Source organism: Camelus dromedarius, chromosome 14, assembly GCF_036321535.1.
Source record: "Camelus dromedarius isolate mCamDro1 chromosome 14, mCamDro1.pat, whole genome shotgun sequence".
Lineage (NCBI taxonomy): Eukaryota > Metazoa > Chordata > Mammalia > Artiodactyla > Camelidae > Camelus > Camelus dromedarius.
In genome coordinates this window covers 41,689,534-41,977,891 of record NC_087449.1, presented here as the reverse complement: position 1 = coordinate 41,977,891, position 288,358 = coordinate 41,689,534, and the positions used below count along the sequence as shown (strand labels likewise).

General features: G+C 42.8%; 3 protein-coding genes across 9 annotated transcripts; 1 reads left to right on the top strand and 2 right to left on the bottom strand.

Moving 5' to 3' along the window:
• Positions 1 to 61,850: 61,850 nt before the first annotated feature.
• CTPS1 (CTP synthase 1) lies at positions 61,851 to 89,514 on the top strand. Its single transcript, XM_010996970.3, has 19 exons — positions 61,851 to 61,976; positions 65,285 to 65,463; positions 67,068 to 67,238; positions 69,519 to 69,619; positions 70,426 to 70,542; positions 72,654 to 72,737; positions 73,222 to 73,302; positions 75,963 to 76,114; positions 77,245 to 77,377; positions 79,879 to 79,967; positions 80,722 to 80,816; positions 81,624 to 81,686; positions 83,525 to 83,568; positions 84,747 to 84,843; positions 85,795 to 85,850; positions 85,938 to 86,034; positions 86,585 to 86,729; positions 87,263 to 87,354; positions 88,658 to 89,514. The coding sequence occupies exons 2-18, from the start codon at positions 65,298 to 65,300 to the stop codon at positions 87,345 to 87,347; spliced, it is 1,776 nt and encodes a 591-aa protein (XP_010995272.1). The 5' UTR covers positions 61,851 to 61,976; positions 65,285 to 65,297; the 3' UTR covers positions 87,348 to 87,354; positions 88,658 to 89,514.
• Positions 89,515 to 90,086: 572 nt separating this feature from the next.
• On the bottom strand, positions 90,087 to 96,947 carry SLFNL1 (schlafen like 1). Its single transcript, XM_064493317.1, is given in 6 exon segments — positions 90,087 to 92,330; positions 92,908 to 93,051; positions 93,225 to 93,494; positions 93,496 to 93,743; positions 95,552 to 96,027; positions 96,898 to 96,947. Coding segments are annotated over 6 exon segments (1,311 nt in total). The 3' UTR covers positions 90,087 to 92,207.
• Positions 96,948 to 97,658: 711 nt separating this feature from the next.
• SCMH1 (Scm polycomb group protein homolog 1) lies at positions 97,659 to 246,683 on the bottom strand. 7 transcript variants are annotated; one of them, XM_064493691.1, is made up of 17 exons: positions 246,621 to 246,683; positions 230,669 to 230,754; positions 216,430 to 216,510; positions 208,147 to 208,276; positions 198,332 to 198,400; positions 197,855 to 197,878; positions 191,849 to 191,919; positions 189,416 to 189,650; positions 173,085 to 173,173; positions 168,263 to 168,506; positions 135,578 to 135,810; positions 132,012 to 132,138; positions 122,765 to 122,965; positions 120,719 to 120,910; positions 110,292 to 110,486; positions 103,974 to 104,116; positions 97,659 to 98,181 (listed from the first exon to the last, which is right to left on the bottom strand). In XM_064493691.1, the coding sequence occupies exons 4-17, from the start codon at positions 208,157 to 208,159 to the stop codon at positions 98,161 to 98,163; spliced, it is 1,857 nt and encodes a 618-aa protein (XP_064349761.1). In that variant the 5' UTR covers positions 208,160 to 208,276; positions 216,430 to 216,510; positions 230,669 to 230,754; positions 246,621 to 246,683; the 3' UTR covers positions 97,659 to 98,160. The 7 variants fall into 7 exon arrangements, with proteins under 7 accessions (XP_064349761.1, XP_064349756.1, XP_064349757.1 ...); XM_064493686.1 differs by lacking the exon at positions 97,659 to 98,181 and adding an exon at positions 101,776 to 102,918; XM_064493687.1 differs by lacking the exons at positions 97,659 to 98,181; positions 230,669 to 230,754 and adding an exon at positions 101,776 to 102,918 and having other exon boundaries at positions 246,621 to 246,679.
• Between the last annotated feature and the right edge of the window lie 41,675 nt (positions 246,684 to 288,358).

Genomic DNA, 288,358 nt, shown 5'->3' with positions numbered 1-288,358 from the left:
TGCTTTCTCCAGTACTTCGATTTTATTGCACCCTGAGCCCTAACCCTAAAGCCCAGCCTTGATTTTTATGTTCTTGGCAGCGCTAATCATAACCCCAGATCTTTACTACTGATACAAGCCACAGGGAATCCTTCTGGAAAGGCAGTTAAAAAGAAATAATCCGATTTCAAGCTCTACTCCCTAATCCTAAACCCAACCCAAAATTTAACCCTCCTCTGCACTTAACACCCAGATTAATCTTGACATTGGCCCCTGCCCATACCTTCAAACTTGTCTCCCAATTAACCCTCACCAACCCTCCAACCCCCACACCCACCCCAGGTACCCTACCTTTGGAAGTTCCGCTTAAAGTCTCCAGCAGCTGCTTCAAGGCTCTGGACCTTTGCACATGCTGCAGCCTCAACCTGGGATATCATTTTCCCTCGGGTCACCTGGTAAACTCCTCTCACCTTTTAAGGTCCACTGCAAGCCCTTTGGCTGCCAGCTTGTCCCCTGGCCACACTCTCCACAGACTCTGAGCTCTTACAGGGTAGGATCCAAGTCTGCTGGGAAATTGAAAGTAGAACCAATTAATTGATTATGAATGAGTGAAAGAATGAATGAGAGAATGAGGGAGTAAATTAATGAGTGAGAAAATGAACGCGTGAATGAGTTATTAAATAAACAAGTGAAGACCTACTCTGAGCCTCAATCCTTAACCCTCTCCCTAGCCTTTCCCAAGTAGAGAACAATTGAAAGACCAAGGCACCCTGCAACCCCTCCCCTCAGATGCCCTGAGATTGTTAATTCTGTGCATCTGTGCACACATGTGCATAAGCGTTTGAGCCTAGGACTTTGAATCAAACAAGCTTGGCATCCACTCCTGGCCACAGTGTTTAACCGCTGGGTGACAGGCGCAAGTGACTTCACCTCTCTGGGCCTCTGTTTGCTGAAATAAAACATAGTAACAATAATAACACCCATCAAGGAGAATCGCCCTCCCCCAAGCCCCTTGCCTGTAGTTCAGGCAATTGTCTGTAGTTCAGTGCTGCAGGAACAGGGATAGAAGAAAAAGGGTGTGTGTGTGTGTGTGTGTGTGTGTGTAAGAAACACAATCCTTCTTGAAGGCAAGGAACACCAGTGAGGGTAGGAGGCAGGGCCACAAGGAAAGGAGGCAGCCCCCTGGGTGGGGAGGGAGACTTCACAGAGGATGTGAGAATCAGTTGGAGTCTGCTGTTGGACAAGTCATGGCAGAGGCAACTACATGTTCAAAGACACCAAGCCATGAACAAAGGGTTATTGCTGGAGGACAAAGTGGGGGGTAGGGGGGGTGGCAGAAATGGGGGCTGGTGAGGGTGGCAGTGTCTGGGGAAGGAAAGGCCTTGAGGGGCTTTTGGCTGTTGCACTTTTTCTTGTAGGCAATAGGGAGGCATGGCAGGTTTGGGCGGGGAGGGATGGTCAGATCCAGGCTTTAGAAACATGTCCCTGACCAGCAGTGTGGAGGATGGTATGGAGGCAGCCATGGTGGGAAGCAGGGAGGCTGGTTGGGAAGCTAGTGGGGGTACAGGTGACACAAAATAGTGTTGGTGATTAGTCAGCCTTTACTGAGTGCCTGCTACACCACAGGTGCTGTTCTAAATGTATCCATGTTTTAATTCACTTCATCCCCACAGCACCTCCACAGAGTGGGTGCTCTCATGACCGTCTAGAACTACCACCTAAGCATGAAACTCTCCCGCGTTTCTCTTTGCCAGCCGGCACCTCCCCTCTGTCGGACCCATAGTCCAAAAGCACATTGGCTTCTCTGCGGTTGTCTAACAGACATCTTAACCTTCGCATGTCTAAAAAGGGTCTTCCCAATCTGCTCCTCTCTCTGTCTTCCCCATCTCAGTCCTTGCCATTGCTCAGGCTAAAAGCTTTGGAGTCATCCCTGTCTGCCCTGCACCCAAGCAGACTCCCACCCCTGACATCCTTCCTCTCATCCAATCTACCTGTGAATCTTCTCAATTCTGATTTCAGCACATATCCTCCATCTGACCCCTTCTCACCCACCTCCCCACTGTTGCCCGCTGGGCTGGGCCCCACAGTTCCTTGTCTAGGTTACATCAGTGGCCCCATCTCCGACTGGTCACCCAGCCTCTGCCCTTCCTCCAGCCCCTCCAGTCTATTCTTCACACAGCAACCAGTGTGACCTTAAAATATAAAGTCACATCAGGTCCCTGCTCTGCTCAAAACTGCCCCATCTCCCTAGCATCCAAGTCAAGTTCCTGACAAGAGCAGGTGGATCCCTCCAGGATCCCATTCCTCTCTCCCAGCTCCTTATCGGACTTCCATACTCTTCCTCCCTCCCTCTCCTCCGGTCACACCAGCTTCTACGCCAAACCTCCAGCTCTCTAGATACCCGTTGGCCTCAGAGTTCTTGTCCTTGCTCTTCCCTCCACTGGAATGCCATCTCCCCAGCTAGAACATTGTAGGTGCTCAATAAATTGTTTTTGAAATTGAACGTGGAATCCTCATTTTACAGATGAGAAAACTGAGGCACTGAGAAGTTGAGAAACTTGCTCAAGATGGCACACTAGTCAGTGGTGAGGCTGGGATGGTGAGACCAGACTATGGGCAGCGACAGCAGTGAGGATGGAGAGGAGGGATGGATGAAAACGAGGACCCTCCAGATGGACTCAGGTGACCAGGTCCAGAGTCCAGGGGCTGACTGCTGCCCCAGGGGGTGAACTTGATATTGTGGGGCCTCTTGGGGTAGACCTGAAGGTTAAATCAGTCTGGAACTGAAAACACATTATATAGGGCATGGGGAGGTTTTGGAAAAGCTAGCCCATGAATTTTTAATTCCCAGCAATTTTGCTGTCCTTCCTCACCCTTGGCACAGAGGCGTCGATTGCTTCAAGGGAAGGCAGGATCAGCAGCAGACAAGAAGCTAAACCTCAGCTTTGACTTTCTAAGTGGAGATTTTGAAAGATTGGAGCAGACATAACAGTGTCAAAATCCAGTGTTTCAACTGAAAGACTTACACATTTGAGAGGGATAAAGTGTTTCTGAACCCCCCCCAAACAAAACAAAACAAAAAAAACCAACAAAACTTCCTTTTACATGTCGAGACCTGGAATCTGGACAAGTTAGAGCACGGACTTCTCACTGTGATCCCTGGAGGGAGGGAAGGTTGAAGGTAGGGTAGGGATTCTCAAATCTGACTGTGCAGCAGAATCACCATGGGGCTTGTTCCAATGTGGACAGACCCACGTTGTGTGGGTCCCAACCTCAGAGTTTGTGATTCCCTTAGCTCCTGGGTGGGGCCTGCGATTTTGCCACTCTAACACGTTCCCAGGTGATGTTGATCACACTTTAAAGACACCTCCTCTCTAGCCACACAGGGCAGCCTCACAGAGCCACCCCCTCCAGGATGGAGATAGGAAGAGGGAAGACAACCAAGGGTTTCTGGGACCCAAGGAGATGGGGATGTAGAAATGCCCAGGACTGTGGGCTAGAGAGAGCCAGGGTGGGAAGAGAAGGTGAAGAAACTGGGGCCAGGAGCAGTCATGGGCACCGGATGCCAGGGGACCTGCCCAGAGGACAAGTTGGATGTAAACATTAGCCAGAGCTGTAGAGGCTGGAGGCAGTACTGGGACCAGAGACGTCCTCCCTTCCATCCTCCTTTTGAGATGTTACCCTAGAGAAGGGATGGAGGAAAGTGAAAAATCCTGAAAGATGGAGCATTTTACCCCAAAGAACCCAAGTGGACCTGAAGTGGCACATTTAGAATTTCTTGCCAAAGCTTCGTTGATTAATTCCTCTGCTGCTCTGAGAGCGTGGGGAAGTGGCCTTACGATAGCAAAGTGGTGGTTAAGAACATGGGCTGTGGAGTCATTGAGTCACTATGCAACCCTGGGCAGGAGACACCTCTCCAAACAGCATTCTCCTCTAAAGCAAAGTGAAGGTGCAACTCAGAGCGTTGATTGGTTTAAGGGAGATCTGCCTTCTGTAGAACCCAGAGCCAGTGCCTTGCACAGACTACACATTCAATAAATGATATTTATTGTTATTATGGGTTTAAAAAATTCTTTCCTTCAAATTTTTCATTCTCTCTTCCTCCTTCCTTAAACACTTACTGGCACCTACTATGCGCTGACATAGATTTTGCCCTACGAGGGGGAACAGACAGATCAACAGGCAATTAGAGACTGTGGGCTGGTATTGGGGGTGAGCCCAGGGGGCTGGGGAATCAAAGAAAGCTTCCTGGGGGACAAGGTGGAGTGTTTATTGAGCTGGCTTTGTAAAAGCTGGTTACAAATCGAAAGAAGATTTTTAAAGAATAATAACACTTGGGAAGGAAAGAGTGAAAAACATAGAATTTCCCTCTTAGTCAAGGTTCAGAAATAGAATTCTAATGAGCAACAGTTTATAATGGGAGGCAGGATATCATGGTGGACTTTGGAATCAGACTAAGTTGGAATCCAGGCTCCGAAGTTTAAAAAACTGTGTGTCCTTGGGTGAGTTACTTAACCTCCCTAAGCTTCAGTTTTCCTTATCTGTAAAATGAGACAAAAAACATCTACTTGATAAATGGGTTTGCCGTGTGAATTAAAGGAGGTAGACTATGTCCTGGCTGGTATATATTTGCTTATTAATTCCGAGCCCAGGGCTGAAAAGTGGGTCAGGTCTGTTTCCTCTCCATCCTGCACCCAAAGCAGGGCTGTCACTTGACCTTCTAGATCATGATGAGCTGATGATCACTAGTCTTCTCCAGCAGCCTGGGTGCTCCTTGAGGACAGAGTCTGATTCAGACTCTGTTTAGTGTATCCGCTTTGGAAATTAGTTTGGCGTTATTAGCAAAGCTGAAGGCCTGCCTTATAACTCAGTTACTCCTTTTGCTGACATTTACTTTAGAGAAGCCCTCGCACAGGAAGCTATGTACAGAAATGTTCATAGCAAGCATATTTGTAATAGCAAAAAACTGGAACATCCCAAATATCCATCCACAGCAGATGTGTAAATGATCGTGGTATACTTACAGCGGAATGGTCATCAGCAGAGAAAATGAATGACTTACAGCTCATGACGTCCAGGAACCTCAGGACGTTAATGTTGAACAAATAAGCATGTCAAAGCAGAAGACATTTAGTATGATTCCTATCTACAGTTTGCAATGTGCAAAATGAAAAAGTAGTTTTTTAAGGGATATAAACACATAGGGGAAAATAATTTCTAAAATGAAGGAATGAGAGACATGCAATTCAGGATAGTGGTTTCCTCTGGAAGGAGGAAAGGTCCCAGGGCGGAAAAGACACCTGGGTGGCACAAGGTGGCTGGGGGACGAGTACAGAAGTCATCTCAGCTCATCTCACCTTTATAATGTACTTGTGTATTGTAAAAATATTTTTCTGTACTTACCCAATGTTTAATGTAACAGGTGAAGTCTCCACTAAGGTTCTTTTTTTCTTTTTTCTTTTTTTTTTTGCTGGGGGGCAGGTGGTGGTAATTAGGTTTATTTATTTATTTTTTTAATGGAGGTACTGGGATTGAACCCAGGACCCTGTGCATGCTAAGCACGTGCTCTACAACTGAGTTATACCCTTCCCCACTCCACTATGAAGCTTTTGAGGGAGGGGCCCCCGGGAGCAGGGGGGATGCAAGAAGCTCAGGAGAGGAGAAAGAGCCATTGGAGCTGTAGGATTTGGGTGCAATAGGACCTGCCTTATGAGGAAGAGTGGGGACATTTCCCTCAAGATGACCCTTCCCTTTGCTGTAATTCTATTGCCCATTATCATCAAGGAACACTCAGATTTCCCTTCCCAAGTCCCTTGATCCAGGAAAGGAGGGGCCTCAGGACAGGGGGAGAAGGAAAGGGGTGTCCACCTTGACGGAGTGGCTTCTGAGCTTCAGTCACAGTCCTGAGAATTTTACTGCTTTCAGGGCATCGCAGGGCCATTTGTAAGAGTTAACGAAAGATAAGGCCTGGAGAGCCCCCAGTGGAGTGCCTGGTGCTTAGTGAGCACTCCGAAAATATCAGTTCAGAAAAAGGGAATGTGCCTGAGTGTGATTCCCTGCTCCCAGCAGCATGCGGTGGGAGTGATGCCACATGACCTCTGAGCAAGGTCAGGAGCAGCCTCACAGCTTCTTGGGCTCTTGGATCGCTGGCTCCTGCTGGATGTGGAACCCAAGTCCAACCCACCAGATTTAAATTACAAAGGCTTTTAAAGAACTTGGCAGACCTAAGATAAGGGATATATTCTATGGGGAAATTCCTCCAACGTTTGGGGGGCTTCCCTTCCCATTGGAAGGTTTCCAATGGTCCCCAGCTTTGTGCTCCAGCAATGATTACCCAGTACAGCTCACCTCTGGGAAACGCAGGCTTTTTGAAACCTGGATCCCAGATTCTAAATTCTATAGGGATTCTCAGGGCTTTAATTTAGGAAACTTTGACTCTCCTGGGCTGTGGTACCCAGACAGGTCTCAGGCCCTCCCTGAGTCTCAGATCCCTCAGTGGTAAAATGTGGGGAGTAATCCTGGCCTCCTTTCTCCCACCCCAACCCCAGCTCCCCTCTCTCCTTCCTCATCCCACTACCTTGTCCCCTCCCCTCATCTTCTCCAGTTTGGTAGATGGTGGCTTCTGCCAGCGAGAGTTTGGTGGGAGTCATTTGCTGAGTTCAGTAATGGGCTTCCCCATCACTGGCTTGATGCCTGCCCCCTGCCTATGTCCCTCCTGGTCAAGGTCACCCTCACTAACAGTGGCCAGGCCAGGCCTGTACCTGGGCTGACTCTGAGGAACCTTGACTCGTGCTGTGGGTTCAAGCTGCTTCTCCTCTGCTAATTCCTTCTGTTCCAGTCCATCCCATGCCTCTCTATTCTAGTCCATGCCATTTCTTCATCTGTAGGATAACATGAGGATTGTAAGTGTACCTACATGGAGTTATACAAGCCCCAAATGAACAGCAATGGGTCTAAAGGGCTTAGAACATGGCAGGTGCAACCTAAGTGACAGTTGTTAAGCAGATTCTGGCCTATTCTGCTCATTAAGCTCTATGTAGTTCTGAGTCACCGTGATAAAAACCAAAGCCCTTCACTCAGTTTCTATAATTATGTCAATCACAGACTGGGAGCGCCTTGAATTTAAGGGCAGCCTGGTGCCCTTGAGCTGGGACCAGGAGCACCAAAAGCACTTATGCTACATCTCCTTTCTAGCCATCCCCTTTGGGACAATTTATCTCTGTGAATGTGCTGGGAGGAAGGGAGAAATCCAGACCTTTGTGGTAGCTTAACCCTGAGGTTAACACTAGGCCCTGGAGGCATGGTACCACTTTGGCCCACAAGTCAGTGCGAGAGAGCCTGATGTTGTCACCACCCCACAGGGCACCATGCTGATCCACCACCTTGGTGACATCATGCAGATAAGACTCGGTGAGCAGGAAGTAGCAGACACCGTAAATCCCCTGGTAAGTTCCATGCACGCTGCAGCTAGGAAGTCAATGTCACAAAAAATCAGGGACTGGTACCTCGTGACATATCTGGAGGACTAGAGGTCTGGGGCATGTCACGTTCTGTCCCTCACAGTGAAAGACAAGTTGCTGCACTGTAAGCCCCACCACGAAGAAAGGAGCATGGCACTGGTGGGCTCGTGGAATTTGGGGGCATGATGCTCCATATTTGGATGTGTTACCCTATCCGTTTACTAAGTTATCCACAAGGCTTCCTCTTGGAATGGGGTCCAGCGGAAGAGAAGATTCCAGGAGGTTCAGGTTGCAGTGCAAATGGCTCAGCCTGTTGGGTCTTTTGACCCAGTGGACTCAATAGTTCTCCGTGAGATGGGTGTATTGAGATGTTGTATGATCATGCATCAATGCCGGGAGAGAGAGGCACTGGGCAAGCCCTTGGTTGTTGTGCTGTTTTATTATTTTTTTTAAACAGCTTTATTGAGGTGTTATATCCATGTGTAATAAGCTGCATGTATTTAAAGTGTGGAATTTTATGTTTTGATACGTGTTTATACCTGTGAAACCATCACCATAATCAAGATAATGAACATACTCATTACTCCCCAAAGACTCTTCTTGCCCTTCTGTAATCCCTCCCTCCAGCCCCTTTTGTCTGTCCCTAGGCAACCACCAATCTGCTTTCCGTTTTTGAGACTTTTATATAAATGGAATCATGCAGTAAGTGCTCTTTATGTCTGGCTTTTTTTACTCAGCATAATTATACTGAGATTTATCCTTCTTATTGCATCAACCAGTAGTCGTTCTTTTTTCTTGCTGAATAGAATCCTTTGTATGAATACCCTGCAGTTTACCCACTCCTCTGTTGATGGACAGTTGGGTTCTCAGATTTTGGCTATTACAAATAGAGCTGCTGTGAATATTCACATACAAGTCATTGGATGCACATATGCTTTCATTCTTCTTGGGTATATTCCTAGAACTAGAACAATCAGGTCATATGGCAAGTGTATGTTTAAGTTTTTAAGAAACTGCCAAAATGTTTCCAAAGAGGTTGTACCATTTAACATTCCCACCAGCAACATCTGAAACTTCCATTTTCTCTACATCGTCACCAAAACTTGCTATGCTTAGTCTTTTTAACTTTAATCACTGTAATATACATGTAGTAGCATCTTATTGTGGCTTTAATTTGCATTTCTCTAATGGCTATTGATGTTGAGCATCTTTTAATGTACTTACTAGCCATCCATTTATTTTCTTTGAAGTGTCTGTTCAAATATTTTGCCCATTTTTTAAAATTAATTTACTCATTTTCTTTCTTTTTTTTTTATTGAAGTATAGTCAGTTTACAGTGTTGTGTCAATTTCTGGTGTACAGCATAATGTTTCAGTCATACATATACACACATATATTCATTTTAATATTCTTATTCATTATAGGTCACTACAAGATATTGAATATAGTTCCCTATGCTATATAGTATAAATTTATTATTTATCTATTTTATATACAGTAGTTAGTATCTACAAATCTCAAATTCCCAATTTATCCCTTCCCACTCCCTCACTTTCTACTTACTGAGTTTTGAGAGTTCTTTATATATTCTGAATGCAAGTCCTTTATCACATATCTCATTTGCAAATATTTTCTCCTAGTATGTAGCAGTCTTTTTATTCCCTAACAATGTCTTTCAAAGAGCAGACATTTAAAATTTTTATGAAGTCCAATTTATCAATTTCTTTACTTTTATGGAGCAAGCTTCATGTATCTAACCCAGGACCACAGAAACTTTCTCCTATGTTTCTTCTATAAATTTCATATGTTTAGGTTTTACATTTAGGTTTATGAGTCTGTTCTGAGTTACTTTTTATATGTGATATGAGTAGATTGATGGTTTTGTGTTAAAACACACACACACACAAACACACAAAACCACCATTTGTTGAAAAGATTTTTGCTTTCCTCTACAGATGTGATTTTGCACTTTGTCAAAATCAATTGTATATATGTGTGTATTTCTGGACTCTCACTTCTGTTCTATTAATGTATTTGTCTGTCTTTATGCCAATCACCGCCTTGATTACTGTAGCATACTCAGACTACTCCAAGACAAAAGCATATGACTGATAAGAGAAAAAAAAGAGATTTTTTTAAATAAGCACATTTGCTAATAAGAACTTTTTTTTAAGTTTATGTTATTTTTTTAAATTGAATTATAGTTAATTCACAATACTGTGTTAGTTTCAAGTATATAGGAAAGTGATTCAGTTATATATATATTTTTTCAGATTATTTTCCATTATATGTTATTATAAGACATCAAAAATAGTTCCCTACCTTATACAGTAAATCCTTGTTGCTTATCTATTTTGTGTATAGTAGTTTGTATCTGTTAATCCCATACTCCTAATTTATACCCCCCTTCCTCTTTGATAACCATAAGTTTTTTATGTCTGTGAGTCTGTTTTGTATATAAATTTATTTGTACTATTTTTTAAATTCCATATATAAGTGATATCATATAATATTTGTCTTTCTCTACCTGATTTACTTCACTTAGTATGATATTGTCTGAGTCCATCCATGTTGCTACAAATGGTAATATTTCATTCCTTTTTATGGCTGATTAATATTCCATTGTCTGTATATTCCACATATTCTTAAACCAATTGTCTGTTGATGGGCACTTGGGTTGTTTCCATGTCTTGGCTATTGTCAATTATGCTGCTATAGATATTGGGGTGTATGTATCTTTTCTAATTAGAGTCTTTATCTTTTCTGAACATATGCCCAGGAGTGGAATTGCTGAATCATATGGTAGCTCTATTTTTAAGAAAGAATTTTTATTATCCTTGGAAAGTGAGAGGTTACATGCCCTCTTCTCAGGATCCACCCCTTTCCCACGTCTAGATGCCGTCTGATCAGGGCTAGGGAGATATGAATGACACTTTCCATCTTTAAGAGACAACACTTTTCTTAATATGGCCCAAGATCACATTAGCTTTTTGGTAATTATTGTTGACTTACTTAAATCTTGCTATCAACTGAGACTTCTTTGTCTCTTTTACAAGTGGTCCTGCTAAGCCAGGATGAGTCAAACCCTCTGTGCTGACCAGTGTGTACTTTATAACACATGATTTTTGGTTAATAATTATGTGTCAAGTCTCATGCTAGGGAGTTTACATAATAAATTACTGTTATGGCTACAACACATTGAGCACTTTTACTATGTACTAGATATTGTGCTAAACTTTTGTTTTAATGCTATGAGAATTTATTGGCTCATGTAACTAAAATGTGAGGCTTCAGGCACAGTTGATCAGGCTTCACAAACTAAACATTTGATTCTTCATTCAAACTTTACAACAAACACTTAAACAGGCTTTGTTTTTTAAAATGTATAAAACAGGCTTTATTAGCCCCACTTTATTGTTGAAGACATTGAGGCTTTTCGAGGTGACGTCACTTTCCCAAGGTCATCAGATAGTAGGTGCAGATGACCTCCTCCTGGAGGAGGTGATTCTAGTGTCCATATTGTCCTGGTTTCTAGTTTGTAGAAATAAGGAAGCAAAACTCAGAGAGGTTAAATAACTGGCCCAAGGTCATACAGGTTGTAAGTGATGGCTAAGTAGGGATCAGGACCCAGGTCTGCCTGGCTCTGAAGGTGGGCGATTCCCGCTGTGTTCTTGGGAGAGGAGTCTTGGGCGTGAGTAAGTCTGCGGTAAGTCCCCTTAGGCTATAATTGATGACCAACATGTTAGGGACCTTTAAAATCATAAAACATCAATCCAATGTACGGGGTGGGGGGGGATGGGAGGGTCATTCTTATATTAGTGTTACCCTGGCTTGCCAAGTCTAATTCGGGAGACTGATGGACCAGCTTTGCCGTATCAGTGATTGATTTGGTTACATGAAACAGAAGCCCATGCCAGCTGGTTTAAGCAAAAAATGTAATTCGATAAGAGGAATCAGGGCTATCTTCCAGATCTAAAGGACAGGCAAGTGACCCAAGGACATCACTCCCGGAACTGGAGAGGCATCAGGATGGGAGGCTCTCTGGGAGTGCCCTGCTCCCCCCACCCCACCTCCGTGCTTCTCTCAGAACCCTGGTTTCCTTCCTCACCCTCAGATGGGTGCCCCAAGTGGGCCCCCTCAGCAAATCTTTTACCTTACCTGACCTGTACTTTACTGACCAGGCTCTCCTCGTCCTAATTCCAAAGTTCAGGAATCTGACTGGTGGTTCCTTGAGGCTGATGCTCACTTCTGGCCAATCAGCTGGACTGGGAGGGGCTGGGCTGCAGAGAACAAACATGGGCCCAGGACCCCCTTGGGTCAGGGTCAAACAGGGGCTTGTGGGCTGAGCGGGTCTCCCAAAGGAAACTAATTTCCTCTTGCCTGCCCTGGGGACTAGGAGGAGGCCAGCTGGGTCATTTTTCTGTCCAAACATTTCTCAGTGCCAAACTTCTTCAGGGGTGACGTCCCTCTGTTTGGGACCTCAGCACTGATGGAAACTCCAGAAAGTTCTGGAAGAGTCTAGTGAACAGTGTGTAACTCATGCTTTGGGGGCTGATTAAGGCTCCTGGGGACTTGCTTGTTTGTTTTTCTCAGTCCTTGAATGGTGATTTACAGACCAATCTCAAGGGATTCCCTATCTCACCTCCTGAGTCACTGCTTGGTCTTGGAAACATGGCAGATAAACATGTTGCTTTTGACCAGCTACCTCTCCCACTGATTCCATCTGGTCTCAGTGTTTTCCTTCCCTGGGTGTGACTCTTTGAATCCTAGACTCCTAGAATGCCAAGACTGGAAGATCATTGCGTCCCTGTGCCCTCCATTTCTAAGATGCTGAAATGAGACGCAGAGAGGAAAGATGCCCAAGGGTGCACGGGAGGGGATTTTAGGTCACGTGGTCAGACGTGTCGTTATCATAGCTGTATTTAAATGAACTACACTATTGCTTAGGCTGAGGCTAAATTCATTCAAGTAACAGAGTCAAATAAAGAAAAGCATGGAGTGAACAGGCTGACAGGTTGTGCTGGATAAGGCAAGTTGATGAAAGCAGTCTGGGAATGAGAGAATTTAGGAAATAAAACATTGATGGATGAGCGAGTTAATGAAGGGACAAATAAATAAATAAATACCTAGTGAGCAATAGTGGAATCCTTGAGTTTCATTTCCTTATAGACTCAGAATTACTTCCTAGACCTTATCTTTCTTGTCAGAGAATCGCCATGGCCCACAGAGCACAGCTCCCGGCGCCCCCGGCCCCGCGGCCTCACAGGCATGACTCCTGTTATGAGGTGGAACAGAAACTGTTTACTGTGCTGTTCTCGTTTTCTGGGTCGGTAAGTTCTAGCTTCAGGGCAGCTGAGTCTACCTTTTAAAGTGAGCCTGTTGCAGTCTGGTTGCCCAGCCTCCTTTGGCCTTGATCTTACAGAGGGGAGGGTCTTGAGGGACCAGAAGGGGTCCTGGCTTTCTGTGAGGATTCTCAAATGCAGCCCTCCTTCTTGGCAAAACCCTAGGTCCAAGCCAGGACTGAGTATCAGAGGGGAATCCACCCCGGATGGAACCTCAACAGGCCTAAGTGACCTTGGGCGAGTCCCTTCCCTCCTGCACTGGGTCTCAGCTGCTTCCTCTGATAAACAGGGAGGTTTAGCTCTACCTTGTTAGCAGGTTCATCCAATAAACACATACTGAACCCCTACTATCTTCCTGGCATTTGCTTGGCACATGGGCAGTTAGAGGAATTGGACTTAGTGCCTGGAGTAACTCACATTTCGTGGGGTGGGGGAGAAGGCACACGTAACACATGACTACAGCTGCGTCTGGTCAGTGCTAGGTGATGTGGACAGCCCTGCCACATCTGGGATCCCAGAGCGTGTCAGTCCAGGGAAAGGAATGTGTGAATGACTCGGTGAGGTCACAGGGCTGCACACAGGGAGATGTTGGCCCTGGAAGTAAGTGCAGCCTGGGCTCAGCTCCAGAACTTTCTTCCATCCCACAGCAAACCCAGGGAACGTGGGCTTTGGAATCAAGCAGTTCCAGGTTTGGATCCCTGAGTAAATAGAGTTGGTAGCTTCACTTCAGTTTTTTTCTTTCTCAAAATAGGATGGTACCCCCCAAGCTCCCCAGGACTTATAAGGGTTCCTTAACATGGTATAAAGATAATGTCAAGAGCCTGGCACTAGGCCTGGCATCTAGTGTGGTCCAACCATCCAGGCAGGAGGTGGAGGAGCTGGACATTGGTCCCCCCGCGAATGCTCCCACCTCTCCCGCTCACATCCCTCGGCTGGTGTGTGTGGGGGGCTCCCTGGCTGAGGGCCTTCAGCCCCGAGAGGTCTTGCCCCAGCCCTTTCTTGTTCCTGTGACTGTTATGCTGGGCTTCCCACCTCCCAGGCTAGAGCTCTTTCCACCATGCCCCTCTGCTCTTTCCATCTGACCTTGAACTTGGTATGTATCCCGGACAGGGAGGCGACTGGTGGGGCTGGAGCCATGGGTGTGACTCCTCTGGGGAAAGCCTGCCAGGGATGCGGGTTCCTTCCTCTCTTCCTAGCAGAGGGTCAGAACTGGAGCTGCCCTCTCTGGCCCAACAACTTGCCCAGGGCAAGGGGACGTCCTTCCTGCCTTCTTGGAGGCAGGACTGACTGGTTTCCTAGAAGAAGGCAAGCAGGACCAGCCTAGCGTCAGATGCAACCAGGGAGGGAGGAAGGAACCTGGCTAAGGGAGAGGATGGGAAGGTCTGGAGCCCTAGGTGGCAGTAAAACAGGTTCACCCACATTCTTGGCAGCGCCTAGGATTCCAAAGCACTTTCTGTTTTTGTCACTGTCGGCCAATCACTTTGCCAAGGCCACAGGGCACCAGGCTTTCCAGAGCACTAAGACCTTCCCTCTGTGGTTCTCATTCTTCACGAGTCAGAGATGGTATCACTGGCTCTGTTTCACAGATGGAGAAGCTGATGGACCCGAGAGGAAGGATCACGTGCCCAAAATCAGAGGGGCTGATGGAAAGGAATTAAGCTTTCACTGAGAACCTGCTAGGAGCCAGGCCTTTTCCATACAAGAATCATTCCTCCTCTCAATAGCCCAGCAAAGTGCCTCATTGGTATTTCCCCACTTTGCAGATGAGCAGACCAGAGTTTAAACTGGTGAAGGCACTTGCCTAGGATCCTAGACTTAGTAAGCACTGAGTCAAGATGTAAGCCAGGATCTGTCAGGCTCCAGGTCCCACTGTGCTGACCTCCCCTCCACCGTGCAGGCAAGGAAGCTGAGACTCAGAAAGGTTCAAGCTTGCCCCAAGGCGACACCACCAGCAAGTAGCCAAACTAGTTTTTAGCACAGGTCTGTCTAATTCCAGCACTCCTGCCTTTCCATCTAAGCTACATCGTCTCAATAAAAACTTTTTCGTAAGAGTAACTGGCTGATACTGAATGACTATAAATATATCTCAAAGATATAAAGATCCAGGACAGAAAGGGCCATGAACTGTATTGCTCTTATCTTCAACACTATTATTCATCATTAACACAGAAGGGTCAGCACTGTATGGCTCAGATATGCAGAAATAAAACTTGATTTCTTCTACAACTGACCCCAGCTCCCCTTTATTCTCTTCACAACTGAATGCAACGTCTGGTCCTGCTTTTTCTTCTGTTATAAAGGACATTTGGGGACAAATGATAAAAACTGAAGTAAGTCTATAGCTTAGATAATAGTACCATATGATGTTAAGTCCTCACTTTGAATCATGTTATGATGGTTATGCAGGAGAAAGTCCTTGTTTTTAGGAAATACACATTAATGTGGGATTAATTGACATCATGTCTGCAACTTTCAAATATTTCAGAAAAAAACACACCCAGAAAAATAAAGCAAATGTAGTGAAATATTAACATTTGGAGAATTTGGATGAAGGGTGTCTTGGAATTCTTTGCACTATGCTTGTAACTTTTCTGTAAATCTGAAATGGTGTCAAAGCAAAAAAGTAAGTAAAAACATTTACTCTCCTTTGAAAAAGTAGTCAAATCAGGATACAAGTTCTTTACTAGGATTGCTTGTCCCTTAGTGGTGCTTACCTTCCACCCCTCAGGATGACATCTGGTAGCAGAGGAAACTTCTGTGACATCCGTGACCCTGGGCCTAGGCTTCTGGGCTTCACGCCCTGTTGGCTGCCTTGCCCTCTTGAATCTTTGGCGTCAGCTTCCCTCCCCATCACGTCTCTGCTGGTGTAACTGGTTTAGCCTGGCTTTGGGCCTGAGCATGCATCACTCCAGAGTGTGACTCTGTAGTCATGGCCTCTGGTGTCAAGGCTGGGCCCTCCAGCCCTCCTCATCCTGACCCTAAGCCTCTCACGGTCATGCCTTATCAGTGCTTAGACATGCCCCACTGGAAACTTCTGATGCTGACCATGACCCACAAAGAACTTGGGAGAATCGGGCTCTTGTATGAGTCAGTCCCATCAGGAAGACAGAAATCACACTGGTTGTTTTAAAGGAAAAAGTTTAATATAAGGAATTGACTAAATCGCATTTGACAAGTAGAAAAGCAAACAGTGAGATATTAGAGGTGGTAACTGCAGGAAACAGATACCATCCCTAGGGAGGGAGGACAAGGGGCGAGGTGGAGGTTATTAGAGCCTAGAAACAGGGACCCAGACCCCTGAGGAGGACACGCCTGGGGCTGGGGCTGATAAATCTGCAGGGCCAAGATGAGGCTGGTTCTGGGAATATGGAAGAAACCTGAAAGTTGGAACCAGTTGCTACTGGGACCAGCTGCTTCCGCCAGAGCCAAGGGTTATTGGGAGGTGTTGTTGCCTGGAAGGAATAGCCAGTAGAAAACACGAAGTCCTTTCTCCCTGGTCGGGTCTTGCACTTTCTAGCGCCGTCTGTGGGCAGAGCCCTGGAAACTATTGGCATCACAAGACAGCATATAGAAGGGTGGGTTTGGGGCTGAAATCTAATAGCTTAATGACTGGCACTGGGATAGGGGTGGGAGGCGGGGTGGAGCCAGGCAGAGTCACGTGAAGTCCTCTGTCCCTAAACTGGCCCCACAGCCACTGCACCTCCATTACAGCCTCTCTCTGCAGGGTCCCCCCGTGAGACCAGGACAAGTGCAGCACAGCCCTTTGCTCCAGGGTCTTCTAGCTGCTTCCAGTGGAAGTGCACCCTGGGCAGAAGGTTCAGGTTCAGGCCCTAGACTTCAATCCCTGTGTTCTTGCTCTTTTATTCTCGCAGTTTCTCAACCCAGCTGGGAAGAATTTCTCATCTGACGTGAGAAACTGCCTTCTCTATGATTTCAATAAAACTTTTATTCTCTGGGTCGCCCAAGTTTTATATTAAAGTTTATTTAAAGAGAAGATACTAGAATTCTGGAAACATTTTTTTTCCCCTCTCTCCTCTGTATGTTGACTCTTGCAATTGAATGCCTGGCCCTTCAAAACAATTTGGCTTTGGACCCTTTTAAGTGTCCAGTTTGACATTCGGTCCTGAACAATGACTTCTTTCTCCGAGGCTGTTCTCCGCCACCCCCTCTGCAATGGGTGAAGGGCCGTTAAACAGCAAGAACCATTTGGGTGAGGAAGAAAACCTCAATTAAAAAGCTCCAAATATGATCCCGCGCCAGTAACAGGCATGGAGTACTACGTGCTTGGCGCCATGCTAAGTCCAGCGGCCGTCATCAAATTTGCCCTCTTGACAACCTCTTGACAACCCTGCGAGGAAAGTAAGCCTCTGTGACTTCAAAGCCTGAGCTTTTCCCTGCTGTGCTACAGCCGCCTGCCCTTCCCTTCGGGGATCAGCTCTATCCTTTCACCTTCTGGAAAACTGAAGCCTAAGTGGGGGCCGGGCAAGCCAGTAACGAGTACAAGGTCTGGAACAGTCCTAGCATTCGGCCAATCGCTGAACCTCCCTTTACATAAAGTAGGGATGTTGGAAGGATTTGGGATAATGGATGGGAAGTTTTGGGCACAGTGCCTGGGCCGTAATAGGTATTTGGTAACCGGTAATACTGTTAATAAGAATAATAATAAATGCTTATTGACCAGTTACTATGACAAGCACAGGGCTAAGCACTTTACATGTGTTAATTATTTTAATTTCCAGAGTCTCCGTATATTCATACTGGGATACTTGCCCTCTTCCCACCCAGTCCTACTGGGAAACCTCAGTTTCTGTCTTGTCCATGTTGAACCCACTCTAGGCCACAGCTCTGAGTGTGAATAGTGCCAGCCCATAAAGGACCACCACTGCCGTGGCCTGTGCGTCCCTAGGGATGCTGCAGACATCTACGTGGCCTGTAGCGTTTTGTTAGCTCTGTGGTTTTCTTTCATTCAGCTATTTGAGTGTTGTGTAAACCACACTTCCCAGTCTCTGTATGAGCATTTTTGTCTGTTTCATTGAGAAACTTTGAAGGCTTTGTGGTTTTATTCTTATTATTTTTTATACAATTATTTAGCAATTATTTTAGATTTACAGAAGGGTTGTAAAAATGGTACAGAGAGTTCACCCACTTCCCTTAATGTTACATGAATTTTCATAACTAGGGCACTTTCATCAAAACTAAGACATTGATGTTGGCACAACACTATTAACTACTGACTTTATTTGGGTTTCACTAGTGTTTCCACTCTTGTCCTTCTTCTCTTCCAGGACCCCATCTAGGATCCCGCATTGCACGTAGTCATCTTTAGTCTTCTCCATTCGGTGACAAGTTTTCAGTCTTTCCTTGCTTTATCATGACCTTGGCTTTTGAAGAGTACTTGCCAGGTAGTTTGTAGAATGTCTCTGAGGCTTTGTCAGATGCTTCTCGAGACTAGACTGGGGTTATGGATTTGGGGGAAGAATGTCCCAGAGGTGAGGAGGCTTCCCCTTACGTCATATCTGGGGACATGTGACATCAACATGCCTCATGATATTAACCTTCATCACCTGGTTGAGGTAATGTCTGCCCTCTTTCTCCACTGTTAAGTTACTGTTTTTCCACTTTCCATCCTCTAGAAGCAAGTCACTAAGTCTAGTCTGTGGGGAAGAGAGTTAAACACCACTTCCCAGAGGGAGGAGTGTTAAAGACTTTGTGGACATCTGTTAAAACCACTACAGTCGTGAGCACTTTGAAGAAGATACTTTGAGGCTAGGGAAATATTCTATTTTTCCTTAAATTTTTACCCACTCTTTTAGCATTCATCCATGGATCCTGATTACACCAATTACTAATGTGCTGTAGAAGAACTTTTTAACATAAAAAAACACCACGGTGTCCATTGTTTGAGAAAATCCATAATGTCAATAAGCTATTGTGAAATCAGTTTTTCTATTGTATAAACCACAATTAAATCTCCATGGTCTAGATGGATTTAAACCTTATTGTATTCATGGCCGATTCAGCGCTGGGCTGAAATCCTTCTGCCCTCACTGGTAAATAGTTATTGCCTCCACCCAGCTCCAAGTCCCACCCCTTCCCAGGTCTTTGGAAACCTCTTCTCATGTTTCCACAGTTAAAAAAACAAAAACAAAAACAAAAACAAAAAAACAGGAAAAGCAAAAAAACTCTCCAGACATTTCAGTTATGAATACAGATCAAAATTTTGTTATAATCTTGCTGCAAGGGAAAAAATCTCTAGCAGGCCAATTCAAAGACACATTTCTGGAAGGGACATTTTGTGGGGAAAAGAATGACTGGAATAATTCTTGTTAGATTGCCTACAAGAAGAGAGTATTGTCTGATTGCCAGTCCAGTGGGAGCATGGACTTTGGAAATGGGTTTGGAGACAATGTTGCTTATTTGACATTATCCAGCAACTGAAGGGTTAATATTTTGGCAGAGAACTGGAGCCTTCTTCCCCTTTCTCCCCCAGCTTGAGGATTAGGCAGCTTCCATTCTGAAGGTCAGCCCTGTGCTGAGCTGGTTTTTAAATACTTTGAATAGTATCCAAGTTTTGTGTATATTCACAGGACATTTTAAATAATCAGTCTACAGTTTGGTTCAGGTACAGTTCATTCAGCTCAGAGAAAGCAGACATTAGAGCTTTCAAACCCCCCTCCAAATGATCTGGTTTTAAAAACTAGATATTGAATACAAATTCTGGAATAACCTAGCATCAGGCAAGTCACTGAACCTCACTTTATTTAAAGTAGGGATGTTGTAAGGATTTGAGATAATGGAGGGGAAGCTTTTAGTCTAGTGCCTAGAAAATAATAGGTATTTGATCAAGGGTAATACTATTAATAATAATGATAAGCATTTATTGACCAGTTACCACATCAGGCATGCTCTATGTAAATTATTCATTTTAATCCCTACAGTAACTCTGTGCATTAATGTCTCTGGTATCAGCCCCACTTTATAGATGATGAAATGGAGGCTCAGAGAATTCAAGTAACACATTTTAAGTTCACACGGGATAGAATATTGATAGAGCTGAGATTCAAACACAGGCAGCCTGACATCAACGCCTCTGATAAACATGTGGCACACGTGGGTGCCCGCTAAGCCCTCACAATAACTCTGAAGCCTTTCAGAATTCTACAGCCCACAGGGAGAGTGCTTTTGCTACAGACCAGACAGAGATCTTTGGCTTCTTACGAAACACTTCTGACATCAGCATGGCTTGAAACTTATTTTTATAACTTTGTAGCAAGAGGAAGACAGATAAAAAGATAGAGGTTCATGCAATTACCCAGAAACACACTGAGTGTCTTCAGATACTTGGCCTGTGAAGTGCAAGGGTTCAGGCAGAAAAGAGAAAGAAAAATGCCATGTTATCACTTATATGTGGAACCTAAAGGAAAGTAAAATAAAATAAAATAAGTAAGGACCAAAAAAAAGTGCAAGTGTTCAGAAACAGTCATTGGACAATACTTCCTCCCAAAATACTGTCTCAGGGTCCCGAGTTGAGATTTACTGCCCAGTCATCCACTTTCTTAGATTTCACAAAACTTCCTAAAAGTCTGAAAGTAACAAACCATGTGCAAAAAGGTAAGATAGGACTTTCCTTGGATAAAAAATAAAAGCAGGAATGACCTGGTGAAAACATTTTTTTTTTTCTGCTAGCATACGAAGTGCCCAAAACTCCTTGTCTCTCCTCCAAAGGGTGAAGTGGGGTGGGAGGTGTTTTCTCTACAACCCATCCCTGCTCCACTCCCACAGGTGAACGTTTTTGAATTTCTAAGTTCTGTCCTGGCTTAGGGGCAATTCAAGATCTATTGTTCAAAAGGAGTTGCCCAAATCTTTGGGGTCTGGGATGGAGAGTGGAAGCGGCTGACTCAGGTAGTAGATGAGCTGGGACACTAAGAGTCACAGCCCAAGAAGTGATGGGGCTGGCGTGGTACAGGGGGAGGGATGCCCACAGGGTCTCAGTGCTTGGGGCAGGGACTCAGAGCCACTATCAGAGAGGATGCAGTGTGAGTACCATATCCGGCAGGGATGGTGGCATCACATGGCTGCCTCTGCACTTTAAGACTCTTGTCTTTATCTTGGGAGTGAAAGTCCGGCAGGTCCACTTCTCTTGGATTTTAGAAGCCCTGGCTGTTCTTGACTGACCCAAAGAGGTCAGAGTGGTGGGAGAGGGGAGGCACTGTCCACAAAGGGTGATCCTGGACTCTCTGCTAATATAGCCAGGAGGTGCTCGAGACAATTTAAATTCAATTTGGATAAAAAAATCTAAAACCCCCCCACAAGTTCTTTCCCAGTTATGGAAGGATAACTAACAGTGGTCTCCTGCCACACCCCGCTCCAGGCACAGTGACTCCTGGAATGGGGACTTGGCAAGACTTAGCACTCATGGTCACCAAGTTTTTCTCCTCCCCATCACCCATTGTGCTTAATTGTCCGGGAACCCACAAAGCCCCTTTGTGCATGATGAGCCGGAGCCCAGGCAGTTGGAAGCGCCTGGGCTGGCCTGTCCTCAGAGTTCACAGAGAGAGGTACGTCTACCGATGAGGCTGGAGCCAGGAAAAATAGAAGGTCTAGGAGGAAAAATAACCTGCCACCAAAAAGCTCCAGTCTTATGGAAGAGCAGTATCACATTGGACCATCGCTCCTGGGACACAATGGGACTTTTCATTATTCATTGTGTTTTGAGACAAAAGATCTTTCTGTTCTGCTTTACACTGAGCCATTTTTAAATTACCTGGAGATGGAAACCTGTTTTGAGAGCCTTAGAAACAGCCTCTGTTGGCAACTTGCACTGACCCTTAAGGAAGGTCTAGCACTTTAGCCAAGACCCCAAAAGCCAATCCAAGTACATCATTAAGCCTTAGTGAGTACAGCCAATTTCACTGAAGATTTAATCAGAAGATGGAAGACAAGGTTGCACTGACACCACAGAGCAAAGCTTAATAAAAATGCTGAGTAGACGTCTCTGTTTTCTCCTCCTGCCCCAGAATTTCCTTCTTGACTGCTGGCCCCTATCTTCTCTTGCCCCCTCGTCCCTGCCTGCATTCAACACCCTTGTCCATGTCTTCCCATCGCCCCCTCCTCTTGTGGGCAGAGCAGTGCAGAGACCACCTGGTTTGCCCCACTTTGCAAACATCATCCCTCCCTCCAAACAGGAGAGCCTCTTTAGGAGCCTTAGCATCTACTCTCCTTGGTTTTGGCTGCAGGAGTTGTAAAGAAACAATTTTTCCCTCTCGTAGAGATTTTTTTCTACTCTTTCTTTTTGGACATTATAAACACAAATATCACCCCTACCCCCCAAAATCATCAAGCATGAACTCAGAGTCTCTAGAACTTGAAGGCAGAAGAAAATGGTGAAAGAGGCAGGACTGAAGAATTAATTGATAATCTCTTGTCTAATGGGACCTGGCTGGGAGGAACCAGACCCCACCCGGCATGTAGAAGGATGCTTCAATGGGGGCGACTCCTGGCTTCAGTCTGGTGACCTAGGTTCAGCCTCATCAGCTGTGTCCTAGGACTGGCTCCTGATCAGGTGTCAACAAATGTTTGATGGATGACTGTTCTTGGGCATACCACCTTGCTTCTCTGCCCCAGTTTCCTCATTTGTAAGTGGGGGGCAATAACCCTTTTCCTGTCTACTTCTCAAGGTTGCGATGAGGGTCAGATGACTTAATGGACGTGAAGGCTCCAAGGAAGTGTAAAGAAATCCAATCCTTACCTGAGTTCTTGATACCACTAGCCCTGGCAAAATTGTGGGGAAGGTAAACTAGCCTTTAAATGTTACAAGCTTTCCCTCCACCTGCTTCCTTCCCTTCTTGAGTTATTTTCCTTTAACTTGCTCAGGTTCTCCCCCTTTCTGTCTGCCCTCTTCTCCCCACATTGAGAGCCTGTCGGGATAAAGGATCAGCTGTCAGTCATTGACACCTGAATGCAAATTTTAACCCACATTGATCCACTAAGGAGCCTGTGTGCTTTAACCCTGGTCTCTGAGTGTGATGCAAAGGGATTTATGGCAATTGGTCCTCATGCTCCAGTGGGCACCAGATGGCAGTTTCCTGGGCCAGGCTCTGTGACTTTGGCTCTGCAGGTTTGGGTCAAGGTCTAGAAATCTGCCTTTCATATGAGCAATCCAGGTAATTCTGATTCAGGTGCTCTGTGCATGGAAAACAGATGAACACTGATTTCTAGAGTCAGGGACTTTAGGAAGAGATAGGGGAGGGGCCTCGGAGTGGGCAGGGATCCCACTGAACTCTCCCCAAGGCAGAGCCCTCAGTCTTCACAGGGCAGGTCTCCTGCGGGCATCAGAGAAAGCCATCACTTCATCAAGAAGAGAAACAATTACTGCCATTGTTGAAAGCCTTTTTATCCCAGCCATCCATCCCTGAAACCTGGGAGGGCAGGTGATACAGTGCCTAGTCCTGGGGATAAATTGGAGGCTGCCATAGGCTGAGTGATTGGTCTCAGGCTCTTCTCCCTGCCCTGCCCACAACTGCCCCCACAATGACTGGAGCAGATGAGAGCCCAGGGCTGCTGCCCCCCAGACCAGCATGCACATCTGTATATTGCATTGCTGATCATGGGGCCAGAGCTATCTATTGATTAATCCTGGGTCCCCACTTCACCTCAGCTTTCCTGGGCTGGTCAGGCACATGGGTGGAAGTAGGGGGGAGGTCTTCCCTGAACCTCACTCACCTCTTCTAATCCTCACTGAGTCATGTAATGTCTACTTCCTAAATATCTCTGGAACCAACCCACTCCTCCCCATCCCCACCCACCCCCCAAACCCTGGTCCAGAGGCCAGCTCCACTCTTATGGGTCCAATGTGGTGATGTAGTTGATACGAGATAGGGTGTCTCCCTGGCCACAGTCGCCCCATCTTGGGCAACATGGTTGACAGCATGACCATTTGCCACATCTAATGTGGTTCTGTCCCAGGTATAAATGGTTGGTGCAGAAGTGGGCCCTGGACCCAGGAAGGACCAGAGTTCTTCACAGAGAACAGGGCTGTTCCTCTTCCATGGTGGGCACTGGGGTGAGGGGTGCCCTCCCAGTGGTTGGTAGCCATATTCCCCACAATGTGGCAAGGAGAACCAGTCAGGAGGCTGAGGGGAGCAGGTACGTCCAGGAAGAGGGTGAGGACTGAGAACTGACCAGTGGCCTTGGCAATGTGGGGGCCACTGATAACCTGACAAGGGCGTTTTAGTGGCATGGTGGATGCAGAAGCCTGTTGGGAGGGGGCTGGAGAGAGTGGGAGGGGAGGGACTAGAGACCGCCAGTGGAAATCACTCTGTGGAAGCCAAGGGCAGACAGGCCGGAACAATGGGACTCCATAGAGAAGTGGGATCAAGAGTGGTTGGCTTGTTCAAGATGAGAGATGAGAGAAATAGTAGCTTGTTTGTAGGCTTATGAGAAAGAACCAGTCAAGGGGGGACGTTAGATGACTCTGTAGAGAGAGGGGGATTGCTGAGGGATGTCCCTGTATAGACAAGGGGGTCTGACATCCACACAGAGTGGGGCTGGACTTTGAAGGAGCTCAGATGCTTCATCCCCAGGGAAAGGCAAGGCAAGAATACCAGCAGAGATGCAGGAGAGGGGAGTGTGCTGCTGTGCTCTGGCTCTTCCGTTAGCTCCTAGGGGCACAGTGAGCCAGGGGAGGAGGGCTGAGGTTTGAGGAGTAGAAGCAGGTGAGAAGCTGGGAGAGTGACTAATCTCAGGACGCACCGAGGCATGGCCTGGCGCACCAGGGCCCGCTCGGGGCGAGCAAATGTGAATCATACTGAGATGTGTCAGCATGGGTGAGTCCAGCCTCACGTCCTCCTGTCTCTTTTTTTGGCTTCTCCAGAAGGGCCCGATCCTCTGGGGAGGCAGGAGAGGAAGTCCTCCCGGGCAGGTGCATCTGTAGCAGGTAGAGGCCCAAGTAAAGGTCACCTCCGCCACCTTCAGCTCACCCTCCCAGCACCCTCAGTGGGCCCTGCTGGCCTGTGCTAGAGACCTTCCCCCCTCCTCCTGCCCCCTCACCTGTCCTGTGTCACCCCCTCTGTCTGAGCAGAGTCTACTCTCCAGGGGTGGATTTTTGTGCCCCAACAGTGAAACAGGCTGTCTTGGGAGGTAGCCTGCCCCCTCTCCCTGGAGATGGCAGCTCAGAAGGGGTGAGTGGGGAGGGGCAAATTTTGGATTAGGGAGGAGCTGCATTAGCGGACCCTGAAGTCTGAAGATGTGTGTTTCATTGCAGGCTCAGACACTCTCTAGCTGGACATCAGTCAAGTTCATTTATGGCTCTGAAGCTCAGTTTCCTCGTCTGTAAGACAGGGACAGTGATTGGACAGCTTCTGCGGGAATTCGGCGGGTTCCCCAAGAACTAGGCACAGCACGCTCTCCTCCCGGTAGCCACACAGAGGATGCTTTTCTTTCCAACCATGCGGAATTTCAGTCTGAAATACACTGCCAGTGTAGGAAAGAAGTAACATTTATCTGAGATGGTATGCATGCTGGGGAGCAAGAATAGAATACGGGGCTAGAGAGGTGGGCTGTCTACTTGCTGCCTTCCCCCTCAGTGGCGGGCTTTCAGGGGTGGGTCAGATCTGTGAGGACCCCACTCTGTCACTTGGCCAAGGCACTCAACCTCTCTGCAGAGTCCCGGAGTGACCACCATCTTCCCAGCATCCTATCATGCGCATACACTCTGCACTTTCCAATGCACTTCTGCACACACTGTCTCCTTGGATCTGCCCATCGTTCCTTTCTGTGCTGAGAGTCTGATGAGTGCTTTCAAATACGGAAAGTGAGGCTGGGAGAGAGCACAGAGCCGGGACTTAGCTCAAGTCTTCTGCTCCTGATCCAGTCAATGCTCTTCCCAAAGCCAAGCTACTGCTGCTTTGGATAAATTCGGCCCTCTGGCAAATTCACCGAGTGACCGTGGGTGAGTCATGGTCTCTGAGCCCCACCTGCAGGTTAAAATGGGCCTGACTGTCCTCTGGAGCACCCCTTCCCCCTCATTTTTCTAAGATGCTGCAAGACATGGGTGTGGCTGCCCCGAGGCCAGAACAATATGCTTCAGGCCGGCCCAGATCAGGACTCTGTGTTCCCACCCTACCCAGGTCCCCTCCCCATCATGCCTGGCTGCTCCCCAGACAGCAGGCAAACAAACCTCTTATTGATTCTGGGTCATGGCTAGAAGAATGTCCCTTTGTTGGGCATGTCGCCCGCCCCCCATGTCCTTGCCCACAGGAGAGGCGTTCAGGTAGGAAGCAGCCCAGCCACGGCTGGGGGAAGCAAGGGACAGACTCCCACCCCAGCCCCCAAGGGGAGGTCTCCACAGCCTGCCCTGTCTCCTCTCACCTCTCTATCACTTCCCAGGCTCTCCCCACACTCTCCCATCACCCTGGTTGCCCTGTCATTACTCTGGGGGGGGGGGGGTCCAGCACCAGATTTCACTGCTAAAATCCTCCCCACCTTTCAAGGTCCTGGTTGAATACCTGCTGCTCCATGAATCCCCCCTAGAATGGGAGCTTTTCAAGAGAAGGAAACGTGACTTGTCCATATCTGTATCCCTGTGCCCGACCTGGAACTTGATCCAGAAGAGACATCTCAGAGTCGCAGTCACCCAGGCCTGAAATCCGACCAACCCAACACTTAGTTGGTCACAGGTTCTATTGATTCTTCTAAAAAAGTCACCCAAACTCCTTAGCCTTGGCTTCACATCCCTCCTCTGTGCGTCATCAACTTACCCACCTGCCTCCTGAGTGGCCCTCCTTCTGCTGGCCCAGGCACTATGCTCTTTCTTCATCCTCCTCCTTTAGCCCTATTTATTGAGCATATACTGTGCGCTCCCATTGCTCCAGCAACTGGGATGCTCCAGGGAACGAAGCAGACAGAGTTTTCTCCCTCAAGGATCTTAAGTCTCTTCGGGGTAGACAGATAGTAATAAAAAATGACTAAATAGTGTAGTACCAAAGAGTGAGAAAGCGCTCTGAAGAAAACCACAGAAGTTGAGGGGATGTGTGTATGTAACAGGGAGGCAGCCACTGAGGTGAAATGGGGACGGTGACGGAAGAGGTGGGACTTGAGGTCACAGGGAAGGGCCACTGTGAAGACTTTACACCTTCTGCACAGTGTGATGGGAAGGTACCATTCTGCCAATGTTGTGCTCATTCCTGCCTCCAGGCTTTGTCCTGCTGGGTCTTCTGCCCAAAATGCCCTCCCCAAGCTTCTCCCTCTCACTCATACTTGGATTTCAGGATCCAGCGCCAGTCTCACCATCATTCTGAAGCTTTCCTTGTTCCCTCCAGAACTCGATCATCTCTCCTTCCAAATTCCTAAGATGGGCTTGGGGTGTAACCGCCTAGACTGTTCAAGTTCAGACTCTCAGTTACTCAGCACTAGCTCTGAGCCTGGCTCTGTGCCAGTACCGCACGTGGTGACTCATCCAAACCTCACCACCTCCCCATGAGGTTCATACTACACCCCATTTTCACAGATGGGTAAACTGAGCCTCAGAGAGGTTCAGCAACTTCTCTGTGGCCTTTCATTTAAAGAACGGGTGGGGGCAGGGTTTGGATGGGTAGCATCTGGCCCCACACGAGTCCAGCTCCATTCTGATTGGCCCACAGCCAACTCTCCCTTGAGGTCCTTGGTTATGGTAATTAGGGGTCTCCAGGCCTGCCCCAGGCCTCCCCCTCCATCTTCTCTTCCACAGGGACCCTCTGCCCTCAGGGACCATCCAGGCAGGCACCCTGCCCTTCTCTGTGTTACTTGCATGTGGAGGTGCCCCTCACAGAGGAATGAGCACGCCTACAGGTGACAGCCTAGGACAGGGGCATCCAAAGGCAGGTAATGCCCTCACTTCTCTCTCCTTCCTGCGATAGGTTCCTCCCATGAGAGTCAGGGAAAGACCTCACTCTAATCAGCACCCTGACCCCAGGGCCACTCAGTCATCCAGCAGACCCAGGGCCCAAGGCTTTGGAAAAACTCCCATATCCTAGAGTGGTATTATTGCAAATATGACTATTTCTCCCAGGCATGTGGCATGATGGTGTGGGAAAAACCATAAAGGCCTTTGCTACAGTAACTCTTCACTGGCACCGATTGATCTTAAACTTTTCCTTTTTAGGTTCAATTTGAGGTATCAACAACAATAATGAACAACAACAATTGCTACTCATCCAGGACATGCAAAGTGAAAAGAGCCTGCTGGGCATCTTACATACACTAGCTAATAATCCTAGGACAGGGCTGTAATTATCATTCCCATTTCACAGATTCAGAAACCAAGTCTCAGACAGGCAAAGCAACTCACCAGAGGTCACAGAGCCGATCAATGCTGAAATTCAAACCCCAGTCCCAACCCTGGTCTGGTGGCCTTCAAAGTCCTTGATCTCAATCTCTGCAACCCAATTCTGCCTCCAGGTGTTTAAGACCCATCCCAGGCAGTGGAAAGGTGAAGAAGGCAAAGTTACTGGGGCTCCTAAGAGGAGCACTGTAACCAGGGATGCTCCAGGCCCTGCAAAGACACTGGTCTTGGTGTCAGGCAGATCCTGGATCTGCCTCCTACCAGCTGTGTGTCCTTTGCTCATGTTGCTTGCCCTCTCTGTGCCTTCATTTCCTCAGCTGTAAAATGAGATGATAATAAGTCCTCCCTTGCCTGTGTGAGGTGGAAGTGTGATGTTTGTGAACATGTTTTGAGGCAGTGAAGCACCACGCTTGGGGTATAATTATCCATCCCCCAGCCGTCTGGGTTGAGTGGACAGTGGGAGAATCAGGAGCAGCATGGGGGGAGAGGGAGGGGAATACGCTGGGTTGGGCTTCTCTGAGCAGAGGCAGGTGAATGTCTTACTCAGCCAACCTCACGTGACATGAGAAACCTGCTATCTAGGTCACCTTGCAGTGGGAAAGAACTATTCTGGGATCCGCCTGCCACCTCCCAGAGCAGGAGCTGGGGAGCTGATCTATTTCAAGGATGGTGCAGAAAGCTCACCCAACAGCTCTATCTTGGATCCTGGCCCCACTTCTGTGCCTTGGGCTGCGAGAGACCAGGTGGCTCTGGTCGACCCAGCGCTGGCACCTTCTGTGTGGCTGCCCCGGGGAAGGCGACGGCAACCTGGGACCATCACAGCACATTTCCCATCCCCTGGAAACCACCATCCCAGGCAAGGATGGTGGGTGAAGACCACCATGCCTTTCCCAGCCTGGCTGTGACTCTCAGCTCTTGAATCCAAAAGCCCCATGACCCCTGGCAATTCACCATACCATTCTGGGCCTGGGTTTTCCCACTTGTGATGTGGGGCTAATGGTGCATATGTTCTAGCACTGTTTTGAGGATTAAATGAGGTAATGATGTAAAGCACCGAGCACAGGGTCTGGCCCAGAGGAAGTGCTTGATAAGTGGTTATTGTCCCTAACTGTGCTTCTGGGGTGTACCACGCTGCAGTGGTGACTGTGGGAAGGGCAGTGAACTGTGGGGCTGGGGAGGGGTTGGGGAGTGTTGTATAGGGCCAGATGGCGGGGTTATGCTGGAGAAAGTGGGCTTTTGAGGCTCTGGCTCTGGCTTGATGAGCACAGTAAAGAGAAAAATCCTTTCAGAAGGAACCTGGGGCTTTGAGGTCAATGACTAACTTCTGTGATAATCGCTCTGCTCCATGAAATGTCTGTGCTCTGAGCTTCAGGTGCCTTGTTTGCAAAATGGGGCTGGAAGCACTTATGGCCTGTGTTCTGGCAAGGAACACACGAGGTCACTAATGCAAAACCTTTAGTGTTAGAGCAGGTAGGTAGCTAGATATGGGCAAAGAAATAGGGCACAGGCCAAATGGCAGGAAACCATACATCATGTGAACAAGGGTCCTTGGGCACAGAGAAAAGCAGGAACCTTGGGACTGATAAGAGAGCACACACTTTGGGGTGACAGGTGTCCTGGAGGCAGGCAAAGAAAGGTGGAAAAATGGAGTAATCTCCAGCATCCGAATGTAATCTTTTGCTCATTATGCCCTCATTACAATAAAATTAGCCTTGCAGATTAGAAGTACGCATCATGCACCAACACCGTGACACTTCAGATCCAGACTAAATAAGGACAAAATTCCTTCCTCCCTTCAGGAAGGTGGAGCTGGGATGAATATCAGGGAATATGACCCCAAACCCTTCCCTCTCCATGAATATTCTGCCCATTCATTTTTACACCCTGTGTAATCACCTTGCCAAAGAAACTCAGCACAGCTGCTCACCTGAGCCTGCCCACTCTCCTCTTGAGAGCTTACTATCTATCCCTTAATAAACTCTCACTTTACTTTCTTAACCTCTGTGTCTCGTCTCTGAATTCTTTCTGTGATGAGACAAGAACCCAATTGCCAACGTTAGCATAGTGGTTGGCACCTAGCAAGCACTCGAGAAATGCCAGCCAGTATTGTTATTGCCTTTAATCCTAACAGCAACCCCACGAGCAAAGTGTCACTATCCTCATCTTATAGATGAGGAAATGAAGGCACAGAGAGGTGAAGTAATTCACCTAAGATCTCACCATTAGGAAGCAGTCTTGCTGAGACTTGAATTCAGTCTGACTCTAGGATTTGCACTTTTCACCACCGTTCCCCTGGCCTGGCATGTAGCAAGCACCTGACGAAGTGCACATAGATAGGCACGTATGTGCATATGACAGATGCCCAGCATGGCACCACTACATTGTCCACGCTCTGAAATGGGTATCTGTTGCCACTTTCATTACTATTTGCATCATGACCATTATTCAGAATCTAACTGGAAATTGTAAAGCTTGAGAGTGACTGGTGAAGGGAGAGGGTGTTCAAAGATATTAGAAAAGGCAACAATCCCGTTCTCAAGGGAATTGTCAAAAATAAAGGCCAAAAACTAGAGTCGTAAGCGACTTCCTTGCCGCCTTCTCTATAATTACAAAAAATGGGGAAAATGTACACATCAAACAATAAGGGAATGGTTAAGTAAATTATGGTTGATCGCTTTGGTAGAAAATTACACACCCATTTCAAATGGTGATATGACTTAACATGGAAAATGTTTATTATGCAATTACCATTAAAGGGAAAAGGCTGGATATAAAATTCTACTTCTGCTCTAATTATACCTCTATTAAAAACACCAACTGCACGTAGAGAAGAGCTGAGAGGGAATATGCAAACAGCCAATGTGTTAAATGCTGGAACTGAGGGATTCTCTTTTTGCAATTGAATTAATAATGCAAGCATAATTTATTGGCACCAAGTGTCAGTCACCATGTTAAGTGTGGTTATTAGTGTGGGATATATTAGACTGCAGGAAGACTTAAAGAGAAAAGAGGTTTTATTGCCTTTCTGAATATTCTGAGGGTAAGTAGTTCAAAGCTGATGTGGCAGTTTCAGGGTGCCAGGTACCCCATATCTCTCTAACTCATGACTCTGCCATTTCCAGGGAGTTACCCTTTTCCAGGCTGTCTGGTTGAAGCCCACATTCCAACCAGCAGGACAAGGACGGGGAGGGGAGGGCAAGAGTGGCACTCCTGACTTAAGCCCAGAGCACCCAGGGCCTTCTGGGAGCGTGAGTGGAGGGAGAGACACGGTATCTGGAGTCACGGCAGCCCTGTCCCCTGAAGGCAGCAGGCTTCTACTGCATCCAGACCAATTCTTCCTATTGATCATTTATTCAACTCCTTGACATTTCAGTCTGTGAGGTGCCTCTGTAGTCTCCCAAGAAATCCATCAAACCCCCCTCCACCTTTGTTTGGCTTAAAGTAGCTTCTTGAAACCAAAATAAGCCAAACTGATTCAGGGGTCAGGATGAGTTAACCAGCAGTTTTGCTGAGATTCAATTCTGAATGGATTTTCCCCCAGGTGCCATGAGAAGACAGGAGGGTTTTAAGGAGCACAAAGGCAAAAGTTTTCCAGGCAGAAGATTGGCAGTGCATAAATCTGGAAGCCTTTTACACCTGTTAGTGGTTTATTGATTATGCAACGAAATGACCACCAAGCTGAGAAAATACTTAACACATCTATCCGCACCTCCCAAGAACCCGACCTCCACAGGTATCCGAGTCCGTGTGCTTCTGGGACTGCGCAGGCATTTTGGCCACCTGCTTGTCTGAGCCTCTGGACAGCTGCTTCACCTCCTGTCTGGACTGCCTATTATTTTTGTCCCTTTCCAATCTGTTCTCTGCAAACCAGCCAACACGATCTTTTAAAAAAATCAGATCAAATGAAAGAAGCCAGTCTGAAAATGCTCCATATTGGATGATTTCAACTATTTGATGTTCCGAAGAAAGCAAAAGTCAGTAAGAAGATCAATGATGGCTGGGGTTTTGCAGGGAGGGAGGGATGAATAGGTAGAGCACAGGGGATTTTTTGTACCGTGCAACTGTTCCGTGTGATGCTGTGAAGCTGAGTACCTGTCATTCGTTACACATTTGTCAAAACCCACGTGCAGAGCAAAGAGTGAAACTGAATGTAAACTATGGGCTCCGGTTGAAAATAACGTATCAATATTGGCTCATTATTTGTAACAAATGTATCACACTAATGCAAGGTATTCATAATAGGGGACATTGTGTGTGTGTTAAGGGGGTGACAGGCTATGTGGGAACTCTCTGTACTTTCCACTCAATTTTTCTGTAAATCTGAAACTATTCTTAAAAATAAAGCTTACTCATGAAAAAAAAAATCAGATCACGGCATTTCCCTGTTTAAAACCCTCCAACTGCTTCCATCACACCTTGAAAAAAAAAAATGAAACTCCTTCCTCTGGTTCATAAAACCTTCAGGGTGTGGCCCCTGTGTCACTGTTCCTCTTCACTGACTGTACTGGTCTTCTGTCTGTGCCCAAAACATGCTCAGCTTGTTCCAGTCTCAGGGACTTTGTGCTTGCTGTTCCCTCTGTCTGAATGCTTTTCCCTCTGGTTTTCAGATAGCTGGTTCCCTCTTATCATTCCTCTCTTAAGCAGAATGTCACATCCTTAGAGAATCATTCCCTGATTTTCCATCAAAAGCAGTCACCCAGTCAGTGTGGTCATATAATCCTATTTTAACTCTCTGCACGAACCACTGGCTGATTTTTTTTTTTTTTTTGCTTGTGCATTTATGCTTCTAGTACCTGGATCCTTACTAGAATACAGTTGCTATGGGAACAAGGGTCTTCTCTGCCTTCTTCATTGCTGTATCCCCAGCTCCTAGAACAGTGCCTGACATATCACAGGTGCTCAATAGATACTTATTGAATGAATGAATGAATGAATGAGTGAATGAATGAATGCATAAATAAATTCATTGACACTCACTCAGGGCTAGACCTGAGCTGGCTCCTGGATCCTGCAGAAGACATGGTTCCGACCCCTGGGATCTCACATTCTGATACACAGTGGTTTACACGGAGCCTCCAGAACAAAACAGTGGAGGGTTAACAGCATGGGCCACGGAGCCAGATGGGCTGGGTTCAGATCCGGGCTCTGGTCCATAGCAGCCGCAGTCTGTGAGACACTCAGAAAAGTTCCTAGAGCCTGCTATATGCTCCATAAATGCCACTCTTTAGCATTATCATGCAGGCCATATAAAGACATGAAAAACAGCACACCTCTAACACCAGAGTGCAGAGTGCAGGAAATCTATTTTTTGTTTGTTTGTTTCAGGATCATTCATTATAGGCCTTTGGAAATGGGCAGGAGGAAGAGCAGGGCACTTGGGGGAACCTTCACCCTCCCAACAACTCTGGAATAAGCACTAGGACTATTTTATGGATGAGAGAACTGAGATTCAGGGCAGTGAGCTGATTGGCACTATGAAACACAGCTAGTACATGGCAGGACCAAGATTCACACCCAGATCTGACTGGAGTCATTTTGTACCTCCATCCCCACCTCCTCCTAACTATCCCTGCTCTGGAAGCGTGGGTCCCAGCCATGAGCCACAGGCTTCCATGGGGGTGGGGAAGGGGGCAACAAATCAGAGTTGGCAGCAGGTGGCTATTGGTGTGGATGGACCTGATTCAAATCTCAACCAGGGTGAGACCCAGACATGACACCATATTGGAAAAATGGGGACCACAACAGTGTCTGCCTCACAGACTAATGACGGCGGCTCTCAGGACAGTAAATACTTGTGGACTGAGGCTTGTGGAGTTGTTGTGAGGGTCTGAGGAGAAGAGGCTGGGCTCTCAGATATGTGACAGTTCCCCAGATTTTGCAACAGAGGACCAGATCTGGGATTCTATAGCACAGTGCCTGCAAGGATAGGAATTCTGAGGAGGGCAGTAAGAGCTGGGAGGTATCCAAAAAACAAGCAACCCAATCAAAAAATAGGCAGAAGACCTAAATAGACTTCTCTCCAAAGAAGATATCCAGATGGCCAACAGGCACACGAAAAGATGCGCAACACTGTTAATTGTTAAAGAAATGCAAATCAAAACTACAATGAGATATCACCTCACACCAGTCAAAATGGCCATCATTAAAACATCCATAAATAAATGCTGGAGAGGGTGTGGAGAAAAAGGAACCCTCCTACGCTGTTGGTGGGAATGCAAATTGGTGCAGCCACTATGGAAGACAGTATGGAGGTTCCTTGAAAAACTAAAAATAGACCTACCATATGATCCAGTAACCTCACTCCTTGGCATACACAAGAAAAATATAATTTAAAAAGACCCATGCACCCTAGTGTTTATAGCAGCTCTATTTACAATAGCCAAGACATGGAAACAACCTAAATGTCCAACGACAGATGATTAGATAAAGAAGATGTGTGAATACAATGGACTACTACTCAGCCATAAAAAAGAATAAAATAATGCCATTTGCAGCAACATGGATGGACCTGGAAATGGTCATTCTAAGCGAAGTAAGCTTGAAAGAGAAAGACAAATATCAAATGATATTGCTTATATGTGGAATCTAAAAAAAAAAGATGCAAATGAACTTATTTACAAAACAGAAACAGACTCACAGACATAGAGAACAGACTTATGGCAACCAGGGAGTAAAAGGGGTGAGAAGGGATAAGTTGGGAGTTTGAAATTTGCACCCTTTGGGGAGTGATGGAAATGATAGGTATCTTGATTATGGTGGTGGTTTCATAGATGAAATTTCATATCAAAATTCATCAAATTGTACATCTGAAATATGTGTAGTTTACTGTGCAGAAATTATACCACAATAAAGTTATTTTTTAAAAAAAAGAGCTGGGAGGAACAACAGCAATCCTTTTGTTGATAACCTGAGGAAATGGTGGCCCAGAAAGGGGACCTGACTTGACTTGGTCACCCAGCAGACTGGTGGCAGACGAGGTGTGGGCTGGTGATCCAACCACCACTCTGAGCCTCAGTTCCTTCAACTTTAAAGTAGGGGAAACAGCGTGGAGCTCCACAGAGTTGCAAAGATGAGATGCACGTGTGTGTGTCAAGTGTCAGCACAGTGGCGGGAACGCGCAGGTGGACAACACATGTTAGTTTCCCTGTCTCCTCATATGCCTTCCCTACCCTGGCGTTGGAGGCACCATCCTAATTCTCAGCCGTGGTCAGGTCAACACCCTGCCTAATAATCTCTTACTCTTCCAGTGGCCTCTAAGACTGTGTCCAAATTCTTTAGCTTGGCCTCTGGGACACCTCTTTAAAATCAGTGTGTTAATAAACGAGTCTACAATCACATCTGGAAATGTTGCACATGTATCCCCGTCTTGCAAGCTCAATGCTCTTTAATGTATTAAGTAAGGGTTCTCAGAAAGCCTGCAGGAAAGAAGTCAGTTTAACCTTGTTCAATCCAGAATTTTCCAAATAAGTGTGACCATGGAGCCCTATTAATATCCCACAGTACATACTTTCCTTTCCTGAACAGCCTTGGCAAGTTTCCTGCTTCCAAGCCCTGCATAGGTCGTTCTGGCTTCCCACAAAGCTCTTCCTCCCAGTAAGTGTTCACTCATCCCTGGGGTTGCAGATCGGAGACCTCTCCTCAGTCTGGTCGAGTGAGCCTGTCCTCTGGGCTCCCTCTGCTCTGTGTATGGCCCTACCCTCCCTCTTCCACCCCTGTGGGCGCCTCTGCCGGCTACCAGGTCCCACCCCACCACCCTGGTGTCTGCCTCCCTGCTCCCCGCGCCCCTGCTTATGAGCCTATGTAAGTCCTATCTGTTCTCTGTTCTCAGAGGACCCTCAAAAAGCACCTCTTCTAGGAACCTGTTCTTTACGCCCCTATCAAGAAAGCTCTCTTTTTGCCTCAGGCTTTTAGAGTTAGAATAAAAGCTTGGTGAAGATAGGATCCGTATTTTTTTATTTGGCCAGTGTTTTGCATTAAGTATAGATACTCAGTGAATGCATGTTTATTCAGACATTCGACCATTTGTGGAACACCTATTTTGTGTTCTATGCTGAGTACTAGGGATACGATGGGAACGGGATGGATGTGGAAGGCAGAGAGGGAAGTGGGAAAAAGCAAGGACTTTGGAACAGTCAGCTCAGCTCAGGTTTGAATCTTGGTTCCACCATTAACTAGCTGTGCATCCCTGGGCAAGTTTCTTGACCTCTCTGTGTCTCAGTTTCCTTATTCCTAAGACAGGGAAAGGTTTGGTATCTATCTTAAGGAGTTACTGTGAGGATTAAATGAGATGATAAATGAAAAAGTGCTTTGAACGGTTCCCAGCACATCGTAAGTGCCGTGTATATATTGGCTACTGTTGTAATAAATGGTTTTTTGCCTAGTAGAGCTAGCTGTCTAACAGGGAAGACAGACACTGAGAAACTAGTTACACAAATAACTACCTGTTTTGAGACGTGTCAACAGGGAAAAAACAGTGCACAACAGGAGGTAAAACGGATGGTCTGAGCTTGTCCAGAGGGTCAAGGAAGCCTTCTCAGAGGATGTGACATTCAAGCCAAGACCAAGGATGAGCAGGAGTTACCAGGCCACGCAGGAGTTGAAGGACGTTCCATGAAGAGGGAACAGCATGCGCAGAGTCACGGAGTCAGGAGGGAGTCAGCATTTTGGAGAGAGACAGAGAGGGCTAGGGGATGGAAGCACAGAGAACAGGGGCAGAGGTAGAAGGTGAGTTTGCAGAGGAGGGTAGGCTCCATAGGTCCTTGGGGCGTCATCCCAGGAGATTTAGGGAGCCTTTGAAGATCTCGATCAGAGCGTGTTAACAGACCATTCCAGTGACTGGCAGAGGTGCCCAGCAGGAGGCTGGTCCAGGTGAGAGAAGCGGGAGCTGAGTGTGGGGCACTGGGCGTGGGGAAGGGGAGAGATGAGTGCCTTAGAGAATGGCCAGGAGAACAAAGAAATGGCAAAAGGCATGACTAATCCGAATGGGAGGCAATGGAAGGAAAGAGGTGGCAAGAATGCTTCTAGAGTCACAGTCTGAGCACCTGAGAAACCTCAGACAAACCAGTTCTCATGCAGGGGCTGCCACGAGCTTGGTTTGGGCGTGCTAGGTCTGAGATTGCCATGGGGTTAGCGCTCTAATGGGAGTAAAAATAACATTTTAAGCCGAATCATGCTATATTAAGAATATAAAAGTAGATGAAGTAATTACAGGTTGAATAGAGACTTTGGGTTGAGAGCAAGAACGCATGTATTATATCAAAAAAGGATGTCTGTTTCTTATGGAAAAGAGGTTACACGTTGAGACGGTCTTAGCAGAGAGGCGATGTGGGCGGGGAGACCTGGTGGGGTTTGGAGCACAGCAGGCTCACAGCAGTCCCTGGCTTTCACCAGCCTGGCAGTGGGAGAAGCATTAAGGCACAGACACACTCTGGTGCTGGTTAGGAGACTCACTCACTCGACAAACATTTATTTATTTACTTGTCTATCTATCCATTTATCTATCAATGTTTTAGGGCTTGGGGGTTTAACTGATCTAAAAATTCCTTAGCTTCTGGAGGAGACAGACAACAAACACTAATTTAACATCATATCAACTGCTAGAAAGTAGAAGGAAGGGGGCTGGAGGACTGGAAAGAGATGGGAGAGCTTTGAGCCCAGGGTTCAAGGTTTCTCTGAAGGATGGGCATTTGAGTTGCAAGAAAACAATTGTGAAATAGCAGATTTCTGATTTGGAAATGTAGATACTTTCAAATGTTGGTACCTTCAAATGTTGTCATCTTTAAATGTATATTATTAAATAACTGGCATGAATATTTAAAACTTAAGAGAGTTAGAAATAAAAGGCATAACAATGAATAATGAAACCAAAACAAAATCAATGGAAGAAAATTGCAACAACAACAAAAATTTCAGGTCATTCCAAATGCAGTAACTCACTGTGAGGCATAAATAAATTTGAAAAGTGGGTATGAAGAGACTCTTGGAATCTTGAATAATCCTTTGATAATTGATACAAAGGAGTGGATCACAGGGACACACTGGGAAAAAAAATTTACGTTTTTTTTGGACTTGACACAAATGACTGAACTAAGAGACCATAAAATGTGTAACGCATCATTACAAACGGACACTGACGACAAACTAAATGATGAGTTTCATCAGTGAAGAGAGGATTTACAATCAGGATTAGTCATTGCACGAGAAAACGTAAAATGTCATGAGAGAAATTTGCCAGAGGTTTTCCCAAGTTTGATGATAATCTGAAAAATTCACACAATATGACCAATAGCAAGTGGTGAACCTGGAAGAAACTTTTCTAAGTTATCAATAAACCTTTGTTTTCCATGCTGGAAAATAAACTGGGCTAGAGGGAAGGCTGAATCATCTTCCTCTTCTGTCAACAGAAACACAAAATTACAAAATTATTGTCATGTGTGAGGAGGAAACCAAAGAAAACACAGCCCTCAAATGTAGGAAATTATCAAGGTAAGTGAGGCAATTCATAAAAATGTTATGTACTTTTCCAGATTTTGTGACTTCTGAGTTTTTTGTTAGCTGCTAAAACTAAACCGTCTGTTGTAATTTATTCTCTTTAACGTCTTTTTTTGAATGGAGTTACTCGGGATTGAACTCATGACCTCCCACATGCTAAGCATGTGCTCTACCACTGAGCTTTATGCAACCCTGAATTCAACAATGATTTTTTTCCCCTAACAGAGGCACTGGGGATTGAACCCAGGACCTTGCGCAGGCCAAGCACGTGCTATGAACAAACCTTCACTTTTATATCTGCATTCATTAGCTATTGCTACACTACCACTGTGTAACATCCCAGCCCCAAACTCAGTGGCTTAGAACCACAATTCTTCATCTGCGTTGATGCAGATCAGCTGAAGGCCCTGCAGCTGGGAGTCTGGAAATCTAGTCTGGGCTCAGGGGGTCGGCTGTGCTCCATGGATCACATCTTTTTCCCGGGACCCCTGTGTTATCCAGGCAATGTCTTTCTCACGGTGATGGCAAGGTACAAGGAGGCAGGACCCGGCCTCAGAAATGGCATGCTGTCACTGCCACCCCATTCCATTGGCCAAGCAAGTCATGTGGCCAAAGAGTCAAGAACTGTGGAAATATACTCTGCGCCTTTAGTACCCAGGACTGCAAAGTCATCCTGCAAAGATGTAGACACAAGGAAGGCTGAAGAATTGGCCCATTAATGCAATCTCCTGTCACACCTACTTTTACTCTTATAATTTTGTAATCTTTTTCTTAAAGAGCTCTTCCCCCCAAATTGTATAAACCTCAGGCTTCCACAAAACCTGAATCGATCCCTGGTAGCTGGGTTCTTTTGATGGTGTCCAGGGTAGCTGCAGGGTGGCTGCCCTAACAATGAACATTCTGCAAATAAGAGCTTCATTAGTCGTCTGAAATACTTGATACAGCCAAGTTCTATTGAATTCAAAGTCCCCTTACATCCTTTCAAGCAATTTCTTTCATCAATGACAGAAAAGGAAGTGCTATTAGGTTCTTTAAGTGACATTTCAATCGTTGTAAGTGCTAAAATTTGCAAAAATGGTGATAGTCATTTGTAGAGGTAATTATTTAATATTTTTGATCAGGAATTTTGTGTAGCCACAGAATCTTACCTAAAAATTTATGTTCATGGACTTAAGCTCAAAACTCTAAGTAAACATTTGGAAAACATTCTATTTGGAAGTGTTTACGAATTCAACGTTTAGTGTCTTTGCTAATTTTTTTTCAAGGGGATCCCAGGTGCACAGAATTAGATGATCATAATCCTTGGTTTATGATACGCTCTTAACCTGGTCCGTGTATATTATACTTGGTTTAGTTATTTACAATAACGAAACATGTTACCCCAGTGGGGAGGGTATAGCTCAGTGATAGGGTGTGTGCTTAGCATGCACGAGGTCCTGGGTTCAACCCCCAGTACCTCCATTTCAATAAATAAAACTAATTACCTACCCCCTACAAAAAAACAAAGAAACTTTATCCCGAACCAAAGCTAGTACCTTGACTACAACCTACAAGTAACCATAAGTAACTGTAAGTTCCCCACATCCCAACCCCTGCCTCCCTCATAGGTCATAGAAACTTTTGCCTTTATGTCTTTTCCTACACACACACACACACACACTTACATATGTATATTTTATGACTGTATTGGTATAAATAACATATAAATATTATGCATTAAAACTTCTTCTTTGACCTAAAAGTTCATTTTTTTTGCTTCTGATTTTAAAAGAAATTAAAACATTTTCATGGGCCTTTCAGGTATTGTGGGCTGAGTCTACTATGCCTAATGGGTAAGTCAGCCTCCTCTCCCCACATGGGGGACCCATCAAACCGCATCCTGTGCTCATCATGTCCTTGTTTTCCTTTGTATATCATAATTTACTGCAACTAAATAAATAGAAATATATTCTTGTAATGTATACATATTTTAAATAAAATATATTTATTCCTTTAAAAGTACTTTTAATGTTAGTCATTTTTAACTTTACAAAAGGTCATCTTATCGTATATAATCTGCTGAGATTTACTTTTCTTACTTATTGTTAGATGAGTAAGATGAATTTATATTCGAGGCACGTCCCTGTCGCTCATTCACTTTGACTGCTGTCTACTGTACATCCTGGGTGAGCAAATCACAGTTGATTCATCACTCTCTCATTGATGGGATTTCAGAGGCATATTTTTCAGCCTTTCCTATAAGAATGAACAACCCCAATATTTCAATGGCTTATAGCACCATTTATTTCTAGTTCTTATCCTGTGGGGCTGACAGTCTGCTGCAGCTTGCTGGGGGAGAGTCCTGGCAGACAGGGAGGCTTAGCAAGGGTGAAAAGGGAATGAATAACTGTGAGCAAATAATGGCAATTGATCCTAGATGGCCTCCAGGTTTTACCACGTGAACAGCCCTTCTACAAGGAAAGCTGCTGGGTTATAAGCTGTGTTGGTGTTCGGCTTCAGAAGATAACGCCAGACTTTTCCAAAATGATTTCACTGACTTCTGTTCCTGCTGACAATGTGCAAAAGACACCCAGGAGCCACATCTTTTCCAACACTTGAGGTGGGGAAGATATAGCGCAAGTGGTAGAGGGCATGCTTGCCATGCACAAGGTCCTGGGTTTAATCCCCATGTAACTCCATCAAAAACAAAATTAATAAATAGACCTAGTTACCTAAAAACAACAAAAAAAAGTTCGTTTCAACACTTGGTATTATCAGACTCTTTAACTCTTGTAAGTGGAATACAGGACACTGAGGCTTTGATTTGCATTTTTTGCATCTTTTTAAACTTACAGACTGTATGTTTCTTCCTCTCTGAAAAAGTTTGCTCATACTTTTGGCCCATCTTTTCTTTTCTTTTTATTTTTTTAAAGTTTTCTTTCTTACTGATTTGTAAGCGTTCTTAATGTTTTCTTCCCGTGAATCCTTGCTGCTGATGTGTATTGAGATTTTTCTCCTCCTGCTTCATAATTTGTCTTTCCACTTTCTTTACAGTGTCTTCTGTTGAACATAAGTTCTTAATTTTCATACAGTCAAATGTGTCAGTCTTTTATTTTGTAAGTAAATACCTTCTGGGCCTTATTTAAGATATCTCTCTCTATCCCAAACTCTAAAAGATATTTACCTATATTTTCTATGAAGAGTTTTAAAGTTGAAGTTTTGAAAATTAAGTTGTTAACCCATGGAGAGCTGATCTTTTTCTATGATGTGAAGTAATTTTTTCCAGCCTCATTTATTGTACTTCCTTCCTTCACTGTGACGTGTCCCCTCTGCTTTACACCCAAGTCCCATTCTCGTGGGTCTGATTTTGGGTCTCCCCATGTCTTCTCATGGGTCAGTCTGCTTTGTCCTTGTGCCAACATCACTCTGTCTTAATAGTGTAGCTTTAGAGTGAGTCCTGAGTTCTGGGGGGCAAGTCCCTTCTCCCTGCTCTTCTCAGAAGTGCCTGGTAGCACAGCAGGGCACCCTGCCTGGGGTCCGAGGGGAGTTGGACAATCTTTTACGCAAAACTGAGACATCTGTAGTGAAGCAGAAGGAACAAGGGATTCATAATTAAATTCAGATTGATCCTAACTCTGCCTTTCTAAATCAGCAGTTTCAGGCTTGTCAATTTCCCTTTTGAATCTTGGGTTTCGGTGGATAAGCCTGGGGTGCTGCTACCCAACCAAGCTGTCCCTTGGATCAGATAAAGCCTCGTGAGGAGCGATCCTGGCACAGTGCCTGTCTGTGCACCCGGAATGGGAGATGAAGCCCAGAGCAGTCAAATGACGCACTCAAGGTCACAGGACTAGCTTGACCCCGTGCTGCCTTCTCCACTGCCAGGATTCAAAGATAATTTGTAGATCATTGAGTCCTCTCAGTTTCTTTCTCCTGTTTTCTTCCTCTCCCTTCAAAAAAAAAAAAAAAATTTCCGAAAGCTCACTGTACACCAACATTCCTAATGACCCAGTCAGCTCTGGATTTTTCTTATCTGATGGGAACAGAGTGAACTGGATAAGGGTCTCTCGAACAATGGTGGAGAGGAAGCCAGGTTTATTTAAAATCGAACTTTTTTTGGCGCCGTTACCACCAGCCTTGGCTGAGCTGTGGCTTGGGGCATCCAAAAACTACCAGATCTGAACATGGCTTCCGGGAGAGTCCCTGGGCTGACAGTGAAACAGCCCTGGAACTTGGGAATTGTGGCAATCATGGTGGCCTGGAGGGTTAATTGCTAAAATCAGCCCTGAAGCAGGTCCCATTTCTGTGTTATTCCCTCTCCTGATCCCATCACAGCCCCTGGCACGGAGCAGGGGCTCAGTGAGTCTGTGTTGATCGAATAAATGACTGTGGTCAGAGAGAGGCAGAGTCACCTTGAGGAGACAATTTGACCTCATTCAAAAGGCATTAACACAGCCAGAGGAAAAGTGGGCAGCTCACTAGGAGATTTGGTAAAATCTTACAGAGAGAAAGGTCTGAAAAAGAGAAAAGAAATTTGGCATATGATAAAGGTGGCATTTCACATACATGAAAGGAAAATACATGTTAGGACAACTGATGGGTCATCTGGAAAAAATCTAGCTGTGCATACATACATTGCATACATTAAAATCAACTCCCCATGGATTAAAGATGTATCGATAACAAAGAAAACCATAAAAATTCTAGAAGAAAATACCAGAGAATGTTTGTTTTCTTAATCAGGGAGTAGAAAAAAATCTTTCTAAATCATGACACAAATCCCAGAAATTATCAAGGGAAAAATGGATAGGTCTGACTAAATAAGTATTTTTAAACTTCTATAGAGAGAAAAAAATACTCAAAGCAAATGACAGACATTGAACGGAAGAAAATACTTCCTTTGCATGGGACAGATAAAGGCTCAGATCCTGATGTACAAAGAACTCTTACAAAGCAACTTTTTAAACAAAATATAAAGAAAAGTCAAAGAGAAAAAGACGAGTAAGAAAAATAAGCTGATAACATGGGAAAACACATTTTACAGAAAGTGACATTCAAATGGCCAATGAACACATGAAGAGATTCTTGACTTCACAGAAAAACTGATCCAAGTGAAAACAACGTGAGAATATTTTTCATGTACTAGGTCAGCAAAAAATTAAAAGGAATTTGGTGTTGGGGTGAAGTCTCCACAGGCCCTCTCATCACTGCTGGGCAAGTGCAAATTGGTCCATTATTTTTGGAAAGGAATTCATCAGTTCCTATCAAGACTTTATTTACATGTCCTTTGATTCAGTCAATTCTGCCTTTAAGAATTCCTTTCATAGAAACACTGGCAAAATTTAGCAAAAATAAGCATCCAGGAAGTTCTTTTACTACATTGTTTGTAGTCACAAAAGACTGGAAATACATGGGGATCAGCAGAGGATTGAGGAATTCAGGGTACTTCCATACTACACAGTTGATAAAGAATGAGAAACGTTTATCTATACCCGCCAACGTGGCAAGATGCCCACAAGTTAGTGTTCTATTTTGTAAAAAAAACCAAGTTGAATAGTATATATTATTATCTACATATATTATTATTATATAAACAACTTACAACGTATATATTTCATACATGTCATTAAAATGTATATTTATATGTCATTAATATATATTTAAATATATCATTATATTTTTATTTATTTAAAAAAATTTTTGGTGAGGGGGAGGTAGTTAGATTTATTTATTTATTCATTCATTCATTCAGTTTTAATTTTTTAATTTTGTTTTGGGGTGAGTTAATTAGGTTTATTTATTTATTTATTAAATTTATTTACTTATTATTTATTAATAATATAATATATTATTATTGATGGAAGTACTGGGGATTGAACCCAGGACCTCGTGCATGCTAAGCATGCACTGTACCACTGAGCTATACCTTCCCCCCTTAGTTATGTTTTTTAACATAAATCTCTTTCAGTCTCTCCATATATATTTGCATATTAACACACATAGTTATATATGTGCTTATATATGGTTAGATATTTCTGGAAATTTACACACCAAGGCAAAGGTTGAAATTCACATTTCTTTCTCTATCACTTAAAAATTTTTCAATGAGCACGTGATACTTTTGTAGCCATATTAAAAATCATTTTTATTAAAAGGATTTCAATTGACATTTGGCTTACATATCGGTGTCTGTGAGTTGGTTACTAGAAAAACCCCAGCCTGATCAAAAATAGGGTTTTCTCAGACTCATAGACACAGAATACAAACTTGTGGTTGCCCAGGGGGCAGATGGTGGGAAGGGACAGACTGGGATTTCAAAACAATAGATAAACAAGAATATACTGTATAGCACAGGGAAATATATACAAGATCTTGTGGTAGCTCACAGCAAAAAATAAATGTGATAATGAATATATGTATGTTCATGTATAACTGAAAAATTGTGCTCTACACTGGAATTTGACACAACATTGTGAAATGACTATACCTCAATAAAACAATGTAAAAAAAATTTTTTTTAAAGTAGGGTTTTCTGCAGATCTCGTTTCTCTCCCCTGGCTAGTAGAGTCTCCCCCAAAGAATCCTGGCTTCCCTTTGCAGGTAGAGTTTTACAAGGACTGCCCTCTTTCCTGAGAGAGCCAGAGAGGCCACTTGTGTTTGGCCAGTACTCTCTGGGGCGTAAAAAATACATCCCAAGTGCAGTCCAGGTCAGCCCTTAGCAATTAAGCGGCCTCCTTCAGTTGCCCTTTGACAATGTGGTCATAGCAACCTCCTCTTCCTACCCCAGACTGTGAGCTCCCCCAGGGCAGACACCAGGTCCAACTGTTGTCTGTATTCCTAGCAGCCGGCACAGAAAATGTTACTTGACCTAATTTATTGACACAAACATAGACCAAGAGAACTCGCCCACCAGGCAGATGGTGAAGCCTGGCTATAAAACTGACCTAAGGAAGTGAGAAAAGGGATGAGCAGTGAGCCATCTATGGTAGGAGGGCAGGAAGGAGGAAGGATAGAAGGATAGATACAGCAAGTCAGTTTACCAAGTGGTCCCTTTCAGGAAAGGGAGGAGGCGACCAGCACCCCCTCTACATCTCAGGTAGGGCTAACGAGGCACGGAGCTTGCCTGTCTTAGGAACAGAAGGCAGAGAGGTGGGCAGGGATGGAGTGGGAGGTGGGACAGGCTATACTATATTCTCTCCTGCAAAGCCAGTGGGCGAGGATATGGCTGGTGTTGCTGCTGCTGACAAACGCCTTTGCGATGGCGGTTTTAATAAAGACATGTAGCAGCCACGCACCCACCAGAAACTGAAAGGCTGGCATGAAGGACTTATTTGCCTCTGTATCCCTGGTACCCAGGGCCTGGCACAGAGTGGGTACTCAGTAAATGCTTGAGAAGGAAGGAAGCAAAGGAGGGCAGCAGAGAGAGGAGGAAGGAGGGAGTGGGGATAGATAAGGACCTATGGACCAGCAAGCTTTCTTCCAGGTTCATGATATCAGGGAATGCTTTTAGGGGGTCCTTGAAGGCTGCCTCTGCTGCTCCTCCTTGGGCTTTCATATTCTTGTCTATGTAGTGGGTGTTGGGAGACAGAGAATATTGGGGAGTTCAGTGATTCTGACCTGGAGTCCCAGAACCCTAGGGAACTCTCAAGATAGAAATGGGTACCATGAGCTATTTTAGCACTTACAAATGCGTAACAGGAATTGTGCCTTTGCCCAGGATAAGCTGTACGTGCTGACGGGCCAGGCATCTTTCTCAGGGGCTGGAACTCCATCACTCTCACGAAACAGGAAAGCATTTGATAGAGCCCACTCTGACCCAGGAGGAGGGCTGACCCAGACTAGATCATATCCAGCTGGGCCTTTGGCCAAGTGACTAGCCTCTCTTGTGTTAGTTTCCTCTTCGGTGAAATGGGGGTGATAACAGTACCCCCACACAGAGGCGTGTGGTGGCGACTAAGTGAGCCAGCACAGGTAAAGAGCGTGGCACTGAGCCTGGTCTGGAGTCAGCTCTTGGCCACAGGTTGTCACTATCATTATTAATTCAGTGTAGTAAATGTGAACATCTCATGTTAATCAGAAAGTCTGATTGGTGCTGTAGATATTAATAAATAGAAAATGAATGAATTATTATTTACAGCAGTTTGGGGGACAACATCTTTCAAAAGATGAGACCCCCGAAGAGAAGTCAGGTGTATACACGAGGGGGCAAAGATCGAGCTGCTCTGTGTAAGTCTCCATCCGGCTGGGTCTATTAAGAGACTAAGCTCATCCTCCTATGGGTCTTGGACCAATTGTTCTTTCTGCTTGGAATGCCTATCTCTCCCCTCCCCTGCCTGGTCAATGACTCGGAAGACACTTCCTCCAGGAAGCCTCTCATGGCCCTCGCTCATCTGAATGGGGGCCCTTCTGCCTCACGCTGGACTCACTCCTTCGAGGGCACCTACTATCTTGTGCTGTACTTAGTACTGAGACCAGTGATTCTTTTGCATCAGAATCAAACTAAGGGCTCACGAAAACAGAGATGGCTGGGCCAGAGGGTCTTATTCAGTATGTCTGGAGCGGGCCCTGAGAATCTGTATTTCTCACACGGCCACAGTAATTGTTGATGCCATTGGCCTCAGGGATCACTCTTTGAGAACCTCTGGTTTAGACCACACACTCTGAAGACATGAAGTTTATTCCCCACTGTACCTCCAGCAGCACCTCCATCTAAAAGAGAAATCAAATAACAAGAGGCAACATAAAAGATTTCCCAAGGCTTTGTGTGCAGACAGCCAGATAGCATGCTGGTGACCCAGCTGGAAGTGTGACTGGTCTCTCAGGGATGGAGGTGCGGTGCCCAGGAAGGTGGCAGGGAAGACAGGAAGCCCGTGTCCTAGGTCATAGCGCCCTCTGCTGCCAACGGCTCAGCTCTGCACCTGGAGCTGTGAGTGGAGGGGTGACAGAAGGGATGGGTTTCCCCCTCTTGACCTCGTCCATGTCACCACCAGAGGAAATGTGCCATAATCCCGCTCAGCTCATATTCCTCTTTGTCTCTCCCTCAGGCTAAATCCCACCTATGACTCTCCACTGCCTTCTGGACAAAGCTAAACACTCAAGGTCCTTGCCCCCCTAATCCCTTGTCCCTAGTAAACTTCTGCTCTCTGGAGAGCTTTGTTTTATCCACACAGACAGGCCATGATTTTATGCCCTCTCACATGCTGTCCCACCCAATAGGGCTGAAAACTACCTTCTCCCCCTGATAAACGTACTCTTTCTTTAATGTCAAATGTGGCTTTTTCCACGAAGCCTTCCTGGACTCTCCCAGGCAGAAGTGATTGCCTGTATCACCCTGTGCATCGACCACTACAGAGACTTCACAGTACATGTAAGTACAACTATGTGGGGTCTGGGTCCTCCTTGAGACCATGAGCAATTTGGGGGCTCCCGACTCAGATTTGATGTCTCTCAATAAATGCTAACGGATTCTATAAAAATAAAATATATTCTGTTAAAGCAGTGATAAATGAAATTTAAAGAAAATTTAGCAGGGATAGAAATTAATGGAGGGGGTCTATTTTAGGCAGTTTGGTTCAGGAAATTCTCACCGATGAGGTGATATTTGAGCAAAGACCTGAGCAAAGCGAAGATCTGGACCATGCATGTATCTGGTAGATACATGCTTTCCTGATGGTGTGCAAAGGCCCTGTGGTAGGAACAGGCTTATCTTATTCTAGGAAAAGCAAGAAGGCCAATGTCTCAAGTCAAGGAATCCAGAAGCAGACTCTGAGATGAGAGTTCATGTGCAAGTGATTTATTAAGTGCTCCCTTAGGGGTGGGAGTGGGAAGTAACCTGTAAGGGTGTTGTGAGTGGGGGTGGGGTGGAGGTGGGGATGGGTGGGTGGAGCAGGGCAGGGAAGAGGAGGCCAAGCAAAGCTTTGACTTTGGGCAGATCAGACTCAGCCTGATCCCACAGGAAGCTCTGGCACATGAATTATGCCTTAGAATTTGTCCCAACCTAAGGCAACTGAGACTTTCATATTCCCATCAATTCCTGGTTTAGTCACACCTCCTTGGTGTGACTGCTTAGACACTTCCTGTGGGTAAAGGGGGACTTTAGTAGCTTGAAGGCAGCCTTACTCCCCAGAAGAGCCATGGGTACTGGGTGTTGGAAGCAAAAGCCTTCCAAAGCTGGGAACCACACACACAATGAGGTAAAAGAGGGATCTGAAGGAGTCTGGTTGGAGCAATAACACTATTTGCTATAATCAATAGGGTTGAAAAACAGAAGTCAAGGAGAGGAATTATGAGATGAGATCTGAGAGTCAACTGAGGCCAGATTAGGTAAACCAATATCAGATTTTGCCCAAGGAAGCAATGTACCAAGCTAAAAAACTACATTTCCCAGCTTTCCTTGCATCTGGGATGGCCAGTTCTACACACCTGAGATGTAAGTAAAAGTGTTCTAGGGGCTTTTTGAGAAAGCATTGATTTCCTGATGGAGGCACCACTTCTTCCTCCTTGCTGCTCTTCTTCTTGCCTGGAATGTGAACCTGAGGCTGGAGCTAAAGCAGCCATCTTACAATCACGAGGTCAAAGGTGAGAATAAAAGCTTCATGTTAAGGTTGGTGGAGCAGAAAGACCTCACCTCTGCCTACACCTAACTGCAAACCATCCAGCTACTGCAGGAAGATTTGATCTTTGGTAAATGTCCCTCATTGCAAAGCAAGAAACAAAGTCCTTTTAGAAGCTCTGTTACAACACTTTCGGGCAAAGCACAAGAAATTGGTGGCAAGTTAATAGCCTAAATTTAACAATCCAAGCCAAATACCTTACCCATTTGCAGAATCACTTATTTTACCAGCCCTCCTGAAAGTGAGCAGCACTAAGTTTGGGGCTGAAGGAGCAAATGGAGAAGTTGCCACTTCCAAACAATCCTGTGGATGCAAAGCTAATTTAGGAGCTCTAAAAATTTTTCATTGGAGAGTGACGAATCTACAGGCATCAATAACAATTGTCAATTAGAAGCAGCAGCAGAATTCTCAGAACTCAATCAGGAGGAAGTAGTCAGAGGTAAATGAGCATCATGAATTGACTAAGCTTTGTGACAACAGTGGGTGAGTGTGTGGTCTCTGGGGGTGGCTGCGACAACAAAGCTTCACTTCCCAAGTTCATTCCCCAAATCCTGAGATTTTGGCAGCACTCTTTTTCCCTCACAGAAGCTATCTTACATAAAGATTACCTGAAGATCTGAATTCCACAAGCAATGATATGATCAAAATGGTGAATTAAAGCCCCAGGCTCTCAGCCCTGGATGCTTTCAGCCTTATGGGAAGAAATAGGACAATGAAACCACTTGCGCTGTTTCATACAGAAATGGGTTGACCCTCCAAAGAAGAATTTTGTTGAGAGTTTGTGAGCTTAAAAAAGATTAAAAATGAGATGTAAAAATTGTGAACCAGTCTTGCTTTGCGATTTTTTTTTTGAAGGATAGTCATGGGCTCCAAAATCTAACAGACTCCATTGATATTTTTGAGTCTCTGAATGAACTTGATAGAAAATGATAAGAATCAGATGAAAGTGTATTCGTGCAGTCCTGAGTTAACTCAGCAGGCCTGGGTTGCCCAAACTTGCACATTGCAAAGGTCTTCGGGACTAGCCTTTGACTTGCTCCTGGAAGATGGTCTCTGAACCTTTGGAATGTCCTACCTGATCCACCTGGTGAGCACGTTTTTGTAAGCCTGAGGTCTTGGAACTTGCTGCATCAGTATGACCTCTAGGTGCCGAGACTGTGTAGCTAAGGTCGGTTGTGTGACTGAGGCTGGTGAGCTTCCCTGGTTGTCAATGCCCTGCCCGTGTTTTCATACATCATTTCTGGGAGAACTATGTGCTCTCTGTGTGACTCCACTGGAGGACAACTAGAAACTTGTGCCTGTTACTCCTGGACTTCTTCATCCAGGTGTATTTTCCCTTAACTGACTTTAATCTGTATCCTTTCTGTGGGCCCTTCTAGCAAATCCCTGAGCCTGAGGGTGGTCTCCAGGTCTTTTCACACAGTATTAATATGTGCTGAAGACATTTACGGATTCAAAGGGAAAACATGTACCTTTGGTGAAGTGAAATTACCAGGGAACGAAGTTGGGGTTATTATTTGAATCCGAGAGAAAAATGATTCCAAAGGTAGAGTGGTGTCTTTGTGTGTTGGAAGAAATTTTCATCATAATTTTAAAGTACTTGACTTGAACAAAGTACTTTTGTATTCTGAAGACCTTTATGTTATTACGAGACATTTCAACATTACATTTGTCAATGGAAGAAAAAGCAGAGCCACTTTAGAGAACAATTGCATCGTTAAGGTAAAATTCAAAGAGTCCTAATTCTATTAAGAACAAGCAAAGAGTTTCTGACAAGTGGTGGGGGGGAATGATAGCTCTTGCTGCCATTCACAGAACCTATTTGTGAATGTTTCTTGTCAATGGTGATGATCATGAACTTGAAGAGACCATAACTGGGAGAACACAACAGAAATTTTGTGACCATTTCAAATATAGTATAAAACATTCTCAGAGGGGAGGAGGGTATAGCTCAATGGTAGAGTGCATGCTTAGCAAGCACAAAGTCCTGGGTTCAGTCCCTGGTACCGCCACTAAAAATAATAACTAAGTAAACTTAATTACCTCCCCTCCTCAAAATATAAATAAATAATAAATAAATAAATAAATACATAAAATTTTTACAGTTCTTGGAAGCAAGTGGATTTCTTATCAAAAATTTGAAAAGATATTATTTGTAAGTTTTATTCTAATTCAATACTTACCATTTTATTAAATACTTCATATTTTATTTCTTTTCATAATTAGGTACTATACAGAAAATGTAATTAGTACTTTCACCTAGTCCTATATAGACATTTCCAAATCTTGAGTACACCCTGATATGCCATATAAATACTGCCATTTTCTACACGTCCCATGATGTGAAAAGCACTGGAAAGTACTGAGTTAAAAGAGTTTGATTGTTGTAAAAAGATTCAAAATAATGGTGGCTTAAAAATCCAGAACTATATCCCTCCCTGCGGTAACCAAACAAGCCATTCTGGGGATGGTGAGCTGGTTCTTTAGGTCTTCACCTTCTCTCCAGCAAGAAGGTGAAAGAGACCAGCCCCTGCCTAGTTTTACATACTTCTTTTTTTAAAAAAAATTTCCTTGGGGGAGGGTATAGCTCAAGTGGTAGAGTGCTTTCTCAGCATCCACAAGGTCCTGGGTTCAATCTCCAGTACCTCCTCTAGAAAAATAAATAAATAAGTAAACCTAATTACCTTTCCCCTCTCCCCCCAAAAAACCAACAAAAAAGTTTTTTTAATGGGGGAGGTAATTTAGGTTTTCTTTTTTTCAGGGTGGAGGTATTAGATTTATTTGGTTTTTCAGTGGAGGTACTGCACACTAAGCATGTGCTCTACCGCTTGAGCTATACCCTCCCCCTTTATTTGTTTTTTTTTTTAAGCAGAGGTACTGGAGATTGAACCCAGGGCCTCGTGCATGTTAAGCAGGCACTTTACCACTAAGCTATACCCTCCCCCCTCAGTTTTACATGGTTTTTTTTCTGCTGTATTCAACATGGATTGTGAGTTACTCCCCTACCTGCCCTGCTTTCGGACCAGAGAGCCTCTCTCATCAGATGCAGCAGTCTTGGAGTCAAACATCTCTGCTAATTACAGGCTGGGGATTTGGGCAGGTATTTATGCTTCCTAAGCCTCCGTTTTCTCATCTGTAAAATGGAGCAAAGAAGAGGACCAACCTCAAAGGGCGGCCATGAGAATTAAACGAGGGATGCAGGGAAAGCAGTCAGGACTGCATCTGGCATCTCTCGTGTGCTGCTGGAGCTCAGGATCTCTCTGCATCCCTGGGATCTAGCATGGAGCCTGGAACAGGGGAGCCTGCACCAGCATTGGCTGAGGTGAACTGAACGGACCTGGGCTCAGGGGAAGGGTGCTCACTCTTTAGCACGTCAGGCCTGCCAGGTGTGCCTAGCAGGCTCTGGTGGCCACAAGAAGTCCTGGGTAAAGATTTTCGGGAACTGATAGTTGGAAGGCAGGGTAATGTGCCCTGGAGGGCTAAGGACATGGGCAGGGTGATTACAGCATCGGCTACACCAGATGATGCCATTTCTATACTTTTTGAGAAAATTTAGGTTTGGGTAGACCAGATATTTTGTCTGAAATGAGGGATTATCCTCTAGGATTTAGGTGACAGCCAGTCTGTGATGGACTCCTGGATTTCCCCCCAAATCTCTTTTCCACTTCTTTCACAGTAATAAGAGTTCACCTGGGCAGATGGTCACCCTGCTAGAGAAAACATCCCCAGCCTCCCCTATGGCCAAGATGTGGCCCTCTGACTCAATTCTGCCCAGTGGGATGTGACAAAAAAGGTGTGAGCAGCTTCTACATTATTTGCTTAAAAGGAGATTGTTTTTCCTTCCCACCCTTTCTTTCCCCATTCCTGCAGGGATGTGAAATCAGACATGGCGGGAACCCCGCCTTGAACAGGCAGATGAGAACAACACCCTGTGGGAAGGCAGAGCAACAAGATGGAAGGAACCTGGGGATGGGACTCCGGATGGCCAGGCTGTCAGCCAGGCCCACTCACCCTAAGGCTGTTACGTAAGTGAGAGCCAATATTTATCTTAGTTAAGCCACTGCATTGGGGGGCTCTGTCCTGGAGGCTTAGCTTCCTCTCCCCTCAGGGAGCAAGGTGGCTTTTGTTTAAGGCAAGAGAGCACACCCTGGGTCCATAGGGGCAGAGGGAGCATTCAAAGCCCTTCACACACTGTGTGAAGGAGGCCTCTAAAGAACCCAGGTGTCCACACTGGAGTAGTGAGTTATTCCAGAGAGAGGGAGACTTCGGGGCAAAGTGCAGACCTGAGGCCAGCTCAGGGACGGGAAGGCAAGAAAAGCAGGCTGGGCTCACCCTAGAGGGAACAGGTTGTGCAAGGTCTAATTCTTGTAATAACCCCTAGTGCCCTCAGTGTAAACCAACTTGGTTCTCAGTTTCCCCCCTGCTGGCTTGGATTTTGTCTTGGTTAAGGTTGCTCAGTTTTCATTCATCCATCTAATTTCTTGCTTCCAAAATGTTTCCTCCTGTCACCTCTCCCTGCCTTTGTATGGATTCATGTATATTAAAAAAATATACTTTACTGTAGTTTGAATGAGGTTGCAGTGGGGAGGGAAAGTTGGGTGTACCTGATCAAGCTACTGTCTTAACCCAGAAGCCTTCTCACCGCTGTGGTCTTTCTTCATACAGAAGAAACTGTTTGCAGTTTCCTAAATGGACAAGCCCCTCCTATCTCTGTGACTCAGCACGTGAATCTCCCTCCCCCCATCTTCTCTTCTCCGCACCCTCGCCATCCTCCAGCCTGGCCTCCCTTTCCCTTGTGTTGGCACCTGCCCAGCCTTGGAGACACTGTTCTGGGAAGCTTCTTTTCGTCACCAGGCTGGGTTAGGTGCCCCTCCTGGGGGCTTCCAAGGCATCCCACCACTTTCTCCCAATTCTGTACCGACCTCAGTATTGTAAATGTCTTTGTAACCCTGGTGCCTGGGACATGGGAGACACCGATAAATGCTCCATAAATGAATGGCTGAAACAGATGTCCATTTTGCCAGCTCTTTGCTTTGCATAGTGAGAATCTGAGGAAGATGATTTGTTTGCCTAAAAAGGCAGAGGATCTGGCATGGGGGAGGGAGAGGGGAGGCAGGTGCAATTTAAAGGAGCCAAATGAAGTGTTGTGGGTCTTAAGATTTTTGAAAAATGAAAAGCTTTAATAGATGACTGTATTATTCCCAGTTTAGCTTTAAAAAAGAACCCTGAGAAAACTAATCTATGGTGTTAGAAGTCAGGGTAGTGGTTATACCTGGGGATGTGGTTACTGGAGGGGAACAGGAGGCCTTTCTAGGGTGCTTGGTAATATTGTGTTTCCTGACCTGGGTGCTAGTTCCATGGGTGTGGTCAAATGTAAAAATTCATTAGGTTGTACACTTATGGTTTTTACACTTTTTTGTAAGTAGGTCACACTTCAAAAAAAGTTTACAAAATATGAGTAAATTTTTTTAAAACAAAAAAAGCCCTAAACTTCTTTCTCCAGAATAACACCACCCTCTACCATGTCACCCTTGTTAATCTTTCCAGTTATTTAAACCCACAAACAGGTGGGTGTCCTTTGCATATCCCCTCGAGCTTAGACTAGTTAAATAAATGTTGAGTGCAGGTATTTTAAAAGGTTGAATCATTTTTAAAAGTGCTCATCATGTGCTACAGGAATTGAAGTGCTAATTATGTAAACCTGAGAGATGCTGGGTATCCTGTATGAGTAACCCCGATTTTCCTCCAGGTTTAGAAGTTGTCTTTCAAGTGATCGTGGCATGAATGGCAGGAGTGCAAGTCCTTCTTGGAGACACAGATCTCGGAGAGAGATCTGAGATACAGATGTCTGGAGCCTGACCCCAGAGTTTGAAATTACAACTATTGAATTTATACACATATTATGAGTGCTTCCAGGATACAAATCTCTCTAAACATCTCAATGTCCTGGCATCCATCTACTCTATGTCGCTTGGTTAGGTTGCTCAACTCTGTTGTTCACTCAATACACTAGATGTCCAGTAAGAGAACCTATATTGACATACCCCTTAGTGAGTCTCAGCCCCCAAGTCACCCTGGGGAAACACCTCCTGGATGGACACAGTCACTACTCATGGATTACTGAACTGGATTGATGTAAGGATTGCTTTCATGGTGTCTTGCCACCCGCTGAAAGAAAGGTCACCCACTGCTAGAAAGCTCTTTTGCCTTGGTGGAAAAAAAGCCAGACCACAATGAAGTTAAAAGTCACGAGGTCATTTCACAATCTTAATTCATCAAATATTTACTGAGGGCCTGCCATGTGCCAAGCAGTGTGTCAGGCACTGTGGACAGAAGGCTCTGCCTTAGAGTTTTGATCCTGGAAGGGTGTAGGGGCCATGCTTCAGTCGGAAGCAAGGTTGGGAGCTTGTCCTGAAGCTCTGTTTGTGTCATGAGCCCAGTTTTTAGGTAGATTATACAATGGAGCTGGTTCTGGAGGGCTTAGGGAAGATTGCGGGGGTTTCACCATCCCTTCCTGCAGTTACTGGAACTAAAAAGAGTTTTTTCAATCTAGAGAGAAGCAAACCCAGATAATCTCAATCTAATGTGGTAAATGCTGGGACAGATGAATAAAGAGCCGGCCTGGGGATCAGAGGAGAGGTACTCACCTAGCACGAGAGGCTGGGAGGGGTCTCGCAGGTGGGGATACTGGCAGCAAGTCCTGTTCTCCAGGTTTTCTGAACCTCAAAATCTAAACATATGATCTGAAAAAGCATTCATTTCTTCATCTGCCCACTTATTTGCAGTAAAAGTCTTACAATAGTTTAACAACAAAAGGACATTTAGTTCTGCATGTAACACATTACCTTTATCAAAAATAATAAAGTTCCAAGAAATCAAAACTGTCCCCTCAAATCTGGGATATATGGTGATGTTAGCTATGGTATATTTGTCAACTAAAAATTGATTATTATGCTTACATAATAACATCTTTCTGCAAGGTGTTTTCTTCTTTCTCTTTTACTGCATTTCCACCCTAAATGTGTTAATGAGGTACCAGTGTATGATTATACCCAATGGTCATATGATAGTGATACATATTATTACATGCCCAACATAAGACAGATGTCTCTGTTAGATAATTCTGACACCCCATCATGTTCTCTGTGAAGGACATCAATTCATCCTGACGTGGATACGAATTTTACCCCCTGAGCTCAACTGACTATTGAAAGCCTTTGAATTTAACTTGATGCTCAGAATAGCTTCAGTCCACGTATCTGTCAGAAGAGTGTAATACTGAATTCACTGCCCCTCAAAATCTACCCAGCATTCAGGTTAGAGAACAATTTTCTTTCTTTCTTTTTTTTTAGTATGTATAAAAATTTCATTTATTTTTCATGGTTGAATAATACTCCTTTGTATGTGTATCTCATAATTTGTTTACATATTCATTTGTTCATGGACACTTAGGTTCCTTACACCTTTTGGCCATTGTGAACAACACGGCTCTGAACACTAGTGTACACCTATATGGAGAACAGCTTTCACAGAGGAAAGCCAGAAGATGCTTTGTCATTTGCTCCTGAATAATCCAGGCCTTCAGATGGCTTCTCCCCGCCACTGCATACTGTGGGCACCCTATTGGCCCTCTGCAGAATCCCTTTGCCTGAACTGTACTTTGTGACACTGCCAACAATCTTTATTGAGAATTATTATAAGGAACGGCCCTGTGACTCTGGCCTGCATGTCTGCTGTATGGGTGTTACTGAGACCATCCACTTTCACATGATGTCCTGTGTCCTCGCTGTGAAGACTCGCAGGAGAAATTGATTTCTGATCTCAGTAGCGGGAATAATGGCCCTTCTAATTCATTCAGTAAACATTTACTGAGCACCTCCTACATGCAGGCAATATGAGACGTGCTGGGAATACACTCATAAATGGAATACAGTCTGGTAGGGAACACAGACATCAAATAACCAATTACCCCATCAATCATTACAGTTTGACAAATGCTTATAAGAAAAATAATGAGGGGGGCACTTAGGGCTGCCAGTAGGGGGACATAGGGGAGCCAGTGAAGAGTTATTTGAGGAAGTGATATTTCTCCTGGTTTTCTATTTAATCATCCTGACGTGCTTCAGCTATGGTGCTGGAAAGTTAAAAGTCAAATTTATGACTCGCCTCTAGAAAGAGTACAGGATTGGGGATCAAATCTGATTTCTGGACTCATTTATCTGTGGAACAAATATTTACCAAATGCCTGCTATGTGCTAGAACCAGGTAGGCACTGAGCATATACAATAGTCAATCAGATAAAAAGGTCCCAGACCTCACGGAGCTTATAGACATGACAGGTGGGAGGTCTGGACAAGGAAATGAATGTTAAAACGTGGTCTGTAAGCGCTATGCCTGGGGGAACCTAGGCAGCAACAGAAGGATGGGGGAGAAAGACTAACTAACCCCAGCTCGAGGGCAGGAGGCTGTCTAGAAGAGGTGCTTGGGGATGTGAAGTCCAAGCTGAAATGTGACTTTAGTAAGACAAAGAGCATATTCCAGCCGCAGTTTCTGTGTGAAGATCCAGATGTGAGAAAGGACAAATGACACGTTCAGGGAACTGGAAGAGTCCAGTGTGGCCAGAGCATGGGAAGGGTCATGTGGCTAGAGGGGTAAACTGAGGCCAGTTTGCGCATAGCCCCATGAATCAAAGTGTGGGTTTGATTTTATCCTGAAGACAATGGAATATCATTGAAGAGAAAGGGTTCCTACTCTTATTTTTCCTTTGCCTCATTTTTCTCTAGTTTACACACCACACACGCCCTTAAATCCTTTCATCAACAAGGTGAGGGTATAACCAACTAATTCACCAGATCACGTCATTAAAGAAAGATAGCTCAAGAGAGGAAAATCCAACACAACACATTCATACGAAAATAATATCCAGCCAATCAGAAAGGATATAGAGCGGGGGGTTTGGGGGAAGAGTGTAGCTCAATGGTAGAGTATGTGCTAAGCATGCATGAGGTCCTGGGTTCAATCCCCAGTACCTCATTAAAATAAATAAGGCTAATTACTTCCTTCTCCCACCAAAATTAAAAAAAAAAATTTGGACAAAAAAGTTCTCTAAAAAAAAGAAAAAAGGAAGGATATAGACATTTGCATAGAGTGTCTCTTAAAAGATAAACAAGAAACAGGCAATAGTGGTTGCCTCAGAGAGGTAAACTAGGTGGCCAGGGAATAGGGATGTGAAGAAGGCTGTTACAGTGTATTCCTTTTTACCTTTGGAATTTTGTACCATTTAAGTAAAATTTATTTTAGAATAAATAGCCCCAATCTGGTGGAAAAAAAAATTAAGTCAATAGCTGCAGGCTCTCTACTACCCCATTTCTCTCCCAGACAATCCATCAGAATGCCAGGCTAGGATGACAGCATGCTGATGTGACAGTGAAAAAAATCAAAGGAGCCTTGGCTAAAAAACAGTTAGCAAGCTTTGGTGATGGGTAGAATGAAGGGGGCAAAATGGACAGAGGATGCAAAATCAACCTTCACATGTGCTCTTGGGCGGGCGTGCATACTCCTCAGTCTTGGCTTCGTCACATGTAATGTAGCAATAATGGTGGCCTGTGCATCACAGGGCAGTCACGGGAATTAAATATGCTGGATCCTGGTTATTAAAAGGTGAATAAGACTGTACCTGATAAAGGAGAACTGAGGCACAGAAAGGTTAGGTAGTCTCAAAGAGATCTCAGTCTGGCGTGGAGGAGACAGATGAGTAAGTCACAGGCAATTTCAGCGCCCTGAGAAGTATCTCAGGGTCAGAGGGGGCACTCCAGGAGGAATCTGTAGGAGGAAGGCTGTCTTAGACTGGGTTCCCTAGGAACAAAGTCTGAGATGGGGTTCTTGTATAACTGAATAATTGAGGAATGTTCTTGAGAGAAGCCTGTAAGGGAATGAGGGAGGCAGGATAGGGCAGGGAAGAATCTGGACAGGAGGTGTGTTTTGCTTAGGGACTGGCAAACTGGTCTTCAGCCCAAATCTGTATTTCTGTAAATGAAGAACTGTTGGACTGAAACGCAGTCACGCTCATTTTGTGAATGTATTATCTATGGCCAGTTTTGCGCTATGACGACCGAGTTGAGTAGCTGTGACCAAGGCCATGTGGCCCACAAAGCCTAAAACATTGACTATCTGGCCCTTTATGGAAAGTCTGCAGTTCCTGGTTTAGCTGAGTCTAACCTCAGCCTGATCCTGAGGGGAGCCCTGGAGCCTGAACAGCATCGCAGGATTGCCCCACCCCAAGACAAGGTGCCTGGGCTCTTCTGTACCTTTGCGTGGGGCCAACTTCAGGACCTTGTGCTTAGAAGGGCCCCAAACTTGGAGATAAGGAGAGAGGTCCAGGCTGGAAATATAAACTTGGGAGTCATCAGGATATAGATGGCATTTAAAGTCTAGTCTTTAAAGTCTGGTATTTAAAGCCTGAATGAGATCATCTCGAGAATGATTACACATAGACACGGAATTTTCTGAGCCTGGAGGCATATGTACCAACGTGTACAGGTCAGGAAGAGGAAAGGATTGATGGAAAAAGACCCAGGAGAGGCCTATGAAATAGGAAAAAAACTGAGACAGTGGTTTCCTAGAAACCAAGTAAAGAACACACTTTAAAGAAGCAGCAACCAGCTGTGCCGAATACTGTCAGGGAAGCAGCGAGTTAGGGGCAGGATCTGAGGGCAGTATGGTTACACCCAGAGGTCCACAGGGAGTCTGTAAGCTCAAGGTGGGTGACAGGAGCAGCCCCAATATGCAAATGCACACACGTACACTCACACCGGGCACCTACAGCCACACTGGTGTCCTTATCGGGGACTTGCAAGTCTGGTATATAGAGAAGAGGTCTGGGAACACAGAAGTTAATTTTCGACAAGAGCAGTTTCAGGAGAAGTACATGAGCAACAGCCTGACAGAATGAGTTCAAGAGCGAGGGAAGAAATTGGAGACAGCAAGTACAAACAACATTTTCTAGGCGCTGTGTTGAAAAGGGACACAGAGAAATGGAGGCTTAGCCAGAGAATTATGTTGAGTCAGGAGAGGGGTTCTGCTTTCAGGTGGGAGAACCTGCGTCGTGCTAGTGGAAGAGATTTAGGAAGAGAGGGAAAAATCGATAATGCAGGAGGGGAGAGCTACAAGACGGACATTCTTGAGCTGATGGGAGGATATGACACTTGAAGTCATGAGGAGAGGCTGACCTCTAGGAGCGGGGACAGTTTGTCCATGGTACAGGACACAAGGCAGAGCTGGTGTGCCTAGATGAAAGGAGGCTGATGGATATGATTGTGGGAGCTCAAGTTCTCTTGATGGCTTTTATTTTCTCAGTGACATAAAAAGCAAGCCCATTAGCTGAGAGAGAGTAGAGGTTTGTGGAAGGAGAGGAAAGGGTCAAGTGGCTATCCAGAAGAGTGGCCGAGCGAGTGGCTCATTTTTATATCTTCTACAGCACCTTCGTGACTTTGGCAAGTATGTTCTCAGTGTCTTTTGTGTCCCAGGCACTTTGGTAAACACCAAATGCTTCTTGAGAGAAGTGTGTCTGGAAAGCACCTTCAAACGCATCCCAAGCATGTTTTAGATTTGCAGCTGAGTGCAGCCTGGCAGAGAAGAAGCAGTGGTGATTCAGATTTGGAAGATGCCAGAAGCCTCTCTTTGGGGCCACTGCAGAAGCCTCCTAAACTGGTTTCCTGGAATCCGTTTGGTTGAAATACAGATCTGATCACGTCACACCTTTTCTTTAAATCCTTCAGTGAAGGTATACAAGAACTTGGGACAAACTGCTTCTATGGAAGAAAATAAGAACACTGGGGTACAGAGGTGAGAGACTTACTTTTCAAGGATATCTTTGTATAGTGTTTGGAGAAAAAAATAACTACGTGCATGTATTCACCATTCAAAACAGAGCAAAACCCCCTCCTCAAATTTTTTTTCTAGGGCTTCCCACTGCCGCTAAGGGAAAGAGAATCCTTGATCTTTCATGCTCTGCGTGGTATGGCCACGCTGCCCTCTCCAGCCAGATATCCTGTTGATCTCTCTTCCTTTGACTCTCTCCAATGAGGCTACACTGGCCTCCAACTCAGCTAGGCGAGGCTCTCCTGGGCCTCAGGGCCTTCTCGGCAGCTTTTCTTTCTGCCTTACTCACTCTTATTCCCATCAGATGAGGAAGGAGCCAGCGCGCAGCCGCTCGCCTGGCCTTGCCTGTTATGGGGAAGGGGCAGGGGATGACAGTGCCGGCATCCCTTGGTTCAGAGGGCACAGAGGGAGAGATGAGTTGGGGTCGCACCGCCTTGCTCACAGGGTCAGACAGTTCAGAGACACGGTGTGATGGATCTCCTCCAGAAGGCTATTGGGGACCGGGCCTGGAGCCAGGGATGGATTTGCCAGCTGTGAGTCAAAACATGGCGTCCTCCCCCTCAAGCAAGGAAGCCTGCACCACCGGCTACGACAAAGACTGCAAGGCAGGAACGCCATGATCTGCCCAGCAGCGAAGGGAGGATGAGCCGGAGCAGCCGGCCGCACGGGTGGAAAAGCTCGCTCGCCCGACGCCTGCGCACTCGGGGCCCTGAGCCCCGACACCCAGGCTCCGCCCCGAGGAGGGCCTGCGACCGCGCCCCGCCCCTCGCCTCTGCGTGCGCACCGCCTAGGGCCCGCCTCCGTAATAGACTGCCCGGCGCATGCGGCCGGGCTGGTGCACTGGCTGCCGGGGCCTCAGCGTGCGCGTCGTCCTTGTAGCTCTTTAGCCGACGGCAGGATTTAAAGCCGGCCTCAGGTAGGCTGACTCCAGGGATCCGGCGGGAGCTGTTCCCACTGCACGAATAGGCAGTGGGAGCCGAGCCTGGCGCGGGACAGCCCCACCGCCGGTGACAGACACCGCTCCCACCAATCAGGGGTGAGGTGGCTCGCTGGCCTGCCCAATGGGCTGCGTGCCTAACGGGAGTAGGGCGGGCGGCCAGGCCGGCGAGGAGCCGGCTCCCGCGCGCGGGGCCGCGTGGCCGGGCGCCGCCGGGGAGACTGGCCGCAGGGGGCGTGGGGGCGCAGGAGAGGCCGCGGGGCCCGGGCTGCGGGGCCCGGCAGCGCGCATCTCAGCGCGGCCTGGCTCGCCTGACCAGGGGGCCGGGGATAGCTTCTGGGACCTAGAGGGCCGTAGTGGTGCGGGAGCCGCCTCTGCTCATTCCGCCCGGAGCAGCCTGGCGGCTGCCTCTCCATTCAAACTACCCTGCCCTCGCCCCTCTGGCCTCAAGGAACCGCCTTAGCCTCGCTGGAGGGGGATCAAGGTCCCAGACGGGCCCTCGGTGGTGGGGGATGGGTTCTGTGGCCCGACCTCGGGCCCCTCCGGCACGCCCAGACTCCCGCGGGCAGAAGGGGCCTCGGAACTCGCGGGGCCCCATGGCCTCCGGGTGCTGGGTAGGGGCCGGCTTCGGCCTCAACGCTGGCCCTCAACCCTCCCAGCCACCTGGAATGAGGATGCTGCATTTTAAAGAACTTCATTCACTACGTGTGCGTGGCGCACTTACGTCCACACTCATTGTAATTTTGAAACCTCAGCAGTCCTGTGACACAGGCGATGCTGAGTTTTTCACGCCCATTTAACAGATGTCAGAACCAGGGCTTCAGGCGGCTACCATGACTTGACAGGTCCCAGGACACCAGTGGTGGAGCTGAATGGAACTCAACATTTAACATCTTTGTTGTTGTTTCATCTCTATTGAATTCCTCTGATGCATCTTGATTTATGTTACTTCTGTGCTTGAAAACCTTCCCTTGTCTCCCAACACCTTCAGACTAAAGTTCAGTTTGAGCATTCAAGTGGCCACATGATTTGGCCCCTTGCCTAAATTTTCAGTTTATTTCCCACCATCTCCTCTGACTCCCGTCACCCCTGGTGTCTTTTCTTGGCCCTACCTCTGTGGTCTGTAGATAGCCTTCCTGCTCACTCTGTTCCCTTTCCCTTCAAGATCATTGCAAGGCTCAGGTCATCACAGCAGGAGCAGTCTGGATCCTCTCCTCCCTTCATTTCTTGCCCCTTCCTCTAATGGGCCATGATGCGTTACCCTGGTCTTGCCACTGAAAGCTTTCTGCTCTCTCTTCTTCCCCATTTATACTCATGTCAGCTGTAGTCGCTCTGTTTCCTGCCATCACTGGATTACTCATTTATTTGTAAATATTTTATCTAACTGGACTGCAACTTGAGCTGTGGGCCCAAATCAGTAATTTTTGTGGTCACCAAAGTGTGTGGCACAGCAGCACTTACCTACTGGGTAGTCCATACATGGGGTAGAGGGGGCGACTGAGTACCATCCGCCTCTCCCACCTGATCGTTGAGTGCATTGGGATATTTATTGCCAGGCACTGTGGGAGACTGCAAGAATCTCCCCTAAAGAGAGGTGTTAATCTATTCTCTTAGAGTAAAATCAGGGCAAATCAAATGCAAATGGATGAGTCTTCCTGGAGAAGTAACCCGCTCTATAACCCAACTCAGGATGGCTGAAGAATTTCTAGGAACATCAAAAATTTAGTCAGTGAGACCTGAATATAGTCTCAGGAATATGCCTGGTTAGGACATCTCTAAAATGTAGCCAGATCTAATATTCACATGTCAATAAGGACCTGTTCAGTTGTGAGGTGACAGAGCAGTCTTTGTCCCAAATATTAGGGGCTTGAAGTCAAAAAGTCTGGGGCAACTGCAGACTGTATATCCCTTTCGGGAGATCACAGTGCACGTAGCTTATTAAAGGCTCCCAGCAGTCTTGAATTAAACCGATTGACTGTTAAACCGGCATTTCTCTGCTTTATCTGTCCATGAAACCCTTTTCGGGAATCCCATATGGATTTTGTGGAAACCAAGGTGCGTGCTTTTGGAAATGCTGCAGCAGAGGACAGAAAAAGCAGGTCATGGTTGGGTGTCTTCCTTGCTGTCCGAGGGGGAAAGATATTCTGAGCGTTCTTAATTCCTTGCCAAGTATGTTCATTCCTGCCTTAGGGAGGAGTGGGGCAGGGGAACGCTTCCAGCTGACTCCCCAGTTTCCTTGTTCCTTTCTTAGCTTATTTTTATTAAAATTTGGCTTCACATGAAGTGTTCCTGGAGGAGGAAAATGTCCCGACCATGCCAAAGCAAGCATTCTCTTGTACTTGTGATTGTGTTTCTCATTTTGATCACATTCAGGTTTATTGACCAAATGATAGTTCTGAGCCTCTGAAGCTGGGGCCAGTGAGAAATTCTCCCTGGAGAGCCCGTTACTGTCTGTCTGCTCATCACTTATGTCTGCGGTTCTTGCATCCATTCCCCCCTTTTTATTTCTCGCTAAGTCTGTTTCTTCCATTCCCTGCCACAACTGTACTGCTCTTAGGATTTAATTTAATCTCCCCTCTCTTTGAGTCCTCTGCCCATTATGTGCTTGAGACCGGTCTGTTATCTGATGTCCTTTTCCTCCAATACATACAGTCTCTCTTCAAAGCATACCTGGAAGAGATTGCTGGCAAGGAGCAAGTTATTAAATTACAGAAGAGAGCTACCTTTCATTGAAAGATCTTTAGTTTTAACTGCAACTCCTTTTAAATGCTGAAATCCTTTCCTTTTATTCTGTCTTCCATAACCTAGAGGAGCTGTGTCTTCTTGGCGATACATTATAGTTTAGCCAGAGGCATGATCTCTTTCATGGAAAATTGGAGTGCACATCCAAGATTGAAACTCTTTTCCCCACGTAGGGAAAATAATGCAGCACCTGCCTGGTATCCCAGTGTCTGCCAGCACTGGGGGCATAATGTTCTATCAACAGAGCTGAGTTTTTTATTTTTTGTTTTTTAAATTAGATTGACTCTGAGGTTGTTGGCTGTCAAAGCTTTAAACAAAAGCTGCATTATTTAATTAGCAGTTGTTTTTCAACTCATATTTGACTAAAGCCATTGAGTGTGCCAAGAAACAGTATCACACATAACAGCCATCCAAAGTCGTGTGACAGCTGGGGAAACCGAGGCTTCTAGAGGGTTCATAGCTAGTAAGTGGCAGAGCTGGCATTTGAACTCAGATAAGTTTCATTTGTTGAGATGTATTTTTTCTGTAATTTTTCCTTCTCCTAGGTGAGCGAGTACAATGAAGTACATTCTAGTTACTGGCGGTGTTATATCAGGAATTGGGAAAGGAATCATCGCCAGTAGCGTGGGCACAATACTCAAGTCATGCGGTTTACATGTCACCTCCATTAAAATTGACCCGTACATTAACATTGATGCAGGAACATTCTCTCCTTATGAGCATGGTAAGCACAATGCATTTCTTTTTTCTTGAAAACGGTAATTGTTTAATGTGTGAAAGAAAATGTCAGCCCTTGGAAACGGTGTGTATTTTGCAGAGCATAACCTCCGTTTCCTGCCTTCTGAGAAGGATCCTTCACATAGCAGAATCATGCTTTTCTCAGCAGGACAGAGAGGAAGCAGAAATCTTAATAGGCAGTGGAGTGATTGGAGTCTAGTGGTTTCTGTGATAGAAATAATAGAAACCATCTTTTTTGGTGGCTGAATGAAAGTTTGTCTCTTTTGAAAAAGACATCTGGTGACATAGTAACTTTCTTCAAATATTTGAGAAGAGGGATTATGTTTATTCTTTGTGGACCCAATCTTTAGGAATAGTGTAGTTGGATAGATGTCAAGATATTTATTTTGACTCAGGATAAGGAAGATTTTTATAATAGCAAGTGCTCTCCAAGAGTGGGGTGAGGACTTCAAGAACTCATGAGTTCCCTTTGGTAGAGGTGTTCAGACAGAGGCTAAAGGACCACTCTTTTGGGATTCAGGCAATAGATAGATGTTGAATTTGAATGATCTGTATGCTTGAGATTCTCTTTGGCTAACAGAGTTTGGGTAATAAAAACAAGCATATTTGGAGTGAAAAGTTGAAACCGTGAAGGTAGGGGTCAGAAAACTACACTTAACGTCTTTACTGCCGCTGATCAGGATGATGTAAAACTGTGTCTGAATTACCTAGAAGAGTAATTACTTAAAATTGGGGGTAGAAGTGCTGTTAAAACATGTTAAAAAAAAAAACTTCTTAAGTTAAAAACGTTTTTTCATACTCCTGCTATCTAATGTGAGCTAAAAATCTATGAGAATGAGTGTCATTAGAGCAAAACTCCATATGTAGTAGTGTCAGGGAAAGATGGACAAATTGGAGCAAAGTTTAATACAGAATTCTTGAGAGCAAAGGACGACAGGAAAACAGGACCATTTTTACTTTCCTCCTTTTGAGCTTGTCTCCTGTTGCGGTGTTGCGATGCTCCATTCAGGGCAAAATTTCCAGAATGACATTTCAATGACTGAAAGTTCAGCAAAGGAAGAGGAGGAAAATCTTGAGCAATTTCACAGGTTTGTTTTGGACTAAAGTGCGGCCCAGAAGCTGGTTTTTTTTTTTTTTTTTAACATTTTTTATTGACTTATAATCATTTTACAATGTTGTGTCAAATTCCAGTGACAGAAGCTGGTTTTTATAACCAACATGACTTTTAATATGTGCACCCTGTTGAAGTTTTAGGGTCAAATCCTACTTTTATCACATCTTAAACCTTTCTCTGCTCAAGGAGGAGACTTTGCTAAAAGTTCTCTTACTTTGTCTGTGTGTCTTGCCTGGGCTGTAGTTTCCTTCCAGCTCATGTCGTTTCATGACTCTTCCTGACCCGGTCTGAGTTTGCAGAATGATTGGTGATTTTTCTCTCATGTCATATTTCGTTTTCTAGAAATAAATATCCCTGCTTCCTATCAAGTTAATGCAGACTTTGTCCTTAATGTTCAGGTGTTTCTGTTGGGACTCAAATTGTGCCCTGGTCTGTGCACCTCTCCTTAACTGAACCGTTTTCACTGTTCACTGCAGGTGAGGTTTTTGTGCTGGATGACGGTGGGGAGGTAGACCTTGACCTGGGTAACTATGAACGTTTCCTTGACATCCGCCTCACCAAGGACAATAATCTGACCACTGGAAAGATATACCAGTACGTCATTAACAAGGAACGCAAAGGAGATTACTTGGGGAAAACCGTCCAAGGTAATACTGGATTTGCCCTCACGGTTTGAAAATCTTAACCAGTTTAATTTCATCTGTGTATAAAAATGTACTTTTTATGCAGTTTCAGTGTGAACGTGTCAAGGTATTGTTACTGAAATAGGTCTTCAGTTGAGAATTCAGAGTTATATGGCTGTTTACTCAAGAAATCACTTGAGTAAGCTCCCGCCCCTTTGTGAATGGCCTTGAAGGCGTCAGTCTAGCTGCATGATTTGAGTCCAGAGAGCTGTTGTTTTGACACAGTGATAAGCATGGAGTGATGAAGGCAACTAGATTAGGGCAGTAGCCACGCAGTGTGTGTCACACATCTAGGATGTACTGTGTCCAGACAGTGAGTAGCAGGAGTCCCATTGGGTGCGTTGGTCCCTAGGCTGGTCCTGGGCTGGAGGGAGTCTGAGAGGAGGGTCTCTCGGGCCTCCTGAGCTTTCGCCAGCACAGCTTCACCTGTGTCTGTTGAGATTCTGCATAGCGTTCATTTGAGACCAGTGATGCTTTTTAAAAGGTGGGGTTGGAAAACCACTGGTCTAGTATATGACAGAAGTCCAAATTGGGGAGGGGGAGTTGCTGAAGAGTGGCTTCATCTGATTTAGGAGAGTAAATCTGCTTTTGGCTTTAGCCTTTACTAGACTGAAAGCCGAGGGTCACGATGACAGTTGGCTCTGGCCTGGGGCCACCCTGGCCGGATTCTGGGCCAGGGGGTCTGTGTAGGTCTTGGCTCTGCCACTTACCAGCTTTGTGCACAAGGGCAGATTACTTGCCTTCTTTGAGGTCTGGTTTTCTTTTCTGTGAAATGGAGATAATAATAGTACCGACCTATCTGGGCTGTTGGGAGAATTAAAGGAGCTAAGTCAGCAGAGTGTTTCTCTGAGTTCCTGACACATGGAAAGGGATCGGTTAGGAATTGCAGTGATCCTGGTCATACAGTTTGTTGTTCTCAGCCTCCAGTGTATTAATTCATTTATTCACTCATTCATTCATCAGCAGTTTTTTTGAGTGTTCACTGCTGTCAGACTCTGACTGGTCCTAGGAAGACATGATGAACAAGACCAATGAGGCTGTTGTCCTTAAGGAGGTTACCTTATGGGAGAGAAAAAACAAACAGATGAAACGAGCTGCTTGATGGAAGCTGAGAGGGAAATACATAGAGTGCAGAGAGAGAGTGATGGGGAAGGCTGGTCTAGACAAGGGGTCAGGGAGAGCCTCCAAGGAGAGGACATGTGAGCTGAGGCCAGCCCTGGGAGGAGCGAAGGAGGGGGTCTTGGTGCATACAGACGCCCATGGCTGCAAAGGGCCTGGGAGGGAGCCTGTCCTGCACTGAGACCAAGGGGGAGGAGGGCGAGGGGGCTGCAGCCAGGCTCCGCACGGCCTTCTGGGCCATGGTGTGGTGTTTGGATTTTCTCAGAGCCATGGGAAGCCGTTCAGGAGTTTAAGCTCGGGACTAGTGAACTCTGATTTGCACTTTAAAAGGATGGCTTTGGCTTCTGTGTATGGAATAGGTACTAGCCTTTGTGGGAGGCACTGCCAGCTATGGGCATAGCAAGTTAAACAGTAACCTCTGCCCCTTAGGAACCAGGCCGTCTGAGTCCCACAACCGTGATTTAAAAAGCCCTCAGCTGATGCTGATGTTGGTGGGCACTGACAGGCTGGGAGCGCTGCTTGGCGGTTCACCAGTGCCCTGGCCGCGCTTCCCCAACTTGCGGATAGGGAGGTGGAGCTCAGGAGTAGTTAGGTAATTTGCCCAAAGACCCACACTTAATGAGTGGTGGGCCTGAGGTTTGAATCCAGACAGTCTGGCCCCAGAAGCTGGGCTCCTGACTGCCCTGCCGCACTGGGCTGCCTCGCAGCGGACTGTCGGCCCTTCAGTAAACTGGAAATGTAATGGAGCAAGGTCCTGGCGTGGTCTTGTCCCTGGAAAAGCACCCTGGTGTGAAGTGTCCCCCTCAGCTGTAAGCAGGAGGGGTCCCCGCGTGGTCTGATGTGTGGTTGCTTGTGCAGCCAGGGTAGATTCTGCACTGGGGCCAGTGCTCTAAGGTAGCTCAGGACGTCACTTGAGGCCCTACTCTCGTAGGGCTTCCAGCCCTGCTGGGGAATCTGGAACGGAGACCATGGGGAGTGAGATTTGTTAAGGGCATTTAAGAGGGGGATTCAAAAGTATTTTTATGACCCCACTGCTACTCTGCAGTTTGTTGTCACAGTGAGTGTGTCTGCCTCAATCGATGCCGATGGAAAGTGTAGGTCGCGTGTTTCTTTTCTCTTTCTCAGTCGTCCCGCACATCACAGATGCAATCCAGGAGTGGGTCATGAGACAGGCCTTGATACCTGTGGATGAAGATGGCCTGGAACCCCAAGTGTGTGTTATCGAGGTTTGTATGAGTCTTTTCCAAACCCTGTTGATTACTGCGCATGTGACCAGGTGTACATCTTTACCCCCTTAGTCAGCCATCAGCAACTGAGGAGACAGTTCCCAGTAAAGCCCTTGACCCCCCGAGTCCAGCGTGGCGGGTGAGGACACGGTCACAGTCATGTGAAGTGGCTGCACTGTCGAAAGCGATACCTGCTCCACCCGATTCTCCCTGTTCAGCATTTGTACGCTCCGTGTGGACTGTCCCGCAGGAGTGGTGTGAGGCATTTTCTTCTGTCTCCTGAGAAAGTCAGGGGGCCCGACCTTCAGCTTTCCTGTGGCAGGAGTGCTCACCTCTGTGAATGAGCCTCCTCTGGTTTTGGTTTCTGAACTCCTGCTTTGCTGATCTTAGCTGCCAGACCTCAGTGTTCCTGCGAAAACAGGAGACTGAGAAGTTCCAGCACCTTGTTTATAACAGCTTTTTAATACAGAAGCTATTTATGGCTAAGTAGATAAGATTTCGGTGTCTTTGTTTTGTGACTCTCCGACAAATAAAATTCCTCGTGCGTCTTTCACCTGACCTTTTTCTTAAAATGGTGTAGAAAGATCCGTGATCACCTTGGGGAATGGTGAGCCTCTCGTAAAGAGTCCTCTTTTAGCACGCACAAAAGTGTCTAATCACTGTGTACTGACATTTTATGGGCCCAGACAGTCCACGTTACACTGTTACTGAGCATTGGATTGAGATGACAGAGTGCAGGTGTTAGAAAGCTAAACCACAAGAGGAAGGTTTAATGCTTAACCTCTAAATTAACTTTGTTCTTCCAGCTTGGTGGGACGGTGGGAGATATAGAAAGCATGCCCTTTATCGAGGCCTTCCGTCAGTTCCAGTTCAAGGTCAAAAGAGAGAACTTCTGTAACATTCACGTCAGTCTCGTTCCTCAGGTAAGGCATTTAGAGCTTGACTTTGGGGGATGGAGAGGAGGGGGAAGAGGATGGTTTTCACTCATTACCTGTTTCAAGTATTTGAGGTGCAGAAAGCAGGGAGTGAAAAACTTCTTTGTGAATTTGAAATGATTATAATCATCCCTTTTTGAAAAGATGAAATAGAAAACACCTGGGAAATGAATCAGGGACATTGCAGTGGGAATGGACAGTGGGTTGCACATGTCCATTCGTCTTCACTCTGTGGAGAAACCCCACTACAACTGGAGGGAGGGGAATTTTTTAAGACAAAAATTCAGAGATGTGAGAGGAGTCAATAGTAACAGAAATTAGGAAGGTAGAAAGGAGATGGACCTGTAGAAACGGACTGGGCAGAGCTGGGGGAGCTGGATCCTAAGCCTGCCGTGGGGAAAGCAGAGGGGCAACTTTGCCGGCCCTCAGCACCCTGCAGGCTCAGGAATGGGCAGCACTGAGCACCTCGGGGTGAGGAGCGGGGCTCATTGTACATGTTGTTGCAGAAGTACTTAGGCGCTGGCATCCCCATCCCTGGTAAGCACAGTGGGGCGTCCACCCCCCACCTTGGTAGAAGACTTTAGGCTTTTTCTGGATGAGCCGACATTAGGGACAGTGTAATTTTAGGCTGTGGGGACACCCTGCCTTCTGCTGCTACCTGATTTGCAGAATCATCACAGAACTTTCAGTTAGCTAGTGAGCTGACCGCCAGTGACTGCCAGACATTTGGAGAGAGCATCTAATGTGCATGAGACCAAAAAAAAAAGAAACTGAGGCTCTGCAGGGAGTAGGAAAAGGAAGTTAAAAGAAAAAAAAGGATTGATATCTTCAGAATTAAGAGATAAACTGTATCCATTAAACAAGAGCTGGGTACCTGAAGAAGAGGACAGAGTTTTTAGAAATTAAAAATTGGGTAGCAAGAATGAAAAATTTAAGAGAAAGAAGGTTAAGGAAATGCCCTAGAAGTTGAGCAGAAAGATGAAGAGAAAGAAAATAGGAGAGAAAAGGTAGAGCCTGGTCTAGGAGTTCTGACGCCCCAATAATGGGATTTTCAAAAACTAACAGAAATGGAGAAGGAAGCATAATCTGAACCAGGGGTCAGCAGACAGGCTAAATCAACCCTTCCTTTGTTTTAGAAAATAAAATTGTATGGAAGTGCAGCCATGCCCATTTGTATCAAAACGTCTGAGTTGAGTAGTTGGGACAGAGACTGTATGGCCCACAAAACCTAAAATACTGATTGGCCTTTTGTAGAAAAAAGAGTTCTGACTCCCGATCTAAACAATTCAAGAAATTTCTGAGTTGGAAAGGACCCACTGAATGCCCAGCCTATTGAATGAACAATGACCCCCATCAAGACACGTCGTTGTGAAATTTCGAAATAACGGGGCAGAAATTCTAAAAGGGTCTAAAGAGAAAAATCAAGCATTAGTGTGGCATCAGCCTTCTCAACAGTGATACTGGAAACTAGAAGATAGTGAAGCTATTTCCATAAAATTTCTCAGGGGAAATGATTTTTGACCTAAGAGTTCTATACCCAACAAATGTATCGATTAAGTGTGAGAGGAGAAGAAAGATAATTTAGTACATAGAAAACTCAGCGTTATCAACAAAACAAAACCAGAAAACCGACCAAGGAAAACAAATAATTGGACCAGAAAGGGGAAGTTAAGGCACATGGCTTAATAGTGCACAGAATTTAAATACTCAGAACTATATAGACACTGAAGAGGTATCCTGAAGTGGGGGCTGCAGGCGCAGGGCTGGTGCATGTGGGGAGGCGGGCAGAGGGACATCCAACAGGGAAATCAATAGAAAATACCTCAAGCTCCATGTCAAGAAGCAGCAATAAAGCATAGCAGCCGGGTCGTTTAGGGCTTGGAAAGGGGAGAGGGTGGATGAGGGCCAGTACCACTGCTTTTTAGGACAGCCTATTTGACTCTAAAATATGTGCATGATAATAACTTCAGCAAAAATTTTAAAAAATTAGATAAATGATCAAATTATCTATTTCCCTATTCAGAGGGGTTCAGGGAAAAGTCATACTTGAAAATTCCTTATCGTAGAGAAATTAACTTTTTTTTCCTGTTGTAAAATAGCCAAGTTCAACAGGGGAACAGAAGACTAAACCCACCCAGAACAGTGTTCGAGAACTCAGAGGGCTGGGGCTTTCCCCAGATCTGGTAAGATTTCCTGGTTACCTGGTTTCAACATGGTCTTGTCTGTCTCATTAAGATCCTGCCTCCCATCAGCCAAAACCTTTGTTTTCTTGGCCTGTGTTTAGTTAGCTAATATTGGAGAAATAGGGTTAGTGCTTTGAACTGGGCTGTGACTTATTTACAAAGATTTCCTTCCCTGGTGTGCCGGAGGTCACCTCTTCCTCCTCCTCTCGGCCAGTCACTCATTCTCTGTCCCTCCTGCCCAAGAACATCAATTGAAGAAAAGGCCAGTTGGCTCATTAATCTGTCTGTCCATTTGTCCTGTCACATTTCTCCAATTTGGGATTTAGGAATTTCAGTTTTGAAAACTGGTAACATTTTTAACGTTTATGTGCATTGTGCTAGGAGTTCACATTTTCATCCAGCTTAACAGTGAGGTGTCTACTTTAATTTCAAATCAGGAGAAAAACCCAATTTTGTAACCCTTTCTGTCCATCCAAATGTCTAGGTTGTGTGCAGGTGCTCAAATCCCCTCGACACAGCAGTGAAAGAGAAAATATCGATGTTCTGTCACGTTGAACCTGAACAAGTAAGTAGAACTCCCATCAAGTTTTTTGCTTCTAATTATCCCTAAAGTGTCTTAACCAGTTTCATGAGGCTTATTGTTTTATTTCATATTTTGAGACGTAGACTGTTGGCTCAGTGCTTCTCCATCACCTCATCTCCTGTGGTTCCTGAACACCTTTTACCTCTCCCGCCGCTTCTGTCCCCGCTCCTTGTACTGTTTGCTCCAGCCACGCTGAGTGGGTGTCCCACTCTCCCTGTAACAGGCCTGGCAGCCTACTCTTCATTTCATCCTTTGGGGCCCAGCTAGGACACAGTACTGTTTGAGAAGCTTACCTTCCAAAACTCCTCAAACCTCAGGGTTAATCCTTTTCTGGGCAGTCTCTGGGTCTCACAGGTCCTGGTGGTGAGCCTGTCATCCTGCCCCTTAGTGTGTGTGTGTGTGTATCTGTCTGTCTGTCTGTCCATGTGTCCATCCATGTTTGTCTCCCCTCATGGACTGAGCTTTTGAGGGCAAGGACCACCTTATTCAACTTTATATTCCTGGTGCCAGCTCTCTGAACAAGTGTTGTAGTCTCTAAACACATTTTAGTCTTTTTTGTTGCTTGTGCTACTGGAGGGTACCTGTGGTGCATCTAAGTGCGGTGTGTGGTATGGAAATCCCAGTGGTGGTAAGTCGGGGTTGAGGCTTTGGTCAGATTCGGCTGAAGGAGAAGAGAAGGGAAGCGGAGGTCAAGGAACTTACGATTAGGTTACGGATGGGTTGTTCTACCACTAGATTATTTGGGGATCAGGAGACTAAGCACACAAGCCCAGCTGGCCTAGAGAGGAGAGAGTGAGGCCGCGGGTTAAAGTAAGAGAAGTCCATTTACAAGACTCCTGGGGGGATGGAAGTGAGTATTAGAAAATTAAAACCATTGCCCTGGCACTGAAGTGCGTCGAGCAAGAGGAAAGCCTTTGCCCATCAGAGGCAGCAGCTGTCCTCTCCATCTGTGATGGCTCAAGCTTTAGGGTGTGAGGGCAGCCCGACCTCAGTGTTCCTGGGTGTGACGCCTGAGGCAGGAGCTGCGTCCAAGAGATTCTGCTTCATTCTAAGTACATGGAACATCAGAATAATTTCATTTTTATGAACAGCCTTTTTCATGCACTTCAATTATTTTAGATATTTTTGTCCCAGCAAGTGAAGGTAATTCAATTCTGTAATAGGTTGTCATTAGAATTAGTCACTGCTAGAAATGTGACAAGTGTTTCTATATTTAAATTAGAACTTCATGTCTTTTGCCTCTTTTTTAATTGGGTTGCTTAGCTTTTGGGTTGTAAGAGTTCTTTATATATTCTGAGTATAAGTCTTCTATCAGATACATGGTTTGCACATTTTTCCTCCCAGTTTGTGGTTTGTCTTTTCATTTTCTTAACTGTGTCTTTGGGAACGTAAAAACTTACATTTTGATGAACCCCATTTTATCCGTTTTTTTCTTTATAGGTTGTATTTTTGGTATCATATCTAAGAACTCTGTTTAACCAAGATCATGAAGATTTTCTTCTATGTTTTATAAAAGCTTTATAATTTTAGGTCTTAACCCTTAGGGCTAAGATTCATTGTGATTTAATTTTTATGTATAGTCAATTTCAACGAAAGTCGAAGATTCACCTTTTTGCAGGTACGCTGCTCCAGCTCCAACTGTCGAAGGGACTATATTTCAATAATACTCTACAGTTTTCTTTATAAAGGTGCTTTTTGGACTTATTTATCTTTGTGCATTGTTTTCTAGATTTATTTATAGGTCTTCATAATTTTTGTTACTATGTGATGGCATATTTTTAAACTATATTTCCTGATTAGATATGATCCATGTATAGAAAAATGTGGACTTCTGACCATTGATCTCAAGCTTCTGACCACTGATCTCAGCCTTATTGAAACTGTTAGTTTTGAAGGTTTGCCTGAAAATTCCCTTGATTTTTATGCATAAGCAGTAATATTATGTGCAAAGAATTAGTGGCAGTTGTTTCCAATTCATATGCATTTTTTTCCTTATCTAATTGCAATGCCTTATACCTCTAGTACATTGTTGAATAGAAGTAATGATAGTGGCCAGTTTTGCCTTGTTCCATGCTTCAAATATTAAGCATTAATATTACATATCAAACCAAATGTTATTTGCTGTGAGTTTTTTATATTTTCACATTTCCCCTAGTATTCCTAATTGACCAGGAATTTTTATTATGAATTCGTTTTGAATTTTTATCAAATCTGCATCCACTGAGGTGGTTTTTGTTCCTCCTTTAATCTGTTCATGTAGTGAATTCTACTGTTAAATTTAAGGTGTGTGGGGTGCAGCATGGACTTTTGGATTTTTAAAAGTTTCAGTGACAGCCAGGTTTGAGAACCTCTGTTCTAGAGACAGTTCCTACTTGGACATGACTTTTTTTTTTAATAATTTGTGGTTTGGTTTATGATTTTTTTTTTAAGGATTTTTGCATCCATGTTCGTAAGATACTAGCCACTGTCTCTTCTATTCTCCTAAGTCAGTCTGGTAATTTATACGTTTTAGAAAGTTGCCCCTTTTTTCTGTTTTCAAATTTAGGATTGATTTTCCCAAAGTCATATAGCTGGTAGTAGGCTGTCAGCCCAGTTGGTTTTTGCTTGTTTTTATTAGCTAACCTTTTCTCATTTTTAAACAGGTGATCTGTGTCCACGATGTCTCGTCCATCTACCGAGTCCCCTTGCTGTTAGAGGAGCAGGGGGTTGTAGATTATTTTCTTCGGAGACTTGACCTTCCTGTTGAGAGACAGTCACGAAAGATGCTGATGAAGTGGAAAGAGATGGCCGACAGGTTTGCTTCACAATAAAGACCTGGGAGTTGTAGCCCTATTTCTCTTTTTTTTAGGGGCTCAAGGAATTCAGCTCCTTAATGTGCTATCAGCTCACGTTAGAAAAGGCCTTCATGGTCAGGGGAGTTCGGAAAGGGTCCCAGCCGTTGGGTAGCTGCGTCACAGATGAGGAAGTCCTGGTGGAGCTGGCCCAGGTCCCAGGTCTCCAGGGAGTTCAGATTACACAGCTGTCACCCCTGTCTCCCACCAACTAGAAAATCAAAGCCAACAGGCATCCTTGTGGCAGTGGGCTCGCACGTGTGCCCGAGGCCCACACGGTGGCTGGACGTGGCTGGAGCACTCCTGGTAGCGTCCCAGACATCAGTGCTGTCTGGGGACATGCCGCTCACTCCACGCCATGATGATCCAGGGTTTTCTTACTGCGGCTGCCAAAACTCGTCAGCTTGAGAGCGGTCCCTGCTCTGCTTTCCTCCTCGCTCTGTGACACTTACCTGCACGTCCCAGACCCTCGCACAGAGCCTCAGAGCGCTGGGTGTGCAGTATCGTAGCTGCAGAGTCGCTGGGCGACACTGAGGAGCATTTGGGAGGCAGCATTCATGCCTTTGCTCGGCCATGTCTGTTTCAGTTTTGACATTTTCCTTTTCAGTCTTTGTCCGTTGACTTGTACATCATTAAGCAGCTACAAAAATGGCACACAACTTTATGATCTTTGTTCCATAAAATACTGTAAACATTTTTGCTCTGTTACTAATTATACTTAATAGTGAAAATTTTTCACTAATATGAACTATTGGATGGATGTCCCGTAATTTATTTGACGGTTCCCTTCATCACATTAACTCTTGTGAATTGTCTGTCTGTTCATTTTTTTGCCCTTTGGGATTTTCTTTTTTTGGAAACAAATTTTCAATAGATTTTCAATCCTCTCTCTTATCCTGCTTTCTCTACAGAGCCTGCCGCGTTGACCTGAAAATTGCTTGCTCTTTACTGTTCTGTACACAGAACTCATACAAGAGCCCCTCCCATTATATTCTTCCCAGACGTGTTTTTCTTCTCTTTAAAGAGCAATTTTGATCTCCTGGCGGTGTGTACATTCTGAGTAACTTGGTGTTTCCTGACCTTTGTGTGTTAGATATGATCGCTTGCTGGAGACCTGCTCCATTGCCCTCGTGGGCAAATACACCAAGTTCTCAGACTCATACGCCTCTGTCATTAAAGCTCTGGAGCACTCTGCACTGGCCATCAACCACAAGCTGGAAATCAAGGTGAGGAGGGGGCCCAGGTGCAGCTGAGGCGTGGACAGGCAGGCCGTCTCTGCTCTCCTAGGCGCTGCGGGCATATCCACTTTATATTCTTGGAGCTCTGAATTTCTTCTCTGGAATAACAAAGAGTTGTGGTGGGCTCCTGGCTTGGAGAGAACAGTAGAGCATTAGCAGGAAACAAGGGGAGATGTGGTCAGGGTGGAAGCTGAGAGAGTGAATGCTTGGATCTGAACGTCAGGTGACCAGTGGAATTGCTCCCTGGGAGTGCAGAGTCCTGGCGGCCAGACCCGTTGCACAGTGGCTGGCACTTCCACATTCACCTCGTAGAGCTGGGGGTTTCTCTGAAAGGTATGTCCAGTCACCCAGCCGGTGCTGGGAACGTGGGCGGCACCCGGTGAACAGCAGTCACCGTGTTCTGCTGTGTGACGTGCCGAGCAGGAGCTGAGCAGCTGGAATGTCAGAGCACAGCCCCCCGCAGGCTGCTGCAGGCGGTGGGGTGTCATAGTTCAGGGCAGGGATTCCAGAACTAGGCAGCCAGGCCTCAGGGTCTGGCTCTGTCACCAACGAGCTGTGTGACCCTGGAAAATTACTTAACCCTCTTTGTGCCTCAGTTTCCCCATCTTTAAATAGGGTTAGTGTCGATGCCTTTGTCATAGGGTTACTATTTATGAGAATTAAATGAGTATACATAAAGCGCTTAGAACTGTGCCTGGCACAGTGGAAGTACTATATGGGTTTAGCTCTTCCTGAAAACCTTCCACTTGTCCCTTCCTACCTTTTCCCAGCATCATAGCTCCCAGATGGAGCTTTCCAGGAGGAGCTGGAAATTAGAAGTGAAGTCGGAGCTCAGTGCTGAGGGTGTTGACGGCCCGGGCAGCCACCCTCGCCGTTGACATTGGGGTTGGCCGCCTACTTTCCAGGGGTTGCTCAGCATGAAAGCTGAAATTGCTTCGTGCTGGTGAAGAGGTTCCTGGGGGATGAGCTGTTACGCATGTTTTAGGAATTGTGGGATCTTCTTATCCTGCCTTTTTTGCTAGTCCTTTCGATCATTCATTAACTTTATCTCCTTGGAGGTTGTCTGTGCCTCCGGTGTGTTAGGTGGTAGTCGCTGAGTGGGGATCAAAGTCAGCGATGTCTCAGGTATGAAGGGAGCACAGGGAAGAGGTGGTGAACCTGCCTTGGTACAGATGTGAGGAGGGCGGACTTCTCAAGGACAGGCCTGTGGGTGGGTTTGGAAAGACAGATGAGGGAGAAGGGAAGGGCATTCCTGACAGCAGGTGGAGCACCGCCCAGGGCTCAGAGATACGGAATAGCTGGGAACTCAGTGGGTGGAAAGGTGTGACTTGGAGGGTGTCTGGAAACAGGCCCCAGTCATGAGTTCCATCAACCGGGCCACGGGTGGATCTTCCCCATGGGTCCAGGGAGGTCACCGCAGGGTAGTAGACAGGAAGGAGTAGGGAAAAGATCAGCAAGTTGAACAGACACTTCTGCAGAAGTTGCACATGATACACAGGAAAAGATGCTCAACACCTTTAGTTGTCAGAGAAATAAATGCAAATTCTCACTGAGGGACCAGCATGCTCCCACCTGAGTGGCTGAGCGTGTCGGTGAGGATGTGGGAGCGGAAACTGGTGCAGCCACTTGAGAAGACAGTCTGGCGGTTTCACATAAAGGTAAACATGCACTTACTGTGTGACCCAGCAGTTCCACTCCCAGATACCACTCAAGAGAAGTGAAAACATATGTCCACCAAAAGAATTTACTTGTGTACAGATGGGCCAATTACTCATAAGAGACAAAATCTGGGAACAGCCCAAATGTCTAGGATGAGTCGGTGGATAAACATGTTGTTTGATATATTCCTACAATAGAAAACAGCCCAGCAGTGAAATAGGAATAAACCAGGTAATGATCTCTGATAATGCAGATGAATCTGAGGCACTGCACCGAGCTGAGGAAGGCAGACACAAAAGGCTACACCTCGCCTTGGTCCATTTGAAGCTCTAGAGGAGACAAAACCTGTGGTGTCAGGAAGCTGGACCCAGATTGTCTGGGCAGGAGGCAGGGGGAGCTTTGAGGGTGACAGGAACTTTCTAGGTCTTGATCGAGGTGGTGGTCACACATTGGTGAGCTTCTTAAAGCTCACACTTACAATACTTGTGTTTTATCGTATGTAAACTACACTCCCGTAGAGTTAAAAACAGGAGAAGCGATCTGGCTAGAGCAGGGACTGGGGGAAATGTCTTGAACAGAGAGGACACTTCAGAGTCTATGCTAGTGGACCGAGTGGAGCGGATGGACAGGCAGGGTTGAGAGTTAAATCACTTTGGAAGGAAAATCTTATATTTTAAAATAAAAGAAAGATTTTTCAAGTTTATTTTTAAGTGATTAGTAAGTTTAAATCTATTAAGATTGAGTGTTGATAATACTGTTTAGAAATTTTGAAAGTACGTGCTCAGGAGTGACAAGCTTGCTTCTCTCCTCCCCGGTCTGAACGCGCTCAGTACATAGATTCCACCGACCTGGAGCCGAGCACTTTGCAGGAGGAGCCCGTGCGCTACCACGAAGCCTGGCAGAAGCTGTGCAGCGCTCAGTAAGCGTCCTCCCCGCCTTCGGGGCCCAGGGGCTTGGGGTTGGTTTCAGTGGACAAAGTGCTGGGCTCTCGCGTGCTGGCGGTAGGTCATCTGCCTGTTGAAATGTCTCTAAATGATTGAAAAGACTACGTACTGGATGGTTTAAGCCTCTCAAAAATACAGCCTATCAATTTGGTTGAATCTGGAGAAAACTAGTTCTAGTTCTATTGATATTGTTTACTGTATGCATCTCCGGACGAGACTTATTTAAAGGTTTTTCATCCAGAACATTGGATGAATACCGGTCAGTAGAGTCTCATAAATTGTTTTTGGTAGCTGTTATCTATAATAGTAGAAAACTAGCAGGAATTTCTAGGTCACTAGACAGTTGAAGGTTATGGAGCCGTAGGACGGTGTTTGGTGTGGCACACTGAGCTGACCGGGAAAGGCCCCCTTCCTACTTGGTGGGGGGGCACTTTAAGGCAAGAGGTAAAAAAATGCAAATTTAGGGAAGAATCCATGCCTGGGACAGACATTGTGTGGTAGTGGTATCACAATTCTGTTACTAAGAGAAGTCGGTGGCTTTGTGTGCATTTTCTAAGCCCAGAGAGTTTCCACACAGCTCACTGGCAGCCTTGAGATCGCAGTCCTGGCCGGAGCAGCAAGGCCTGTGGGCTTGCTTCATGGCGCCAGTGTCTGGGAAGTGGTTCCTTGGGTGCTCACTAAGAGCTGGGCTGGTGGAAAGGGGTGCCTGTGGTGTGCTCTCTTGCGCAGTGGTGTGCTGGTTCCAGGGGGATTTGGTGTTCGAGGGACGGAAGGAAAAATCCAAGCGATCGCCTGGGCTCGGAAACAGAAGAAGCCTTTTTTGGGTAAGAAGTAGGAAAGACGAGGAAGTTGCCACATGGGAGCCGGTAAATAAAACGTAGGTTATCAAAACTGAACGTAGATGCCATCTTTCCAGATAGCAACTCAAGTAGAAGCCTTTATGGTTCTGTTTTTGAGAAATTCAAGCTTGTCTTTAAAATGAAAAGTTTTTTTTTTAACTTACAGAAAGCATGATATAAGCAAGATTTTTATTAGTAAAGTAAAAAGGTAGTAAAAGATAGTGCACCCCTGAGTATCGGGAGCGGGCCAATCCGAGAGAGGAAGAAGCTAAAATGAAAAGTCTGAAGCGTGAGCTCCATGTGGTCATGGAATTTTGAGAGAATGAAATAGCAATTAGGAAATCTTGTCCATTTACTGAACCCAGCTGTTTGGCAGGACATGTGAGACTGGGTTTTATGTCCTCGTTTGGAACACCAGCTGTCTAATTGGGCAAAGTGATTTTGGATGCTTCCTGGTGCTGTAAATTTTAGTCATTTTCAACTCAATTGTAAATGGAAGCTTAATGGGAGATGGTAAATTCAAATACTTGAATTTTAAAGTACTGAAGAGAATATTATTTATTTCTAAAATCAGATAGCTTCTAAAACTTGGACTCTCCATATACCCTGAGGCCCTGTTTTTGAAATCCGGTACAGATAGAACATGGCAGGGGGTTACTTGTTTATAGCAGGAAATTATGAGTTTGTCACTGGAATTCTGCGAACAGGACATAAAGTCCACTGCAGGCAGGTCAGAAATGTGGGAGCTGCCTTTTCAACTGTCTTTCATTTGTTTTCCTCTCCACCTGTAAGGTGTGTGCTTAGGAATGCAATTGGCAGTTGTTGAATTTTCAAGAAATGTGCTGGGATGGCAAGGTAAGTGTCTACTTAAACACTTGTTACATTCTCTGTTAAGTGCTCCTGGAGGGTGTGAGCCGAGCACTGTGGAGGACAGGCCTGGTTTCTCAGTACCTGGTGGGTGCAGTAGAGGGGAGCTGCTGCATTTATCGAGGGAAAAAATTCTTCTCCAAGGGAACCGCCAGCTGCTGGAGGAGGGAGCCTGGCTGAGCGAGCGGCCTGGCTCTCTGCCCCTGCATCCCCGGCTCTAGAGATGCCCTCCCTCCCATCACCTTGGCCACCGTCCCTGAGCTGGTATCTGGCGAGAAAACTAACTGGCCAGTGTGTGGCGGTGCAGTTATCAGGAACCTGGGCTCTGGAGCTCGTCAGACCTGGGCTCAAATTCTGACTTGATCACTGACGGGTGATTTTAGACAAATTAGTCTTTTGGGACCTCTGTTTCTTCTGTAAAATGAGGGTAATAATGGTACCTCCGTTACACGGTTCTAAGAGTTAAATGAAATAATGCACGTACGTAGTCCCAGCACAGTGCCCAGCAACTAGGCAATAATCATATTGGCTCTGGGCCTCACTAATTACTGCAGCCAGACCCCTGGGAACTCAGTGGCTCCCGACAGCAATGGTTTGCTATTTCTATGTCTGCTGTGGGTTGAGCAGATTCCACGTGGTGCGTCTGAGCCTGCCCTGCCCTGCACTCCGCTCTGCCCTGCAGGGACATCAGGGCAGTCTCGTCATCCACTGATTCAGCACCGCATCCTCACAGCATGGCTCCCGCCCAACTCCTGCAATGACCAGCCCACTGGGTAGCTGGTACCCAGCTTGCTCATGTCCCACAGCTGAGCCCTGCTGGTGGGGGAGGACCCCACACATGGGGTGAATCCTGGGGTGCAGTGATCCCGTCAGGGCCACCGAGGGAAGAGCCTGCCACAGTCCATTTATTCTGTCGCCCAGCTAACACTCACTAGGTTTTCAGAAAGATGTTGTAAGTTGTAAGTAAGAAAAATCAACAGAGCAGCCCAGCTTTACAAAGTACAAGCAGTTTCTCCATGGACGGCTCACTGTTAGGGCGAGGGGACAGTGGCTCAGCTCTGTAGGCAGCAAGCCCCTGGTGCTGGCTTCTGGACTCCTGGCAGGCACTGTCCTACCACCCTCCACCCCAGAGCTGGACTCCTTCACAGCCCTGGTCTCCTGCCACCCACTGGGGTCCCCACGTGGGTGAGGGACCTGGGGATGCCCTGGCCCCGGTTTAGGCTACAGAGGGGAACAGTGCCTCATATGTCACATAGAGAAACCAGACACGCGGTGCCGGGGACTTGGTTCTTTCCTTTTAGTCTTCAGTGGTTTCACTTATGGTTAGACAGTAAATTCAGGAAAGGCTAGAAAGGAAATTTGGGTTTTGAAATCCATTCATTTCTGATTTAGCTCTCGAGCGAGGCAGTCGGGTAGTGCGGGGTATAGGGTGCTAAGGATAAAAGAAATGTAAGAAACAGTGTTTGCCCATAGCGGAGAGATACAGTCTGAAACAAAGTGTGAAAAAATTGAGACAACAATGTGAGAGCTGTCAAAAGGCTGCATTATCCAAATAGAGATTATTAGGTTATTGGCCATTGGTTTTGGTTTTCCCATTTTCTACAGCTTGACTTCCCAGAGAGTCACAGAGTTACTGGAAAAAATTCACCTGTGTTTGCGTTGAGTATCTTCTATCTTAAAAATGTTATCCCTGGTTTGGACTCTAATCACTGAATAACTTTAAACTGAGGAGGGAAATTGTGATTTAGAGCTTAGGAATGAAACTTTTTTAAATAATCAGTTTTGTTTGTAACTATTTTTATAACAAAAGTATTTTGGTTTTTCAGATGCCAATTCTACAGAGTTTGACCCTAACACCAGCCATCCTGTGGTGAGTCCAGTGTCTGGAGCATCTAGAAGGGTGTGGAAGGGGCGTTAGTGGAACTGATTGAGGGTTAGAGACCGTGGGTTCATTCCAAAGGACTCTGAGGTCCTGCATTTCCAGGCCGGCCGGGTAGGAAGAACTTGTATTTTTCACTGTGTAATTTCTCATGACTCTTCCCAGTTTGCTACAGAAAGTTTTTCAGACAGGGGCCACCCCAGCCAACTGGAGAGGGCGTTCCTGGTTAGAATAACCCTCCACCCCCACCCCCCACCTCCCAGGAGCACTGCAGAACAACAGTGACCTGGGATGTGCCAGCCACTGTGCTCACTGCTCTTGTGTGTGAATTCATTTAGTCCCCAACAACCCCGGGAGATGGGCGTTTAGTAAAGACCCGCTGGAATGTAGTGCTGAGTTGCTGGACGGTGGCCCAAGCTCTAGGAGGCCGGCATTCCTCGTGTGATGTCTCCTGTCAGAGGAATGCGGCTCATGGGGGACAGACAGTGCCTTTCTTCATCTTTGAATCCCCTGCCCAGGTGTGACAGGCCTGTTCTTGGTACCAAGGACATTGTGCTCAACAAGATGGGCCAGGCTCTTGACCTCGGGGCACTTAGACAGCATCAGATACGTGTGTTTGTTGACCTGAAATTAAACTTTGCTAATACTCAGACCTCAGGAGGAAAAGAGCTCAGGTTTTGAAGTGTGGAGCCTAGGGGAAGGTGGGGGTGCGCGGAGGAGGTCCTCCAGGTGAGAAGGGGCTCAGAGGAGCAGGGGACCAAGCAGTGGGCTGGACTGTCCCAGCTGGAGGGACTCAGCCAACCCTACATGAGCATCCCTCTCCTCTGAGCAGCTCATCAGTCTAGCGGAGGAGATGTGATAACATATCTGGTCTGGCATCCATGCTGCGATGTTAGTCTTTATTAGAATAGGCACCTGGGATCCACAGTGCTGGGCAGGACCGCCAGGAGAGGGGAGCAACTGTCTTATGAGGAGTGGTTGAAGGATTAGACTGCACAAGGTTCAAGACAGAGGTGTAAGAATGACCACTAGGAGGCATTTTCCTCTGTGACAGACATCTCTTCTAAGGGAAGGCTGGGGAATCCAGGCTCATTTTGCTCAGTGCAGGCAGCCGGTCTTCTAACCGAGGCAGGCGTGGCATCGCGTGTTTGTTTCTTGAACATCTCCAGGTTATAGACATGCCAGAACACAACCCTGGCCAGATGGGCGGAACCATGAGGCTGGGCAAGAGGAGGACCCTGTTCCAGACCAAGAACTCTGTCATGAGTAAGGGCGGCCTCCCGCAGGCCCAGCCTCACCCGGCACGTCCAGGACGCCTGTCTTGGGGTGCCGCGGCCAGGCTGGCATTTTGGTTTTGTTCTTGCTTTTGAAGCTCTTTTTCCCCTCCCAGTCACACTCTAGGATGCACTACAATGGCCAAAGAAAGCACTGTGGCTCTTAGAAAGGCCAGAGGCAATGCAGCCAGGGACCTGGGGAGCTTTGGGTGTGGACGAACCAGAATGAGGCAGTTAGGTGAAAGCCACTGTCAAACCGGGTGAAACTGCCAGTGTTGGCGAGTTTTGTCCCACAAACATGGTAGTTTCATCCAGTTCAAACTAAATAGATATTACTCTAGAAGTACTAAGATGTGCTAAAGATTTAGAGGAGATTTGGGGAGGAAGATATTTAAGAACTGCTTGACTTGATTTTCTTTCCTTGTCCACTGGAAAGGCTCTGTCCTTGTTGGCAGGGCACCCGTGTGTCCGGGGTTCGCAGGAGGCATTAGGTTGAGTTACTCAGGGAGGGAGTCGTCCAGCCCTCGGGTTCTAGCGTCCTGCGGCTGCGGGGAGGCGGGGCCCTCCTGCTGGGGGAAGCTGCCTGTCGGCAGATGCCACATGTGTTCCCGGGCCCGGAGGTGCGGGGGCAGCTTTGGTGGCTGTGACTTAGCCTCGGTGCCAGCAGGGTGCTGTGCGCCTTTGTCACCGTGTGTCAGGGGTGGTGGTAAAAGTCTGTTTCTGTTAGTTTTTCTTGGTCTCAAAGACTCAAAGCCCAAGAACTTGTCTGAACTGTGCTGCCAGCGCAGGGGGCTGGGGTCGGCAGAGAGTCGTAGGAATACCCTCTCGCGGGCCTGGCGGTGGGGGTGCTAGGAAGCAGCCCGGTGAAGGGAGCGGGGTGTGGTTGTGAGACGGGCCCGGGGTGGGACCAGCAGCCTTTGCCGCAGCGTGCTTCTTTTGCCAGGGAAACTCTACGGAGACCCAGATTACTTGGAAGAGAGGCACCGCCATAGATTTGAGGTGAGGATTTGAGCTCAGTGACCTTTACCATTTTCTCCTTTCTGTTGCTCCGAGAGCCCAGCCAGATTGTTCCTCATGCTTCAACAGGTGAATCCAGTCTTGAAAAAGTGTTTGGAAGAGCAAGGCTTGAAGTTTGTTGGCCAAGATGTTGGAGGAGAGAGAATGGAAATTGTGGAGCTGGAAGGTGATTGCTTGGGCGGCTGTGTTTAGTGGGAAGCTTCGGTTTTCTTGGCATGTGGGTGGGGAAAAGACAAAAATAGAAGCCCTTGACCTGACTGAATCAGGCAGCAGCTCTGTCTTGGGGGAGGGGTCCTGGAGAATGAGGTTCTGGAGCCCCAGGGGGCTTATCCTCGAGCTGAGGCCGGCCTCAGACAGCTGTCTCACCTCTGCCCTCAGGTCCTTGTTCTCCAGAGAGAGAGCTTGGACTTGGTGTTGAAGTCTGATCTCCTGGGACCTGCAGGACTCAATCCCATGCAAGTCAGGGGAGCGGGGGGATTGGGGGCAGAAACCTGGAGAGGAGGCACCTTCCGCCCGAGAGTGACAGCATGCAGGGTGGGGGGCCTTGGCCCTCCCGCGCTTTGTGGTCACCTTTACCCAGACTCTAATAAAGAAGCCATTTTCAAATAATTTTAGGGTCCATGGGAAATGTGGAGCATTTAGCAAGATTTTTGTCTCATCTTTCACATGTAATGCAGACACACAGTGAAGCTGGTTCTTTTGCATTTCTGTTTCAGATCATCCCTTTTTTGTTGGAGTTCAGTACCACCCTGAGTTCCTGTCCAGACCTATCAAGCCTTCCCCACCATACTTTGGCCTCCTCCTGGCCTCCGTGGGGAGGCTCCCGCATTACCTTCAGAAAGGCTGCAGGCTCTCGCCCAGGTGGGATCACACTCCCCTGGTCCCTCAGGTGGTCTACATTTCCTTATAGTGAGCCGTCTTCGCACTGTCAGTGATGAGCAGAGCCCAGGAACAGGGAGCCTCACTAATGTCCTTTCCTCCCCAGGGTTTTCTTAGGCTGCTCTGTGCCACTCCTGGCCTTCCCCCCAGCTTGGTGGCCAGGTCCCCTCTCTGTAGCATCTGGGCTCCAGGGTCATATTGTGGTCCATGGGGAACTGCGATTTTTCACGGGTGTCAGCCACAGCCCAGTGGATTTCATGCCCCACCGCTGCCTTTATCTGGAAGCAGTCAGTTACCCTGGCTTGGTGGTTAGGACAGCATGAGTGAAGTATAAAGCAAACATGTATCTTTTGTAACTGGAAGACCCTCTGTAGCTTTATGCTGACTCTGTAATATAGCAAAGGGTCTGATTTCTGTTGTGTGCAAACATCCCTGTGGTAGTGGTGGCTACAAAATCAGGGGAGTAAAGCGAGTGTTTGGTGAGAGCTGACAAATAAACCATCTGAATTCTGCAGGGACACCTACAGTGACAGGAGCGGAAGCAGCTCCCCTGATTCTGAAATCACTGAACTGAAGTTTCCATCAATAAATCATGACTGATGGTAACGTAAGTGATGTTTTTAAGCTTTGGTTTTATTTTGAATGGTGATAATATTAGAGTTATAAGAATACCGTAAAAGTTTAGTGTTGAAGAATTGTGTCTGCTAGAGAATGAAAGTGATCAGGTCAGTGTGGGCATCCAATGGGTGAGGAACCGCCCCCCCCCCCATACAGTGTGCCTTCCCACCCTGCTCTGGGGACTCCAGCTGGGGGACACCAGGCACTCGGCACTTGTCTCCTTACTGATTGCTGCATTCAGGTGCCAGTCTGACCAAGTCCAGGGGAACTAGACTCTTAGAGCCTTGTTATTTCATGTAGCCATAAACTTGGAGATCTTGGAGGAGGTGACAGGTGTGATGGTGTGGTGTCATTTCTGCAGACCCTCAAGCTTTCATCAGAAAGTGCTTTAAAACCAATGCACACAGCACTTGTATGTTGATTGCTGCTTACTCTGGAAATCCATTAAAATCGGAACAATTATGGAACAAATGGCAGAAGTAGGAGGGGCCCAGGGGTGTCAGCCTGGAATATGTGGGGTCTGAAAGAACCAGGGAAGTGCGGGGTGGGGGGGGTCCCACCGCTAGTTAAGACATGCACCTGCCCTTGAGGCACGAGCAGGCGGCCTCCTGGCATCCTGCACGCCTCGCATCCACCACCAGGGGGCCTCATTGCTTGCAGGTCTGGTCTCCTGGGCTCAGGGCTGTGCTCCCCGCCCCCCCCCCCCCCCCCCCCCCGGTTGATTAGCCACCTGGCCTGTGGTAACCTTAGCTAGGTGGGCGGGCAGGAGAAGTAGGTCCGAATCAGGATGAGGGCGTTGGGGGCTTTCTCTGCCAGGTAAGCATTTAGCACAGATAGACTCATTAATCTCCACCAGGTAGTTTGCTGTAGCTCTCTGGTAGTCTTAGTAACTGCTGTAGACAGAAAGAAGACTTTTTAATAGTAAAGTGGTAGCTATCTTGTCACTTACACGGAATTCCCAACTGCCTCTCTCAGTAGAGAATTCCCTGTCAGTGGCCTTGTTAAGAGGCTGGGGCTATGGGGAAAAAAATGCTTGTTTTGGGGCAGAGAGAGAGTCCATATAAAATCTTGAAAATGTACTACCCCCGCCAAAATAAAATAATTAAGTAATATAAAAATAAAAAAGATCTTGAAAACGTAGGATTCTTTAGGAATTAGAAATTTAGCTTCTCATTATTCATATTAGGGTCCTCGATGAAAACCAGGCCTAGTTTACCATAGCAATGGGCTGTACAGCCTAACTTTTCCACTTCAACATACATCATATAATTGTTACGAATTTTTTTAAACAGGGATGATTCTTGAAGAGAGCCTTTGGACTTCAGGAGTTTACAGCTTTGATTTTACACTCAGCTTTCGACACTTCCTTTAAATTATGTTTTTATTAAGGTATTTTATTATGGGGGAAGGTATCGGGAAGACTTTGTGGATTGCATGTCCCACCCACCCCGTGTACCGGCTCGTGCACAGCGTGCTGCCCACTGCTCCACTCTCTCCCTCGCGGTCCTCCAGCCTCCGACGAGACGTAGGACGTGCGGGCGGAGCCAGATGGTCACCACACTTCTCCCACCGCCTCACATCCCCGTGGATTCGAGCGTGTCACTGTTCCTTTCTCTGATGCCAGGACCATCCTAAAATGTGTGCCGTGCGTGCAGCTGAGTGGGCCCGGAGGGGTGAGTCCAGCTAGTGCTGACCACCTCAGGGCAGGAGCAGCGAAACCAGAACTAAAGTGTCAGCTCTGCCCCGTGCAGGGGGACCCTCTGCGCCATCTGTGGCTGGGACTTGTTGTCCAAAGGGACGGTCAGTTTGGCGTCACATGAAACGGCAAGCAGTCTGTCTGGAGTCTGAGTTAAGAGTCCCCGTCCTCTGGCTGCGCTTCTCTTCCCGGGGCTAGGAGACGCTCCTTGCATCAAGGGGTCGCTTAAAAAAGAACAGAATCTTTTGGGGAAACTGCCTCTCAATCCCTCTCATATATAGACAGCTTTGCCCAAGGGGACTCTTTCCTTCCAGAACGGTGTTACTGCGGTTGAAATGCAACATGAAAAGCTATTTTCTTAACGTGCTGTAACGACAGGCCAAGCTGCATGCCCGTTGTGTCCTGGCTGGACGTGGTGTACACACTAACTTAAATAAATGACGCAGAACGAGAGACGCACTTTGTACTGTCCTTCGTGTCGTGCCGGGTAGGAACTGTCTGAGCCCGGTGCCGGGCGTGCCCCTGTGCGGTCTGCGGAGCTGTCAGTGCCGGGCCCTCCTCCAGGGGAGCAGCCTGAAGTGGGGGGTCTTGTAGTTTGTTTAAAAACTAAGAAAGGAGACTTTTCTTTTTTAAGAGGAACCAGAATTTCCCCAAAAGGCTTCAAATTTAGGTTCTCAGCATATGGAGATTCAAAGCAGCATGGGTGCGAGTGGGCTGCGGCTCGACTTGAAGAAAGCGGGGACAGACGTGATGTTTACGAAGGATGTGCCCCCGCCCAGCCAGGCATGGCCCAGGGAGCGGCCAGCAGGACTGCTCCGTTGCCCAGGCCTCCTGCTCCCCCTAGTGCAGGTCCTCGTCCTTAGTGGTTTTTCCTCCAAAGCGAAATTCGTGACATGGAATCCATGTTCTTTGTGTCACACTGGTGACGGGGGGGCCCACCCGCCCCCTGGCTGCCAAGCACACCTGCCTATGAGCCGGCTCCTCCACGAAGTGTGTCTGAGGCCAGGACTCGGGGCTCAGGCCGGACTGCTTGTCAGGGGTCAGCAGCCTTTGTTGACGTTTAAGAAAGGGGGGCTTGGGAGAAAGGGGGTTCTCACCACTTGGCTCAGCTCCTCCATCAGAGACCCAGGAAGGAGACCCTCTGCTCACTAGGCCATGGCCACCATCACCGCTGAGGCCCAGAGGGCCATACAGGGACACCACCTCCCGACTGAGGGCAACCTGGCTGCTGCCTCCTGTCGGCGCTTCTCATGGGCTGAGCTGAGATGTTTTCATTCACAGAGGCCTTGGTACTTTCAATGTTGCCGAATGGGTGAATCCTAACCCCGTCTCCCATCTGGTGGTTCCATCAGACTTCAGTCATTTTTGTAAAAATCAGCAGCTGCTCCTGTCTGACTTCCTGAGCTGCACCCCCTCTGTCTGTAGTTCTTAAGTGGCCTCTGAAAAGCTGGCTCAGGCCCTGTGGTTGGGTGACCCCAGGGAGCTCAGTGGGTTGGTAACTGGTCAGGAGGTGGGCATCCATGATCACACTTGGTCCCTATAACTGGTGTGTGTTTGGTAAGTGGGAAACGCAAGTCTCAGAGTAGCTGTGACTGGCCCAGGGGGCTTCTCTGTGTCCACTCCGTGGATGTCGCCAAGGACCTCTGGGCTGGGGGATGGAAGGGGATCACTGAAGTGTGTTCCGTGGACCCCTAGTCCTGTGAAATGCCCTGTTTGACAAGTTTCCATGAGTTTTAGTAGCTCAGACCCTAAATTTAGGGGTGTCCTTGTTTCATCAGCAAATATTTACTGGGCATCTACCCCATGCCAGCTATGTTTCAGGTTCCGTACCTAAAACACTGAACAAAACAGACCAAAATCTCCATCCCCTAGAGCATGTGTGACTGACAACTGCACCAGAGAAAAAAGTTGGAAGCAGGAGAAGGGAACTGAAGTGCTGGGAGGGGGTGTGTTTACAGTAGGGAGGGTAGGAAAATAGCTTTCCACTCCACTTGAGGGTAGAGCCATGCAGCTCTCTTAGGGAGGAGCATTCCAGAAGGGGAAGCAGCCCATGCAAAGGCCCTGAGGCAAGTGTGCTCATGAAACAAGTTGGTCAGTGTAGCTGGAATGCAGGAGCCAGGGGCAGGGCTTGTTGAGGCAGATGGGCCAGGTCGCAGGGGATTGTGCAGACCACTGTTTCAGCTTTGCTCTGGATGAGATGGGGAGCTCTTGGAGGGCTTTGAGCACAGGTGTGGCATGATCAGACGATGGCTTAATAGAGTCTCAGTCTGCTGGTGGAGATGGCCGGGGAAGTAGCTCGTGCAGGAATCCTTTCCAGTGGCTGGAGATTGCTTGGAATAGAAGTCAGACCCTTCCTGTGCAGGTGCTGGTATGTGCTGGAGAGAATCAGGGCACCAGCTGGCCCCCCGCCTATTGTCGCTATCCTATAGATGAAGAAACTGCTTGAGGTGTAGCAATTTGCCCTAAGGTACCTGGTATTCAAGGCAGAGATGCACTGGAACCCAACCATCCGAGGGTCCTTTCCCCATAGCTCTGTGGGGGGAGGAGCGCAGGGCTGGCTTGGCCTCCTGGACAGACATGGACTCATGACCCAGCTGCATCCAACCAGCCAAGCGTTCCAGAAAGAAGCATTCTTGCTCTGGGTGCATGACATTTATTAAAGAGCTTTGAGACGGTCACACATGCCAGCAAGCCAGGGTTGGGTTGCAGGGTGGCCTGTTCGCTCTATAACTTCAGTTACTGAATGTGCCTTGCCATCTGAGGAGGGGCAGATGACAAGTCCCATTTTGGCCCTGTGTAGCCAATGTGAGTCAGAGACCCCAGCTGGGCCAAATGAGTGTTTCAGGGAGAGGGACAGTCCCTTACCGTTCAGCCCATGGATAGAGAGCTCTCGCCAAGTTTTTATAAGTTCTTTCTGAAAGTAAGGCCCCTTGGGGATTGTGCTAAGAGCAATTTCTTAGCTACAGACACCGGGGTCTGCTCAGGACTGAAACTGCGTGGGGACCAGCCTGTGGGTGCACGCTTGTTGAAGGAACCAGGAAGTGCAGTGCTCCCATCCACCTCTGAGCAGCCCAGACTGGTTTTATTGGGAGGACCAGGGCTCAAATAAGAAATCCCTGCATCTTCCAGGCAGAGCGCTGGGGCCCTCACAGGACGCAGCAGGTGCAGGAGATGGGCCTGCGCTGCTGCAGCTGCTGCTGGAGCTGTTCCTTCTCTGCCGTCAGCACCTTCAGCCTCTCCTCCAACTTGCTCAGCTCAGCCATCCACTTCTGAGGGGAGATCGGAGAAGCCGTGTCTAAGTTGATATCATCTCAGGTCTGTGTGCCCTCCACTTGGGGTTGAACTGATGGAGGAAGGCAAGGCCAGAGAGCCCAGGGGTTCTGCTCAGGGCCACTGGGCACCATGCTGGCCCTGGTAGGTGGGGGAGCCAGGGCCCTGACCAGTCATCTCTGAGGTCTTGGGGGAAACTCTCCTGACCTGAGGGTCCTGCCAGCATCCCAGGCACTAGGGTGACCCATCCTTCCCTCTCTCTGTCAGCCCCTTGGTCTCCTCTGCTTTTCTGCCACCTGATGTTTCCCTCTTGAAAAGACTTTTCCTTGGCACTGTGTCCAGCACTCAGTCCTTGAGTTTGTTGTAAAACTTCAACATTCCACCCTCCCAGCTCCCCCAGCTCCATTGCAGTGGAATATGGGAGGTAGTGGGCTTGTTTCCACCCAGTCCCTCTGGTGTGCTCACAGGGCAACAGAGGACCAGAGGACCCGGCGGCCCGCCCAGGACTGCTCAGTGGCCTAGGGGCCCAGAGCCGGCTTGGCCCCCACCCCGCCTGCTGCGGTCTTGGCCACTTACCTGCCTGCACCACTCCTGGATGGCGCGGACGGACAGCGGGCCCTGGATGCTCCCGTCTCGCCGCAGGAACACCTCCCCCTGGTCGGTCTCGTAGAGCTGCGGCTCGGCCTGGGCCTTGGGGGCGTGCACACTCAGGCGGATCACCTTGGTAAGGGCAAGGATAGCTCTGCTGGCGCTGCATTGGACAGTTTGCAGCCCTAATCCCGCCTCGCTGGCGCCTGGGGCAGCCTGGGGGTGCTGAGGCCAGGGCTGTTTCCAGGCTTTCCTCTAGTCTTTCTTTTCCGAACTCCTCCCGGCCCCCAGCGGCCCCAGTTCACCTTGAGAGGGGTGCTGGTGGCAGAGGTGCTGACCACAGGGATGAAGGTGAGCCTGTAGGCTTCAGGGAAGACCTGGGGCTTGAAGCCCTGCAGGATGGAGTCCACTAGCAGGCGCACGCGGTCCTCATCGCGGTGGCTGCAGCGGATGCCCTGCACCAGGCCGCTGTCCTCCACGCCCACCAGCAGGCTGCCGCCCTCGCTGTTGAGGAAGGCGCACACATAGCACCGCAGGTGGTGCTTGAAGGCCTGGTTCAGGTACTCGCCGCCACCCCCGCTTGAACTCCACATTGCGTGTCTCGCTGCCCAGAAAGGCGCCCTGGAAGAGGCGCTCCTGGCCCAGGATCTCTTGGTGCACGATGGCACTGTCTGAGCGTGTGCCGCTGGGCCAGCCCTGGGGGCTCCGCTGCCACGGGGCCAGGGCCCAAGTAGGAGGGTGGGCAAGCATGGTCGGTGGGAGACTGGAGCCTGGGATGGGACCAGGGCTAGGGCCAGGGCTCGGGCCACTGTCCTCCTCCTGTTGGGGTGAGTGGTGAGAGCGGAGTGTATGGGCCAAGGCAAAAGCCAGGAGGCCCAATCTTGGTGGCGACAGGGACAGGCGCCTCCAACAGCCCCCATCCTCCCACCTCCCACCCCTGCCGGGGCCCAGCCCGCATGTGCATCCTGATACCCGCCCAGGCAGAGGGATCTAATTCTGCCCACCGTCCTGAGGCCATTGTGGGAAACTCCACTGGGTCAGGGGTTCAAACCATCCAGTGCTCCTTCCCTGAGGGCTGCCCTCTTCCCAGGTGGACTGAGGGATGCATGTGGGTAAGAGCTGTTCTCCTTCCTGGGTGGGAGCTGGGACACCTGAGGCCACTCTCTTCCCACTTGGGTTGTGGGTAGGCCTCTGAGGCCCAGGGCTGGATCATCTCAGGAGATACCTCAGCACCCTGAGATCCCCTGTGACAGAGCTGCATGTATCTGAATTGAGAGGGGCTCTCAGAGATCCTACCCACTTCCTAATCTCCCTTAAATCCTCACTGATCACTTTCTGGACAACCGACTAGCTATCCTGAATCTCAACTTTCCTCCAGTCCTCCCGAGTCCCCTTCTGTGGTTTCTGCTCTGTTCCCGGGCTCTGGCCATGAGCCTGCTTCCCTAGTCTGGGCCTCACCACTGGACTCCCTGCCTCCAGGCTCTCCCTGTCCTCTTCGCTGACCCTAGATGCAAGTCATACTGTCACTCCTCTCTTAAACCCTTCCCTGGCTCCCTGATGCCTTCCAGCCTCCAGAAGGGTGTCTAGTTTTGGGAGCTCAGTGCTAGCTGGGCCACGGTGATGAGAAGCACACCGCCACCAGCCCCGCAGCTCCCAGAGAAGACAACTTAGCAGAGACGCGAGAAAACTGTCAACCATCATATAAACATGCTGTCGGGCCACAGGGCTTTAAATGTATGCCCCAGGGCTGCTGAGCTCTCCGACAGTTTAAACCCCATGGAGTCTTCACTTCCCCCGAGAAAAGACAAACCAAGATCGCCCTTCCCACAGAGTGATCTACCACCACCTCAGCGAGTTGACTGCTCTGTTAGATGCCCACGAAAGCCAACCTTTCTCCTGCTCTGTCTGGGTCTCACAGCCCTTGGTGGCCTGGCCCCTACCCTCTGGCCTGGCTTTCTTCCTCAGTCCCCCTGGCAGCCTCTGGCCTAAGTTCCAGGGACATCAAACGACCTGCCTCCCTGCAAATGCAACCCCACCCCCCACCATGTCCTCTTGTATGTGCCATGTCCCTCTGCTTGGTATGTCCTTCCCTGAGTGCCTGTCCCATCCTCTAAGTCCCAGCCTGGATCTCACTCCCCTGCAAATTTGTCCCTGGAGAGCAGGGAGGACCCTTCTGGGTTCTCCTGCTCCAGGCCGCCCCCTCCGGTCGTCTGGCTCTGTTCACAGATGCAGGGCTCCCTGAGGGCAGGGCCAAGGCTTTGCTCTCTGCTTTACTCTCTGCTTTACTGCCCAACACAGAGGGGGCACTGGTGTTGTCAACTGAGCGGGTGAGGTCAGCCAAGGAGAAGGCCGGGACCCTGTGAATCCCAGAACCTGGGTGGCCTGGCCCAGAGGCAGAATGTGGGAGGGCCCCAGGAGGGTCTGATACTTGCATCTTCCTTCATGTGCTCCCAGGCTGGAGGCAAACTCTAAGGGTCAGTATCCTTCTGGGATCACGGTCACTTGAGTAGCAACCCCCGAGTTTGCAGACTCGTCCCCAGTTCCTCAAAGACACCCCTCCAGCCCCACCCAGCACAGGCCATCCATCCCCAGGCCTCTCCCAGGGCTTGAGGGCTACCTGGCTCGGGGATAGCCTCACTGACCTCTCTGCAGGTTGAGTGATCCCGGCCCTCCCCCAACACCAGCTCCTTCCCGCGGGCCACCAGCTCCTTGATGATCTGGTGCTCCTCCAAGGCTGTGTGCAGGCGCCAGGGCAGGGAGGCCAGGATGTCCTTGTGGGTGGCCACCTGCACCAGCGCGTAGGCCTTGCGTGGCCGCCGCACCACCTCAATGTGCTCCCGCTCCACCGGCAGCTCGAGCCGCTCCAGGGTGTCTCGCAGCAGGCAGGTGAGCACAGGCACCGAGAATTGAGGGTTCAGGTGGCCCACATAGAGAACATGCCTGCCGGGAGCCACCTGGATGCTTGAGTCCTCAGGTGGGGCCTGTTTCATGGAGAGCTCCTGCAGAGGCTGCCGGCCTGGGGGCTCCATGAGGGGCTCCTGCACCTGTGTTTTGGTGCTCTCTTCCTGGGGGGGGGGGTCTCTGGAGGGGCCTCCCTTGGAAAAGATTCTGGAATTCCTCACTGCTGGTTGCTCCTCTCAAGGCCCTGGGCTCTCGGCTCGGCCCAGGGCCTCCCAGCGGACTTGGAGAGGGCCAAGGCTCCTCGGAGGTTCACAGATTGGCAGGGGCTGCGTAGGGCCAGAGAGAGAGGGTGGGCAGAGGGCCAGCAGGAAGGGGCCTGCCACCCACCCAAGGCCTAGGACAGGAAAGAGAAGAGTGAGACAGGCCTGAGCCAGACAACAGAGCATGTGGGCCTGTCCCTCCATCCCACAGGAGGGAAGGGAAGACCGAGGGAATATGCTTGAATTGGGGCAGAAGGGACGAGAACTCAGGTCCCTGAGGGCCTCCCAAATCCCTTCATTGTCCCCAGAAGTCCTGTCCTCCCTCACCAGGCCACAGGCTGGCCTCCTAGTTGCCCTCAGGGTTTCCTGCCCACCAGAGTTCACTGCTGCCCCCAGGCACCAGAGAAACCTTCTCAAGGGACCTTTGGAGAAGAAGCTTTTACCCAGGGCTCTAAGGATTTCCTGTGTCCCCTCTGCTGCTTCTCCTTGCCTGGTCTGAACCTGCTGTGGGCCCAACTGAGGCTCTGAAGCAGTCAGGCTGGGTCAGAGGGTTTTAGAGCTGAGGTTCTTATGCTTTGGGCACAGTGATGAAAGCTATGGCCCCTCCCAGAGCAATGGCCTTCACATACATACATATAATCTGAGGAGGCTCGTCTAGACCGAATCCTCTGGTTTGGGTCCCAAGAGCAGAAGTGAGGAGGGGCAGAGCGAGGGCAAAGCTGGGGACCCTGTGTACCTCCCTGGCCACCTCCTGCTAGGCCAGGGCCGTCACTCCTGAGCTGTGCACATATGTACACACACCAGCCAGTCCACTCACCCCCACACACCCCGCCTCCGGTCCGCGTGGCAGGTACGGCCGGCCTGCATCTTTTCAGATTGGATCCTTGAGGCAGTTAGGGCCTGGGGCCCACCACTGTTGGGGTGGAGGCATTCAGGGCAAACGGGAACAGGAAGAAAAGGGAGGCCTATGACCTTTATGTCCTGATGGTTCCTGGGGGAGCATGGGAGGTGCCATCCCTCAGCTCCCACAGACCCGAGTCCTGGCCAGCAGCTCCCAAGGGCGCTTGGGGGCTTGGCACCGGACAGGGGAACCAGGGCTGGAGGGAGTGGGTGGGGGCCTGTGCAGCCACCTCTGTGATCTCAGGAGAGTCAACAATGCCTCTGTGCCAGCCTCAATCAGGCAGGGCTGGGAAGTGAATCCGGAAAACTTCTCCCTGACTTCTCACCCCACTGTAAACAGATGTCCCACACAGCTTGGTGGGGGGCTCCTTCTGCGAAGCTCCCAGAATCCAGGGACTGAAGACATACTTCCTCCCTCTGTAACGTCCTTCCAGGCCCTAGTGCCCACACAGGTCCCCCGGAGCCCCAGGTCTCCACCTCCTGCTTCAGTCACCAACGCCAGGCTCCACTGGGCATGGGTGGGCCCGGCTACTCCCAGGATGGATCAGAATGCACATAATTGGTTCCAAGGCTCCCCTGACACCAGGCTTTTCTCTTTGCCAGAGATGGAGGCTGCTGTCCAGAAGAGCCCCGAAAAATAGGTCAAGCATTGCCATCTCTTTTGAAGGACAGGGTTATCACCTGCTGTTTGACAGGGGCCAAGACTTGAGTGATACGCAGCCTTTATTAATGCAGAAATCTGTTCTTGGGTGGGCAGGACGTTGACAGTGCTTTCCATTATGCAGCCGCAGGCAGCACTTCTGCAAGTCCTGATTTGGGGGAGGGGAGGGTGGCGATCAGACTGGGGAAGCTATTTGACAGCATAGAGAGGAAAGCCGCCTTCTCTGAGTAGCTAATTCTGAAGATGCCAATGAGTTTTGATTCCCTGGGGACTGAGGCAGAGGCTTGGGTAGGGAACCTGAGAAAAGAGACTTTGGTGTGGGGCAAGGAAGAGGCCCCAGGCCCCAAGTGGTGGAGTGTGGGGCTCAGGGGAGGGACCCAGCAGCCAGGTCTGACCGGTCTCTGCAGCCGCAGCGGCTCTCAGCTTCCCACGCCTCCCCTTCTTCTTCTTCAGGCCTTTCTAGACTCTGCCACCATGAGCTGCTCCCACAGCAACTGTACAAGTGGGGCTGTAGCTGTTTTAGACAGTTAAACTCGAGTCCTGTTGAGTGATGCAGAAACAGACAGCTGGCCAGGAGAGGCACGGACAGATGAAACACGTGAACACAACCAGAGAACATAACAAACACGTGGACTTTACATACTTCTCTAGAGGCCTTGCTATCAGGCAGCTGTTCGCCATGACATTTTCCAAACTGATTTGAATGCCAAAACTTTCCCCATTCTTCCTGGAAATCTCTTTAAATGACTGTATTACATGTTTCCCTGGGCTCTTTCAACAACCTTATGTGAGCCGAACATCAATTCCACTGCTTTTTTTTTTTGCAGGGGCAGGGGAGTAAAACTGTCTTTTATTGTAAGCGCTCAATACATTTACAAGATAATATTTTAAATACTGGAATGCACTGCAGTATAATTGGGTCATTTTACAGCATCTTCGGCTTTCTGGCAGCCACGCGTTTAGTGTTGTGGAATAGGCAGCCCCTTTCAGTCCTCTGTCTGGATGCCTGTAACCTTAGTGACAACCCCCACTTGGCAATGGAGGAAAAAACTTCTTGAATTTGAAGTTAAGAATGCGAAGTGGGTCCAAAGATGAGGGTTAGAGGGAGACAGCAGATCCGGGTCTCCTCGTGTTACCTGATGAGTGTCACTTGGTGGTGCACGCGGCCATGATCATCAGGCGTGGGTGTCTGCGCTAACCGCCCAGGGACCCCAGCCGAGGGGCAGGGACAGGAGAGGGGTGGAGACTAAGCCAGCTGTTACATGGGAGAGGACAGGACATCAGAAGAGCAAACTCTGGAATGCACAGGGGTCAGAGTGTGGACGCAGCCTTCACCACCCAGGCCCCATGACACTCCAGCCTCAGTCCTGAGTCCTCTCTTGTGTCTACCAGTTTTGCCTGTTGATTCCTGCCTGGCCCAGCACCCTCCCCCAAGACACCTTGGGCCAAGGGTCTGCACCCTGAGACCTGTCCGCTGCTGGCCCCTGGGAGCATCTGCAGTGGCTCTGGTGTCTCAGGTCGGGCACAAATACACAGTCCTCATGCTTGGCCCGGGGGGATCCAGCTGTGGCGCTTCCCTGGGAAAACGGGGTGACTCGGGGCACTGTGGCAAGGAGGCTGTAAAAAGCTGAGGGTCAACAGAGACAGAGGAGGAGGGAGTATCCAGTGTCTCTCAGGCAAGAAGGTTTTCCTTGTTTTCAGCTTTGGTTGTAACGAGGGGCAAGTCGCCTCCGGCTCTTCCTGAGTGAGGAGGGGCGGTGGTACCAGCATGAGGGCAGAGACAGGTGTCCCACCAGTGCCACAGCCCAGAGAGGGTCTCAGATTGTTCCATAAAGAGGAGTGCTGTGGACACTCCTGCTCAAGACTAATGACTTGGACCACAGGACACAGCAGAGCCCAGGGCCACAGGCCAGGTGGCCGGCAGCAGGGGGGGGCTGTGGGTGGGGACGGGGCAGGGGTTCCCAAAGGATTCAGCCTTACGTGGAGCCTGGCCTCCCCTCCCCTCCCCTGCAGTGCCTGGGCCTCTCCTCCCTGACGTTCCTCAGCACCGGAGTCAGCGTCTGTGTGTCTCAGCGTTGAGGGTGGGCACACAAAGCTGCTGCCGGGAGGCCTCTGTCCTCCAGCCCGGCTTTCCCACATGCCTTCCTGCTTTGTGGGTGGCTGCACTTCTGGGGGTCAAAGGCGAGGCCACTTCAGCTCCCTTGGATGACTCTGGGTCACTACTCAGAAGGCTTGGCTTTGAGGAACAGTTTCAGAAGTTGAGGTTTTGTTTATGTTTTTCTTAAGACATTCAATTCTGCCTACAGCGGTGAGGGCAGTATGAGTGAGTACCGTCCCCTCCCCTCCTGCAGAATTTGACTTTTGGTTACCTTTCTAGTTCTGTTGCCTTGGAAACCAGATAAAAATAGAATGTCAACTGTTTCAAGGCAACGGTGATTATGGTAAAAGTGACCCTTAGTTATAAACTACGTGTGTTCCAGGAGTTCTCCATGTGAACTACACACATCCATTCCCGCCGGGCTTCCTCAGTGCAGTGGCTCGGCTGGGCCATGTCCCTCATGGGGACCTGGAAGCTGTGCTTACGGAACCTGGGGATTAGAGCTGGCCTTGGGACACGACGCTTCCAAGCCAAGGGGAGCCCCACTTCTCCCTATGTCCCATCCCCTTGCACTTGAGCTGCCACCTGGGCAACAAAGAATAGTCCTGGATGATAGCGGGCTGTGCAAGGACCACCCCACTGAAAAGGCCTGCTCCGTGCTGTCCTGCTGGCACAAAGGGAGGGCCGTGCCAACCTAGCCTGTGGCAGCCCCCAGCCTGCATGGCCAGCAGGAGCCAGGACGAAGGCTGCCGGCCGGTGCTGCGGTAGGAGGTCCTGCACCCCTTACTAACTTCGGAGTTTGGAGCCAGGAACCTCCTGAAGCTTTAGTTTCCTCATCTTTAAAATGCGGGGAACATGGTAGTCATCCCTGAGGGCTGTAGGGAGGTTTAAGTGCGCTAATGTACATAAGCAACTTAGCACAGGAAGCCCTTGACAAGCGTTCACGGGCAAGCTGCATACTCCCGGCGACGAGAGGCGGGGTGGGGGGCGGCGTTCTGCTCCACAAGGCCGGGCTGTGCAGCACGTCTGGCCTGCCTGCATATGCTGGTGTTACCTTCACACCCAGAAGGTTGTCATCAGGGTCCAGGACGGCCCTCTTTGGGAGGACCCTGAATGAACAGCATAGCCTACCAGACGTAGACGCAGGCCCAGGAGTCTGGAAAATGGGCTCATTCTGCTTTGGCAGCCCTGCCCCTGACTACTTCACAGGGATCATGGTTAGAACCTCACAGTGGCCAAGGGGAAGACCATGCTGGAACTAGGCACTGGCGAGGGCTGGTGAGACCTTCAGAAGTCTCCTCACCTAAAGTCCTCACAGCCAGATGGGCCCAAAGAAGGGAAATGACCCACCCAAAGCAGCATAGAGAATGGCGGGACTGTCTCGAACCTTGGCCTTGGCGCCAGATTGCTTGGCTTCAAACACCTACTTTGGTGCGTCCTGGCTATACGATCAGAGCTTAAGTTTCCTCATTTATAAAGTGGGTCTGTTCTGAAGATTAAATGAGATAATTCTAATTCACGTGGAGGAGTTCGTGGGGCACACGGTGACGTGAGTATCAGTCATCATCAGGTCACACTGCACTGCACTGCAGCCCTTCGTAAACAGGGATGTGTTTTACGAACAGAGTACCTGGCCCCTGCTCAGAACAAGGGGTACGATGCAGGCCGGGCCAGCCTGCATCTCTCCTCCCCCCACGAGGACGAGGATGCTCCCTGGAGCTGCTGACCCTAATGCTGCCCTTCTGCTTGGGCTTCTGTGGCTGCTGCGCTCACTGCCGTCTGGCTGCACAGGAGCAAAGCGCTGTGAGTGCAGAGAGTGGCTCTCACACCGTCTTCCCAGGGGCTATGCAATGCCGGGGCCCCAGTGGGCAAGTGGCAGACAGCCTGTTCTTCAGGGACCACTGAAGTCACAGGAACAGAGGGAGCTTCTTGTCTAAGTTTCCTCATATATAAAATGAGGAGCAAGACCAAGACAAGGGGAACGACCTGCCCTTTGGAGACACAGTGATTTGTCTGTTGACTGATTACGAAGACACTGGCATCTATATTGTTCTTTATTTATAAACAGATCGACATAAAGTCAGTCCAGATGGCAGCAGGGGCAGTGGTGCTGCTGACTTGCTTACAAAGGGAGCATGTGGACAGTGGAGAGGGTGCAGCCAGACTCCAGCCTGGAGACCCTTCTCTCCCATCCATCTTAGGGCCTTCCTGGCCTAAAATCATTGGGCCCAACCTTCTTCGGCAGCAATTCTGGCCAGGGCAGGGAGCTGCGGTGGGGATGGTGCAGGTGGGGACTGCAAAGGGCCCAGCGGAGGAAGAGAGGGAAGGTGACAGGGACCCTCTCCTCCCTGTGTTGATTGATGTGGTCTAGACTCGATGGGTCTGTCCGTCCTGCGGAGATGTGCCTGGGTAATGTCCTCTGAAGAGGGCCGCATCTCTCTGGAGAGGGCCTGTCTGGGGCCAGGGCAGGGCAGTCTCCCTCCTCCTGCAACCCAGTGTCTGGAGTGGGAGGAGTATGACCTGGAGGGCTTGCCCAAGTGCCAGAAACAATAAATTAACAATAAGAAAAGATCTTTTTTTAAAAAAAGGTAGAGGTCTGCACCATGAGTTTGGACTTTGCGGATCTTGTGAGGAGAAGGCAGGAGCTGTGGGGGCACAAGGTGCCACACCAGGCCCGGCGGATGGCGAGGGGACCTGGCATGAGCGTCACTTCAGGGTCCCATCTTCTGAAGCCTCAGGGGTCAGCCCTTCCCTCCATCACTTGGAAGGTGTTCAGTCTAAACTCCTGGGGAGAGCCTGGCCAGGCTTGAGAAATAAATACAGGGGACCTCAGAGCCATGGCAGGGCTGAGGGGAAGAGCAGCACCAGCCCTGGGCCCCACACTCTCCCCTCCTCCGTCCTTCATGGAAGGATGTATCATGGCAGGAGGGGTAGCAGTGGCAGCTCCACGCAGCCTCCGGGAGTCCCGAGGTGTCTGGACCTCACTGAGGTGCCTGGGAGCGGGCTGGCGGCCCTGTGCTCCACCCCTTGGTTGTCTAGCTGCGTCTCCCTGTTCAGAACTTGCCCTGCTTCAGCCGGTCAATGTGGTAGGAGAGCTTGAGAGCGGGCCCCAGCTTCAGGCCCATGTACTTCATCATCATGTCGCTGCGCAGCAGAAGCAGGGCCTTGCCATCGATCTCCTGGGGGTGGAGGGAGGCGCCATCAGAGGCCTGGGTGGCACCCAGGGAGGGGCCAGCCACATGGAATCTGGTGAACCTCCTGTGACACTAAAGCCTACTTGCTCTCCCAGCTTGTCTCCAACCACCCCTCCCCCAAACATCCTCCACCGAACACCCCAGGCTAAGCTCTTCACACACTTTTGTACCAATTTCCTTTCTCTGCTCCCAAGAAGCAGTTTCCCACCCTCCCAAACCTCTGAGATCCAGCTCAACTCCATTTCTTCCCAGGAAGCCTCCCCGGTCAGTGTGCTTGTCACTCATCACAAAGTGTTTCTGTATTGACCCTCAGTGTTAACTCGGTAAGTCACTTTTCCTCCTGAGGGGCAGGGACCCCTCTGGGTGAGCCAGGCACAAAGCAGGCGCTCACTGAGACCTTCAAGCCTGATCCAAGAGCACCCTCCATACCCACCTGGCATGAAAGATTTAAATAAGCATTGAGAGGCAGCAGACATGAGTCCCCAAAACACAGAACAGCAACAAGCAGGAGGGGCTGTGAAGAAGTAGGTCTGAACCCCAAATCAGGAGTACAGTCACTGCAGGGGGATCAGCAGAAGTCCCTGGCCCCAGAGCCACATGGTCACTTGAAGAGATGCTGGAGGCCCATGGAGGGGAAAGTAGAGGGAGGGGGGGGACCAAGGAGGTTGGAGAATTGGGGGCCACTTGGCAAGGGACTCTTTAACTTGGACTGAAGCCCCTGATTCTCAAGCGAAGGCAGGTAGATTGGAGAGTAAGTGCTCCTAGGAAGAGGAGAGTCCTGCCCCTGGGACTGAGCCCACAGGCCACACACCCAGGAGGAATGTGGCTGAATCAGATCCTACACTAAAGGAGTGAGCTGAATTCAGTGTCCAGTGAGGGCCATCTAAGACTCAAGATTCTGCCTCTAAGTTTGTATGTGTCGCCTATGCTCAGTTTCAAGGGACCTGGAACAAATATATAGCTCATGCCCTTTAAGAGTCTATAAGTTGCAGAAGCAAGACTTCCAGTGGATACAGGAGAGATCAGGCAGGAGCACCTACGTGTTTGCGAAAGAGGTCAGCGTGGGGTCCCAGCTGAGGATCAGCTTCCCGGACAAACTGCATCACATCCTCCACTGTCCACGAAGAGGGGTCCCGGCCACCGAGTCGAGAGGCATCCCGGCTCTCCAGATACCGGTCCGACCCTGCAGGACAGGAGGGCACCTGCCATAACGGGCGAGGACTGGTCTGTAACTCCCCACCACTCTCCTTAGTGTGTCCCGATGGCCTTGTGGGTGAGGCTCACAGCAGTGTCAGGCAACCGAGGGAGGGAAGGGTTTTTCCAAAAAGGGACCAAGGGTCTAAGACTCTACTTCAGTCAAATCTTAAGGGTAGGTCTGATTCTGGACATGGTCAGAAGGACTTTTACACTGAGGTGGTGATTGAGCCTGGACCTGAGTCAGGGGATTACTTGGGTTTGAGGGGGCTGGTGGGTGAGGCTGCTTTTGCCTTGGATCTGGGCACCATTTCTAGAGAGACCTTGGGAGCCGGGCAGGGTTAGAGCCAAGTCCTTGGGGCCCAGGGAGAAAAAAAGTGATGAGTAATAATACCCTGTTCCTATTCCAATGCCTGGAGAATAGTTGACTATGCTGTAGCCACACACATGAAGGCAGAACACAGTTTTGCCTTGGCTGCCAGGAATCTCAACGTTAATTTAGTACTTTGCTTAGAGCTTTTATCTCAATTTTGTCTCAAAAACAGCTCCTCCTATTTTCCTTGTGGGATCTGAGCTCTCTGCACTTTGATCATCACCTGCACAGATCTCAGCCATGTTTCATTGTCTCTGCCTGGAACATGGCCTCCTCCTCTGCCTCCAGTTTCTCCTTTTCTTTTGGCAAACTACAACTTAGCTAAAGCAAGAGTTGGCTTCAAGGACCAGCTCCTTCATGAAACTTTTCCAGTCTAATCCTGAAATAATTGGTCTCATGAAGCATTTCGTGTATCTCTTGGTTATAGCTCAATCTCTACAGATTTCTCCCCATCACATCACTAATAATCTATTCTCCATAAAGCAGTCAAAATAACCTTTAAAAAGTAACTGGATCATGTCAACTCTCCCAAAAAACTCAATGCAATGTCCTTGCACTGCACACCTGAAATAAAGCTGAACCCCTTACCATGGTCTAGAAGGTATCCCATCATCTGGCCCTTTCTACCTTTGACCTCATGACCCCCTTCTCTCCACTTTGCTTGCCAAGCTCCAGACACTCTGGCTTTCTTTCTGCTTCTTGAATAAGCTATGTTTTTATTCTTTGATCTGCAATTTCCTCTGCCTAAGATGTTCTTTTCCCCAGATCTTTGCATACCTGATTCCTTTCCAACATTTAGGTCTCAAGCATTAATTCCTCTGAGAGGCCTTCCCTGATAGCCCAATAAAAGTACTCAATTCCCCATAAAATCACTCTCAATTTAATTATTCTAGTTTTTTTCTTCCCAGCACACATCACAACATAAAATCATATCATGTATTTATGTTTATTATCTGTCTTCTTCTATTTTGTTCCCTGCTATCTTCTTGTGATATTATGATTAATAACAAGAAACATACATATTTGGTCTTCATCTCCTTTTCTGGCACAGAACTCCTAAAACTCTTGGGATTTCCTAAGTGGTGAAAAAAATAAAGGTGTTTTTTGCTATTCACAAGCTCCTTTCAACTACGCCTGAGTATGTTAATGAGGTGACTTTTGGAAAGCCCCTAAGGATAGGAGCTGGTTGCCAGAGGAACCAACCAGGAGATTAGAAGGTGGGAACTTTCAGTCCCACCCTACCAACCTCCAGGGAAGGGGGAGGGGCTAGAGATTGAAGTCAATCACCAATGGCCAATGACTTAATCTTGCCTATGTAATGAAACCTCCAGAAAAGCCCAAATGACAGGGTTCAGTGTGCTTCTGGGCTGGTGACTGCACGGAGGTGCTGGGAAGGCGGTGCCCCCAGGGAGGGCTGGGCAGCTCCACACCCCTCCCCATACCTTCCCCTACAAATCTCTCCCATCAGGCTGCTCCTGAATTGCATCCTTTTATTTAAAAAATTGATAACCTAATGAGTAAATAGTTTTCCTGACCTCTGTGAGATGCTGTAGCAAATTAATCAAACCCAAGGAAGGGATGACTGTGGGAACCTATAATTTATAGCCAGTCAGGTAGAAGCACAGGTAACAACTTGGACTTTTCAACTGGGAATGGTGATGGTGTCAGTCTTGTGGGACTGAGCCCTTAACCTGTGGGATCTGACACTACCTCTAGGTAGCTCTTGTCAGCACTGAGTTAAACTGCAGGACAGCCAGCTGGTGTCACAGAACTGCTTGGTGTGTGGAGACCCACACGTCTGGTGGCAGAAGTGAAGCAGTGTTGAACAGAGTGCTGAGTGCGGGGAGACACACAGGAGGACAGTGTTTCCCTTTCACAGGGCGTGGAAGAGTGCCTGCTCTGCCACAGCAGATGTTCAGAAACATTTGCTGAATGAATGAGCATATGTAAAAGTTCCTTGCATAGCTGCCTGCCTCCCCTATCAGACTATGTCTGTCTTGAGGGCAGGGACCTTGCCTTGCTCGTGTCTACACCCTCCCCACCCAGGAGATGCCCAGTCAACAGCTAAGTGGCAGAGATGAAACATACCTGTGGAAGGGACCTACTCTTCAACCATGTTTTGCAGAGGCTAAAGATCTCCTCTCATTTTCCCTCATTCTGGGCCCAGCTCTAAAAGCTGCTGCACACTTTGCTTGGCCCACCCCCTGCTGCCTGGGGAAGAGACTCAGACATATTGTCTCAGCTGGGCACTGACCAGACCAGGGGAGGAGTGTGCTGGAGCAAGCAGGGTGATTGGAGCCATAGAAATTCCAATGGCTTTTTTAGAGTGTATAGTAGAGGGAAGTTGGAGTAGGCCATGTGAGCCAGCCACTTCTCCCTGCCCTAAAAGTCTACTGTGATGCTGAGACAGAAACCAGCTGCAGAGATTATGGAGAGCAGAGAGGAGATACGCACATAAATGTGTCCTTCTTGGGTGGGAGGAGTGGTGATGCATGTAACAGAGGACCATGTAGGCCACTGAAAAACCACTGGCTTCTCTGAAGACTGGTTTTGAGCAGAGAAATGACATGAACCAACTTACGTTCTCACAGTCTATGTTGATAACAGACTTTAGAGGGGAAAGGACAGAAGCAGGGGAGACCAGTTGAAAAGGAGATGACTATACTAGTCCAGGCAAGAGATGACTGGCATGTACCAGAGATGACGTGGTGAAGAGTGGTCTGACATGTGAACATTATACAGAATCCCCAGCATTGTCAGCTCATTTGACCCTTAAAACAGCTTTTGAAGGAAGTATCATCATCTTTAGTTTAGAGATGAAGGAACTGAGGCCCAGAGAAGTGAAGTGGCTTGCCCAGGACCACACGGCTAGGAAGGAGACAAGTTAGTGCCCTGTCTGTCTTTCCCTATTCCCGTTTCTGCAGATAGACTATCCCAGGGTTCTCCTCCGCCACCCAGTGGGCACAGCTGGTGGGCACACTTCAGGGCTCCACTGTGGACCTCGCTGGGGTTCGGGCCAGGGAGGGGCACCCAGGCTTCTCTCCCTGTCCCAGCCTTCCTGAGAGCCCGCTCTCCTGAGGCCACTTCTTACCACTGCAGGCCTTGCTAGTGGAGTCTTCTTACTCTTTCACACCTCATACACCCCTGGGCAGAGGAGGCCACAGCAGGTGTGTAGATGGCATCCTCCTATCTCCCCGCTGCGGCGTTTAGAACATCCTCCTATGAGAGCTCATGTTCTTCAGAGGCCAAACATGTACCTGACCATCTGCTCTGTCTGATCACTTTCATCTATAGACCTCTGGGTTTCTGCTCTTTGTTAAATGACTTTTTGTTACTTAACTCACCACCTTCCATTCCACCCTAATTCCTGCCATAATTCTCAGAGGCAATTCATTCAACTGCCTTGCTTCCAGTGACTTTCATCTCTACTCTTCTTCAAATACCTTCTGCCAAGGCCACTGTCTGGTTCTTGCATCACTTGGAACAAATCTACTTCAGGATTTTGAACAACCCCCTCTCTGACCCCAACCTCCCATCTTCCCAACTCTCACTATAATCATTACATCACAAAGATCTCTGGCACATCAACCTTACAACTTCCCCCTCCTTCAGCCTCCCCTTGGTCTTGCTTCCTCCTGCCCTGCCCAGATCCAGTGCTGATGATCTCAGCCACTCTTCCTCCAGCCCCACAGATTACATGCTCCCACACCCCCTGTACCCTCTCGCCCTGCTAGCTTAACATAAAACCTTAATTATCAAAGTGTCTTTTCTCATCTCACATCTGGATCTCTAAGAACCACAGAAGAAAACCATAACTCTTGCAAACTGGCAAACTAGTCTCTAAGCGCTAAGCATTGCTGGGCCTCTGGTGATTCCTGCAAACCATCCCTGCCTCCTTGATCCGTCTCCTCCTGTCTTCTTCATAGCTGTCCTGTCTTCCAGCACTCCTAGGGCCTTCCCTCTTCAGCCCTCTCTCCATTCACTAAGGGCCACAGTAAATCTTCCTTCCAGTCTCAAAGAACAAGCTATGCCTCCTTCTGTCTTATGACCGATCCCTAATCTTTCCCACCACCCTCCAAGGCCTTACTTTCTCCTCTTTCTTACATCCTTAATTTCTTCTTCTTGGAAGGCTCACGTTGTCTGCTGATACACATGCCAGAGTGCACCACTCTAGAAGACTTTATTTTGAAGCTCACCTCTTTCTTCTCTCATCAAATTCTCCTTGATATCCTGACCACTGCGATCTGCCCTCACCACCTTCAGCACCCATGAGCTGCTCTTGCTACGATCACCAATTACCCACTAATCACCATATCCGATAGAAACTTCTCAGTCCTTATTCTACCAAACCTTTTTAGACTGTACTCTTAGTAAAACACTCTCTGTACTCCTGGCCACCACGATATCACATTCTTCTGTTTTTTCTCACATTTGACTATTCCTTTATCTCCTTGGTGGGGTCCACTTCTTGTTTCCTCCTCCTGAACTTTGTTGGTTCCCTGAAATCCCTCTTTGGTTCCCTGTTCTTTTCATTCTAGACGTCCTCCTGGGAAGTGGGTCTCATTCACCCCACAGCTTCAACTTGCATCTATATGCCAAATATTTAACTTCAGCTCAGTCCTCTTCCCTGAGGATCAGACCTGCATAGCCACTGCCTGTGGGGTATCACTTAGATGACCCATGGGTTCCCTGCCCTTCTTTCTCTTCTATGGTTGGTTCCCTCTCTCAGTGAATGAAACCACCACCTATCCAGCCACCCCTTTCAGAAACCTGGGAGACGTTTCCACTCCTTCCTCACAACCCTCAAATCTAATTAAATTTACTGCATGAACAGTTTTCAAATCTATTCTCCGTTCTACAAACCTTCTACCCTAATCTAGGCCTTTGTCATTTCTGGTCAGGGCTATGCTAGTAACTTCCTAAGTGGTCTCTCTAGTTTTTTCCTTCCTCAAATCCATCCTCAACACAGTAGTCAATGATCTATTGGAAACACAAACCCGTTTAAGTCTTGCCTTTAATTAAAAGTCTCCGTAACTTCGCACTACCTACAAGATCAACTCCAAACTCTTTAATATGACACTTAAAGCCCTCTATGATATAATCCCTGCCACTTCCAGGATTTTCTCTTTAAAGTCACAGAATTATATTTTGTTTTTCAGCAATACCAAGCTGCATGCAGCTCCTGGCACAATCTGTGTTAGCGCTTATCCCTCTGCCCTGTTCGTGCTGTACTCTCTTCCCTGGAAAGCTCTCCCTCCCCTACCACCCCGATACATTCATACAGTTGACCTTTAAAATCTCAGACACTTTCTCCAGGAAGCTTCCCGTGGCTACCAAGCTTGGGTTAGGTGTTCCTTCTGGCAGTCTCCATACAACGCAAAGCTTATCTCTGTAGCCACACTCAGATGGTTGTTTTACAACTATCTATTTAAGTGTTTGTCTCTCCCACAAAACTCTGAGCTCCCTGAGGACAAGAAGTGATTGATTTTTGTATCCTCCATGACAAACACAGATGGTGTTCAAATAAATGACTAACAAATGAATGAATGAATGACTCCTTTCCTGTCCTTTTGGCTCTAGTTCTTTGGCTCTTAGTTTCTGTTATTCTCCAGCCAATCCTAGAGCTTCAATTGCTCCCCAGGTGCCTAGCCAGGCACAATGGTAGCCCAGAACCCAGTCACCACCAGGCAGGGGACAATAGAGTGAAGTCCTTTCTGGTCTCCCAGGGCTCAGGAAGGAATGGAGGAAAGAATGAGACAAGGCAGGAGAGCCAGAACTCTGAAAAGCTTACCCCTCGAACAGAGCCTATGCACAGCTGAGGCAGTGCTCAGTGGGAGGCCACAGGATGGAAGCAAAGGCCGGTACCCAGGGGTTCGAACATTTTGCGAGGTGCTGACAAGGTTGGTGGGATTCAAGGTGGAGTCCATTGAGTCTGAGTGTGGCTCCAAGGACCGGGCCAGACTATTTCCCAGGGCAAAGGTCTCACCTGGAAAACAGTAAAACCAAAGTTAGAGCAGGGACTAGCCTGGAAGGACTGCCAGGGTGCTGGTTCCCAGGAACCTGTCTGGGTGGAGTAAGAGCGAAATAGAGAGCCCTGGGCAGGGTCTCAGGGGGCCTGTGTACCAGTCATGGCTCTGGCTCTCACTTCAGTCAAGCCCAGTGCCACTCTCTGGATTTGGATCTCCTCAGAGACTCTTCCTCTTACATTAGATGGTCTTTGAGTTTTCTTCTGGTCTGGATGTCTTATGCTTTTTCTGGATAAGGAAAAGAAAGAAAGAAAGAAAGAAAGAAAGAAAGAAAGAAAGAAAGAAAGAAAGAAAGAAAGAAAGAAAGAAAGGGAGAGAGAGAGAGAGAGAGGGAGGGAGGGAGGGAGGGAGGGAGGGAGGGAGGAAGGAAGGAAGGAAGGAAGGAAGGAAGGAAGGAAGGGTGAGCGAGCTATTCTGGGAAGAAGCTACCCTAACACACAAGATGCTAGAGCAGGGAGGGAAGAGGGGTGCAGAGGAAGAAATACACTTGCTTAGATGAAGGCACTTTCGAAGCTGACCCTCTCAACCAGCAGGACGTCTAAGAAATGTTTCTTAATGGCTGGCTAGAAGCCTGCCTGCAAAGGATCTGCTACTGTGTTCCCTCCCTCCCTTCATATTTGCCTTGTTCTATGGAAACATTCAAAGGAAGCTGGGGTTGTGCAATAACGAGAGTGTGGGCATGGAGACCAGGATCTGGGTTAGAATTTGGCTCTGCCACTCAGCAGGCAAGGTGCTTCCCTCAAAACCTCAGCCTCCTAATCTATAACCTGGAAGGCCTCTTTCTTCCAAGGAATTTGTGAATATCAAAAGAGAATGGCTATGAAAGCCTTTATAAAGGGAATCTCATCCTGACATTTCTACACCATGGCCATGGGCGGAACCCCAAGCAGGAGCCCCTAATCACTGCACTACAGAACCTGAAGCAGACTCTCCCATGGTTGGCTTTTACCCACACCAAGTCAGGTCACCCACACCTCAGCCCCGGCCACTGCATTCTCAGCTTATGGGAGATGTCTTGGGTACTGGACCATACACCCTGACCTTTGTGGTTTTTCTTAAAGATTGGGTGTTTAGATAATGCTTGGGATTCATTTAGAGCCTCTGATGAACACTAAATTCAAACAGATCGTCTGGCACACAAAAAGACCTCTGGGACAAGATGGTTTAAAATTTTAGGACTACTTTCTAATATTCACCTAAAATCTCTTGGTAACCATGGGATTATAGTCAAACCTAGCATGAGACAGCTACTCATCTTATCTCAGGAAGTTTAACTGATGAGGCCCCTCCCTAGAAATGGTTCTGAAGAGAGAAGTCTCTGAGGCTCCAGGATACCGCACTACATTTCTACAGGTGAGGTTTTAGATTCCTAGTTTCTAAGAGAGATGATTATACAGTAGTGTCTCAGTTTGAGACAAGAACAGGAATCCAATCCAGGAAACAAGGTACCTCGGTTCTACTTCTGGGATCTTGCCTTTTACCAAGTACATGATCCAAGGCAAGATGTTTGTCTTCTTTGAGAACCAGTTTCCTCATCTGTAAAATGGCGAAAAATCACCCTCTGTTATGCTGAGAGCATCAAATGAGAAAACAGAATGGGATGGACTTTACAAAGGTGGGGAGCTGTATTTTATTCTTCATTCAGATTTGGAGTGGCAAATCCAAGTTCTCTGCAATAGCTCAAGGAAAAGGTGAACTCTAATTTCTATATTTATCAGCACGGTAATAATCTCACCTTTTCAGCCCTCATTTTACTCAGTGAAGACTGGAAGGAGTTCACCTGCTTCACATGAGCTAACAGATGTGAAGAATAATTATGATGACAATGCCAGGGGCTTACCAGATGCTGACGCAAAATCAGTGTCTCTTCCTCTTGGCAGTGCTAAGCATGGCAACTGAAATCTGGATTTTGAGTTGAGGGGTCTGAAAATCTGGACTAGTTGCACCTGGACTAGGCAAGGTCATTAAATCTTATCCTAATGAGATGCAGAGGAAAAATGAAATATGCCCAAAGCTCTGGGAGGTCCCAGTCTGCTGAAGGCTGATCAAATGAGACCCTGACTACCATCAGGAGGATAATGTCAGGGTAGAAGACTGCTATGCTTTCCAGCTGTACTTCACAGAGCCCTGTACAACTCCCAGCTTCTGGGTAGAGCTCTGGGCAGCATCCCAGCTTCTATCAAAACAGCTCTGGTTTTAACTTTTGCATACCAGTTTCATATAATCTTACCTTTGCAAAAAAGGAGTTCCACTACTAAAATAAAACAAGCTTTGAAACCACTGGCCCAGAGATCAGAATTTGGGGCTGGAAGACTTGAGTTCTATTCCTGGTATGATCATTAGTCAATGATCACCATCCTTTTTCTGGGATTCAGTTTGTGCATCTATAACATGGAGATGAAAACACTTAACCTCAGAGGGTCAATGTGAATTACATTTTCTATTGATATGCTGGAGACATGAGAACAATCAGCATGAGAGGGAGCTCATTCATTCATTCAACAAACATTTGTTGAGGACCCTTTGTGTCCTGGTCACTGTGGTACGTATGGGATATGCAGAGGTAGACAGAGACAATGACCTTGCTCTTACATGCTTATTTTCAGTGAGAAGCATATCTTATGAGTATCACATTGCAGGGCTGAACTTAAAAACTAGAGTTCCTGGTGGAGGATGACCAGAATGGTGGTGAGAGGCCTAGAACTCATGGCAAAAGAGAATGAGCCTGGGAATACACAGTCTGGAGAAAAGCCAGGGGAGACAGACACCCTAAGGGCAGTCATGGGAAGGGAAGAGGGCTGGAGACAGATTTGTTCTTTTGGAAGGCAGAGAGAACAGGGGGCAGGAGTTATAAGAATGTAGATTTTAGCTCAAAAAGGAAGGTATTTTAGTGATCAAAAGTGTCCAACAACAAAACTGATTGCCAAAGGTGACTGGGAACAACATATCATTAGGAGTTTTTAAGCAGAAGTCAGACAACCACCCTTGTCCTCTGGGCTAGACACTAGATCATCTCGAAAGCCATTTCTGCTTCTGAGGTTCAAGGACTCTGTGCTCAGAAGTCTGCTTTCCCCTTCATGAGGGTGAACTGAATGACCAAGAAACAATTAGAATTATGGATCTAAGAAAATTCTTACACCAACACAGGACTCAGCGACCAGCCCAGGTCTTATGTATGCTTAAGTCTCTCCCATGTAAAACAAATCTCTCTCTTAACCACGTGTCCCACATCCTCTACTAAGTACTCTTGCATTCAACAAATATTATTAAATACATACTGTGTGACTCTTAGGGTGATGGATACTGAGAATGGTGAAAAAGATAGATATCACTCCTTCCCTCATGGATTATTTAATCTAGCAGGGAGAATGACAAAATACAAGCTGAGAAATAGAAATTATTATAAATATTATTAAGGAAAGAGATAGGGGATTGAGACAGAAAACAACAGGGAGAGCTTTCTTAGGTGAGGAGACCCTGTGAGGCTTCTCTGACAACTTGATGTTTAAGCTGTGCTCTGAAGAAGAGTCCATGTGGAGTTGTGTTAGGCAGTATGTCCTTGGTTTTATGGGTCACTGGAGACCCTCAATGAATCCCAAGCATTATCTAAACATCTGATCTCTAAGAAAAACTACAAAGGATGGGAATGTGGTGCAGGACCCAGGATATTCCCCACATGCAGAGAATTCTATGGGAAGGGCTATGGAACTGACTAGGTTTGGGTAGGATCACGGGAAAGAATCTGCTGTGGGTTCTCTGGTGCAATGGCTAGGGGTTGCTGCCTGGTCACATTCAGAAAGATAGTGAGGTAGAAGCAGCTTGTAATAGTCATGGAAATGGGGAAAAACAGGTAGCTAAAATATAGGGAACAAAGAGATGAGTTTGGAAAGGTAAGCAGAGACCAGATCATGCAGGACACTGCAATCCAGAGTAAGACATCTGGATTTTATTATAAGTGCATTAGAATGCCACTAAAGAGTTTTAAGTGGAGGAGTGCCATAATCTAATTTGTGCTTTAAGAAGACCATTTGGGCTATTAAGTAGACAATGGACCAGAGAGGAACAAGAGAGGTAGTAAGGGGACAAGAGAGGCTAGAAAAGATCTCTCAGGCCAGGAGAGGGAAGATGATGATAAAGGCAGTAGAGATAAAATATACATGGATTCAAGATACATTTTGGATTTCCACTGCCACAGCCCTGGAGTAGCAAGGATCCAATAAACCCTATTGCTTGAAACAACAGAAAGGAAGGGCAAAAAATATGACGAACAGTTTTCAGACACTGAACATTAGGTAGTGCAGGACAGTGATTTCTGAAAAAGGGGAAACAGGTGAGGTGAGCCCTAGGCTTGCTCCCAGCTTACTGTCTGGAGAGTTTCCAGGCCACAGTGCAGGGAGGGGAAAATCAGACAGAGCCCAGTGATCTCCCAGAGTTGAGGAGATGGAGCTGGGAGTCCAGGTAGAACACGGAGCTGAAGTTCACAGGCAAGAGTACTGGACAGGTGATTTAACTATATTTCATATGTTCAAGCAGGTAAAGCAAAGACTGAGCATGTTAAGCAGAGACACTGAAGATAAAAAAAGATCCATATTGAACTTCTAGAAGTGAAAATACGATGTCTGAGATGAAAAATACTTGGGATGGATTAACAGCAGATCAGACACTGCAGAAGAAATGACCAACTAACTTTACCATAGCTATAGAATTTATCCAAAGTAAAACACAGAAAAAAGGCTAAAAAAAATTTTAAAGGCATCAGTAAACTGTGGGAAAATTTCAAGAGGATTAATATATGTCTAATTGGAGTACCCAGAGGAGAGGTGACAGAAAATATATATGAGAACGAATTACAGAAATTTTTTCAAATTTGATGTCAACTATAAACCCACATATCCAATAAGCTCAGTGAACCCCAAACACAGGAGGCATGAAGTAAACCTCAGCAAAGCACAGCATAATCAAGTTGCTTAAATAGAAAACCTAAAAAGCATCCAGAGGAAAAAGATGCACAGAACAGACCAAGATAAGAATGATAGCAGACTTCTTATCAGAGACAACACTAGCAGAAGGCAACAGAGCCACATCTTTAGGGTGGCTCCTAAACAACAAAAAAGTCAACCTGAGGCTCTAAAACTCAGCACAAGTACTTTTCAAAAACAGAGACACAAAAGCTGAAAGAACTCAACTACAGCAGACCATAACTATGAGGAATGTTAAAGAAAGTCCTTCAGGCAGAGAATGAGATCGTATGAGAGGTGGCTCTACACTAAAGAATGAAGAGTAGCAGAAATGGCAACTGTGAAAGGGTAAATATAAAACAAATTTTATTTGAAAAAAAAAAACTTTAAAAGATAATTACCTATTTAAAGTAAAATAATAACAATGTAAAGTGGATTTATAATATGTGTAAAAGTAAAATGTATTAATTGTAATAGCATAAATGCCAGGAGGAAAAAGTGTACTGTTTTGAGGTTCTTATGCTATATGTAAAGGGATATGATTATTACTTCAAAGTAGATGGTGATATGTAAAAAAATGTATAATATAAACTAAAGCAATTACTACAATAACAAAGAGTTACAGCTAACAAGCCAACAAGAGAAATAGAATAGAATTATTAAAAAACTGGATTAATCCATAGGAAGGCAGAAGAAAAGGGAAAAAGGGCACACCGAACAGATGGAACAAATCTCTCCACCCACACCTTTTTCCCTTTGTTCTTTCAGGTCCTAAAAAGTACAGATCTGGGCTAAACTGTCCTTTCATTTGGATAATTACACTAATGGTACCTGTGGTATGAAAGACAAGGTCTGGGTATTGTGTAGGAGGGGAAAGCTGAGACAAAAGCAAACAAAATTACTTTGCATCATAAATGAATTTGGAGCTGCCTGCTGACGGCCTAAAATGGAGGAGGTATGGGATGGAGGGAACAGAGAAATCAGAGGAAAAAGGGAATTCTCCAAACCCTAGAGTGGGTTCTAAAAAATGGCAGGAGGCTGAGGCCTAAGATGAAAGACGAGGCCAGCAAGATATCACCTATAGCATCTGATAAACACGAAGATAAAACAAAATGTTAAACTGCTTCCTGTTCTTTGTGGTAATTAATCTTTTTCCCCCTCAAACCTTCAGTGTAAGTCTATTACACCGAAAAGCCTTGTGTTAGTTTTTCCTTAGGGAAATGAAGGATAAGGAGCTGGGTCAAATCGCTGGGGCAAAGTGCTGTAGGGGAGACAAGCAGCTGCGGGTGTTGACAGGGAAAGAGGGGATTAAGAACTGACTCAGAAGCAGGAGTTCTGAGCTGGAAGTATGGACTGCTACGGGGAAAATGTAACCTTATTCTGGGTTATGTGGGATGGGGGTTCCCTGTATCTAGATTTGGATATCAAAGGAAAGAATAATCCTCAAATCTAGGAGGCCTCTCAGAGTTAAAAAACCTCCAACTGGTTTCCCTGCCTACCTCTTGCCCCACCTCCCATCTTCTCTCCCACATAGTTAAGTATGCTGAGTGAGCTTTAAAAAACGCAAGTCTGATTATGTTATTTCCATACACAATCATGGCTGTAAACACTTCAGTGGGTCCCCTCTGCTTAGTGACACAGTTTAAGGTCTGTAACATGGCCAAGCCGACCTTTGCTGCCTGGGCCTCTGCTACCGCTCCAGCCTCACCTCTTCCCTTCTAGTTTATATGTCAGCCGCACTCAACATTCAGTGCCTCTGAAACAAGTCATTTTTCCTCTTGCCCCTCCGTCCCACATGCTCCTCAGTCAACAAGAACACTCTGCATCATTCCCTTCCTCCATCTCTTTCGGTCTGTGGCATCTTTACCTGATTATTCTACTCCTTCAGGTCAAAGCTTATATCATCTTTTCTGGAAAGTCTTCCCTGACATATCCGGTTTGAACTCTTGAACTCTGAACTTGTTCCGTTAAAGTGCTCATCACCATGAATTAATTAATTTGCTTGTTTGTTCATATTCTCTACCAGGCTATAAACGCTGTGGGTGCAAGGACCTTGACTCTTAGTTTACAATGGAATCCCTCATGCCTAAATCAGAGCTTGGCATTGGGCAGTCAGTAAATACTGGGCTGACTGACTGTCTGACTGAACAATGGAATCACTACAGTTTCAGTTAATTATGAACATTTGAGTCATCTCAGAACTGTGACAGTTCTATGAGGAAAGCCTGTGTGGGAATGAAGGGGCATTCTAAGAAATTTCACAGTTCTTTTTTGGCTTTTATCCTGCAAATTTTGGGGCTTGGCAGGAGAACCACTTTATAACTAGCTCAGAAGAACTGATGTCAGCTACAAAGACAGGCACAGGGAACTCATTGTCATGGGACAAATGAAGCACTTCCTCCAGCAGAAGGCAACCTGGGCAACTCTAAAACAGCAGACCCATAGGTTAACGCCAAGAAGATTTCAATTACAGTTAAGATTAACAGTCACTGGGATCCACTAAATTAATACACTCTCCTATTTATTACCATCAGTTTTTAGAGAACCAGAAAGAGCGCCCTCTCACTTGATCTTCATAGGCCTCTTACTTGATCCAGCCACATGTGCAGGTCTGAAGAAAAAACTCTAATCTGACATTGCCTCCCTCAGGACTCCTTCCCTGACCTCTTCTTTCACCTTACTCCTTCATCACTCCTGGCTGGGCCAGAGTACCTCTGTTCCATGCCCTTACCGCGTACATGTTTACCAGTATCTCCCACTCTCAGCTGAGAACTCTTTCAGAGCAGGGATTGAGTGTGTTTTCTTGCCATCTCCCCAGAGTCCACTATTGGATCTAACACAGAGTAAGTATTTGATAATGTCTGATGACCTGAACAATTGGCCTGAATTCTTCAAAATGCAAATGTCATGTTATAGAGGGTAGGAAAAATAGTCTGGAAAACTGCTCTAGATTAAAAAAAAAAAACAAAAAACCTAAAGAGACAGAATAACTAAATGCAGTAGATAATCCTTCACTGGATCTTGGATTGGGGGAAAAAAGCTATGAAGGGTACAATTGGGACAATCGAGGAAATCTGAATATGGACTACATATACCTGCTGGTAGGCTTTATCAATGTTATAGTTCTCAAATGTAATAACAGTATTGTGCTCCTTGTTCTTAGGATATACATGCATTGAAGGATCAAGTCTCTTATCTGCAGTTAACTCTCAAATGGTTCAGTAAATTTACAAACAAAAATATACAGACACAATTATAGGTATACATACTTAAAGAAACAAAGTAAATATTGCAAAAAGATAAGAGGTAAATCTAGGTGAAGAGCACATGGCTGCTCATTGTACTACTTGTACAACTTTTCTCTAGGTTAGACATTTTTCAAAATAAAACACTGGAGTTAAAAACTAAGTCTGAACTTAGGTAAGGAACCCTAGCAGGATCTGCATTTGATGACTATCAGCTATTCTGGAAAAGGGTGGTCAGTTAGGCCAAGACCCTACTGGGTAGTGTGGAGACAAGATTATAGGGAAGGGAGAGGGTTCCAGTAAGTCCCTGGATAAGAGAGGAGGTACCTTTGGATGTGGAACTAGCAGAAGTGGGTAGCCAGGCAGAAGGGTGGGAGTGATAATCACCAGATCTGAAGGGTAAAGCAAAAGAAAGCCTTTATGCAGATCAAGGTCATTGGCAGAGGTTTGGGTAATTAATCAGAAAAGTGCAGGAAATGATAAATGATAAGAGGTGGATCAAAAAGTCAGGCAGGCAGGCAGGTAGGTAGGCAGGCAGGCAGAAAAGATAAGTGAGGGAGCAAGAGGAGTCAGAAATCTAGGAAAAGCTCTGGTTTGTCTGGGCAAGAAATGGGTTTGTACCCATTCTTCCAGAATCTCAGGTAGGGCTAACTTTAATGATTGAAGTGTAGCTCAGAATTCCTGAATGCCAACAGCTGGGGAGAACCTGCCTCTGTGCACCAACTCCACCATGCCCAGTTCAGACTCCCAGTGCAATATCCTAACTATAAGTAATACCTTCTTCTGTTCTCAGAGATTTTGATGCTGAAAGAAAGCAATATAGAGTAGGTTAATGAGAAGTTCTCTCTTAAGAAAAGGCTCAGTGGGGGATCACAAATATGTCTGCAGGGACCAGATGGAGCATTTGAAATTCAGGTATCTTCTTGCCCTGCACGCAAGTCACATAAGCAATTCTCGTTTGGGTGCAGAAGTATAGACAGAGGTGATGGGGGAGAGCGAGAGGCTGGGTGAGCAGTCCCTTCCCCAAGCACATTCTCCAGAAGTGGCACTTTTATCAGAAGTAATTCTGTTAAGACAATGACAAAAAGACAAGAGGGACAGCAGTGTGGGAATAAGACTTGTGCAGGTCAGAAGGAAGTACCTTTTGGATTTATGCTCCCTCATCACCAGACAGCACAGCCCCAGCGCTGACAGCACTACGCCTCTATTCCTCTGGCCAGGATGAGGTCCAGAGGACCCTCTTAAAGGGCCCTTCCTCCCTCTCTCCACATGACCTACCTCGCTATGTTTAAGGCTGAGCTTTCCTCCCCTCCCTGCCGTTCTGTGTCCTGTGCTCCGGATCAGAGATGCCGAGTTCCATTCACTCAAACCTTTCTTGGAAGTGCTTAGTCACTGATCCAGCCACGTGGCATCCGCTTTCCCGTTGTGGGTCTGGTATGTTAACTAAGAAAGTTATTTTCCAATCTAGTTAGAAACAGCAGGAACTTGAATTGACTTGCTAGACTGGCAGTGCTGGAGGAGGTAGGGCCACATGCCAAAGGAAAGAGTGTATGGCTGGCCAATCACCAGGGAGCAAATTTCTCAATCTGTAGCCTGAGACTAAACCTTCCTGCTGGCAAGGGAGATCAGGGAGATCTACGTTAGGCCTTTGCTGCCAGATTCACACTGGGAGATGTCTTGTGACTTCACGGTGGCTCCATGTGCAGTTTAAAGCTCAGAAGGAGAACCATGGACCACCGTTTTATAGGGGTAAAAATCCAGAGGAAGAGGGTTAATCTTAGTGATAGGAGGCAACATCCTGAAGAGAGTGTAAAGATAAGAGGAGGCCAAAAAGTCCCAGATGTGGCAAAGATAAGGGACAGAAAATCAGATCCTTGGGTAGTAGGTGCCAGGCTAGTAGGCCTGAGGGCTGGCTGGCCCCGGGCCCTCACTGCTGCTGCTACTGGCCCTGTCCCCCTTTCTTAGCCCAGGCCTTGCCCCAGCTCCTACCTGGTAGGTACCTGTCGTGGCTGTGGCTGTACTCTGCGGTGGTGAGTGACAAGTGAGTCTGTGTAAAGGGCTGGTTGCCAAACAGATTGTCACTGCGAAGGTTGTGGCAGAGTTTCTCCAGGAAGCGGAGGACGTAGGTGATGCTGTTGACTGCTGGGAGGTTGAGGGTGTGCTGCTCACGGTCAAACACGGCTGTGGAGTTAAGTAAACAGGGCCGAGCACGTCAGCTTGCCAGCGCAGTGCAGCGCAGAGCTGGGCAGGAGGAGTCCAGCCCACTGCTTGCCTCAGGCTAACCTGGTTACACAGAGGCAATCAGTGCTCAAGTTTCCTCCCTCCCTCCCTCCCTTCCCCTCCCTCCCTTGAGGGTTTGATTTTTGCCTCCAACTCCAAAGGGCTTGCAATAATGGGAGTGGCCAGGCCAGGTCTGTTGCACTGGCCTGTCGGGGCTCTGGAATGGTTTTATTCAACCTGTACAAACAACGGTGAACATAATTCTATCTGCTCCATCAGCTGGCTGGGCCTCCTCCAGGAAATTTGTTCACTTAGGGTTCCATTTCCGTAAGAACTGCCCAAGGACAGACAAGCTGGGCAGAAGAGGAGAATACAGCTACTGCCAGCAATGGCCTGGGCGCACAGTCCCACCTGGATAGAGGCAACTGGAATTTCAGCAACATTTGGAACTTTTCCATGCTTGGTTTTGTTTTTTTGTTTTACTCCCTAGTTTTTATTAAAATGTATCTGCATAATCCTTAAAAAGCAAAAAGCCTCTGTATCTGTCTCTGAGAACAGCAAGGAAATGGGGAGATAGGTCACTCTCAGGAATCAATTTTGGGGCAGAGGAAGAACTCTAGAGAAGCTATGGGCGAGAGTTGCTAAAGAAGGCTGGGTCCCCACAGGCTGCCGCATAGAAGCAAAGGAGAGGCCAGGCAGAGGCCCTGGCCTCAGAAGAAAAGGGGGGCTTGATTTCCCATGCAGTTCTCAGCCTTCTATAAAGATTCCTTCCCTGCCTGCCCCCATCCTCCACGCAGCCAATTACTCCCTCATCTGGGCTCCTACACCAGCCTGCACACATTTCTCACATATTCTAACACCTCCCACAGTTAGCTGTGAGCTATTCTTTCTTTTCCACCAGGGCAGAGCCTGAGCATGGCATCTTCTTTCCTCCCTCTTCCCTGGCCACTGTCTGGCAATAACCTCTGACGTACAGTAAGAGCTCCGTAAATGTTTGCTAAAAGAATCCGGTTGTATTTATGGAGTCTTCCATGCCAGCTGGATTTCTTGAGGCTGGACATTGCAACTAGTTAGAGTTAGAGGGCCAGGAGATTAGAGCAGAGATTAAAAGGCTCTAGGTCAAGTCTTCATAGGTTTGGTGGGTAAAGAATAGAGTTTTAGACTTAGGAGAATGGAAACAGGACCAGCACACAGCAGAAGAAGTGACTATTCTCAGTGAAAATAAAGGGATACACACACACACACACACACTCACTCACACACACACACTCACACACACACTCACACACACACACTGTAACTGGCTCAGAGTCTCATGGGGAGGGATGATTCTTCCCACTCTGCCCTGGGATTCAACTCCCCTGTATCAGGGCTGGCTTAGGACTGGGAGGCTAACGAGTCAAAAGAATGAGACTAGAGTTCCGAGGTTCCCTGAAGCCAGCTAGGAGGCTGTGGCAGTCTGGGGAACCTCTCCTGTTGAAACAGCCCCCTCCGGATTTCTTCTTCTGGAGCACCTTTAGAGCAATACCCTGGTATTTTCTGTATGGGAGAGGTGAGGCAGGCAGGCAGGAGAGGAGTCTGTTCAGAGGCTCAGTTAAGCAGAGTCTATGTGGGTATTCTACTCAGCAGCAATAGGCATAAGACCCAGATGGGCTCTAGGAGTTGAAAATGAGGACTCTCTGAGGAATGGAATACTTTCATGTTTCTCCAGAGCCTACAGGTGTGAAGTAGAAACCAGGATGCCTTGCTGGAAATCAGCCAGTTGAGAAGGCCTGCCCCTCTGGCTAGGAACCATACCAGCCCCAGGGTGCTTACCTGAGATTACGGCACCACCGTGGCCCCGTTTGAGGAAGCCGAAGACAGTTTTCTGGTGATACGCACAGTCGATGCAAGCCTGGACGGCCTGCTGCAACACCACGGAGGCGCGGGCTGGTCCGAAATGGTCGGGGAGCTGCTGGACCTTCTTCTTATCTAAGTGGGGGCCCGTGCTGCCTTTCTTGTTCAAGTAAATACAAACTGCAGGAGACAAAGAATCAAAGCAGCTTAAAGAGCATCCAGGGTACAGAAGTCAGAAAACAGTGTTCTCTTCGTCTTTTATACCCTGGGCTCTGTCTCTACAGGATTCCCAGCTGCTAAGCTGGTGAAACACTGTGGGAGGGGGTAGAGGGTGGCTGTGCCCAGCTGCTGCCAGCCCGAATTGCATGACCAAAGGCTCTGGGAACACAGCCTGCTGGGAGAACAGCCCAGACCAAAAGCCACGGCACAGCACTTGCACTTTGTCTTCTGTGCACTGGAAAGGAAATGTAAGCAGTTTCCCAGACACATGTACTTCATTTCGATCCTTGGTTGCCTTACATATTCTCTGTATCTCCCACGTGCTCTATGTACAGAGCTGTGGGCTATGCCAATATTAGCAAGACTGTGCCTGTGTGTGTCTGGCCTTGGACTTAAAGTGGTCACACCATTAGTCACCTGCCTTGCTTTCCATTCTGGGCCTTAGAGTCCCTTGTTATCTTCTACACGTTCTGAGGCTCAAAGAAAGCAGTGAAAATAGAAAAAAATTGGAATAAAGAAAAACATGCAAAGGGCCTGAGGGTTCAGTAGTTCCTCCTGTCAGGACAGCTGGCACTCTCTTCATTGCAGCCCTCCACCTGGCACTGTGCTGGGGCAGACACTAGGGCGAGCACAGAAGTGAGAGGCAGGCCTACCCAGACTTGCTTCTTGGTCTCTGGAGAGGACCCTCGGCTGCCTGGTCAGCCATGGCATTCTCTCTGCTGATCTGCGTTTCCACTTGAGTAGGGGTTACTCTGCTCTCTCACACTGTCCTTGCTCTCTGACAGAAGGGCAAGGGGGCAGAAAGATAAGAGCTGTAGCCATGTGGGCTGTGGATGGACTGCTGTCCTATTTGGGCCTCAGGTGTGTCACGCATAAAATGAGGGGGCTGAGCTAGATGCTCTTGGAGGACTCTCCCACTTTTATCATTCTATTCTAAGGGGAAGAAAGATGGAGAGAAGAAAATGGAAAAAGAGAGGCAGGATGTGAAAGGTGATGGCTGAAAAAGAAAAGAAAAAGAAGAAAAGGGTAAACAAGATGAATTGAAATACACATTTAACTCTGTTCTCTCCTAAAACCCACTAAAATGAGCCAGATAACAAAAAAGAGACAACTTAAAATTTTGGAAGCTGAAAAACAGACTGGCAAAGTAGCAACTGACTCAGCAGATCCAAGAAAGCTGATTCCTTAACCAAGAGTGGGGAATGATGAGAACTAAGCTGTTCCACCTTATAACTCACAAAAGGGCCAAGAATGGGCAGGTGTCCCTGCAGGTGGGTGTGAAGGTAGATTTAACAAAAGAAGAATTGGTTGAAGTCTGTTAAGAAATAGAATTTCCATGTCATAATATGACTCTTTCACTGAAAACAAAATAAATAGAAATGCAGGAACTCAGATAGATAAGAAGAGTAATGAAAATAAGTGAAAACATATGCCTGAAAAGACATTTATTAGAATGTTCATAGCAGCTTAGTCGTAATAGCCCAAAACTAGAACCAACCCAAATAACCATTAACAAGAGAACAGATATACAAATTGTGGTATTTATTGGAATACCACTTGGCAGTGAAAAAGAACGAGCTATTGATAGGATGCTTCTCAAGAACATTATTTTGAATGAAAGAAACCAGATACAAAATAGCATGATTCCATTTATATATTAAATTCAGGGAAAGGAAAATGTAATCTGTGGTAACAGAAATCAGAATAAAGGTGAGAGTGAAGACTGACTGTAAGGAGGCATGAGGTAACTTCCAAGGGTGGTGAAATGATCCTTATCTTCACTGGGGTTGTGGTTACCTGGGTGCTTACATTGATTAAAACTCATCAAATTGTATATTTAGATATGTAGATTTCACTGTATGTAAATTCTACTTAATCAAAACACAAAAAGTAAAAAAAAAACCAAAACAGTCCAGTGATTAAAAAAAAAGAAATTCTACATGGATTACAGGGAGAAATATAAAAGGCAAAGGGTAAGACCTTTAACAGACTCTAGCAGCTTAAAAATATGGACCCCCAAACATCCCTTCCACTGATCTCTGTGATTGATCCTTGACCAATAAACTACAGTGGAAATGACACTGCCAGTTTCTGGGACTAAGGCTTAAGAAACTGGCAGTTTCTACTTCTTTCTTGCCATGTGTGAAGCCACACTGTGGCAAGGTCTATGTGGAGAGAAACCATCAGCCAGAACTAACTTGTCAGCCCTGTGGTGGAAGTGGATCCTCCAGTCCTGATCGAGCCACCACAGCTGACAGTACACAGAAGAGAAACCAGCTGTTGCCACCCACACTGCCTGTGCTGATGTTTCAAGCCATGAAGTTTTGCAGTGGTTTGTTACGTAACAAAAGACTAACAAACTGTGGTACCAGGAATAGGATGCTGTCGTAACAGAAGCCCAACACACACGGTGCTGACTTCGGGACTGGGAAGCAGAAAGAAGCATAAAAAGCCACAAAGAGAGTGTAAGTGAAGCAGAAAGGGCCTTGAATAGAAGCCTGTAAACGCTTGGGGTCTGAAGGATTCTTTTCACTTTGTACCATCTCTGTCCCTTAGTCCGAGCTGGCAAGACTTCCACCAGAATGATTCTCTTAGAAACTCGACCTGGGTTGGGTTATGAATACTACTGAGATTTACTTCATTAGCCAAAAGCCACAATCACAAATTTCTTCTCTTCTTTGGGCTTCCTGTATGGCTGCTGAGACAATGCCCTTAAGATTCTTAAAAATCCTATTATTTAAGGGAGAGAATCTGTGAACTTGCCTTTAAGATTCTTAGAGGGCCTTTTGGTCTGAAAGAGTCTATGACGCATAGTCTTAAATCACTCTGACATCTTAACAAAAGGATTTATTGTTTTAGATTTGACCCATTCTTAGTTTAGAACTGTTTGCCTTCTGGAGAGACTGGAAACGATAAGCATTTCTGGACTTTTGTATTTTTTACATTTTTTAAAGCTCATCTCTCTCATCTTACATTTTTACCATAGGCAGTGAGAAGTCAGGTGATACTCCATTACTTAGTCTAGAAATCTCTCCATATTTCACTAAATTCATCAGGTACATTTCCTAGTTCCATGTTACTGCAGGTGACAGTGTTATCAAACTTTCCACCACTACCTAGCAGGTATCCCCTGTCTTCCATCTTCCAATAAAATTTTCCTCACTTTCCTTTAAGTCCTCACTGACAGCCCCCTCAAGATTTTTTAGGCCTCCAGTCTCAAGTTTCTAAGAGAATCATTCGGGCAGAAGGATTTCCAGTTGGGACTAAAAGGAATAGAGATGGTACAACATGAAAAGAATTCTTTGGACTCCCACCTTTTATAGTCAGGAAGAAGACTGAGAAGGCAACTCAGTTTTCTCATGGAAAAGGAAGGATGATTCAGAGGACAAAACCAAAGAGCCATGGAATCAACTACCAGAAAGTGGCATTGGGTCTAATTAAGGAACTGGCAACGTACACACAGAGAGATTTCAGAATTTCTATAAACCAAAGACTGCTATGTGCCTCCAGTTCTTTTCCCCTTTGAACGAGTGTATCTGTAAGTTATCCTACGCCTGTCCCACCTCTGTATGATGGGTATGCGCGGAGCAGACGACTTGCTTCTTTAGGACACAGGTCTTCAGTTTAAGAAGAACTACTCTCAAGGAGCTATACCTGAGAAACTGCACATGACAGGTCTCATTTGCACCTGGATCTAATTTACATGATGAGATCCTAGATCTGGTACCTGATGTTGAAAAGGGATGAGACCTTTAATGGGGAATCTTGCAAGGGGAAGAATAAATTTTCCAAGTGGGAAGAATGTAAATAATTTATGTCCAGAGAGTGGACTGAGGTGGTTTTAAAATGTGGTCCGTAATTCTTTGACTCTCTTCCCATCAAGAGGTGGGGTCTAAACCTCCTTTTCTTAAATCTGGGTTCTGTGACTGCTCGATCAATAGAATATGGTGGGAATGATGCTATGTTAATTTTTGGGCTCAAGCCTTAAGAAAATGGTAGCCTCTACTTTCTGTCTCTTGGGACACTTGCTCTTAGAACCCAGTCACCCTGGTATGAGGAAGCTCAGGCTACCCTTTGGAGAGGCCCACGTAGAGAATAACCAACAGCTAGCACCAATTTTGTTGGCCATGTAAATGAACCATCTTGGAATTGGATCCTCCAGCCTTAGTTGAGCCACCTCAACTGATGCCATGTGGAAGGGAAATGAGCTGCCTCTGCTTTAATTTTAATATAGTTGAATATACTGATATTATCTTTTCTAGGAATACATACAGTTATACACTTTTCCTTTTACAGTTTATGCTTATTGTCTTATTTTAAAAATCCTTCCCAATCTTAAGGTCATAAAAATATTTTTGTATACTGTCATGTTTTGGTTTTCTACAGCATACATGAAATCAGAATTAGAAGCTGTAAAAGAAATTGAGAGAAGGGTAGCCAACATAATATTGAAGGAGAAGAACAAAGTTGGAGGACTGACACTACCCAACTTCAAGAGAATGTGGTATTGATGAAAGAATAGAGAAATCAATGGTACAGAGAAGAGATCCCAGAAATAGTCCCACACAAATATAGCCAACTGATCTTTGACAAAGGAACAAGGCTATACAATGGAGCAAAGGTAGTCTTTTCAACAAAGGTAATGAAACAACTGGACAGCCCCATGCAAAAACTGGAATCCAGACATAGACTTTATACTCTTCACAAAAATTAACTCAAAATAGATCTCAGACCTAAATGTAAAATTTGAAACTATAAAACTCCTAGAAGATAACACAGGAGAAAACCAAGATGACCTTGGATGTGCCAGTGACTTCAGATATAACACCAAAGGCACAATCCATGAAAGAAATAACTGACAACCTGGACTCATTAAAATGAAAACCTTCTGCTCTGTGAAAGACAATGTCAAGAAAATGAGAAGGCAAGCTAAGGGTGGGAGAAAAATATTTGCAAAAGACATATTTGATAAAGACTGTTATCTAAAACACACAAAGAATTCTTAACATTCAACAATAAGAAAACAAACAACTGATTAAAAAATGGGCCAAAGTTGTTAACAGACACCTCACCAAAGAAGATACACCAATGGCATATAAGCATATGAAAAGATGCTCTACTCTACATGTCATCAGAGATATTTAAACTAAAACAACAATCAAATACCACTATACACTTATTAAAATGGCCAAAATCCAGAACACTGACACCACCAAATGCTGGTGAGGATGAGGAGCAACAAATGAACTTTCACTCATTGCTGGCTGGAATGATGCAACATGGTACAGCCACTTTGACAGTGACAATTTCTTATAGAACCAAACATACTCTTACCATATGATCCAGCAATCTCATTCCTTGGTATTTACCCAAAGGAACTGAAAACTTATGTCCACACTTAAACCTGCACATGAATGTTTATAGCAGCTTACTTCTAACTGCCAAAACATGGAAACAACCAAGACATCCTTCAGTACGTGAATGGATAAATCAACTCTGGGTACAGACAGACAATGGTATATTATTTAGCACTAGAAAAAAAAGTGAGCTATCAAGCCATGAAAAGACACAGAAGAAATTTAAATGTATATTACTAAGTGAAAAGGCCAATCTGAAAAGGCTACATACTGAATGATTTCAACTATATGACATTCTGGAAAAGGTAAAATTACTGAGACAGTAAAAAGGTCAGAGGTTGCCAGGGATTAGTAGGGAGGGAAGAATGAATAGGCAGAGCTTAGAGGATTTTTGAGGATTTTTAGGGCAGTTAAATTATTCTATACAATCCTATTATGCTGGGTACATGTCATACATATTTGTCAAAATCCATAGACTGTACAACACCAAGAGAGAACTCTAATGTAAACTATGGACTATAGGTGATAAGGGTGTTTCAATGTAAGTTCATCAGTTGAAACAAATGTACTACTCTGGTGGAGGATGTTTATAATGGAGAAAGCCAAGCATGTGTCGGGGCAGAGAAAATATGGGAAACTTCTGCACCTTCTGCTCAATTCTACTGTGAACCTAAAAAAATAGCCTAGTAAAAAATTCAGAAAATAAAAAAGAACTCTTCAGAGTAGATACAAATATCTAAGAGTGGGGAAGTAGAGCATAAGCATTTCCTAAATGTATGTAAAATCCTTTTACGCAGAGCATTTTGAGGACTAATTTTTTTGCCAAACACCCTTTGGAAAATGCCACTAGAGTAATAAATAATGATACTTTTAAAAGCAAAATGCCAGGAACAAGAAACTCAATACAAAGTTTATAAGATATAATTGAAGAAAGTTGATCAAAAAGACAAAGAGAATAGGAATAAGAATAAAGAGGGTCAAGAACATAGAGGACAACTTCAGGAAGTTCAACATCTGAATAGCATACATGCCAGAAAGAGTGCATAGAGAAAAATGGGAGAAAAATCACTGATGAAAGACCTTAAGAAAGTTTCAAGAGACTAAATAATGAATGGACAAACTATGTGTCCACATAGTAGGTAAAAATATATCATAGGTGAAATTTCAGAATACTGAGGATGAAGAGAAGCTTCAGAGAGAATAAAGAGGTTTCACAAAACCAAAGATAAAATCTAAGAAAGATTATATGGGAAAATAAAGACATGGAGAGGAGCAAACTGGGGATAACACAAGAGCGAGGTGAAGAGGATGTCAAGGAACTCAGAAGGCTCCAGGGGATTTCTTTTAGAATTTGGAATGGATAGAATATATAATGTGCTTGAACACAGAGAAAGATGTATATAGCAGTAAGAGAGTTTGAGGCTGAATTAATAAGTACATAGCAAAATAAACACATTAACAAAGAAGTCAAGATTCAGTTTAAAACAAAATGTTGTTTAACAAAGGAAAAGTAATCATAGTACAACTACATGGCTCAACTGAGAACAGCATGTAACAAGTTATAATAACAAATTACTAAATATCGATCTAATAAAAATTATAATATCACAGTACTAGGATACAGAAGTATGTGTGGGTGGGGAGGGGAGCAAGGAAATCAAGAAGAATTAAATTGTCATCATCTAAAGTGTATCATCAGTTGAAAAATGCCTAAAACTAAAATTAAAAAAAGCAATATAAGCCTCCCATTTACATATATGGAGGTAAATAAGAGAATGAGGTAAATTAAAAGTGATTGCCTTTGGTGAGAAGTAAATGACAGGGGGATAGAGGGTCTCTTTGTTTTGTTTTTATAATAATTCTTGTAGGCCTGTTGTTCCTTTAAACTATGAGCGTGTATATAACGCTGATAAAATTACTTTTTTAAAAAAATGGAGGTACTGGAGATTGAATCCAGGACCTCGTACATAACAAGCATGTGCTCTACCACTGAGCTATTACCACCCTCCCCTCCTCCAAATGACTCTTAAGAAGTGTTGTGCAGTTAAAAAAATGAAAGGTAAGTAATAAAGGATATAGTGTAGCACACAACATTTGATCTGTGATAGTTTTTAATTGTTAACATTTGAAGTGACTATAAAGGTAACTTGGATGAATCTCCTCATTGTATATGTGTGGAAACTGAGATTCAAAAAGGGAAGTGACATCAAGGCCACACAGAAAGAGTGGAGTCCCCTCAGGGGATGGTGAAACAGTGATCAGTCAAGACTGCTATAGCGTGATCAAGAGCAGGAAACAGGGATACAAACGCAAGTTGCCCCTCTTCCTGGGCTTTGAGATTCAGACCAAAGGAGGGACTACCAGCTCAGTGACTGCCAGAAGAGATGATCTACATCATTTAAAATGAATAATGAGGCACAGTCATGAAGCTCCCAGTGCTGTGGATCTTCTAGGTCTTTGTTGAAAAGGCACCCAGGCACTTAAGTGATATCTAGAATGATGTGGAGTAAACTAAGCAGGCTTACTAGGGGTATGCTAAGAGCTTGGAAAATATAATCAGTATCTTCACCAAGGTGTCCGTCTATCTTTACTTCCTCATCCATGGAGCTTAACGGGCAAAACTTCTAAGCTTTGTTCATTAATTTGATGATACTTTTGGACTAAGCAAACCCAGTAACTGGCCGGGGCTAGATGCATAAGATACATTTTAAGAAATCAATTGATAGTACCCTGACAAGAGCTGGACATAAATGCCACAGGCAGGCTTTGTTGTTTTCCAAAGGTTATTTGGAGTGGAAAGTATGACTGGCCTTGCCTTCAAGTGCTAACATTCTAGGATTTGGGCGGAGACGTATTCAACTCCCTCTAAGAAAAAGACTACCCTAACTTCCAAGGGGATCATTTCAACTGCTTTGACTTCCCTAAGGAAGATGGATTTATCTACAGAGTAACAAAAGTAAGGTTTCACACATGTATCTTACTTTACACATACAAAATGAGTACTTTTTAATTACCTCATTGTATAACTAAAACCCCATTGGTATATCTATTCTAAAGGGGTAGCTCTTTTACAGTTACCTTCATATACAGTTTATGAAATTGGAACAGATATGCACAGCCCCGGTTGACTACCCCCACCCACTTCAGCTACCAGCTTTTGCTTTGAATCAAACATGCATGGATTAGTCTCCAAAATCAAATTCACTTTCATAGTACCAAGGTTTGCCACCATCAATGATGTTAAAAATAAATCAGAGCAGTGTCATACATATTTGCGTGACGGCAGAATTATTAGAATGCTGGAAGGGTTCTGGAAGGGATCACTAAGCAGGGAGGGCTCCAAACTGGAAAGGATGGGTATTATTACAAAGTGGGCTAGGGAGCTCCTGATGCTGGCCTCATACCCACCCACCCCCATTCCCCGGCTCCCTAACTCTAAGTTCACAGAACATCTACCTAAATTTCTTTGATTGTTTTGACAGAAGGAAGGTTTCTCTGAAGTTATTTCAAATGTCAAAGACAAAAAATTTTTTAAAGGTTCTATTTAGATTTATAAATGGATAGAGGGCTAACTACTGGTACAGAATAAGAGAAAGTATAGACACTGGGGCCTGGAGCTTGTTGCAGCTAATACTGTGATCTGCTCTTACCTGTGGGGGCCTGCATGGCTGAGCTGGGGATGGTGGCAGCATCTTGGGGTACAGTGCTGGTATCCGGTTCAGGGGTGCTGGTTGTTGGTGAGGTGGGTGGTGGGTTCAGCAAAGTCCGAGGTTTCCTCTGTCAAAATGGATGGGGAAAAGTTTGCTACCCACGATAGGTAACTTGTCTTCTCATTCCTCTATTCCTAGCACTTAATTCACCCATGAAAGTGAAATATATTTGTGGATGGGTCTGTGTTTTATCATTTTTTCCCCAACACAGCATCTTGCCTGTAGCTGCAAATATATTAGATGCTTAGTAAATATTTTCCGAATCTATGTATAAGATTCTGGGCTCTGATAATCAGAGCTTAATTCACTCTCTTTTATACTGCACTCAATTGACAACATTGTAAACTGACTATAACTCAATAAAAAATGTTAAAAAAAATCTATACTGCACTCAATATTATCATCTGAAGTTCAGGTTCTTCATTAGCTGGGTAGAAAAAAAAGGAAAAAAACCCGCTATGGCTTAAGTCTTCTTTGATGTTACTTTGTTTCTCTCTGTTGAAAATGGAAACATCCCTTCCCCTAACTCCACAATTTTCCTCGCCTACCTCCTCAGCTCATTACCTACCATTTCTTATCTTAAACCGTATACTCCGGCAATCTGTAACTACAGTACTTCTCTAAAAACCTGGTTTTACATGGTCTCTGCCTTTATAGAGTATTCTTTCTGCCAGGAATACTCCTTTTTTTTCTTTACCTTATAAATACCTGTTTATCCAGGAAGCTTTTCTAGATTTCCTCTAGTTACTGTCTCTTTTGTGCTATTTCTGTACTTTGTATTGTTGCATTTGTTACAATGTATTGTCATTATATATTTACATACTGGTGTCCTCCATGAGCCTGGCGCTTCTTGAAGGTCTGATTTGGAGTACAATTCCTACTTGGCATATGTTAAGCGTCAATAAATGTCTTTCAATGAAGCATACAGTATAGAATACCAATAATGGGGAAAGTAATAAAAATGATTTGAGAAAAATCTAGTATCTCCTTTATGTTGTTCAGTGTGTCTCTGGGGGAGAAAGACCTCAGCAGGTTTTCTCCCAAGAAACAGTTTTTTAAATGCAAGGAAAACATAACCATTACTGAAATCCAAAAATCTCTTTTTATTAAATGTCACATGTAGTCCACTCTGGGTGCTGTATAAACCTGACTGCCTTCTAAGAGTGTATCTAAAGAGATGGTAACAATGACAGCAGGCATATATAAGTCAGGTTTGCCTGTGAAAGCAGTCATGCAAACTCTTATGGAACATTCAAAGCACACAGAGGACATGGACATTTCATCGTATTTTTTTTGATATTGCCACAAGTAAACATTCAAATAGGCAATGTGTCAGGGAAGAAAGGAAATACCAGTTCAACTTCACTGAATTGGTGGTAGGATTTCATGGGGTCCCTGAAGGAACAAACCCAGTGAGTTAGATGCCTAAATACTGCAGAAAAAAGTAGAAAGATGGAAAGCATTATTACTACTTGAGGTAAGTGCATTTACATGTATTATATCTATTCATATTATCTCAGCTCCATTTTACTGGTGAGAAAACTGGGACTCATAGCCTTACTCAAAGCTTTCCCGAAGTCAGACAGGTGGTAACACCTGGATATGAGATATAAATCTAAGTTTGTTTGGCTTCAAAACCTATGCTCTTGTCACAAGACGCTTTGCTTCAAAAATGAATATAAGGGTCATGGGTTAAATAGAGGCATATGCCCTTACAGAAATACAGAAAAGGACAGGAAGAGGAATTAGGGAGTCAAATGCCAGGCCATAAAATACAGTAGTAGATGAACATTATTGCTTTCAAGAGGGTTGGCAAGAAAGAGGACTTTGGCTACCGTGTTTAGGGTTTCCTGAAAAAGCAGAGCAGAGGCAAAATCATAGTTCTTAGGTTTTGAAGTATCTTAAAGGCTACTTAATCCAACTATCCATCCAATACTTTACTTCCCTCTCCTTAAAAACATCACTCCCAATAGTCATCTGGTACCTGATGAAATATCTCTAGTGATGGGAGATCACCACCTCTATTTTGAAATAGATTTAACTGTTTCTTTAATGTTGAGACAAAGTCTGTCTATTTGAGTTTCTGGTCCTATCTTTGGAACCTCACAGACAAGTTTTCTCCCCCTTTAATATGACTGTCAAGATGTCTTCACATTATCGAAAGCATGGTTTCCCTGGCCTTAGAATCTTTAGGGCTTTCAGCCTCTCCTCCACAACATGAGAATGAGAAGAGAGTAATGGAGGCAAAAATGCATCAGGATCTAGGTTAGGGGTTAGTGGAAATAGATCAGGAGAATTACGTGTTACACAGAAAGATTAGGATGTGACATCAAGAATTCAAAACCAATAAATAAGAGATAATCTCAATCAGAACACCATCAGCCAAGTCATCCATCCATTCATCCATCTTGCATATAACTGAACATTTCCCAAATGACTGAGATACAGGGCATTGCAGGAGAAAAAGAGAAGAAAAAGATTAAGTTCCTAATCTTGAGGAGCTTATATTCTAGAAGGACTGAGGTCAGCTGGAGCTTATCAACAAAACCAAACCAACCAACCAACAAAATCTGAAATTGAAATTGAAATGGAATGCCTAAGGAGAAATAGGTATCATTTCCACATTGGAACTCAGGTAGTCTAGTTTGGGAGGGAGTTTTAGAGAAATCCCCTGAGTTAGGAAGTGAGTGGAGAAGGTGATGCCAAAGGAAGCCCAAGAGAAGTAGCTGAGGAATCTTCCTATCAGTGGCTTCCCTAGGGAGGACATGCATGAAGAACTGGACACAACTAAAAGGTGGTACTTTCAGTAACAGTGCTTAGTGAAGCTCAACCCAGCAGTCTTCTACACTAGGGGTAAGTGTTACCTCCCTCAGGAAACGTGGTAGGGCAGCAGTAACCTTAGGACTAGAAGATCTGGAGACTCATCTCTGTAGTCTTTGCCATTTATTAGCTATGTGACCTTAGGGCTCTCACATCCTTAAGTCTCAATTTACTTGACCACTAAATAGCATTAACACTACTCATCTCCTAGGGTTTCGTGAATGAAGATCATGTGATATGTAATGGTGTCAGGTATACAGCCTGATATTCAGCAAATATTCAATAATTTTCTTTCATCCTTTCTTTCTAAGAAGGTACAGGGACAGAAAAAGAAATACATTTACAGAGTCAGATTTCTCTTTTTGTTCACATACTTGGGCATCCACTCTGGGCAGGTTAAAAATTAGGAGCAGGGTCTTCCATCTATGGAAGACATTAGACCAGAATTCCCATGAATGTTAACTTTCAAAGTCAAAATTTGTTTCTTATCCACACCATCTTATCTCTAATGTTACCAACCCCCACGTAAGTAGCTAAAGTAGGGATGACAATCTAGGAGATTCTTCTAAAAGCATACACAATGTGGAGGATAGGGCTAGACACGCTCCTTTCTAAGATGGATGGATATGGATGTTACCCTTTTATAACCCTTTATCCCTTGCTGGGAAATCCACATTTTTACCTACCTTACTGCCAGGTTTGGGACCCCTCTTCTTTGGGAATTTCAAAGGTTCAGCTGACTTGGATGGGGTAGAGACGGGATGGGGAATTAGGGGCTTGGATGTCCGGCCCCGCTTCTTTCCTGGTTTACGTCCCCTCTGCCCTGGTTGATGCTCCAAGACAGTTTTGGTGTTGCTGTGGATGCTGGGCTTCTCAGGGTTCACATCAGATGCAGGATAGGGAGTCTTTGGAATCACAACTGCAAGAAAAAGACTCATTCTATCACCTTCTCCTCCCACCTGCATTCCCATCACAGCCAGAAGGCAGAAAAAAAAAAAAAAAAGACTTCCTACTTGTGCTCGGGTAGTTTTATCCCAAGAAGCTAATTTCTTGGCATCTGACCTAAATGTTAGAAAATCTCAGAGGAGAACTGAATTTAGATTGGATAGAATTGGATGTTTTAATTATTTTGGCAGATTCAGAAAAAATATCAAAATTTTCTCCCCAAGGCTTCTAGTTAAAAGTATATAAACAGAATTACAGGCTCAGAGATGGAATGGCTCTTAGAAGCCCATAATCCTCTCCTGCTAAGAATGAAGATCTGAGGCTCGGAACAGGAAATGATGCCTTCCCTAGGTTATGCAGTGAGTTGGGATAAAGACTTACATTTGAAACTGGGCCCTGACAACCAAGTCAGGGATTTCCTACAACGATCTACCCAGAGTTTTAGTGTAATTATTGCAGTGAGGAATAGTGAAACACATGGAAATATACATCTGATAGCATCCTTCCTTACCTTAAAAACCTTTGCTCCATATTACTTTAAGGTAAAGCCCAAATTCTTTATTCTGATATCCAAAGACTTTTGTGACTTTGTCCCTGCCTTGCTCTCCAGTTATGTCTGATGTCATTTCCTGTCACTCACCCCCATGTTCTAGCTCCACTGTTTTCTGAGCACCAATTTGTTCATATACATTGACTACTCCATTCTTCCTGGTCAGACATACATCAATACTCAGTTTTCAACACTCAGCTCCATGGCTACCTACTTACTGAGCACTTGTCTGACTATGCCCCAACTAAGTCAGTATTCCACCCATGCCAAAGCACTCTGTAGACATCTATGTTAGAGTACTTTCAATTTTACTCCATTCATTCATCTTAAGCTGAGACCTCTTCAAGGTAAGGGATATCTAATTCATTCCACAAGGTTCCTGAGCACTTACTACAGGTTATGCACTATTCTAAGCCCTGGGGTAGAACAGTGAACAAAACAGGCATAGTTTCCATGCTCATGGAGCTTGCCTCCTAGTTGGGGAGACAAAAAATAGGCAAATAATTATACCATATAATGTTAAGTAGGTGCTATGATTAAAACTAGAGCAAGGTAAGGAGATAGAGGGATGAGGAAAGACCTCTTTGAGCCTCTTTGACATTTGTACAGAGCTCCCAAATGAAATAAAGGCGAAGCCTTATGAAGATCTGAGGAAAGAGCCTTCCAAGTAGAGGGTATGTAACAAGTGCAAAGATTCCGAGATGGGATCATGTTAGTGTGTTTGAGATTTGGCAAGGAGTTCAGTATAGCTGGAATTGGGTGAGCAAAGGAGAGAGTGCAAGGAGATTAGATTAGAAAGGGAGTAGCAGTAAGATTGTGTGGTATTTTGTAGACTGTGAAAATGAATCTGAACTTATCTTAAGTATGAAGGGAAGCCACTGTAGGGTTTTGAGCAGGGGAGTGATAGGATGTACTTAAAAGGAACACTTCGGCTGCTCTGGGAGGGGAGAGGGCAAGAGTAGAACTAGGGAGACAGTTAATAAACTAATTACAGTGGGTAGATAAAAGATAGTATTTCTTGTGCTTCGAGGTAGGATGTACTAGATTATTACAGTGCAATGTTACTGATGCAACAACTAGAAAAACTCAGATAAATTATTTTAAAAGACATTGCAGTGTTGTAGAAATCATGAGGAGTAGACAATCCGGAATTCCAGACCGGGGTGGAGAGGGCTTCTGAAGTAGCTGACACTGTTTTCTTTTCTGAGGACATTTGCCAATTTGGGGCATGAACTGATGATCAGGCTTGGCCTGTGCAGAAGAGCTCTACTCAAGGAAAGAGACATCAGAGAGACTGCTGTGACAGACTGGAACTTGAGGAGTGGCCAAATTTCCACATGAGATATTTGCTGAGTTCTGAGCCTGCATGCTGGAACTGCAAAGTTAGACTGAGAGCTTCTAAAGGGCAGAATGAAATCTCTCATTATCTTGTGATTTCAGGAGATTAGAGCACACTAGAAGGAGAAGGTCTACCTAAAACACGTAGCTTATTTCCTCTTCAAGATAAACACCACAGTTTGAAATTGTAAGGGGTGAAAGGTCAAAGAACCAAACCCCCAACCTCTCAAGGGTAGGACAATATCTTGCATCTTTTCAGGACTACAAATATGGAGACTTACTAGGTTCTTAATCAAAACCCCAAAAGGGTCCATGTCCAAGGAATAGGGCTAAACCATTGGTACAAACCCAGATCCGGACTAGCTCAATCCATGATTAGATTGAGGGGGTCAGGCCCTTATCCTATTAGCCTAACAAAGGAAAGGAAGAATTCTTTATGACAGAAAATATCACCTGGAGTCTCAACAGTTCTTTTATATAAAATATCCAGTATGTATGTTCGTATGTATGTATGTATTTATGTATGTGTGTGCATGATATAAAAAGAGGCAGAAAAATGTGGCTGGTAATCAAGAGAATATGCAGACAACAGAAGACTCATGTATGATCCAGACAATGAAACACAGACTTTAAAATAACCATAATTAATATGGTTTTAAAAAGTAGAGAAAAAGATGAACAAAATGCAAGAAAAGATAAATAATACCCACAGAAAACTGGAACCTATATAAAAAATTAAATGAACACCCTGGAATAAAAAATATAATATTAAAAATTAAGAACTCATTGGATAGATTTAAGGGCAGACAAGATCCAGGAGAAGAATTAATAAATTTGAAGAAAAATCACTAGGAAATATGCAAAATGAAGCAAAAGTATGGAAAAAAATAGATTAGAGCATTAGAAACATGTGGATATAGTCAATAGATTCAAAAAATGAAAAGAAAGACAAAGTTTTAAAAGCAGTCAGAGAAAAAAAGAGATATTACTCTTACATAAACAGTTGACTTTTTAATAGAAACTATGAAAGCCAGAAGAAATAGAATGATAACTTTAAAGGGCTGAAATATATAACCTGCCAACCCAGAGTTCTATATCCAGTGAAAATATCCTTCAAAAATAAAAGTGAAATAGTATGGAAGCAACCTAAGAGTCAATCAACAGATGAATGAATAAACAAGATGTAGTATGTGTATGTGTGTGTGTGTGTGTGTGTGTGTGTGTGTGTGTGTGTGTGTATACACACATATACACACACACACTACTCAACTATAAAAAAGAATCAAATCTTGCCATCTGCAACAACATGGAAGGACTTGGAGGGCATTATGCTAAGTGAAATAAGTCAGACAGAGAAAGACAAACACTGTAGCATATCACTTACATGTGGAATCTAAAAAATACAACAAACTAGTGAATCAAACAACAACAAAAAAGCAGACTCACAGATATAGAGAACAACTACTAGTTACCAGTAGGGAGAGGGAAGTGGGGAGGAGCAATATAGGGACGGGGGAAAAAAGGTTATTATGTGATTATATGAAATCACCTGTGTGAAACTTTTGAAAATTATAAAGCACTATAGGATTTAAAGAATCTTTTAATCAATAAAAAATTTTTTTTTAAATAAAGGTGAAATAATATTTTCAGAAAAATCAAAACAGAGAATTTGTCACCAGCAGACTTAAACTATATAGGAAATAAAAAGGACATTCTTCAGGATGAATGAAAGTAATCCCAGATGGAAGGCTAGGACTGCAGGAAGGAAAAGCGTAAGAAAGGGTAAATGTGTGGGTAGATACAAGGGAATATTGACTATTTAGAACAAGAGTTTTAAAAATGGCTTGTAGGGCTTATAATATAAATACATTTGACCCTTGAACAACCTGGGTTTGAACTGTAGGGATCCACTTATAAGCATATTTTTTCAATAAATATGTACTATAGTACTGCATAATCCATGGTTGGTTAAATTCATAGATGTGAAACCATAGATGTGGAGGGCTGACTGTGAAGTTATATGAAGATTTGATTGCACAAGATGGTAGCACCCCTAATCTCCACATTGTTCAAGGGTCAACTGTACTAGTAAATTATATGAAAGCAATAGCACAAACTATGGAAGTGGGGGGCGGGGGGGTAAATGGAGCCAAAATTTGTTAAGAATTTTGTATTTTAGGGGAGTGGCTAGAATGCTTATTTAAGATGAACTTTAGTAAGTCCAGGATGTATCTGCATAGGGTAACTAGTTAAAGAATTATGCAATAATGTATCACTAAAAGCTAAGGTGAGAGAAATGGAGTAATAAAACATACGTGATTTGTCCAAAAGAACACAAGAAAGGAGGAATAAAGAAATGAAGAAGAACTCAGACAAAGAGAAAACAAAAAGCAAAACACAGAATGGTAGACTTAAATCCAAATAAATAGCTACAGTAAATACAAGTGGTTTGAGTAAAACAACTGATAAGAAAAAATTTTTTTAAAAATTTCAAAATGTAGAATAGATAAACAAGATTATACTGTATAACACAGGGAAATATATACAAGATCTTATGGTAGCTCACAGAGAAAAAAATGTGACAATGAATATATATATGTTCATGTATAACTGAAAAATTGTGCTCTACACTGGAATTTGACACAACATTGTAAAATGATTATAAATCAATGAAAAATGTTAAAAAAATACTGAACCAAAAAACCCCCAAAACTCAATTATATCCATTTATAAGAGGGCCTTGAAATATAAGGACATTTGAAATATAATAACATAGGAAGATAACAAATAGATGGGAAAATATATACCCTGTAAACATTAACCAAAGTTCAAGTAGCTATATTAATATCAGACAAGACAGTTTTAATGTGAGAAGTAAAACTAGACTAAAAAAAAGACATTTCATCAAGATAAAATAGTCAATTCATATCACCAAAATGAAAAGTCAGTCCACTGAATAGGAGAAGACTTTTGCAAATAACATATCTAATAAAAGGTTAACATCCAAAATAGACAAATAACTCATACAATTCAACATCAAAAAATAATTCAATTAACAAATGGGCAGTGGACCTGAATAGACATTTTTCCAAAGAAGACATAACAGGTGGCCAACAGACACATGAAAAGATGTTCAACATCACTAATCATCAGGGCAATGTAAATCAAAACCACAATGAGATACCAACCACATCTGTCAGAATGGCTATTATTCAAAAGAGAAAAAATAACAGGTGTTGGTGAAGATATGGAGAAAAGAGAACCCTTGCTCACTGTTGGCAGGAATGCTTATTGGTGCAGTCATTATGGAAAACAGTATGGAGGTTCTTGAAAAAATTAAAAACAGAACTGCCATATGATCCAGCAATTTCACTTCTGGGTATTTACCCAAAGAAAACAAAAACACTAATTTGAAAAGGTATATGCACACCAATGTTCATTGTATCATTATTTACAATAGCCAAGATATGGAAGCAACCTAAGTGTTTACTGATACATAACAGGCTAAAGAAAATGTGATGTATATATACACAATGGAATATTTACTCAGCCGTAAAAAAAAATGAAATCTTGTCATCTTCAACAACACAAATGAATCTAGAAGGTATTATGCAAAGTGAAATAAGTCAGACAGAGAAAGACAAACATGGTATGATCTCATTGTGGAATCTAAAAAAACAAAACAAAAGAAAATAAAAACAGACTTACAGATACAGAGAACAAATCAGTGACTGCTAGAGAAGAGGGGAGTGCTGGGGGGCAGTGAGAAATAGGTGAAGTGGATTAAGAGATATAAAACCTAAGCCACAGGGATGTAATACATAGCATAAGGAATGTGGTTAATAATATTGTTATAACCTTGTATGGGCACAGATTGTTACCAGACTTTTTATGGTGATCATTTCATAACGTATGCAAATGTCAAATCACCAAGTAGTAAACCTGAAATTAACATAATATTGTACAACTATATTTCAATTAAAAAATAAAAACTGGCAAAAGTGGAAATGAAACAAATAAATAAATGATAATTATAGCAAAAAATAGTTCAAAATTAAGCTATAATAAGCTTAAATTTATATGCAACTAATAATACAAAATACATAAAGCAAAAGTTTAAAGAACTAAAAAGAAAACGAGAAAAAAAATCCATAATTATGAATTGGAGACTTTAACACATCTCTCTCAGTAATTGACAGGTCAAGAATTTGAAAAAAAAATCAATAAGGACAGAAAATATTTCAATAACACAATTAACCAACTAATAATATAAATAACTAATTAACATGCATAGATCAATAACCAATTAACCAACCTACCTAATTGACACATATAGGACACTATACCTAATAAATGTAGAATACATATTCTCTTCAAATGCTTATGGAATGTGCTGAGCAAAAAACCAATCCTCAATAAAGTTCAAATAATTGAAATAATAAAGAATATGTTCTTTAACCCAGTGGAAGTGAAATAGATATCAATAACAAAAAATTAATTAGAAAAATCCTAAATGCTAAGAAATTAAGTGACATACACTTGTAAACAAGTCATATATCAAAGAAAATAAATAGATATGAGAAAAATTTTGAAACTTACAATTCATGAAAATATGAGATATTTGTGAGATTTAGCTAAAGCAGTTCTCAGAGAGAAATTTATAGCTCTAAATGTTTATATTAGAAGAGAAGAAAAGTTAAATATCAATGATCTAAGCTTCTATTTCAAAAGCTAGGAAAAGAACAGCAAACTAAACTCAAAGAAAGTAAAACTAAGGAAATACTAGAGATGAGTGAGTAAATCAATAAAAAAGGAAGGGAATGTACAATAGAGAAGTCAACAAAATTAAAACCTGGTCCTTTGAAAAGATAATCTGTTAACAAGCCTGATTAAGAAATATAAAAAGAAAACACATCTACAAATATCAAGAATAAAATTTCATTATAGAACCTCCTGACAGCAAGAAGATAACAACAGGACGTTGTGAATGCCTTTATGCAAATAAATTAGAAAATTTATATGAAATGGGCAACTTTCTTGGAAAAAACACAACTTATTAAAATGTTTTATATATTGTTTTATATATTGTTGGATTTGCGTTGCTTATATTTTATTAAGGATTTTGCATCTACGTTCATGAGAGATAGATACCAGCCTATAGTCTTTGTTTTCTTGTCATCTTGTCCTATTTATAATAAAAAAAATTGAATGCAAATAAAAATCTGCAAAAAAATTCCAGGCCCAGATACCTTCACTGTTGAGTTCTAGCAAACAAATAATAAAAAATTGTACAAAATCTTTTTAGATAAATAGAATAAGAGGGAACACACCTTAACAAATTTTATGAGGCCAATTTAACCCTAACACCAAACCATGACAAAGATATGACAAGAAAACAAAGACCATAGGCTGGTATCTATGTCTCATGAACGCAGATGCAAAATCCTTAACAAAATATAAGCAACGCAAATCCAACAATATATAAAACAGATAATATATCTTGACTAAGTGGGACTTATCCCAGGAATATGAAGGTTATTTAACAAAAAACAAAGAAATCAGCTGAACTCACTACATGATCAAAATAAAGAAGAAAACCTACATATCGCCTCAATAGATGCAGAAAAAGCATTTGACAAAATTTAATAGCCATATTAATGATAAAAACTATCAGCAAACTAGGAATAGAAGGGAATTTCCTTATAGAAAAGGGCACCTATAAAAAAACTATAACCAACAGCATACTTAACAGTTAAATATTGAACACTGTCTTACTGAATTATGAAACAAAACAAAAATACCCACTATCATCACTTCTATTCTATTCAACACTGTACTGGGGGCCAATGTAATAAGAAAGGAAAAATAAATAAAAGCTTTATATATAAATTATAAAGAGAAAGTATTATTCGTACATGACACAGTTTTTTTTGAACATAAACTGCACCCCGTCCCATCTACAGAATCTATTAAAGTGAATTTGGAAAGGTCACTAGATACAGTTCAATATACAAAAATCTATTATATTTCTATATAAACCAACAATTAGAAATGAAAATTTAAAACCTATAAAACATTATAAGAGAAATTAAATAAGATCTAGATACCACATGGCCATGAGGGGATAATATATCACATTCATGGATTGGAAGACACAATACTGTTTAAGCCCTCAATTCTCATCAAATTGACCAATGCAATTACAATAAAAATCCCAGCAGTTTTTAAAAAATGTGTGTGTGTGTGTGTGCATGCAAACTGACAAACTGATTCTAAATTTTAATTAGGATATGCAAAGGATCTAGAATAGCCAAGTCAATTTTGATGATAACAGTAAAATTGGAGGGAGTACTTATATCATCAGATATCAAGACTCAGTATAAAATTACAGTAATTAAGATGTGTTATCGGTGTAAGGATAGACAAATGAATCAATGGAGCAAAACAGAGAGTCCAGAAATAGACAGACAGACAGGCACACACACACCCAGAGTCCTCTGATTTATAATAAAGGTACCCCTGTGATTCTGGGGTGGGATGGGGACCATGGTCTCTTCAATAAAACTGTGGTGAGTCATATAGATATCCATATGGAAGAAAATGAGACTCGACCCCTACACTTCACACCAGATACAAAAATTAATGTGAAAGCTAAAACATCAAACTTTTAGATGAAAACAGAAGGGAGTATCTTCAAAACTCTGGGGTAAGTAAAGATTTATTAAACAGGACACACAAAGCATTAATTAGAAAAGCCTGACATATACAACTTCATTAATACAAAAATTTCTCTTCACCAACAGACAACATTAAGAAAGTGAAAAAGAAATCCAGGAAGTGGAAAAGGATATGTAAAACATATTATGTCAGAAAAGTCATACACAGAATATATTAAAAACTCCTAAAAAATCTATAATAAAAAGCCTGGCAATTTAATTTAAAAAATGGATCAGACTTGAAGAGCCATGTCACAAAAATGAATATAGAAACAGCCAATAGGATATGAAAAGTTGAATATTAATGAGTTATCAGAAAAATGCAAATTAAAAATAGAGACATTAAATTTCTAACCAAATTGCTAAAATTAAAAGGAATGATACCAACTAATATTGGTGAGGAAAACAAAGCAACTAGATCTTTTATATGTTGTGAGAAAGTAAATCACTTTGAAAGACTGCTAAGCTTTCCACCACCCAATAATTCCATGCTTCTGTATACACCCAAGAGAAATGAGTGGTATGATCACCAAAAGACATTTAATAGAATGTTCACAGTAGTATTTTTCATAAGACTCCCTGGGGGGCACTGCAGGCATTATCTAATACATCTTGACAATATACGAACTCTATGACTCAGCAATTCCAATCTAGGATATAAACTCCAGACAAATTCTTGAACGTGTACACTAAGATATGTATAAACAACGTTCATAGCAGTGTTACTTATAATGACTGAAAAGTTGAAATGACCCCAACGTCTGTTTTTAGTAAATGGATTTAAAAATGTTGTATGGTTAGTAGTTTTCAGAATATAGTCTGGGAACCTCTGGGGGGTTCCTGAAATTCTTTTGAGGGTCTGTAAGGTGAAAACTATTTTCATGATACTAAAACATCATTTGCCTTTTTCATTCTCATTCTCTCACAGTAGAGTTTTCTGGAAGCTACAAGTGTGATACCATCACTCTGACAGCTAATGGAATGTGTGCTTGTATATTCTTATGTTTAAAAAAGTTCTAAGTTTTAATTTTTATTACAGTAGTATGGATAACCCACATAAATTAAAACTCTTTTGGGTTAAGGATATAAAAGTTTCCTGATACCAATAGGTTTCAGAACCACTGATCTATAATTATAATCACTTTGTTGCCCTTCTTTTTCCAACACACTTGCCTAGGAAAAAACCCCAATCCAATTCTCTACCTATTTGTCATCTAAGCCTAAGTAACTGAACACGCCAACTGTTCAAACTGATTACTATAAACCCTAAGACTGCCCCATATGTCTCCAGTAACAAACGTGGAGTCTGAACTGAGCAGGGAGGCAAGAATTTTACTTTGGAATTCCTGCCATCACATGGTAAAGTGCTGGGTTCTTAGTTGGTACCCAGCACTTGTTCGGAGAATAAAAAAGGAGACAGATTTAAGAGAAGAACTGAACAGGGCTTTATTTGGCTAAGAGTCAGAAAACAGTTTTTCTTCTTTTTTCCCTTAAGGCTAGATGTAAAAATCCATGATGCCAACTGGCAAAGAGGTTGCTCTCTCTGGCCTGAAAGATACAGACAGAAGAAACTAGCCAATTATATTGAACAGTTCTGAAAAACCAGGACATGTTGTTCATGTATGAGTAGCTAGCACTGAGATTAAGCTTCATGCTAATTTAAAATCTTCTTAATAATGGATTTCTTAAGCTACCCAGAGGGATCTTAGGGTTTGGAAGTTTTTCCCATTAGGAACTCCTGTCTTGTCACATTCTAACTTAATTATTCTAGCTGAAAAAAAAAACTGAAGTGAAGTCAGGGGACCAGGAATCTAATTCTACTTCTGTCCCTTATGGTGTGACATTGAATTTATCATTTAAACACAATTCTTTTCTTATTTTTCCACATGCAAATAATTAAATAATTTAACGTCTGTCCTACTTCAGAGAAAGATGAAAGATCAGGAAATTCCCCAACACATTCTGATGCTAAGGTTGACAGAATAACACCCTTAGTCAACAATACTTTGACAAAATTCTTGTACATTTGTGGTTTTATGTGGACTTCATAACAATCCTGTGAAGGCTAACATTATCCTCTCCTTTGACAAATGAGGAAAGCAAGCCTCAGAGAAGTCAGAGTGACAGAGCCAGGTGTGGTTTTAGTCTTCGGAGTCTTCACTGCACACATTCTGTCATGTAGACTAGGAGGAAGAACACAATCTCTCTTCCTTCAGCAGCCCAGGACGTGACAATTCAAACTACGTTAACTAATTTGACCTCATCACTAAATTTCAACTAAACTTTTCAAGGTTTGTCAATTATCTAATATGAAAAAAGCCCAAGGCAATTCCTGTCCTAGAGGAGCACAATCTTGAAGTGATTAGGAAGAGATCTTGACACAATTAATCACAGTTCAGTAGGTACAGACTGAGATAGGGAAGATGAACCTGGAAAACACTGGTCAGAAAGTAATGATGGGCCATGTCAAAAGGGCACATTAGCCAACTTCAAGGGGCTTTCTCTGGTTACATCTGGGACATTTTGAGCATCAAAACAAATAATGATAATATGAAATTATTAGTGAATAAAATAGAATCAACTGAATGAATAAACTGAAAAATAGAGGAGAAGTAAAACTCTTGCTCATAGTAGAATCCCAACTAATAAACATAGAAGAAATGAGGGGATTAGAAAACAGCCACTGGATTCAAACAACACTCATCAATGGAAGCTAAAACTATTAGGTAAAATTTTGAGGAGAAATAGGATATTTATAATTTCAAAGTATTTATCCACAAAACTATCAACTAATTACAAAATGAATGAAGTAAAGAAACTTGGTAGATACTGCTTGAATCAAGTAATCAAAGTTACTATCTGCAGTAATGGGACAAATGATATCATGTATCTCCAATCTGCTTTGTAAAAAGCAGATTAAAGAGACATGACAATTTAGTGCAATTTAGTACAATTTAGTGCAACAATTTAGTGCATGATCCAGACAATTTAGTGCATGATCCAGAATTTTCTTTTCCTGAGAGGACATTATTGAGACAATTGATAAAATATAAATAAGGTTTATTGATCACTGGTTACTGAACTACTGGTACTGTATTGATATTAAATTTCTGGTTAACTGTCTAATAACTGTAAAAGGTCTATAGATTAGTTCTTAATACTATAGCAATATTAATTTTCTGATTTTAACAATAGCACTATGTCTATAGAAGAGCATGCCTTTGTTTCGGGAAAACATACACTAACTGAAGTATTTAACAGTAAGGGGACATTATGTATGCAAGTCATTGTCAAATGGATCAGAAAAATATGTATTATGTATTGAGGGAGACTATTAATGCAAATGTGATAAAATCTTAATATTTGGAGAATCTTGGTGAAGAGTATAGGGAAATTCTTTGTACTACTATTGCGATTTTTCTGTAAAGCTGAAATTACATCAGAATAAAAAGTTCTAAAAAAGATTCGTGAGTGCGGTGCCAAAATGTATGCACCCATAGGGTTACAAGAACCTGGAGGAGGGAGTGACTAACTCTGCAAGGGAAGGGAGCAAGGGAGACAGGCAAAAGAGACTTGTCAGGCAAGATTTCAAAGTGATATTTTAACTAATCTTTGAAGAATGAATGGTCCTTGCATTAGGAAAGGGCAAGGGTGGAGGGTGAGCAGGGTACTTCAGGCAGAGGAAACAGTCTATAGAAAGGCATGGAACTGTAAAAAGGCATGGTTAAATGAGGACCTGTGGGTAGATCTGTGTGGCTTAAGTCCATAAAGAGGAGACACTGGAGCCAACTTGAGAAGAGTCCATGTAACATTTAATGAACTTTCCAGCTTTAATACACAAAGATTCTCTGTCAAGAGACAAAGGTGGGTAACAGGGCTCTACACATGGAAGAGGTACTGATGAAGTTCACTCTAAAGGCAGAAGCACGTCTAAAGTTAGAGTAGTAGCACATAAAGATGTGTATAACTGGTCTCCCCTCCATGATAAACCTTTGCCATAATAATGATCAGTAATATCACTAAAAGGCAGATAGAAACTGTTAAGACCAAGAATGGAGAAAGGAAGTAGTTGACAATTTACTATAAGAAATATATATTACTATCTTTATTTAACTGATGAGGCAACTGAAACTTGAGTAACTTGGCAAAGATCACATAAGAGAGTCTAGTAAAAGACTGGCATGATTCAAAAACCAGACTTAGTGAAAAGTTCGTGGGATTTAGAATCAGAATGACGTGGTTTCCATCTTGAGTCTGCCATCTGCAAGTAGTGTGATTTTGTTCAAGTCATTTAACATTTCTGAGTCTCCTCTGTAAACTGGATGTAATCTCATTTATAGTGACTATCTCCACAAACACTGAAAATGCTTTTGACAAAATTTAACACTCAAGAAAATTAATAATAGTTGGCTACCTTCTTACCAAGATAAAATACATGTACCTAAATCCTAAAGCCAACATCTTAATGGAGAAACACAGGAGGTATTCCCACTAAGGTAAGGAATAGGGCAAGGATGTGTACTATCTTCTCTAATATTTAACACTGTCCTGGAAGTATTATCCAACGCATTTAGATACAACAATTAGGAACCCAAGAAACTGGAAAACAAGAAGTAAAACACTGTATATCTGCAGATGACATTGAAAAGTTTATCTAATACAGTAAGCACTAGACACATGCAGCTGTTGAGCACTTGGAATGAGACTAGTTCAAACTGAGGTGTATAAGTGTAAAATATACACTGGATTTTGAAGATTGAGAAAAAAGAATGTAAAATATTTCATTAATACGCAAGAAATATGCAAAATATTTACGAGAAAATTAGAAAACACTCCTGAGAGACAAAAAAGTGGACTTGAACAACAAAAGACATCCTTGTTCTTGTATGTCTTAGCAACATCTAGTTGTTAGTTTTTGCTAAATTAATTTACAAATTTAATGAAATCTCAGTAAAAATACCAAGAAGATTTTTTTTTTTCTGGAGCAAGACAAGTTGATATTAAAGTTCATATGAAAAAAACATGAGAATAGCTAAGAAACAATGAAAAGAAAGAACTACAAGAAGGGACTAGCCTTAGCAGATATTAAAACAAAGCTACAATTCTACAAAGTTTCTATAATTAAAATTGTGGTACTGGTGCACAGACAAGCAGTCTGAACTATACATATAAATACAGTATACGATAAAGGCGGTATATCTCAAATCACTGGGGCAAAGATGGGCATTTTAACAAATGATGAAGGAACAATGAATGGCCATTTGGAAAAAGATAAAATTGGATCCATTTCTTACACCATACACAAGAATAAACTCCAAATGCACCAGAGCTCTAACTATAAAAAATGAAACTATACAAGTTCTAGAGGAAAATATGCATGAATTTCTATTTAAAAATGTTAAATTTAACTGTAAAATAAAGTTAAAACTTGTGCATGACAGAAAAAAAAACATAAGCAAAGTACAAATTGGGAGAAAACATCTATAATATATATCACAATAAAGGAGTCAATATACTTAATAGACAAAGGATTATTTCCAACTGAGAGGAAAAAAGACCAAAAATCCTACAGGTAAGTGAGCAAAAGAAATGAACACATGATTCACAAAAAAAGATAAAATGGCCCCTGTGCATGTGAAAAGATGCTACACTTCACTCTAAAGAGAAGTACAAATTAAAACTATATGAGAAACCATTTCTCAGCCATCAGAGTGGCAAAAAACAGTCTAAAGCTTGATAATATACTCTGCTGTGAAGGCCACAGGAAAAGAGGTACTCCTACATTGCTGGTGGGAATGAAAAAGGGTATCATTTCTATGGAAGGGAATTTGGCAATATCTAACAAAACTGTTTTTGCCTCTACCCTTGGACCTAACGATATCACCTCTTTAAAAGTTTACTCTGAAGATATGCCTCCAAAATATGAAAACACATCGTGTACAAGTTTATTAATTGCAGCAGTTTGTAATGATGAAATACTGGAAACTATCTGATGCCCTAACAAAGGAGACTGGCTGAGTAAACTATGGTGGATGTACACAATGGAGAACTCTGCAGTTTAGAGTGAAGGTGAGGTTCATGTACTCACGGTGGAGTGAGCCCAGGGTGTACCGTTAAGCTAAAAAAGCAAGCAAAGTGCAAAAGAGAATTGCGGGTGTGCTCCCTTTCATATAAGGAAAGAAGGGTAGGAAAATACCCTGTATCTGCTTACTTTATAAAACATTGGACGGATAAACCAGAAAACAACGAAAGTGATTAAATACTTACAAAGGGTAGCGGTGGTGAAGCGAACAGGGTGGAAGGAAAGGAAGGGGAGGACGATGCTTTCAGTAAATTTTTTGTAGTTTTGAGTCTTGGAAGCAAGTTAATTTGTGTATTTCAAAGAATAAAATTAAATTAACAAAGATTGGGAAAAAAACTAAACCTAAAACTGAATGTAACAGAAATAAATGAATCCAACTGTATTTTAAATAAATAACACAATCACACTGAAGAGAAAAAGAAAGCAAGTGACTTCTGAACACGTTATTTAACTAGGGAGGAAAATGTAAATAAATTTTGAACCCTTCTTAGTAGGTTTTTTCCTTCATAGTGGTATGTTGGTAGTAATTCATAAACTATTTTATGAGTATTACAGGACTGATGCTGGTAGGAGCCAAGGTTCTTACTGTAGAAAAAGGGAAATTCAAAATATTTAAATGTTAAATGTCATGTTGGGAATGTACCAGAACAGTTGTTGCACAGATTCTCTTTGTCCACACTCCTGCTCCTTAGATCAGTGGTTCTTAAACTTTAGCCTGCGTCAATCAGAATCGCCTGCAGGCCTCGTTAAAACACAGACTGCTGGGTCCTAGCCTCTGAGTTTCTGGTTCGGTAGACCGGGGATTTTCTTTTCTAATGAGGTCCCAGGTGATGCCAACGCTGCTGGTCTGGGGACCACACTCAGAACACAATCCCACGTGACCTCCTCTAGCCTCATGTCTTTAAATTCTATCTATAATGAACTTCCACATTTATACTATTAGCTTAGGAATTTCCTGACCCTTGTTTTAATAAAATTTCCCACCTGAAAATCCAAGCATAATATGTCTACAACTGAACTCCTCATTCTCCCGTCTCCTGCCTTCAAACTTGTTCCTTTAAGTCTTCTTTAGCTCATTCCATCCTCTAAAATGACTCAGGCTAAAAATCCTGGCATCGTCTTTGACTCTTACCTTTTTCTTTTATTCCATCCTGTAACTTCAAAATACATCCAGAATCAGACCATTTTTCATCATCCTGTTTCCTACTTCCTTGGTCTAAATCACCATCATCTTTAACCTGGGTTACTGCAGTAGCCTCCTAAATGGTTGTCCCTGCCCTCCTAGTCTAATTTCAACATAGCTAACAGAGTGAGCCTTTTAAAGTATGCCTCATATATCATTCCTGTGCTCGAAACCTCCAACATCTTATACAGAGTTAAAGCCAAGTCCTTATTCAGACTTACTGAACCCTATAAAAGTCTGATTCCTCATTATTCCTCTCACCTAATTTCCTACCACTCTCCCTTGATTACTTACTCTAATAATACTGTCCTTCTTGCTGTGTATACTAAACTAGTGATTCTCAACCTTTTTGGTCTCAGGACTATTTTACACTCTTAAAATTTACTGAGGATCATAAAAAGCATTTGTTATGTGGGTTGTATCTATCAATATTTATCCTATAGAAATTAAAACTGACAAATTAAAAAAAATTTAATTTTAAATTAATAAATAAGATGTTAATACAACATATTTTTATGAAAATTACTATATTTTCCAAAGGAAAAAAATTAATGAGAAAAATGGTACTATTTCATATTTTTACAAAGCTCTTTAATATCTGCCCTAACATAAGACAGTTGGATTATCTGCTTCTGCATTTAATTGCTGCTATATGTCATTTTAGTTGAAGTATATGAAGTATACGAAGAAAATCTGGATTCACGGAGATATGAAGTTGGAAAAGGGGGGAGTACTTAAAAAACTAACAGGTAACTGTGAATATTCTCCTCTGATACTACACTAAAACTCAACAAGTTTCCTAAATGTCAGTTAAAACATGGAATCCGAAGCCATACCAATGAACTTTTCTGTTAATGTTAAAATCCATTGGTCAGTCTCACACTTTGAATGGATCTCTTATCCACACATGATTTTGTTAACATTATGCACTGGTCACTTGGAAAATATTGTTTCACTGAGTTATGCAGATTTTCCAATGCTGGTACATTTCATTATGCAATATCAAAAATTCAGAATAGTTAATATCATCATAATCCCAACAGGAAAGTCTGTATAAGTACCAACAAGCTGCTGAGATCATAGTGGCATATGCAAGTTTCCTAAAATTCTAGTTTTCATTTAAAAGCTTGAATTTTATGATTGGCTGCAAATGCTTTTAGTTGTTTTCCTTGAAAAGACAGTCCTACTTCATTCATTTTTTTTTCACTTAATTCCTTTTGTTTTGTTTTGTTTTTTTGGAACTGATTTATTTCACTTAGCATGTCTTCAAGGTTCATCCATGTTGTATCATGTATCAGAATTTCCTTCCTTCTTATGGTTGAATAACATTCCACTGTATGGATATATCATATTTGTTTATCCCTTCATCTGGTGATCAATACTTGGATTAAGTCCATCTTTTGGCTATTTTGAATAGTACTTCTATGAACATGAATGTACAAATATCTGTTAGAGTCCCTGCTTTCAGGTTTTTTGGAGCATATACCCAAAAGTGGAATTGCTATATCATATGGTAATTGTTTTTTAATTTTTTGAGAAACCACCATACTGTTTTCCATGGGGGCTGCACCATTTTACATTCCTACCAGGAGTGCACAAGGGTTCCAATTTCTCCACATCCTCACTAACATTTGCTATTATCTATTATTTTGACAACAGCTAACCTAATGGGTATGAAGTGGTAGCTCATTATGAGAAAATAAATTTCTGTTGTTTAAGCCATCAACTCTGTGGTATTCTGTTATGGCAGTTCTAGTAGACTAACATATGCTGATTGTTTTTTTTTTAATGTTGAACCCCTTGCATTCCTTAGACAAATCTCAGATGTTCATGGTTTACAGTCCTAATATACTGCTGGATTTGGTTTGCTAGTAATTTGTTGATGATTTTTACATTTATATTCATAATGGATATTGGTCTATAGTTTTCTTTGCTTGCAATGTCTTTGTTGGCTTTGATAGGGGAATGTTGGTTTCAAAAATTAAATTAGAAAAAAAAGAAGAAATTAGGAAGTATTCCCTCCATTTATGTATTTTGGAAGAGTTTGAATAGAATTGGTGTTAATTCCTTACATGTTTGGTAGAATTCATCAGTGAGGCAATCTGGGCTTTTCCTTGTTGGGAGGTTTTTGACACTGATTTAATCTCTCTTGTTGATTAAATCTCTTAGATTTTCTATTCCTTTTTTTTTTTTTCCTACCTCTGAGGCCTTTGAAGCTTTATTTTCTCATGAAGTGTGGGAGGTTATTGTTGGATATACACTTGTATTGTTTTTAACATTTTTTTTATTGAGTTATCACTTAATTCATTTCTGAGAAAATGTCTGCCAAATACCAAATCTAAATATTTGTTTGTCATTTTTTCAAGTGAAAATGGTACTCCATTAAAAAAGTGGCTGACAGCTCAATTACACAAGTGCTTTTTCTCGAGGCAACTGTAGTACTTCAGAATGCAGCAGAATTGTTTTATTCATATGTTCCATTTTCTGGAATGGAATATTGAATACTGAATATTGAAAAGACTGAAATTTGACAGAATTAATCAAATTTATCAAATTTCAACCTTTCTACTTGGCATTTGATATAAATTAGTTTTGCTGCTTCATCAAGGATACTCTTAGGTGAACCTGGCTTCTTTTTACCCCCGGCAGCATGTGCCAGTGAAAGACACTACTATTACTACAATTTTGATGTTATTGCCTTGATTTGTGCCAAGGGGCCAGCAGTTTTACTCACCAATGTTTCTGTACCACCAATGCAAGTATCAACCCAGGGGAAAAGGCAAATAGAGTCAATATTCTTATGAAAATAGTTTTGACCTCAGTTCCTGTGGAAGTGTCTTGAGGATGTGATCCAAGGACCAGTTTGAGAATTGCTGCACTAAACACTATTGCTTTTGTGCACTTAAACCTGCAGCTCCCTTTGCCAGAGAAAGAATTTCTTTTTCCCAGATATCCAAATGGTACCATGGTCCCTTTCAGCGGGGCTTTCTCTGATCACTCTGCATAAAATAATACCGCCCCTTAACCCCTGCCTCCCATACCCGAACTCCTGGCACTTTCCATTCCCCTCTTTCTCTTTACTCTACTTAATCTTTCCACAGAGAAATGATCACTGTTTACTTGCTTATTTTCTGTCTCCGCCACCTAGCATATAAATTCCTAAGGTCAATGCTGTTATCTCTACCTCCTAGAACTGTCCTTTACATGTGGTAGATGCTCAATAAATCTTAATTGAGGGAATGAATGTAACCCATAATCTAGTATTTGATTCTAGAATTTAGTTTGCTTAGGTTGCTTTTTCAGTGGTTCATGTCTTAATTTCCTGGCAGAATATAAACTCCACACAGTCCCCAAAGTTTCTGGCACAGGCCTTGGACATACTGTATGCATTCCCTTCCTGAGGGAATACTCGCAGTCCTACAGTCAACTCTGAGTAAAGCCTATTTCCAAAAGACAGCACACATGTGGAATTGTAGAAAACTGACAAAAATTTTTTTGTACTTCTTTCTGGTTTGCAACAATTTTTATTATAGGATACTGTAACTGGTATATAAAAATGATCTCTTAGCTCCCTGTCTCTGTATTTCCTATCCAAAAACATGCTGGAAGGGGGAAAAAAGCCATTTTGATGCTGTTTTCTGGTTGGTTTAGAGCAGAAGGTTCTTGGTTGAACATGCAAAGGTGTATTTTTAAAATGAGCAGATTTGGCTCTATGCAGCCAAGATCCTTAGAAATATTCAATTTCTTTGACTTAGTCTTCTATTTCTGAGAACCTAACTTAAAGATGTATTTCTCAGCATTGAAAAATGCTTAAATATATTTATCACAGCATTATTGTAAAAAATTTGGACTATCAAAATGGAGAATTAGGCAAACAATTGTGTATCCATTCAACCAAATTATGCAATCACTAAAAATGATGACCATAAAGGACTTTGGAACAGCACAGAACAAGGCAGATGATAAAATGTTAGAAGGAAAACAATATAAAATTTAACATACAGTATAATTAAACTGTATTTCAAAGAAATATTTGTAAAGAATAAAAATCAGAATAAAATATACAATTTGCTAACAATGGCAAAAGAGGAAGAAGGTGGGAAATTCAGATGAACAGACTAGGTCTAAAAACAATAGCAATTATATGAACAGACGACAGTAACCTCTTATGTCTGTTCCAATTACTAACTGGATAATTTGCCCAAAACAGAATCTTAGGTTATTAAGACCTGGAAGGGAGCTTACACATCATCTGGTTTACTCTTCTTTTTTTAAATAGATGGACAAACTCAAGATTATAGAGAAAAAAAATACTTGCTTAAGATCCTCCAGGAAGTTAATGGCTCAGCTGGAGTAGGAAGCATGGACATTTGACACTGAGGAAGTTACTTTGTTACTCTGCATTGTGGTTTCTTCATTTGTAAAATAGAGAACAGTACTTACTTAATGTGTTATTGTCAATATTACATAAAATAACATGACGGGACCACTACGGTGCTGGCCACATAGTGGCCCACAAACATTAGAGCCTTTTCCCTTCCACTGCTATGTGGGAGGTAGAAGAGCAGAGTAGACTGAGAAGGGTTAGAAAGAGACAGGAAAAGAGGAAAGCAGCCAAGGGTACCTATGGCAGAACAGTGCTTGTGACCCTGTTGGTAGTGAGACCCTGAATCACTGTTCTAGCAGAAGATACAGCCAATGGGAATTCTGTCCTAAGATTAAGTGGGCCCACTTGGGTCTCTGAACAGTGCAAATAGGCCAGCGTACTGCCTCCCCCACCCCATCTTTTTTTGCTCATCCTTCTTGCGCTAATAATTAGTATGAAACCACTCTGATGCTTTCCATTTTTCAGGAGGTAATTTGGACAGTATTAGGAACTAGTTGCTATAGGCAGCACACATTAGCAGTAATTTCTAGCCTTTTTAACCTAGTTTGAAGAAATACCATTTCTTCATATGCTAGTTTTTAATCACTCTGGGAACCTTCAGTTCTGCTCCAACATTGGCAATGTGCAATATGTCTAAGTATACAAGAGGGAAGTATACATTACTTAAAATAATGGTTATCCAGTATTTATTTCAGTGTCCTTGAAATAAAAGGTACATCTTGAAATCAAGTTAGCCTGTCAGAATCAGGCTCAGAGTACTGTGCCTTTAAGGTCAGGAGAAACTATTTCTTTCATCACAAAGTCACCTGGAATGCCCTTTTCTATTAAATCTCTAGTTGGGTAACAATTCTAGGCATCCTTCAGCAAGCGACACAAATTCCAAGAAGCCTTCCCCAATCTTTTTGCCTATCCAATTTGTGTAGTATTATTTTGAATTTTATTTATTTCTGGGTAACTCTTAAATATTTCATTCTATATTTGACAACAATTTTATAAGCACCTATATTTGTAATACAAAAAAATAAACTTTTATATACTACCCATGAAAAATTTACCTTACTTATCATCATACAAACATATCTGTTAGCTAACGCAAATAAAACGCGATGAAGTGACTTACTCTTATTGGGCCGCTATTTCCTTATTTATAAAATAACAGTGTTAGACTTGAAAATGAGTCACATGTCTTGAGAGCTTAGCATGTACTAGCTGTTGTTCTAATACATGAACTCATTTAACGTCTTACAACAACCATATGAGTAGGAGTTATTATTGTCTCCAATTTATAGATGAAGAAACTAAGGCTAAGAGTGGTAAGTCAAAGCCACACAGCTATCAAATTTCTAAAAAAGCCCTTCCCTTTTGAAACTTCTATGAGAATTCAATGGTTCTCAAAAATACCCAATCTAAACAGGATTCAGAAGAAAGTCAAATCAGCAACTGTTTCTACCTTATATTCTATTTATCTGTATCTCATTTTCCCTGATAAAATTATACTCCCTGATGTACCTAGCATACTGGCAAACACACATTAGAAACTCAGTATTTTTTAATGAATTTACTGAATTCTCAATTTTTAGCATCACATTTACACTGAAAACCAGGTGTAGGCCAACAGATGTTCCTGGGAAAGACAAGATTTAAAAAATTCAATCACTCCTGAGTGTTAATGTGGGAAGTAAAATCAACACTTTTTTGTATTACTTTTTATGGGGTTGGGGTTAGCTCCTCACAAGTTAGTTAAGATGAGAATATTATTTTATTTGATATATGTTAACATAATTCTGAAAACAAAAACACACACAAACAAATATGAGAAAAAAGAAAAAGTGGTGATACACTGCCACTAGTAACCAGAGAGGCACCATAAGCCCCTATTCAAATAGACTTCCAGGTGGTATAAAGCAGACAGCCAGACTACCAGTAGCTATACCAGGAGTGGGAAAAAAGGACAGAGAAACTTGCATGTACTCAAAATATCCTTGGGGACACGGGGTCCTGCCCAGTGCCCCTGGATGGCTTTTCCAATCCCTTTTATGTCCACTAAAGTTAAATTTCCTAGGAGTATCTCAATTGGTACAGCTGATTACACAACTATATATACAGGTGGTTGCACTCAATTATGAATGATTTCCCTTGTGAGAACTATATTTCATCTTCTACGGCTGAACAGCTGTTAGTGACTAGCCTAGGAAACTGACATCTCTTGTCCAGATGTATAGTAACTAGTTATTGGTGCTTTGAAGGGTCTATTTCCCACTCCTGATCTTTCTCATTCTACTCCCAACACACATTTCAAACTCATCAAACCCCTCAGCTGCTGGGGTGAAAAAAGGCGCTGGAGTTTCTGGTAGATTTCACTATGCATCTCCACAATCACTAATGGAAACCCCTCACATGCAAACCACACTTTGCAATTCTCACAGTACCTTAACATTCATTAACTCACTCAATCTTATTCACAGTTATCTCAGACTTATTTACCTAATGGTTATCGCTAAACCTCCTTTGAGGCTTAGAGAAATGAAGTGAGGTATAATAGAAAGAAAAAGATTTTGAAGTCAGAAACCGTTAAGTTCAAATCCTTGCAAATCACTTAACTTCCCTGAGCTATGGGTTATCATGAGGTTTAACTGAGATGAAATTTGAGGATGTGGATGTGATGAGCACTGTGACTCATACAACCTAGGGACTCAACAACTTTTAGTTCTTATTCCTTCCAGGAAATTTTCTGAGCCTCAGTTTCTTCATATGTAAAACAAAGTTAAATACTATAAACCCCACAGTGGGTTTGTGAAATCTACTGAGATAATGTACCAAAGTATCTGCTGTATTGCGACCCTGTATGGGCTTGGTAAATGTTAACCTCCTTTTTAATTAAAATGGTCCTCATTAAATATCCTTCTAAACAATATTATAAAAGGTAATTAGTTTTAATACAGTACTAAATAGCAGATACACAAAAGGTTAAATATTTTGTGACATACATTCCTTTCCATGAAAAGTTCCAAATAATACTGGCTCTCCACTGTACTCAGATTACTGACCATATGCACATTAGTAAATTCGGCTCTAAGGCTGCTTCCCCGTTTTTACAGAGCAGATACTATATGATCCCTATTGATCTGAATGAAGAAAAGTTATCACAGGGAAAGAAGAGGAACCCTACCTGATGAAAAGTTTTACTGAGGGAAATACCACAACTTGGGTAATGTGATAAAAGAGAATTGTAAAAGCACTTTACAAACTTTGTGAATTGCATCGTTACCCCTCAGTACAAAAAAGATTTACCAGAAAAACCCCTTACCTAACATGGCCACTATGTCCTGAAGTTTTGGTTCACCTTGTGCTGAGATGAGATAAGGAGTAACATTAAACATCTACAATGACCATTTGAGAACATAAAATTAAAAAAAAAATGCAATCCCTTATCTTCAACAGGTCAGGCTGCAGTATAGTTCCCTTCTAAAGGAGGCAAGAGTGCCATTTCATTCTGCACTAGCTAGACCATTCCCGACATGTGGAGTTCAATCTAGGATCAACACTGTAAAGTGAGATGGGTCAAGAAGAGAGTCCAAGCTGATGAGGACCTTAGAAACTATCCAATCTCAGAAATATCTCAAGAAAAAAGACCTGGAGGAACAAGGGTATCAAGAGCTCTCTGAAAAGGTTTCTGGTGAAACAAGAAACAAAATTAGAGCCAATGGATAGATACTGGGGAAAAGCAGATTTCAGTTCAAAGTAAGAAAAGAACACTTTTAGCCATTAGAGCTATCACAAATGGAAGGAAGGTGCTCCTGTGGGAGGTTACAATCTCCCTGTCTGCGGGAGAATTCAAGTAAGGGCTAGGTGAGAATTACAAGGAGAGTCCTGAATTAGGTGGGAGGTTGAATTTGATGATTTCTGAGGTTTCCTCGAACCCTGAGACTCTAGGATCCTATGACTTTTTACCTTCCTGACATCTCATATTTACTATTAAGGCAACTAACTGAATCAACCAAAGTAACTTCGAGATGGGAGAGAATGTGGTAAAGAGTGATCTTAAGTCTTTATATACTAGGAAGATGTTATAAGATCTTATTGGTGGATACAAGTTTTCCAAAATTCTAACTTTCACTTGAAAGTTTAAATTTATCATTTACAGCAAATACTTACAGGTTGTCTTTCTTGAAGTTTCACTTAATTTTGGAGAAAGTGTCTGCCAAAATTCCAAGTTAGTTGTTCTTTTAAGATGATGTTCTATGAAAAAAGTGGCTACGTCAGTTTGCAACTCAATCACGCAAGTGCCTCACCTTTTCCAAAGACAACCATTACATATGGTTATTTTAAGGACAGAGAAACTGAATTCACAGAGGTTAAAAGACTTGCCAAAGGACACACAGCTAAAGCTAGGATTTGAATCTAAAGTTCATGCTTTTCTCATTATGTTACCTTGAAACCAATAAACAAGTGCATATCCCCAGATAAAGGAAGGAAGATAAAGAACTAAACATGACTTGTTATAATAATTAAGGGCATCAGGGTACTGCTGACTTCTAGGTTTCTCCAATAATCCTTAGTTAGGAATCTTAGCTGCCCAAGAGTTCATTATCAGATCTTTCGTCTCCACAGCAACAACACAGCATACAGCATATGGGATTGGAAACTGGTCCATAAAATGTAAGTCCAGCTTTGTGTGTGTGTGTGTGTGCGCGTGTGTGTGTGTGTGTTTGTGTGTGTGTGTGTGTGTGTGTGTGTACATGACAAAGAACATGAGTAATGGAAAAGAAACAAGAACCGGGGGAAACTCATTTAGTTTATCAGTTTCCTGGACTGGGATCTTGTTTTCATTCACAGCAGTGTATCATTGGCCTTGGCATAGTAATTTAGAGGATGTGTTCTTTATTAGCTTTGCTCAACTTGGCTGGGTTCAGCTATGTGCTGCCAGCTGGGCTGATGCCAAGGCTGAAACTCCACTGCTCTAAATTCCAGTTGATGTAATACAGCATGGATTACCTCCTGCTCCTATCTAGCTGAGTTAACACCTTCCGTTCCCCATATCTAGCTCCTTCTTTCCCTCCTGACTCATATTCCCACAGCATGAAAAAGGACCTCTGCAACTATAAAGACATTTCACGTTTTTCTGGGGACTTTCCAGGCTGATAAATCTGGAGAGAGTGGGAAAAACAGAAAGATAATAAGATCATGCATGATAGGACTCCAGCCAACTTCAAAAGTCTCACATTACTGAAACTCAAAGGAGTGAGTGACCTTAGTTAGCTGTCTGGGGCAATAAGAAAGAGGATTCAGGAGCAATTCCAGCAAGCTGAGGTCTATGTATTCTCAAAAGATGATCTGCTAATGTGCTGGTCAAGTCTAGGCCACTTGGAGAGGTGGTAAAAAGCACACTGTGATGAAGCACCTGCTAGTCAGTCACACAGTCAGATGAACACATTCCAGCCTTTCTTAGCATCAGACAATCTATTTGAAAAGCTTACAGTCAAACGCCTGCCTTCCTGCCATATCACCCTCATAATCTTCTGTTTTTCTTTGCTCTGTTTAAGTTTGCCAAGTTTCCCTCACCTTCTTGATACACATGAATGTTTATGTTTTGTTTCCTAGTAAGTCATCACTGAGATTCAGAAATTCTCACTTATAATGGTAATATTTCCTCAAAAATCATCTAGGGAATTAAGGGGAAAATGTAATACATAGAGTTTATATTAATGGTTTCCAAGATGACTTTCTTAAGACTCCCTATACTTATTTAAAATATGGGATTTTGCAAGTTGATTCATATCCTGGCACACAGTAGGTCTTAATAAAAGTTTGCCAAAGAAAACTACACGGATCTAAGTATTTTCAAGAAAATAGGAGGTGTGGTCAAATTTATGAGCTGCCTAAGTCACATCTCACTATTTCCAGGAGTTTGAGAGATACCAGTTGTTTCATTATATGTGCCAGAAAATTGCTACCATTCTCAGGCATCTGTGGTTGGTGAAGGCAAGAGAAAGAACTGAGCAGAGCCAAGGGCCAGCTTAAGGAAGCTGGAAGAGAGGCATGGAACAGGTTTTTTCTGTCCTTTAAGCAGCTATAATTAGAATCAGTGAGAGAACCCAGATCCCCTGCTTCGTAACCTAGTGCCACTCATTTCATTTCCCCATATTCCTACTTCTATTTATGTACCATCAGCATACAATCAAGAGAAAACCAATTCTGGGAGTACTAGCTCAATACACAAACCTCATCTCATAAATGTATGTATTTTTCCTGGCCAGAATATGAGCACTTAAGTGCCACTGTGTGCAGTTCTCTTTTTTTGGAGTGTCTAGACATGTAAATTCAGATATAATTAACAGAGAGGGGGCATCTACTCTGTGCTACTTGGTTCTATGCATTTGCACACCCATTCTCTTCTCATTTCACTCACTCAGTCAACCTGGGAAGTACATACTTCTCTTTAACCTCCACTGAGCCCAGCACTGCTAATGTGAAGCTGCTCTATAACTGTTGGGTAGGTGGCTGAATGAAGGCCAGAGTTTTCAGATGTGATTAGGGTACAAGGTCAAAGCTGGAATAATGACAGAGATTGTGTGTGTGTGTGTGTGTGTGTGTGTGTGTGTGTGTGTGTGTGTGTGTGTGTGTGTGTGTGTTTAGGGAGGGAGGAAATGGTATATTAAGTTAAGGCAAAGTCTGGAACTAGTATGTCTGAGAGAGTAAAAGGGAAAACAGGCAAAGACCCAAGTGGCTATCCTCATTAAGGGCACCAAAGAATTGGTTCCATTTACAACAAAGATGCCCACACATTTTCTGACATGGCTAGTGAACACCCGTTCTCAGGAGACAAAAGGGGTACACTGGCTGCCAGAAGTTTCCTGTAGAGGGGACATTCTCCTGCTTGTTGTGACTTCATAGAAAAAGAAGCTGGAAGGGCAGGGGGTAGTCCAGGTGCAGAGGTGCACCTGTGTTTGGTGACAGAGAGGTGGGTGAATATGGGTTCAAAGATGTGCCTTTCTGGAGATGAGGGCCCTTTACCACTCTTATTTTTGGCCACAAGGTTTCCAAAATTTAAAAACCAGAACATTAGTTTAAATGGCTGAAGAAAATCAGTCCATTAGTTGACCTACATGCTGAGATCTATAGGCTGGCCTTAGTAGTGTAATGTTTGCCTCTACCTAGTTTTTCCCTGTATAGTTTAGGATTACAATTTAACCAGCCTGCTTTCTGACCCAGAATCCCAAAGTGATTACAGTATAGTTTCCTACATAGTTTTACAACAGAGAGAGACCATACATCCATAAAGTACGGGAAACACTTATAAATGTTTCACAGACAAAAAGGAAGAGATACTCTGAAAGTTTTGTTTTTAAGTATCAAATTCTTACTCTCCAGTCAGATTCTGAAGTTTTCTCTTCATATGATGCCACAGGTAGAAAGGGTAACTGAAAGGGTAAAGGAGGCCTGGCTAACCATTTACCCCAACAGGTGTGCTCAAGGGCAGTGCATCCACTGGGCCCCCATATTTGTGTCAGCATAGAGAGCAGCCAGACAGTTTACACTACATGAAGTCACAAGAGTCTGATGTATAATCCAGAATAACAATGTATTAATTTATAATAAAAATATAAATATGAAGTAGCTTGGATCTCATTACATAGGAAGCTAAGCTATAATGTGAAACTAGCTTGCCCACCTGAAATCAGAGCAAGGGAGAGGGGAGTTAAGTGAATTACTATGATGATTAAAGGCCTAATTAATTAGCATTATAGTCATGTCAAGTGGACTGAACTCTTTATTTGGTTTTTTGAATTTAAAAAGTAAAACTTGATTCTGTTTTAGTTTTAAGTCACACACACACAAAATGATGGGCTTAATAAAAAGCTTCTGCCTTTGTAACCAGTACCCTGGATTAGCTGCAAGCTTGGTATCTGCTGCCCTTCAGAGGTGGCTTGGCCCCAGGAGTTTAGGACTTAAAAAGGATAATACAGGCTTAGCAAAGGAGAAATAGCTAGCATGCAGGAGTCCCCTTAAAGAGGCAGAGCCCTATGTGGGTGGAGGGCAAGGCCAAGTGGTAGGTGAGCTGATGGATCTGGAATCAAGTAGAAGACAGTCACAGGAGTCACCTGTAACCTAGCCTCAAGGTCAAGAACCTGTACAGTATACAGGGGTGGAAAGACACATAAGGATCACCTAGTTCAACCTCTCACATTAGGAATGACTTGATCAAAAGCATAAAATCAGTCTGTGGCCCAGCTGGGACTAGCCTTCAGTTCAATTCTCTGATATTACATTGCACTGCTTCTTTCCTATTTCATATCAGGATCTGGAAGCCGAAATCCAGGATCTCCAATGAAGCTTTAAAGAAGAAAGAGCCCAAAGGAAAATAGGGAGGGTCTAGGGGAGACATGTGAGGGCAATATGACTCAAAGTGGTGGCCCTGAGAGCTGGCCCCACTAAAAGATCTCCATGGCCTCTAGATTCAGACAGCAACAGAACCAAGTCACTTAATCCTTTTAACTTGGCTTTTCTCATAAATAAAACATATCTGAAAATAATTATACCTAGTTCAGAGTTACCAGGCAGATAAAATGAAATAACACGTGTAAAAGAACATCAAATGAATATTGGTACTTTTTCCTGCTTACTGTGAGCAAGAAGCAACTGTATATTACTTGAATTTTTTGACATTTGCATGCTAATGCCCAGAAAATAGGAAAGAAGGAGGAGAGAGTACGATTTGAAAGAGAACAGGCTTACACACAGAGAACATCTTGTTTTGTGAAATGAATTGAGTAATCACATTTTTTCCACATGGTATCACTTGCTTCTTAGCCTGGACACTGAGACGGCCCAAGTTCTGCTATTACTGAATACATTATATACTCTACCAGGGTACGAAGTGGGGGAGGAGGAAGTTGTTGGAGGGAACATGTGGCTGCTGGCACGATGAACAAAGGACCTGGTCTGGAAATGCCAACTGGAAGAACTTTCTACCTTCTGAGCCTGGTCCTTCTGGTCATCTGTTAAAAATCTAAGATCTCCAGAGACACACTGAAGAGGGGGGAAAGAGCCAGCAAACACCTCTGGAAGCATCAACCACATGGTGCATCATATTTCTTATCAGCATGGTGTGCAGTCAGAAAAAATGTATGTCCAGCTATTTCTGGACACAAAGACTCTCAGCTCCTCTGGCTTTTGAGAACTGCCTAATTGCTCCAGGAGGTATATCAGTCAAAATAATGGGGTTCTCTAGGCAAGAAAATAATAAAATCAACCCACTAACTGAATATAGCTTGGAGTACCAAGGCTCACCTTGTTTCAGTCTCAAGTAAACAAAAATGACTCCACTATCACTTCCAAGGCACTTCTCTTGCTACTTCCACAAAAATATTATCTCACAGAGTCTGCAGAGGGAGAGATTTCTCACACTAACCTCAGGGCATTTGTTTCTTGAAGCATATAGAGGAGTAGCACTTTCCTGAGGCAAGAAGTCTGTCCCTCCTCTCCCCCACAACAGCCCCATCTCAAGTTCGCTCCACTCAGTGCCACCAGCCTAATCCAAGCAACCCTCATTTCTTCCTTGTTCACAGTCACCATTCTCATAAAGCACAACCCATTCTCCATAAAGCAGCCCAACTGATGTTTCAAATACAGCTTTACTGACATAAAATTCACATACCATAAAATTCACCTTTTTAAGGGTACAATTCAGTGTTTTTAGTAGACTTAGAGGTGTGTAAACACCATCTCTGACTTTAGAACATATTCATCATCCCCAAAAGAAAACTCGTACCAATTAGCAGTGACTTCCCATTTCCCCTACCCACCCCGCCCAAGCCCCTAGAAACCACTAATCTACTACATTATAGTGTGAATCAGTACCTCATTCTTCTTTATTGCCAAGTATTTCATACGGATAATAACATGTTTTATTTATCTATTCATCAGATGAACATTTGGGCTATTTCAACTTTTTGGCTATTATGAATAATGCTGCCATGAATATTCATGACACAGTTTAGTGTGGACATGTGTTTTCCATTCTCTTGGGTATAAATCCACAAGTGGAATTGCTGGCTATGTTTAACATTTTCAGTGACTTCCACACTGTTTCCAAAGTGGCTGCAGCATTTCACAATCTCACCAGCAGTGTGTGAGATTTCCAATTCCTCTACGTTCTCGTCAAAACTTGTTATTATCTGTCTTTTGATTATATCCATACCCATGGATGTAAAGTGGTGTCTCACTGTGGCTTTGATTTGCATTTCTCTAATGACTAATAATGCTGAGCATCTTTTCAAGTGCTTATTGGCCTTGTGTATATTTTCTTTGGAGAAGTGTCCATTCATACCCTTTGCCCATCTGTTAAACATGGTTATTTTTCTTTTTTATTGCTGAGTCATAAGTGTTCTTTTGTATTCTTGGATATAAATGCAAGTGATTTTTAAAAGTAAATCAGATTCTGTTACTTCCCTACATAGTACCCTCTAATGATTCCCTATGTTTAAAATAAAACCTAAATTCTCACTCTGGTTTACAAGGTCCTACGCAATTTTGCCACTTTCCACCTCACACAGTGCACTGCAGTCAGAGGAGTATTCTTTCTGCCCCTGAAACATAATAAGTTCATTTATGTCTCAGTACCACTGTGTGCGTGTCCCATTTGCCTGCTTGGAATTCTCTTTTCTTGGGTGGCTTCTTGTCATCAAATTCAAATATCACCTTTTCAGACAATTTTTCCCCAAAAGAAATTTTATCTAAAGAAGCTCCCCCTCCACAAAGAGGAACAAGGAAACCTTTGGGGATGATGGGTATGTTCATTACCTTGATTATGGTGATGGTTTCATAGATGTACACACATGTCAAAACTTTTCTAGTGGTATACTTTAAATATGTACCATTTATTTCACTTCAATTATATTCAATAAAGCTTAAACAAATAACTCCCTTCACAATCACAACTTCACTGTCACTATCTTATATTTTATTTTCTTAGGAGAAACTGTCTATCTGAAATTATCTTGTTTATTTCTTGATTTAAATGTTTACCAATTATCTCATCCCTCTAGAACAGAAGTGCCATGAGGGCAGCTGATGAGTACTTTTCATCTTTGTTAACTGCCCTATCCTCAGCTTGGCTCACAATTAAGTACTCAATAAGTATTTGACTAATTGAATGCATGAATGTGACCGAGGTTTAGAAAAGAAACCCACAGGCAATAGGAAGGGTGACTTTCTACTCCCTCAGATTCACCAGCACTTTTAGGCTTGAGGGAATGAGATTCTTATTATTTATTTTCTTTATTAAGAGCTATCTCAAACTTTATCCTGGATGACCTCCAATATCATCATCATTAGAAACAGCACAGACTGTTCAATTACTCTGCAGCACTATTCCAGTACTTTATATAGGCTCTCCCACTAGTAGTGGTGATTTTAATAAAAATAGTCTAATAAATAATAGTATGGCATATTGTAATATATTAAATGTAATTATAATAAAGATATTTTATAATAACTATAATAATACCAGCAGTAATACAATAATAAAAACATTTGTTTACCATTTGGTATTTGCCAGATATCCATAAGCATTTTACCCATATAATCTCATTTATTCCTCACAATAACTTTATGAAGTAGGTATTCTTTTACAGATGAGGAATTTTGAGATTCAGAGAGGTGAACTAACTGCCCAAAGCCACACAGCTGGTAAAAGGTAGAGCTGGACCTCAAACCTAACTTCAAAGCTGATGCTTCTTCTGTTTTGTTACATTGCTTGTTAAGTATTTTTATACAATACAATGTTATTCCAGCTCATCTATAAGGCTCCTAAGACCTGAGGAAGATGTGCAGCACCTTAAGAATGATGCTACTCAAAAACTCTGAAACAGGCTAGGAATAAAACAAAGAAAGATGAGAAGCCAGTTGCCTGAGAATAAACCAGGATATTCAGAGCAAGGAATTTTTACTTTATCCCAAACTCCATGTCTAGCTTCATGTGACATTTAATTCTTACTGCTTCTGATTACTCTCGCATAGACCTTGGTTTTTACCTAAGTTGCTGGCCCTTGCTCCGCCTTTGCCTACAAGTGAGGTTTATTGGTAAAGGTATGCTGACCATGAAAGACCTCGTAGTCTCCCTTACCAACTTGGGTCTCAACTTCAAGAGCTCACAGATGGACCTTTACCTTTAGTGCCAGGCGGCTGCAGGTTGTCTCCAGTCAAGGAACACCAGCCCACAGGGAAGATGTCCCGGGAGTCGAAACGGCACCAGTAGTCAAAGGCCCCTCGCCACCCATCAAAAGTGACAAGCACCTCTGAGCCCCGCACCTCCCCAATAGTGGCTGGGCAAATGAAATGAGGGTTCTTCCTGTCCACAGCTTCTAGCTTCATTCCCATTTTGAAGAAGTTGTGGGAAGGCGATGGTGGTTCCTAGATGAGAAACATAAATACACAGACCTAGACGCAAAGAGAGAGGCTATGTATGCCAAAAGACTGCTACCTAATTTGGATGATTAAAAAGTGACTGCTATAGAAGATTTATAATATAGCTTTAATCTTCCTTTTAAATAAATTTCAAAGTATACCAAAGTATTACACTTTGTTAATTCTAATACTTTGACAACTTTGCTTCAGATCTTTTTTTTTAAAGAAAAAAAATATAACAGATAAGGTTGAATCCCCCTTTGTTTCCTTCCTCATGCATGTTTATATACTTTACTACATATGTATATACCATTTGCATGCTTTTAAATTTATATAAATATGATTATACTGAACATATCATTTTACAGTTTGCCTTTTTGTTCAACATTATGTTTTGAAACATATCCATGTTGATAAATTTAGCTCCAGTTTATTTTAACTGCTAATACATATAAACTCCATTATATGTATATATCATAATTTATTCATTCTCTTTTGACAGACATTAAAGTTGTTTTGAATTGTTTACTATTTCAAAAGAGTGTGAATAGCCATTCTTGCACTTGTTCCTCTGCAAACATGTAGGAGGATTTCTTTAGGGTGTATACCTAGGAGTAGAATTGCTGGGTTATAGGATAGATATATACACTTTCCACTTTATTAAATATCTGTAAATTGCCCTCCAAAGCAGCTGTAACACGGTATACTCTCTCCAGTAGTGTAGATAGTTCTTGGGTACTGGTCTGCAATGCAGTTGCATAGATAAAGTTTCCAAAAAAGTGTTTTACACTCTCCCTGGTCTTACTGTCTGATCCTGTACCAATAACCTAGTCTTATTAAACGGATATATGGCAGAAAAAGTTCCCTTGTTTTGTTACTCTTCAATACTGTTTTGGCTATTCTTTCTCCTTGATCTTTCTTATGAATTTTAGAATCAGCTTTTCAAGTTCCACAGAAAAACCCTATTTGTATTTTGACTGAAATCCCAATGGATTTATAATTCGGGAAAAAATAACCTTTGTATGTATGATATTGAGCCTTTCTATCCATGAATATGATAGTATTTTCCACTTGTTAAGTATTCTTTAATGTAGATTTCTTCTATATAAATTTTAAAATTTCCCCTACAAATATTTTACGCTTTTTACTAACATTTTCCTATGCATATTATAACTGAATTGTTATCTTAAAGAGTATCTTTAAAATTTGTATTTTCAAATCACTTGTTGCTGTTAAATAGGAATGCAACTGATTTAATACTGAGTAGCTTATGCTGATTGATAAACCAATTTTTCTGTCTGCTTGATTTATCAGTTATTGAGCAATGTGTATTAAAATATCCTCTAGTGGTTGTAGATTTTCCAATTTTTCCATGTAATTCTGTCAAATTTTACTTTATCTACTTTGTGGCTATGTTTTTTAGGAGCATGTATATTTATAACTTTTATTTTCTTGGTGAACTACACTTTCTTATCATTAGATAGTGAACTCTTTAACACTTTTTAGCATCAAAGTATTCTTTGTCTAATTTCAGTATAGTCAACTCCAGCTTTATTTTGATAAAGGTTTGCCTGGTATATATTTTATATTTTACTTCTGACATCTTTGTGTCATTTTTAGCAGTATTTCTTGTAAGTAGCATATAGATAGATTTAGAAACAATCTAATCTATGTCTGACTAAACTGATAAGTTTAAGCTAATTTCTTGGGATAACTGATGTATTTAAACGTATTACAATGATCATATTGCCTACATTTCTATTTAACTTGATTTTTCAAGTTGTACTTTTAACTTCTTTTTTCTCCTTAACAACCAACTGAATTTTCTTCCTTTTCCCCTCTTCTGATGTTAACCATTATATAGTCTGTTAGTTGAGTCCCTTAAGATCATAGCTGTATAGTTAACATAATTAAGTCTAAAACTCATCTTTCTCTCTAATCCTAAACAATACCAGAGCCTTAGAATATTTAAACTACTCCTGAGTTAATAGGTATTTGATAATTTAGTTCCACATTATTATGCTGCCAAATGATCACTTTTGTTATCATAACTGATTTATAGTTATAAGCAATGATGGATTAGTTTTATTCACATGTTAACCAATCTTTCTTCAGCACTACTTTTTGAATCTCATTCTTACTTTCTATGTTCGTTATCGTCTTCCTGAAATATACTCTTCAATTGTTCTTTCAACAGATATATTAGTATCTGCTGTATTTGTTTGAAAATGTCTTGACTTTACATCCATTTTGAAATAACAGTATAACTAGATATAAAATTCTAGGTAGAGAACTATTTTTTCTTAGTACTTTGAAGGTATTATTCTATTATCTTTTGGCTTGTACTGCTGCAAGAAATGTGCTGTCAATTTATCCTTTCCCACCCTCCTTACACCAGAAACTGACCCAACATTATAAACTGACTATATTTCAATTAAAAAAAAAAAAAGAAATGTGTTGTCAGTGTAACTGTAATCCTTTAGAAGATTCAGCCTGCATGGATGTGGAAGCTGTGGATATGGATGGCTGACTCTACTATGCCATTTTATATACGGGAGTTGAGCACGTGTGGATTTTGGTATCCAGGGGGCCCTGGAACCAGTCCGCCACAGGTACTGAGGATAACTGTATTACATGGTTACTTGCTCAGATCTCTTTTTTTGACTTTAGTTATACCATGATGTTTTAAGCATATATTTGTCTTTATTACACTGTGGAAAATTCTGTCATTATCTTTTCAAATATTGATTCTTCTTTATTCTTTCTAATTAATCTTTCTGGATTTCATGTTCAGTATATATTGGACCTTCAAAAACTATTCTCTCTTTGCCTCTTCTCTTTTAGTATTTTCCGTCTTTTTTATGTCTCTGTGCTGCATTCTGGGGAAATTTCTTACACATGTCTTTCAGTTAACTCTTCTCTATCTAGGTCTAAGTTGCTTATAAACTTGGCAAATAATTTAAAATTTAATGGTTAAGTTTCATTTCGAGATGTTCAATTGGCTATTTTTCAAATTTGTCTTTTAAAAAAAAGAGGTCTGTACTTTTCACATTTAAAAATTCCTTCTTTTCATTCTTTAATCATTTTCAAATACTTAATTTATAATTTCTATCTGATATTTCTATTATCTGAAAGTCCTTGAGGTTATAATCTGTTTATTGTGTCCACTGATGTCTCATCATGCTGGATTTGTTTAGTGAGTTTTGAGGGCTCTGTAATTCTGAACTGAACTGAACTAATCTTCAGTGGTACTTCATTTTGGGGACTTCTATGACATCTGGGTTGAAAACAACCAAACCCTCTAAAGAGGTTTTGGGTTTGCTTCTGCCAGGCACTCAGAAATATCCTCATACAACTTTGGAGTTCCTAGACAACACAGGCTCTGTCTCTAAACCCTCGACTTCGTGGGGAAAGACTGTTTTATCAGAAGAGATGACTCAATTTCTACCCTTACCCGGAGCCCAGGCAAAGACTCTTTCTCACCAATGCAGTAGTCTTTTCATTTAAGGAGTAAACATTTGAGCATCCAATCTGATTTTTTATGTGGCACCCCCAGGTCCATTTTTCTGCCATGCATGGGCCCAAGGCCTCATCTTCTATCCTACTGTGGCTGTTAAAAGACAAGGTCCTTGGAAAGTGAAACTGGCAAAGCCCCTTAAGGTGCCTACAGGTTCATTACACCTAACACTCTGGTTTTCCTTCTTCATCTTCTTACTTTCCAGTAAACTCAGCAAAGCATTTGGAAGAATACTTGTTGGTCTCCCGCCCTCCACCATTTTGATGTATTCTGCAGTGGAAGGGTGGCAAGTTGCCCAGTATGCTGTATTCTGGGAACCACGGTGCTTTCAGGGTTTAAACTTAAATGGAAGCACAGGCAATCCTAATTCAGTCCCCTTAACAGTAACTCTAACATCATTAAAGAACCAATGGAGAGCAAAGTGATTGCCTCATCCCTTGGGAAACCAGGAAGAATGAATACAGGTTTTGGATCCCTGTTCCACCACCTACTAGTCATGTGATCTTGGGCAAGTTCCTTACTGAAAAGTATTTGTTTCCTTAACCATTAAATGGAAATAATAACTCTTGCTTCATAAAGTTAATTGTGGGTATTAAATTGGATAGTGTATATAAACTCCAAACATACTGTAGGTACTCAAAAAATACTCTTCTTCCTTTCTCTCTGTTTATGATATGGACCTTATAGAACCCCATGATCTGTAATAAGAAGAACTCCTTTAGATTCATGTTACATTTTTATATGTTTTACTAATAAAAATGTTTAACTTAATTTTAACAACCTTGTGAGGTAGACAGAATCCCACTTTATAATGAGGTCAAAACTTATTATTGGCAGAGCTGGGACCCAAAACCCAGAAATCCTAACTTACAGTCTAATATTTCTCTGGGGATAACTGCTGCTTCACAAAGTACTAAAAAAAAAAAAACCCTTCTGCTGAACTAGTTTCTGAGAAGGCATCCTCAGGCCATAAATACAATGTAGGCATCAGAGGCTCAGTAATAGAAAGAATGTAAGCATTTGACCTTAAGCAGTTTGGAGCTGGTGGTATCTGAGGGACACCGTACCTTGTGGAAAATCCTGATGGGAGCCATCTCTGCTCCATTGAGCGTCTTCAAAAGGAACATGGGCCAAGAGGAGGCATTCAGCCGAAATCCTGCAGCAAACATAATGGGCAACAAATAAAAAATACATCTCAAAGGGAACTGCTATATCAAGTTTTCCCTTTGGAATCCAGCTACTCTTGCCACAACCTATGCTGTGATACCTACAGAATCACAGACTGTTAGGAAAGGACTTAAAGGTTAAGTAGGAGAAATGCCTCATTAGACAGATGAGGAAATGAGGCACATAAGAGGGAATGTAACTTGCCCAAGGTAATGTTGCAAAGTAAGTAGTGGAGACAAGTCCCCAACCAAGTTTCCTGACGCCAAGACAAGTATTATAGAAGTTATATCGTAAGGCCTAAAAAGCTTTCTTGAAAAATCCAAAATAGATGTGTGACAGGAATAACAAATACTTAAAAATGATCTAGACATTAGAGTGTGAAACGGGATATAATAATCTCTTAAGAAGAAATCAGAAATGTCTGATGAATCCAATATACCAATAAATCTTTTTGGTTTATCAATATAAACATACTCTCATTCTCTCTCACTCTCTCTCTGTTTCTCTCCCTCTCTCTCTCTCTCACACACACACACACACACACACACACACACACACACACACACAGAGTACAAAATACATTTTGATATTCATTTTCACTTAAACAACTAAGGATCAGGCATTGATGAAGAGACAAGGGATCATCTTATCCAAAAATATTCATTTTCCAAAAGAGTTAAAAAGAAGCCTACGGAGATTAATTATTCATTGTCATTTCGTAATTGTAAGTCAATAAGAATATACCATTTAATTAATAAATTGTTAAAATAAGATCAGTATCATATTTAAGACTTCCAATGAAAGCTCCAAGTGCTTCCTTCAATTTGGCTTCAACTCGTTATCTCGAGATACCCAAATCTAGTGCTTTTAATAGTCTCCTCACCTATCTCAGCTTTCCCATTCCCGACAAAGAACAGACAAGCTGCACCAAAGCTTCAGAGCTGCAAGCAGCAACAGCAGTGTCTGACGCTACTGAGTACTGTGCTGCGTGCTAGATGATGTGCCGGATGCTTCCTGCTGACTAATTTAATCCTCAGGACAACCCAGTGAGGTAGAAATTATCTTCATTTTACAGATGAGAAAAGAGGTATAAATTGCTTAAGATTTCAAGGTGAGCAAATGACAAAAATAGAATTGAAACCCAGGCAATCGGACTGTTGAGCTCACACTCTTTAACCACTATGCTAAATTGTCAATGTGCGTGTAAAATGAAAAAGGAAGAATCAGCTTTTGGGATTAAGCATTAATTATTAACTATAATTAAATTAAAGGGGAGGAGGTGAGAAGAGAGGAGAAAATGGAAATAAGAAGAGAGGTACCATCCCATATGATTTAAACTTTTTGTCTCAAAGCTGGCTAGGCTAAGCCAAGTTTCCCAAGGTCAGGAGACTTCTTGGGACAGCTCATTCACATCAACAATGGAGATAACGTGTGGATGTTCCTATCAAACTGCTACCACTCTCATTTTTGCTTGCCTAGCTTCTCTTCCTTTTGGGAAAAAACCCACATATTCTTAATTCTTTGTGATTCGGTTGGGATGTCTATCATTGGGTTCTCCTTACCTGGCCATGGAATGGAAAATAATGCCATTTAAGAGCACCTGATGCCCCTAGACTGGAAGTGTGTATATATGTTCAAGTTGGGTCAACTGTTTTCTGAAATGTTGGAGAGAGTTTGTCTTTCTCTGAGATCATGGTTTTAAGGATGTTTGTAAAGTTGTAGATTTGGCTCTTCATGTTTGAAGAGCATAACTGAGAATAAAGCCAAGGTAGAGTAGGGGATGGAGAGAGACAGAGTATTTAAAACCCTGTGTCCAAAAAGATAAACAAGGACCTACTATATAGCACTGGGAACTATATTGAATATTTTTTAATACCCTATAATAGAAAAGAATCTGAAAAGGAATATATATACACATATTTGAAAAATTTTATATATATATGTATATATATATGTGTGTGTATATATATATATATCTGAATCACTTTGCTGTACATCAGAAACTAACACAACATTGTAAATCAACTATACTTCAATTAAAAAACAAAACCCAAAGAAACCCTATGTCCAGGTACATTCAACACCAGGTCTTAAACTTCTTGATTATATGAGTCAGTAATTCCTGCCTCCTCCTTTTTCCCTCTTCTAACCTGGTCTTAGTTGGGGTTTTACACTCATAGCCAAAGGACTCTTGACTACTATTCTATCTCTGACCACGGTAAAAAAAAAATTTAACGAATAAATTTCTTCAGAAATTCAGGTCTTGTTTATGTGTGGGGAAAACAACTCTCCTTAGGTCAGGGAAGGGCTGAAGCCAAACCTAGAGCAGATTTGCTGTGAATGATTCACTACACGTATGCATAAGGCAAAGCAAGGCACAACTCTTCTAGAGATATGCTCTCTACACCTTCTTAAAAGAGAGGAGTAGGGAGGAATGAGTGCACAATTAGAAAATTCAGCAACAAGGTCCTACTGTATAGCACAGGGAGCTATATTCAATACCTTGTAATGGCCTATAATGAAAAAGGATATGAAAAGGAATATATATGTATAAATAAATCACTATGCTGTATGCCAGAAATTAATACATTGTAAATTGACTATAATTCCAAAAAAAAAAAAAAAGAAAGAAAGTGGTAGCAGATTCATGTCCCCAGTTCCCAACAACTAGAGTACCTCACCATGTAATTTCCAATTCAGTTTTTTAGGAGTGGGGTTACTGAGGGGCTTCTATCTCATTTGGTACTTGAACTAAAAAACTTTAATAGTTCTTTGCTGAAATATCACCTCCTCAGAGAGGCACTCCTAGACTGCCCCACCTAAAATAGTCTCCTAAATCCTGCTCCCTTCTTATTATCCTTAGCTTTTATCACTGCCTGAATGTTTTCTTTTTTCCATGTGATGTGTATGTCTTTTCCGACTAGAATATAAGCTTCATGAGAGTTTTACTGAACAAAGGAAAAATCTCCACTTGTTAAATGGGTGCCAGGAATTGATAAATGCTTTATCATGTTATCCCATTTAATCCTCACAAAAACCATGTGTGGCAGAGTTGATTAATGATTTCGTAAGTGAAACAACTGAAATTCAAAGTTTAAAGTCAAGGTAGAGCAACTTACTGTTGGCCACACAACTAAACCAGTAAGTGGCTGGGCTACTTATAAAGCCGGGTCTCTAACTCTAATCCCTGGCATGCTGCAAATGTTCTGTGCTTATGTAGGGCTTCTTTAAAAAATATTTATAAAGAACCAGTTATAAAGAACTTCCAGATGCTCCTAAGACTGTGGGACTACTGAATAAGTTAGGGTTCAGCTATTTAAACTAACAGTGACCTGAGGAAGCTCTGGATTTCAATGTAGATCAGCAGGTGTAGAATCTAATCATAGTTAATGCCCTCCGGTGGCAGGTAACTGAACAGCACTCATACCAGGAACCACATGTATGGGCCCAACTCCCTGCACCATTGTCTTATATAATAATTCTAAGCTTTTTGAAGTTATTAGACTCTATGGCTGTCAAGATGATTCCAAAATCATCTGCTCCTCTCGGAGGAGGTTTACATACACGTACATATACCTTATACAGATACGTGTACAGAAACATGCTACTGACACACTGTATAACCTTGGACAACTCATTTCCCTTTCCCTGTTTCTGTATTTGTCAGAAGAAGACACTAAACTAAATTAGTGCTTCCAAACTGAGGCTGGGTGAGTTATCTAAATTCCACCCCAAGAGTGAGAGAAATGAGAACTGGAACTGGAAGAGACGTGCTGAACAAACTGTCCTCCCCAAGGAAGAAGTGAATGCTGAGCCTACTAGTATTTGGGGAGGGCTGTTAGGACTCCTTTTGTTTTGCCAAGATTCTGTCACCACATTGCTGTTCCACTCCCATATACACATTCAAGCACAAGTTAATTTGGATTTATTTAATTGGGGGTGGGGGTTGTGACTAATTTTGAGATAGGTGTAGGTATAGATGGGTTTGGCATTACTCAATGTCAAGGGCCTTGCTAAGAGAAGAGTGAGTTCAACAAATATTTTTAAGATTATCTTTATAAAATGAGTATTTAAGATACCATGGTTAAAGTTCCTTCTTTCTAAAGTTCCCCCACTCCACAAATTTCTATAAAGGGAACTCAAATTTCTGTAACCACAAAATGAGATACGCATCTTTTAAAATCCCTCTTTTCATTGACAGGCCCTGGAGGCTACTCAGCATATGAGAAGACTGATCAGTGCCAGGAACGTAAAAGGGTTCCTTCCAATTCAATGTCCCACAGAGACACCACATGTGACCAAGTTTGTCGAGTAGGCAGTTTGTACAGGGATCCTGACACAGTTGACTAGGGGCCTCACCAGAGGCAAGCACTGCTCTAGACCAGGGACTTTCAAACTTGGACACCGAAATCCTCTGGGGAGCATTAAAGAATACATCAGTCCCACCTCCAGAAATGTACATTGAATTGATCTGAAGTAAGGCCTAGGGCATTGAAACTTTTTGGAGCTCCCTAGGTGATTCGAACTGGCAGCCATATTTGAGAATAAGTGATCCAGACAGCCCTTTTTATAAGGCATAATCTCAGTCTGAGCAAAGAACAGATCACTAGAACAAGAGGGTATGAGGAAAAGGCTGAGGCCACCTGATAATCATTCTACCTTTTCACCTTTTTTCCCTGGAGGACTCTGCAAGGGAGTAATCAATGTTCTTATGTGAACAGAACACACATACATACACACACGCACAAACCTCACAAGATTTTAATGGAGAAGAATGGCTCTTTACAGCAATGCTTCCCAAATATAGATCAACTGCGTTAGAGTCTCGGGAGAGCCATTTTACCATGCAGAATCCCAAGCCCCATTACCTAGAGATTCTGATTCAGCAACTCTGGGGAGAGGTCCAGAGGAGGCCTGGGGAACATGAACACACACACATATATATGTATAATTATGTACATAATTTATTTAAAACTTTTTATTTTGAAAAATTTTAAACCTAGAGAAAAGTAGCAAAAACAGTACATGAACAAACTACGTACCCTTCACCTAGAGTCAACAACTAATAACACTTCACCACAGTTGCTTTCCATCTGTCTACACACACACTTTTTCCTCTGAACTATGTGAAAGAGACATTGTGATACTTCAGCTCTAAATACGTCAGTACATTTGTCCTCAGAACAAGGACATTCTCCTTTAAAAGTGCAATATTATCATACCTAAGAAACTTAATTAAAAATATTCTCAAATCTTCCCAAGTCTTTATAGCTGTTTAATTTTTAAAATACATCAAGAATTACATATTGCATTTGGTTGTCATGTTTCTTTGGTCTCCTTTAATCTAGAATAGTGCAATTGCCTTTTGTTTTTCATGAAATTGTTATTTTTGAAGAGCATGGGCTGTTTTACAGAATGTCCCACAATTTGGATTTTTTCTGATCGTTTCCGTATGATTACATTCATGCTAAACAGTTTTGACAAAAATACTACAAAGTGATGTTAAGCACTTCTTAACTTCATTACTTCAAGAGGTATGTAATGTCAGTTTGAGTCATTATTGATGATACTAAATTTGATCACTTGTTAAGGGATGACTGACAGATTTCTTCACTGTAATTTCCCTTTGTAATTAAATAGGTAATCAGTGGGGAGAAACTTTGAGACTATGTGAATATTCTATTTTCCAATGAGCTTTTTTTTCTAGCATTCACTGATTATCCTTGCCTGAATCCATTAAAATGGTGGTTGCAAAACGGTAATTTTCTATCATTCTTTATATTTATTAGCTGATACTCTGTAAAGAAGAATTTTCTCTGCAACTTTAATTTTTTGTATGTGTGTATCATTAGGGACCCATGAATTCTATTTACCACTGTTCTTTTATTTTTATTATTCTTTCTGATAGTCATATTGTTCCAATTTTGGCTAGTCAGAGTCCCTTTAAGCTGGTTCTTATATCCTTTTGATATGTCCCCACTCATTCTTTAAGACTTCTTTACTTTCTGGCATAATAAGATGTTCCACATTCACCTTACATTTTCTCTGTTGCTCAGTCTTAGATTAGCCATTGCTCCAAGAAGCCATGATTCCTTTTAGCGGAGAATGGAACTTAGAAATCAAAATCAAGGCATGCTTATTGCTACTGAGGGGTCACTGTTTCCAGGCCTTTTCAATACACAGAGCTTAGAATATACACATATATATATGTGTACATGTATATTCCAAGTGAATATTATTAATATGTATATGTATATATTCCAAGTAGATACATATTACATATTAGTATATTTATGTATATTTTAATGCACATTAACATACACTTATACATCTATTTTAAGAGTTCATAATGTACCTCCAATTCAAATACTATACTGAAAGGTTCTTCATCTCCCATTCCATATTTGTATCTTGATTTACTCATTTGCTCTATCTTCAATATATGCAAAATAATTTCAGATTATTATGGCAAAACCACTAACATTCTTAAGAAAAAAATCAGAATTTCTTTGCAGTTCCATTTTTCTCTGAAATATGGAACTGCATTGAGGGTGTACTGCGAAGGTTCTGTGTTCAAGTTGTTGGAATTCTTTTTTCAAGGTGATTATGATATCCATTTGATAGAGTTCAATTTATTTCTGTTTATAGTCAATTTTAGGATATGCTTTCTCTTTTTTGTTTAATTTTATATATTAAGTAAAATATTTATATAATTCAAAAGTCAAAAGAATATAAAATAGTATTCTCAGAGAATATTCTCATTTCCCACTCTATTCCCAGACACTCTCAATAGAATAGACAACCTTTTCATTATTTTCTGGTTTAACAGTCCTGTGTTTCTTTTTATAAAATTAAGTGTATAAAACACATATAAGTTCATGTATATTATATATGTGTGCATACACACATATTTTCCCTTCTTTTTCTCAAATGTAAATGGCATTCAGTACATTCACATCATTGTGTAATCGTTACCACCATCCATCTCCAGAACTTTTTCATCTTCCCCAAGAAAAACTCTGCCCATTAAGCAATAACTCCTCATTCCTCCCTCCCCTCACCCAGCTCCCTGCAACCACCATTCTATTTTCTGCCTCTATGAATCCGCCTATATTAGGTACCTTGTATAAGTGGAATCATACAGTATTTGTCCTTTTGTGACTGGCTTATTTCATTCAGCATAGTATCTTCAAGGTTCATCCACATTGTTACGTGTCAGAATCTCCTTCCTTTTTAAAGCTGAATACTATTCTATTGTATGTATGTTCTACATTCTGTTTACCCATTCTCTGTCAATGAACATGGGTTGTTTTGACCTTTGGCTATTGTGAATAATACTGCTAAACATAAATATCTCATTGAGTCCCTGCTTTCTATTCTTTTGCCCATATACCCCAAAGTGGAATTGCTAGGTCATACAGTAATTTTATTTTTAATTTTTTGAGGGAATACCATATTGTTTTCCATAGTGGCTGTACCATTTTACATTCCCAATACACAGCAATACACATGGGTTCCAATTTCTCCACATCCTCAACAACACTTGTTATTTTCTATTTAACAGCCATCCTAATGGGTATGAAGTATTATTTCATTTTGATTTGCGTTTCCCTAAATGATTAGCGATGTTGAATACCTTTTCAGGTGCTTATTGGCCATTTGTATATCTTCTTAAAAGAAATGTCTATTCAAGTCCTTTGTCTATTTTTCAATCAGGTTTTTTATTTGTTGTTGTTGAATTGAAGGAGTTTTAAACAACGTTCTTGACATTAATCCCTTACCAGATAAGTGATTTGCAAATATTTTCTCCCATTCCACGAGTTTCCTTTTTACTCTGTTGACAGTGTCCTTTGATAAATGAAATTTAAAATTTTTGATGCAGTCAAATTGAACTATTTTTTCCTTCTGTTGGCTATGCTTTTGGTGTCATATCCAAGAAATCACTGCCAATTTCAATGTCATAAAGCTTTTCCTCTATGTTTTCTTCTAAGAGTTTTATAGTTTTAGCTCCTACATTTAGGCCATTGATCCATTTTGAGTTAATTGTTGTATAATGGTGTAACATAAAGGTCCAACTTCATTCTTTTGCACGTGGATACCCAGTTTTCCCAATACTGTTTTGTTGAATCGGATATGTGATTTTGAAAAAAATAACAGCTTTATCAAGAGGTAACTCACAGACTATAAAACTTATATGATTCAGTGGTTTTTAGAGTTGTGCAAAGATCATTCTAATTTCAGAACATTTTCATCACTCCTCCAAAAAGAAACCCCATATCTATTAGCTGCCACTCCCCATTCTCTCTTCATCCCAATGCCTGGAAACCACTAAGCTCCTTTCTGCCTCTTTGGATTTGCCTATTTCCTCCCATTTTATAGGCTGTCTTTTGACAGTGTCTTTGGAAGCACAAAAGTTTTTAATTCCGATGAATTTTTAAATCCATCTATCTAGTTTTCCTTCTGTTGTTTGTGCTTTTGGTGTCATATCTAAGAAACCACTGCCTAATCCAAAGTCATGATGATTTACCCCCATGTTGTCTTCTAAAAATTTTATAGTTTTAGCTTTTACATTTGGGTCTATTATCCACTTGGAGTTAATTTCTGTATATCATGTGGAGGTGGGGTCCAACTTCATTCGCTTGTATGTAGATATCCACCTGTCTCCATGCCAGCTGCTAAAAACACTGAATTACCTTGGCACCCCTGTTGAAAATCAACTAAGCATAAATGTATGGGTTTATTTCTGGACTCTCAAATCTAATCCTCTTATCTGTAAGTCTGTATTTATTTTATACCAGTACCCACAGTGTTGCTCTGTAGTAAGTTTTGAAACTGAGAAATGTTGAGTCCTCAGTGGTGTGCTGATTTTTGTCAAAGTTCATATAACTTTCTTCCTTAGCTATTTTAATATGGTGGATCCCATTAATGATTTTTCTAAAGTTAAATCTTTTCATTCCCAGAAAAAAAAAAACCTACTCTGCCTTGATAAATTATTGTTTTAAATATGTTGAATTCTAATTCCTAATATTTTATTTAGGATTTTTATAACAATATTCATCATCAGATTCTGTGTGTGTGTAAAACAGGTTTGCGTATCAAAGTTCTACCTGCTTCAAAAAAAGAATTTGAATATTTCCTACCTTTTTTGTGATCTAGAAGTGCACCGCCTGGTACAGTAGCCAACAACCGCACAGGCTTTCTAACTTTAAATAACAATTAAAATTAAGTAAAATTAAAAATTCAATTCTTTAGTTGCAGTAGCCACATTTCAAGTGCTTTACAGCCACATGTGGCTGGTGAGTACCATACTGAACAACAAAGATATGAAACATTTCCATCATTGCAGAAAGTTCTGTTGGGTATCACTGACCTACAACAACTTAAGTAGAATTTAGATTATCTGGTCTTCAAGGTTCTGTAGGACTTCCCTGTAAAATAATCTGCTTGTAGTACTTTGTTGTAGGTGCTTTGAAAACTTTTATGTTTTTCATATGTCTGTTTAAACACTATAATGCTACTAGGGTCAATTTTGACAAGTAGTATTTTCCTATTTCACCTAGATTTTCTAGTTTATTTACACAGAGTTAGTCCCCTCTTTGTCATTTCTACTTTTGTATTATCTGTGCTTATTCCTTTTATTCTCTTTATTAGGCTAACTAGTGGTTTGTGTATTTTGTTGATGTTTTCTCCAAAGAACCAGTATTTTTATTTACTGCTTTTCTGTCTTCTACCTCATTAATCTCTCTTTTATCTTTATTTTTTCTTCTTTTGTGTTCTCTTTAGATTGTAACTTTTCCTGGCTTTTTGAATTGAAAATTAAAATTCCTAATTTTTATCATTTTATTTTTATTTATGTCAGTGTTTAAGGCTATACATTTTCTTCCAACGACTGCTTTAATTGTGTCTCAAAATTTTGATGTGATGTTTATTATTATCATGTTTTAGGAATTTTGAAATTTTGGTTTATATTTCTCTTTTTCAAATGAAAGTTGTTTAAAAAGTTTTAAATTTCAAGGTGGAAGGGCATTTACCAGGGTATAAAGTTTCACACACACACACACACACACACGCACGCACATACGCACACAACCTACCTTATTTATTAAAGTCTTCAACACCTTTACTTTCTGTCTGCTTGGCCTGTCTTATCTTGAAAGAGGTGTGTTAAATCTCCTATTAATGTGTTTGCTTATGTCTCCTTGCATCTACATAATTTCTATTTGGTGAATTCTACCATATCTAACATCAGAACTGCTATTATACTGTTTGACATTCCTTTATATATCCCCGATCATCCTTTTTCTTTTAGCCTTTCTGACTCTCTTTTCTTTAGGTATGTCTCCTGTATACAGTATAAAGTTGGGTTTGACTTTTGAGCACCAATTTGAAATTTTTTTAATAGGTGAGTTAAAACCATTTATATTTATTAACATAAATTACACATTTGGTTTCAACTCTGTCACATTACGTTTTATTTACTGTTTCTCATATTTAGTTCATCTCTTTCTCTGTGTGGTCTGTTTCTTGATCTTTTTGTTCCTTAGGTATTTAGGAAGTTTTGGAATTTCGTTCTAGTGGCTATCTTTATACTAACATATTTTATAATGTCCTTAATTCCCCATTTCTTCATTTAGTCTTCTATTATTTGGTTTATCAGTTTCAAGTGATATCCTTTGGTCCCATCTAAACATAGTAACAGGAGGAAAGGGGTTTACTTTCTGGTTCCAGTGTGTTTGCTTGGCAGCTCTCCCATCTCCTCTGTTGTCCATGTTCTGCAGTGCAAGGCAGCCAGCAGTATCCCGAGGCCAGCAGCAGCAGCACCACCACCACCAACCTCTCCCATAGTAAGTGGTTTTGTAGCAGTTTCTCCAGACAGACACACTTCTCTATGAACAGCTTCCCCAGCACCCTAGAGGGCAAATTTCTAGCAAGTTCCATGGCTGTGGCACCACAATGACTTCTCTCATCTAGCAAACCACAGCTGTGCCCTCTCCAACAAGGCCTGCATCTCAGCCCTGAGATGGGGGAGGGAGGCTTTCCCTTGGGTGCTCTATCTCAGCCCCAGTGTAGTGGCCTCTCCTTACGTCTGCTGTTCTTATATTCTTTAGAGCTCTCTTTCCTTTTGACTAGCCAATTCCTCATTACTCCAATTCCGTTATAGTTAACAATTATATTAAACTTTCTGGGTTCAAATTACTGTGTGGTTCTCTCCCTTTGTTGAACCCGGATTGATACCATAATATTCTACTCTTGTCTCTACCTTTGTTTTTATCTTAGATTGATTATTTGCTGTTTGGATGAAGCTCTTTCCATAATTGATTCCTTAGGAATGGCTTGAGGTCACAATATTTCCTGAGTTCTTGCATGCTGAAAACTTTCAGTATAATCTCAATACCTGAAAAAACAGCTTGTCTAAATATAAAATCTGTCCTCTCATTTTCTTTCCTTGAATTTCTCAAAAACTCTGCTCCATTTCGTCTTGCTTTGTATTTTGCTGTTAAGAAGTATGATGTAAACCTGATTTTCTTTCCTTTGTAAGTAATTTGGCCTTTTTGCCAGAGGCTTAGATGAAGTTTTCTTTATACCTGGTGTAATCATTTTACTAGAATATATCTTAGAGCTGACCAGTCTAGCTCAATTTCAGGAATAAGGTATGTCCTTTCAATATGAAGGCTCTGGTGTTCTTTAATTTTTGGAAAATTTTCTTACATTACAATTTTAAGTACTAATTCTGTTTATCTTCTTCAGGGACTCTAATTATATATGTACACACATATACATATACACATTGAATCTTTGTTGACTAAATTCTTATATTCTATTTCTAAGAGTTCCATTTTGATACTTTTAAACCTTTTCTAATACTTATTTCTATTCTCTTGGCTGTTTTTATTTCTCTTCTCAATGTCCCTTATTATATTTTCTATTGAATCTATTGTCCCAATGGACACCTGAAATTGAGTCTTCAATTGAGATTATTTTTCTTCAATTTTTTTCTTGAGTTTGGAAAGTTCTATTTTCACATCTTCCTGTCTGTTATGCATTTCTAGTCTGACTTCTAAAATTTATGATTCAAGATTTTTTTTATATCTTTCAATATTTATTTAATTCAAGTTGGGTTGTTATGCAACAGCCAATTTTCCTCTGGTTAGTCATTGGTTTTGGCAGTAGAATTTTCAGCAGTTAAAATGATAATCCTCTACTTCTGTTTTTCTTCATGTAGAAGCTTTTTATGGATGTTGACTGATGTTTCCTAATCATTTGAAATGTCTTATATTTTCCTGGGCTAGCAAAAAAACAGGATGTTCCATTTTGGAAGGGATCTTAAATCATGAGTTTTCTGCTGGCATAGTGAAATGCAGTTTCTTTAGTAGATGAGCTTGTTTGGGATGGGTTGGGAAGACTAGTATGTTTTTTGATTTTATGATTCTCGTTTGTTCCTGCATAACTCTAAGTTACTTGGCTTCCTTCTTTTCCTTCAACCTCTCCCACAAAGGTAGTTTATCTTTCCAAGAATGCTATCTCTAGTCCCTCACACTTTTAATTCACTCTCTTCCTTTTGATTCTCTAGTAGACAGTGCTCTAATCAAGTAGCTTTTAGCTCTCTTTCAGTATTTCCCACTTTGGATGGGATTATCTTCTTCTGGGGGTGATTCTAGCTGTTAGGCTCCCATGGCCCTCTCCCTTTTTAATGTAGTTTCTACCTTCATAAAACTCTTCATTTTGGTATGAGGTGGGTGCTAGCTTTAGCAGTTTCAGATCTTTATACCTGAACATGTAGACAACATGTTATTGAAATCTCTGGTATTCTTGATTCTTAGTTATGTTTAGGCATGAGTTATAGGTGGATGATTGCTTTTCTTTTTGATCTGTATGTTTCTGGAGAATTTATGGAAAGATTTTGATTTAGACGGTCACCATTATCCCTGGGAACTTGTCTTTTTTAATAGCCTATCAAGATGCTTCTAAACACTGGTTCATAAAGTAGGTTGAGAATAATACAGTACAAAAAGGAATGAGGACTATCTCCATACTACTAAGAAGTCATCTTTAGGGCACACTGTTAAGTAAAAAACGTAAGGTTGAGAAAAGTATGTATAGTATGCTGTCATTTATATAAGAAGGCAGAGGATACATATGTATATATGTACACACACACGCACTCACATGGGTATATTTTGCTAATTTTTTTAAAATGCAATATAAACTATAAAATTTATAAAAAGTGGTTACCTATGGCAGAAGAAAGGGATTAGGTGAAGGCGATTTCTCTGAATATACTTCATTTTATAAATTTTACTTTAAAATGATGTATATCACATATATATTTATAAAGGAAAAATATTAAAAAGGCAATCCCTAAAAATCAAAGATAAAATGAAGCAAATAAATCTCAATTTATATCAAGTTGGTGGCACTGCCAAGAGAAACTAATCCAAATTAACTTATAACACTGACTTTACTTCCCTTGAGGGTAAGAAAAAAATGCAAATAACTCAAACACTTTCTGTTATTATAATGGTGAGAGTATTAGTATTGTTATTCTGAGACTTCTGTATGTGCATTGTGGGATAAAGTAAATGAGTTATTTTGTTAGTGACATGAAGAATGAGAGTTTTTTTACGGTATAAAGGAGATACAGATTTAAGACAGTAAAGATGATGTAAATAAAGCCGCCATTGTCCTGAATTTTAGCAGGAAGTGTAAATATGAACTAATGATTTTTTTACTCTTAATGATTTTTTAAAAAGCAGTTCCTACCTCTCTATATGAAAAAGATCTAGAAAGAATGACCAAACCAGTAGCACTGAGCACTCTAGTGCTCAGATTATGGTCTCTAAATACCATTTCCCCTTAAAAGGAGCCCAGGGACCTAAAAGAAATAGCTGATTCTGTATCTGGGACAGGAATTGTAAAAGATGAACCTGGAACATTCTGAAATGTCAAAAATCCAAGAAAGCTATCAAATAATAAAGAGTTAGGAGACAACTTGTTGAGGCTTCTATGAGGCCAAAGATGGGACAATTCAAGAATCAATAAAGGCAGTTAATGCAATGGAGTAAAACACATCAAATATGTATGAATCTTTGTATTTATGATACTAAGTAACAGCAACAACAATAACACTACTCTTAAATAATTCTGGAGGATGATGGTTCTCCAATTTATTATTCTGAAAATTGGTAAATAAAAATAATCAAGCATTTAAACTGTCTTTCCAGCATGAACATATCTCAGGATAATCAAATAGTTGATTAAAGTTTATTTTAATAGACATATTCCATTTAATTCATGTGGACAGAATGATAATATTAAAATTTCCCATGCTGTAACCATAATGAATTGATGAGTCTTAATCAGGGATCAGCAAACTATAGCCAGCAGACTGGCCATCTGTTTTTGTAAATAAAGCTTTATTGGAACACAAGCCATGCCCATTTGTTTATTTATTGTCTATGGCTGCTTTCACATTACAAGGACAAAGCTGACTAGTTGCAACAGAGAAGGTATGGCCTATAAGCCTGAAATATTTACTATCTGATTCTTTAAGAAAATTCATCAACCCCTGATCTAGACCGCAAGCAGTAATGGCTGCTATATTATAAAATGAGAGACAATCAGACCATATATATTTCATAGCAGAGGTAAATACCACTACCTATGAAATATTCTTATGAAAAAAACTGAACCTGAAACTAATCAAGCCTCTAGATCTAGTTCCCAATTTCTAGAAAGAGAGGACAGAGAAACATGTTAAATGATACCAGGGATACAATCAGCAAAATCTAACTGTGGGAAATTTTAAAGACGAATGACTTAGGTTTTTCAACAAATAAACTGCAAGAAAAAGGTAAGAGAGAGGAGAACCCATAGATTAAGAGACTTAAGGGACATATCAACCAACTGCAATATGTTGCTCTTATTTGGATCCTAATTCAAAGAAAATGTAATAAAGAGAGAGAGAAAGAGAGAGAAATACAGATAGACAGACAGACAACAAGGAAAATTTAAACAGAGTAAATATTTGTTGATATTAAGGAATTATCATTAGTTTATTTACATGTGATAATGTTATTATGATTCTGTTTTTAAAATATTATCTATGAGAGGTATATACAAAATACTTAGTGAGAAAATTATACTATGTTTAGGCAATTGGGCATGAATGGGTAGGGAGTGTGTACAGGTACAAAGAAAACAAGATTGGCTATCAAGGATAAAGGATACCTGGACACTCACTGTGCTAATTTTTTCTACTTTTGTGTGTCCCTTATGTTTGAAATTTCACATTACAAATAATTTTTTAATGGAGGGAAATGTTCAATAACCCCCTGAGGAGGTGTTTCAAATGATACTGTCCTCCAATGCTCAATTAATTTATTAGCACAGTCTCCTGAGGGTATAGCCCATAGCCCATCTTTCTCCATCCTCTGTTGAGACTCACTGTGATAGTGATTGACAGTAACTGATGAAATGGGCTAAATCATTCAGGTATATTGGGGCAAAAAAGAAAGGTAAATCTAATCTTGAGAAAAATATAGTGGGCTTATCAATTTAAGTAAAATAATATATTTTACTTAATAATTAATTCAAAGTGAGAAAATTCCAAGGACCAAGTGAGAATTTAGGGGAAAGGAGTTAAGAGACTCTTGTAACAGTCATCCTTTCTACTCAGAGATTTTTCTCTCACCTTTTGTTATCACTATAGGATTTGGTGAAAGCTCAATGATTTTTTGAGACAAGTTAAATGGCAGGACCTCCTTCCATTCTTTCTCTCAGGGTAAATGGGAACTGGCAAAGAAGGATGAAAGGTGTAGTTTCTTTGTTTCTTTGGTTTTTTGAGGGGAGGTAATCGGGTTTGTTTGCTTGTCTGTTTGTTTATTTTAATGAAGGTACTGGTGATTGAACCCAGGACCTCATGCATGCTAAACCTGTACTCTATCACTCAGCAGCTACACCCTCCCCTCCAATGGTGTGGTCTCTTGTTAGAAAAAAGGGAGCTTGAGAGAAGCTTGGATATTACAAGTTAACATAGAATGGAGAAGTCCAGATTTTACAGCTCATTTCACCTTAGGTGGGCCTTTTCTTTTGGACCATATGAAAAAGAAGGGATAGGCAGGGGACCCTATGTTTTCCTATAACGGGATGTACAATTACATCCTATAGTAGGATGTAATTATTTACCCAAGATAACTAATTGGCTAGGGAGAGGTTGAGTCTAGTTACTCACCCAGAGGGGGCTGCAGCATACCCCCATTCTTCTCACAGTTCCCAATAGGCTGAATTTCAGCTGAGTCAACCAGCCGCCAGAAATCATTCTTGTTGTCGCTGCCATCAAGGCGAAGGCGGAGGCGAGCACCTGTCAGTCCAACGACTGTGGCAATACAGGTGGATGTGGTGTTCCTAGGGTCCTGTGCTTCCAATTTCATGCTGATCTTGAACTCATTGCTTGGAGGCGTGTAGGACTGAGGAGAACAAGCCACGGGGATTAGGCAGACTAAGAATAAATGGCATTTTCAGAAGGATATTAAGAGATGGAACCTGAAAGTTTATGCTTTGGACTCAAATTGGTTACAGCTGGGCCAGTGAAACCCCCCTTGGATTATTTCCTGATACTCAGGAAGGTTTCATGCAGAAGAAACACTGAAAGATAAAATGAAGGGGAAAAATTACTTTCCACTGAAGCATCAAATACTGACTCACCAGAAAGTAAATGACAAGAGTGTCTCAAATTGTCCTTGCTTAAATGCTTTCCAATCCTATCTTCTTCAAGTCCCTAACCCTATAGGTATTCATAACATTTTCTTTTCAGAAAACATCCTATTAAACTATCATATTCTTAGTGTCTCTTCATGGAACATTTCAGTATATTGGTTTGTATGTCCACCACACAGACTAACCATTGGGAGTTGATTTTTTTCTTATTTTGACATTAACTTATAAATCAATTCCTATTTTTAAAACTAACTTTAAGTTTTAATTGACACAAAAATAAACTATACACTTTGGTAAATTCTGACATATGTATACACTCAGGTCACCATATACATTATGTACACCCTGGAAACCATCACCACAATCAAGATAATGAACATGGACACATTCCCAAGTTTTGCATTCCTTTTATAATCTGTCTAGCCCTTTCCAGACCTCTGTCTCCAGGCAAACACTGCTTTACTTTCTATCACTGCAGACTGGTTTGCATTTCTAGACTTAAATGGAATCACAGAGAATATATATATTTTTTTGCTCTACTTTCTTTCACTCAGCTAACTATTTTTGCATTTCCTTCTTGTGCTGTGTTCCTAGATGCAGTTAAGTTACTTGGAGACAGTTTGATCATTTTGAGTTTTGCTTTTAGTTTGTTAGGCAGGTCCAGAGCATGCTCATCCTAAGGCTAATCATTCATTTCCCACTACTGAGCAGGATCTTCCCAAGTACCGGACCCAATGCCACATGAATTATGAGATTTTCCAGTCTAGCTAGTGGCATCAGGCACTATCCCGAGCCCTGTATGAGTGCCGGGCTCTATCCTATTAATATTCTTCTAATCCTTTCAGGGGGGGTTTCCCCTTGGCTTTGGATGCTCATATGCATATACTATAAACAGTACTTCAATGACTACTTGAAGGGGGCTCTCTGCAGATTTCTGTAGTTTTCTTTCTGTGCAGCTTTCTCCTCTCTGGTAGTCTCTCCTGCAAATTCGAGTTTCCCTGGACTCTCAGCTCCATTTTCTCAAATTAAGGACTCTCCCAGGCTTAACCTGGATTCCCTTCTCGGGGCCATGGTCTCAAAACTGTCTTAAGGCAGTAGATCATAAGAAGCTCAACTCATTTGTTTTCTGTCTCTCAGAGATCTCTCAGAGATCACTGTGCTTGGTTGCCTGATCTTCTTGCCTGAAAATGATTATTTAATATAGTTTGTCTTTTTTAATTATTTCAGGTGTGAGTATGAATTTATTCCCTATTATTTCAAATGAACAGAAGTCCTGAATTTGTACTTTTGTCGACAGTATAGACAAAATTCAAACTCAAAGTGAATGTTCACATTTTTATGGACATAACCTTTGAACACTTAGGGGAGGAAGATATAAGCAACTTCCTGATGCAGAGCTCTACTTAGTAGCAGTGCAATTCTTTGCTTACTAGCCCTATCATGTATGATATAGTCAACATCATCTGTGCATTGTGGGGGGCACTTAATCCTATGTGGGAAGCTCTGGATGACCTCTGATGAGGTCCTAAAGCGCTCCCCAGTGGGATTCAGTGCCAGTATTCTTATGAAAAGGTAAGTCTGTACAGCAGGGGAGTATAATACAGAGAAATGAGTATTGCTCCACTTTCAAGAACCATGTAAGGGCTATAACTCTGTTTCCTTTCTGCCTGAACTAAGAGCTGTAGTAAAAACTAGCAATTGTTTTCAGTACCACAAAATACCCTCAAGGAGGTGAAGAAGAAGGAAAAAGTGTTACTTGGGATGAAGTTGGGGAGAATGTCTGCTGCCAAAACTCATAGTGAGTTTGGACTTATATTCTTCCCATAGAAGTTTATTCTGGGGACTTCACATGAGAACCCCAAGGGCTCCCACTTCATGTTTTGCTTGTCTAAGGACCATAAAAAAACTACTTGCTTCCCACCTACTAAAGATATTGAGAATCAATTACCTGCTTGAAGCAATGGACAGGTGCTGGGACTGAACATGTTTCTTTTAGGTATTTGTCCCAGGTAAAATGACCTGTAAAGGAAACAGAAATCTCTATCACAGTCAACTTCCAAAAAATGCTTTCAGGATATAATCTACACTAAACATTAGGTTATTTTCAGACTCATTTGGAGCATAAGAAAACTTATTTTGCCCTTTTTGGGCTCAAAGGAGTATCTGGGGGAAGAATCTAGGTGATCTGAGTAGATCACTTTAGATCAGTGTTCTTTTAATCAGGGTCTAAGATGACCTGAGGTGTTTTCCATATTAGTCCTTAAAGTGATCCAAAATGTCAGACCAAGATATACCAGTGTCTCAAAGAAGCATTCAGCAAGCTCATGGAAAACAAAAGAGGCAGAAAGTGGGTGAGGAGATTCCTTCTGAACAATCTGACTCCTGTATAAGTCCCTTATTGCCATCAAATGATAGCTTTTAACACCCCATGTGGTTGAAACCCACCATCTCAGCTCAGAAGGAATAAAGGAGAGGCTACCTAGAGACATGGAGTAAGAGGAGTTGTTGAGAGCAGAAAAACCAAAATGAGTGAGATTATACTTGAATCCTCACTCTAAAAACTGTTTCTCTCTCACCCACCCCTAATCCACTGCCATCCCTGCCTGAGGTGCAAAATGACAAAAATCTTGTAATTTAGAGAAAAGTAGATCCTTGGTAGCATTTCTGATAATAATAACTAAGAATAAGTGGGGACATTTATAGAATCTTTTAGCCTCTTGAAGTAGTCTTAGAGCCTCTCAAAGTTTGAGGAACACTGCACTAGAGAAACAATCTTTAAGGTGACACATAGCTGGGGTCAGGGAAAACATTTTAAGGGACAGGCTGTTAAATACATATCTTACTGGACTACCAAGGATTACCAAGTACTTTATTAAAGGTTAAGTCAATTACCAATCTCCTCCTAATACCCACCTAGAGGTGACCCCATGATGGAGCAGGGAAGGTCCCAGAGACTGTCACAAGCTAAAACATTGTAGCAAACCAGCATTTCTTGAAGTTTCCTCTGCAGTGGAGCAGCACAGGGCCCCTTTGGGCCATGCAAAAAGCACTAGATGCTGGGAATAAAAATGAGTCACTGAATGATGAAATCTAAATCACTCCAAAGATGATGCCAAGACTTTATACTCTATTGACTTTATAGCTTCTGTTTTAAAACCGGTTCCTTTCCCACCATCCTTAACCAAGCCAAACAGATTTGTCCAGAAATCACAGTCAGTTCTGAACTATTTCACAAACTGGCCAATGATTAATCATTCTGAATAGACAGTTAGTCCACAGGGGTAAATGAGATGGGTATTTCCTGGAGTCAAGATTTAAAGAGCTTATCAGAATTTTAAAAAGAGTTTGCTCTTAGCTGAGATGGCTCTAAAGCAAATACTGGATACTTTCACCACTATTTGCTGTTAGAAAAAGAAAACATTAAAAATTGTTATTCCATTCTTGCAAATAAAGAATTCAAATAGCAAGTCTTGGATTTGACTAAACTGCAATTCTTGAACTCTAGAATCTATAGCAGCACTGCCCACTAAAACTTTCTGTGATAATAGAAATGTTTTGCATCTGTGCTGTCCAATAAGGTAGCCACTAGACACATGTCACTACTGAACACTTGAACTGTGGCTACTGTGAGTGAGGAGTTACATTTTTAATGTTATTTAATTTTAATTAATTATTTAATTTAATTAATTTAAATCATAAGGCAGCACAGGTCTAGAGGTTTGATCAGTCCAGGGTAATTTCTTATATTAGTTTGAGTTCTGACCAAAAGCACCCAAGACACTTTGGCTTTAAGGATTACAGCAGCATTGGGGTACCAAAATACTTAGAGTATTAATCATAGTTCTCTATTACACAGATCAATTATGGTAATCAGTCCCTGTTATATAGGCAAGAAACCTCACATCCTCCCTCACGTTTAGGGAATACCATATTACCAACTGAATAAAAAGGAATCACTTTGTTAAAAGCAGTTCATCCACTATGAGGGTTGACTAGCTTGAACCATACCTAGCTTAGTATTTTTCTTAAATTTGACTGCTTAGGCTATCTACAGCTTAGTCCCTTATCATCAGGTAAATCAGAAAGTAAGTTAATTTTTATTACCTACTGTAATGCCTGCAATAAAACCAAACATCATGTCTACCACATCTCCAAGCACTAAAATACCACAAAAGAAATAGGACAGGAAGTAAAGTATAGATGAGGGGTTGGTAAACTCTCTGTAAAAGACCAAGCAGTAAAAATTTTATGCTGTGTGGACCATTCAGTCCCTATCACAAATACTCAACTTGTACACTGTACATGAAAACAGCCATAGGCAATATGCAAATAAATGAGCATTGCTGTGTTCTACTAAAAATTTGTTTACAAAAACTGGCAGTGGGCTACATTTGGTCCCCAAATTGCAGTTTGCCATCCCTGGTATGTAATACTGATTCTCAAATGCTACTTACTATCAAAATCTTCTAAATAATTTTCCTTATTTCTTTAGACACAGTTCTGAGCCCCAAATTCAGAGGTTCTCATTCAGTACTCTCTGACTGTGATCTGAGAATCTATATTTTCAAAGGTTCCCTAGGAAATTCTGACAAACCTCTGTGTCTGGAAACTAATGGTGTAGTTGAAGAATGTGATACTGAGAGTCAGAAGACGCTGGTTAAAGTCTTGTTTCTATAACTAACTACCTCGAATAAATTACTTAATCCTTCCAAATATCAGTTTACTCATCTGAAAGACAGAGATAATATCTATCTCATAAGATTATACCCATATTCATTCAATAAATATTTATTAAACCCTCTTTAAGCGCAAAAGCACCATGTCAAGCTAGACATGAAATTCTCAAATTCATAAGCCCGCAGTTTAGGGATAAGCAGAGGTATTAAATAACACAAATAATCTGGCACAATTATGAAATTGAAGTTAACGAGGTAGTAGTTTACCCAGGAAATGTAGAACAGGAAAATGCAATGATATAGGGTCAAGGATTATTATAATTAACATTATTAATTAATGTAAGTATATTTTATAATTTATAGACTGATTTCAGGTATTCATTCAAGTGAATGATTAATGGTCAAAGAGTATGTATATCTTATATTTTGATATAATACAATTCCTACCAATAGTGCATAAGGGTATGTTTCTTACATCCTTGGGTCTCAGAGCCATTTTTTTATCCATCCATCCAACAAATATTTATAGTATGTATCAAAGCATTATGCTGGGTGCTGGAGATAAAACCATGATCAAAATATTGTTCTTGCCCTCACAGAACTTCAGTCTATTGAGGGACAGAAACTAAAGAGTCAACTGTAATAAATGTTACACTTGGAGACGGAGGGTGCTACAGGAGGGTTTGTAGAAGGATCTCCAGAGGAAGTAAAACCTCTAAGCTTCTAAGTTAAAGTGTAGAAGGATAAGCAGAGTCAGCTGAAGAGAGCGGGAATTCTTTTGTTGTTGTTTCAGATAGAAAGAAAAGCATTTATGAAGGCCCATAAGTGAGAAAAAGCAGTTCTAAAAACTGAATCTTTTGACATGGCTACTGGGTAGATAAAGATACAGTACTTTACCAAAATGAAGCTGTAGATAAAAGCACTGTTCAGGTATCAAGGGTCTCATATACCACACTAATGAGAAGAGGAAGCATGAAAGGGTTTGGGGGAGGAGTTACTTCATCTGCATTGTGAAGAGTGGACTGGAGGAGCATAAGGGTGGAGGCAGGAAAAGCAGTTAGGAAGCTTTTCTAATAATCAAGGTATGAGATGATGGTTGCTTGAACTAGGAAAAGTAACAGAGTGGCAGTGAGAAGGTAGTCCCTAAAGCTGCTGTCAAGTAACTAGAGTCTGGTGAGTGAAAAAATGGCTAGACCTACACCATATGGCCCTAGAAGTTATAGGTACGACTAACAGAATTGACAAAAGAAACAGATCTTGGCCCAGTAAATATTTGTCTCAATATAAAGTGAGTTATCTGAGGAGGTAATAAGTCTCCAACAACTTTGGGGAGTTAAGGAGAGACATTTTATAAGCAATACAAAGTTTTGGAATTTGAAATGCTGGGCCAAGTTGGATTATTTTAAGGCCTCTTCCAAACTCTGAGATTCTAAAAATCGACTGAATTTTATTTCAGTTTGGTATTTGGGGCTGTTCTCTGTGCTTGATGGACAAAATGAAATACGTAAGATTAGCTCATCAGCAGCTATGCCTGGCTGTGCTACCTCTACTTCCACAGGGGAAAAAAATACTTCCACATTTTAATATCATTTTATGTGCTTTATGTTAAATTGAGTATCCACTTTTCACAATTCCCTGTCAATAGAACAGGTTGTTAGAACATACGTTAAATGTCACTGAACTAGAATTGTTATTATCATTCATATTAGCAACATACCCCAAAACAGCAGCAGCTATCACCAAGTGCCTTCTGCCTGCCTGCACCATGCCACACTGCATCCAGTATTTCTCCTTCCATTATAACCTCAAAAGTAGGTTTTATTCCCATTTTAAAGATGAGGAAATAGGCTCAGGAAGATTAAGTAATTTTTCTGAAGTCATAGAACTGGTAAGTGGGGAAAAGGAATTTGAACCAAGGCCTGCCTGGATCTTATGTGAATGCTTTTTTTTTGGAAAGACTTTTATTAGTGAAGTAAAAAAAAAAAAAAAAAAAAAAAGTGAAAGATAGTACACTCCCAAGAATTGGGAGCGGGCCAGTCCAAGAGAGGAAAAATGGCCTGTCCATGCTTTTTATCACACACACACCAGTACCTTAGGAAGCCTGAGGAAAGTTTTAAGGAATAATAAAAAGTGACTATCACTTATTGTTTATCAAGTGCCCTTTACCTGCATTATTTCATTCATTTCTTCAGCTCACATTCACAGAATGCTTCACTTCAAAGACTGTCACAAGATTTGACTTAAAGTCTAAGACAGTGGCTGAACAAATGAAAATAATAATCCTCCAAAGGTGAAAAGTATTTGAGAGTTTTTAAGATGTTTTCACATCCATTAGCTCATGTAATCTTCTTAACAACCCTGTGAAGTAGGTAGAATGGGATTATTATCCCCACTTACAAATCAGAAAACCAAGGATTAGTGTCACAAAGTTACTAAGTGGCAAAGTTGGCTTTCAAAGAACCCAGGAGTTCTGACTTCTACTCTAGTGTTCTACTACTTTATATTACTTTCTCTGTCAGCAGGCAATGAAAATAATGTTATTGGAAGAAAAGGAAAGAGGGGGCAAACAGACAATGATAATAATAGGGCTGAACACATGAAGCTGCAATAACAAAATATATAACAATACTTCAACAAAAATTGATAGAGGCATCAGGATATTAATATTTAAGTAACATGGAGGATTTTAAAGGACCCTACGAAGTTAAGACTGACATTTGTGTAGCAATCCTGAAAAGTGATTGAGAAATATTAACATTAGTTTCACTTCTAAAATCCTAGTCCTGAAGTACACTATTCAGGGATAAAAACCAAATGCAGTATTACTCTGACTCTTGTTATCTGACATTTTAATATTTCAGTTTTCATTTAATTAAAAAATTTAGAAAATATTTGGGTTTAATTTCAGTTCACTGTATCTCATGAATAATTTCTTTTGGGAAAATCCCACCAAATTCTGATTTATGGACAATAGGGGTTTGTTTTAGTTCTGGATTTAGTGAATTAAGAAGTAATTTCCAGTTTGGTTCAGTTCCCATTCCTTTGTACTCTATGTAATTAACCACCTCTCTTGGTTTTTGTTAGCTTAGCCTGTGGTCTCCTGATAAGGAGAGTGTGACGTGACAGCAAAGATGAATCACATGGGCTCATTAGGCAGACAAGATCACAGGAGTCACTAGTTCATGAGACAGACACATGGAATTCTTTTCCTAGTTACAATCGAATCCCTGGTTTAGTAATTCCCCATATTTAACAGAAACACAAGAAAAATATCTTACCTAGCTCCAGGATGTCAGTAGCTTCTATTAAAGAAAAAAATGTTACAGCATAAGCCATGATGACAAACGTACCAAAATGACAGAAAGGTGAAGTTCTGGGGTAAAATGAGGGCTTGAGAGTTTGTGTAGTTCACTTCTCTCATTTTAAAAGATACTGAGTTTATTACTAGCAGTTGTGGAAGTACACCACCCAATTCTGCCTATTCCCAAGCCTAAACTCTTAAAAACTATGGAAGTCCAGGAAAGCTAAACAACTGTGCCTAAAGCTATGAAGCTAATTTGGGACTGTCTGAACTCAGAATCTAACCTTTCTGATTTCAAGCTCAAAAGAAAGCATATTGCTTTTGACAGATACCTCTACAAACTGTATTCGCTTGTGCTTTAACTAGTGAGTTCTTTGTGCACACAGCCCTCTAAGAACAAAGGAAAGAGATGTCAAATTAAAATTTTCCATGCTAAATAGAAGTTTTTTCTTACCTTGATATTGGGATGCAGACTCTGATAGGCGGCCATATTTGTGTTTTCTAACATCATTCCAGTCTATTACTGCAGGAAGAGAGAAAAAAGTCATGTAGAAAAATAATACAAGATTCAATACTTCTTCAACCTAGTAGTACGTATCAATAGTTTGTGATAAAGCAATCCACTTCTGAAATCCTAGTCTAAGGAGATAATCCAAAATACAGAAAAAGAGGTTTCATTTAAAAAGCTTTAGTATTATTTATAATAACAACAACAAAAAAAAAACAGGGTGGGGGTCACCTAAATGTTCAAACAGAAGACTGATTAAGATACTGCAATACATTTGTCAGTGACAAAGTATTTTGCAGCTGTTAAATTTTTACAAAGGCTAAACAATAAAATGGGAAAATGTTTAAGTTACAAGGTTAAAATATGGGACCAAAAATTACATTCATGGAATAGTCACAGTTATGTAAAAAATGAAAATGAAGACCACCCTCTATTATGGGCCCACAAACATGTCCTCCCACCCCAAACACGAAAATTCAAGTTGAAGTCTTCATTCCTCAGTACCTCAGAATGTGACTGTATTTGGAGGTAGGTTCTATAAAGAAGTAAGTTAAAATGAGATCTAAATTTAGGGTGGGCCCTAATCCAATATGACTGGTATCCTTATAAGAGGAAACTTGGATACAGACAATGATAGAGAAAAGACTACATGAAGACACAGGAAGAAGACAGATATTCATAAGCCGAGAAAAACAAACAAACAAACAACCCTGCTGACACCTTGATCTTGGACATCTAGCCTCCAGAACTGTAAGAAAATAAATTTCTGTTGTTTAAATAATCCAGTCTGTGGTCTTTGTTATGACAGCCCTAGCAAACTAATACAACCCTAAAATATTATCACTAGGGAAAAAGAAACAGAAATAAATACAGCAAATATAAACAATTGGTTATCTTCAGGTGGTGTTTTTCTCCCCTTTCTAATTTCATATATTTTAAAATTTTCTATAAAGAGGATACATTACTTATATAATGGAAACACATTTTCCTTGTTTGGAAATTTAGATTCATCTACTGACCCTACCACTTTCTCACCATCAATTACCTATCATGTTTTCACTTCTCTTCTTACCCAGCTCAGATTCCATGGTCCCTCACTAAAATCACTCACTGGCAAATACTCTTAACTCCTTCCCACCTCTTTTTTGTCAAACTTGCCTAGTAAAGCCTCAAGCCTAACTCTGGTGAAAGCCACTTATCCACCTGTATCATGCCTACCCCAAGAGTTCACATGCGCTAAAGGACAAGTGCAAGCTTACTGCCCTCACCCTAAACTCGTGGCCACAATTCTTGGATGCCACCTAACACTGTCCAGAAATCAAACCACATTTTCCTGCTATGTTTGTTTTTCTCCTTTCTAAAAAACCAAATTTGTTATTTTTCTCTCTCCTCATACTCCAAACATTCCCGGCCTTGCTTTCACTCTTAGGGGACAGCATTAACTCAGCGTTCACTAAGAAAACAAAAATAAGAGATCAGAACATTCTATATGCCACTCATTTCAGGAAGATTCAGACTTGATCTTGTTTAGTGGTATATCCCCAATGCATAGTATAGTAGCAGGTGCTTGGTTAACATTTGGTGAATGAATGTATCTACTTACTCATCATTCTTTCTGACTTTTCTCTTGTTGCTGTGGATGAAATGTCTCTGTTTTTAACCAAAAAGTCTACCCTACATTTTTGCTCCAGATCCCATTTCCTTTCATTCTGTTAAGGACACTGCAAGTACTTCCTTTCTAACAGATCATTTGCATCAGTATTCCTACTGCTCCATTATCTCCTAGCAAAACAAATACACAAAAAACCTAAACAAACATGCCCTCTCCAACCCTCTCTTAATCCCACATATATGCCTCCTGCCTCTTTCAATTCCTCTGCTTTCCTCCATGGGAAGACTTAATTTAAGAGTTGTCTATAGTCACTGCCTCCTCACTGCCTCACATTATCTATTCAGACATGGTTTTTCTGCTCACCACTCCACTGAGATTACTTCCAAATTCATACTCCCAGAACTGACCTTTTCTTGAAATTCCACACTTACATGTACAACGGCCTACAGGCCATTTCTACACGGTTATCAATCAGACATTTCAAACTTATGACGGCTAAAATAGAATGCCATCTCTTGCCAAGCTGTTCTTTTTGTCTTCCCCAAACCAGTAGATGGCATCTCCATCACCTTGCTGCTCAAGCCAAAAATCCTTGAAATTATCCTTGATGTCTCTATTTCCTCTACCCTCACATTCAATCCCTCAGAAGGTTCTGCTGGATCATATCCCAACTCGGTCCACTGCTCTTAATCTCACCACTCACACGCAAGTTCAAGTCCCTATTACCTCTTACCTGGACCATGACAACCGCCTGCTAACTTGTATTCCTGCTTCTACGCTTGCTCTACTCCAATCTCTTTTCTACAAAGGAGTCAGTCAGAGTGACCATTTTAAAACACAAGACAGATAATGTCATTTATCTGTTTAAGGACCTCCAACATCCCACTGAGTTAAGGGTGCCTTACAAAGCTATACACCATCTGGCTTCTGCCATTTCTCTGATCTTGTCTGTTATGACTTTTCCCTTTCCACTACACTCCAGTCACACTGGCCAGTGTCCCATTCCAAGCATTTTCCCTTTCTCCTGGTTTGATGTCCCCAGTCTTTCTAGGACTTGCTATGTTTGTTCTTCTCTAAATCATGAAAGATTATAAACTTGATCAGGCTTAAAAATTGCTGACATATCTCAACATAATAAAAGCTATATATGACAAACCTACAGCCAGCATAGTACTCAACGGTGAAAAACTTCAAAAGCTTCCCACTAAAATCTGGGACAAGACAAGGATGCCCACTATCACCACTCCTATTCAACATAGTCCTGGAAGTCCTAGCCACAGCAGTCAGGCAAGAGAAAGAAATAAAAGGGATCCAAATTGGAAAAGAAGAAGTAAAAGTGTCATTATATGCTGATGACATGTTACTATATATAGAAAACCCTAAAAGGTCCACACAAAAGCTACTAGAGCTGATTGAAGAATTCAGCAAGGTAGCAGGTTACAAAATTAACGTTCAAAAATCAGTTGCATTTCTTGACACTAACGATAAATCAACAGAAGAAGAAAGTAAAGAAACAATCCCCTTTAAAATAGCACCCAAAGTAATAAAATATCTGGGAATAAATCTAACCAAGGAGGTGAAAGAATTATACACAAAAAACTATAAACCACTGATGAAGGAAATTAAAGAAGACTTTAAAAAATGGAAAGATATTCCATGCTCTTGGATTGGAAGAATCAATATTGTTAAAATGGTCACACTGCCCAAGGCAATCTACAGATTTAATGCAATCCCTATCCAATTACCCAGGACATATTTCACAGAACTAGAACAAATCATAATAAAATTTATATGGAACCATCAAAGACCTAGAATTGCCAAAGCATTACTGAAGAGAAAGAAAGAGGCTGGAGGAGTAACTCTCCCAGACTTCAGACAATACTATAGAGCTACAGTCATCAAGACAGCATGGTATTGGTACCAAAACAGACATATAGACCAATGGAACAGAATAGAGAGCCCAGAAATGAACCCACAAACTTTTGGTCAACTCATCTTCGACAAAGGAGGCAAGAATATACAATGGAATAAAGACAGTCTCTTCAGCAAATGGTGTTGGGAAAACTGGACAGCAGCATGTAAAACAATGAAGCTAGAACACTCCCTTACACCATATACAAAAATCAACTCAAAATGGATTAAAGACTTAAACATAAGACAAGATACAATAAACCTCCTAGAGGAAAACATAGGCAAAACATTATCTGACATACATTTCAAAAATTTTCTCCTAGAAGAAATAAAAGCAAGAATAAACAAATGGGACATAATGAAACTTACAAGCTTCTGCACAGCAAAGGAAACCAGAAATAAAACAAGAAGAAAACCTACGGAATGGGAGAAAATTTTTGCAAGTGAAACCGACAAAGGCTTGATCTCCAGAATATATAAGCAGCTCATAAGACTCAATAAGAAAAAAATAAACAACCCAATCCAAAAATGGACAGAAGACCTAAACAAGCAATTCTCCAAGGAAGACATACAAATGATCAAAAAGCACATGAAAAAATGTTCAATATCACTAATTATCAGAGAAATGCAAATCAAAACTACAATGAGGTATCACCTCACACCAGTCAGAATGGCCATCATTCAAAAATCCACAAATGACAAATGCTGGAGAGGCTGTGGAGAAAGGGGAACCCTCCTACACTGCTGGTGGGAATGCAGTTTGGTGCAGCCACTATGGAAAACAGTGTGGAGATTCCTCAAAAGACTAGGAATAGACTTACCATATGACCCAGGAATCCCACTCCTGGGCTTGTATCCAGAAGGAAATCTACTTCAGGATGACACCTGCACCCCAATGTTCACAGCAGCACTATTTACAATAGCCAAAACATGGAAACAGCCTAAATGTCCATCAACAGGTGACTGGATAAAGAAGATGTGGTATATTTATACAATGGAATACTACTCAGCCATAAAAACCAACAACATAATGCCATTTGCAGCAACATGGATTGTCCTGGAGAATGTCATTCTAAGTGAAGTAAGCCAGAAAGAGAAAGAAAAATACCATATGAGATCGCTCATATGTGGAATCTAAAAAACAAAAACAAAAACAAACAAACAAACAAAAACAAAGCGTAAATACAGGACAGAAATAGACTCACAGACAGAGAATACAGACTTGTGGTTACCAGGGGGGTGGAGGGTGGGAAGGGATAGACTGGGACTTCAAAATTGTAGAATAGATAAACAAGATTACACTGTATAGCACAGGGAAATATACACAAAATGTTATGATAACTCACAGAGAAAAAAATGTGACAATGAGTGTGTATATGTCCATGAATGACTGAAAAATTGTGCTGAACACTGGAATTTGACACAACATTGTAAAATGATTATAAATCAATAAAAAATGTAAAAAAAAAAAAGAAAACTATGTGATATATATGATTATACTGGACCTGAAATGAAAGAAAATTTATTTCCCAAATAAAAGAATAAAGTGTGAATATAAAAAAAAAAAAAAAATTGCTGACAGAGACAAAAGATATGAGGGTATCATAAATGAATTTATGTTTAGAAATTTTCACATTTTTTATAATTAGAAAGAATGTATTCTTAAAAATTAAATATAAAATAAAAATATAAAATATAAATATAAAAAAATTAAATATTCTTGTATATACAAGTTTAGTATATCACTCAAGTAAAGCGGTATACACAAAACTGATTCAGGAAGCCATGATAAACAGAAACCTGGCTGCAAGATCATTAATAAAACAATATTTAAAAGCAATCAATGTAATTAAAAAATATTCTAGTGAAGATTAAAAATGAAAGCCAGACTCAATGTGAAGCAAAATGAAGAAAATGATTAACAAACTTAACTGGGAACAAAGGCATCAAATAAGGTTCTACAGGACAATGAAAAAGAAAATTCTGAGAAGAAATATTTGAAACTCCTGGCACAAACTAGTAGAACCTGGAAAGCAGCATCCAAAGGAGAAAAGGAGACAACTACTTAAAATCTAAATGCTTAATTTTTAAGTATCACCATAAATTACTCAGTGAATTAGGTAGTCTTCACTGTATCAATTCCTAAATGAACAGAATACAGCATCTGATAGAATTCCACATGTTAAAGGAGTCAGGCACCTATAATTTTTCCAAGCATTACAAGAATGGCCATGCTTCAGAGTATATTATGATATGTAGCTACGATTTGTAAATAACCAGTTTTATTTTATTTCCTTTCCCCAGGCAGTAGAGTCCTTCTCTAGAGTGTCTATCTCAGTTAACAGTAACAAATCAGAGATCTGGAATCCTCTTTGTTCTCCCTTGCCCTCCAAATCCAGTAAGTTATCAAATTCTGTCACCTCTACCATTAAAATGACCATCTTCTCTGCTCCCATATTCAGTTTAAGATTTCATTTATCTCTCACCTTGACCAATAACAACAGGTACTTAATTCCTGTTGTCTGATCTCACCCCTTTCCAATCCACACCTTAGCATTAATTTTCTAAAACACAGATCAGATAAAACTTATCACTATCCCCATTTAGAAGTCTAGAAAGATCATTTCATCAAATGTATCCAAATATAATTAATATGTCACATTCTTTCATGTCTTTAGCCCTCCCCCAACTTCTCTCTTCAGGAGATACCTATTTATTCACCACAATCCAGGATAAATGTTGCTCTGTAATAGCTTTCTGGTAAATACCCCCAAGCAGATCTCTACCTCCTATGTCCATGCCTGTTACAGTGTCAGAGCTAAGCACTGCTAAGCCAGTCAGTATTCCTGGGGCTTGACACACAGGAAGCACTCAAAAAAAAAGTTTGTCTTTTCACCAAACTCAGAAACAGCTATGCAATGAGTGAAAAATTATACATATTAAGAAGTCAATATTTAAATACATGCTTGCATCAAAACAATTTTGACATAGAGATTAATACTTAAATATAAAAAACACTATCGTTAGATATCGATTATTCATATCAATGAAGAATAACGAAAAATAGATGATCTAAAACTGCAGATCACTGAGGTCATTTATATATTGATTTTAGAATACATATTTTTCCCACTACAAATTTACTATTTCAGTCATACTTCACACAGGCTAATATTTAAAATGAACTTGCCATCATTTAATGCACAGAGTTTCAGTTTTGTAAGATAAAAAAAGTTCTGGAGATGGACGGTGATAATGGTTGCACAACAGTGTGCAACTTAATGCCACTGAACTGTACACTTACAAATAGTTAAAATGGTAAATTTTGTTAAATATTTTTTATCACAATTTTTAAAATTCATTAATTAAAAAAAGAACATGCATTACAGGGTTGTCAGGGGGCTTAGAGGTTGCTGAATTGATTCCTTTTCAGATTTAACTAATACCTACCATTACCATACACCAGGCCCAGTGAAGCATTTTCATCATCTCAGACATTATCAATATCTTTCTACAGGTGAAGAATTTTGGGGCTCCAAAAGTTTACCAGTGCCATGGAGGGGAAGAGGTGGTCAGGCAACAGTAATTAAAGATATATAATAACAGTCCACAAAGTGAGTAAATCCACAAATTAAAAAATTGAACTGAATAATGCTCTGAATCGTGCTTATAACACAAATGTATCAATTCAATAAACATTTATTATCTGCTATTTGTCAGGCACTACTCTAGACACTGAGATATATCACTGAACAAAACAGATTCAAAATCCCTATTCTCATGGAGCATACATTGTATTGGGGTGGCCACCAGGGATTGCACAAATTGTGATATTTTGACGGGAGGCATTCGAAAAAGCATTCATTGCAGGGAAGGAGATGTCAGGAATAAACTTCTGGTAATGAGAACCATCCTGGGGAGGATGGGTTATTCATTTCCCAAAGTGTACAAGCAGAAAGGCTGAATGACCACTTATTACCAAAGATGCTGAAATTTTTTCAAGCTGAGAGAGAATTCACAGATTGGAAAGGGAGTTAACCAGATAAACTTCTAAGATCCTATTCAACCTTGGAATTCTATTTCACTGAGCGGCACACAATAATATTTCACACAATAGTGGCTGAGATAGTAGCACTGTATCCATATCTTGTGTGTGTGTCTGAGCACAGGTGTAAATCCTGACTATGAACTATTTATTAGTGTAGTTATGTCTTTTATACCTCATGTGTCTATGTCAATGAAATGAATGAATGAATGCAATGCCATAGGTTTTAAGAAAAGTGACTTGCTTCCTATTAAATCTTGTTCAGTATTATATTTAAATTCAACTTCCAAGTTACTATTTTTTAAATAACCCTCTAAAGCCTTTGCTATTTCAAATTGAAATTACACTCATTCACTCTCTACACAAAAATTCATTGACTACACATAGGTTCCAGCCCTGTGCTAGATAAATGGGGGATTCAAAAAATAACAAGATGCTCTCTCTTCAGTCTAGAAGAGGGAGAAAGATACACAGGTGAATGTGATAAAGCATTATAGGTGCTGCATTAAAAGTACATATGGGGGCTCAGAAGGTAGAGGTGGGGGGCCAGTTCCACCCAGAGAAGGAGTGGGGAAGAAATTAGGACTTTACAGAAATGATGACGTTTGAGTTGAATCTTGGTGGTTGGGGATAGAGTAATAAGAAAAGCACATTATAGAGACAGAATAATATAAATAGAGAAATGATGCCATGAAATACTATGTTATACCTGTTCTGTCCAATGTGGCAGCCACTGGCCATATGCAGATACGGAGCACTTGAAATGTGGCTCATGTCACTAAGAAGGTGAATTTTAATTTTGTTTTAATTTTTATTAATTTAAATTAAAAAACTGACATTCGGTGCAGTTACTGGGAAATCTTTTTAAGAGTGTATAGAACAAAACTGGGTATGAGAATCAACTTACTCAACTGTAAATTTTTTGAAATCTAAATACTAAATCAAGTATTTCTGATAAAACTCAGCATCTGAATTGATGTACTGTAACTGTAAAACACCAGATTCTGAAGACTGAGTATGAAAGAAGGAATGTAGAATGGCTCATTATACACTTTTACATTGGTTAATTGTCAAAATAGTATTTTAGATATACTAGATTAAATAAAATATATTATTAAAATTAAATTCTCCTCCTCTTTTTTTTTTTTTAACCTTTTTCAATGTGGCTACTAGGAAGATTTAAATTACCTGTGACTTACATTGTATTTCTACTGGACAGTGCCATATTGGACAACTGCAGTTCAGTGTGGCTGGAACAGAAGGCATGTAAGGGTATGATAAGAGAAGTGAAATGTGGTCAGTGTCAGTGGCTGTATTTTTTACTATATTGGAGAAAGCGGATCTACAAGCAAGGAGAAGACAATGGAGAAGAAGCAGAGGTGAGGGATGGAGGAGAAAATATACTAATGGCCCATGGGATCTTGGTTCTGCAGGCCCATTACACTCTTGCTTTTTATGTGGCTTGGCTGTTCAACGTGCTTAGTAATTAAAAGAATTCTAACTGTTTCAGATGTCAAGGTAGATGAAAAGGCTTTAGAGAAAAATAACGTGATTTTAGTGTCAAGCTGAAGAGCAAGCCTGACTTACTCTCAGACAAGCCAAATCATCCCACCTCAGTAAATCACAAGCAAGGGATAAGACATAATAAACTAGAAAACTACACTTCAACATAAAGAGATTTTATCTTTAAAGATTTCTGATAAGGTTCTTAGTTTCCACAAAACTAAAATTTTATTTAGAATTTAAACTCCGAAATTTATAAGGTATTTTTTCTATTAAATTCAACTAATAATATTAAAAATGTCACTATAAAAATGGCAAGAATGCATACATACCTTTCAGGAATGACTAAAAGTTTTAATGACATTTAAGAAGTGTATAATACAAAGTGTCTAGCATGGTGCCTAACAGAGAGAACAAATTCATTAAATAATAAGTTTTTATCTTTCCTTCCTTAATAATAATCTCTAGTATAGCTGAACTGTTACAAATTTTTTTTAGATATTTAGAAAGCAAAACTTCCAAACTCCTCTCACAACCTTGAAAAATTGACATTAATGACAAAAAAAGTCATGATGGTTTAAAGAAAGAGATAACAAGTGACATAATTAGTAATGAGGAATCCCTTAAATTCAGTTCCTGTCAAGTCTCTTAATCCCTCTTACCCCCAGGGTAGGGTAAAAAGATACTTACCACTAGGCTGCATAGTCAATGGACTAAAAACTGGTCAGGGAGTTAAGAGGTTCGAGATTTACCCCTGGATCCACCAATACCTTGCTCTGACTTCTGATAAGTCAGTTTTTCTGTGTGTTAATCTCTCCATCTGTAAAGTGGGGACGAGAGGAAGGGGGACACTTATTACCCTGTAAAGTACTGAGACTTTACTAGTATTAACAAACTGGACTACATTTTAAGAAAAGTAGGACATTCAGATATAGTTATTTCTTGCTTATTAGAGTACCTCAGGGTTGGACAGCACCTTATACCACGTACCACAGGTATAATTTAACTAAGTCTCAATATTCATAGGAATAAAAAAAAACCAAATATTTGTCACATTTGGTCCCATGCAAATACCAAATTTCCAACTAACCAGGTTAAGCCAGTAAATCAAAAGATACTAAAAATACATTAACATGGTATTATGAATTGATTTGTGTTCCCCCCAAATTCTCATGTTGAGGTCCTAATCCCCCAATGTGACTGTACTTGGAGACAGGACTTTTAAGAAGGTAATTAAGGTTATATGAGGTTATAAGGGCGGGGCCCTAATCTGACAGGACTGGTGTCCTTATGAAAAGGAAGAGATACCAGAGATTGATCTGTCTGTCTGTCTCATTCTCTCAATCTCTGCCACCCCCAAACCCCACCAGCCCAAACACATACAGAGAAAAAGGCCAGCAAGAAAGGACCCAGCAAGAAAGTGCTGTCTATAAGCTGAGGAGGGAGGTTTCACCAGAAACCAACCTTGCTAGCATCTTGATCTTGGACTTCCAGCCTCAGGAACTATGAGAAAGTAAGTTTCTGTTGTTTAAACCACCCTGCTTGTGGTATTTTGTTATGGCAGTCATAACACACAAATACACACAGTCATAGGACAAATGAGGCTATAGCAATTCTTTGAGAGTACCTCATGTAACACTATTCAGTTTCCAAATTGTCCTAAAGAATCTCCACTCTTCCTTTTACTATAGTCTGATTGGTAATCAAAGAGAACAGGACAAAATAAAGACAAACAAACAGAAAAACCAAATTGGAAGTTAAAATTTTATCCTGTTTTGAATCTCAACTCTATTTTCCCTTAATGACTTTAGGCAAGTCGTTAACTACAGTGAGCCTCAGTTTTTTTAAATCAGTAAAATAGGGATGATAATCCTAATGCTCCCTGCTTCACCAGGTTGTTTGAAGAACAAATGAAAAAACGGCTTTAAAAGTGCATAATACAGATAATCGGTATTAAAGAAAAACTTGCTGTTTACTACCTTTGTAAAAGGGAAAACTCAGATCCTGAATAATACTAGGTATGTACTTACAAAAAGGACACAGGACATTAGAACCTTCTGTTACTAGTTAGCCCCTAAAGATTCTAATATTCACAACTGAATTATCTGCTAGAATTACTTCAACTTTGTCCTTTCTTCCTTTGGCTTCCTCTTACTGTAGACTGGGATCTTAAAAAATTATGGTGGGAATGCAATCTTCTTGGGAGAATTGAAAGTGTATTTATTCAAAAAGACAGTTAATGACACTAATGAACTGGAGTAAGAAGGGTAATCTGAATCTTTAAAGTGGATGTCTGCACCCTGAAATATTAGGAGAGCGATCTCTGAACATCCTAGAATATACACCCTCTCTGATTTCTAAAAAAAAAGTGCAAGAGCATATACTAGTAACATCTAAAGCAATGCTGTCTAATAGAAATTTCTGTGATGATGGAAATGTTCTATATCTATGTCATCCAATAAGGAGCCACTAGCCACATGGGGCTATTCAACACTTGAAATATGGCTAGTGTGACTGAAGAGTTCCATTTTTAATTGTATTTAAATTTCCTTAAATGTAAATAGACACAGGTGGCCAGCGACTACTGTACTGGGTAGTACAGATCTAGAGGATATAAAGACTCTGGTATTTCTGGAAATCCTTGAAGGAAAGATAATATGCAGTAGAAAAATCTACAAGGCTATATGGAAGCATCCTTTCAAAATGTGACGAAACAATCACAATAGGCCATCCCTGAAGCAAGGAAAAACCAAAAAATGTCTTCACATATTATATTAAGAAAAATTTAGTTGTAAATTATCACTTGTATTGTTAACAACAGTAATAGCATAATGATTATTAACATTATATACCAATTATTTTTAAGTGTTTACTGTATGCCAGATGTTGTGCTAAGTATTTCAATAATATCACCTTACTGAATCCTCACCAGTATGATACCACTTAGCATGGTATCATTAACCCTTTTTACTAATGAGGAAATGATATTCAGAGAGGTTGAATAACTTTCTAAAAGGTTACAGCCAGCAGAAAGGCCAGGATTTGAATCTAAATCATGTTCTTAACTACACTGCCTTTCTCCTCAAAAACAAAACAAAACAAAAGCAAAAAATTAACAAAAAATAAATCTTACAAATGCTTCTAACATAAAATAGCCCAGCTTGGACAGTCTACCCATTTTGCTACAATAAAAACTGAAGCACTGATGCTTATTAGCTTGATCTGGACACTGAATAATTGAAGCACAGTTAAGAACTTAACAACGTAAACCTAGATTAAATGGAGGATGTTCATAGGTATCATGTTTGAAGTATTCATAGAGTTGGAGAATCAAAAGAAGTAATGCAGGCTTACAGGCACATACCAATGAGACAGAGGGGACAGGCAGGAAGGGGAGAAGGGAACAGGGAAGAAGGGATGTTTCCCTCAGAAACAGAAACTGGAAAATAGAAAAAAGAAGAATCAAATGTACTTCTAAAAACCCATTAAGACAAGACAGAACTCTTTGAGTGGTACAGAGCAATTGTGGTTTTAATAAACCATAATCCTATGATATGCAGAGATCAAAACAGAAAAGCTGGAACCAGAACACCTGGCCCTCTGGGGTTGTGGAGGACAAGCTACAGGGGATGCAGGAGACAGAAAAGGGACCGGTCTGGGCTGTGCCATTGATTAGCCACTCTATCTTATTAGCAAGTATTCCTAGTGCCTCTCAGCTGATTCTCTGCCTGCAGCTCCCCTTCATTTACTTTTACTCCATTTGGAGATAAGTGTAATGAGATGGTAATATTCCTCTGGGATAATATGCCAGAAGAGGGGGAAGGGGAGGCAAGCCAGGCAATCCCTTTCTCAAAGAGAGCAATAAATCCTGTCTTGTGCATGTAGCAGATGTGAACAAAAAAGATGGAATAGATCTCTTCTTGGCAATCATCCCTACCCCCACTTCCCCTGTAGCAATTATATATCTCTGCACGTGCACACAGAGAGGACCCCAGAGAACATGAGTATTTCCTTTAACAAGCAAAGCAGCTAGAAATGAGTGGCTAATGAAAATGCAGAGAAGCCATAACTCCCTTTGTCTTACAGGCAGTCTCAGTAGACTTCAACAATGTATAATGTTCACCCTTTCCAGAGGCTTAACAGAGGTGTGATCCAGGGCATGGGAGAAGCTAATGCTTTTTTAGAATGCTTCTGGCTCACGTTTCTTGAACAGGGAAGAAGTTTAGTGGTACCAATGGTGCAACATCATACTTCCTGGCAGATATGATATAGATCTGATGTCATGAAATAAGTAATGCACCACCATCACCACCACCATCACCACCACCACCATCATTCCAGTGAATATTGGGAATGAAGGAGATGATAGTACTGGATGATCTACTCTGCCAGTTAGAACACTTCTGAGGTAGAGTTTTATGTCCAAATCTAGGTCCTAGACTCCAAATGAGATACAGGCACACAATCTCATTTAAAGGAAAGCAACAAGGATAGGGAGGGCTAAGGAACTAGGGAGGTTTAATCAGGAAAAGAGGACTCAGAGGAAACCAGAGAGGTATTTGCAATATCTGGAGTGTTCTCATGTAGAGGAGAGATGAGATAAGCTCTGCTGGTTCAATATTACCCCAAGGGAGTGAACTGGAACCAGTGGGTAGAATCTATAGGTAGACAGGCTTCAGCTCATTACTCGAAAGAACTTTCTGGCAGTCAGAGGTATCCAACAGTGGGATGAACTCTCCAGGAAGGGAAGGTATGAATCTGCCATCACTGAGGGTTGGAAGTAGAGTTAAGATAACCTCTTGGTGAAAATATTAAATCATGAGAAGGAACAGGGAGGCTAGACTACGTGACCTTTAAAGGTTACCCAAATTTGACAGCCTATACTTCTATGGGGTATGGAGCTTCTGCTCTCAACATTACAACACTGCGCAACTTTAGGTTTGCAGCATGGACAGTGCACATATCTACAATACCAACTTTCTCGCAGAAGGCTTAAGAGCAGTATGGGTCCAAGCAGAAGAAATAACAACAATATCATCACCATCATCGTGATCTTATTTCCCTTCTGCATCTTCATCTACCACGTTGCGGCACTGTCATGGGCACTTTATAGACCTTATCCCTAAACTTTAAGAGTCCAGCTAGGCTACTGTAAGACTCTGAGCTGGTACCATGTGATCTTTGGTTTTTACTTTCCTCATCTGGAAAATGTCATCTTTGGTTGTTACTTTCCTCTTTTTTCTTCCCCCAGATGAAACTGGCTTAAATGGAAGAAAACTCTAGACAGGAGTCAGCAAACCCCAACCTGCCACCTGTTTTGAGATAAAGTTGTACTGGAACACAGCCACACTCACTCGTCTATGTGCTGTCTGTGGCTACTTTCACCCTATACTGCAGAACTGAGTGGTTCTCCCAAAACCTTATGGTTCCCAAAGCCTATGATATTTACTATCTGGTCCTTTAAGAAAAGGTTTGCAGAACCCCATCCTAGACCCAAATCAAGAAGTTGAACCTCATTATTCATTAAAGGGGACATAAGGTCCCCTTTAAGTTCTTTCATATTGTCAGTCTATGGAGCAGTAGCAGCAGGGGCCCAGTTCAATTATTTCCTTCCTCTCCACCACAACTTAACTTGGCAGATACTTTGCAATATTTTCCTTCTTGGAATAATGAACAATATGTGTCACCTTCATTTTACACAGTAAATATAGTCCTGAAAGGTTAAGTGTAAACAGAATTTTTCATAAAAATTGAAGTACATTTGAGCACACCAAGATGGTTAGTTAGTTAAAAGAAATCTTTATAAAAATAAGTTTAATGTTTGCTGCAGGGTAACTTGTTCTATAAATATGGATTTTACATATTGGATTTTCTCTAATCACTTTGTCCTCCACTCTAGTCAACCATGTCAAAGTCACATTGGAGTTTTTTTCCCTACTTTTGGGGTAATCAGTCTGTTGGTATAAACACAGAACCATTGGTTTGAAAGGAATATTAAATGTCATTTAGTTCAATGCCTCCTCCTCTCTCTTCCTCCAGTTCTACCAACCCTAGCCAGTATTTGAATCTTTTTTCTAACATCCCTACCAAGTCTTTGCTTACTCTTCCGGTGATGAAGCTCCCACATCTTCCCAGGAAGTTCCTTCCATTCTTGGCAGTGGACTTTGCCTTTAGGGAAGTGATTCTCAATATTTTTTTCCATCTTGACAACCATAAGGGAATCGCAACACACTTTCATCAGTAACAGTAGTTTCATATACAACCAAACTGTTAATATAGGTTCTCTCTAGAGAGCAATATAGTGATGGAAGGGAAACTTTCTTTTCATTTAATATACTTCTATTGTCAAGTTTTTTTGTAGTGCACGTATATTACTTTAATATATGCATGCAAACATTTAAAAAAAGTGGTCTAGGGAGATAAATGTTTATCACAGCAGTGATGGGGGTTGGGCAGGAACAAGTTCCCCCTACGGGAACAATACAGAATGAGAGGGAATGCTGTGTGTTATGATTTGACACCTCCATTGACTGCATTGAGTGCAGAGTGGGGATTGACCTGACCGTAATATACTAGAGAGGAGGGGAGCTGAACACCCCCTATGTCCTTGAAAATCACTGCTAATCTCTATCTCAGCTGAGTATGCTAGCTCTTCAGGCATTTTAAGACTGCTTTCAGGTGTGCAAGGAAAGTTAACTGCTCTCTGGCCTCATCAAGGTTGATTTTAATGACTAATTGTAAACATATCTCATTTTGTCATGTATCTGCCTCTTTTTCCCTGCCATTCTGCCTAATTCATAGTATACTCTTCTATTTGGACACTCTGCCTTCCAATATTATTCTTCTACAGTCTGTTCATTTTCTCTTTATCATAATGGGACAGCACACTTCCTAATTACTCAAACTCACTACCTTACTCCAAGCTTATGGGTGTTTTTACCAAATATCCACAGATTTCCCTCCTCTGTTATGAAGAATTTACAGCCAGACCACCTGCGTTTAGATTTGGTTCTATCATTTACTACTTGTATAACCTTGGCGAAGTAACTCAAGCACCCTGGGCTTCAGTTTCATCATCTGAGAAATAAAGACAACAGCAGCAATTCGCTTATACGATTGCAGGGAAGATGAAATAGGATACATATAAAGCGCATAGAAGAGTACTTGGCACAGAGTGGACACTCAATCAGTGGCAATTTGCATTGCTGATTCCTGCTCCTCCTTCATTATCACCATCACGCACTGCTACTACTTAGGAAACTCTTACACGAGGCCGAGGGTGTTTAGGAAACTATCTTACTACAGGCCAAGAGTATTTACTTGACAATTTCTTTCCATTAGATTTCTATGTTCCCTCTTTCTCAGTCCAGAACATTCTTGACATTTCATCTCTTCAACACAGTTCTCTCTGACAAATCAGATTAGAGTGGAACTTTGTCACTTGGCTTTCCTACTACTACGGCTGTTTTCATTGCATTATAATGTACACTTATGCTTCACCAATTCACATTCCTCTTCTTTTCATACCTCTATTCAAAACCTATCTCCTAGAGAGGGTAGAAAACTTTCTGTAAAGGGGTAGATAGTAAATATTTTCAGTTTTATGGACATACGGTTCCTGCTGCAACTACTCAACTCTGCCATTGTAGCATGAAAGTAGCCATACACATTAACAAATGCATATGGCTATATTCCAATAAATCTTTATTTGCAAAAATAGGCAACAGACAGGATTTGGCCTAAGGGCCACAGTTTACTGATCCCTGATCTAGAGGAATCCTTCCCTAAATAACTCCGCCTGGCTGCGATCATTCCACTGTTCTGCTTCACACATGTACTATTTTCATTTACATGTATTTATAAACTTCTGAGTATTTTTATGTGGTCAGTCTCCCATTTAGATTTAAAGAAAGCTGTTATTGCACTCATTAAACAAAATTTACCTAAGCCTAGGAGTAGCATTGAGTGTTAAGAACACAAAAACAGGATGTTCCAGCCTATGCTCACAGAGAACTCACAGATTAGTAGGCTAGACAGCAACTCAAATACACAATCATAAAATAATGTGGTTTTTGCTATAAAGAGATTTGCTATACAAAATGCTCTGAGAAAAGAGAAAGGAATGATTGACTTTGCTTGGGGAGTTAGGAAAGCCTCACAAAGGACATGAAGTAGAGCTATGATTGTCAGAAGAAAGATGAATAGGCATTTTAGGCAAAGGAAATATAGTATAAAGGTACTAAGACATGGAAATGGATCATGTGTTTGGACAACAGCCAGAAGCTTACTATAGATGGAAAGGGGTAGGGTAAGCTACAGAGACAAATGACAGGAACTGAGGGAGATGAGAACAGAAAGGTAAGTACCAGCAAAAGAAGAGCTTCACAGTTGCCCTACTAAGACAATAATGGTATATACACAACGAAGGGTCTAGGATCATCCCAAAGATTATATTAAGACATTCAATATCAAGGTCAGATTCATTAATGATATTTAATGCCCATGAGGGAGTTTTAACTGCTTCACAGACTTTTACATACATTTCCAATGTTCATACAGCTTCCATACTTACATGTCTACTAAATTCTGATAATAATTATGAATTTATGATGTAATGAGAAGGGTAAGATTTAGAGGCAAAAGATCTAGGACTAAATCTTGCAGTTTATAGTAACAAGGTTTTGAAGAAGTCTCTTAACCCCTCACTGTTTCCATAAAACAGGAATAGCAACAGTCCCTATTTCATAAGATTACTGTAAAGACTATATGAGATAATGATGTCAAGAATACTTTATAAATTATAAAAGAGCTGCATAAATGACTTGCGGGCTTTGTGAAAATTGTAGGATAAGCTGGCAAGAAAGGGTGAGATTCTTTTATTTACTCTAACAGCTTTTTGTGACACATACATTCATACACAGCCTAATAGAGGATAACTCTCCATTTCTATTACATGTTAGTACAAGTTCTGACCTTTTCGAGGATCTGATTTTTGCATGGTACCATCAGCTATACCAAATAGGAATTTGTTCCTCCTTAGCAAGATGGAGAAATCTAGAAGAAAAGATTAAAAAAAAAATTAAAAATGTGAACTACTGTAGATCAAAGGAAACTCACAGTGAAATTAGATTTTTATCAAAGGAAACCAGCAGGCTGGATACCCAGGAGGGCTTTCCAAGGGCAGTAATTTAGTTTTTTTAGTAATTTAGATTTCCAGTTTCCAGGATCCTTCCCTTAGGTTTGTGTGTTCAGAACCTTGATTCTGTTAAAAATAGAACAGACTCTTTAAGGCATTAATAGGTCATTAAACAATGATGGGTAAACGAGAATGTTAATCTATTAATTTACTGTGAGAAATTGTAACAGCCATATAATTAAAATATTGTACACTGAAAAGTATAAACACAGTGGAAACAAATTAAAGAAATGAATGGAAAGACATCCCATATTCATGAATTAGAAGACTAACATTGTTAAGATGACAATACTACTCAATGTGATCTACAGACTCAATGCAATCCCTATCAAAATCCCAATGATACTTTTTTGCAGAAATAGAAAAAGCCATCCTAAAATTCACAGGATATGTCAAAGGACCTCAATAGCTTAAACAGTCTTGAAAATGAAGATCAGTATTGGAAGATTCACACTTCTTGATTTCAAAACTTACTACAAAGCACAGTAATTGAAACAGTGTGGTACTGGTGTAAGGACAGGCATATAGACCAATGGAATAGAGAGTTCAGAAATAAACCTTAATATATAGTCAAGTGATTTTTGACAAAGGTGCCAAGAATACTATTTAGCCATAAAAAAGAATAAAATTCTTATGCATGCTACAACATGGATGAATCTTGAAAACATTATGCTAAGTGAAATAAGCCAAACGTAAAAGGATAACTATTGTATGATTTCATTTATATTTGGCAACTAGAATAGGGAAATTCGTAGAAAAGTAAGTAGAACAGAGGTTACCAGGGGCTGGACAGAGGAGGGGAATGGAGAGATATGATTTAATGGGTACAGAGTTTCTGTTTGAAATAATGAAAAAGTTCTGGAGTTGGACAGTGGTGAAAGCTATACATCATTGTAAATGTACTTAATGCCTTAAAATGGTTAAAATGGTAAATTTTATGTTATACATATATTAACAGAATAATAATAAAAAGAAAAATAAGCAACAGGTGGATCTGCATCAGGACTTGATAGTTCCTTTCAGCCATCTCACAACGGTAACAGAGAAAGCACCTGGACTTTCAGGAAATTAAGTCCTTGAGTCATAGCATTCCTTTTCCAGGGTAGTCCTAGATGTAACCTGCTATCAATTTTCTGTATAAATTCCTATTTAGCATGTTTCCAAGTGAGACTATCTTCTGATAAACACATCTTTTCTTTGGATAATGTTATTATCTATATATAGCATGTGGTACAGATGGTCTCTGAATTTGAATATCAACTCTGTCACTAGCTATGTAAACTTGAATAAGTTACTAAATGTCTCTGGGCCTCAATTTCTGCATCTTTAAAGTGGAAACAGTAGTGTCTAATCCAAAGGGTTTGGGAGGGCTGAATGGTATTATCTACTTTAATAAATTAATAAGTGCCTGATGAATAGGAGGTACTTCCCCGCCTCCCTAACTCTTTGCCATATTGCTGATCACTGATGAAGTCACAGTCAGTTCTCTGTCTCTTAGCTCCAATGGCATCCATACAATCATCACCACATAGCTTAGAGGCCTTGCCAGTATCTCTATCAGAAACCTTCTCTCAAAGGCCAACATTCAAAAGACCAAAAGGAAATGTAAACAAATTCGTTTTCTGCCTACCTCACGAACCTCTCCAAGATTCCACCCTCCCTGAGGGCAGACAGTCATATGCTTACTTTATATCCCACATATTGCCTAGAAGAAAAAAATAACTTTCTCAATTTTTTAAATTGGATTTTCAACAATTCTACATTTTTAATAACAGGATCTTACATCAATATCCAAGTATACAAGTTCTATTTCTATACTTGTTTTTTTTTTTAACATTTTTTATTGATTTATAATCATTTTACAATGTTGTGTCAAATTCCAGTGTTCAGCACAATTTTTCAGTCATTCTATACTTTCTATACTTTCTATACTTTCTATACTTGTATTATAAAAACAGTGAGTATGGTTTTCCATCAGTGATGAGAACATAAGCAAAATATAAAAGGTGTTACACGGTGATGTAGTGACCATTTCAAAGCCTGCTGCACTATAATGGGCTTGTATTAAAGGTGCTGGAAATAACAGAGTAAGTCCAATATCCCACCACAAAAAATTTAATAATAAAGTTGATCTACCAGATAAAATTATATTATACAAATCAGAAAAAAATTACCATTTAATTTCCACTACTAGGCATTTTTATCTTCATTACTTGATTTAAAGCACCCAACATTTCTAACATTTCCCATTTAGGCTGGGGGAAAGAAAAGCTGAGGTTCTGAAGTGAAACAAGATTAATTAAGGCATCCAAGGTCACATGGCTACTAAATGGGAAGACTAAAATTAAAGACTAATTTCAAAGTCCATGCTCTCTTTGGTTCCATTATGCTTGCCTACTATAGTTTAAAAACAACAGGAAGGCTTCCCTAGTGTACTTGATATAGGCCATATGCATAGAGAGAGATTTGGCAAACAGTCAGGTACTATGAAATGTAAGAAATTATTATTAGCAAAAGGAAAGAGCTTCATAGGGCAGTAGCTTTCAAACCTTTTTGATTGTGATCCACAGACTTAAATCCAGGAGTTTTTACAATAATATGCATTCCTGGAAACCTTACATCTTGTAAAACTATGCACTAAACATGGGCCTGTGGGAAAAATAGAGTAAGGAATAGACTACCAAAAGCCCATGGAACTTTGCATCCTTTATACACATACCCACATACTCCATAAGGATCTCAGTCATTAATGGTTAAATTAGGCTCAACAAACTAAACTGAAAAAAAGGTAGAAGAGTGAAATCCACTTTAGAATAATTTCCAATTAAAATAACTTTTAAAAATAAAGTTTTAATGACTAATGGAACAAACTTACAGCAATCCAGAACACCAAGCTTCTAAGAGCGACTTATTTCCCCAAAGTTTCCTGGAGTGAAATTTTGAAATCATGTCACCACCTGCAGACAGGAGCCACTTAATAAAAGCTTTTCATAGTGACAAAATTAACACTTGAGGTCAGATTCATATGGCTTTGGGAACCAATAAGACTATTAACCAGTTTACCATTTTATCTGTTCACACTGTCCAAGCATACCTTTGAGTGGTATCTATGCTACACAGTACAAGAGATCTCAACATCAACTTTATTCTGTTAGAGTGTAATAGGATAGAGTCCTACACAGGAAACTACCTCCATGGACACCGCAGAGCCTTGAGAACAGAGTAAATCCTCACTGTTTAAGCCATAGGGAGAGGTACATAAAGTAATTCGGGCTCATTAACAGAGCAGCATCTATAAACCATTCTGTAATCCTCCCTCCCTGAAGTCTTAGGTTCTCATCGGAAAAAAGTGAGTTATGAATCTTTGACATTATCCAACGTCTTTTATGAATCTTACAGAATTACAAGCCTGGGGCAACTATGGTTTCTCTGTACCAAGAAACTCAGATGCAACTTAGACCTGAACTTGGCCTGGTTCATTCTAAGTCACTGAGTAGTCACTTCCTCAGGGCTTCAGATTCTTTACTTTAAAATCAAAAGGTTAGAACTTGATAGTGCCTTCTCAGGCAGGTCCCATGTTTACTACAAACTACTGCAATGCCTGTTTCTTCATCATCCACCTCTATAAGTGCCTGATTTTACGGTTTCATAGAAAATTCTATTGCTATTGAAATAAGGGAAATTTATCAAATGAGATCAACTGTCTTCCTGTGAGCTACTCAGGCAATTGCCCTGACACCTATTTCTGGTTGTCAAACTTTGAGACTACCTCTTTCTTCATTGTAATGGTAAGGCTAGACAATACAAAGAGGCTTCCAGTGAAATGTGTCTTATGTGAATCTGAAACAGCAATCTCAGGAGAGGGCTCTCTTCTCTAGAAAACTGACTTGACTGAGAGGGCAGAGAATAGTGGCATATAATTGAAGAATCAGCAGGAACCAAGAGGCATGAGAAGGAGAAAACATATGTCCAGTTTCACTTCAGAGACAAAAGTTTATGGTTGCTTAGCTTTTTGAGTTTGTTTCAATCCCAGAAATTTAGCTTTTAGGACACAAGATGCCTTTCTCAACTTCCTCAGCTTTTGACTCAGTAATTTATCCCTTAACTAAAATATACTTTAATTCTTCTTCATTTTAAGTGTCCAGGGTTCAATAAATCAGGATTAGTGGTACACTTTATTTCAGAGAATGATTTTATATGCTAGTACTAGTTTGGAGAACTCCAGAAATTTACTTCATCAAAATCACTGATAGCTGTCTAACCTGTGTGATACTCTTTTAATATACAGCAGTGACTCATAACTTTTCCCCCCCGACATATCTAAAGGATACAAAACACTCCTATCAGTGCAGGCAGGCTCATTAAAGGCACTGATTTTCAGCAAGAGGGTAGGAGGTAGGATTAATTTGATGGGGAGGAAGGCTCCACTGGGTGAAGGTATTTTGGAATCTCCAGGGGTTACTCAGGTATTTGTGTAATGAGAGAAAGCATCTCCCCCAGTCTATATTCCACTGCTCTTCCCCCGACCCAGGGTCTAGAGCAGTGCCATCCAACAGAAATATAATTCAAGTCACTGATGTCATTTTAAGTTTTCTGGTAGTAGTCACATTTTAAGAAGTAAAAAAAAGAAACAAGTAAAAATAATTTTAATAATGCATTTTATTTAACTCAATATATTGAAATATTAGCAGTTTAGCCAGTAATCATTATAAAAATGAATGGAAATACTTTACATTCTTTTTTACATGAAGTCTTCAGAATCTGGTGTGTATTTATGATTATAGCTTATCTCAATTCAGATTTCAAATTTTCATCAGAAATACTTGATCTGTATTTAAACTTCATAAAACTTATGGTTGAAAAGAATATTCATATACTCAAATTATTCAAAACATACTTTAAAACTTTCTAGTAACTGTATGGAGAATGAGCTTTTAAATTTAAATTTAATTAGAATTAAATAAAATGTACAATTTAGTAATCCAGTCACACTAACCCTGGGGCTACTGTGTTAGACAACCCATATTTAGAGGAAATAAATAATAAAATTAAACATTAAGTACTTACTATGTGCCAAGCATTTTCTAAGCACTTGAATTGTATTAAGTTGTTCAATACTCACAACTCTAAGGTAGGTACTATTATTACCTTCATTTTATTGATAAGGAAACCAGTGTAGAGAGATGACATAATTTACCCAAAGCTACACAGTTAGTAAATGGTGGAACTGATATTCAGAGCAAGGTAATTTGGCCTATTTCTTGTCTCTGAGGATTAGGAGTTTTCCAGGAAAGCTGAGCGATTTATATTTAGTATGCCTAGGAATAAATGCAGTCTTTGTCTATGTTTGGTTAGGGGCTCTCAGCACTGGTGATTTTCTCCATTATTTGGCCCTACCTTGATTATATGTTAATGTAAATTAGATCACGTCATTCTCCTGCTTAAAATCTCCCAAAGGCTCCCCATAGCAGCACTTAAAATTAAATCCAAGTTAAACCTTATCCTGACCCACATAATCCTACATGATCTGCCCCCACCTCTACTGCCTCCTCTCCTACAGCTCTCATCATGCACTTTGCTCCAGCCAGCTGGCCTTCTCTACTCCCGCTGCAGGCCAACCTCCTTCCTATCTTAGGGCCTCTACAGGGCCTGGAATGCTCCACCCATATGCAAGAAGCTGGCTTATCAGCTTAAATGTCACTGCCCCAAAGAACCTTTCCCTGACCTTTCAACCTAACGGAGTTGCCCAGACTCTATCAGACCACTCTGAATTCTCCGGTGGTTAGCACCAGTTAGTATCTTCCTTGTCTATTCATTTGCCTCCTCCACTGGGGCCTTGACTATGTTATTTATTCAGCGCTTGGAATACTGCCTGGTATAGAGAAGGCACTCAATAAGTATTCATTTTGAAATAAATGAAAGTTAATCATTTAAAAAAAAAGACATCAAATTTATAAGTTACATGATCAGAAAGTGTCTACTTTCTGAATTTAAGAAATAATATATTTGGGTGGTTGGTAATTAAAACTCATATATAGTTGATTTCTGAGAGAGAAACAGTTAAGAAAAAAAGTCTCTAAAACTGAAACAAAAACAAGCTGGGTCCTTTAGTATCTGTAAGTCACTCTCTCAAATCTGACAGGATCATTCATAAAGGTAATGACAGGATGTAAGGAGTTGATAGACATAATCATGAATATAATTTACTTTTCAAAGACTTTTCTGAATACATTTCTCACAGCTTATTAAGGAAATCCACATAACATAAAGGCTAATTCTATCTGATTAAAACTCATTTAAAAGACATGCACTGAGATGACAAAAGATTTTAAAAATATGAAAAAGTACCTAGCTACTTAGCAGCATTGGGAAACAGGGATGAGCACCACCAAAGAGTCAGAAACTGAAGAATTTCTGTAGCACATATAATCAAAATTGAGCAATATAATGCAGAAATCAATGCTGAGAGCCTCTAACTAAACACAGGTAAAGGTCTGTATTTACTGTTACGGCATACTAAACAGATCAACTGTCCTGGGTAAAAAAACCCAAGCTCAGAAACAACAACTGGGAGCTGATGAAAAGTACTGAGATATCTGAGATTTTAAGAAGTGTGCTGGCACCCAACTCTGCACACAAAGCTTCTAGCTGCACTTTTTGCCACTAGGCACAAAACGTACAGTATTTTTACAATTAATTTCTAAAGAAACTTAAAAAGGAGAAAGAGACAAAGACTACTATAAAGAGCTTACTCTAAATATGACAATAAAAAAGATGAACTGAAGGCACTCTCAGGAAAATGCACACAGGACGAGTTAAGGTTAGAAATAATGGTGTAGCACAACATTGTAAAATGATTATAAATCAATAAAAAATGTTAAAAAAAAAAAGAAATAATAGTGTAGGAACACAGTACAGAGATCCAAATAATGAACAACCTCGTAAATAACATTCTTTGCCGGTACAGAGCAACATAAATAGGTAAAATGCAATGTAACTACCAATATTTGAAATGTATCTGCACCCCTGGCCTCCAAATTAGTTAAAAAAAACCTCTTTCAGAAAAGTCCTAAAGAATCACCAGAGAAATTTTAATACAGCTGGGTAGATAGAGGGATGGACAAATTGATATGTGGTATTTATAAGTAATGGTAAAACTGAGGTGGTGGACATTAGGTTTTCCATTGCAAAACCCTTTTAATTTTGTTGCATGGTTGAAATTTTCTGTAAGTTGAAAAACAAAAAAAACACCTTAAAATACCTCAAAGAAGCTGCTGTCCCAAAGGTCAAATTGAGCAATAGTGAAAAGGTGGGCAGGCTAGAGCAGAGACTGAAGGAAAGAATGAATATTAATTGTCTTTTAGCACTTTTACATATAATTACCATTGCATCACAACAAACCTGAAAGGCAGGTGATATTATCTCCATTATACATACACATACACACACACACACACACACACACACACACACACGCCCCTGAGGCTCAGAGAGTACCTTAACCAAGTTACTTGGATATCAGTGAATGTTAGGCCTGATCAAGCCTGGGTTCAAAATATGCATGTGGGTTTAAAAATATGCCTAAATTCTGAACATATCTTTATCATCATTTATTTCCACAGGTGTCCAGGAAAGTAACTTTATCTCAGCTTTATTTGGAAAAGCACTTTAAATAATGAGAACATGTGAAATATCTTTTATAAAACATAACAATATTTTGTATAACATAAATGACTTCCAGTCTCAAAGTGCCTTATAATTTTCAAAGTTAACTGACTCACAATGATTGTATTACAGTTACTTGTATACATCTTTTATGGTTTTTTTTCTAGCACTGTGATTCCCTTGAAGTTAGGATCCAGATCTGATTCATTTCTACATTCTTTGTAGCAGCACCTGGAACAGTAGAGATTAGTGAGTGTTTACTTAAGGAAAGAAGGTGATCCTCACAATAGAAATGAAACGTAGCAACCCTTCTAAAATAAAAATTTGATCATGTTGCATCTCTCCTTAAAATCCTTCAACGGATCCACGTAGCCTATAGAATGAAATCCACCAAAGTCCTTGGCATTGCATATGAAACTCTTCAAAACCTAAATCCTTTAAGATTTGGCCCCTGATGACCACTCAAGCCTCATCTACCCATCTTCTTCTCTTTATCTTCTTCCCCTAAGTTATTCTGCAGGATCTACAGTCCCTCAACTTGTCTGCAGTGAAATCCCTTTTCCCATTACACTCTCAACTTGTCACAACTCATCCTTCAAAATTTAACTCAAAAATCAATGAATCTCCTCCTCATCAGCCTTCTCAGCTTTTTTCCCTAGATAATCATTTCTTCTATGTTATTGCTTATATCTGGTTCATACTTATAGCATTTAAATATTGTAATTACAATCGTTTATTTACATACTTCTCCCTATTTGATGGTGAAGCCCTAAGGAGGTTATTCATCTTTATATCCTTGGGGTCTAATACACTGCCTAACAGTAGTAGGCATCAGATACATGCTTGTTGGGCTGAATTCAAATATACTCACTTAGAAAGTACACAAGTGTTAAAACAGGATTTGGATTTTTCAAAATATAGATGTTTCAAAAAATAGATGTTTAATTTTTAACTAAACTGTGTATTACAATGGCAGTTGCCCTGAAGGTCCCTGCTAATGCTCTGTGACCCAGCTGGGCCTCCAGAAGGTTCATTACTTTCATATTACCACTGTGGCAATTTATTAATGAGCTCAGTGCAAGCAAGACAAATTGAAATGACAGCTTTGGCAACTAACATCTCTTATTTATCACTAGAGCTAGTCTCTCACTAGCAGTGCCATGGATAAGCCTTCCTCAGTGCAAAACAAGATTTAACAGAGTAATTTCTAAGAGGCCTGCAAACACTGTGATTGGCTAAGGGGAATTCAAGAAAGTTTAGGTCCTTGTTAGGATAGGAAAAGAATGTATTCTTGAAAAATACCTCAAAACTGAAAAACAGACTCTCACCCATACCTGATTTAGATGATTTAGATGAGATTTGAGACTTTTTGAGTTGATTATATTTGGGTGAGATTTGGGGCTTGGATTGGATGCTAGAATAGGTTAAGACTTTGGGGGATACAAGGATGGGGTGAATGTATTTTGGACATGGAAAGGACATGCATTTGGGGGGAACAGCGAGTAGACAGTTATGGGTTGAATCATGTTCTCCAAATTGTATACTCCTGGTTCCTGTGAATGTGACCTTATTTGGAAATAGGGTCCTTGTAGATATAATCAAGTCAAATGAGGTCATCAGGGTGGGCCCCAATCCAATATGACTGGGGTCCTCATAAGAGGAAAAAAGCACCATGTGAAGACAGACACACCTAGAGAGAACACCATGTGGCAAAAGATGCAGAGAGCAGAGTGATGCAGCTGCAAGCCAAGAGCTGACAGCCACCACCGGAGACAAGGAAGAAGCAAGGAAAGATTCTATCCAATGTCAGAGGAGCACTGCCCAGGTGACACCTTGATTTTTGAGGACTACCCTCCAGACTGTGAGAGAATAAATTGCCACCCAATTTGTGATACAATTTGTTAAAGCAGCCCTAAGAAACTAAAACATCCCTTAATACTAGCTAATATATATTCAAGACTTACTAGGTACTGTGTAAAGTGCTTTACACTGATGATCACATTTAATCTCTACCACAACCTCATGAAGAAAAGAAATAAAATAACTTTCTGCTACACTATTCCTAACTACTACACTAAACTTTTTATATATTATTGTATAATAAGGAATTTGTCTGGTCTTTGTCCCAGGTTCCTGGCAAAGAACTTCTAAAACCTCGGGAATTTTCCAAGTGATAGGAGTGTCTATTATTCATGAGCCCCTTGGACACTTATGAGTTTATGCTAATGAGATGGCTCAGAATAGGGGCTGATTGCCAGAAAGACCAATCATGTGATTAGAAAGTTGGGGCTTTGAGCAGCCTGACCCTTCAAGGCCTACATAATGAAACCACAACCAAACTCTGGACACTGAAGTTCAGTGGAGCTTCCTAATTAGTAAACACATCAATGTGCCAGGAGGGTGACATGTGATGACTCCATGGGAGAGGAAATGTAAGCTCTGTGTTCAGGACTCTCCCAGACCTTGCCTTATATGTCTCTTCATTTGGCTGTTTCTGATTTGTATCCTTTATAATAAACCTATAACCGTAAGTATGACACTCCTGAGTTCTGAGAGTTGTTCTAGTAAATCATGGAACCTGAGAAGGGTCATAGGAACCTGTCAGATTTGTAGCCAGTTGTGAGAAGTGTAAGTGGCCTGGGGATTCCACCTGAGGCTGGCATCTGAAGTGGGGGCAATCTTTTGGGGATCATGTTTCCTTAAACCTGTGGAATCTGACACTAACTCTGGAAGGTCAGTGTCAGAATTAAATTGCAATATACCAAGTGGTGTCAGAAAAGCTGGGGTTAAAACAGATTACAGTGACTGAGTCCTATGGTGGCCCAGTATACCCAACAGTAACCAGGGATAGAAAGCAGAAAATGTGCTATACAAGATACAAGTCATTTGGTCTTTCAGCTATTTGACTTACATGTACCATTTTTTCATAAATTATATATTAATTGACACCCCAAATTTTTCTTATATGTAGAATTGGGCTTTTCATTATTTCTCCTAAGAAATAATGATTTTGAGCTAAATCATGGTGGAATGTCTACCAGGGAAAAGATTTGGACATTGAGTGAGACTTGGGTGTTGAGGCTTATTTGCTCATGCAATGCAAGAACATAATCCCCAGTTGGAGGACCCTTTGCCTGACTCAGTCACTCCTCACTAGCCTCACTGAGAGGCAAGCATCACTGGGTTGTGGGTAGGCAGCAGGCGGCGGGATTTCACCAGGAGATATGTACATATGTTTGGAGGGACTGCATCTAACTCTTTGACTCATGGAATAATTTATACAAAATCACAGTTACTTTCCCTAAAATGTTCTTTATATGAACTAAGCCCCATAAGTAACTGAAATATAACATACACTTTTTAAAATGAGGTATTTAAAGCCAACACATTTCATGCAATAACTGATTCAAATAGAAATTGATTTTGGTGATGGTAATTTTATTACGTGTCATCTCCAACTAAGCTCCTTGAAAGCAGTTAACTATATTTATAGCTGTCTCTGTCTCAGAGACCAATTTACCTGGATAGGAAAGGAGGGACAGATTCAGAGCATAAAATTTGTTTTTCAGCTTAGTTAACACATGTTTCTGTGAACTCTAAATTCGAGGTCTATATTAGACGCTGGAAATACAGGGATGAAAGATACAGTCTTTGTTTTTGATAAGAGTTCATAATCTAAAGGAATCTAAAAATAAAGTTCATATCTTCTTACTGGAGCCTTCTCTGTGCTTTTTTTTTTTTTTTTTTTTTGAGCTCTGTAACAAGGTAAACTGGTATATAAGAGGACAAGGAAACCATGAAGCATATTCACTCCCTTTCCAATGCCATCGCAGTGTGGCTTGGAGTCAGGTTTACCTCATCAACTTTTGGTGTAATGGACAGAGCAGGAGCCTTAGTCGGAGAGAAAACAGAACAAATTCTATGTCTGATGCTTAGATACCTGTGACCTTAGACAAGTTATTTAGTCCCCTTAGTCTCATCTTCTATAACTGTCAAAAGAGGATCAATAAGGTCATTCATGGTTTAGGCTGCAAAGATTAAATAAACAATATGCCTGACCTCCAGTAAAAATAGTAAATAAATGGTAACCATTATTATTAGTAGTATTATCATTGTCATTAATACTATATTTCAAAATTCAACAAGGCATGCAGTTACAAAGGGACAAATATTGAATGATTCCTATATGAAGTTCCTAGAGGTCAAATTCATAGATACAGAAAGCAGAATGGTAGCATCAGGGACAGGGCAGGGGAAGGAGGAATGGGGAGTTAATGTTAAACAGCTTCAGCTGAGGAAGATGAGAAAGTTCTGGAGGTGATGACTGCTCGACAACATGAATGGACTTAATGCCACAGAACTCTGCACTTAAAAATGGTAAAAAGAAAAAATTTGTTGTGTATATTTTACTACACACACACACACACACACACACACACACACACAGAGACACATTGAACAGGGCATGGCAGAATGCTTACAAAAAAAAAAAAAGATTAGGGAACAAAAGGACTGGAGCCTGATGTCACTAAGCAATGACAAATCTTGAGAGAGTAGATCCGCCTACAGATGATATGAATAGATGAATAACCTTAAGCTGGTAGCATTAAATCAGAGATATACCTATATATGGTTTTAGGAAACATTATTTACATCATCCTGACATAACTTACTTGAGAATATGAAGGGAAGAAGGAAGAAGGGTAGGAGGATGGGAGGGAGAGAGAGAGGGAAGAAAGAAAGGAAAGGAAAGGGGAAGAGGGGGAAAATAAAGAGTGAAAGAAAGAAAAAAGATATTATTTGAGTGTAAAACAACTGCTTTGAGTGACTTACTGCTTTGTCATAACAATGGGCAATAAATGTGACAAAATGACGCTGGTCGACAGGTAAGGGAAGATTCTTTTGCAAAAGTTAAACAAAACAAATACTGGATTTCCTCAAAATTTTAGATTTTAAACCAAGTTAGAGCTATATAAGCATCTTTAATTTCATATAGAAAAAAAAAAAACTCTTGAAACAAGTATTGTCAAACTCATTCTTTATAACATAAGACTTGTTAGGAATGCACCTACTATGTTACAGCAAGAGAGTGTTCCAAAACACATCACAGAGCTAAGAGGGAAGATAGCATTATGCTAAGGAACTCTGTAGTAATGCTTGGAAAATCCAAACAGCTGCACCTAGATTTTTTTAAATATGGGCATTAGGGTCCAAACAACTAGGCTGATGGGTTTTGGGGGAAGAGTTTTCATTTCTGGGAATCGGTAATTTAAACACTTAAGAAGGGTCCTGGGCAGGTAATTGAGACAGAAAGTGAGAATGCGGACCAAGACTGCACAATGGGACTGCATGACTCAGCCATTTTCCAAAGTACATTTCTGTTGAAATGAAGAATCAAGTCATGATAATAGACTAGTAGAGAAAACTAGAGAAGATCCTGGTCCACAGCAAATCTAGTCCAAATCACAGTTTATTCCTAAGTTTTATAACATCTTTTATCAATCTGAATTTTCTGAGAATTAGTCCCAAACTCCGTATGGAAAAATAGTGAAAGGTTTTGAAATGGCATATTCTATCTGCTGGAGCCTTCCATATTACCTGACCCTATAGAGATGTACCACTTTGTTTATCTCCAACCGGGCTATTTTACAACTTTGTTGTAAACTGATAGCTTTGTTGCAAATTGACAGAAATGCAAACTGTGTCCATGGAATTCAATTGATATTGCTCTATGAATGTTGAGCAGTTCTGCATCCATTTGTAAATTAACTTCAGGAAATCCTGACTAAAAATATGTGGTACTGAGTCCTTTTTTGAACCATTTTGAGTTAAGTAAAATTTTTGTTCATTTTATAGTTGTGTGAGTTGTGATTTTACCTTTTTCCCACCTTTTGCCAACCTCTCCTCATTTCTTCTATCCTCCAGCCCCTGGCAACCACCATTCTACTTTCCATTTCTAAGAGTTCATTTTTTTTTTTTAAAGAGTCCACATAAGTGACACCACGCAGTATTTGTCTTTGTCTGATTTATTTCACTTAGCATAATGCCCTCCAGGTTCATCCATGTTGTCACAAATGGCAGGATTTCCTTCCCTTTAAGGCTGAATAATATTTCATTGTATATATACATATTTTCTCTATCCATTCATCCTTTATGCACACTTCAGTTGTTTCCATATCTTGGCTGTTGTGAATAAATGATTTTACTCTTTTAAAGAAAATTATCCTTTAGCATCCCCAATGTCTTTAATTTCATTTGGGGGCAGGGAATGTGTCTTTGAATGTACTGTGGCAAAAATAAATCTAGATTTGGAAAAGACTTAGGTTTAGTCCTTGTTCAGTAAGTACTGACCTTGACTAATTTCCAGTGTCATCTCTAATTCTCACTGGTTCATATATCGAATGGGATTAATTCTTGCTTTGTCAACTTTCAAAGGCCTGTTGGAAGAATCAGATAAGTGAATAACCTGAAAGCATTTAGGTAATCCTTAAAAATCCCAAGTCCCATCATCCACAATACCATCAAAGTGATTTTCCTATAATACCTATGAGATCCTCTTTGTACTCTGCTCCAAACTCTCACTGAGCCCCCTTGCCAACAGGATGACATTTAAACTCCTTAGGACAGTATACAGGTCTTTTGGATGATCCAGCCCTTGACTACCCTCTCACTTCATCTCTAGTCACCCCTTCCCAACCTTAATACCACAGTAGCACTCAACTATTTACACAGCCCCAAATATTGTATATGCTGATAACTTCCATCTGAAATGCCCTCTCCTGCAGCCCTTCAGTCCACCTGATAAACTTCCATTAATCTTTTAAAGCCCAATTCATATATTACCTCTTCTGATAAGCCTTCCTCATACTCTCATGCACAATCATTCTCTCTTCTGTGGACTGTATACATTTATATTATAGCACTAGAATGTATTACAATTTATTTGTTTGTTTGTCTGATACTTCTGCTAAATTATAAGCCTTGAAGGGTGGGGTTGTTTCATGTGTATTTCTTTATTCTCTGCATCTGGCACATGGTGAGTGCTAAATACTGAACAGTTAAATGAAATGTAAGGCATTGTTATTATAGCTCCATTTCCCCCACAGCAACCAGCATAGAATTAAGCATACATACATTTAGTAAATAAATAATTAATCTCTTATTGTCACTTCTTACCATTATTACCCAATCCTAATTCAGGGTGGGCCTGTGAAAGGGTGCGTGTTAAACAAAATGTAAATTGCCCCAAGTCAATCTGCTACATACTTTTTATGAATAACTTAATTCTCACAATAAATCTATTATATAAGTATCATTATTCTCATTTTATAAAAAAAAATAAGCTAAGGTACAAAGAATTTAACTTCTCTGAAGTCAAGCAGCTGCCAGTAAACAGTACACTTTCTGGGGTTTCACATACTCTCATACATGCTTTCACATATGCAACTTCATGTGGCCCTCACAGTCTTGTTAGGTACAAAGGGCAAATATTAGTATCCCTGCATTATAAATGAAAACAGATTTAGAGAGTTTAAATGACTGATAAAGGTTACAAAGCTAGTAATCACTGGGTCTAGGATTAGAATATCTAGGTCATATGACTCAAAATCTTGTACTTTTTCCATAGGCCAAACAGTCTCTCTTGCCAGTAAGAGATGACTTACAGGTCACTCCTAAAATTGCAAGAACAGACAACAAGGATGCTACTTAAAGGATCAGATCTCAAAAATTTCAATCAAACCAATTTCAAAGCTAATCCAGTTTTAACCACCCTTCTCTCTACACCCCATAAACACACAGAGCTTCAATGCAGGTCCACACAAGACACCTAGGAGGGGGCTCATTACTTGTATCTTTCTAAGACAAATATTTCAACCTTTATTATATATGTCAAACTCGACACTCAGTTATAGGTCTCCTGGTGAAAAGAAAATCATACTTGTCCAAGACCAAATTAAAAGCTTCTGTGTCTGAAATATGCACCAAATATTGATAACTTTCCCAATTTATCCAATCTGTATTTATTGACTGCTTTGTGTGCCAGTCCCTGGGCTGGGGATCTAAGGATGGATGGGACTTGAATTACGTTAATCTACGTGGAGATAGATAAACAAATACACTACAACAGAATGTAATACATGGTTATTAAAGGTATGTTTAAGGTGGAGATCAATTTTGTCTAAACAAATTGAAAAGGCTTCACAGAGGAGATATTTTTGAACCAAAACTTAGGGAATGCATCTTATTCCAGACAGAGAAGGAAGTTGAGAAAATTCTAAGCAAAGGGAAATAGAAAAGTACTAAGCAGTAAAAGGCTTTGTGTGATGTCCTATGGAAAATGATAAGTAATTCAAACATAGGATATATGTCAGGAAGCAGTGACTGAATTAGAAAACTAGGTTAGACTCAGATAAAGATCAAGGAACATATTCTGTAGACTAAAGGTTTTTAAACCTTTTAAAAAGAACTATCTTCAAACACATTTTAATGCAAAACGTAATAATAATAACTACAGAGCTTATCTGGTAGAAGGGCAGTAAGGAAACAGAGTCTATCCACCCTGCCTTACCTTGACTTCCCCCTCCTGGTGGTCCTTCATAGAGACCTAAAGCAGCCTAGCCCTCCAGGTGCAGTTATCAGCAAACTGTTACTAGTTTGCAGTAAGTGTAGAAATTGAGAGTAAGCACTTAGAAACTCTATATTATAACCTAATAGAATAATTTTATGTTGTTAAATCTAATAAAATTTTGTGGTTTATACTTAGATTTTTAAAAAATTTCATATTTCTAACAATTCATTTTTATTGTATTTATAAAATTATTAGTCTAAGATGAATGAAAAATACCATTCCTTCAACACACACAGTTTAAGAAGCACTGCTCCAAAGATTCCACAAAAGATCAGATTTGTAACCTAGGAAGTCAGAAAAATAACTAATGGCTATTTAGAAGGAGAAAACCAATTGGCAAATATAAAGAATAAATAATATGAAAAAATAGATAATATAAGGGTTATTTGTTTAAATGGTAAGCATCTGGTGAATAAGGATTATTATGTTCACAGAAAAGAGAGATTTCTTCAGGCTAAAGTAGTCAAGTAAGGTTCAGATACGTAGTAGATTTTTAGAGAGAGGAAGACCTTAAGCGTCAATTTCCATAGCTAAATTAATTAAGCCAACAAAATTTAATATTACTTATTACATATGTAACATTATTTACTGAAATATCTACTACATATTGGTGGCAGGAATACAATACTGAACATAGGACATGGTCCCTTCATTATGTTGTACACTTTAAACTTATATAGTTTATATCAATTATATATAAATAAAGTCTGCCATCATGACAGACATTAATCAACCAAAAAAAAAATAGATGCTTCATTTAAAACTATTATAAGTACTACAAAGGAAAGTCACATGGTACTATGAAATCATGTAATATAGAGATCAAATAGATTCTGGAAGATGAAGGAAGGATTCCCTGAAGAAGTTATATCTTGGTTGAAATCCAAAGACTGAGCAGAAAGTAACCAGGCAAAGGAAGGGAAAGAACATTCCAGGTAGAGAGAACAGGTATATGAGGAGGGTGGGGCACGCACAGCTCACAAAACACAAAGGAAAGGCAGTATGACTGATGCATAGAAAGCAAGGAGAAAAGTGACAAGAGGTCAAAAAGCTAGATGGGCTAGTTTATTAAAACTTCTATAAGCAACAACATGGATGAATCTTGCAGACATTACGCTAAATGAAATAAACCGGTCACAAAAGGACAAATACTATGTGATTCCACTCATTTGAGAAACTGGGAGTAGTCAAAATCATAGAAACAGAAAGAAAGGTGGGGCATGGGCTGGAAGGAGGGAGGAATGGGGAGTCATTGTTTAATGGGTACAGAGTTTCAGTTTTGCCAGATGAAAAAAGTTCTAGAGATGGATGGTGGTGACGGTTGCACAACAATGTGAATGTACTTAATGACACTGAACTGTACACTTAAAAATGGTTAAAACTGTAAATTTTACATTATGTAACCAGAGTTGGTTTCTACCACTTCGAACTAGACCCTTATGAAATTGGTATGTGGAATAAATGAGTCCATAAAACACAGAACTGACTGGATCAAGGTTGGGAACATCACAGTGCAGACCTCTATCTCATGCTGAGGTTGGCCATCTTTATGCAATAGGAGACAGCTGATCAAACTGTGGCCTGTTGCAGCAGGACTCACCACTACTGAGGCACGCTGCAAAAAGAGACGTAGTAGGGAAAATGTGGGATGTAATGAGTGTTGGCTTAATACGAAACTACTTAATATGAAATATGGAAGATATTCAAAATATTTCAACCTGTAAGATTATACTAGTGCATACTGAAGATTATCAGTCCTGATTTAAACTGGTCAATCTGAAAGCACTGGGAAGAAAATACTGCTTTTGTAAAAAAGGTTCCTTTTGCCTAGAGCCTGCACAGGAGCCTTGCTGAGTTGGGAAACTATCCAGGGCTAAAATAAAAATGATACCACAAAGGCAGAAAGGCAGGACCTACAACTACGGATAAGACTGAGACATAAGAGAGTCCCCTTGATTCCCCGAGGGTCCCCCAAGCACCTTTGTTAGGCATTCCTGGCCTAATAAAGCTCGGCTACAATCCAGAAGCAAGGAGTAGACTAATACCTCCCTTTCCTAGGCCCTATTTCAAATTAAGTGAGCCAATAAATTCCCTTTTCCCCCCTTTGGCTGCAATCCATTTATGTTGGATTTCTGCCCTTTACAACCAATATTTAAAAACTAAAGCACTGTTCTTTTCAAAAGGATCACCGGGGGCACTACCCCAAATCTACTGAAACAATCTCCAGGTCAGGGTATCTGCTATCTCTTAATAAGTGTTCCAGATGATCAGGTAAATTGGGGAAATACTGGCTTAGGCTAGAGTTTAACACTCAACAAAAGTCTAGTTGTCTCCTCCTATACTGTATGAAATGGTAGTTGTTATTTCCCAGTAACACAGAGAAAGGACATTATAACAATTTTTATTTAGAACATACTATATGCCCACAACTGTACCAGAATCTAACATAATATACGGTGACACTAAAAGTTTAAGATCTTGCCTTGCCTTTCAGGATCTTGTGGGGTTTTTTAAAAAAAATTCATTATCATTTATTTTATTATTTTTTTCTTTTTTGGGGGGGTAACTAGGTTTGTTTGTTTATTTGTTTGTTTGTTTATTAATGGAGGTACTGAGGATTGAATCCAAGACCTCGTGCATGCTAAGCATGTGCTCTACCACTTGAGCTATAGTCTCCTCAACCCCTGCCAGGATCTTGCGTTCTTTAATCTGTAGAAAAGACAAGCCCCACAGATAGATCAGGGACTGCTGAACCTGTGTGATCAACAGAATGATGTAAGGATCTTTTTGGTACATGAGAGGTGGCAGACATGGGATTTAAACCCCTATCCATTAGACAACAAAGCTATTCCCAAAATACAGTCAGAGTAAAATACAGTCCCTTCTCAATATAAGGTAAAGAAGCACACAAAGTAAAAATCAGGTATAATGACTATAGTCCATTAATTCAAATTTGGATTTGACTTTGCAATTTATTAAAATATGAGCACTAACCCTAACAAGGAAACTGTTCGTATGTTTGCTCAAAGTAAAAAATAAGCATGACCGATTCGCTGAAGTGTTTCATTCTTCTATTCAGGGATTCTTTTAGTTTACCTACATTGGTGAGATAAGATATATTCAGTTTTAAAAAAAAAAAGAGTCAATTCTTACAAGTAAACCTTGCCTCCTGTGCTGATGAAGCCTCAGAACTACATGACACTGCTTGTGGGGAATATATATGGTAAAATGGAAAGATGCCTTAGGGTTGAAGTCAGGCTTGTCTGGGTTTGAAACTGAGTCCTATCACTAATAAATTCTATGATTTTGGCCAGATATCCTTGAGTCTCTGTTTCTTTATATATAAAATGAGCTAATAATATTTATATGAGGGTGGGTGAGGCTGATATATGTTTGCATTTTGCAATGTGTCTGACAGATACTCAAAAAAAAGTTTATTCCCTCTCTCAGTATGGGATGTTACATTGAGTAGGTATGCTGTAAATAAATTCTGGAATAAGGCGGGATATGTATAAGCTAACAAACACAGAAGATGATGGTTGTTATTTTTATATTGGATATATAAATTCTGAAACAATTTCATGTGCACTTATGGTTTTTTTAGGTACTTAACACTTGCCTGATATACAGCAGCCACTCAAATTTTTGATGATTCTTCCGTTAGATTTCTTGGACCAAGAGTCAAGATAATCAAATTCTAGTTTTCATGACCCTGGACAAACCATGTCCCTCCTTTAGGCTTCAATTTCTTCACTGAATAGCTGACCTAACAGTCACAGAGCTTGAGAGTTGGAAGAAATCTTAGAGATCACCTACTGCAACCCTCTTGCCTAAATCACAGAGCCAGTGAGTGGCAGACTGGGACTTGAATGGGGACTCCTAACCACCAAGCCGTAATTCTTTCCACACACACCATGGTGCTTATAAGGTCTCTTTCACCTTCTTGTCTATGAAATATTGGAAATTGAACTACTGATCTTTACAGAGTACCATCCAATTCTGAAAATTCTGAAAAATCACTAAATCAACAGCCTAAGTTCTATCTTTATTAAAACCAGAAGATATAGAAGAATAAACAAAATTGTCAGTATTAATCCTACTTGGCATTTTAGGGAAACTATGATACAGACACCAGAGGATGAAAATCCTTTCAATTGTGAGGATACATCAAATATTTAAATAGAGAGAGGATCTATTCTGAAGTCTCCCTGACTTCATCTTCTTCACAATTAAATGGAATTATAATCACTGGTCCACAGAACCGGTAGACTGGATCACTACCATTCTGAGACACCCACATGTCTATTATCTTGGTAACCCTTACTGTACCTTAGTGCACAATGATTTTTTTTTTTTTTATTCAATGGTCTCTTTGTAGTATTCCTAGTTTATCTCCCTGGGACCTTTCACACTGTTGACTAATCCTTTCTTACTGAAACTTACTGTTGTTCATTTGGCATTCAAAACACCACTTTCTTCTGACCTTGCTTATAATGTAGCTATTCAAAGTATAGTTTACTGGCCAAGAGCACAGACTCTGGACCTAGACTGCCAGACTTCAAATCCTGGTTCTACCACCTGCTAGTTCTGTGACCTTGAATAGGTAACTTAACATTTATGTGCCTGTTTCCCCATTTGGGAGGATTACATGAGTTTATGCGTACATAAAATGCAAAGTAAATGCTACACAGATATTGCTGCTGATTTTGTTCCCCTCCTTAGTCTCTTCCTCGACTGCATTTCTTTGTCCTCCACTACTCCACCTGTGGGATTCCATCCATGCAAAGGGGTCTTTACTTCTCTTTACTCTAACTAGTGAATTCCTTCTCAATCTTTAAGATGCAGTTTAAACGTCATTCTCTCTCTGGAGCCTTTCCGAAGATCATCTCCCTCCTTCTGCCTTGCTAGTCAATTGTTCCTGCCCTTGTGTTCCCATATTACTCTGAATATATTTCAACGAAAGCCCTTGCTACATTAGGTTGAATGAGGATGAGCCATTTGAAGCTGCCTATATTAGACCATTTCAGACCTATAAAAATAGCAATTTTACATGATTCATCCCAATAACATCTCTAAATTTCTGCTGCTTCCTCTCTCCCTGCATGAACTCATAACAAGGATTATATGGTATTATTCTTTAAAAATACGTATTTAATAGAATATTTCAGATATATAAAAAGGGATAAAGAATAACGAATGGACACCCAAGTACCCACAATCTAGTTGAAAAAATATTTACCAATACAATTTAAGCCCCCTGTGTGCTCATCCCAGCAATATTACCAGTCTTTTCTCCCCACCCTACCCTTCAGAGATACCCACTATCCTTACTTTGGTGTTTATCATTACCATGCATTTCCTTAAACATTTATTATGTAAGTAGGCTTCCCTAAACAATACATGAATGTTAAACTTTACATAAATGAGTTCTGCCATTTACTTTATTTATTCAACTTTTTATTTGAGACATTCACCCAAGTTACTATATAGATCTAGTGCATTCATTTTCATTATTGTATGGGATTTAATTAGGTAAATATACTATAATATTTTCATTCTTTTATTAATAGATATTTGAACTAGTCTGAATTTTCTGCTATAATAATGTATAAATATTTTTGTAAGTGTCTTTATACGTGCATAGGAGAGTTTCTAAAGGGTATTTACCTAGGAGTGGAACTGTTGGATTGTAGGTTATATGCATTTTAGTTTTAATAGATATTGCCAAATTGCTCTCACTATGGTTGTGCAATTTCTGTTCCCATCAACAGCATCTAATTCCCTTAACTCTACAGTCCTATCATTATTTGGTATTATCAGACTTCTTAATTTTTGCCAATCTAATAGGTATGAAATGACATCTCATTAAAGCTTTAATTTTCCTATAGGAATTAATTACCAGCAAATGGCTAATAAACATTTAGTCTGCCTCTTTTATACCTTGTTATTTTCCTTCTGATTTGTCTCTTTCTAACCTATTCGTAGGAAATTTTGTTATTACAGATAGTAATATTTAGCTATTATATGTACCATATACATATTCTTTAGCTCTGTGGCCTATCTTTACACTTTAAAAATTATGGCATTTCATCTTTGTCACTCACTATATATATCACAGTGTCTGGCAGCTAGTAACTAATAAATATTTGTTGAATGAATGAATAAAAAGCTGAAAAAACACACATAAAGACAGTTTTTAAGCTCTTATTTTGGAAGTGTGATCCTTTATGCCTATTAGGTTTTATAAAGTTTTATAATGAAAGAAATAATTTAATCTAGCTCGAAGACTTTCTGGCAGTCCCTTGAGATAACTGGAGACAAGACAGAACACCAAAAAATCAGGACTGGAAGTCCAAAATTTTAAATTACCTAAGACAAATAGTTCTCTGCTCTCTTTTTAGATTATCTCCAAGAACAAGTATGCTGGTGCTCATATTTTCTATCATACTTTATAGAACATAATGACTAAAATAGCCTCTATTCCCATCAGGTTTCAATGCCCTATAGGAAAGTCTACAAAAGCATGAGTGTAAAGCAGTTACAATAAATAAGAAAATACTTCGAAATGTGCCTGTAATACATCGATGAGCAATAGACATAGTGATTAAAATGAAATTACAGTATGTATATGCTTTAATTTTAAAAGCTAACAACATCTGTAATAAATACTGTAACATCTATAGTAAATACTGAGGGGAAAAATAATGCAGCAGCATTTATTTGCTTTGAAATTTAAGGAAATTTATATATGATGACTTGCAGCAGAACCAGCAAGAGGTTCGAAAAGCACAGTCTTAAAAAGGAGGTCATAGGAGACAATGAATCATTCTGGACAAAACCCAGACTCTGTAGCAAGAAGACCTGGTTTTCAGTTGTTCTGACATTTACTAACTATTTGACATTGGGCACATCATTTTTTTTTTAATTGAAGTACAGTCAGTTTACAATGTTGTGTCAATTTCTGGTGTACAGCACAAAGCTTCAGTCGTATAGGAATGTACATATATTCATTTTGATATTCTTTTCACCGTAAGTTACTACAAGACATTGAATATAGTTTCCTGTGCTATACAGTATAAACTTGTTGTTTATTTTATATATATTAGTTAGTATCTGCAAATCTCAAACTCCCAATTTAATCCCTTCCCAGCACCTTCCCCTCCAGGTAACCATAAGTTTGTTTCTATGTCTGTGAGTCTATTTCTATTTTGTAAATAAGTTTGTTTGTCTTTTTTTTGAGATTCCACATATAAGTGATATCATATGGTACTTTTCTTTCTCTTTCTGGCCTATTTCACTTAGCATGACATTCTCCAGGTCCATCCATGTTGCTGCAAATGGCATTATTTTATTATTTGTTATGGCTGAGTAGTATTCCATTGTATAAGTATACTACAACTTCTTTATCCAGTTGTCTGTCGATGGACATTTAGGTTGTTTCCATGTCTTGGCTATTGTAAATAGTGTTGCTAAATGAACACTGGGGTGCATGAATCTTTTTGAATTAAGGTTCCCTCTGGACATATGCCTAGGAGTGGGATTGCTGGATCATATAGTAAGTCTATTTTTAGTCTTTTGAGGAATCTCCATACTGTTTTCCATAATGGCTGCACCAAACTACATTCCCACTAACAGGGTAGGAGGGTTCTCTTTTCTCCACACCCTCTCCAGCATTTATCGTTTATGGGCACATCATTTAATCCATTTGCACCTCAGTTCCTTATCAGTAGTTAAAATGATGTGGCATTCTGCCTAACAGGGTTAGTATATGTTTCAAATTAAGTAGAACAATGTGTGACATCCTTCAATAATATGCAAATGTAATTATGTACCCTTCTTCACCTTCCCCTCTTCCCAACAACAGCAATCTGTATAACTGTGTGTGATTTTTGTTTTCCCCCAAGCAGGGCTCAGTAGAGCTAGTATAGGCAAGAGAGAGGTCAGTTTGGGATTTTGCCCAGACAAGGACAGACGGACAATAGAGCAAGGGAATAAAAGTTAACAGCAAGAAGGTGAATGAAATAAGTGAGAAACTAAGAAAATTAAACTGGATAGGGCAGGAAGTGAAGATAGGCCTTGGTGAGGTCAAAGAAAAGATCTAGTAGGGATAGTCAAAGGTCAGGTAGGAGGAAAATTTTTGAACAAAGCTACATGTCTTCATTTATAATTTCAAAGGTGGGCCATCTCTGGGTAAGAAGAAGGTCCATGGTGTGACTATTGGAGTTGATTAGCTAAACAGATGATCACTTCAGTTGAAGAGGCCAATATACTGAAAAAACAATCATCCATGTGAATACTGCAGTCACTCAAGATACAGCCAGAAAGAAGACTGTGTGCTAGGTCCTAAATGATAGAGAAGAGCTATATACAAGATGAGAGTGGTACAGCCCTTGTGCTTGAGTGCACAGAGATTTTAAGAAGGTGGAGAAGTAACGGTCTAGGAATGTGTGAAATAGTGGGACATAAAAAATTACAGTCATCCTTATCTCTCTCCTTTTGCAAGGAGTTGTCTGGGAGAATGAGCTGCACCCATTCAAAAGGGCTACAAAGCAAACAAGCAAGCAATCTTACTCTCTACCACTTGGGAGAGAGCCTGGCTTCCATTTAAGGTCAGAACACACATAAAACATCCAGTAAAATGGTTAATAAGGTAGGAAACAGGGGTTTCAGAGAACAAGTGGAAAGATTTGAGAGGAAGCAAACAAGCAGGACTCGGAGGGAGGAAGAGGAAGCCAAGTCAGCACAGAAACAACAGTCCAGAAGAAAGATAAATGATTGGAGGGGTTGGGACAAAGATAACAGATGATAAGACTTGCTGGGTTTATATGGCCAAAGGTTATCAAAATAATTAGTTCTAGCAGTTCCCTTGATGGCTAGGAGTTAGCACTAAGGTCTTGGTAATGGTTTGGTTAAACTTCTTCATTTACAGATGCGGGGGTAGGGGGAGCAACATTTGAGTACCTATGTAACCAACATTATGTAAATTGCCATACACATACTATCTTAGTTAAGCTGTACACCTATACCTTCCCTCATTTTATAAATGAGGGAACTGAGGATCACAGAAGCAAATACAGCCCTGGAGTGTATAACTAATATTTAGTGACACTGAGGCCCCAGGCTTCTTTTTCAAATCTAAATCAGTATGGCAGTATAAAAAAGACAATTTGAAGTTAGAGCATCTTTAGTCACTTTCTACCAGTATGTTTTTGAACTCCACTAAGCCTACCTACCAAAGATTAAGATTTGTATTATTAACTACAAAATAAATCCCAGTAGTTATTTTTTTAACTTAAACCTGGCCTACATATGAACTTATTTTCAAATGTGGAATTTCTTACTTGGTTTACTTCAAACACAAATCCAAAGTTTCCGAATTAATGCCTATAGATTTTACAGATAGGAAACTGAGGTAGAGGGAGAATGTACAATCTATAGCTCCCCAGTATACCTAGAATCAAATCCAAACCCCACAGTTTCAGGTCTCTAATACCACGGCCCCACCTCTCTAGCCACATCTCTCACTACTGACTTAACGCAAATACAATACTCAAACCCGTGGCAACTATCAATTTTTAACAAACATGTCCTATCTATAATTTCCCCATTTTGTATCTCCGCCTAAATTATTTAATCTACTTAAATTTGTTCTCCAAGGCCCAAATGAGATTCATCTTGAGTATAAAGCCTAACCTTGTTACAAATGTTGAGAAATGATGACTCCATTCTCTGAACTCTTTCATCACTTTGCTTTACCTCCTTCAGAGTACTTATTGCCTTATAATTTAGGTGAGCATGAAAAAAATTTCATTTCTGCCAGCAGAGCTTAAGTCCCTTAAAGGTAGGTGGAAGAGAATTAACATTTACTTTGCATTTTTGAAGTGCCAACTGTTTTTCTAGTGTGTGTGTGTGTGTGTGTGACACCCTGTGAAGTAGAAGTTTATTTTTTACACATAAGGACACCAAAAGTCACAGATGTTAAAGAATTTGCTTATAGTTCTAAGGCTGGTAAGTGACAGAGCCTAGATTTGAATCTTCATCCTTCTAACCCAAAGCCTAGACTCTCACGACTATATTCTTCCCAGAAACCACAGGTATATCCTTACTACTGATTGTTTCTTATCCATCCACTGACCATCAGGGCAGAAAACTCAACAGATTTGTCATTAAGTATTAGCAGAAAGTATTTGATAGAGGGTATTTGCCTTCCTACTAAGAACAGACTCTTCAGAGAAAACAGAATGATTAATTTAAGACCTGAATAAAGATGAAGAGATCAGAGCCCAGCTTCTAGGAAGGAAAAGTCAAAAACCATTACTTTTCCACTCTTGTGTTTAAAAACTCCTCCTCTGAGGTTTCTGCCATCTGGCTAAATCACTCCCTACCCCTCCTTCTCATCTGTCACCTTTCACCCTCACGATTAATCCCCTATATTCACTGCACCTGGGTCACGATCGCCCTCTCTTCCCCACATCCTAGCATCCTAAGCCACTTCACTATCCATGCAGAAGGCTTGTTCAATACAATAGCCTCCCAGTTCCTTGTCAAACTCAGCCACACTGACCTTCACCTCTGCTGTACCTCAGCAACTCACACACAGAGACCTAGCTGTCACTTAGGAGAGCTCCACATCAGACAATTTAACTCTAATAGTCCACTTTCTGAACACAATCTTTTCAAAAAAACATCTTACTTCCACCACATTTGCTCATTGATCTAACTCAAGAAATTACAAAATCTTTCAGTCCTAAACTGAAATCATTATCCAGTGTTTCCCATCTCAGTTAATGTTACCACCATCCTCCAGGTCACCCAAACCAAAAATCCGAGCAACACACTGGACTCCTCACCCTCTGATCTACACACCCAATCATAAAGCCTCACAGATTCTCTCAACTTCATCCCTCTCTCCTCATCCCCATAACCACATTTTAAAAAATATTATTCAAGTATGTCTATAAAAAAAAAAAACCTTTCAGTGATTAGAAAAAATCACCGATTAAATTCATTTCAAGATACTAATGCATACAAGGTTCATCATGATATGGCCTCTGACTATATCTCTGGCCTCACAACTTACCATTTACATCTTCTTGCTATGTTCTCGGCAGTCCCAAACTGCTCGCGGTTCTCTAGGCAAGCCATTCCTTTTCTCACACTGATGTCCTTCCTCAAGCTAGTCTCCTTGTCTGAAGTGCACTTTTTACTCTTCTTTGACTGACTTACTTCTACTTACCATTTAAGACTTGGGTCTTGGTGTTCCCTCAAGTCCTGGGCTAGTCTAAGTGCCCTCACCTTGGTGCTACCACAGCATCACAGGCATAGCTCTTGCCTTTTATTCTGAGATGACCTACTTTAGCAGTTAACTTACCAACTCCATAAGGATTAGAAATATATTTTATTCATCTCTGTCTACCCAACTATACACGTATGTAACATAGTACCTGATACACAGCAGATACATAAGTACAAAGGTTAGATGATGTTGAGTTTACATTTTCAGTGGGATATTCACACCAGTTCTTTCTCACAGGGTTTTTCAGTATTTCCTACCATTAACTCCAAGTCCTTTGAAGAGAAGGAACAGGAGCTCTTCCTGAGTCTGTACAGAATGATGCTATACAAAGTTGTACCCAACTTTCATAAAAAGGGAAACAGCATTTGCACAAACATACCAGAAATCAAAACTTGACATGTGTGCTGCAAACTTCAAAACCACTCACCAATTTATAAAATGAAGATATAAGAACAAAGATAAAGAAGCAATTCTGACTGCCAGTATGTGCTTGTCTATGTTATGAAAACAGTGAAACTTCACTTAGAATATAAACAGGGTCCCAGGTACAAGAGCTTGGCATTTTATCCAAAAGGCCACCACATCTCTGCTAAGCTTAAAAAATTACTAACCTGCAGGATTGCTTAGGCAGGGGTTTAGGATGTTGGTAAAGACCCTTTTAAAAAACTTAACCCCACCTACAAAGGCTAAGTAATGAAAAAGCAAGTAAAAAATGATGCTGGTAAGTGAGCAACAACAACAAAAAAAATGTTCTTTTTCAAAGTAATTTTGGGCCTTCTGTTGGCAGTTAGAAATGGAGCAAAAAGTTCAATGTAATAAAGCATTTTCCTCTCCAACTTAATATTAAAGTGCAGTCTGGCACCAAACTAGGTCTCAATTTTTTTCCAGTGTAAAAAATAATAAGCTTTTCTATTTGCATGGTGCAATGTAGCACTTTCGATATACATTAGCTCATTTGATAAAGTGTTTACAGACATCTAAAAAACTGAGGGGAAACCCAAACATTTCCACAAAATAGGAACGCTTTTACTTGGTTTAAACAAACAGTACTAGATGTCTTTTTTTTTTTTTTTTAAGTTCAAAATACAGCACAGATATGAGGAAAGGAATAGAGCACTTCTTATTTAAGCAGGTCAGTCCCTGGGGCCAACAGAGCTTCTTGGAGAAACTTAATAGATTTTGTCTTCTGGCTCATATTAAGAGGCTCTCCTTTAAAGGGGATACGGGCAAACTAGAGTTCATTCAGAGAAGGGATTGGATAACCCCAGCATATGAGAAACAACTGAAGGAAGTGGAATTAGTGAAGACAAGACTTCGGGGCCATGATTACTATCTTCAGAGATCTTAATGGCTATCCATAAGGGAAAAGACCTAGGAAGAATGGGAGGCAGCTGTTTCTTTCAACCAAAAAAAAATTTTTTTTTCCCTAAAAACCAAAGCTGTCCAGGAACAAATGGGTTTCCTTGGGAAGAAATTAGTTTTCCATCACTGGAGAGGGTGTTCAAACAGGCTGGTCAAATTACTAGAGTAAAATTTGGGATTTTTGAAGCTACTTTGGTATGGGATGGGAGAAAGGGACCTTGGATGACTTTTAAATTCCCTTCCAGTCTGGAGATGTTCTGGGTTCATCCATCTCCTGGAAACTCCTTTTCATTCCTCTTGGGCTGGCCCTCCTGGCTGCCGGTTCACCTCGGTGCCCAGCAGCTCCCGCCCCTCGTCTGAGGTTTGAAACCTGCTCTCCCCGCCCGTTTCCGGCGGCACACGTGAGTTGTCCCGGCGCAGATCCCGCCGCGCCTCTCGAGTCAGCGCCGAGGACCGCGGCTGACAGCTCCCCGCCTTTCGCACCCCAGACCACCGGTTGGGCCACGCCGCCCGCCGTCCTCGGTTCTCGCCGGCCCCGAACCCGATCTGGCCCGCGAGGACCCACAGGCATCTCTCAGTTCCCGCGTCCCAGCAGACTGACAGCTACGCCGACTCCCGGCCCTCGGCCCAAAGCCAACACTCTCCGGCCGACCTTGCCCCAACTGGCCTGGACACAGCGACCCCCGCTCGCACCGCCCATGATGCCGACCCTCCGGAGGTCCCCGTGTCTTTGGGTTTCCCTCACGCGGCTCCCAAGGCGCCCTTATTGAGTCAGGGCCGCGGGCCGGACACTGGGCCCCGCCGGCCCAGTCACGGATGCAGAACGCGCCGCCGGGGCTCGGGGCCCGCTGACACGGCGGGGGACGGCCGCGGCCGCACTCAGACCCTAGACAGACGAACAGCCGGGCCCGAGGGGCGGAGGCAGCGGCCGCGTGGGTCCCGGCGCCGCCTTCTCGCCCAGGCCCCTCAGGACGCGGGCTTTCCCGGACAGGGGAGGCGGCCGCGAAGGCGCTTACCTGCGAGTGCAACGGCGGCGCGGGGCGGCTCACTCCCTGCCCGCCGCCATGTTTCCGCTGCGCAGCCAGCGAGGGAGGACGCGCGAAGGGGGCGGGCGGGGGCGGCTCCGGAGAGCGGCGGCGGGCGGCGGGCGGACCGCTGGGGGCTCGACCTAGGCGGCGGCGGCGGCGGCGGCGGCTGAGGCGGAGGCGGGGCGGGGGCTCCACGGCCCCGCCCCCCGGGCCTCCCGCCGAGGGGGGGCGCGTCCCGGCCTTTGGGCCCGCGCAGGGGGGCGGGGCGGCACTGCGCTGGGAGGGCGCCGCCGAGCGGCCGGGCCGCGCCAGCCCGGGCGGTCTCCAGCCACCCGCCTGCCACCCTCGGCCGGGGAGCCCCCGCCCGTGCCTCCACCAGCCCTGCGCACTGGGTCTCACGGTTCGGTAAACTGAGGCCTGGAGAGGGCTCGAGGACTCGAGTTCGAACCCCGCCGCCGCCTTAGGTCACAGCTCCGAGGCACTTCGTGGGCCGATGGGGGAGACCGTGGACCCAAGGACGGTCAGGTCAGGTTGGCTGGCGCACGGCACCGCCTCGGGCGAAGAGCGGCCGCTCCGAGGCGCGAATCCCCGCCCTGCTCTGTGTGATGGATGACCTTGAGCGAGTTACCGCTCGTCTCTACCCTAGGGCCCTCATCTGTAACGGGATAGCATTTAATCCAGAGGGTTGGTGTGAGAGTAAAATAAGTCAATGCTTATGAAGCCCACGGAACAGTGCTGGGGACCTAATAAGTAAATGATCAATGATTAGAAGCTCCCACGGTCCCTTCATTGTTTCATCCATTCAACAAATACCCATTGAGCCCTTCCGTGTGCCTGCTCGCGGACTCATTCCTTCAGTGAGCACTCTTTGCTACACTTCTGTGGTTAAACGCCACGTTCACCTGGATCATCCCTATTTTAGCAGGACGGAAACAAGCTCAGGGAGGTGAAGCTACTTGTCCAAAGTCATCCAGCTAGTAAGTGACTGAGTGGAGATTCGTCTCCAACCTGACTTCAAAGCCTGTGCTCTGCTAGCAGGGAGTTATCGGCTGTTAGGATGGGTCAAAGGAGGCACTTTGAGAGTCAAACACTTTCAAGTTGGCTCTTGAAAGAGTCTGCAAGGGGGAGACTCATTTCAGATAGAGGGAAGGATGTATGTAAAGGCATAAAGGCATATGACAGCGTATGACTGGCTGGTGTGACTAGTGAGGTGGCAGTATGGGAGACTGTATATGGTGATGGCCGTGCTGAAGCTGAACAGGGAAAGGAAGCCACAACATGGAAGGAGGTCTTAGTGTGTCTAGAGTGACAGTTAATGTCCTTGTATCTCTACGTTAGAATAGAAACCATTTTTTGGCCATTAGTTTTCATAGTATAGTCCTGGGACTTCTGGCTGTCCCTGAGATCCTTTAAGGGGCCAGTGAGCTCAAAATTATTTTCATACTAATACCAAATGTGATTTGCTTTTCTTCACTCTGATTCTCTCACAAGTGTACAGTGAAGTTTTCCTAGACTAGGACAAATGATATTGCAACACATAAATGTGGAAACATTTGAGAACCCAACTGTGTTCCTTTAAGCCAGGTGTTAAAAAGATTTGTACAAGACACCACTTTTCTCATTAATATTTTGTTTTAGAAATTATAGATATTTTTCATTAAAAATGTGTTTCTGTTAACATGTAATTTTAAATGAATTAATAAAATTTTAGAAATTTCTCAGTTTTAATTTCTAACAGGGTATTGATAGAAGTAACAAACTGCAGATAAAAAAGCTCTTTGAGGTTCTCAATAATTTTTAAAAAGAGTGGAAAGGGGTCCTGAGCCCAAGGGTTTTTTTTTGTAATTTTTAATTTTTTAAATTGAAGTATACAGTTTACAATGTTGCATCAATTTCTAGTGTACAGCATAGTGTTTCAGTAGTACACATACATATATATTCCTTTTCATTTTCTTTTTCATTATAGGTTACTACAAGATATTAAATATAGTTGCCTGTGCTATACAGTGTAAACTTGTTGTTTATCTATTTTATATATTATAGTATCTGCAAATCTCAGACTCCCAAGGGGTATGTAAATAAATGCCTGCTGCAGGCAATAAGAAGCTATTGAAGTTTCAAGTAGGGGAGGGACTTGATCAGATTTACACTTCAGAAAGTGCTTTCAAGACCCAAGCCAAGCCTTGAGGGGTGAGTTCACAAGGCAGAGGCATTCCAGGCGGAAGGATAGAAACCGGAAAGTGCAGGGCTGGTAAGCAACAGAGCTGGGACCCAGATGACTCTGGTCTTTTTCTTCCTCATTTGGTATCGGTCTCACCACCTGACAAGTTAGTGCCAGAATGAGTGTTTTATTCCTTTATTAACACTGGGTGCTGCATAGTGAGGCTTTTGCTCACGTTTGCTGCAGATGCCACTGCCCTTTCTGACCCCAGCACACGGTTACCTTTCCTCGTTGCCCATTTTCTGAGAAGCAGTCAAGTCAGGGAGGCAGATGAGAGGAAAGGAGGAGGTTACCCCTGATAGTGTGAGTGGGCACAGGAATCCTGGCAGAGGGTCCTCCAGGGCTACACAGCCCGGGGTACCCTCCACATACTTCTAGGGCTCACATACCTCAGGCAAATGAGAGGGAAAACAATTGTATCAAAACCTCTGCTGTCTGGAAAACTGAAGAGAAGTTCCCCAGAATGCTGAGAGCCTGTTCCTTTAACATTAAAAAAACAAAAAACAAACAAACAAAAAAACCCGTATCAGATGAAAATCTTTTAAAGGTATATTATAAACTTCCTAGCCAACCTAACAGGAATCAAGTTAGTATTTTCTTGATTCCTTACAAACATGAATTGGTAGCAATACCAGGCTGTTTTCCTTAAGGAATCTTCTTGGGCTGTTGAGTTAAGGGCTCTATTCCACCTTAACAAATGGCCCCAGACTGCTATGCTTCCGGGGTTCTCATGACTGTTTCTTAAAGTTTCTGGCTATCAGCTGCCAATTCTCTTGCTGTCATGCCTCTCCCTTTTATACCTGCGTCTAATTTGCTAAAGCTGAGAAGGTAAGTAATGTAAGCTTACTGGAATTATATCAGTCAATCTCTAAGCAAGGGTCTGAGGGACTGTCCTGGGATGAAGCACTGGGAAGATCAGCTGTGATGGCAGGAGAGTGGGGTGGTTGATGACTAGATGTGGAGTTAGCCTTAGCTTCCCTGGTTTCACTTTCTTTCTCTACCAAGTGGAGATAATCACATACAGTACATATCATATTGAGTTGTTGAAAGGATTAACTCAAAGCATTTAGTCTATCTCATCAGATCTGTCCACAGATCTATTTATTCTTAGCTCCAGTTGCATCAGACAATTCCATATGGAGTCCTGAAACTGTGAGTTAAAGACCAAAATCACAACTCTCCATCCTAAACCTTCTCTTTCTGTCTGTGTTCCCCAGTTCAGACAATGGCACCACCATCCTCCCAGTCACCCAGTCTTAAAACCATCGTAGTGCTATTTAAAATGCCTCCCTGTCCTCCACATCCAGTCAGTTGCCAAAGCACTCTACCTTTCCCCTAGTCGAGGCCCTATTCCCTAGACTATTAGAAATGGAATCTAACTCTTGACTGTCTTCTCTTAACTTGCCTTCCACAGCTTCCAGACCCTGGAAGCATCATGTGAGTCCCCACTTTATAAAATTCACTAAGTCCTCAGTGCCTGTAGGGCAAAGTCCAAACTCCTTAGCCTTGCATTCAAAGTTCTTTAGGGTCACAACTTACCTTTCTAAATTTATTTCTCTCTCTTCTCCTTTACTTACCCTTTGATTCACATGTAGTTTTCTGCATTTGCCTTTTGCTGTCCATTTCTGCATGTGCCCTTTGCTACTCTGGGCTTTTCCATATACTGTTCTGTCTTCTAGAATGCCTTGCTCTCTGCTTCTGTATCCAAATCCTATCACTCTTTTAAAAATCTGGTTTAGTGCTGCCTTCACACAGCCTCACATGATCCTCTAGCTTGAGTAATGAAAATCAGCATTTATGTAATGCTAAGCATAAAGCAGGAACTCTTCTGGGTGCTTTAGGTACACTGTCTTACTTAATTTTTATGACAATTTAATTTCCACAACAAACCTATGCAGTAATTATTATTATGATCTGCATCTTATAGATGAGAACACTGAAGCACAGGGAGGTAAAGTAACTTGTCCAAGGTCACAGAGGGAGTCAGGGGATTCCAGGGAGACCTGGCTTGACAGCCCACTTTCTCAACACCGAGCCAATGTGAAGTGAACACTCTTGCCTTCACTTCTCTTAGCTCTCATGACAGGCCATGAAAACCACCTAAGCCAAGTTTTGGGGGAGGTCCCATCCCCACAAGGCTGGGGCTGTAGCTGGAGCAGCTAGGGCTGAGTGGCTTGCTTTATCTCTGGAACTGGCCTTAAAGCGCTGGTCTGAAGGAGAGCCTCCTCCTTTTGTCTGGGCATTGGTTTCAGTATCAGTCTCCCCATCTTTGGGAGGAGGGAATGGACAGAATGTATCCAGATCTTGATCTGCATCCAGGTTTTCATCTGCATCCCTGTGTCTCATTTAAACAGTCATCTGATGGAATTTTGGGAGTAACTGTTTTATGAATAGCCCTAAGGTTACAAGGATAACTAGATACAGCTCGGCTCCGAGGAGCCCACAGCTGGGGAAACAGTTTGCAAACAGTGAATGAGAGGATGATGCTGTAAGTGCTTATTGCTTTGTAACAAATCATCACAAATTTAGCAATTTAAAACAACACTTATTGAAGAGCTCACAGTTCTGTAGATCAGAAATCTGGCATGGTATGGCTGGGGTCACATGGCTGAAATCAAAATGTCAGTCAGTTTACCTTTTTCCAGAGGCTTGACTAGGGAAAGGTCCTCTCTAAGCTTCTTCAGCTTCTTGGCAGAATTCATTTCTCTGTGATTATAGGACTGAAATCCCCTATTGTCTTGCTAGCTGTCAATTGGGGACCATTCTCAGCTCCTTGCCATCTCATTGACAAAGAAACTCTTACATCAACTCCCACTCATTCTTTGAATCTCTCTGGTATCTCCTTTAACCAGACAAAACTCCCAGCCAGCTTTTAAAGACTTGTAACTAGGTCAAATCCCCCCAGAAAATCTCCTTACTTAAGGACAACTCTGACATATAACCTATCACCAGAGTAAAATTCATTATCTTCATTGTTCCAGGGATTAAGTGGGGTCCAGGAATCTTTGGGGACATCTTAAAATTCTATCTACTACACCCAATGAGAAATTTCTCTTAAACATTTCTCTATGAGCCACCCCCCTCCCTGGGCTATTTGTAACTCTTCCATAGCGTGATTTGTGTTGTATCACCATTAGTAGGGTACATTTAAAAATTCCTTTTCTAAGCTGAAAGTTTCTTGAGATCAGAAACCTTGTTCGCACCTATAGCTCTAATGCCCCAGACAAAGCTTCCCATGAAGGAGCTATTCCTACATGTTTGCTGAAAAAAAAAATGAAAAGTGTACGTATTGTCTTTTGGATCCCTGCTTCTTTATTAGATACAAATCAAAACTCCTTCTGACACTTCTCAGGAAGAAGCAATTGCTCCTTCCTCTGTGCTGTCACTTGTAAGTGTATCACATTGACGTATCTTAAGTTAGACTGTAGTTTCCTTGAGGGTAGTCCCTCACTTTTACAACACTTAGTATCCCAGGGCTCAGCATGTCATAGATTTCATTAATTGCTTGATATTTGAATTTTTTGAAAAAAGTAGATGTAATAGGTTTAAAAACCAAGAAGCAGTTGGAGAGTGGATTTGGACTATGACTAGACCCTTGGAAAGGGTCACAAATCGGGGGAAGCCAAGAGGTACGGAGGCGATGGAGAGGGAAGAAAGCAAGCAGATCAGTTAGGATGTAATTTTTTTTTTTAAAGAAGGGATGTGAGAAAACCCTAGGTCTGCTGTTTTATATTCTACAAGAAGGAATAAACCTGTAGAGCCCTCTGTAAGAAGGAGTGATTATTCTGGGAGAGAACAGTATTTTATTTTTACCATGTTGATGAGTGGACAGTGACCCCAAGGGAGAGTTGGTGAAGGAAAAGGAAAAATGGCTTCTGGTGCTTAAAGAAAGTGGCAGTGCCCATGAGTTGGGAAGGTGCTAAAAAACGTGTGCACTTTTAACCTCCTCCTTGACTCTGATGTTTTTTCCCTTTTACGCCTGGCTTTTTGTGACTCCTTTTCTGCTTTCAGGCTGCCTAAGATCATTAAATGGGCAGCTTGAACAGATTTAATCTGGATACTAAGTTTGGGATCAGATGTATGGTTAGACATTTCCTGACTGATTCACCAGGAGCCCTGAACCTTCTGGAAACAATGAGGAGGATGGGATAACAGAGTCCACTGCTGGAACTAGAGGTGGGCTCAATACTACGAAGCATAAGCCTGAGTTTAGGGGAATGATGCTGGACAACCAAAGGACGACAGAGGAACCCCAGTTCTCCTTAAATGATAGTCAAAGGACAGGTTCATTTAGACTCTCCCTCCAACCACTTTGCTCACAGCCCACATATTTACTGGCCATCTGGCCAGTTATTAGTGCTCCCTGTGCAAGACCCCAAAATGGCACAGCACTTCCCCTCAAGGAGCTTACAGTCTCGTGAGGAAAGGTATTATAATATGAGGTAGGAAGTTGTAAGTGCTGTGAGGGAGATGCAATCAAAATGATGCAGTGTTTGGAAGAAATTCAGTTTCATAGAGAAGGTGGACTTTGAACGATGAGCAGGGAAAGTTGGAGGCAGCGGAGGGAGTATTAGAGGAATGGGGCACTGTATGGAGAAGGAATAATGAGCTAGGGACAGAAAACTGAGGGGCACGTTTAAGAAATGGCAAGTGGTTGTGTGTGGCTGGAGCCAAGGGTCCATATAGGGAAGACATAGGCAATAAAGCTGGACAGAGAGAATGAAGCTTAGCTATGGGGAATCTCAGCTGTCAGTGAAGAATCCTGAGAGTTGGGAGGGCAGGGTGAGCAGAGGATGTTCAGGGATGGAGCGGCGGAGGGGGCAAGTAGGGGAGCAGGAGTGCAGTTTTTGTCAGTCTCTTGCTGCTCCCTTTGCCTGGAATGCCTCTGTTCAGTCTTCTCTTCGACATTCTCTGCTTCCTGTGGTCCATCACAAAATCGGCTCTTCCAAGAAGCCTTGCTTCAACCCTCCAAGCCGACTCTGATCTCTCCCAGTTCTGAGATCCCCACAGCACACCATCTGACCCTTTCCACTGCCGTTTGTCACAGCCTACCCTGCTGGATAGCTATTTTAATCTGCATCTTCTCTGTATGCTACACACATTATGTGCTTGGTAAATGTTTTTAAGTCTCATAGAATTCACTTCCTCTTGAGTATTTGGCCTGTAACTTGGGGAAGCAGCAGCATGAAGGTCGATCAACCAAGTATTTCTGTAAACATGGTGGACAGATCACAGATTAGAATGTCTTTCGAGGGGAGGGTATAGCTCAAGTGGTAAAGCACATGCTTAGCATACATGAGGTCCTAGGTTCAATCCCCAGTACCTCCTCTAAAAATAAATAAGTAAGTAATTACCTAATTAATGCCCCTCCCCCCAAAAAAGAAAGCCTTTCCACTCAGTTAGGTCCACAGCTGAGATTAGACAGGATCCTGGCATTCATGTCATCCCAATTTTCCTAGTGAGGCCCAGAAAGTTACAGTAACTTGTTCAAGGTTGCACAGTGAATTCATGATCTGAAACAATGTATGTGAAGCTTTTATCACAGTGCCTGACACACAGCAAGCACTTAGTCTTTTTGTTCACCTCTCCAGCCTCTTGAATTTCAATCAAACACCAAACTGTTTGTCATTCTTCCTATCCTTTATGGGAACTTTACACTGTTTCTTGCATTCAAGGCTCTGTTTATAACTGCAACTTTTTCTTCTTCCTTTGTGTCTTCCTCCCACCTTCCCCAGGTTAACTTCTACTCATCAGTTAAGATTATCCTGCCCAGGAAGCTTCCTTTGATCTCTTCTCTTCCATCCTCACCCCAGGACAGTCTAAATGCCCCACGTCTTGCTCCCCTAGTAGCCTGTTCACATTCTTTTATCATCATCATCGTCATCCCCTCACACCACACCTGGATCACAGTGGTACTCAGCAGACCTTCAGGGAATGAATGTGCACAGTGAGGCCCTGCCAGGCCTAGGCCACGGACCTGTGAGGCAGACTCTTCATGGTCACCTCTTTAACTCATGGGGCCCTCACCAGACTGGCTGCCCAGCTCTGATGGTGTGAAGGCTTTGCAGAGGACTACTGGGCCTCCAACCTCACTGTTTATCTAAGACACTTCTGCTCTTGTTCCTCTTGTAAAATACCAAAGGAAAATAGTTTCAGGAAGCGATGTGGCTGAGAAATTCCAGGCTCTGTCGGAGCTCCTAGATAAAGGCTGTTATTGTTAGGAAGTTGGTCATTAATCCAACCTGCCTTTTCCCTGTGCTTTGGTTCCACACCCTTCTTAAGGCACTGATTCTTTTTGTCCTCAGTTGCCCTTAAGCCTGGTAACTGGAAAAAAAAATTAACTTGACAGCAGTTGATGTAAAAATGATCTAAAGGTATCAGCTGTCCACAAGCTCACTTTGTGCTCTGGGCTTGTGACTTTAACGTACTCTCAAAGTGCCTTACCAGCTGGCTAGGGTCTCATCTATAAGATGAGAGAAATAACACCTTTCCAGATTATTGTGAGCGTGAAAGAAAATAAGATAGGCAGAGGTTCCTGGCAAGTAGCAATGGTTAAAGAAATGTTACATCTAAATCAGAGGTTATAATCCTCTTACTGTGTTCTGCTGTGGCCAGGCTTCATTTGAACTATTAAGTTTTGTCCTAGGGCTCATATTTTAAAAGAGTGATGTTGGCAAATTAGCACCCAGGAGCAAATGACCAAGACGATAAGAATCTGGAAATCAGACTTTACAAGAAATAACTGAAGGGGTTGGGTCTATTTAACCTAGAAAAGAAATAACTCAGACTAGAATGGTGTAGGGCAAGGCTGTAGATGTGTCTTCAAATAACAGAGGGATTAACATCTGGAAAAGGATTATGCCTCTGTTCCATTTCATAAATATTTATAGAACACCTATTATGCGCCAGGAACCGGAAATGCAAAGAAATGAAAAGAAATACCATCCCTGTCCTTGAGGATCTTAGGCTACAGGGGACCATGACAATACAAAAGAGGCTGTTCAGAGCTGTACAATGTCCTGGGAGAAAGCAGAGAAGAATTAATTCTGCAGAGAGACTAGGGAAGGATTTGCCAAGGAGGTGACGTTTGAATGGACCTTACAAGGAAACTAGGCGGAGAAAGAGGGGACAGGCATGCAGGCAGCAAGTACAGCATGTGCAGAGACCAAAAGGCATCTGCGTGGAAAAGCTGGGGTGTGCAGGAAGAGCAGAGGGAAGTGAGCCTCCACTTGGAGCCAGATTGTCAAGGGCCTTGGATATTAATCTAAAGAGTCTGGGCTATTTACCTCAAGTGGGTATTGGAGAGCCATCAAAGGCATTTAAGTAGGGTTGTTTTTTTTTGTTTTTTTTGTTTTTTTTTTTAATTTTAAAAGGAAAGCTCTGACATAGCATAGTGAAAGGGTTTGCTGAAGAGAGGCAGAAGGCAGGGAGACGGGGCCTCTCTGCATTCTGGAGAGTCACAGGCTGGCTTAACTCTTCCACTTACTGTGGGTGAACTTAGGTGTGTTGTTTAAACTCTCTGAACATTTTTTCCCCCAATCTTATGTTGGTATAATTGCATCAATAAGTGAGCACCATTTCCTTCCTTCCCTTTCTCTTAATGAACAGACTAGGCAGAGAAACAAGAGTTCTGTTCAGTGAACCTTGGAGTCATGGCCAACCAATGGAATAAATTCCCTTGGGAGAAATGAATACATTCACTGGAGATGTTCAAGAGGCTGTTTTTTTTGGTGGAAAGGGAGTTGAACCAGATACACCTCTAAAATCCCTTTCCTCTCTAAGATTCTGTGATTCTGTCACCTTCAGGACCTATGTACTAAGGAGATAGTCAAGATCTTGAGGTTTGACCTAACCTTTTAGTATTGACTTTTTTGAAAACAGCCCATTGGACCCAAAGGAAATAAGTCTTCAAAATGAATGTCTATTAACTAAAGTGTACAATTTGAAAAGACCCACCCTCAGCTTAGAGCAATCGCCCAGGAGTAGGTAACCATAGTGCAGGAGAAAGAGGTCTGGATTTGAAACTTAGAGTCTACATTCCAGGGTCAGAAATGAAGGATTTTACTGTATGGACTTGGGCAGCTCATTCCCTATGTCTTAGCCTCAGTTTCTTCATCAGTAAGATATGGCAGTTGAACCTCGGAGGGGTCTTCTATTACTAACATTCTAGAACATTTTAGGATTTTTGGAGTCAAAGTTATTAAGACCACAAAATTATGGATATAAAAATATTAGTCGATTCCAAAGATTCCCACAGCAGCTGTATCAATCACAGGTTATACATATGTCTCAATTTAACAGCATCAAACTCCATAAAATCTATTCAAACAATGTGTCATATGCACTGGGAGTGAGACTCACTTAACATTCTTCTTAGAATCAGAACTTTGGAATTCAGTGCATTTCAATGCTCAGCATGGACTTAGCTGCAAATTGGATTATTTCATATTTCTGGTTGAGAGAGAAGGCACTTTCTCCAGTGCGGCACAGAAATAAAAACGTCAGTCATCTGTCACAGAAAGAAGAGATGGTTTTATCTCTGTGTTAACTTCAGGGACTAGATGCCACCTCCTCGGGGAGCAGACAGAAATGAAGGCCAGGTGCTAGGATGGTCCTGCTTTTGTCCATGCTGTTCCCTCTGACCAGTATATCTTTCCGGGAAACTCCTGTGCATCCTGTTTGAAGCCTCCCTTTCCTCCTTTTCTGTTCAATAGAACAGGTCCCTCCACTCCATGCTCCCCCAGCGCTTTGTGTCTGTCACCGACAGCATTTACCTTAGTGTTTGGTGAGCATTGCCTGCGTCACGGAGGGTTTTCTAAGAATGGGGACGGGGCACATGCCAGACATATGGATCCTCTCTCATAATCCACACAGCAGCACTTACGGAGTCGGCACAGCTATCCCCACTTTGGCTGAGAAATGGAGGTCAGAGAAGTTAAATAAGTTTCTCAAGATCATACAACTTGTAAGTAACCGAGTATGGCTTTGAATGACACCTTTCTGACTCCAAAGCCCAGATACTTTAGATTTGTCATGCCCTTTTTTTGTCTTTTTCATCCCTGTAATCTGAACTCTGAGTATAGACTCAGCCTTTGGGATATACATCAATGGTGATTGTTGAATGACTCTCCAATTCTGATCCGTCAATCAGTAACTATTTACTGAATGGAACAAAGTGCCGGGGGAGCTACGGAGGAGAATGTAACTGGGCGGGGATCGAGCTAGCCTTTCCTTGGATTGGGAAGAGCTTCTGGAGACATCTGCTTTGAAATAAATACTCTCATTAGCCTTGGTGGTGTCTCAGTTCAGCAGGAGAGACTGTGGTAGTCTTCTGACAAGGCCAGCTGGCAGGATAGGATTGGTTGAAACCAAATTAGTTTCACATCTTCCCAACAATCCTGCTCTAAGGTCCTAGTGTCCTAGAAGAAACAGAACTCAAAAATGACTATAAGGCATATGAAGAGGACTTCACGAGAGGCTGCTCAAGATTCTGAGAGAGCAGAATGGAGGGGTGATTAATTCTGCCTACAAGAATTAAGGAGGGTTTCACAGAGAAGGTGGCATTGGAACCAGACTCAAAGGATAAGTAGCTGTATTTAGTTGTTGATTTGTTTTGTTTATTTATTTTCTAGGCATAGAAAGAGAAAGGCATTCCTGATGGAGAATATGTAAAGAGGGGCTCCCAGGAAGCTACAAATGGTTCTCTCTTGAGAAGAGGTGGGGCGGGGAGGGAGCAAAAGATAAGCAAAAAGCTGGGTTGGGCTAGGTAGTCAAAGGGCCTTGATTGCCATGCTAAGGACTTGGATTGATTCTGGAAGTACTCTAAGACATTCCAGTGTCTGCTGAGCTACATCTTCCAAGAGTCACCTTAATTTTTGTCTTTTGGCCCAAAGTTCTGACAATAAGCAGGAGAGAAGCAGTAGATATGGTGAAATTAGAAGTCAGAGGGTCTGGAGTCTAGTCTGATTCTGCTGTATTCTTACTGGTGACTCAGTCTCTCTGGGCTTCTGTTTTCTCCTATGTTAAGTGAAATGGCTAGAATTTTCAGAGCTCTGCTATCCCACACGTCTTCACCAGGAAAATACTTCACCAGGTTCATCACAGCTCCTGTGGCAAGCAGACCCTTGATAGGTGGCCCATCCTCCTGCTGGGATGCATGGCTTCATGTAACTCCCTCCACCTAAGTGTGGGCAGGGCCTGTGACTTTCTAACCAATAGAATATAGCAAAGGTGATGGATGGATGGGATGCACCATATTACATAAGTGATTACATAGTACATGATTACATAAAATTATAGCCCCATCTTGCTGGAGTCTCTTTCTTACTCCCTGGTTGGCTTTGAAGAAGCAAGCTGCCATGCTGGGGGATGCCTATCTTGGGGGGTTCACACGACAAAGAATTGCAGGCACCTTTAGGAGCTGAGAGGGCAGCCTCCAACTGACAGCCAGCAAGAAAGTAAAGCTCTTGGTTCTACAGCTATAAGGAACTGAATTCTGCCAGCAACCCAAGTGAGTATGGAAGCAGACCCTTCCCCAGTTGAGCCTCAGATGACACTGCAGCCCTGGCCAACACCTTGACTGCAGTTTTGTGGAACTCTAGGCAGAGAGCTCAGCTAAGCTGGGCTTGGATTCCTGACCCGTAGAAGCTGTGAGGTAATAAAAGTGTTGTTTTAACCCTCTAAGTTTATGGTAATTTACTGTGTAGCAGCCGATACAGTCCCCCATCCTAACACTTAAAACTCCTGACCCCAAGCCCTGTGCTCTATTGACAACTCCATGCCACTTGTGTGTGAATAATCCCATACCAGTATCTACATGTGTCTATATCTACATGTAGATCATACATTCATCTTCAATCCCAGACCTTTAGGAAATACTTATTGTGTATGAAGTACACACACAGATGGGTAAGCCCACAGCCCTCTCTGAGGTGCCCACCGCCTGGTAAGGGAGATAGTCCATGGTTCTAGAGCTGAGGGAGGGCCCACCTGCAAGGGTGAGAGAACTAAGGAAATAAATGTGCACCTAGCACTGTATAAATGAGTTTGTTTTCCCAGCATTATCTCATTTGAGTCTTATAAACCTCTAAGGTAAGTGCTAGTTTTATGGAAGAGGCAGCCAAACTCCAGAGAAGTTAAGGACTTGCCTTAGGTCACACCTAGTGTGGATCAGATCCAGGACTCTAACCCAGTTCTTCTGATTTCAAATAGTGTGGGTAACTAAGCATTTGCTATACATTTCCTACATATTAATACATTCTACTGAAACATCTAGCGGGCATTCTTACCTAGAACTAACTCTCTGGGAGGTGACATGATGGAATTCTGTCTGATTCCAATCTCCATATACCAGTGAGGGCTCTACCATCCCTGAGAAATGGGAAAGAGGATGGAAGCACACCTGGGCCAGTCTTCACCCACCCTCAGAGAGCACACAGCAGGCACTGAGGAAACAGAGGCTGGAGTGCATTTTCTATGATGGACCAAAATTTGCCCTCTGTGTCCAAGGAGTCACTTTACAGTGATGGGGAGGTGGAGCAGTGATACTCAAACTCAGGGACCCGAAGAGTCATCTGAAAAGACCTGTTCAAATGCAGATTCTGTGGTTCCACCTCTAGGGATTATGATTCAGTGGGGCCAGGAAATATTTCCAACAAGACCCTCAATGATTCTGACACACACACATCACAGAGCACGTGGATGTTCATAATAAAGTCACAGCCAAGCCAGGGTGAGGGTCTGTTGCCTGTACTTTGATGGGAGCTGTTCCTGGTGGTATCCCCGCTAATGTTTATAGTTCCTTTTCCCTACAGGAGAGAGGAAGTCAATGGTGTGCTGGTAAATGTTTTAACAACTGGCTCTCTGGAGAAGAAAATAAAAACAAAGAAATAAAAATGCCTGATTTATAGCGTTTGCCAATATCTATGGTGTAAATACTCGCACTGTGGCTGAGATCAAGCTACCAGAGGGACGTGACTGAACACTGAATTGGCAAGAGATACATGCATTGCCCCTTTGCAAGCTGGTAGGAGCCAGTCCCAGCAACCACTGGAGGAGGCCCAGATAGGCACGGGGTGGGGGCTTACATTCCGTGGGTCTCACTTTCCCCACTTATAAAGTGATAACTCGTGAAGGGCTTCTGATCTCTGATGGGTTTTGCTTTACTCATGACCAATTATTAGACCTTACTGGGCTATTGGGGCTACAGAGACTGAATTCAGGCAGCCAGTTTGCCAAGGCACTCAGGGACAGGGGGCCGACGAGGCCCAGATCAGCTCACCCCTTCTCTCCCAGGATGGTAGAGGATTTCATGGGCTGGCTATAAGGAGCACAGGCTAAGAAGTCAGTCCTCCTTTGAATAATGGCCCCCAAATTTAACAAACTTCTGTGACCCTCAGTTTCCCTGTCTGGAAACTGGGGGAAATAATGCTGTACTTACTGCACAGAATGGTTGTGAGGCTTAAATGAGATGAAGTTTGGCCTGTGGTTAGATTTCTTTCATATTAATCTCTCTCCTTGTCTCCATTTCTTCCTTTGCCCATGACGGTTATTTCCCAAATTTTACCAGAGCCCAGTTAGACCAGAGAGCCATTGTCATTCAAAAGCAGAGTCATAAGTCACCCATACAGTGTAACTGAGGGAAAGATACTTCAGACAAAAACTTCTGTATATAATATACATGCATATACATCTACATATGTGTGTGTGTGTTCACTATCCATTCCATCACGGGGGCTGAATTTCCACCATTTGAATCTTGGTCAGTGCCCCACAGCAAAAGACCACCCGGAATACACCTGCAGTCAGACTGGGTTGGGTTTGTTACTGGCTGCAGGAAGGCCGTGGCAGTGCTTGTGGAAGATTGTGGCATCTCAGAGAGAGGATGTCGGGGAGGGGTGCTTGTTAGAAACAGGAGTTTGCTCTATCTAGGTTAGGTGCTGTTGGAAGGCGGAGGCAACTGGGTGTTTAGGTATCTTGATTTTTATCTAAGAGAGGGAACGGAGGAGGGCTAAGGCTGTGGTTCATGAGGGGACCACCGTCACTCATGTTGCCCAGGAGAGGGGGATGTTGGTCATTTCTGAGGTTTTGTTTGCATCTGGATTCAGATGTGGTTATGAAGTGGTATCTTTTTTGTCTCCCTGCATCACCCTCACAGTGAACTTGTCTGTGTCTGTGAGTGTTCTGTGGACGCGTTTACTTTTGCAAAAGAATACATGGCCTAGCTCACAGGCTGCTGTCTTCTTTTTCATCTTACTTAGTCACAAAACATTTACTGACATTTTTTGGGCACAGTTACATGTATTATCTCATTTAAACCTTACAGCATAATCCTGTAAGGGATGGTTATCTCCTTTTACAGTTGAGGAAACTGAAGATGAGTGACTTTCCAAATTCATCCATTAAAACACACACATACACTTACACACAGTTTCTGGGGACTTGAGCTCAGAACTGACCAGCTCCCAGTCCAGGGCTAATCTGTTAAACTGCTCTACCAGGAGTGAGGCCCTGAGGAGGCCGAGGATCACCCTAAAGCCTCTTTTGCTGTTTGGAAGAGGTTGCTAGTCCTGGCAGGACTGGCCTGCCCTGCGCAAGGCCCTGACAACTCAAGGTGAGAGCTGGGCACATCAATGACGTGCTTGACTGGTGCTCAGCTGGCACAGCAATTTGGGAAAGTTGGGAAGGTGGGCACCTGGGTTCTTCCCCGTGTGATCTGAGATAAGCAATTTCCCTACTTGTGTCCTCACTTTCTTTGTCCAATGATCTAAGAGCCCTTGAGCTCAGGAAATCTATGGATTAATGTTTTTGAGTGAATATGTGGAATGAATGAATGAATGAATGGGAGTCTAGCCAGATATGGATTTTCTACGGTCAGTATTTTGTCATGTTTTTCCATCTTTCTCCTTTGTCTGGTTTGGTTGGTTCTGTCCTTTTCCTGTGCTCCCTGCCACCCCCAAACTTGCTTCCTACCTCTGGTGCTCTCCCGGCCCCATCCCTCCACTACGTCTAGGGCTCCCTGGTACGCTCCTGGCCCGGTGGCCCTGCAGCCCGTCAACCTCAGTGATTTCAGACCTCAGTTCCAGCTGCTCCTGCCACAGTGTGCAGCCACCCCCAGCCACTGTTCCCTGTAACCTGCTCCAGCCCTGCCCAAGTTGCTGAGCCGGGAGTCCCTCCAAGTCAGACCCTTAGAAGAGGCTGAGGCCTGCCTCAGAAGTAACCCAGGCTACCCCGCTCAAGCCCAGAGAGGGGAGACTATTTGCTCATAGTCACATAGCAGCTGAGCATGAGTCACAAACAGGACCCAGGCATCCTTATCGCTCGTTACTCCTCCTTATCTTCTGGGAAAGTCCTTTTTCATTTGAAGCCTGCAAATTGTAGTGCATTCAGTACGTTGACTCCACACATTTGTTGGCCTATCTCTTGTGCTGGGTTCTGAAGACAAGAGGAAGAATGAAACACTGTCTGTGTTTATAGAGAATTATAGTCAAAAGGGACACAAATAAATAGATAATTACATCATAAGTGCTCTGGCAGCCAAATAACAAAGTACTGCAGGAAGATGGGGGAGGGGACAAGGGACTGCCAGGGGTGGAGAGGAGGGCATGATGTTTGAGTTGGGTCTTGAAGTATGGGTAGAAGTTTACCAAGCAGAGAGAGGGTGGTCAGGGAAAGTTATCTAACCTATAGACAGGCATGGAGCCATTGAAGAGCATGGCAGAAGTCTCCAAGCAAAATGGCCTAGAATAAGAAGGATTTAGATTCTGGTTTCAATCCTGCCACGAAGTCACTGGATAGTCTGTGTCTCAATCCCATCCTCATCACTCCAGGACGATGCCCATAAGGCTTTATAGCTGTAGAGCTGCTCTATCCAACATGGTAGCCACCAGCCCCAAGGCCCTATTAAAACTTAAATTAATTAAAATGAAGTGTGATTAAATATTCAGTTCCTCAGCTGCACTTGTCACATTTCAAGTGCTCAAAAGCTACTGGTGAAGTGGCCGCCATGTTGGGCAGCATGGATGTTAAATACTTCCATCATCTCAGAAAGTTCTGTTGGGCAGTGTTGCTCCAGCGGCCTGGGATTCTGAGAGGGGAACTTGTCCCATCACACAGCAAGCTCTTCAGCCTCCCCACCTTCCCGGTCAGGAGGAGATCCCCAAGAAGAGGATGGAGGGGACACCACTCCACTGCTCAGCCCTGGTACCTGCTTCACAGTGACCCAACTGAGAGGACAAAGTCCTTGGTCCCTTGGTCAGTACACACTATTTTCTGATTTAGCTACATGAAAACCTGTCATAGTACCTGATTTATAACAGGGGCCTTTGTAAATGTTCAGATAGTTCATCCTACCCCCAATTCCCTCATGAGGAAACCGAGGCCCAGAAGACCCCAGTTTCGGACCCAGGCTAGCTTGCATAATATAGTTTATGGTACAATAATGGTCTTTGGGTCTCAATTTGTCCCAAGCATTTCAAGTTTTATTTAAGTTATAACCCACACAATCCTATGAGGAATCTGGGTATCAGGCAAACAACATGTATGTAGCATTGCCTTATCTGTGGCTACACGTATGACCATGTCACGGAGTTTGTAGGAATTAAACAATGGAAAACTGTGTTTGTGATGCACAAGACTTTCATGTGACCTGGTTTAATGGTTTAGCAAAAAAGAATTAGGTAGGAGGTAGAATGGATTTTTTTTTAAAAGAACATAAACATATTACCTATTTTGTACCAAGCACTGTTTTGAGACAGTCGAATAGATAACACCCTGGTGGGGTAGAGAGGTGAGCACTCTCGTTATCTTCCCTTAACAGGCAAGGAAATGGAGGCCAGAATAAGTGACTCACTCAAGACCTCACAGCTATGGAGTGGCAAAGCTGGGACTCACCCCGGCGGTGGCCTCAGAGCCCAGAATGGCAGCCCGCATTAGAGCTCTCTCAGCTCGGCAACTGTTGAACATCAGGACTTGAGGGAGGCTGCAGGACCACGCAGTCCCCTCCTTGTCTTTCATTATGGGGATGCTGAAGACTCCCAAGAGGCATTGCTCTGACCAGTGTGACTCAGCAAGCTTTTCACAGCAGACCTTGAACCTGAGTGTGGGTCTCCTGACTCCTGTTCTGTGTTCTCTTTCCTTCACTACTTTAAAAGAGCCTAATAAGTAAAATGAACCCCTGAGCATCTTCTGATTGCCTGGCTTGTGCTGGATGCTTTTGTGGAAAAACCTTGGACTTGCAGAGAGAAGTCCTGGAATCAAATCCTACCTTTGTTGTTTACCCAGCGACTTTAAGTGAGTCATTTGCTATGTCTTGGCCTCAATTTCTCTAGATTAATCCTTAAGGATTAAAGCAGAGTGTCTGGCACAAAGTAATTGCTCAAGAAATAGGAGTGGATTCTGAAGACATAGGTCCTGCCCTCTACAATCTGGATATGGAGGCAAGACTGTCATGCAAGGAGGAATTGGGGGACAGCAGAGAGCAGGCTTTGTTGGCAGATCAGACAATGAATGTTAGGACAGTTAATGCGCTTTTGGCTCCATCTGGCAAAGGAGTCTTTAACCTTGAGGTGATTGATTTATGATCAAGAAATCATCCAGGAAAAGCTGGCCTGCAGGAACCAGACTGGACACTAGGTGGCGCTGGTGACCCACCTGGGAACCAGGAGAGACCAGCTGGCAGCCTGGGGCCCCGGAGTTCCACTCCTGTTTCTTCTAGGACACGAGCCTACAGAGTAGGGGACCCTAAGGGGGCTGTGTCAAGGTGCTGCGCTCTGGAAAGAAGGATAAACAGAGATTTCACACTCTTTGCCTCATTACTCATCACAGTCACTCTTCCAGATATTATCTCAGTTTTATACACGAGGCACCGTGACTCAGAGAGGTTAAATAATTTTCCCAAGGGACACTATTAAGAAGTATCTCTAGGATTTAAATGCAGGCCTACTGATTCCAAAGTCCACCCTCTTTCTAGGAAAATCTGTTGCTTCCAACCAGTGGACTCACTCTATGGACAGAGGCTAAGTGGGATATTAAGAGATCACACCAGAAAACAGAACAGGGAATTTGAACGACTTTCTCCCTGGGATGTCTGTCCACCACTTCCCACCCCTTTTCACCTGGTCACTGCAATTGCTTCCTGATCCATTTCCTGGCTTCCCTTCTTGCACCCCTGGGGGTTGTTCTCCACAGTGATCTTGTTACAATGAAACCACATCCCATTATTCCCCAGTTCAAAACCCTCTGATGGCTTCCTATCCCAATTAGAACAAATCTGTTGCCCCACCTACAAGCAGTGGTATACTGGTAAATGCTTAACAACGGGCTCTCAGGGGTGGGGAGTCCTGATGTGTAGCATTTGTTTATTACAGGGTACATTCTCCTTCCAGTGTCTATTCCAACATGGTGTTACTAAACACTAAGCACTCCAGAGCCAGGCTGAGTTGGCTCCAGCACTCCACTGCTCCAAGCCCCTCCGTGTAGGATCTGGCTCCACTTCTCTGGACAAATTGCTTATCCCTCTCCCCTGGCTTACTCTGCTATGTCCCTGGCCTTCTCTCTGCTTCCTGAACCCAACAAGTACACTTCCACCTCAGGGCCTTTGCACTTGCTCTCTGCTCTTTGGGATGCTCTTTCCCAGATCTGTGGATAACTTGCTGCAAAACTTCATTCAGTTCTCTACTCAAATGTCACAGACAGGCCTTCCTTGAACAAATTACCTAAGATCTAACCCCCACCTTCCATCACTCTTACTCCCTTATTCAGTTTAGTTTTCTCTAAGGTTGCCACCAACCACTACCTGATAATAAATGATAGACTTATTATACTTCTTTATCTAGGTCATCATTGTATTCCCATCCTTAGGGCAGGCCTGGATCAAAGAAGGCAAGTAGCTACTTTCCTTCTACATGTAATCAGCCCCATGTGAGGCCAGGGCCAAGTCACACACAAATTTAGTGACCCCACCAGCATCACAGGTTCAGAGCTTCGAGTTATGAGCATAAAGTCGCTTCTGGACGGGGTCCTGGGAGTCCAGGGAGAAACCAGCAATCCACTAGTCAGGGCAACGATGCAGAGGAAAAGTTGATCCTACCGGAGAAAAGCCTACAAACTAGAATTCCTTAACACACGAGGAAAACTAACGAATGAAGTCAGGAGTAACATCCCTCCATGAATAGAGAATAATAAACTATAAATTAAAAACAGGCAGCAATGAAACAAAACCATTTAGAAACCCTGGAGATGAGAAATGCGGTTGTTGAAATAAACTAAAGATACAGAATAAATCTAGACTGGACATGGTAGAAGACAGAGTTAGTTATTTGGAAGAGAGGACTGGGGATTTCACCTAGGATGCAGCAAGAGGTAGAGCGATGAATTGTAGGAAAGAATAGTGCTGAAGCTGGAGGGGTTCTAATGCAATAGATAGGATGTAGACACTGTTGGTGCCTGGCCCACAGTCCCTTAGCTGACACTAGCTGATGTCACCTGCAAACAGACCTGTACAGAGTAACAGCTCCCTGCTTCTCCATCTGAGTACATTTTCTGGCTGTAGAAGCTCATCTTGCACAGAGCAGGTGGAGTACTGGGGGAGTTAGCCCCAGGAAAGCTCCTCAACCAGAAGGGGACAGCAGTTTATGGATAAATGCTCCAGTTTCTTGTTCTTTGGTTGGACAATTATGCAGCCTATTTCTCATAGTTTCCCATAGGTCCCACAGCAGGATGGAGCCTCAGTTAACCCCAACAGTACCCTGCCCAGGATCAAACCTGTTAGTGGCTTTTCTTCCTTCTCTGTCTCATTTCCCCTCTCTCGTGTGCTTTCTGGCATCATCTCCCAAATAAACTCCTTGGAGTCAAATCCTTGTCTTGAGGTCTGCTTTTGGGAAACCCAAACTAAGACAGATAGGAAAATAGACCACTGCTTGAGCAAGATACAAGTCCATTTTCCTCTTATGGAGTAGCATTCCAGCATAAGGAAATTTAGGGCAACCTTGAAGTCATTGAGGTCCAGGCTTCTCCTATCTGGCTTTTACCCTAAGCCCCAAGATGGCTGCACTAGCTCCAGCCATCCCATGCATTTTCCAGGTAGCAGGAAGAAAGGCAGGCAAAGAATAGCACTCCTTCGCTTTAGAGACATTTCAAGGAAGTTCTACAAGGCTTATACTTATATCCATTGTCCAGAACTCAGTTATATAACCATATGTAGCTAAAAGGAAGACTGAGAAATGTGGTCTTTATTCCAAGTGGCCATGTGCCTAATTAAAAGCCAGTGATTCTATTACTAAAGAAAAAGGGAAAAATAGATACTGAGAGATAACTGGCATTCTGTGCCCTAAGCAGTTAAGAGACATGGAGTATCAGCTGACAGACTGCTATGCAGGAGTTCCAGGAGAACAGAGGGAATGCAAAAGAAGCCAGATTAGAGAAATTAGGACTGAGAACTTTCCAGAATTAAAGAAAGATATGAGAGCTCAGATTCAAAGTGCATACTTTATGCTGAACAGAACAAATTAAAATAAATTCACACATAGTCACCCGGTAGTGAAACCGCAGTCTATCAAGGATAAAGAGAAAACATAAAAGCTATTACAAAGCAGTCCCGGACTCCTGGGACCCTGTCCAGAACCAGGTTTCATGCTGATGACTCGGGCTCTCATCCTGTGGTGCCGGCAGGGGGTGGGGTTCACATCCAGTCACTGAAGCAGCATGAAGCTTGGCCCTGGCCTCAATGGTGGTAGTGGTGGGGGGGTGCTCACTTAGCTTCTTATACCCAAAGGAGCCAAATTCCTAACTCTTGACGCTCCCCCTGCTTCTGTGCCTGGACCCCTGCCTACCCGCGTAGCCCTATATGTACCTGTTGCATTTCTGGTCCACAGAGTTGTTTATCCTGGCTTGAACATGGCTATTCCTGTCTTGAATTTATCTTTTTATATCATTGCTCTGAGTTTAGCACATGGAGGCGGAATTCAAAAGATGAACCTACAGTACCATCTTGACCAGAAGTTTCTGGACCCTTTGAATCTCTGCAGGATGGAGATAATCTGCCTGTGATAGAACTGTTTCCAGCAGCCAGACATGCAGATACAGGAAAGGAAGATGTCTACCTTTCTAGATGCTTCTGTTTTCTTTTCCAAAGAGACACAGGCCCTGGAAGACCCCAAAAGTCCCCTGAATAAAGAGCATTGGGCATCCTGGCCTCCCCACCTCCCTGTTCACTGCGCCCCGGCTCTTCTAAGTCATTTCATCACGGGGCTTCCTGCCAATGCTCCACCTCAAAGGTCTCCACCGACGTGGGGCTTTAGGTGTTCACAGCTATATTTGAATTTCAACAAGGGACTCATAAAGATGTTTTCATCTTTAAAATGTACAGGCATGGAATTCAAATGGTGGAATGACAGGCAGTGTGTGGGGTCACTCGGCTGGGTCAGAGACATCGCACCTGGCTGGCGGGGAGAGCTTTCTGACGACAAGAGCTGTCCAACAAGGAGTGGGCTGCTGTCACTGAGGGAAGTCAAGCGAGGATGGCTGACCTTCCACTGGGCACCGGGCGGGGCCCCGGATGGAGGGAGTCTTAGAGCAGGAGGGAGGATTCTGGGAGAGGCGATGGCAGCAGCTCCTCAAAAGCATCCTGTAGGTTGAAAAGTGTCTCTAACATGTTATTACTGTTCTAAGAGGCCCCACTGCTACTCTGAAGCCAGCCCCAGTTGTCACACTCTGCCACTTGTGGACCCTGGGGACTGGGTCATTCTTCTTTTTTAGGGTGAATTCTCCTCTGTGAATGAGAGGATTGGGCTCGACCCTTGTGGTTCTTAGAGTCTCCACCAGCTGAGCTCTGAGTCTAGGTGACTTGAGGCTGCCCCACTGCTCCCAGGACCTCAGCCTCCTCCTCGGGTCACCTCATGCCTGTCTACCTACTTATGTGACTCATTCTGAACGGGTGACCCCACCTGCCAATACTACTGCATTTCAAAACCTGCCTTAACATTAGTGTTTTACAGTTACCATAGCAGTAAGATTTACCTTCATCTCTTACAATTTAAAAATACTAATGGAATTCTTGTTTTTGTCTGGGTTTTAAAGACATAGCATTTTTCTCTCGATGCTACTACATTTGTGATGCCCTTAAAATTTACTCTAAAGGGTAAATATAATCCCAGAAAGACTTTCTCAAGGAAAAATGAGTATGTTTTCCTGAAACTGTGGTGGGGCTCAAAAACTTTATAGCGTGATTGTTAGCATTTAAGAGTTTTTATAGCATGATTGGTGGCATTTAAGGGATTCTCTTAAGGGCCCTTTCAGGATTAATCCTCCTTGTCGGCCCCAGCGGGTGAAGGCACCATCCTTGTTGGTCAGTGTACTTATTAACGGCTGGTAGTTGCCTTGAGAAGGAAAGGACTTGATATCAATTGAGCGCTATGTTTTACAAGCGCTGTGTCTTTTCTGTATATGAACCCATTTTACAGATGAGGAATCTAGGCCCAGAAAGCTGAAGTGAATTGCTCACAGTCACGCAGCCAGGAAAGGGGCAGAGAGCACTACTCTCTCAGCTATGTTCTGTCCAAATCCTTCAGCTGGTTTCTCTTCCTCTTCTGCTTCCTATTCTCAGGGAGGATTTCTGCTTAAACAAGAATTTCTATGTGGATTGTAACCCTTAGGTAATGACATATTGTCATGACTATTTCTGTTTTCATGTTTGTGGTACTTAACAGTTTGGGATAACTTTTCTGATTATAAGAATAATATGTGATCTGTTTGTTTGTTTGTTTGTTTTTTGCTAACTTTATTTGGGTAACTTTTTATTTTCAAATGATTATAGATTCACAGGAGTTTACAAAAATAGTACAGAGAGGTCATATGACCCTTCACCTGGTTTCCCCCAATGGTATTGTATCAAAACCAGGAAACTGACATGGATATGTTGTGTGTGTATAGTTCCAGTCATTTTACCACATGTATAGATTTGTGTAACCACTGCTGCACTCACAAGAGAACTATTTCAGCACCACAAAGAGCCCCCTTGTGCTACCTAGAGTCACATCCATCCGCCTTCCTCCTCACTATCCTTCACCCCTGGCAATCACTAATTTCCTCGGTTTTGTCATTTGTGGAATGTCATATAAAGGAATTCATGCAGTATGTAATCTTTTAAGATTGATTTTTTTACTCAGCGTAATGCCTTGAGACCCACCCAATTTTTTTTGGTGGGGGTGGAGGGGTGGTGTAATTTAACTTATATATTTATTCTAATGGAGGTACTGGGGATTGAACTCAGGGCTTTGTGCATGCTAAGCACACACTCTACTCCTGAGCTATGTCCTCCTCCCCCCACCCAATTTTTGCATGTAGCAATAATTGGTTCTTTTTTATTGTTAAGTAGTATTCCATGAATGGTCAGTTTTTTAAAAATTGGAAATACAGAAAATATACAAAAATATATATAGAAAAAAATCCCAAGCCCCCGGATTGTGGGGATGGAGGCCTCCTGGTTTCCTTCTTTCCCAAGTCAGGACTGCCTCAGGCCCTGGGACCTGTGGGGCAGACCTTCTACAGATCCAGGGGCAAAGACCGGGAAGATGAGACAGGGACAAGACAAGCCGTTTGCCCCAAGCCCCACCGCTCCCTCTCCTCTGCTCTGTGGGACTCCATCTGGCTGCTGCGAACTCTCTCCTTGCATCTCCATCTCTTTTCTTTTTCCCCCTTGCTTTCTCCTTATCCCGTGCATCTCCATCTGTCTCTGAGTCAGTCTCCCTCTTTTTCTCAAACCACAAAACATGGCTAAATGCAATTTCCATTGAGTGCAAAATCTTGTGTCTGTGCTTCATTATTCTGTCTGGATTCGTACATGTTTTCAATTGCATAATTCCCCTCCTTCCTCATTTTCTCCCCAAGACTTTCTCCCACATAATATGAGCATTTGGGGGCCAGCTTTTGACAGCTCTGCCTTTGAATGCTGTAAAAAGTAGAGCGAGTGCCTCTTTCAGTCCTGCGCCACCAGGGAAGCTTGGTTGGCAAGTTCCCCGGGGTTCCTGCAGGGCTTTGTCCCTTAGGCCAGTCCCAGGGGAGGGAGAGCCCCTTTACCAGCTCCTGAGAAAGCCAAGGCTTTGGCTGTAGCATCTGCTTTGAAAGAGTTCAAAGAGCAATCTGATGGCCAGCTCGAGACCTCCCACCCACTGGCGAACACAACATCAGATCCAAACTCCCCCTCTGCTGTTCAGAGCCTTTAACATCTGGACCAACACTCTTCATTTATTCTTTCAGTCATCTATGACTTGGCAGTATAACCATTGCAGTTTTGAAACGGGATTGATAGAAAATAACTGAAATATCCAACAAGAAGAGACTAGTTCAATATGTTGTGAGATGTCCTAGAGGATCAAACATTACAAAGGCATTAAAAATCATGGTTTGGAGAGTTTTCAGAATGGGAAAATACTCATATATGCCGTTACAGTCCTAATGATCTAAAGACACATAGGCGTGTAGATATGGTTTTGAGAAAAGACACCAAAGTGTTAACAGTCCTCATTTCTGGATTGGGGGATTATAGATGACTTTTAAACATTTTCTTAGTGTTTGCAATAAGCATATTTTATCTTTAGAATCAGAAACAAATATGCACTATTAAAACTACATGAACTCTGCTGGATAAAAAGTCATTTCTATAGTTCTCCGCTCCATAGTCTTGGAGGGATTCAGCATCTCTCCTCCCCCATAACTCCATGGGGAGGGCAGACCCCTTGCCAGGCACCTTTCCTTGAGCTCAGGTCCCAGCTGCTGTGCCGGGGGAGTGGAAAGCATACTGTGCATTGCAATCATGTGGTTGCCCTATCCCGCATCCCTGGCTGCAGTTACAAACAGAATTTTCAGAGTGGGCAGGTCCTGCTTGATGTCTGTGCATCCCTGCACTGCCCTTCTGAAGCCGGGTGCTGCCCACTCCTCTGATGCAGTGTCCTTGGTCCCCCTTGAAGTGGATTAGACAATCCCCGTGCCCCCTGCAACCCCAGCACACAGCCTTCAGAAGAACAGCCATGCAGTCTGACCTGCTGGGAGCTGGCAGCGACACAAGCCTTCCAGATGTATGCACAGAACCCAGAGGTCCCTGGTTCCAGCCCAGGATACCAGAAAGAGAACAGAGTTCTAGAAACCCCCCACTCTGCCATGAACTTCCGTCCCAGAGAAGAGAAACCGAGAGAAGACCATCAGTCCCATTTGCCATATGGAAAGTTACATACAGTGCATGGGGCACATATTTTTGACAAAGGGATTTTGGGGCCAGTTCTGGGTGCCAGCAACTGTAGTCTGTAGTTGGCTGTCGTTGGTAATGGCTTAGGGCTGGGCTCTGCAGCCAGTCTACCTTGGTTCTAATCCCAGCTCCACCACCTTGGGCAAGTTTCTTTCCCTCTCTATGCCTCAGTTCCCCCAACTGAAAAAGAGGGGTAATCATAGTACCGTCTTCCTAGAATCGTTGTAAGGATTAAGAAGTTGATTTGTGTGAAGCCAGAGAACAGCGCCTGGCTCTGAGTAGCCCACAGTGAATGGTAGCCATCATTCTGATTATTCTGCCATGCGTTCATGGGAGTGGGAAGGCAGGATGTTCGACACTGGGGCTCTCCCAGGAAAGCCCAGATGCAAATCTCTGTGATGAATGCCAAATGAGGATTACCCAGTAAAAGCTCTGCCTCAAATCCGTTCACGAGGGGGTGGAGTATAAAGAAATACAGGCCGCTGTGAGGGGGAGGAGAGGCCAGGGAGCACAGCCTGCTCTTGGCCTTGAAGGAAGGCAGGAGGTTGATAAAATAGGCTTAGCCAGGAAGGACAGTAGCACGCCAGTGGGCAGAGGAGGATGGACCAGGCTGCTTTAGAAATGGTGGAATTTCAGTGGGGGCAGTGGTCAGTGGGTGGGCCAGGGACAAGGGGTATTTTTGAATCTGTACTTAAGATACTGGTCCATTTACAGATGCTGTCTTCTTGTAACCACCCTGCGGGGTAGATCCCTACATAGGGGAAGAACAAAGAAGGCTCAGATTGGGCTGTGACTTGCTCAGGACCCTGTGCCTGGGAGGGATGGAGCTGAGATTTGAATCCAGGGCTGTGCCAGTTTATATGGACCTCTGCTGGCCCTTCTCCAGCCTAAGGAAGCTTCTGCTCCATGGTGAGGGGTGGGGAGGGCTGAGGCCTCAGAAGGGACACCAGGCTGCAGGGAGAGGGAGAGGCTGGGGGAAACCTAGCCTCAGGTGTGGGAGAGACCCAGCGCTGCTGGGCAGCCATGTGGGGAAAGAGCAGGACGCAGGTCAGTCATGCAGGAGACAGAGCGTGAAATTAATGAGCACGCGGGGCTGGAGTAGTCACCTTCCAAGAGGGCGGGGAAGGAGGGATGCAGTCCCTTTGGGAGAGGTGTGGGGGGGAGCTGTGGGGCTGGAGCTAGTTGGGGAGGGAGGATGCCCTATCAGTCCTTGCTCTGGCATTGGGTGGCATCAGTGGGGCAGGATGGGAAAGTGACAGGGGAGGAGGAGGGGCAGAGACTGGCAGGTGGAGCCATCAGATACAAGCTCCACGAGGGCAGGACCATGTTTTTCTTAACAGCTGACTGATTCTTGCTGCCTAGGACAGTGGCCACATATTATGGGCATATCTGAATGAATACATGATCAGAAACAGCTCTGCTAGCTACATAATTGGATGACTCTGGAAAGTGAGGTCTTTGTTCATTATTGGTATGGAGGAGCTTCGACTGAATTGGGTAGCATTTGCTGAGTACCTGCCATGTGCTGGCCCCAAGCAAAGTGCTGGGGACACAAAGATGTACAAGATACAACCTCTCCCCTTACAAAGTTCACCATCCAGTGGAAAGACAGGTTTGCAAATGATTATAACACCATGTTCTAAGCACAAAAATGGGTAGTGAGGACACAGAGAAGAGATGGTTCTGTTGGAGGTGTGCTTAGTGTACAACTTTTTGGGGAATTAACTCAAACAGCTGGATTGGAAGGTTGAAGACAGGCTCACATTAAGACTTCCGTGAGTCCTAGGCACTTTTGCCTTCATAGGCCCCTTCCCACCCACCCACCATGTGCACACACTCACACAGCACACATATAAGTATACATTATTAAAATTAAATGATATACAAATGATGCCCACATGTACAATTAAAAAGTATATTTTATGACCTTGCAGGTATAAAGACAAATTATAGCACATGTGAAAACATTTTCTTTGACCTAAAAGTTCATTTGTTTCCTTCGAATTTTAAAAGAAATGAAAACATTCCTGTGGGTCCCTATAAGTCTTGTGGGCACCGTGCCTTCTACACCTAATGGATTGGTCTGCCCAGGTTGAGAAGGAATTTGCTAGGCTGACAAGACAGGCAAAGGCATTCCCAGAGAGGGAGCAGTAGGTGCTCACAGAGGCGTGAGGGTCGCAGCAGGTTCCAGCAAGAGCACATCGTCCTGTGAGTTGCCTGAAGAGACTGGCAGGAGCCAGAATAGGAAATGTCAGATGGAGGCGCCCAGCCTTGAATGCCCTGTTATGTGAAAGGAATTTAAACCATAGCAGAGATTCTGAATAGAGGTCGCTGGTGAGCAGGGCAGATTACTGGACCTCGATTCCAGAGTCTCTGCCAGGAACAGTGAAGGGTGCTGACTAAAGTCTCTCCCAGTTCCCAGGTCTCTCCAGCACTGGCCAGGAAGGGGCCAGGGGGCTGGGGCGGGGGGAGAGCTGGCTCCAGTGCAACACGGAGTCCTTTGGGCTGGAGGGACCTCCTCCTAGAACTGCTTCTCAAAAGAGCTTCTGACCCCTGGATTGGTGGAGAGGCTGGTAAGAGACGGGCTTTGGAAAGAGACTGATATAAGCTCAAATCGCAGAGATGCCACCTCTGAGCTAGGTGACCCCGGGCGTGATTCTTCACTTTGTGAGTCTTGGCTCCCTTGTGAATATAGGATATAGCTCCTCCCTGTGGGGCTGTTACAGGGATTCGGTGGGATCTGTACAAGCCTAAGACAGGGCACGGACACAGAAGGGCTCCTTCAGGAGGGACAGTGAATAGATGTCCCACTTCTGGCTTCCAGGTGCCGGACGTCATGGCAGCAGCAGGGATGTGCTGACAAACAGCACAGGCACTCCCTGCTCTCAAGGGGCTGCTTCTTTACCCACCCCCGACCAGATTGTCTCGAATCGTCATCATCATGCTGGCTTGTTGCTCATCTGGGCCAGATCCCGCTCCTCAGGCATCCCACTGGCTGTAGCTTGACTGGGGTTGGTTAACAGAGATTCTCCAGGAAGCCATCCTCTCCAGCCCAGTCCCTGAAACTCAGGATTCTCGAACTGGAACCAGCCAACTTGTCAGCTTCAGCAGGAAGATTTTTTTTTCATGCTGGTCCAGCACTTTACATAGATTCACAAAAGCCCTGGAGAGGCAGGTCAGGGAGTGAGCTCCTGGTTTGCAGATGAGGAAGGGAGGAGAGGTGACGTAGCCAAGGGCACAGGGTGAGTGAATAGAGAGCTAAGATCTGAACCATGTTAGTCTGACCCTATCGCCGGCTCTGAGACAGGTGTGACCTGGGGACAGGGCTGGGGGACTGTGAACCTCAGGCAGAAGTGGCACCACAGGCAAAGGTGATTTGAGCCCCTTCTCCTGGGGACGCCTTCTGTCTGAAATCCCCAGCTAGTCAGTCCTGCCAGTGAGAGGGAGGATGGGGCCTGCAGGGGAGAGTCAGGCGTTTGAAATCACACAGTCTCAGAGTCAGGGGGACCCAGAGATTCTTGGTCTGGGCCTCATCACTCAGCAACCACTTCTGGATGGCTTTACACCTGCCACGGTGGGCGCTAGGAGTGCAGAGGAGAATCAGACACATCTGACCCCTCCAAGGAGCTCACTGTCTAGAGAAAGTTCTCTTCACCTTGGAGCTCTCGACCCTTGGGGCTGGATAATTCTTGAGGGAGGCTGTGCATTATAGGATATGTAGCAGCATCTTTGGCCTCTACCCACGAGATGCCAGTAACATCTTCCCACTTGTGACAACCAAAAATGTCTGCAGATGCTGCCAAATGTCCCTTGAGGGGCAAATCCCCCCTGGTTGAGAACCACTGGCTTGGGAGGGGGGCAGCTGACATATCAATACAGTGTGTTGGGTGCTGCGCCAGAAGTGAGCATGGGCGCCTTGTGCACAGAGTACAGGAGAGGCTTCTGGGAAACTAGACCTGATGCAAGGCCAAGGTCATGCAGCAAGTGCCCAGTGGTGTTGGGACTCCAGCCCAGGATCCCTGTGTCCTGCCCCGGTGTTTCCCTCTGGGCCACCTCACTGCTTCTCTCCAAGTCTACCCACTCCCCGGGGCTCCTCTGACAGAATGGCTTCGGCCTGGGAAGTAGCCACACTGGCCCGCGCAGTGCGACGCTCTCTGCCCCCAGTTGGTTTCCTGGTCTTGCTGTAGAGTTGGTGCCCAATAAGCTTTCACACATGTGAAGACAGGCTGTGCTCATCCCCTGGGATAACCCTCTGAAAGCTGACTGGGTGGCCACTTAAGTACTGTGCTTATGCTAAGAACAACCCTTCAACTAAGTGCTTGAGCGTAAGTATTTCCAGGTCCCTCGCTCCAAGGGAGCCGCTGAAACAAGGGAAGGAGAAAGCTCTGTGGCCTCTGAGCCTGAAGAGCGGGCTCTGCTGCCTCAACCCCTTAGCAGCTGCGCGACGACCCTGATGCCAGCCCTTCATTCTGCAGAGCCTCTGTTTCCTCATCTGTAAAGTGGGCACAGCCACCACTTCCCAGGCTCTTCACAGTGTCCTGGCAACAACACTGAATGTTTCCTGGGAAAAGACGTATACCCAGAAAAGTCTTATACCTGTTCATTATTTTCTGAGTTTCCAAGAGGCATTGGCAGGCTCAGCATTCTGGTTTTTCCTTTCTTGAAAAGTTATTATTTGGCAGTGGAGGTATAGCCTAGTGGTAGAGCATGTGCTTAGCATGTGTGAGGTCCTGGGTTCAATCCCCAGTACCTCCATACAAAACACACACACACAAATAAAAGTTATTATTTGAAGAGTCACCCACACATTTGACTAATATTTATTTAGTCCCGACTGTATGCCAAGAACTCCACAGCAGATCCATGGACAAAGAGAAAGGCAATGAACAAGAGGAAGAAGTTAGGTGTAGATAGTATGTTAGATGGTACCAAATGCGAGAGGAGAAAAAAACCGAATCGTGCAGGGAAGGGTGGGGGTGTCGACATTTTAGGTGGGGACAACCCCTCTGGAAGGTGGCATTTGAGTAAAAAGCCAAAGGCAGTGAGAGCGGGGTGTGCTGATGTCATTCCAGACAAAGGGAACAGTGACACCCATACCCAGGTGTTCAGAAACAGCGAGGAGACCGGGGTAGGGGTGGGGGTGGGGTGTAGGAGGAGTGCAGTGGGTGGGGGAGGGGAGGCAGGGCCCAAATGGCCTCAAGGCTGCTGTGGGGACTTTGGCCCTTACTCTGGGCTGGGAGGCCAGTGCTGGGTTCTGGGAGGACAGGATTGCTCTGACTGACTTGCTGAGACCAGACCTGCCAAGTGTAAGGTGTTTCTCATACTTTGTTGCAAATCCTCTCAAGAACTCAGTTAAAAAAGTTAATCCCACCTCACAGGTAGTTCAAAGATTCTCCCAGATGGGGGCTCCGGATGGCCCAGCCAAGACTTGACCTCTAGTTTCTCAGAGCCAAGCACCGGGTGTTTCCCACAGGCCTCTCCACCGCCCCTGGCCAGACCCTGCTCCACCCTAAATCCCTCTGGAAACAAACAAAATAAGTTTCACATCGATTTGAGATGATTTCTGCCCCACTAAAGAGCGGTTGTTGAAGACTAACTTGTCTCTTTTGTGTTAACTGTCACTCCACCCGGAGATGATGCCCTTGGAACAGAAAAACAAAAAGGCAGAAAAAAAGCTTGCTAGAATCAGGAGGATTGAGCTCTGTCTGGTTTGGACTCTGCCACATGGTTGCTGCTTGACCTTCTCAGTTTCCAGGTCTTCAGAATTCCTGACCTGCCCTCCTCAGGTAGCACTGAGGACAGAGAAGACAGTTAAGAATCAGGAGCCCCTCTGATAGACAGGGAGCCCCCGCCCCAGATCAGCCTTCCTCCCTCTACCAAGCTGCAATGGAGGCTGGCTGCCCCTAGGTGGCGCAGTTTTCCTAGTCTGAGCCCCAGAAGCTGCTGCCAAAGGGGTCAGAAGATTTGGGGGAGACTGAGGGGCAAAGGTGATATTGCAAACCAAGGAAGTGGGAGTTTGAGGTAGGTAGAATTCTGCAGCTGGTAATCTCTGCTGTTCCTCTAATGGGCACCGTGAGAGTCAGTGGGGCAGGGCACCGTGACAACCCTAGCCATCCTGTCCTGCTATGGGACCCCAGGGGCTGCAGCCCTGGAGGTCGTGGGATGAAGAGTCAGGGGCGTACGCAGTGTGACATCCACTCTCTTCTAGATGAGGATGTTGAAGGCCAGAGAGGAGAGGGCTTGCCCAGTAGTCAGGGACAGAGCTGCTGCCCAGCTGGCTCCTCTGCTGATTAAATGCTCCCTGGTAGGGCCTTTGATAAGAGCATGTATTGCCACCCACCTGGGTGGCCTCCACTCCTCCCAGCGTTTCTTCCTGGGCTGGTCCTCCTTCCTCTGCCTCCATGGATGTTCTCAGCAAAGGCTGAGAGGACAGTCATTTGCTCCTCTTATAAAAAGCTGTATCTCTGGGTCTTAAAAGAACACTGGCCGAGAGGCAGGAGACCTGGGTGTCCAAGCAGCCCTGTCACTGCCTTGGGCACATGGCTTTTCTCTCCCTGCCTTCCATGCTCTTATCTGTGAAGCTGGGTGGGAATAAGAGAGAAGGTTGGACTGGATATTGCCAAGGTCAGTTTCTAGCTCGGACATTCTGAGTTGTACTGAAAGCTTCCCTTCTGTCCATCAGGGAACAGGTGGGGGAGGGAAGGGCTTCAGCTCTCTCACTTAAAAAACATGGGGGAGTGGACTGGATGATGTGTCATCCTGGCTCTGACATCCGGCTTGGCAAGGATGGGAGGCTGTCACAGAGGCCAAAAGCATCCCCTCTGAGCTGCCAACACATGCTGACCACCTCCATCCTGGGAGCTGCAGGTCTGTTTCCCTCAATGGGCATCCAGGAGAGACCTTGCAAAGTGGGACCGCAGGTCCCCCAGCAAGACCAGCCTCCTTCCGAGCTGGTGCTGGAGGTACCAGAGGAGAAGTTCTTCCTCCCCCTCACAGAGCTGGAACCCATCGGCACAGCCAAAGGGTGTTCCTTCCTGGGCTTGATTACTAACCGTCTGCCTCCCTGGCCAGACAAGCCTCTCAGTGACCTTGGGCTCCTTCCAAAATCAAATCTTCCTTCAAAGGAAGTGGGAGATTGTTCACCACTGAAGAAATTCAGAGAATGACAGCTGGAGGGAAGAGTCTGAGGGGAAGTCGAGAAAACACTGCTTTGTTGTCAACCCACCCTGTGCAGGCTCCTTCCCGTCCAGTAGCTTGTTTAATCCCATCAACCACAAATTAAGCCTCATAATCCCCAGTTTTCAGATGAAGAACCATTGCAGACATGAGTTATTTTTCCCATAGTTGCACAGCTAGTGAATGGAGGAGCTGGGGTCCGATCCAGGTCTCTGAGTCCACAGCCCACTCCCATCCTGCTTGAACACATGGAGGAATAACAGCAAGGGTCAGGAAGCCTGGATTCTGGCTCCAGCTTTGCAGGGGAAGGGTTACGTGATGGCTAAGCTTGATAGCATTTTATAGTTTCAAAGTGTTAACCACGCAGTGTCTTATTTAATTCTCGGAGCAGCCCACTGTGCAGATGAGGAAACTGAGGCTCACTTCTTTCTAGTGACTTGCCCAGTTGTGGTCACACAGTGGCTGAGCTGGCCTTTGAATTAGATCTTTTGACCCCAGAGGTTGTGCAGCTCACAAAGAAAGTTGATTCTTTGACAAGCTAAGCCTCTTCTCTTAGATTCATTTGTTCCAGTCTGTGAAAATAAAGGGTTGGATTCAATTAGCAGGCAATCAGTAGTTCCCAGACCCTTTTATTTTAATTTTTTAAATTGTGGAATTCATAAAATTTGGCAACTTAAAATTTTGTCAGGTAAAGACATTTTTTAAAAAGGACATTTTACCTTTAAAAAGCAGGAGGATGTCACCTCCATGTAGCAGGGAGAAAAAGAAAACAAAGTAGCTGAGGACAAAATTTCTTTAAGGAATTAACTAAATTGTGTTTAGCCTAACACCTTGAGGAGCCACTGGAGTTGGACCCACTGACTCTCTGGGCCTGGCTGGAGTGGGCCAAGAGGCAAATAGAATTAGAATAATTCTCTGCAAAAGAATTGATTTGCAGGTAGGGGGTTTGGGAAAATGAGCAAGCTAGTGACATGAAGAGGAGAGGCTGAATGGAGAAGTCCAGACACAGAGAGGAGGACTTGAGTCCCAGAGACTGTTCATGTAACTTCCCCACGTGGGAGGCAGAGAGTGACCAAAGGATCCTAAAGAGAGGAATGTCTGGTATCATTTCAACCAGCAAGGTGTCTGTTTACCTGTGCCAGTCATCCAGCTGCTACCCCAGATCTCCCACCAAAGTGCCCATGCTCAGGTCATGGAACCCTGGCACCCTTGGGGTTAGGGCACCCTTGGACAGAGGTAGGTGGGGTCCGGCAGACCTGAGTTTGAGGCCTGGTTCCATCACTTGGAAGATACAGGAGTGCTCCAAGCTTCAGTTTCCTTCTCTGTGGAACAGATACAATATTCCCTGCTGTGGAGGTTGGTATGAGGAACAAGTGGGACCACGAACTTAGCCTAGTACCTGCTACTCAAGCCTCAGTAATTAGCCACTTAGCTGCCTATTATTAATAACCATGATTATTTGGATATTCACAATTTTATCTACTATGGCAAGCTGGTTGGAGGTTTTGTTTGGGGAGCGGGGTAGCTTTCGCTGCTCTTCAGTCTAGCCAGGGTCAGGCAGGAGTATCATGGGGAAGTGGAGGGAGGTAAGTGGGGTGCCAGACACAGCACCACCTCCCTCCAGCCCTTCCTGCTCTTTCAAGGCTGAGTGCTGTCTGTGTCTGGGAATCTGCTCCCTTGGAAATGACAGCATCTCCTTCCAGGGCCGAGCCCAGAGGACAGGGCTCCCGCCAAGGACAGGCTGAGGGCTAGGGGGAGAGGGGGAGAGGCAGAGAAGAGGGGGAGTGAGCCCGAGGAGATAGGAAGAGGAAGGAGAGGAGCTTCCAGGACTGACTATCAATCACAGAGGCAGAGAGAGGATGTGCCTCTGCACGCGGGCATGACTGTGAGACAGCGCTCGTGCATCAGGTAGCAGGTGCATGTGGTTTGCGTGTCTGGGCGTGACTGTGTTTGAATGAGTGTGTTGACATGTCAAGGTATGAGCATACCGGCGTGTGGCTCTGCATGTGAGTGGCTGGCAGTGTGTGTGTAAGAAGTTCACAGGCACATGTGCCTCGGGTCAGCGTGGGCGAGCTGGGCTAGAGAGTAGGGCTGACTGTGTGACTCCCTGAGTGAGTGTCAGAGGACCTGGGCAGGGCTGGGGTATGAGGGGGCCCCTGACACACGGGCTGTCTAAGAGGAGGGACTTTCTGCAGCTGCCTTCTGGAGCCCCTGACTCCCCACCTCACCCCACCCCCACAACTGCTTGTGTTCCCTCCTGGTCTATCCCAGCACCCCCAGCACCCCCAGCACACCTCCTGCTGGGTCCTAGGCTTCCACAGTGGGGTGGCGAGGAGAAAGGAGGGGTGGGGGAGGGGAGGAGTGACCGGTCTCCTAGCCCCAACCCTTGGTGCTACCAGGGAAACATCCTCCTTCCACCCCCACCCCCCAATCACCGTGCTTCCTGCTGTGAGGGAGAGAGGAACCCTCCGTTTCCATGGCAACATAGCAGCCCTGCTTCTCAGCCTGAGCCCAGGCTCCTCTGAGCCATGGAAGGAGTGGGAAGAAAGCCCCTCCTCAGGCTTTTGAGCCCCCCACCAAGTGCCTTGCTTCTGCATTCCCCAACCCAAATACCCAGGTGGTCCTCTGGTGCTCACCCCCTACTGGGACTCCCAAGGCACCCGCTTGCCACCCTCAACTGCTCCCAGGGTCTGAGGACCTGTCTTGTCTACACAGGACTGGATCTGAGCATGAGCTCTGGAGAGTGACAGGATGGGGCTGAATTCCAGTCTTCGCCTGTAAAATGGTACTAATGTTTCTGCCTCTCAGGGTTCTTGTGAAAAATAGTGCTTGTGGAAGTGCTTTGTGAATTCAGAGCGTAGGGTCAGAGTGGGCCACTGTGGAGTACAGACTGGCTCAGCCGCTTCAAAGGAGCGGCCTTCCCCCTGCAGCTCCACTCCAGTCCTCCCTCCCGCAGAAACGCCATGGGCTCAGAGAGAGACGCACGGGGCGGCTGGTTCGGGGGCTCTCCAAGAGTGAAAAATTGGCAACCACCCCAACGTCCATCAGTAGAAAAGTGGCAAAATAAATCATGGTGCATCCACAGTTTTACAGCTCTTCAAAAGAGTCTATGAGTACTGACGTGGCACAATCACTAAGACACATTGCCAAGTCAAAAAAATCAGGTTGAAGACCAGGTGCATGATCCCATCTATTTAGCATTGTTGTTAGTGTCTGAGCAAGTGTCTGCGTGGAAATGCCTGGAAGGGACTCCAGCGGTCAGGCCAGACTGTCAGCAGTGGTTACTCCAGGGGGAATGGGATTGAAGAGGGGGCGGTGAATGGGAACTTCGACTTTTTCTTCTTTATCTCTCTGATCTGTTTGCCGATGGATATAGCAAATGTAACTTAGAAATAATGAGTCATTGAGGTTAGAGTTGAAGAGAGAAACCATAGGAGACCATCAGAGCACGGACTCCAGTAGAGAAGCTACTAGAGAAGCTCAAGGGAGAGGGAGAAAGTCAGGAGGCCTTCCAGGAGAAGGTGAGCTAGATCTCAGAGCAAAAGTAGAACTGAGACTTGGAGCAGAGGAGAGGGCAGGCCAGGCACAGCTGAAAGGTCAGAAGTGAGGGTGTGTTCTAAAGGGAGAGGAATCCTGAAACAGGAGAAAGAGTAGGGGAGTTGTCCTCATATGACTAGGGGCGAGCCCCATCTCGGCCACGCCCTGAAGCCACCATCCTGGGTAAATCACTCACACTGTTGGAGTCGGTGTCCTCATCTGTAAACGGGCATACCGGCATGAACCTCGCTGAATGGTCATGAAGACTGTTTGATGACACAGTAGGGGAAACTGGAACGTATCCTACAGAGGGAAGTTGATGTGATCTCCTCTGGGGGACAGTGAGAAGGCAGACTGGGTTGTAGCTGGGCTGTCTGTCAACTTTCAGCAAACTCTGGTTGACCCTTAACCAGCCTTGCTTGGTCAAGGCTCACACTCACGGTGGTAAGAAATACGGAGCCAGCGTGGATTCTCAAGCAAGGAAAGTAAGGTGAGTTCCAAAAATAACAAAAATCTTTAGGATCCACATTATGCCAATTATAACCTATGTATTTCCACATATTTATTCAAACTTTACAGGTACTTTATAAGGTGAGCACACCTATTTTCACAGAGGGGGAAAAAGAAGTTCTGAGAAATTCATGCATTCATTCATTCATTCACTCAACAAATACTGACTGGGCAGCTCCTATGGCAGACACCATTCTAGTTGCTGAGTAAAGGAAAAGCTTTTGTCCCCACAGAGCTGACAGCCTGGTAGGGGAGACAGACATTAAAACAAATAAAATGACATAATGTCCAGCGATAATGAATGCTGTGCAGGAAACAAAATCGAGTAAATAACAGGTCATTCTGACTTTTAAGCAGAGAATTGAATGAAGCAATTGTATGAACATTCTGAGTGGAGACAATAGCCAGTGCAAAGGCCCTGAGGTAGGAGCACATGTGCCATAATCAAGGTGAGGCAAGAAGGCTGGTGAGTTTGTGGTGTGATGGGCAGGTGTAGTGAGAGAGAGAATGAGGTGGAGAGAAATGAGGGATGTGAGGGTGAAGACTGAATGGGGCTTTGGAGGTCAGGCAAGAACTAGGGGTTGAATTCTACATGTGTTGGAAAGCCCCTGTAGAGGTTTGACCCAGAAAGTGCCATAATCTCAGATTTCTGATTTAATAGGATCACTCTAGCCACTGAGTGCAGATAGGACCGTAGGGGGCATAAGTGGGAATGATTGAATGAATCCAGGTGAGAAGAGGAAGCTAGTTTGGACCTCAGCGGCAGATGTGGAGGTAGGTAGTCAACAGCAGTCAGATCTGAAATATATTTTAAAAACAGAACCAGCAGGCTTTCCTGTTGGATTAGATGTGGGCTATGAGATCAAGAGAGGAGTGGAGGTTGACTCCAAGACTTTGGGCCTGAGCAACTGGGTCAAGGCTGGTGCCATCCACTGAGATCGGGAAGATGAGGGAGGGACAGGTTTGGGGAAAATCAGGATTCACTTTAATTTTGAGATGTCTTGAGACAGCTCAATGGAGATGTCAGGCAGGTAACTGGATGCCTGAGATGGGAGTTTGAGGGGGATGTCAGGACTGAAGATATAACTTGGGAAGTTGTCAGCATATAGATGTTTAAAGCCGGAGGATAAGCTATCACCCAGAGACAGAGCGTAGATAGAGGAGAGCAGGGGTCCCTCAGTACTTCAACATTTGCAGGGCTGGAAGCGCAGGAGGAATCAGAAGGCTTACCAGGCATCATCCTGGAAGAGCTTCTCCACTGCCCAAGGAGGGAGCGCTGTATAGGGCAGTGGTTCTCAAAACCATTCAGGCTTGTGAAAACAGAGATGCTGGTCCCTACCCTCTCCATGCCATACGGCTGGGCTGACGCCCACGAATTGCATTTCTAACAAGTTGTTGGGTGATGCTGCCGCCGCCGCTGCTGGTGTGGAAGCTGCACTTGGAGGGCTGCTGGTCTAGGGGAAGGCAGACTTACAGCGAGACCACAGCTTTTGGAACCAAGCAGAACCAATTTCAAATCCAGGCTCTACCATTAACTTGCTGTGTCATCTTGGGCAAGACTGTGTCTGTCCCTGAGCCTCAGTGTCCTTTTCTGTAAAAAGGGTACAATAATATCTATTACTTAGGGTTATTGTGAAGGTCAATGGATTAGCATATTTTCAGCTTCTCGCGTCGAGCCTAGACAAGCTTGGGTTCAGGAAATACCTCTATGCTGGGGAGGCACTGGGACAGGCAGGAGTGAGCGGGACTCCCCCACTTGACCGTTCTGGGTGGCCAGCTGGGACCAGGGCAGAGGCAGTCTGGGCAGGGCAGACTTCTCAGCTTTGATGCCTCGCTTTGGGACAGTCCTGAGACTTGGGTCCCTTAGAAAGGAGGCCGTGCATTGAAGGTCACCTCACCCATGGCCTCTGCTGCCCCCTAAGCACTTCTGACAGCCACTTTTTCCCTGCCTCCATGTTACCACTGAGGGGCCCTTCCTGCCCTGGTTCCTGCAGAGCGCTTCTGGTTCCCTCATCTCCTCCTGTGCTCACCCTCCGCCCTGCACCCTGGACCTTGTCACTCAGCTTTCCCTCAAAAGGCATGTGACTGGAAGCCAGAGCCTGGCCTGGTGTCACAGCAGTCAGGGACAGAGACAGACTGTCATCTCCACAGCCCAGTGAAACGGGGATGCGAATGCCACCCGCCGAAGGCTGCATGGGGACTAGCACAAAAGAGCGAGCGGAAAGCACCGGATTCACATGTCCCTCTCCTGTCCTTCTTGCCACGATCCCCACCTCATGCCAAAGCCTTCCTCTCCAGGGGCTGCAGACCGCGCCCAGGCCTGGATGTGCTGAGAGGAGGCTGCCTCCCCTCCGCCACCCCCCATTGCTATTTAATGCCGTTAACAATGGATTCATTAACTGGGATTAATCTCATATACCAGCTCTCTATCCCCTTGGCTATTAATCACTCACTTCATTAACAGGACAGCATTAGCCAACCTGGGAGCGAGACATGGCGCCCATACCAAGTACCTGTGTCTGCACCCTCTCAGCCTCCCCCTCGCTGGAAGCACTCCTCTCTGCTTCTGGCCAGTTTCTGTCTCAGTCCAGCAGCGTGTACACGTCTCTCTCCCCCTGTCTCCCACTGTGGCCTTGGCTCTGCCCCTGACACCTTCTAAGTGTCCATTTTTTCTTTTTTCTTCCCAATCCGGGGTCTAACAACTAGCTGGTTCTCATTACAGGTTGGCTGAATGAAGTGCGGAGAGATACAAATAAGGAGATGCCAATTCCAGGAGGCTCATTTTTTCAAATTGCTTTTTCTGTTTACAAAGATAATATATGCTCACTGTACAAAATCCAAACAACACAAGAAAGGAAGAAAGGAGAAAATAAAAATTCCCTGAAATCCCCACCATCTCAAGATAATAACCTTTAGCGTTTTGGTGAGCATCCTCTCAGATCTTGAGTGATATATATATAATTTTACCTAAATGGGATCCTACTATGCATGCTGTTTTGCAACCTGCTTTTCCACTCAACAATATGTTGTCAAAATCATTCTGTATCAGTGAATATAAATATACATCATACTTTTTAATGGTTGCATAGCATTCTGTTTTATGGAAATAACATAATCTAGTCAATGGATCTCCTATTGATGGACATTTATATTGTTCCCATTTTCTCTCTGATATATTTGACAAAGAGAGCCACATCCTGGTATATACATCTCTGTGTGTTTGCCTAATTAACCCCTTAGGATCGATTCTCAAGAATAGAATTTCTAGGACAAAGGGTTTGCACACTTAACATTTTGATCTAGTGTAACACAGTAGAACTAGATGTCTAGGATTCAGTGCCAGTTTCGCCATTTCCTAGCAGAGGGAACCTGGACAAATTACTTAACCTCTCTGGGCTTTAATTTCCTCATCTGCAAAATGGGCACAATGATAGGATTTACATTGCAGGATTACTGCTTGGATTAAGCTAGTTAGTACATGCAAAGCACTCAGCTACTTAGATTAGCTACTGTTATAGACGCATTGGCTCTCTGGCTTCCAGAACCTTGAACCTGTTCACATCTGTCCCACTAGAAGTTGGGGGAGAAACCCTTTCTTTACACCAGTGCCAGTGATAGACACCCTGGTCAATTATTATTTTTTTTTTTTTAGCTTTTCCCTCAACTTTTAAATTCTGGTAAACTACCTATAGCATGAAATTTACCATGTTAATCATTTTAAGTGTATAGTTCTGTGGAATTAAGTGCATTCGGATTGTTGTGCAACCATCACCACCATCCATCTCCAAAACACTTCCATCTCATAAAACTGATATGTTGTACTCATTAAACAGTAACACTTCATTTCCTCTGACTCCCAGCTCCTGCAACTACCATTCTACTTTCTGTCTTCATAATTTTGATTATTCTAAGTACCTAAGTGAATCATATAATATTTGTCTTTTTGTGACTGGCTTCTTTCACTTAGAATAATATCCTCAAGACTCCTCTATGTTGTAGCGTGCGTCAGTTTCCTTGCTTTTTAAGGCTGAATAATATTTTGTT

Bases quoted from the DNA above. Each gene is read 5' to 3' on its own strand.
- CTPS1 (XM_010996970.3), top strand. From the start codon at position 65,298: ATGAAGTACATTCTAGTTACTGGCGGTGTTATATCAGGAATTGGGAAA. The intron at 81,687-83,524 runs GTAAGTGTCTAC...TTGGTTTTTCAG, and splicing joins AAATGTGCTGGGATGGCAAG to ATGCCAATTCTACAGAGTTT. The intron at 86,730-87,262 runs GTGGGATCACAC...TGAATTCTGCAG, and splicing joins GGCTGCAGGCTCTCGCCCAG to GGACACCTACAGTGACAGGA.
- SCMH1 (XM_064493686.1), bottom strand. The intron at 197,879-198,331 runs GTAAGAAAAAAC...TTTCTTTAATAG, and splicing joins GTCTGCATCCCAATATCAAG to AAGCTACTGACATCCTGGAG. The intron at 135,811-168,262 runs GTAAAGGTCCAT...TTTTTCTTGCAG, and splicing joins GCAGCCGCCTGGCACTAAAG to TTGTGATTCCAAAGACTCCC.